Source organism: Colletes gigas, unplaced genomic scaffold (assembly GCF_013123115.1).
Source record: "Colletes gigas isolate AHSC1104 unplaced genomic scaffold, ASM1312311v1 Colletes_gigas_Sc00013, whole genome shotgun sequence".
Classification (NCBI taxonomy): domain Eukaryota; kingdom Metazoa; phylum Arthropoda; class Insecta; order Hymenoptera; family Colletidae; genus Colletes; species Colletes gigas.
Window position 1 is genome coordinate 742659 of NW_025106642.1, and position 216154 is coordinate 958812.

Here is a 216154-nt window from a genome sequence, read left to right on the forward strand (position 1 = left end):
AGTTAAGTAATTGATTTTCTTTTTATCTATCTTTCATGATGATATTTATACGTGGAAAAGATCAATTAAAACTCTACTAAATTACTTTTATTAAAGGTATCTATGGTATATTGGATCTGTGATTGACAGTTTGAGGATTATAATGATACGATACAGTAATATCATCGAGAGCTGTTGACGATCACATACAAAGTTTTTCAGTTGAAATGAAAATAAAATTGGACTTTTAATAAAGTGGCTTTTTCATTCAATAAATCACACGATGGGAATACAAATCACTGATAATCTGATATTGACTACGATTAACGAAAGAAAAATCCAAATGGAATTGGAAAGATTTATCAGTGATAAATCGATAAGTAATTACTTTGAGGGATTTAAAAGGTATAATGTATTATTCTCATCGATAGCTGTTTGTGGTTGAAAAATGCGATAATCGCGCATAAAGTACACTCTTCGGAATAAGAATAAGGAATAGAGCGTTCTAGAGTAAACTGGGGTAATTAAATTTTGTAGATCGAAATGGATAGGACCCATGGTAGACGACGAGTGGGATAAAAAACTAACGAAGAAAAGGTGGATCTTAGGAAAATAGGGAATTAAAATAACAAGTTTATCTAATGTACGGTCGAGTGAAAAAATTTTGGATAAAGGAAATGTGTAACACCTCCGTACGAATGATTCACTTCCTCGATATGTTTGTTTCTTTTAGCTGCAAATTGCAGATTGCAGATCAGATGAATGCGATTGATACAAAGCGTGACTAATTCCGACAGAAATTTCTAGACACCGAACAAAACTCGGTGTACAGATTACGGTATTGACCTTTGGAACTGTCGCAAACTAATGCCTGTTGCAAAGCGTTTCCATTTTACCGCGACAGGGGACGATCGCGAGAAATCCACATATTTACTGACAAAATGTGTAAATCAACGCGAGCAATTAGCTCTGAAATTCTAACGACCGATTGCGAACGCACGAGTGGTCCCTAGTTGCTAATAATGTAGCGTGCGAACAACGCGTGACCAGTTACAGTCTAAACTGTAAATTTAGTTAAATCGATGCCATTCGATAAAGCGAAAAAAAAGCCATGAAATTATGTCGTCTTCCGAACAAACCTTCCCCCTTCTTTTATTTTGTATAGATTTCTACGATTTTAGGATAGAAATTAACGATGAAGAACAGAGCTAGTTACACGATCGGTTCGCATAAATTTAATTAAACGCGAACGTGTACCACGTAGTGTCGACGCCCTACGAAACTCTTTCCACTGCAGTCTGAATCTTTCTATCTCTGATTCATTTTTTGCCGATTATTGCGATTTTTAATCAGAAAACCCCAGATGTTGATCAACGTTTCCTTGTTGCTTTCACTCCCCTTATCTCATTGTCAGACACAACTACGTGAAATACTGCATCGTAATTTCATTATTGTATTCGAAATCTGAGTCATAACGTAATATTTCGAAACACTACTGCTTTTCTTATATGTATAAATTAAAAATCAACGACATTGTTCATTGGATTGGCTATAATCGTGACGTTAATTCTCCAACCGTACGAATTGAAATAAAATAAAATTAAAAACAGTAAATATTTATAGAAGGTTCCGAAATGTCTGTTGCAAGACTGGCCTCCTTCGCGACCGGAAAGTGCAACGAGACGAACAACGTCATCGAAAGATTCTTATCGAACAAAGTGCACGTTTATCCAAAATCCTATCGGTCCAATAGCTTGCAATCGCGTGATTTTTATCTGACGATATTGTTCCAATCATACTTGGGAAGAAGCGCGGCTATACTTTTTCCTACGCGAGCCTCTATCTCGTCTCATACCGCGCCTCCTCTAACTACGATATTACGAATGCTTGCACCACGTGCCACTCGTGCAAAGCACGGTGCATTATCGTCAGATAAGGATTTCGCGCTGAATCAGAAGAACAAGCTTTCCATATAAAAGCCGGGAAGAAACGTACAGAAAGAGTACAACTTAGAGATCAATTGGAAGTGGAACATTTCTGTGACAATATGTATTGCGCACTTGTATTGTGCGCCCTCCTCGTTGGCTGTTTAGGTGAGTACACGTAAACGGAACCCAAAGCTGGCTCCGTTCCTTAATTTGATTATACAACGGTATATTGAAAATCGTGAATTGGCAATTTTTTGTCCGATTATTAGCAGATAGAAAAGAATATAAAGTAAACGTTCGCGAATATGGTTATCGAATCGGTATTCCGCATCTGCAAACGCTCGGCTACTGTTTTATCGGCAACATTTTCGATTCTGTAGACACATAGAATGTAATCCAAGAGAGTGCTCGTTGATTTTGTTTAAAATAATATTACTTAATGATTTTTTAGTTGTAAATTTTGATGTGAAACGGGAAGAAATCTTACTGTTTTCGGTATAATGTTACAGCCAACGAGATGCCGGACAACCAGGACATCCAGATCGGTCAGCATCTGCTCCTTGACTCGAGAATTGTAGGCGGCAGCCCCGTTGACATAAATCAACATCCGTATCAACTAAGCCTACAAACTAGTGGACATATTTGCGGTGGCTCGATCATCAGCAGTAAATGGGCCGTCACAGCCGCCCATTGCGTAGGGTAATAACGCAAATGGATAAAGTTAACAGCACTATGTGCACTAAGCAGACATAAGTGCTTCGGGGCAATCTGGCTCGCGTATGCAGGACTTTTCGACCAAAACGTTGCAGTTTCAATTTTATCGAACGTTAATATAACGGCGGGACACGATACGATTTAATTGCTAATTGGTAGTGCTAGTTATAGTTCGTAGTCTTCGAGCCGATAAATTTGGTCTTTAACGTGCTCGTCATATTTTAGTTGAATGGAAGAATTTCGATAGTATGCCACCGCTAAAAATCATCGGCCATTCGAACTGTAACGATTCGGTGATTCGATTACGCGAATAGATATAATATAATGAAGCCGTCATACGGATCATCCCTAACGTTTTCGCGCAACGGTACGTCCGACGGCTGATCAAGATAATATTTAGCCATCGCGATATTAAATCGGCTTTGCGGGTCGCGTTCCGTCCCGATCGGCTGCCATTATGCAATAACAGTAAGGTTGTCAAATACCCTGCGCAAATTCTCGAAAGCAAACAGCTATTATATTCGTTGGCGTTCGCGGGCCGTTTACACGCGACGCGTACAAATTATAATACGGAGTCACTGACATTTTCATGTTCCGTGCATCACAGAATGAGCGCCGACCGATACAGCATCCGTGTTGGTAGCAGCAACAAAGACCAAGGTACTCGTTACACGATAAAGAGGATCATCCGACACCCCGAGTACAACTCAAGGACTGTCGACTTTGATGTCGCGCTTTTGGAGGTACGTACGTGAAATTCGATAGTATACCATTCGAACCATTTTGGTACACACACGTGTACCAGATGTTAATTGTAGCTATTATCTTTTTGACAAACAGACGATTGAAATATCATTCCAACGGGAACCATTTGGTATTATTATAATTGTCTTGAACAATAAACTGTCAATTTAGCGATAGAGTCGACTGACTCTTCGGAGCCAGTTTCCGGATTACGCGTCGCGGTTATTCGAGGTACAGCGGTACGGTACGGGTGGTAGCCACTCAATATTCTTAAGTGGCCAGTTGATTTCGTTCGGACCGTATTAGCGCTGCGAGGATTAATTCCTTGCTATAGCAACGCAGGCGTAATGCAATGGAAACTCTATTGCAGATCAATGGCGAAATCAAATTCAACGGCAATGTGAAAGCAGTGAAGTTGGCTACGACGGAACCTTCTTCCGGAAGCTTGGTTGACGTCACCGGTTGGGGAGCACTCAAGGTAAATTGCTCAATTATTTTATGTTCTAGACGCGACAGAAGTAAAAAAATATCAACAACGATTTATATCGATGCGTTTCGGGTATATTTTGCACGCGAGGAAATTTCTTGAACGTAAGGAAGCTGTTCAACGTTAGTTTTATCCTGGTGGCGTTCATCGATACATCGATATAGAGTTTATCGTCCGAATGAGAACAAAAACTGAGAAGATTTAAAAGCAGCGAAACGAAAATAACAGTTTCGAACGTTGTAGGAGGGCGGAAGTGTTTCAACCCAATTGATGAAAGTGTCGATCCCCATCGTGGACAGAAATCAATGTCAGACCGCTTACGGAACCAAAAACAGCATCACTAGCAGAATGATCTGCGCCGGTTACACCGCCGGTGGAAAAGACTCTTGCCAAGGAGACTCCGGTGGTCCTCTGACGTCCAAAGGAACCCTCTACGGTATTGTGTCATGGGGTTACGGATGTGCCCAACCCAAATACCCAGGTGTTTACTCGAACGTGGCTAACCTCAGCTCCTGGATCAAACAGAACAGTGGAGTATAAATCAAGAATTGGAGACTACGTAGCAATTAACATGTTGCCAGCCAACCTGTTAACTAGTTAATTAACTCAAGCAGCATTTAGGGGGTCCAAATACAATTTTGTCAAATTTTTCATATGCCTTTCTACTTGTTAAATATTGTACGCACCATTCGATTTAAATACATTGATTTTGGACTTTTATAAAAGCAAATATTTAAGTAGTGTGATCGTCTACCCATCAATTATCCTGACAAAGAGATCCAATGCATTTTTTCGGCACATACATTATATTTTCGATTAGGAATTTTTTTCTCGAAAATGCGTAGGATTTCGGGGGTATGTCTATTCACCAAAAATGATTGCAATTGAGCCCCGCAACCGAAAATAATTTTTCCAGAACGATTCAAAATTTGTTTATTTCGCCGAAAAATTTAGGCACCTACCCCTGTCGATTTTTCTTAAAAATTCGTTTTTGATTTTTAGTAATTTTGTTTGACGCCCTATAGAAAAGTTGTTTAATACTTTTTTGTAGGTACACATGAGCTCTACTTTTACAAAAAGTTTCATTGAAATATATTCACTATTGTAGGAGTTATGGCTGTTTGAAGATTGGACTACCTTTACGGGGTTTTTCTCACTTTACGGGGTGACGGAACAACTTTTCGAATATTTTTGGAATTTCCACATATTCTCCATTAAAATACGCGTTGTTTGCTTTTTTAAACGTTAAAATCCTTCAATCCGTTCAGAAGTTATGACGTTTTAAAGATTCGCATGCAGTGAAACATATCAACGGTATGGTCAGACATTACATTTTCGGTAAGGATTTTTTTCCTCGAAACTGCGTAGGATTTCGAGGGTGTGCCTATTGACCAAAAATGATTGTAATTGACCCCTGCAATCGAAAATAATTTTTCCAGAACGATTTGAAATTTTTTAATTTCGCCGAAAAACACACTACACGTCTATGAGAAGAGGACGCTAAAATCAGGTCTGTATGGCAGTCAGATTGGGCCACGACAGTCCATAAGGTGAAAGATCTACTCGTATACCTCGTCTGTGATTTTATCGATACTTATTATTTATTATTTGGTACAACAGCAATTACAATATATGTATATTGAGGAGCTTCGAGTTTGGTCGAAACGCCGAATATATTAAAATTGCTTTCATTCCAAATAACATGACGTAAATCTAAGATATATAAGTATTCTGTAATACTTGTTAATACATATATCATATAATGTAATAGAGAAGATAGATTATTTCCGCTACGGAGGACGAATGGGAGACCAAAGTTTACCAATAGATTGACAGCCAAAACAGCTTATTTAACCACCGAATGCTTTCTTCGTCCATCTTGCCCAGATCCTCAGAGCAACTAAAACTTTCTCCGATAGTTTACTCACAGTTGAACTTTGATTCGATCAATATCGCCGTCCCGTTGAAACTTTCCCTCTTTTCGAATGGTCTTACCACAGACGAGGTATACGAGCAGACCTTTCACCCAATGTATTTTTTCGGCCCATTTTTATGGAGCTCCAGAGCTCCATTACCATTACGTTACCAACAAATTTCAAAATGAACACAAGAGGAAGTGAGACAGAAGATGAAATTACAAAAATTTTAGTATTTTTTAACGGAATGAAAGCTGTACGGTCCAGAATTTATTTGCAACTCGAAATCTATAGGAAACTATAGGAAGAACGCAGCCATTAGCTCATATTATGTGCTATGTAATTAATAATTATATTAATTATATAGTAAATAATATGACCCGGGTCTCACCACATGGAGGTTGCTGCGAATGGAGACCCACCCTAGCCTCGCCCCAACCACCCTTCCTTTGAGAGTTAGAATGAGCTAGAACGATGGAAATATTATGTACATTCTCATGTACACTGCTTAATAGTTACGATAACCTTTCAGAATAGAAAGATTCTTGCACCAATAATTAAAAAGTTCAGTAAAATTCCAACCGCTAAAGTAAAGAAAGCTAATAGTACTAATACGCGTCGTCGTTGCCGAAAAATATTATGAAATCGTTTCTCCTATATCCCTTATGTCGTTCAAATCAATTTTTATACATTGCTGACGAATAAAAGTGTACATCGTGATAGTCGCATACTCGAAACACACACATTAAGCGCGCATACAATGTATACAAGCAATACAGTTTATCAAGCACGGCACGTTGATTAATTTTAAATCGCTCCAATTCGAACGGGATACTAATCTTGACACGATTGTTCCATTATCTCGTTCTCGATACGATATCGCTAATCACGATCTGCCTCGGACACTAACACAACAGCGAAGAAACTTTTTCACGGGAAAGCAAAGTTTTTTTTTCTCCCGTTCTATCGAAACACATAAAATGGATTACCGGCGCCCTTTTGAAGTTGACGCGACAAGACACTTTCGACAACAGTTAATAATCGATAACGACGTTTATCGCCGAAAAATTTCGACCCGCACGCGTATCGACGTGTCCCGACCTAGTTCCAGTCCCAATAATTCGACAGGTCGATCGTTATTCCCTGTCAATTCACGTTGAAATGTCTGAGAAAATACTGTTCCTGCTCTGCATTTTTCTCGAGAACGGTAAGTTGGATAATGGTGCTTCGTACGAGAATCCAATTTCGCGTACAATTTCATGCAAATATTCTTCACTCTCTGCTCAGTTCTTGCGTCGGAAAATACCAAGTACGTGAACATCACGGAATATCCGTACCATGTAAGTTGAAATACGTTTTCCAATCTCTTGTAACGTTGAAGGAATAAAATTTTAAGTAACGTAACGCCTTTCTTACGTGGAAACGTTTTATATCATTTTCCTATTTAGTTTGTGAAACATTCTTTTAATTTCCCTACGTTTCCTTTCTCTTTTCCACGTTTATATTCCACTTGTTAGCTTATTACGCAACTTGACGTAATAATTAGACTCGCCATTCAACTGTTTGTAATATGTATAGGTATCCATCGAGAAATACGGAACGCACGTATGCAGTGGAGCGCTGGTGCACGAATCGTGGGCCATAACCGTGGCATCTTGCGTTTTTGGGCAAGTATAATAAGAATATTAATTGATCGTGTTATGTTACGTTCTCTAAACATTTTTTAGTATGCATTTGTTTGAGCGAATAATTGAAAAAAAACGATGAATAACGACGCATAATCGTTCACAGTGCCGACCTGTCGACGGTGTCGGTGCGCGTCCGCTCCGACACTCTTTCCAGCGGCGGAGACGAATTGGAAGTGAGCAATATCGTTGTGCACGAGGATTTTGACAAATATGTCCTGCTGAACGACATCGCGCTAATAAAGGTAGCCGCGCTTTTAAAGGGCTAAAAGCACATTTATTTCGGAGCACTTTATCCTCGCCCTCCTTCTCGCCCTCCTTCGCGAACGTTTGTCACGCGAGTCGCGCCGCCAGGAATTTTATTACAGTTTTTACGCTCGGTACAGCGAGCCGTGTTACGATACAATCGTTATAGACAGCAATTCCACCGAAAGCTCGTACGTCTTCCAAAGGGTCGTACCGGCGGGAAGTACGTAGCATCGAAATATTAATAATTTTTAATAGAAACTCGAGCGAAAAGAACGTAATAAATAATATCGAACGAAACGGTGCGTCGCGTCGGTGGCAAATTAAACGTAACGTCTATCTAAACGTAACGCGAGAAACTGCGATGTAATGGCTTTTATTTTACGCGCCACTCGTCGATAGTAGGAACGGGCCTTTATGGCATAGCAAATATATTAATAAATGTTGGATTTGTTTGAATTTAGTTTAAGCTTCCCGAGCAATTTGGTGAAAAATTGCTACCGATTGGAATACCGGAAAAAGAGGATTACAAACTCGCTGATGGAACGACGTGCTTCGTGACAGGCTGGAAGCATAACCTGGTGAGTGCTGTTTTTAATATCGGTATCGAAAAATCATTTAAGAGTAAACGAAAAATTACCGCGCAATTTCTCACGGCGTATTTGTTGACTTTTTTTTTCCGTGTAAAAAATTAGAAAGATATATCATCGAAACGTGTTGCGTTCTCATCGTCGTATCTCGGAAAAAGATTATTTTCAAACTGTCCATTTTATACCGGGCGATAATTATCTTTCTATGTCATCGCGCGGTCATTAAAGCCGCAAGCTCGTTCGCTAAATATTCACTTTTATCGCGATGTCTGATTCAATTTCAGTCCACATATAAAGCCCGTATACCGGAAACGGGAGAATAAATTTGTTCAGCTTTTATTACGGCCAATTTTTAATCGTCAAAACAATCGAATAGAAATTCCTTTCGTGAATAAAAAATTAACTTTGAATTATACCAACGTATCTTACGTCAGAGACGTTAAGAACGTCCACCGTAAGAAACTAACAATAGAGCGGAATATTATGTACGATATGACTGAAGATAAGCCGAAGAAAATGGTCCCGAAGAATATCGTAAATTAGGGAAAATGTTCGCGACTTCGCCTATAGACTGTATCGTAAAAAGTTTAACCATTCATGGTGATGGAAAATTTATTGACCGTAGTAACTAATGGTGATGGAGAGTTTAACCATTTCTCTCGGATCTATTCTCGTTCCCGAAATGATACGGTTAACTTATCGATAACTTTAACAAGCTACGAACAGTGTTAAAAAAATGGTTGTTTCCGATGCTGATAAATGAAAGAGAAACTTTTATATAATATGCATCTGTTTGGTCTTCGTAATGCTAAGTCGACCACGAAGAGAGAGCCCAAAATCGTGATTGGATCAAGATATTAGGTTACTTTCAGGGTGGCCAGGCCGAATCTCAGATCACGGCGATGGCTGTACCGATCGTGAACCAGGATATCTGCAGCTCTACGATGCCTTGCTACGAGCCGGTGCTCCAGAAAATGCTTTGTGCCGGTAACATGACCCTCGGGGTGGAGACGTGTCAGGTAAGATGAGGACAAGAGAATGTTGGAGGGGGTATGGCTCCGCGACCCGTGACAACTCTTGCAACACCTAAAAGATCCTGAAGCCCCCGTTAAGGAGATCCCTCGACCTCGTCGAGCGTGACGCCACTCGGTGTCCGTGTTTGCCGCAACCATTGTTGGTCTGGCCTCCGATTGCACACGTAACCGTTTCGGGAACAATAAGAGATTCGACTGCGTTAATGGACGCGACCCGATAGTTTGGCACCTCGACTTTTCACCACATTACAGTACAGTATCTATTTTCTTCCCCAAATATAGACTATTTCTCGATTAAATTACGGTTATGGTTACATAAAAGTGTTAAGCTAGAGACAGACTTTCCACGTAAATTAAGTAACGTCACGAGAGAGGTGACGTACGTACGTTCGTTCGTTAAGGGTTAAAATGTAATTCGGTCTGGATTTGGTTGCCGACTATCGCGTGAACACGCAAAACCAATGATTACGGCGCGCTGAAACGGTTAAGAAGACAGATGACCCTCTTCGATACCTCGAACGTAAAAGAACAAAGCATGAAAATTGATCGTTCGGGGAATGTAGGCATTTGACGTTGAAAGCTTGAACTGAATTGGAACTAATTGCTCGGTAGCGGGGATTGAATTTAAAACGGGAACGATCAGTTTCCAACACGGACGATGGCCGTGCGAAACACGAGATGTTCGGGTTTTGCAAATCGATTTTATTTTCGAACACGAATGGAAGACTACGAGGATGACGCGCGCTTTTATTCTTGCGTTTCTACAAACCAATTCGTATCGCATTTCTGCGAATCGGATTAAAAATCCGGGACAAACATCCATTTTCGAATCGGTATGGAAATTAATAGAATGTAACGTGCCCTCGGGGTAGGTTTCTATTCGCGACTAGAGTCCTCGATGCACGAGACATCGGTAACGATCTCAGAAACGATCTTACGCTCCATAAATTCAAATTAATGAACATTCGAACCTCCGAAGTGTCGCTAGTCCTTGTTATTTCTTATTTATTAACGCGTTGTCGTTTATTACGGCGCGTTCAGTACGATTTCATTTTGCCCGTTGTCCGTTTAACAACGCGTTCGCGTCAATAATGAAACGCGTAGAAAATTCCGTCCTCTGTACAGTGTACAGAAAAATGCGCGAAACGAATGAATCACGGGCCTCGTTAACGCGATTCTGATTGTCCTTCGTACACGCGATCCACGCGCACTGCTTCCCGGTGGAATTCAACGTTAATTTGACGTCTGGTGATACGCGCACGCGGCTAATTTCGGTTGTCGATTGCACTCAATAGACGAACAATGCAACTCACTTGACTCGAGGACGCAATATCAGAGGGACCATGGCACAGGCCCGACCTAACGTCGAATGATAGAAAATTAAACGATCCCTTTTCACTGAATTTTATCGCCTCGCGTCAATTTCCGCGCAGCTCGGCTCGAAAACACTGGGCAAACCGGCCGAGGCGGAATATTTATATCTACGATAATTACCGCGTTAAACGAACGACAAACAGTCGGCGTACTTTTCATCAAGGAGTCGTCGATCTAACTTAAGCTCGTTTTTAATAATTCTTTATTAATTATAGCGACAGTCGCACCAAGTGACTTGACAATACATGTTCATTTAACGTTCTTATTATTCTTATTATTCTAATTAAATTGGCACGCGATCAAAAACCGTTCTAAAAATATTAACGCCGAGAGGTATAAAAGTAAATAGAAATGTTACCTTTGTGAATGGATTCTCTTTTTATGGAAACGTATTTATAGAAATTCTAACGAAGGATGGTTAATCGCAGAGACAGTTGATGTATTCATAATACCGATATATTTGCCATTGGTTCGTTTCTGATTTGAACGTCGTGCTAACAGTATGCCGTGGAGGGGCACAAAAGATGCGGCGCGTTACGAGCAACATTTGAATGCGACCGGTTGAATAGAAACTGAACATTATTCACCGAGTATAATAGAAAATTGTCACAAAGCTCGGAGATTTCAACACGCTCCATCGTTATAATAATAACAATAAATTCGGCTGGACGATACAAAGAGCAATATCTTTGGTTGATTCTTCGCTGACAATAGATTCCAATGTTATCTTTTCCTTTTTTATTTTATTTTCACGATTTCCATGTTGAAAACACCGAGTCGCGAAAGTTACATAGCCTCGTTTGCCTCTCGAGAGCAGATAAACGCGAGCCGATTCGAACAGTTCATTTCCAAATGCGATCGCGTTTTAATAGACGAGAATTAATTGGAACGTTAGGACGTTCGAAAATAATTGTCAGTTTCTAGCGCGCGAATAAAAACGCAACACCGTGCGTTCAATTAAAGCAACCGTCGATATTTTTCGTTATATTTGGGAAATTAACGCTTTAAACAATTAGCGGTAAAATATTTTTGTCCCGTTTTGATCGATTCGTGGAAAATAACGTGGAAAATATCGAAGATAAGTACACTTTAATTTGGAGAAATGGTTTCGGCGAATAATACGAGACACTCCGTGCAACGATAATTGGTTTCTGCCTTTGCAAGGACAATCGACCCCGTCACTCTCTTTACGAATGTATCAACGCATTAGCAAATCAGCGCGCGAGCAACGCAGCTCGAAGTAATCACTGAAACTGTCAACCCTCGTTTACTTGCAGGGTGATCCAGGTGCTCCGCTGATGGAAGCCCAGACGCTGATTGGTGTTCTATCCTATGGATTAGGGTGTAAAACTATGATACATCCGGGCGTATACACTCGTGTCAGCAGTTACCTACCATGGATCTCGGCAAATTCCGATATCCTCTATACTATATGAGATGATATTCGCGAAACTACAATGTCAACGTTGCTAATCTTTATCAGAAACGCAGCGCCAGATTCAATTCGTTGGAACAGGCCACGCGACGGCGATACCTTCCTTGTAACTTTAAACATATTTCCAAAGGTTTTATGAAAATATCTACTACCAAGAGAAGTTTCGTCTGATTTCCGTCTCCGTAAAACGCTAAACTTTAAAACTACATTCCTATCCGTTCCTTCCTCAACTTGAAAATAGGTGCATGTTTGGTAATGTTATCACGAATGTGCAGTAATCTCTCATGGGGGTTTTCTATAGAGCTTACATCCTTGAAAAGTATCACGATCGACGAGGGATTACTGTACCATTACTGCTCGCTGTTCGAGGATTAAGTCTTCAAAACAGTCTGTTATTTTACTAGTTATATAATTGAACTAAATATTTTTCATTCGACTGTAATGACGACAACGTACAATTTTAATTACTGAAGAATCTCGAAAGCAAGGTATTTTTGAACGCTGCTATCGTTTAACCGCGACCTAGATCGAATTTAGAAGCTGCAAATTAGCGATCATTGAGTGAGCTAATTAACGGTTTAGCCAACCTGGTTCGATAACGTAAAAACGACGGACGACGTCAATTACTTCCTGTCCAGCGCTGGATCGTTTGTTAGCAAACTAATACGTTCTATTTCTGGTTGTTAAATGCCAGAATAAATATCTGTTACTTCCGATGACAAATAACGGGCTCAATTAAGGGACCACTTGTTACGTTCGTACATTAGGATCTGTGGCGCGAGCGGCTCGTTATTGGTCTGCCGCTACTTTGCCGCGTTTGTATAAACGAGTTAACGTGGAAAAGTCGGTCCTGTCGACCAATTCGCATTTGTTCTGTTCCGAAGCGTGACGATAATATCGAGCCTTATTAACGCTGACGCCGCGCCGCGTCTAAAATATTCAAACGGAAGTTTTCGACCGGACAGAGGTAAACGAAACGGTATTTATTCTCCGATAATAACAACGACGATACGGTCGTGGTACGAAAGAAACAAACGACGAGGAAATTTTAAAGAATAGAGGAAAAACAACCAGGGAACCATTCGGTCGCAAGATTTATTCGGCATTTTAAGTGAAACAGTTCAGAGCGACGGTAAGTGGACCGTTTACTCCGTGAAATTTCGTGGCTAAATTCTCGCACGCAATGTAAGAAAGACGAAAACGTTTTCCCCTTGGAAAAGTGTGTCGAGCGACGAAGGGAACCGAGTGCAAGAAAAAGAGAAATGTACCAGCTCGCGCGACGTCGCGAGGAAACTTAACTTCTAGCGCGAAGCTCTTTTACTTGCTCGTATAAAAAAAAGAAGCTCTTAATATCGATACCGACTTTCGACGGCAAAACTCTCCGCGGAAGCTTGTTTGTCTTTGCAAAACGTAACGAAGTCTGTTCGCGAACGAACAAGAGGGCAGTGAGGAAACGACGCGGGGGATAGCGACGCTGTTGAATAAATGTTAGAGACCGCGTTAGAGGTGCTCACAAACCGGTCTTCTCCGTGATCCAATTTCGGAGGATCGTAACGCGCGAATAAACGCCTGGAAAAGATGGTCGAGCGCATCCGATACCCCAGGATACTATTCCGATTAGTCTGTCGTACTGCACCAATGGTCCACCGCTGTCACCCTGTCGGACAAATAGAATTTCGTTAAAAGAGATCGAGAATACGTCGATTAACGCTGATCGAATAAGTACATATTATCCTTTTGTTCCGTCGAAAATATCATAACGCTCGGTGTTTCTCTCAATGTATTTCGAGAATACGTCGATTAACGCTGATCGAATATGTACATATTATCCTTTTGTTCCGTCGAAAATATCATAACGCTCGGTGTTTCTCTCAATGTATTTCGAAAATAGAAGATAGAACGGAGGAGCATTTTTCTCTTTGACTAGAAATTTTGTAATATTTGTAGAATGAGGTAGAAAAAAGTAACGGTTCAAAAAGATATTAGTTTCGCGGAAACATCAGTGCCCCAGCGTGTGCGGTCTAAGCGACAATCAATGGGAGCAATTACCTGACACGCGTCCACGCCGCCGTCGCTTACGTAACCGGCGCAAATCATTCTCGGCGTGATTGTACGAGTCGCGTACAATTCTGAGCAGTCTGTATTAGAGACGAGGGGCACCTCTGCCTTACGTAACTGATTGGTCAACCGGCCGTTGCTTCTCAAAACACCCCATCCGGTGACCAACGCCTTGGAACCGGCGGTATAATGATCGGCGATCGGTGCCAGCGGGATCGGTCTCACTCGAGAACTGTACACCAGCGGCTTTTCCAACTGAAATTGTAATTGGTTTCAGCGGTGCCAAGCAGAGAGGCTGTACATTGCAGAATTGATTGTGAAACGGTAATTGAATTCTTCGAGTTTATTCGAAGCTGGGGAGGGGGGACGTGTATCACGTTAATAAATAAAGTTCATCGATCGACGGGGCCGGGTTACTACGGGGGACCCCACGGAGTGCTTTTTCGTTACGACGCGATTTCTCGAGCCTCCCGATTACTACGAGGACGCTTCGTTTCTTTGTTATTTGCTCGATCGACCGTGACGGAAATAAATTGTCGGCGCGATATCGGAGACCGTATATTTCCTTCGCGATTTTATGAATACCATTATATTATTTAAACATCTGACTGTACGCCAAAGGTTTCGACTTTATCGCGATGAAATCCACTCACCCGGACCAAAGCAATATCGTAATCGGCGCTTCTTGGATCGTACATTTCGTGGCTAATGATCTGCTTGGCGACGATGACCGTCCCTTTGTCGGTAAGGTTGGAAGTGCCAGCCTTTATCGAAACGAACCGGACGAAAGCACTGAAAATGTTAGTTTTTATATTTTAGAATGGAAGAACGAACGATCAATGATAATTAATATGAAAGTGCCTTGATTCTTAATTAATTAGATCTATACTCTAATAGTTTTCTACTTATTAAGTAGGATCATCGACATCGCGTATCAAAGTTGATAACGACTATATATGGTTGACGAAAAAGTGTGCGTACCTCTGGACGCAGTGTGCGGCCGTGACGATCCATACCTCGCTAATGATAGCGCCACCGCATACGTGACGATTGTTAAATCGTAGAGATACCTATAAATTTCGCCTGCGTATCAGTTTTGCGGCTATCAAGCCCGATAACCGTGAAATTCGCAATGTTTTCTCGTAAAATTGCGGCAATCCGGTGGATATATTTTTCGTGGTTACTCGATAAAGTCATTTTCAAAAGGTAAACGGATTATCGTTACCAAAGTTGCGACGAGAAATTATTTCCACAGGATAAACCGCGTAACTTGCCCATTCTAATTGCCTTCCTTATTAATGGATCCAACTTTCTTTTGTCTTGGATAATTTAGATCGCGAGATGATCGTACTATTAGGTCGTCTTGTGTGTAAGTCGTGTCGTTCTTATCGTAGTTTGTTCAAGGTGATACGTTTATGTACATTAAAAAAAAAAGAGTCATCAGTGTCTGATACACGTTTTAAATGTATCGAATCGTCGAAAGTGGTTTTCAAAATTTCAAAACGAGCTTTTTTTCAAGATCGACCAATAACGTTTCACATCGACGAACTAAAAGCTGTAATTGGGGCAAAATTTCAATTGCAGTTGAAATACTAGCAAAAAGTTAAATAGTAATAATTTCACCGCGTATCGAGATTTACCAGAGATTGGAAAAATATCGAAGCTTGGAAAATGGATTCCGCGCGATCTATTAGCAACGAATATATTTCCCTTTCAAACAGGAACGATAACTGTACGACTTTCGTAGGCAGATTTATTGACTTTCGTTTGCTTGTTTGGAGATACGGTCGAAACACACGTTTCCGCGCGAAATATTTGGATCGATTAATCTTCGCCGGTAATACCGAGGATCGTTTAAGAATACTTACTTGGTAGGGATGTTCGTCGATACGTGCTGGCTGGCCTCCAACAATACGACTCTCGTCAACTAGAAGAATCGATAGTTGAATTAGCGTTTTCGCTTGCATGGCTTTTGAAAAACTGCTAATTAAAGCGCAACGTTGCTCCGTGAATTACGATGAAATTTAATGGCTCCCCTTAAATCGTGAATAATTGAATGCTCGAAAAAGAGATGCTTGTACTCTTGAAAAGCGCTCGATGTTCAACTACCTCGGTTTAATAAAACGACACAACGTGTGCACTGAAAAAACAAACGTTGCCAGCAATCGTTGGAAATTACGACGAGCACTCGATTTAAAATTAAATAACGAAATGTCCGTACGAACATTTCGCGTCTGAACGAAAATACTTGACGTTTAAGCGTTTTCCTTGAATTACCGTGATCGATAATGATGGATCGTACGTACGTTGGAAGAGAAAGATGTGAGACCACGCGGCCGAGGCTAGCTGAAACCACAGGAACAGTATCCACGTATACATGGCGGGAACTTGGAAACAGAACTACCTGTTCGCCACGAGGCTCGCCCTTCTTTTATTTCGATATTCGGGTTAATTGTCGTTCGTATCAATTTGCCTGGACACGAGAAAAATTTCCGATCCACGAAAGTCTCGGACCGTTGACCTACATTCCGCGTCGATTACGTAAAAAGGTGCAAGACTGAAATAAAGTTACACAGCGCCGCCAGCGTCAAATAATATCGTTCCTTCTGTACGAACCAATCAAGGGAATATTTAAAACGTCGCAAACAAAACTATACGCTAATAAAATACCGAGGGAAGAGAATAGTTTTTAATTATTTGCGATAACTGATTCGATTGTCCAACGATATTATTCATATTATAAAATACCCAAAAATCTATTCTTGGTTAATCTGCATTGAAATTATTTTGTAGGCACTTTCTGCAAATAAATGTCCCATTTACAATATATATATATGTATATATATATATATATATATATATATATGGAGAGAGTCATTAGTTATAAAATTCCAAAACACGGAAATCAAAAGCTCGTTAGTACGAGGCGAGGTTTCGGTTTAATGGTAGTTCTGAAATCTTCAAATCTTCCTCCAGCTATACATAATTTCGTAACACCGAAGCGAGGATCAAATGATCGAACAAAACACTCTTAATTCCGATCGGAGTCGGCACGTGCGATAACGACGCTCATTCTCTGTCGCCCTTTACGAGCCAGCCACCTGTACGATGCTGGAGTACCGTTCATAGGACGTCTCATCGACGAAAACCCGGGCACGTCCGAGTCGACGGTAAAAATAATAATTCGATGACGAGCGACCGTGTTCAGACGAGAGAAGACGAGAACGGTGAAACGTCGGTCGAGGAGTTTCTGTCCTGTGCACTCTGTCTCTGTACGTGTGTATATGTGTATAGTCTAGAGGACGCCTTTTCATTAGCGAGCTTCACGGCGAACAGGTAGCTCTTTCATCGAGCTCCTACCGCCAAACGCCCACCACCCACCACCCACCGCGCGCCCTGTATGCGTCGGACGTCTCTTGCTATTCGTGCTGTTGCGTCGACCCGTATACACTTGGACCACGAAAAGAACGATCGTTCAACGCACCAAAATCCATCCGATTCCATGTAACTAGGGTTCGAGGTTTTCAAACTTTTAAACAGCTCCCGGTTCAAACGCACAAGCTATGAAACTTTTTAAAAAACAGTTTTCACCTTACACGTTCCAATGAGAACAGCTAACGACGGTCGAAAGAGTTCTTCTCATTTACTGTGAAACAAACGCTAATTATGTTCGAAGAAAAAGGTATCGGTAAAAACTATCGAGTTTGGTAATTGAAATTCTTGTCGTTTTCAACGAGAAAGTCCGAACGAATTCAACGTTGCAGGAAGCGATTTTTATTAGTTAAAATAGCGACGCAACCTGGAGAACGGTCATCGATACGCTTGGCCAGTATTTAAAATTGCGCGGCTCAGGTAAAACGCAATCGCTGCCATGCACGTTGGGATTGATACAGGTACAATTCACAGGTATATTTATTTGTCAAAAAATGTGTATTACAAAACGATTAGATGCAGAAACTTTACTTCGAGTACAAAGAAAACTACATATTGAAATTATTTGTAAAATTCCGGAGTAAGTGGTGCAAATGCTGAATTTCTGTCGGTGTTTCCTTCCATTTGAACGGGGCTGCGGGTTTATCGCGTATGGGTAAAAATTAATCTCCGCGCGATGTTGTATGCGCGGAGAGATATTAATTTTACACGTTGGCATGCTTCGTTATCCAAGATCGTACGGCAGACACTCGCGTGTACACTCCGGGATATCCAGGTCTCGCGCATTCGAAGCCCCAGGACACGATACCAATTTGAACACCGTTGTATACCAGCGGACCTCCAGAGTCACCCTGTGTGTCGTCACGTGCAAATAACCTTTTCTAAATTTCAACCGTCGCGTCGCGTTGTTACGAGAATCAATAGCGCGATATTAAAAGTACACCGACGCGACGCGGCGCCGTGGCGAGAACGCGACGGCTACGGCTGAATAATTTCGTTTGTCAGACAACGAAACGAGCCAACGAAAATTTGGCCATCGTGTCGGAAACGAAAGTATTCACCAGCTCGGTTGCTCAATTTCAACGTTAAAATCGAACAGAGAAACCGATACTCGTGGAAAAAATCACTGAATCGTTAATTTCCATTTCATACTGCTATCTTAAGAGGTTACACCGCTGCAGAAAGTTGCATAAATATTTTCCATCTAGCTCGACAAAATAACGGATATATGAATATTTTTTGAGAGGCACGGCCGACCGTGTAGTCGGTGCATTTTAACCTTCTTCCGTGAATCCACTTGGTCGCTTTTTACACGTTTTTCACAGTGCTAAAAGGGCCATCGCGTTCAAAAGCGATTGTTTTTTTTTTTTTAAAGAATTGAAAACCAAACAGAGTTGCACCGTGCAAAACAAGGAAGAAAAAATTGACTCGAAATATTGAAATACTCGTTGGTAGCGTGGTGTCAAAGAATTTCCATAGTAACAGCAGGTATCGAATAAAGAAATTCCCGAGTTTCGACAAAATTTCTCCGTTGGGAGAACAAGGTGAATATAGTATATCGAATATGTTTACCAGACAGGTGTCCTGGCCGCCGATCATCGTGCCGGCGCACAGCATCTCCTTGGTCAGGTAATGCTGAACCGCGTAGATCTTCTTGCAAGTGTCTTGATCGACGACGGGCGCCGTTAGGACTTTCAGCGTGTTCGACATCGAGCCGCCTGCCTGCAAGTGACTGGGCATTATGCAAGTGGCGAGGCGATTTCGAGCTGCATCGTCCACGAGCTGCACAACGAGCTCCCAGAGTACAGCAAACGCCGCGACGAATGTTTGCCGTGACGACCGAACATTGTCGACCGATCGACAAACAAAACCTTAATGTTTGCGCGAGTTCAGCGGTGGGTAATCAGTAATCAGTCTCGACGAACGTCACCGTTGACAGAAGCATCGAGCCACCGTCAAACACGGTTTACCTATGCAACAGCTGTCAAAACGATACGCGCGGTCAACAAAAAAAGAAAACACTTGCCTTCGTTAGGCCCCATCCTGTCACCAGCGCTTTGCTTCCGGTCATCACGGTAGCCCCGGGCGGTGGAAGAGCGATGCTCTTCGCGGTCGCACTTTCCTTTATCGGTGACGGTAACTGCAGAAAACGAATCGCTGTTTGTAGCCTCGAACGCGACAATTTAACATACATGTATGTTAATGCAGCTGCATTCGAGTGGTCTTTAAAAAAAGAAATTACTCCGAGTACGAAACACGGTTTGTTGCACGAGCGTTTGCCGCGTACAATCCTGCAGACAGCTTTTTCTGTTATGTGCTCGCGGGAGTGTTCTTGAAAAGCAAAAACTACCCGTAAGTGTTTGCGCACTTTGGACGACGCTCGTTTTTCTGCACACACGCAATCTTACAATTAGCGAAGCGACGTCCGCAAAGTAAAACCGAGCAGATAATAGTCCCCGAGATTAAACATTAATGAAGAATAATAACAATAACGTAACGATCCGTAACGTAAATTGTCATTGTTATAGGAATTTAAAACTGATAATATTTATCTTATCCGGTTTATCGAGTTGTATTTATTAGTCGATCGAATCCAATAAATCTAATTTTTACCAATATCGGAGCTATATCTTTAAACAAAAATCCTACTATTAGAATTTATTTATATTTTTGCGTGGTTAAAATATAAGCTTACTGGGAACAGAAATTTTCTTTAAATAAGTCGAATGAATGATGTCTGTGTCGTACTCTATTGCACGCGTACCAGATCGATTTTCCGAGTCGTTTATCTCGAAATCAAAGCCCCGTATGACGAAATTTTATTTCATGTTCACGGATGATAATATAGCTAGATATAATATGTATACAGGGTATTTCAAAAATACGTGTAGAAGTATCCTATACCTTTCGAGTTACGAATGAACAGTCTCTACTCGATTTTCGATCCTTTTTTATTTCTTTTATACCTGTACGGAATAAAGTCTGGCATACTCGTACCTGTATCAAGGCGACATCGTATTCGAGGGACTCGTTGTCGTAAAGTTCGTGGTAAATCGTGTTCTTGATGCCGGTAATCAGCGTACCTCCCTTGTTACTGTAAGTGCTTTGGATGCGAATTTGGAAAAGGGTGGGGTTCTCCCTGCAAGATAATCGCAATTAACCTCGTATCTCCGTACAAAGCCGGCTACAAACCACCAATTCCGCGTCTCCGGTAATTAATAAATTATCTACTCGGTACCGCGTTGTTCCATAACTCAATCAACACGTACCCGTAGACACAATGCGCCGCCGTTAGCACCCAGTTTTGGCTAATTACGGAGCCCCCGCATTTCAACACCCCGTTGTAGTGAATAGACACCTGACGCAGAAACGTTTACTTTGTTGTTGGTAGTTATCGATAGATAGTTGTTGCAACGCGGCTGGTTTACCTGATACGGATACTTCTCGATGGTCGTTTCGGATCCTCCAATTATTCGCGGCTCGTAGCAGCTCGCGAACGCGAGCGACGCGATCAAAAGCACCAACGGTAACATGTTTCTACGTAAACAGTCTGGCAACTTACTGTCCAGGTTCGCGTCGAAATCGGTCTAATCAAAGCTCAGACGCGGAACTGATAAGGTGGACAGATGTCGACATCGGACAGAAATAATCGCGTTTCCGGCCGAAGCTTCGACAGCCGTGTCCCGCGACACCGCGAACGGAAATGCGGTCAGAAAGAGGAAGAACGACATTTGTGAAATAATAAATAATCGTCGGATTAAACGAATGGATATTTTTCTTGCTCGGTCGAGTGACAAACTTATCTATATCCAACGTACATTGTAGCGTACGTGTACCTGAGATCGGTATTTAATAAAAAATAATTAATTCCGTGAATATAATAGATATCGCGTATCTGTAATCGATCGCTGTTTGCGACAACTAGCGATAGGTATCTGTCGCGAGAGATTACAAATAGGTGTGTAAATTTGGTAACACTGTCGACTCAACGTCCAAGATCCGCAAACACAGCAACGGACTGGCAAAACAATTTCGATCACTTGGCGATAAATGAATGCCGGCCGGCAATAGAACAATCGAAACAACGACAAACTATGGGTGCACCATTCGCTACTCGTAAAGCGTATTGTTTATTTTTTTTATTCTGTCGCTGTTGCCTTTGGTCACGTGCACGCAAACACTTGCAAATCTTGTCGCGCTCGATAAAGCCTGCGAAACAAAAACGGGAATAAAAATAAAAGGAAAGTCGGAGACAATTTATTCAATGATCGTACTTTACGAGCGCGTATCTTGTCGCTTTCCGCTATCGATTCGTGTCGTACGCCGCGGACGAAACGCCCGCGAATAGCCTAGGCGACGAACGCGCTCGCCTGTAGCTTTTAAAACGGACACGTGTTTCGAAACGCGCTGCCGCGCCGGAATTAATGCTATGCCAAACGACTCTCGTAAACGTAAAAGGCTACGCTGCACCGTTAAAATTATATGATAGTGTACCGCCGGATATACGAGGCACATACCTATGTATCTCAAGTATATTATGAATGTGATGCATGCGGCTCGCAAAACAAGCAACCTGTATTATTTATGATGCACTCGACCGAACGCAATGAAAATAAGGCGGCATTAGAGGCGGCGAGTTGAAAGTGATCCAGAAATAAACCCATAGCGTGCAATCCCACGAAAATTACCATTTTAAATCCAACTAGCTCTTGATCAACTGTGTTTTGGTTGCTGTCAGCTCATTCCTAAGCGACACGACGCGACGATGATCAAGAGATCAGATTGTGCTTTCGCGATATGTACATTTCCAAGACAAAACGACCAGTAATTCCGTCCAAATTGGTCACTTTTATTCGAAACCGTTTTCGCGAAATAACAGCCGGTTATTTGGTCCGGTCGGATGTTTCGCGAGTAGCTGCGCCTTCCTCTCGGCTTAATTCGTTGTAATCTCTTGGAAATTTCCAACTACTAATACTTGGTTTGTACCGCGACGCGCTGTACGAACGGCTTAACACGCGGGTATACACAGGAAAAGCTCGCGCACCTCCTCTTACGTTTTCGTTGTTAAAGATGCGCCAATAGTCGATCAACGAACATTTAGCCATTCGTTTTCGAATAGAAACAAGTAGACGCGACAAATAAAGATCTACTATTTTGGTAATCCGTTAACGAGTACTTCCGGATTAGAGATCCGCCTGATCTCTAATAAGGTATAAAGTTGTTTGTTCGGCTGTAACGAGAATTTTCGAATACTTCCGTTGTGTGAGAACGCGCGAGACAGACGCACAAAAGAAGATTGCCCCCAGGGACCGATGTAACGAACGTCGTTGTACTTACAATAACGTATTGTTATAGAGCACGGCGCTAGCAGCTGCATTGTCTACTAGTCGTTTTAATCATCTATGGTGCAAAGAAGCCAACAGACGCATTGAATCCTCGCGACGAAGCTACTCTCTCGTTGCCTGTCAAACGTTGAGCCTGCGTAATTAACCGCAATTACCGAGAATCGAACCGTCAAACGCGTTAAAGAATAAAATATAAAGATCGATGGGTACACGTAACTTGGAAGTTGGACAGAGTCAGGGTAAACAAACGACTGGAACGCGTTGTTACGAGGAAATGTTAAAAAGTTTGAGAAATTCCAATAGATTCGCTCGGAAGAGCAGAATGTAGGATAATGCTCGTCCCTTGACAGTTTGGTATAGGACAGGGAACGACGTGCACGTTTTACCGTCACGAAAACTGAATTTAAGGGAGTATTTTCAGTTACGAATTACCTTGAAAGTTGACTTTGGATCTTTTCAGCCATTCTACTCTCGTGCGCCGCTGGAACATTTTACTTACAATTTCTATACACCGCCGTCGCTAGCAACATTCCGGGATCGCGCAGTGCATAAAAGCGAGTCGTTGGAAAACGTTCACGTAGAGGCGACAAGGAAAGACGACTGCCTAAGGCTCCCGGTGCAACGTGGTTACATATGTTACCGCGTTTTATTTCGTCATTGTTTTCGCGAAACTTTTCGTCCACTTCTGCGAGCACCGCGACCCCCGTAGACTTACTATTTCCCTCGGCGCGACTCCTTTCACCCCACGCTCGACACGCTCACAGTTCTTTTCTCGTTTCGCGTTTCGCGTTTCGCGTTACGTTTCCCTTCTGATTTATCGCTTCTTCGTCATGGTAACTGTTACACGGAAGCGGAAAGTTTGTCGCGCCGTTTTATCGCTCGTACGCGAAAACGATCGATTCATGAACGCCTCGTTATTTTTTCGCTCGCTGGGTAACCAATCATTTTTCGATAATTCCTCCTCGTTTCGTGCTGAGTCGCGTCTAATGGTTTTCTGGAGCTTGTAACAGATGTATTGTTATCGAGCTACGTTCATTTAGTCCGAAACGCGATCAAAGTAGCGGATAAGCCGAGTATCGAGAGCTTAACATCAACAAGGAGATATAAGCGAGTGTGAGGCTCGTGTTTTAATCGGAAAATCTTAATAGAGACGATTAATAATTTACGAGACATTTAACGCTGAAACTGTCAGGGATTTTACACCTTTGGTAACTAAACATTCTTCGCTATATTTCAAGCTCTGAAAATTATAGTTACTCGGTCGATTGTCGGTATTAACGAACTAAAGTCGAATGATTCAAGGTATTGGCGGAGTCAATTCCAGATATGCGATTCGTGCCAAGCCACTTAGGTTCTCCGTCACGTTAATGGTGAACTCTTTTAACCCAGGATGGACTCGGGTCGGCTGATACTTAATATTCCCGAGTCTCGCGTCATATTTCCGGCAGCTAAGCAGGAGGAATAGCGCGACGGGACGAAATGGAATCCCGTCTGTGGGCTCGTCACGCGCGACAGGAGCCGCCAAACGGCTCGGTTTTGCCAGGATCGTCGAAGCGGAATAGAAGGAGCCAGATAGCAGAAGACGGAACGTCGGGGCCTGCTGGGATTATTTGCACATAGTGCCGTCGCGTCGGGGAGCTTTGCTCCAATCCTCCGCGATCGTATTCCTAGGTATACGTACATGAATCGCGGAATCCGAAATTTCGAGGGTGGGCCGAATCGTTGCTTAACGGCGCACAAAGTGTCCTTGCATACTGTTTGTACGTTCCTACCGCGCGTCGGATATCGCCTCAGACACGATCTTACGTAACAATTATGGCTCTTTCTTTCTATATTATTATTTTCTCGTTTCGGTCAACGTCACTTTTAACTTTAGTTTACTTCGTGCAAAGCATTTTACCCTCGAAGAGGTGAAAATTATACAAGATAAACGTTGCTGAACCTTGAGATTGATCTATTGATAGAAACAGAGGTTCGAGTTTCGATTTTTCTACGTTAAAAAGTTTCTTTCGCGTCTGATTTAGTGCTATTAGAAGACCCTGTTCTTCCTTCCCCAAAGCGTGCTCGTTCATTGAAAACAACCGCTGATCACGCGACACATAGTCCAAGCTCGACTTTCTTAGACATTCGCAAACCCATAGTATTAGAATATTTCGCCTAATCGTTCCGGTCGTGTGCATTTGCAAAGGGAAACGGTTCGACGTTGTTCCTTCGGTCGTGACCGTTTCACTAAATTTCTATCCCCGACTCCGATATTCGTGTTTCTTCGCCCTCCGATACGGATATTAAGAATCGATGGCTGAAACATTATGCGCAAGGTCGCCGGATTGAAAATATCGCCCGCTCCGGTTGTACGCGCTGCCTAGCTGCTTTTCATACTACGTTAGGATTCAACCTTTTCTCGATGGATTTGAAACGCGGCCCGATACGAGGAAATTCGCCGATGGATCCGCCACGCGTCCGCCTCCCAGTTTTAATACCGTGCTTATGATTTATGTATCAAAATACATATTGCATCGGCTCCCTTCGTCGCATTAATGTAGACATTGATTCCGGGGACGGAACGTTTCGCGATTTGCTACGCCGCGCCAGGGACTTATACAAGGGAATTCGTATGGCAGGCAGATTTTAAAAACTGAACAACGGAACGTGAAATAACAGTATTCCATTGTTCGACAAAAAATCGTGATCTTCTTTCGCTGCGAAAATGGCAGAAAAATACTCCATCGTTCGGTAATTCACAATGGAAATACAAAAATTGCAGTTGCAAGTATTACATAAGCCAACTTCCCTTTGAGAAGTTAGGTAGTTAAACGCTTGATCGTGTTTCTATAAATATTCAAGCTTCGGCGGACGGTTTTGTCGCTCGATCGCTTCCGTTTTCCGGCTGACGAGATCGTTCTTGTCTCCGTCCGAATTAATCGTAAAGTGGGTCGCGAATACGACCGGGGGAAACGATTCGAAAAGTTAGGACGCCGGAGCGCGCCGCAAACAGCCTTAGAGTCCTTAGAAAGAAGCGAGGTAAGGTAATCTTAAGTAATGCGTCCCATTCGTCAGTTGTTAAATTTTACAGCGCTGCTCGGGGACAAATGGCCGCCAAGACGGAGTTGCAAATCAGAAATTTGTCACGACGCGACGCGGCGGACCGGTCTTTTAAACGAGTGTCCGCCCGGTCTCAGAACTCGCGAGCGTTTCGTCTGATAACGCTTTTAAATTTTCGTTAGCGTTGTCGCGCGCGACGCCGCGCCGCGCCGTCCCGTTAAACGACGCGAAGCAAGAAAAACGGCCACACGACGGTGAAACAAAGTAGACAACCTCCGCTCCATTCAGCGACTCGGTACATTTATATTGGTCGTTCCGCCTCGCTGAGTGTTTGCAAATCTCGAACAGAGTACCCGCGGAACCAACGTTACCACTGGATTTCCCTGTAAATAACAAGGATTTCCCGCATAGGTATCACCTACTAACGCGTTAGCAACGCGATCCGCGTCAGAAAGAAAAATCACAGGTAACCAGTTGCCTTGCTGGTGAATATTAACCCTGATAGATACGTACGGGAAGGAAAAGTATTCGTGTCTCGCTGCTATCAAATTAGTTCGTCCACAAGATCTCTCCAGTTAAATTTAATATTTCGTAAACGAGTACGCAAACTGTTTTAACGAACTTCGTTCCGTCTATCTTCGAGGCTCGAGCCCAAGTATCGCGAAACAAATATCGAGAGTTGTATATCGTTGTATCGTTCGATCGACTCGATAAAGATAAAGCACGAGGCGGGATAGCGAATCCATTCCGTGCCGCACTCCCCGCGAGCAAACAATAATTACAGAGTCCAGGGAGTCTTGGACGCGGTCGAGAAAATACTGATAGAATCTCGAGCGTGTACCGGGGTCCTCCCAGCGTGGACTCTTTTTATTTCTTCGTTCGAAACAACGGCATCGCGGCGAGCCCAGCTCCTTCCACCCTGTACGTGTGTTCCACCGTGCTCGTTCCTTCCTTTTATATTATTAAGTTTCTAACGTACCGAAAAGAGCCCGACGGAATGTGTTCCAGGTCTCGGATAACCACCAAGCTCGGAGCAACGCTAATATTGCCAAGGATCTTGCCAAATAGTCGCAATAAGCATCCCAATGTCGGTGGCTTCTTGCGACACCCCGCATTCTGATATGTTCTGCCCGACTGCGAAGGGGTGGCGCGCAACCTGTTTCCTCGAGGTGATTATCAACCCTCCGCCTCCCCGGGGGTTAATCGAGCCGCCGCGAGAAGAAATTTTGGCTTCATTGCTCGTCGAGAAACTTCTTTTCCTCTGTCGTAGACTCGCGATAAAGCCGGTTTCCCTGGCTATTTTCTTCCCTACTCCCTGCTATCTTTCCATTTGGTCTTTCCGTACCACTCTTCTACCCGATGTACAAACTTTTTATTCTTTACAAGTTTTTTCCTGGCAAATCTATGTTGATCACGACCGACGAGTCTTAAAAATCTCGATCTTCCGAACGAGATTTCCTTTCATACTTGTACACTCTGTGCTATCTTTTTCAAAGAATTTTTTTTATGCCTCGGCAGAAACTTTCGAATTGTCTGATCCGGGCGCGGAATGTTTCCCGGTTTAATGCGTATTTTTCAGTGGTTGCACAGTTCTTAGGGATCCGCGGAAATGGCAAAACGGTCTTCTATACGTTCCCTCTGAGTGCTAACGTCTGCGTAATACGCGTTACGACATTAGGGCGTAATAACTTTGTCGCAGTAGTCGGAACGACATTACCAGTGCATTAAGGTTAACTCAATATCAAGAGTTTCTCATCTTTGACATCTTTGTGCTACCGCGCTTAAACGAGATATTGGATGTCTCCTTTGTACTATTATTTCCCCGCGACGAGGAAACAGCGGAACGAGCTTCCGCGAATGGCGGTCGTAAATGCGTGCCAGTGTAGGAAAGTTTATTGAATCGTAGCCGCGGATTTTGGATTAAACCGATGCGATGCATGGTCGGAAATGCGTCATGTCGCGGCAGAATGCCGACTATTGGATCGAAGCGCTGAGCGAAACGATTCGAACACGGTACATTGCGAATCTATACAACGTGTCGCAGTCTTCATTTCAAAATATCTATTCTGATATGAATGTTTATTTGCGAAAGAAATGAAAATAATTCGACTAATTTAACGAAAAGCCATTCATAAAATCGGGCCTTCTCAACTTCCAAGTGTCCAGCTGTACGCGATCCCTTAGATCCTCGCGTTGGTCGTTTTTCTTCTAACGAATCGTTAATTGAAACGTCACTTTGGTTGCATATAAAAGAAGAAATACGCGACATTCGCGTGTTAATTCGTTTCAGTAATACGTGTGTCTGTTTCCCGGGCGAATATAAACCGCGGCGCAGCGGAATAAAAATAACAGCCGAATGGAGGACGGTGCGAGCAGCCAATGACAGAAAAGTTATTGGATCGCGTCTGCGGTTTAATAGGATTATTGCAACGGCCAGTCGAAAGCTATCAGTTCATGGCGCGACGTCTCGAGGAGCCTCGAAATTAAACATTTTCTCTCTGCGCAACGTTGCGTTGCCGGGGGGAAGTACTTTTCCCCTGGCTTATACGGATTTCTATCGGTTTTTCTCGTCGGGAAGGTATCAGACTATCGATATTTTCGTTGTACGGCATAGGAAGTCGAAACATCCTATCTTCGACGTCGCGTCGTACCCTTTTTCGTAAATACAACTCTTTACTCGCTAACATCTACCGTGCTTTTAAATATCTACCGAATTAATTCTTGTAGAAAAGACCTGTGGAAAAGTGTAGGAATTTTCCCAAGGAAAGAAAAGCCACGTAAAGATTTCCCTCGACAAAGCAACGTTAAAAAGATAAATATGTATCAGATACGTATAGATAGAAACATTTATTAAACATTTCGTTTTAATAGGTGTGTTTAACATGGAATATTATTAAATTTAAGGCGATACGCTGCGTCAAATAAAATTCAGAATGCTTGGCGAGCATTGCAAGGGACATAATCGAATGTGCCAATACGGACATTGGGCTAAATAATTTATAAACTATGCTACGTGTCGTTCGTATCGTGGTGCTCGGATGATCAAGCTATACCAGTAATTTCGGTGATCCAGTCTCTCACTTCGGATATAGCTGTGTAAGCGGTTGGATACATCGACTGACAGGATCGACTCCACGATGCTACGCCTATGGAGAATTCTATTAATATTTATTTTATAATTAATTTACTCTATTCGTTGGACAGAGTGTCAACAGGAACTTGACCAATTAGCTAAATATCCTGATAAGTTTTTGAGTACGAACAGTGTTCGTTAGATAGATAGTTTTGATATAAAAATCGAGCCAAGCCTTTCGTACGCTTTAATCCAATATCGATTTAATATAGAGTTAATCGGTTTAAAAGAATACCTTCTGTATAATTAATCGACTGGCGGTGGTTTAGGTCGAATAGTATCACAGGACGATTATTAACGATAGCCACGAATATGATATTGAAACTTACCGAACAACGTGCCGTTAAAAACGAGAGGCGAGCCTGAATCCCCGACGCAGGCGCTAACAGTGTTCGAGAAAGCGCAAAACATCGTGTTCGTTAATAAGTCGCCCTCGCTAGCTTCCTGGCAGTCGTTGTTATTAATTTTCTGCATCGTGCTGCATAATAGTTCATCCGAGATGGGACCTAGTAACTGGATAGACCGATTGCGATATTCCGCCACTAGATATAACTTGTTTCTGGGCATTTTGCCCGATCGTTCTTACCACGGGCGCTCCCCAACCGAGGACTTGGACACGGGAACCGTCACTGATCGTTGAATGGAACTTTGGTAGCCTAATCGGTTGCTTAGTGTTGTCGTATCTGATGTTTTCGGACAGCTAGGTGGTGTGCCAACAAAATATTGTACCATTACTTTACACAATTACGAAGAAACAAAACGAACGGTTCAAGTAAATGTTGATGAAATTCGTAAACGGTATCCAGAGAGCGAAAAGAACTATACCATACTCGATTTTTTATTTCATAGTGGTCTGTGAACGTGGGTTTTTTCTTTAAAAAGGTTAGATTATTTTTCCAGAGTGATCTTTACCTCAACGATGCCGACGTTGTAATCGTAATTATATTCGCTGAAGGCGGGATGGCTGAGAACGTTTTTAACAGCGTAAACGTCACCGTTCTTGTAATAACTGGCGGTGCCAGCCCTCACGTGAAAGCTCTTCACGCGTATCCTGAAAAAAACCATGGAACAGAAGAAAAACGTATCGAACCGCGTGCAATCGTACATGGGAACCGGCACCCGGCCGACAACGCGATATATTAATCTTGCCTGAGAGCGCACTGCGCTGACGTTATTATCCACTTTTCCCCGACTATACTGCCGCCGCAGAAATGCTCGACTTCGTGGCCGAAAAACGTACCATTGTTCTGCAACGAGACCTGCGGGAGAGGCAACGATTTTCTAAATGCCAAATCGACTGTGAAGATCGATCGCACGTTGTACTAACCGCAAATGGATATTTCTCTATGGTGGCTTTCTCTCCACCGATAATCCTGGATTCTGGCGAGCTCGAGGATCCTGCTGACTCCGGGCCGATTCTTTCCCGATAATCGCCTGTACAACATTCAAATCAGACGGAATGTTTAATGCGTTCGTGCGCTGCCCTGCTGGCGCTCCACGGCCACTGGCGCGTGTGATTGGTACGTTACTTTCTCGTTTGTTCGCGAACCACGGTATCGTTGGAACATTTCGTGCCCACCATGGGGAAAATATCTTGTTTCTCGCCCTAGTTTCTCTCGATCGAGAAACTGGAACGAGATTCTCGAAGGTCTCTACGGCCAACCGATTGCCAAACGATCGCTCAGATTCTACTACCACTATCTCCCCCGTTTTTCACTTACGAATTGTTAACACTTTAATAGCAGCACTTTAGTATTAACCCTTCTTACGAAATATATAGTAAATATCCAAGTGAACACATTTCTTTTTATATAATCACATTAAAACAATAATATCGTTGTGTTTCCTTGGAGTGTTCATTCAAATTCTTTGCTGGATGACCCTTCAGAGGAGACAGCCGAGTGCAAAGGGTTAAACGAACATAGAAATAACTATTTTATCACACACAGTATCTTCATCCTCGGAAACTTTGATCGCGATGTACATATGTATTTAGTATACTTTACTTGAAATTGGTGTGGAATCAGCATGGAGCGTGGAGCAAGCAAGTATCACCAGCAACGTTAACGCGTACATTTTGACTATGGTTCAGGTCAACGAGGGGAATGGTTTTCTTGTAAAGTCGCGGACACGTAATTTATAGGTAAACAACATGACCCCGCGATCACTATATTCATCCGTTTATCTGTAAACTGCTAATGCCGCTAATGCGGTGACATTAAGGGCTGAATCGTCGCCGTGTCACGGAACCTGTTTTCCACGTACGGTCAGAAAATGGCTCAGGTTATTAAGATAACACCGGAAACGGTAGCTCGTCCGTGTCGCAATAGGTGATAAACTATACGATGATCCATTTATATTGGATTTCTAGAATTCTAGATTAGTTGGATCAATTTTAAATATGCATCGTAAACAAAATATGCAACGATGGATTCGATTACGACTGCAGAAGCAACAAACGGGAAGATAACTACCCAAAGGAAATCTCTGTTCTCGTCAACAAGGTCTGTAACGAGTCATTAGGGAGCACGGAGGATCAAAATCAGACGCCGAGTCCGCGTAAACATCAGCTCAGCGCGTTTCCGCGTGAAAAAAAAAATCGCAAAGGCAAATGCGGTGTAATTTGCAATTACATGGTCGACGTGACATCGTTGGCCCGCGAAACTGACGCGCGCGAGGGCCGGATGGTAATTTTCCGACGCTTTATCGTCGGCCCCTCGATGAGCAAAAATTATCGCAACAATTTTCGTAACTCGCTGGCGTATTTCATTCGGTTGTTTCCACCCGCGTGTCCCTATTCATCCGACCGGACCTCGCGAAAATATTTCACAGGACGGGCCTGGGAACGCTCGAATTCCTGTAAAATGTGCATTCGTAATCCGCCGTAGACGCGAATCCGCGATAAATTTGGATGAACGTCGTCCTCCCCCCATTCACCGTAATTTCAATAATCGTATCTGCTCGATACGACTCGCGGACTCGATGCTTTTTTTATCAGCGATCGACCGCCGCTGAGTCACGAGTCGATTAAGAGCTCGTGTCCGACGATAAAGCGTTACTCTCCTTGTGCAATTTAAATTCCGTGCATCCGAAGCTGTTCCACTAAACGAAATATAAGGAAACTTTACACAACATATCGCATATTTAAGTATCATCTGGATCGGACCGTTTGTTCTTTCGTAATAGCTAAAAACCATTATTATTCCCGTCACCCCGATCACGCGCGACAATTTCCCACGGCCGCAAATCCTAGTCGTACTTTTAACGATAGCTTAACGTGCTAGGATTAACGGAGTAAATAGGATCAAACGAGAAAACGCCAGTTAGCGGTGCCTCTGTAACGCAACTGGTCTGCAAACGAGGGAATAAAAGGAATCTTCCCAATTAAACGCGGCGACTTGCCATGTCCAAACAGGGAACAGAGAGAGAGACGGAGTTTTGCAAACGTGTCCGCGGAGTATGGTTAATAAAATCGAGTAGAACGGCGAACAAGATCCATCCCTGGTTCTCGGCGGAGTACGATGACAAAGGGTCCACGGTTTCCTCGGTTGATCGTACGAAGGTCCAGTTTATATTACGGCGACAACGAGGCGGCATCGGTACCCTGGATATCGTACGTAACTGCGGAATTTCTGGTGGCTCGGTCGCATAACGGAATTCCTCCTCTTTCCCGCAAGCGGCTCCTCGTAACGACCAGGTAAACTTTTAATACGGAATTCCTCACGCGACGACGCGACGCCACGCCACCGCGCCGATACGCGCGCGGAATTCTTTCACGACGCAAATGGACACGGAATTAACTTAGTTCCGCTCAGTCAGTAGACGGAATTAAAACCCCTACGTACGGCAAACGCCTGTTTAACTTGCCTTCTACTCTATAATTGTAAATAGGTACACGAAATTCAACGCGTTCCGATATTTAAGAGATCCTTCTTGATTGGAAATCAGACAAACTTTCAAAAACGCCAAGATTTGAATGATTTGATCAACGAGAAATAGAAATGTTCATAATTCTGGTTGAATGTAAATTTATATGACTGCTTTTTCAAATACAACGATGAGGTAGAGCAACCTAACTGTATAGCGAGGATAACCCTTTCGATCAATTGCCTTGAACGGCCAACTGATTCCATCCAGACTATTGTAAACGTTGCGTCCATTGGGAGATGCTATCAGCATTTTATTCCAACGTATCCTTTATCAATAGACTCGACTCGAGTCAGGAATACAGTAACAAATGTCGATGAAAGCACGATAAGAAACAAACGTTGGAGAGCTATCGATAAAAAGAAAGCTGTCACATTTTTCGATCGGATTTCTATTCAATTTTTCACGCCTAATCAATGCTAGAATAAACATTTTTATAACGCTATAAATTTGCAAACGGGATTGCTCGACGGAATTAATAAAACTTCGATGTACAAAAGTCCGATTGCTCGTTTGAATAAAAGTTTGAATATTGGAGCCCGGAAGGGCACTTTCCTTCCTACACAGTATCGAGTAATTCCCTTTCAGTATATAAAGAGTTAATGTCTTAAGTTAAGTAGTTAGTGCCTTGAGGTAGTCAACAGAGCGGTCGTTAACTAAATATATTCGCAGTGACCTGAATAATTTCCACGTTTAAACTTTACGTACCACGGAATTTAGACTTTTATGGCCAGTTTGGTATATGAGCTATCCAGTATTTCTTGGCGTATTCCTTGAAACGCTGCTATTTAGGAACTGATTTTTATAGAAGCAGATACGACATGCCTTCCAACGATCAATTGTTACGGTTACTTTATTTTGGCTTAAAAAGTAATTTGCAAACTGACTTTAGATAAGTAAATTCTGTGTACAATCAATGATAAAGTCTTTGATACGTCACACGGTAAATATTTGTACCCACTCGACTCGGCTCTAGTTCTACATATACCTAGATATAGAAATCCAGTGTAAACATTTAACCCCGCAGTCTGTGTCAATCAATTTGTTAGACCTGCCCAAACATTCTCAGAAATGAACATATGTATATCATCGAATCAAATCGAAGCCCGCCATGCGATCCAATCGAACGCTATTTGAATTACTCGTACCGTTCGACAACATTATGACAATAAGTGAAACCGTAAAGGTATTTGTTGATTCAACGAGCATAAAGTTAGTTCGTTTGTACGCGTGACAGGCTTCTATCTTATGTACATCGACATAACAGGCGGAAAGACTTTAGTCTCATTAGCCTGGCTATCAAAAGATCTGCAACCGTTCGAAAATGATATTAAAACACAAAAATGATATACTGCCTGTCACTCATCTCTGGAGCAATATATTAACCGTTTATCGTTGGAAGACACTAATTTACTCGCCTCGCAAAGTCTTTTGCATCGTGAATTACGATAATTTATTAGAGCTTACCGATAAGCTGAGCGAATTAATGAAATTGATATGTATGTACACGTTTATCGAATGATAATTAAATTTAGAAAATTTCAAAGTGTTAATTACTATTGATAGCAGAAAGGAGGAAACATTGAAAGAGACGTAAGAGTAAACTAGCGAGAAATCTATTGTTGAAATGTAAGTTGGCTGTAAGGCGTTATCAATACCGATCCAGCAATTCCCGTAAGAGTTACAGCATGCTCTGTATATACTATACTCTATTTCCGAGTACAAGGCCTCTGGGAGGTGACCAGCAGGTTGACCCTAACCTCACGGAACCGGATGGCTAGCCACGAAACCGTTCTCGCATCCGGTCAACCGGTCTACTCTCGATAAGGTCCGAGTTCTGAACTTGTGTCCCGGTTTTCTATTACCAGGTGCCAAATGAATTTCAACCGGCCATGACCAACACGGTACACTTGTAATTACACTCGTTCACGTGCAAACACACCAATTCACGATAAACGTAGCGCCTAGCTTCCTCTTCGCAGTTTCGATAAACGCTAAACATTAAAAGATTTATTATTTTTTTAAATCTATAACGTATACCAATCGCGTTAAAAATATTCTATCGCCTGGAACCAAGCGTTCTAGATGTTATTTACATGTACAATGCAAGTAAATATAATACAAAATGTAACGTAACGTTTGCATTGTATTTATAATTCAGATTCAGAAATCATATCAACTACGGTATGCATGCATTGTAAATATGTAAATTAAATAGTACATGTTTCCGGTACCGTTGTGTGATTTTCATAAATAATTATATTTCCACGGGTAAATCGTATATTTTTACTTCGTTAATACAATGTGAATACAAAATAAAAACTTCCTTTTCTACTTTGTACAGTTTGCGAATTATAACAATGAAATTAGCGCTAAAGCTGCCATTTCTTTCCTCCTATAATAATTAAAAGTAATTTTTTAAATTCCACTTCCCGTCTTACAAAAGTCTATTAACCTGTATTAAAAGCATTGAAACTTTAGACGCGTGCAGTTCCGAAACTACTAGTGTTTTATTGATTATTGAGCCACTGTTAGAAGCGGTAAACCTTCCTCTTTGAAATGGCTTTGGGTTTTTGGCGATCCGACTTTCCGTTTTCGAGATATCATCGTGTAAAGAAGAGCGTAATTTTTAAAATTCCACTATGTCGCTGCCCGTCTTACGTGCAACAGCGTGTTAAAAACACTGAAACTTTGGACGCGTGCAGTTCCGAAACTACTAGTGTTTTATTTATAAACGAGGCATCGTTGGAAGCGGTAAACCTTCCTCTTTGAAATGGCTTTTGGTTTTTGTCGATCGGACTTTCCGTTTTCGAGATATCGCAATTTATGTAAATGGTAATTTTTCTTAATTCGACTATTGCTGTCTTTGTCTGACGCGTCGCGCCGGAACTCTCTTTCTTGCACGTGACTCGCGAGCGAGTGGCCGAGTGACCTAGTTCCCACGCGTCACGTGCCGGTCAACGACCTTGACAAGGCCGTAGCAAAAAAGTAAACAAACGCTTCGAACCCTTATATCTCCGAAACTAGCCACCGCGTCGACTTGACACTAAAATCGCTATATCTCCGGAACCAATAGAGCTATCGACTCGTACAAACTCTCGTTTTAAAGGGCATTTCATCCCCTATCTAACGAGCACACAAACTATTATAATTTATGCTGCCTTCTATGTTTATTTTCACATTTACTTTTACGCTATCTACTCAAAAGAGTTTTAGCGATTGTACGACTGGTGGCGATAAAACTCGATTGTAAATTGTTTCTTGGAAGTTGTATAGCCGAAAGAATTTGTCTATAAATTTACCACACAGAAAGAGAACCAACAACGGTTCCGGAGTTGTTGAATTCTCCACGACCCGACAGTGCTCATATGCAGTTCCTTGACCCGAGTCAACAGAGTTTGGTCGCCGTCATTGGAAAATCTCGCAGTGCCGAGAGTGATTCGGCTGGAAAGAGAGAAGTAATGTTATTTTCGCACACTTCCGGCGGATACGTCGTACGCAATTATCCACCTTCGGGGTTCTGGGTAATCAGAACCGCAGTAATTACCAGGCTCCGTAATGCAGCGAGTTGCGGGTGTCGGAGACCGTAAAATGGATCTCGTTGCCTCGCGCGAAGACAGCCAAAGTGGCTACGAAAGGGCAAAGACACGGAGCAAGTGAAAAAATACAATCTGTACCGCAACAAGATGCTTTCTACCAATTTTCATTGAAAGTCTATCAAGGTTTATAATTTTAATATACATCGTAATGGCCAGTACTCTGATACCGTTTATTGTTCCCCTTGCAATCTAAGTAGAGCGTATATTTATAAATGAACTCGAAACGTTATTGTTTCCGGCAGAGATACGGCGAAGGATTACGAACGATCCAACGTTTAAGTGACAATAACGCGTTTATGAGCCCGCATTGTAAATTATGCGTTTGCTGTGCCTATAACAGATCATGGCATTTCGTATACAGGTTGAATGCACAACGGTACATTGTTATACCTCGCCTTTGCGAGGCAATATCAATAAACGTACAATTTACAACGCGGAACCTATAAACGCATTACTGCCACTTAAACGTCGAATTACTCGCAATTCCCGGCCGTCGGGGCGGGTGGGTTAAAAAAATAATGATGTCCGCGTTTTGGCAGGAATGCTTGGAAAAATACGAGCCCGTAAATCTCCCGTTTAATTGTTTCTCGAAAACGAGCCAACGTGTTCACGGTCCGGCTTGAAAACGCCAAACGCCAGGGAACGCCGTCGTTATCGGGTCTCGTTGAAAGGGTAAACCTAGCGATCGCGGATGCATTTGGCACGACTCGCGCAAACATATTTACTCGCGACTCGTAATTTGCATTTTAATTACTCATTGCCTGGACAAATATTGCGGGGTTCGTTATGTGGCAGGGTGTAGGTTTCGCTCGGACCGCGTCGACTCCGCTCGCGGAAACGACAATTTAACCATGATTCCGAGTAGGAACCGGACGGTCAACAACAATCCTTCAACGAGACACTCGATGCAATTACGTATTTATAAAGAGACGTTTGCCTCGAACAAGAGAGAAACAACGATCGTTGGATGTTGCTGTTTACGATACCCCAAATCGTATCCTAATCCTTGGTGGATTTCCTAACCGCCTCACGTTGTTACAAAAATCATCTCCAGTGACGATTGTATATGTCTGGAGTTTTGGCCATGGGTTCTACGAACTCAATGGTGTTTATTATAGAAAGATAAGATACTCTCGCTTTTCTTCTGCAGTCTTCTAACAGATCTCTTAGAGAACAGAACTGAACTCTTAGATATACCTTCTACATATCGTTTAATAAAAAGTACATTCTATTAGTAATTATTGTCGTTTCGTCCCATAGCCCTACCTTTTCCAATAATCCTTAACACCGCCGTAGATGGCACGTGTATCTGGCGAGAAAACGAATTCATTTTTCTGTTCCCGTTGTCCGAATTCGAGGGTGCTGCGAGAACCGGCTAAAAGAGAAAAATATCGATGAATAGAAAGGGGAATAACCGTAAATAAAGACGGATGATTTTATTTCGGGAACGCTTCCGAATCACTTGGTCGTCGGGTTTCGCGCGGAACGCGGTGCGGAAACGAACGCGCAATTTTATTTGCGCAATTTCAAAGCAGCCCGAGGAAGAGCGTCATCCCGCCTCTCGAATTTTATGACTGATCACTCGGGGAGACGTCGTCGTCGTTTCGGTCGTCTTCCACCGCGGCTTCTCGCAAAAAGGAAGAACGAAATTCCACTTGAGTATTCTACGCTCCTCGCCGAGATGGAGGTGAGATTTTACAGCGACTCTCACGCTCGCTATAAAACCTTTGTTTCGTCGGGATGCCGTTTCGCAGACAACAGGGACAACGAAATTGCACAGTAAACGGTCCATTAGACGAAAATATTGTTTTTAAACGTGTCTTGAGGATGGAATAAAAATATTTGGCTTTGATGGCCGTCGATTTTCTTCGAGCATGTACGTACTGCGGCGAGGTTACCGTTTCGTTCGCAAATCATTACGGTTCACGGTGGAATCGATGCTGTTATGCAAATCAGGGGAACAACCATCGGCCCGTGCGGGTGCTCCTTAAACCGGAATTGACCCGAGGAGAGCCCGTTCCTGGAGAATTTCCGGTCTAATGCGCGAACGTATGCGTCATTCTGACAAATCGTAGGACATGGCCGATAAGGTTCAGCGGGGCTGAGTGCACGACACGGACAGAGCTAACCTTACGACCGATATTAATCGATCGGTCTACTGTTGGGGCACTAAGGCTGGCTGCGCATAATTCAGGGAGGCTGCGGAGCACTTTAGAAATTAGCCGCATAATCCATCGAGTTACCCCAGCATCGGACGCGATACGCGTTTCTGTGCGGCTCGGTGCGGTCGCGTGCATCTGCATTTTACTTTAACGTGCTCCTCCCCGACTAACACGTATAATTACACATGGTGCACTCGTGCCTACGCGTGATCGTCTTTACGGAATCTTAATAACGACTGTGGGTTTTCATTTCACGGATATTGGGAACAGACTGTTTGTTCAAACGATCGGAAGAAACCAATTATTTTGAAATTGTTTGAAACTAATAGATCTCAACCCTTTGTGTCGAAGTCACAGGTACGAATCGAGAAGAGGAAGATCGAGACGGTAGTGGTGTTCAGAATTTCTCTCCCTTTCGATCCTTGCGTGTGTGTGTGTGTGTGTGTGTGTGTGGTGGTAGCCGCGTCGACAATTGAAGGAGCTCGAAAGTTTGGCGCGCAGCAAAGTTCATGTACATAGTTCATGCTCGCGGCAGCACTAATGGAATGGTATTTACAAACGTGAACAAACACTCGTATCAATTACAAAACGATTCTCCTGCTGCAGGCATCGAGGGCGTCTTCCAGCCCGGAGGCCGGCATTACTTCTTCCTCTATCCTCTCGAAACCCTCCCCCACGACTCTCCGGGTAGTATTCGACCCCTACCCCATTCGTCGGCGTCTTTCCTTTCTCCGCTTCGACGACCAACTTTTGATCACCCGCATTCCCCGTGTAATCTCGAAAACGATCGCGCAGAGCCCCGGGCTTCGCAAATATTTGACACTCGGGAGCCCTGGAAGAAAAGGACGCGCGCGGTCTTTCTGCGTCGGGACAGACCGAGCGGATGACGAACAGCCACGTCGGATGGGGACGGAAATCGAAGAACAAAAAGATGACGCGGCCGTGAATCGAGCAAATGGAAGAATATGGGAAATCGCGGGTTACAAGGGACGGGAACGTGTGATCGAAAGAAGAGAGCAACCTACCGCGATAAAATTAGAATCGGATGGCAGACAAATACTGACGTTGGCTGAACGCTAGTCGAGAACTCTTTCAATTATAAACTACTGCGACAGAAGCACTATGGAACCCCTTGCAAACGATGAATCATCGTTGTTTCATCATCATATCTTCGCTAACTGGAAAACACGATAATCGACACTGGCAATGCATTAACGAATCGATCGAAAGGTACAGAAAAGCTAGTGCATCGGATACCATTTACTAATTATAAAATAATATTTATCGATCGGGTCCTGTCGTAGCTCGCCAGAGTACATTAAAGTTAATCTCGCGATATAAATTGGCGTTTGACGCAAACCGCGATCCGAGGCCCCTTCCATTGTACACCGGAACAACCATAAATAATCAGAGACTAAAGGTACCCGCTCCTCCGTGGATCGTTTAATATCGCTTTTCCCGCGTGTTCGAGAAAGTTTCCGCGTAATGGACTTTCGTTTCCCGATCACGCGACAAGGCGTACTTCCGCCACGGTACGCGAAACTAGGATTAGAACCTTAATTCGAAGTTACCGCTCGAGATGAAGCCAGAAAGTTGGCAAGTCGCGCGACAGGTCCCTGTGCAAAGTCTCGAGGATCCCTTGGACGATGTTATCGCGGTGACAACCGAGTCGTTCCCAGGATTCGTCGCGATCGTTCGAAACACTGTGGAACGAATACCTGGCCAGACAACCAAACTAAGAGCACTGTTCCCGAGACTCTAAATATTCTTCATCCTGAACGAGTTCTCCGGCCGGGGGAGGGGCTTAACGATTCAAATCCCGGAACGACGGACGACGTTATGAAAGCATTATTCGTAACGACCGTTCCGGGATCTTCGTACATCTCGACGGAAGCCTTCGAAGCCCCTATAAACGATGCTCGGCGTCGATGACGGAAGATCTTATTCAGCCAAGTGACATTGTCCCGCGAAAGGAACTCGAAAATTCTCGCTCCTTCGAACTTGGTTGGTTCGTTAACAGTGGCCGGAAGTTTTGATTTTTACAACCATTCTCCTGAAACAGAATAATATACAATAATCGAGATTAATTTACAATTAAATTTAATATCCGGTTGTTCTTTATTTCATTATAATTGTATACAGAAATTACTCTTTTGGAATTCAGCAAGCCTTGTATAACGCGATGCATGGCCAGCAGGAGATATATTTCAATATTTAACGTAGATTTTCGTTTCCATTTCTCTTTGTACATTTTCAAATATATGTACATATCGTAGAATAGGACGGTATTGACTACCTATTGAAAAAATATATTATGAAAAGGTGTCACGATTAACATTGAGGTAGGTAGATACTCTGGAATGTGATTTAAAATAGTGAAACGAATAAAAAGACAAATCTTGACCAACGAATAGCCCGGAAACGTAGACACGTATATAGCAAATCGGCGTTCGTATTTCCCAGCCCTTTGGAGAACGTAACGCGCGTCCCTGGCAACAGTATCCCGTTTTAATTGGATCCTCTTTTCCTCCGCTCAGCCGAACGGGTACAAATTTACATCGCGGCGAAATGAAATTCGTTGACAGAATTGTTTGCGCACGCGGATCATGTTTTTCTTCCATCGAATCGACTTTTCAGCGAATTTCACACGGCCCTCGCCAAGTCTTGCGGAAACTCTGGCCCGAATAGATTGAAACGGCGATGCTCGTCACAGAGGAACCAATCGGTTTTGTTACGCGAACTGCGCCACGTGCTCGAGTTTTATCCGTCACCGTGATCCTGACTTATTATTAATCATTATACCACGTTACTTTTGACACCGAGGGAATATCCTACGCTATTTTCTTCTCGTCGATATAAATATCTTTAAAACGATATCGAATACATTTTTTCTTGCACGATAAATTCTTCGAGCAGCGTCGATGAACGTTTCATACGAATCGGATATTTGATTAAAAAGTTATTCGAAGCTCGATATCGGCTCGAATTGACGCGAATAGCATCGGTAGATTAAATTAACGAATAAATAAATCGATCGGTTCCGTTCGACGAGTAAATAGAAACACTTGCGCGGGATAAGTGAACGCCTCTGTCTGACGCTCGGCGGAATTCCCGTCGAGACGGAACACCGACGCTCCGTTTGAAAGCGGGTCGTTCTCAGCGACGAATCGATCGACAACGATTCCAACGACCGAGAGCGTGCCTCGCTCTTTGAACGGTAGAAAAATTCTGGAAATCGGGACACGATATTCTTAAAAGTACAAGCGGCTGAATGCCGGTCCCCGTCGCCGTTGATTCCGCCGTACGAACAAAGCCTATTATTGTGCGGTTCAAAAGAGCACTTTCCAGATTGATGTTAAAGGTGTACTGCGATAAGATTGAAGGCTGCGATTACACGGTCAATTGCTGTACTCTTGGCAACGTTTACTCCCCGAAGATGGTGTCTCATAATGGCCACCGTCGTTCATTGTCATGCACAAATCAGTCAAATGGTCTCTGAGAGTAAACATCTCCGCGCCGCTGGTGGCTTTCAAAATCCATAACGATAAAAGTAAATCTTTTAATCATACTATCAACGTATAATTTACTCACTACCTATAACAGAATTTCCTCGAATAAATATTTAAAACGTATCCGTCCACGGTGATTTCCCCCAAAGAAGTACGTGATGCAACTATATGTCGCTAACATCGAAGACAGAAAGTCCTCTAGTTATCATCCACAACTACCCTTGATTAAGGCACATTAACGTCAATTTAACCCCATCAGTTCGTAACTGATCGGATCTCAAACAAGCAAAAAATCTGTTCCAACGATGCAGCGAATTATTTAATGCGCATGTAGCAAATCGTAAGAGAGGGTCGTAAAAAATTCGGACGACTAATTTCATTTAATTAGGATGGTAAATGCGACCCGATTCTATTCGTATCGCGTAACACGTAAGTATTTTACTGTATGGAAAGATTAACGACGTTTCGACCACTAGTGTTTTAATATTTACGAACGTCGATGTATGTGCACGGACAAAAAGTTGCCAAGAGGGTCTGATCAGCTATTGTATAATCTCCTTCCTGTAAACCTAGGAAGCTGATTATGTTATAAATAATTCGACTCTCCAGCCAAGTTCTCATCTCGTCACATGTCTTTCTTATGTGATACAAAAGTCTTCTTGACAATGGTGCATGCACTGTTCCCTTCACTAATTATAGTTTCAGATTTACCGAGTTTAGAGATCGAACATAAACAAAATCGACATCTACTTTGGGGAGTGGAATAACCGCGTGACGATTAGACGATGGGCGTTAACTGATTCGCTTAGGGTGATCCCTCGCGTGGTCACGGTTTCGCGAAAGTTGTAATGGGGCGCGATTTATCGCGGGAACGAGGCCCCACGGATTATCCGCGCGATTCGTTCCGTCGGCAGATCCGCCGCGAATTCGCCAAGTTTCGAGGTCTCCGAACGAGTTTCGGGCGAACAGCCGAACGAATGCAGGCGCCATCAGCGAAATGCTCCCTCTAATTGAAAACGAACCAATTCTGGCGCCGATGCCGGCGCCGAGGAAGCTGTCGTTGGATTGCACCAGATTAATCCAGATTATTCGAGATTAGACAGAATTAGTCTGCTCTCCTCCGTGTTAGACGACGCCGAACACCGCGACAGCCACTTCTCCAGGTTCTGTCGCGCCTTCGGGTTCTCCAAGAGACAGACCTCGATGGGGACGAATCCCCGAACGACGCGAGTGCAAATCGGAATCAAGGAAACGCGGAAACGCGGAAACGCGGAAATTCGTTACGGCTGACGAACTTCGCTGAACGCGCCAAAGCAACTTCAAATTGTACAAAGCGTTCGAAAATCATAGAAACAACGGATCTATCGAGCATAGCGTGCACGATTTCATTTCTCTAATAACCGTCGTCGAAGCTTCAGAACCGTCCAGTTGATCTACAGATCAACGTGGAGATCTTGCCAAAATATACACTGTTATTCCAGTTATTCGAATTTGATTTCTTATGTTGTTAAGTGACCGTACAATTCTTAGTTTCGTTAACAAGAATAAATTATATCTTTTTTAACCAAAATTGCAACGGTATAAAATCTTTTTTTAAAACCCCCTGTAATTATTGTAAGAACTTTCTACCGAAGTAAGTGGACGGAGGTAAAAAATAACTATAACGTAATGAAAAAGACTGTGTATGTACGTGCCAGTTACGCACGCACGCTGGCTATTCAGCATATCCTCTTCAACCGCCGGCCTCCGTCTCCCTTTTTCCATTCGCTCGTGTCCCGACTCGGTCCATTTTCCTTTTTCCTCTCAAGCCCGAGCAAACCGACTGGAAACTGGCTAGATAGCTAGCAGCTCCGTGTAGCCGAGGAAATTAAACCATTCCGAAACGAGTTGTCCAGCCGCAAAGTGTAGGCGAACACGTGCTTTTGAATTACCGTCACCGACCGCCGATATTCAGGAAAACGTAACCATCGTCGAACGAACAGAACGATTAGTTAAACTTCCACTAGTAACGCCGCTAATGATATTAATCTGCGTCGACGCGCAACCTTCGGTCTGTACTTTACGTTACGGTGACCGCCCTGGTACTTACATAATCACAACATGCATACTAAATATACTAAAATTTACTTTTCAAACATTTTTTAGCGCAAATTTTTCATCCAAAATGTAAATGGAAGTTAATGCAAATTTATAATTTAGCATGCTCCGCTCGGTACAGCAACGAGCCGTCTAAAACGAGTATGTAATCTCGTCAGTTGTAAAATAAAAAAAGAAAATAATATTTATATAAACTTTTTTTGACGCTGGTTTACTAACGGTGTCAAACTTTGCCATGTAACGTAGCGTGCAGTGAAATCGCGACCCAAGCAAGTCTAAATGTTGCAATTTTCCTTCAAAATTGCTCCAAACTTGTTCGAGGACCGGTCGAAAAATGAGGAACGTTCCGTCCATATTGCGTATTGATTTATTGTGTCTTAACAATAATTCTCTCGTCTTACAATTATCTTTGGCCGTTTATACATATCCGTAAAAACATTATAATATATAATTACTCTGTGCCTTAAAATGTTCCAATTACACGTACAACGGTTACCAGCGACGAATCGTTGAGCAAGTGTTATTGCTGTTATATCACGGGACAGTAGAGTGAGGGGTGAAGGGGGTGTAACTTTAAAAACGAACAAAAGCAAAATGTTCCGTCGTTTCGGGGTTCCTCTTTCTTTTTTTCCACTTGGAGCAACCGTATATAATGGATAATCCGATTACGTCGAATCATTGGGGAAACAAGTGTAAAATGTCCACGGTAAGGTTTGGATTATCAACGTAATCTATATTGCACTTTAATTTGCTCGTATTATTTTCGACCAGAGATGCACATTTACCGATCATCTAACGGGATTCGAAATAATTTGATCGCACAATTGTTAATACGTCGTCGATCCGTGATGAAACTATAATCGGGACAGATTCAATTGACCGCTTAAGGCCACTACTCGATGGTTATAGCCATCATATCGTTCAACTATACCCAACATGTTCGAATATCCCCAACAATCAATCTCTCATACCTTCGTGCAAATGTCGTGTCTAGCGTAATTTACAGTGAAGTAAGTGCCATTCAACAGTCGATTGACTTTGATCCGACTATAGCTATTACACGGAGCTCAAGAGATCTCCCCTGAATGTTATCACGAACCAAGGTAAATCTCGTTGAAGTTATTAATTTCTTTACACCTGACTTGGTAATATGTAATATTAGGAAAAATTCAAAGTTAAATCTAGGCCAACGACTGATAAGTATGTCTAGGCCTATATAATTGCGTGCTTGAGACCACATTCCACCCAGAACAGATTTATTGAGCTCCCATCGGTACAACACTGACAAAACGTTCAAAGATCCTTCCAAATGGTCACAGTTTATACTCGATTCGGTACCCACGGTGTAACAACGTACGAAATATTATTTGAGCAATTATTTTCGAACAATTTATTTAAATAATGTCCAGGTCTGGTATATCTTGGCCAATTATGAAATAATCTATCCGAAAAAACGTTGATCGTTGCATCTGAATTCCATTCCCCGGGATAACTCTGAAAGCCGGGGCAACCTGTAGTTCACTTCGAAACATAGGCAGAAAAAACTGATACAGGAAAAAGCGAAATCCCCAATGGGGAGTATTTTTCTACGCCTGCAGCAACATGCGCCTGCAACTTGTTGTTGAAACGGAACCATGCATTTTTTTAACGCATATCGATTCTTCTCGTAAATCTGAATACATATACACCTTTAAAGCTACGATAAATAGAAACGATTATTTAAGAACAACTCGATCTGCACGTAAAAATTTTATTCGCCGAACACCCTGTATAATAGATTTTAGTAATAACGATAAAGTTGAAGCGTGAAATATTCTTGTAAAATATATTATAAAATTGGACAGAATACTGCAGATATGTTATAGGTATATTGCTTTTATTTTTTTACCTTAATATTATGCGTTTATGTAACAAATAATTCCCTGTAACAAGTTATCCACCTTTTAGCCTAAAGAATTACAGCTTGCTCCAGTTTCAACACGTATTTATCCCATATTATCAACGTTCCGATCATTACATCGTGGTATAATCACTGTAGATACCGTTCGCCAACTTGATTACGACAAAACTACTAATTATGGACAGGTCCAGTTTGATTCCAAGGGAAAATAGTATAAAATAGGTTCGACAGCGAAGCTCTATAAAGAATCATAAATTCCACAGCGAAAATAACCTAGCGGTAGGAAAATCCGTGCACGCCTCTGGCTTGGATCTCACGCACTTATCCGGGTAGCCCTCGTGTTTCATCGATCGCGTTAAGTAATTACAAGCCACTCGCGTTTCTTTCTTCCGACGGTATTCCCCTCCCCCCTGACTGGAAAACCAGCCAGTCCTCTCGCAGGATCGTTCCGACGCACGTTTCGAAAAACGCCGCGACGCTCGGTGAAGCGATCGAATCGATCTTAAACTTAGACGCCGCCCTCTTAAATCACAGACAGCTAACGAGGTACGCTCGCTCAAGTTCCCCGGCCTCGTTTTCTTGCTCGTGCACCGTGTACGTGCCGCGAACCTCACAGGCGGATATTTATTCCGCGATCCCGCATGCCAGTCTCTGATGACTTTGGGAATTCGTGAGTGGAAGCAGCAAGCGAGGCTGCCTTGGCTCGCTCGAATCGACGAACCGGAAGTCTCGAGAAGCGCGCCACCCATCGACGCTGATCGCGGCTACTTGATTGCCCCCGACCCTTGCGCCTCTTCGCGCGAACTTTACCCTTTTCTTTCTTTTTACAAGACCTCCCTTCTGGCACTCCCAACGTCGATGACCATGATTTTTCACTTACGCGATTTACACTTTAAACAGTTGCCATCCCGGGACGAGACAACGTCGATTCGAACGCTGAACGTCGAGCGCCGCAGAAAATTTGACTGTCCGAGGCCTACGTCACACTTTCGTACCGACTCCTTCTCCTCCAAGATAGTAAAAAAGGGCACAGTGAACTTTGTAACTGTCTATCTAGATATGATATGTCGCCGATTGAACGGGGACGGAAATTACAAGTGTAGCCGGAGAAGGATACCGGCGAGGAACGAACAAAATTTTTTGGACTGCGACTTGGATAGTTTCCGCATGGCGTAGGTCAAATATATCCATCCAACGCGCGCAATACCGAGTAAACAATGTTACTTTTCCTATCTACGAGTAGCAGCTGCTGTGAAAAATGCTATCTGGGGATGAAAGCACGTGGTCAGCAACTTCAATGTCCTCTATGCATGGTGCAAACCGAATATCGTTGTTCACCGTGTGAAATAACGAAGAATGCATGTACTAGAATTTCGAGCTACGCGGATCGGTTGCAATTTTTTCGTTTTTTAAATCAATTTATAAACTATATATATATTGTAAATAATTTAAGTAAACGAGTGCTTTTCTACCGTGTTTGCGGGATGAATTGCCCAACCGTGCAACATACGATAAACTCAGAATAGGAAAAATGATACTAAGAAACCGCAAAAAATTCCACCTTACGTTTCTTCAAGAATTACCTACCTGACCATTTCGTGCAGTGCAACTTGCAAATTTTAAATAATAAAACAGCCCAAATTTCGTTCAAGTTTCAGCCAACCCACTGGAATTTCATCTACACCGAATGGTAGAAGAATAAAAATACGTTTCCCAGTTATGTGCTATCCACTCCCGACAGAAATCAATCATCACAGTCAAACAGCGATCAAACAAACTCTTAATCGGTCTCGATCAATCTATTAGTTTCCGACGACGAAAGGCTGCGTTTCGTTACTTGTTTCGTAGAAAATATTCGTGTCAAACAATTCGCTGCTGCACAGCTGCGCGTCGTCCGATCGACCAATGGACGTCTGTCCCGTATACAGAGCTCATTCCGTGGAAGTTTCGTGAAAAAAGAAATTCCGATGTTCGGTGTCGGAACGTACTCGACTGTGTATAACTCAGATATCACGGCACCGTGTCGGGTAAAACATTAAAATCTATACGACTTGTTCGTAAATGAATGCGACGATCGCGTCGCGACGAATATAAAGGACGGCGAATAGGATCTCGCGTTCGGTCAACGGAATCTCCGACGAAGCTTTCGTCACTTTACGTTCTTTATCATTTTCAGGGGATCGCGCTTGTAGCGAGCGAAAACTTCCTTCTTGAACGTCTCGAAATGCTTTCTGTTGGCACTGTTCTGTCGTTCGCGCCACGCCGGCCTGGTCTTTCTGGTTTGGAGACCCCAGTGTCCGGTGAACACCGGCGAGAGGACCTTAAATTGGTAACCGGCAACGAACATCTCGTACACCTGCGCAGAAAAGGATCACTGGTTTAGGTTAATTCTACGCTGACAAGGTGTGTCCGTAAAACCTATTTACCGTCTCAAAACTACCCCCTCCCTCAACAATGTTCATTCCCAATAAACCTATCGCGTAACGATGAAACCACCTTTGCGAGAAAGGAAATTTCTCGTGAAAGAACAGTTTCTGTTGTACGTTGGTATCCAAGATACGCTCGTGGGCGATTGGGAATGCAAATAATGTAAGAAACGGACGACGAAGGAAACGGTTCGCTGTAGCAAACTCGTGAGTGGAACGGTCCGATAACACGAAAGAATCCCTACGTTCGATCCGATGCAAGGTAACAGCCGAAGCGAGACGAGACTGCGAACGGCCACGGTTGATTCTTTACGACTTGACCTCGTGATTCGATGGTTCGCAGCTCGAATTCGAAATCTGCAAAGCAAAGATTCCCTCGGTTCGTCTCGCAGCCACGCAAACGCACCGTAAACGCACGCCGCTATTTACCTTGCAAATGCGCGAGCCCTGGTTATGCGGGTACCGATAGGACGATTCCATATCGATCGTTACAGTGAAACAGGACATAAAATAGGGAAACTGTGTGTGTGTGTACTCGCTTCGGAAAGACGAATAAAAAGGTTAGGAAACCGACGGACGGAACGAGTTTCAGTTTTCAACGCGGATAACGTAAACGATCTACGAGTCGTTCGATGACAGAATTGATCCAACTCGAAGGTATCCAATTTTTAGTCGACGACGATACAAGTACTCGCGTTTCTTAAGCGGAAGCGTGAACGCAAGATAACGGATCCTTGAAAAATAGCTATTTATTTGTCCTCGGTGCGCGGTGCACGGTTGGTTGCTTTTCCAGGTTTCCTTGGTGAAATTGAAAAAGCGTCTGCCGCGCGCCGGGAACGCGAAAAACGCCGCGGAAAAGTTGGCGAAATTATATATCGCTGCCACGGTTTCCCTCTTTGTGCGTTTCGCAAGTTTTTTCCGCGCAAACGTTGCAAACCGCGGCTGAAGTTTCTGGTGGCGTCGCTTAGATATCCCGCAGATAGTGACATTTCCATGGGAAACACGGTGTTTCCGACGTTGTAGCGGCTAGATGGCAAGGAGGAAGAGACTGGTACGGCTGGCAATCTCGCTCCGCGGTCCGCCAACTGAGACAGGTCAGACATACCTAACAGACGGGATACGGTTTTGCTGTTCCTACACTCTGGATGCGTCTTCGCGAATAATCGTACGTAACAATGGCGAATCATGCATGACAGCTGTACGGAATGCTGGCAGACACGCTGTGATTGCCAGCCGGGAATGCCAGAACGATTGCGCTTCGATGATTGGAACCATCGTTGCGCCATACTGGTACTATTCCATAAACTAAGTGCACGCATTTGCATCGAAAAGATACGGCGGATACTCTTTCTTCTCGAGAATTTCTCGAAAGATGTTGTAATTGACTATTTCTCATTTCTGAAAAACTTATATTTCTCGATATTTCTCGAAATTTTTCATCTAAGAAAAATTATTACTTTTGTTTATTTCATATTTTTCGGCCCACATTGTTTAAATTGTCCATATTTTTCGTTGAAAATGATCAAAGAAGCTCGATGATAGAATTTCAATTAGTGAAAATCAATGCACCGCGTAAGAGCCGATCCATAAGAGAAATAGGTTTAGGAAAGAGGAGATAATGAGATTCATTAAGCCGCAGACGACACGAGGTTGGTCGTAATTAATGCAGAGGAACGGTGCATCTGGTTCGGTGGAAACGCGCCCATGACGCCTATGACAACATCAAAAGGAACTGATAGACGGCATGTAATCTACAGTTCTCTATCTCGGAGACGTACCAGTGAATAATTATACGTACGAAACAGCAGGATGACAGGCTATGACAGATTCTGTTACGTTCGGTCTGTCTCTCAGACGAGTATTGCGTTAATTATGCCTAAGTCCCGACGTAGCAGTAATCACCAAATTAACTAGGCGCGCTTCTACCGTGTCGCGAACCAGGCGCTTCGACTTATTTTCGACCGAAAAGATTACACTAGGCGTGGTGTCTGGTACGAAAATAACTAACTAAACGGACGATGGCCAGTATACATACGTACACATGTCAGTTACGCCCGAACATACATACTCCTTGATACAGGCACTTGTCTCGTTGATTAGCAAAACTGAATTGTTCGCGTAATGCGTATTACCCGCGATTATTCGTCTTAATTAGTCAGTGGACGAGAATTAATTCCCTTTACAGCGTTTCCCGCGGGTCACATTCTTGCGGCAGCGGTGTAAAGCATTTCTAGCTCTTGCAACAGGAGCCACTCACGGCCCACCAGTTTGTCCCGAGTTTCGGGGGAACACAGATTACATTAAACAACATAACGAGTTGACGTATCTGGCTAATTAGCGAGTCTGGACACTTTGGCTCCGTCGAAGAATCCTGCCTCCGCGACAGGACCATCGGAAATAATTACGCGCCGGCTCAAATAATTTCGCGATAACGCGCGAAACTTTCGTGTAAATCATTATCGAGGCGCGAACTTTCCAACACACGCGATTCCGGTATTATAACAGCATCCGTAACTGCACCTCGCCTGTTGCGTACACACGTATTCCGGTTTATTCGTACGCCGAGAGAGTCGCGAATAGATTGCTACGATAGTTAAGCTTTGATAGATGAACAAAGAAAATACGTTTAAACTTGTTTAAAATTGCTCCTTCTAATTTAAAAAAAAAGCATAAGATCCAAAGAGGCCAAATCTCGAGAATAAGGCAGGCAGTTAATCTATAAAACCGCTTTTTTTGGTAAAAAAAAAATAGAAAAAAGTGTTACACGGGGAACCCCTTGCGAGCAGAGACGTTGTCACGAGTTGTCAGACTTCAACTTGTCTTTTCTCTGCCCTGTGGTCCCGTTCTATGAATTCTTTTCAAACGCCGCTCCATAACGTGTTCCGCGACAATGTTTCATCTCCATATACACTTTTCACCGTTTCCAAAGTTTCTGTGGCTATTTTCTCCAGTTTGAAACGGAACTTTATTCTCTGTTCTATCTTGAAACTATGACAATGCATATAATTTAGGCTAATAACCAGCTCGATAAAGCTGGCTTGTTCGGGGCGCTTAGAGAGACACATAGAATATTGTATACTGTACTCTTAAGTCATTAGAAAGCGAGTTTTAGGAGCAGTTCGAGAACTTTGTCGCGGGACCTTCTACTTAAAAATAGGAAACAACCTCGTACAAAATTTATGCAAAGTTATCAGTTATCAAAGAAGAATTAAAAAAGAATATGTTCAAGTTTCTGATCGGGGATCACCCTCGACGTGTTGGTATTATTCCTAAATCCACAACTCGTAACTTTAAAAAAAAATAGCAAAGTAAGTCACGTCCGTTTGATAAACCCAAGTCGTTTTGCCAAACTTGAACCGACTTCCGGTTTCGAATTCGGTGTCAAGGAATCTCACGTGCAACTCCTGAACACGTTGCACGGGAGAATTTTTCTACCGCGGAACAAACAAGCAATTTATATTCCCGCGATGATGTAACGCGGCGAACAAAGCTCAGAACATCCGAAATTGCAGCCAGCAACCGCTGTAAAGTTTTCCAAAGCAAACGGAATCATCCAGGGAATTTAACGCAACCACGGTCCCTATTCCGCTCCCGGAGTCCGCACAAACGATATCCGTGCGATGTATTAATGTAAATTTACGCAATTTCTGTAGACGTAGCCGGGGAGAATCGTTCTTTCGCGCGGCGTGCATACCCCATTCGGTTTTGCTTGTTCCTCCCGGTTTCTACGCTACGAATTCAGGAATTCAAAACGTTGCGACGTGTGTACTCGCCGTGGTCAGTCTGTGTTCCCGCTAATCATTAACCTTTGTACACGTTTACACATACACCGGCGCAAACAGAACACGAACTATTCTATTTATTTATAGGTACTAACGCGTGAACGTGTGTAAGCGCGCGAAAGGTTATCAAGCGAAACGCTGTGAAATTATTTCTGGTCTAAAGGGAAAGCTGGATAACAGAAGGAAGGAATTTCGCGTTGCTAAGCTCCGCCCTCAAGAATTAGAAACTCGCTACCTTTCGTTGCCTCGAATTTTCTTGGAAATTCATTTCGCAACAAACAAAGCCGTTGATTCCCCCGGCAAGGAAAGGAAAGCATTCCGCGAAACAAGCTGCAACGGGTATTTAATTTCCCGCTAATTTCTTTCGTAATTTAGATAATATTGCTACTTAGTTTGTTGTTAACTGTCGAGAAATATTCTTATTCGAAGAATTCGATTACGCTGAAAATGCATACTACGGATAACAGGTGATTCTCGGTATTAATCTTGCAAAAATATTAAACTTTCACAGAGTTTAATTACGTTTTTATTCGACTAAAGTCTTTGTTACGAAGCGTAAAAGTACATACCTGAACATAGAAAACAAGAAATATTCGAACTTGGTCTACTTTTATTAGTCCTTACAAGGAACCAAATGACCGTTTATAAGATAACTGGAAAAGCAATCGATATTACGCTAAGGAAACGTAAGAAACAGCCGGATCGAGGTGTTCTTCTCGGAGGGAAAAAATCGAGTTTAGATTGGATGGTTGGCCGATCTTTGACGAGATGTCAGAATTTTACGGCGGTCATGCCCATCGAGGACAAAGTGCAAGGGAAATTGTAGGACTGGACATCGCAGAGAGGGTCGGTTTATGTCGCGTGTACCTTAGGGAAATGTGTTGGAGTTAATTTCACGGTTCGGCATCGACGGGAGGCTACCATCGCTACCGCTGGCCATTACGATCATTATACGCCACGCTGCCTACTAGTACATTTTATTCGATCGTCAATGTTCCTAGAGAGTTTCGGTGATTAAATTTAACGAGGGGACAAAGACATTATCCACGCGTAAAGACGTCGTGTGCGAACAATCACTTTTCACCGGAGTTATTTTAAACGCGAAAGCCTCTACTTCTATAACCTTTATTCCAACAAGCAGAGTACAAAATTAAAGATTGTTCGTCTTGTACGAAATGTCACGAATTGGAAATTTTTTTTCACGATTCGTTTTACAATGAATTTGTAAAAAAAGTCTCCTCCTTCCTACGAGCCCTCATGTTTTTGTAAACCTTATCCATAATTGACAATTTATAGAACGTAATAATAATAATAATTTCACAGTTTACTTTGAACTTGTTCCCTGTGTACATGGAATTTGTCGTTTATTTTTCCCAACCGCAATTCCAGAAATAACGTTTCGCGGAAAAAGAACCGACCGAACGATTCCGCAATTTCGATCCGGAACGAACCAAGGGAAATACGATTTCATTCTACTAATCTTCTACTTGATTCTCAATCACGCGCACGAAACTGCTCTTCCACTTTTTGAAAATCACGCGGCCCTTTCAATACGAAAATTCGCTGACGAAGATAGGAAGAATATCCACGCATTAGGGCCATACGTGACGAGGCATTCACGGGACCCGGGTGAAGTTCGGTAAACAGGCGTCGCATAATTTTTCCAGACGGCGAATAAAACGAGCCCGGCGAACGAAAACCGCCGGGCAAATCTGATAATTGAGCTTTATGCGATCGCACGTCTGTATAAATCCTCGCGAATAAGGCGTACCGTAACGCGTCTCCACTTATCTTACAATTTCCGGCATCTGGCGCGGTGGGAGCAAAGACGTGCAAAGATTGTCGAACGATTACGGTTGGCGAATCGCGAAACCACTCCTTTTCGAAATTGCCCGTCGATCGATATCACGGTGAGATTTTAATGCCTGGATTTACGTGGGTAAACTCTTTTAACGTAACATAAGACCAGCAGAGCCGCCTAAATTACTACCCGTTAAACGATAGCGGTAGCGAACGTTTCGCCGAGAGGGTAGTTAAATTTATTAAAAGAATGATAATACTGACCATTCACGAGCTAGTCAACCGAAAACATGCAACGTTAAATCGATAGACTCCGAAATTGTTGCGGTTGGTAAAGTGAAATGGAGGAAATGACATTTATATCGGCTAATTACAACATATCGATACCAGCGAGCGCAATTAATGAGCAATTTTATCCGGGCAACGAGCGACGGAAACGGAGCGAAAGAAAGAAATATCGGGAATAATGAGGAACCCTTCGTCTCGAACCGAGCGACGAAGCAACGGGTGAAACGAGCACGGTAAACTTTTAATAGCGCCCGTTAATCTTTTCGACGAAATTTAATTCGCATTCGTCGCTGGACGGGGGGCACGTTCCGTAGAAATAGCTTCGTGCTTCGTTCGCTTTCAATGAACTCTGCTAATCGAATCGCGCCATTGAGACCGACCGGGCCAGCCCGCTGCGCCGTTTCTGATTCACGACTTCGTGCCGCGATAATCGCTCAATCGACGAAGACGAGCCACCCAGGTGAATCGACGCTATCTTCTTTCCGTTTGATTCGAGCCACCTGGGCGCATCCGGTTGGCCATCCAGGATGCGCTCGCGTGTACCCGGCACTCGCGGCGATCCCGTTCCCCCCACTGGAATCAATTTCACGACCGATCGAAAGTCAATCTACGAAATGAACGTCGAAAGGTCAATATTGACAACGAGTAGTTTCAAAAATTCATTGTGAAATCGGTTTGCTTGTTGCGAGCGTAATATTTCCAAGAGCCACTCTTCGGCTGTTTCCTCGACGCGTTCTTCCGTTCTTATTGTTCGTCTATATCCCGATACGAGCGTTTCATTTCTCCAATCGTCACGTTTTCCTCTTTCTTTTCGCGGATAGCATTATCGCTGCGATTCAAAGATCTTGAATCAAAGGACTGTTAAGGATTGTCAAGGACCACGGTATTACGATATCGAGAACCGGCTAAATGAAAATGATAGGTCTGGGTTAGAGGATCCCGGCCGCCTCGTCAGGAATGTACACTTCCAGGCGGAGGAACTACAATCAATCCGATGCGCCCGCTCCGCGATTAGATATCAATCCAATTTGTTCGTGACGCTGATTGCAGAGATCGATAAATACGACAATAATGAATCTCTCGAGGGCGCGTTTATCTATGGAATCGAATCACGATAGCGAATCAATCACCTCGTTCGCGGAACGATAGAATATAACGCGTCGGGGAAGAGAGGAGCCGTGGATATCGAAAACAATTGCCTCTTTGAATCGCTGGCCAATTAAAAAATATGATTGGCCAAATCGTTAAAGAGTCATCGACAGAGAACTGGGTCGAAATCATTCGGACGATGGTGCATCGAAGCTGTTCGATAAATTAATTGTGAGTATAGCGACGAGCTCGATTCAAATTGTATTTGCAGTTTCTTTTTTTTTTAAATTAAAAATTGAAACTAAAGCGAATAAAACTAAAATACTGAGCTGAATGGAAGGTAAAACGGGGTAAACGGAGGAGCAGGAAGGTCGTGGCGCGTCGCTGGAAGGAAAGAAGGGCGCGACAGGATCGTATTGGATCGAGAAGACGAGGGACAGACCGTCGAGGCAGAGGGTGGCCTCGAGTACAACGAGATACAAGTAGAGGGTACGGAAAGCGAACGATATCCATTCTCATTCCTCCGTGGGGAGTGGATGTTGTGAGAACGAACCGCAGAGAAGACGCGAATACCAATGCACCGGTACGTAAGCACGAGACGGACGGGGGAGCATGTTACGCTCGCAACCGTACACCGGCTTACATTCGCGCCTCTGTACACGGAGACTGCACGCCTGTTTTGCACCGCTGTTACCGCGTGCTACGCGGCCCGCGTTGATTTACGCCCGTTTTATTGCCGTCGCTGCGGCATACTTCGTTTTACGAATACGGGCAAAGGTACGTAGCGCGCGGATTTTCGCCGCACGATGGAATTTCGTTATTTCCACTAGGAAGCCACGAACGGGGTCGTTCCGCGAGCGTCACCGTCATTGGAAAGCTCTGGATGCATTATCCGTGCAACGCGCGTCTCCCTGCACGGCCGTCACTCTGCTTTATCCGCTCGTCGCGGTTAAGCGCGCGTACCACCGACACCAAACTGTGCCACCGTCCCATCGTCTATCGCTCTCTAACGCTACATTATTTCAACAACGGGAATAACACATCGATACTAATTTATCTCTCTACTTCTTGGTACTATTCTTTTTCTCGATATACCAAGAGAAAGAAACGTTACCGCCAGGATTGCGTTTGGCTGCGGTCGCAACGTCTGACACCGTCGATCGACAGTTACATTTCTGTTAAAAATTTAACCCATATTCTAATTCAGCGCGTTTTCACGCGACAGAAAAGCCCTTGGGTTAGTCTGACGTTTAGCCCACGCGTCGTAACGTTAATCGTAAATTGTTAACGGGCTTGGAAAGTACAGTTTGAAACACGAATTACACTTTACGCGTGTACGGGAACGAGGCATCGAGCGTCCTCGATATGCAAACGTTCGATTAGACGACGCGAGACGTATCAAGTTTAAATTGAATAATGCTTGTTTTGTAAAACGAGCCTCCATCGTACGATAACGGCGGCAATGATAATATGTAATTCAATTAATGTACCTGGCTGACACGGGATTTGCCCGTTCGAGTTTCCTACTCCCAAACTACCGCCTCCTCCTCCCGCGCTCCCATTCGATACCTCCCGGTACACATCCGATTCCCACCGACACGCGCGCATACAATCCCCGGCGATGTTTTCTATGTACCGTGCAAACATACATTGTTTCATTTCGCCGCGTTCTAATATCGCGTTCGTTCGCCAACTCTCGTTTGTTCGTACGTTCCTAGCAGCGCGAAGGAAAAAAATGGGGACGAGCAATTAAAATAACCTGTTCCGCGCCACTTTCTGCCCACCGAAATGAACACGATGACAGTGACTGCTGCGAATGAAAGGATTAAGAAATTCTTCAACAATCGGTGGAAACGAAATCAGGCGTTTAACGATCAAGAATTCACCAAGAACCTCGAGTAGTAGGGTGTTCGTATCATGAGAAATTTTTTACCAGATCCTACTTTAAGGGACGGTTATCCCTGTACAGACTATATTTTTCATAAAATTGTTCTATTTACCCTCCTTGTGCACCAGAGTTTCTAAAACTACATCGATCCTTGTGCTGCAAAGAGTTAACCGCTTGAAAGATGAATTCATGTGTATCTACCTGGGTGTTCCTGGTGTACCCGTAGCCCATGAACCTCTCGTCGTGAGGAGGAACGATATCTCTCGCGACGTAAAAAGGTTCGTAAAGGAATTCGAAATTCGTCACGTCGTGACTAACGTAGACCTTACCATTCTTCACGTTTCCAAAATATCTATGGTTTGGAGTAGCGTCCAGTGTCCACCTAGAAACCAAACGCAAAAATACTAAAATTATTATTCGATTCCATAATGAACTTTTATGAAAAACTATAAAGTGTCGAAAAGTAACGCTCCAATTTTTAATAATAAATAAAGCACATCCAATTCTGGATTGGGCCAAATTAGACTCGTTAAAGTACGGGAAGGGGTAAATGTAAATTATACATCTTTGTATACAGAGTGACTCAGGTTTTAACGACTAAACGTTGTCAGTATATTGTTCTCTTCCCTGTAACTGTTCTTCCTGATTGAGTCTTTGTCAGATATTGGCAAAGTTTAGCCATTAAAATCAGGGTACTATGCGTGTACGTTTAGAAAATAACAAAGTAGAACCCCCTTATTAAACTATATGTATAATAATAGCAAAGGACCCTTACCTGGTAAAATTCGTGGCGAACTGATTATGAATGAAGACCTTTTGATGAAAAGGCCTAGCTAGCCCCTTCCTTGCCAATCTGACCAGCTCCGTTTTGTTCTGAGGAAATCTGACGCGCGAGTCTAGCTCGTACGTCGGTATCACGTAGGCGCACTTATCACAGTTATCGGTCCTGAGGAATTCGTCGAGAGCGCCGGTCAGGTTAAAGCTGGGCACAATGTCGACGTCCGTCAAGAACACGTAATCGGACTGGCAGTTCTTCCTGGCTAGATTCCTCATATGGTTCTGGGGATAAACGTTGCGTATCCGCCAGTTGGTCTGCTCGTTGGATATCCCGTTCATCAGTTCGTTCAACGTTGCTTCCGGTTTGGCACAATCCACCGCCTGAGGCAGCTCGAAGTCGCGCGGCTGCTTCTTCGGCGGTCTGACCCTTGGCACGGCCAACGAGAACGCGATCCTCTCTCTGATCGGTTCGTAGCATCTCCTAAGATAGACCAGGTACTTCTGAACAACTTCGAACTCTTCGTCGCCGGCCACGTACAGGGCCACCGACATAGGTCCTGTCCAATGATGAGCGGCTTGGACCACCGAGTGTAACTTTTCCACCGAGCTTTGCGTGGCCAAGCATACGCGATACGCCTGCGACAGCTCGGTGAAACTGCTGCCGACCAAAACGTGGTCGAAGGTACGGAACAATCTACGGGCGTCCCATCTGCCCAGTTTTATGTTCAGCTTCAGGTTACTCGCGTCAACTGCCACTGGTTGATAATCTTGTGTAACGCACTCCGACTGCTGCTGCTGCTGCTGCTGCTGCTGCTGCTGCTGCTCTTTGATCAACGTACCGAGGTTCCACTCGGTTATGACGTTTATAGCTTCCAAATCTCTGGGTACGTCGTCCGGAATACAGGTTTCCGACTGCAGCAACAAGAAGGTCAGCAGCATATTCGAAAGCGCCAGGATAACCACGCTGGTCAAACTGAGGTTCCATGGTCGGCATCCCAACTACAAACCAAAATCAGGCAATTCGTATCTTTAGTAAGCTCTTTCAAATCATTTAAACGCAGTTTCCGTGAAAAATACGTGAAATTAACTCGTCCACAACTCGTTGTAATATACCATGTACGAATTTAATCTGTATATGTTAAAACTCAGACTTTCTTTTATTATTATCTACTATAACTTGGGAATCGTAAACCATGTTTTTGCAAATCTTAATAATCAATTTGATTAATCAATGGCTTGGTATATCAGAATGAAATATAAGAACCAACGCTTGAAAGACTAAAGAAGAAAAGAGAACGTTTCGAGACATTAAACGACCAACGAAACACGGCTACCATTATAACTTTCGAACTTTGCATCAGAGTTCTGCTAGTAAAAATCATACACCACCGCTATTTCGGTGTAAAACATCGCGTAAACAAGTTTTACGATAAGAAACCAAGTCCTCGGCAACGGCGTATTAGGTCTGTCTAAAACAGAGCTGGTTGCCTGTTTTATCGCCCTAATTACCACGTCGTCAGTTTCTTGCTGCCAACGGCAATGCAAAAATGAAACACCAAACTCTGGTGAACTGTTAGGAGACGTTAAAGTCTAACGTGATGCATCACGATGTTTGTTGCACCACCTTTACAATTATCAAACTTTTCTTTGCTCCCCACTAAAAACCAACTTGAACGTAAATACACCCGAGAATAAACACATCTACCAAATTTATCTCCAAGTGTGTAAAACATTCATTGTTTTTTTTGAATATTATTAGTAAAATAATATTGTTTGAAAAATCGTTCGATCGTTTAAATTCTCTCCATGATATAAGTAATACTTCTTCTACGACACATCGTTTCACGATACTGGATACCGCGACGAAACTTGAAACTCGAATGGAGATGTATCTGAAAAGTCTTGACCGACTTACGGGGAAAAAGCATCGAACGCATTAAGGTCGCGCATAGAGTACGGTTGATCATAATTCCGGTAACACGACCCCCCGACGACATCCGTCTCACAAGAAACCATCGCGAACGGTCCGGTTTCGATTTTGATGAAACTTTGTACACTTATAAAGCAGCCAAAAATAATCGACACGTATTTTTTTTTAGCTGCGGTAACTCGAGTTTAAGGGGTGAAACCACCCCTTGAAGTTTTGCCTCGAAACGGCTATCTCGAAAACGGAAAGACATACAAAAAAATTGTTAATGGGCGAGGTTGATGGTTTCTTATGTACAATAACATGGTGTTAAAAAATTTAAAAAAATACAATTTGTTTATAACAAAAAAAAATTTATTAACTTAATTTTTCATTTTATTGAAATTTTCATAATGACAAAAAATGACGAGCATTTTATTCCAAATCCATTGGTATGCGATTTTTTAAAATTGCCTCCTACAGTTTTGCAGATTTTGATGATTTACATCTTGCGCGCACATCCATTATGATAGTAGCCGTTCTAACTTTGATTTTAATGAAGCACTGTAGGCTTGCACTACTTCTAGAGGACAAAATCGGGAAAAATACAAGAATACCAATTTGTTGATGGAGGCTTCGTTAAGAAATTATTAACGTTTAAAGTTCCGCCCGTACTGAATTTTTTTCTCCGAAATGCCCAAGATTTCGGGGGAATGTGTAATGACCAAAAATGATTGTAATCGACCCCTGCAACCGAAAATAATTTTTTCAGAATGGTTTGAAATTTTTTAATTTTGTTGATAAATTTCACACATTCTCGAATTTTTTTCTCAAAAGTGCGTAGGATTTCGGGGGTATATATATTGACCAAAAATGATTGAAATTGACTCCCGCAACTGAAAATAATTTTTTTAGAACGATTTGAAATTTTTTTTTTCGCTGAAAAATTTAGGCACCTACCCCCTGTCGATTTTTCTTAAAAATTCGTTTTTCTTTTTTAATAATTTTGTTTGACGCCCTACAAAAAAGTTGGCCAATACTTTTTTGTAGGTACCTATGAGCTCTACTTCAGAAAAAAGTTTCATTGAAATATATTCACTATTGTAGGAATTATGGCTGTTTGAATATTGGACCATTTTTATGGGGTTTTACTCATTTTGCGGGATCAAGGATCAACTTTTTGCATATTTTTGCGATTTCTACGTATTCTTGATTAAAATACGCGTCGTTTGCATTTTTGAAAATTAAAATCCTTCAATCCGTTCAGAAGTTATGACATTTTAAAGATCCGCATGAAATTTTCGGACAACATTTCTGGCCATAAATTACATTTTCGATTAGGAATTTTTTTCTCGAAAGTGCGTAGGATTTCGTGGGTATATGTATTGACCAAAAATGATTGTAATTTGCCCCCGCAACCGAAAATAATTTTATCCTGGAGGATTTGAAATTTTTTAATTTAATTTTTTAATAACTTTTTAACGAAGCCTAATAGAATCGATAACGCGAATTTTATGTAAGACTTCGGAGCATGCGATGTATCGTGTAACTTTGTCTATCAATTAATTTTGAACTAAAGCTTCAGATAGATCTATAAAAATTAAATATTCTGAATTGTTTAATATCGAGATAAATATCATGTATGTATGTATATCCCAAGGGATTCATTGTGAATAAATGAAACGAATACGGACCACGTTTTGCAAGTTAAGTGACGCTGGTGATAAAAATATCACATTTCGGTAGATGATATACAACCAAGTCCGAGATGACTTTTATACAATTGTGTTTCAGAGAATGGAAACAATAAAACAGAAGGCGTATAAACCCACAGGGGGCCCGACAAGTTTAATGAAGTTCTACTATGTAAATAGTGTTTTTTCGTTGCACGGTAAAACTTCATTAGACCTACTGTCCCGGTGGATTCTACATTTATCAGTATGAAAAAAGAGGAGGTAATTTAAACAATAATTTCGTGAAAATTTTACGTGAACTTTTCAGCGATATTAAACGAACAAATTAAACTGAGATATTTTTATAAAACGAAATTACATTCTGAATTATTACTTTTATAGAAGCGAAATTAACAGGGAAAACCTGGTTATTTTGAACAAATGGTCAAAAGAGCATGCAATTTTCTTTGCAAGCTCGAAAGTATAGAAATTCCATTAAACGAAGAAACAACGCTTTAATCAAAACGTAATTGCTCGTGGCTGTGTAAGATAATGGAAAATAGTATCAAGAATCGACTAATATTCCGAAACTATTAAATCCTTCGCGCAAAACGTACACGGTCTCGGATGTTTTCGATTCGCTCTCTTGTAACTTTCTTTCGAAATGTTATCCTTTCTACCGACATCGTATTTTCATTTCATTTCATCGGTTTTTACTTCGTGCTCACTATTCAAGAAACTAAAGTCATCCGCAATACTTTCCACGTGGAAACTCGTATTTATTTTAATTAGAGTTCACATCGTCAAGATACGTAGCAACTCTGGGCGTGTTGTCGCGTAAAAACCAACACCACCGATTCGCGAGGACATTTTTCAATCCTGAGGATACACGCGTCCGATGAGCATCTAGAAAAAGAGTTCGCAGCTGCATAAAAGGGCTGAAAAAATAGGAATCGTCGCGACGAATCACGGCACTCGTAATAATAGCGCAATTACGGTGCTAAACGGAAGAAACTGATTGTAGGTATTGTGAAGCAGCCACGAAAGTGCAGAGCAGAACTCCCCCGGTGGAATCCGGTGCGCTTGGAAACAGCGGCTAGAACGATAATGGATCGTACTGACTTCCCAAGGCTCGTGAAAGTCGGGCTCGCGTATAAACCACGCATGGTATTTAATGATGAAAATATAATAGTTTACGCTTTTGACAAGATAATCGCCACTGGAACCATAACATTACCTTTATCGAAAACTCCCGTAGACACGCGTTACGCGTTACCCCACTTTGTTTGGGAACGTGTAAAGTGAATAAAATCTGAAGAAACGCAGTGCATATCGCGGGTGTTAAATATTTAATTGTAGCATGAAAAATGTCGTGTCGGAGACTCTTTGATTTAATAAGTAGAAAAAACATTTATTAATATATGTGTATGTATTTAAATTGTTAGTAGTGGGTAAACAGAAACGTAGACGCCGAATGTGCGCAGACTCTCCACAGGTGTGGAGCGTACTTGAGGATTATAAGTCACAGTCCCAGTACGTGTGCGGTTCTAAGGTAAAAAAAAAAAAAGAAAAAAAATAAAGTACTCGGTACGTCCGTCGCAGCCGGGATTTTTACAAGCCGAAACTAACCTCCCGTAGAACTGTTCACTGTACTGTAAAACGCGAGAAAATTCCTACCGCCCCTCGTGGTACCTGAAACCTCGAGAGGCGTTTCCGTCGCGTTTACGCAGACGTATTAACTTATTCTGACGCGACGTGGAAAAAAGGGGGTAGAAGACTGGAAGAAGAAAGGGAGACAGACGTCTCCATATTTAGCTTACCGTATTTATTTGCATACTGTTTGCGGTATATTCATTTGCATACTATTACCCTCGAGGGACCACGAGGGTGCGGTGCACCTATGCGGACGCGTGTCGAGTGGACCGTCGCAGTTTAAAAAAAAAAGAAAAGTACACCGTCATCGAGTAATTCATATTCCCAAGCACGCGAAAATAATATACGTAGAAATTTTATCGGACGGTCTTGTTAATGGATCGAACGTAAAATACCATCGAGTTTCTTTCAAACGAGAGAAACTTGTGTTGAAATCAGTAACATATCCGGTATACTGTTCTTCCTACACGAGATACGAGGAGTCACGTAGTCTCTAAGCAACATTTTCGTTGAAACAAATCCGGTAACGTCGAATATCAAGGACCTTTAACAAGGTAAACAAGCGGAACGAAGACGTGTGTTCGGCTGAAAGGATAATCTTATCCACCCTTGATCTTCTCCATCTCGAAAACATGGCATCGTAACGAGGCTAGGGGAGGAAGAAACAGGTGAAAGAGCATGATTGATTATGCAAACACATTGCTATTACCGATTCAGTGTGTCCCGTGCGCTGCGTGTACCACGGCTGGGAAATGTATGCTCGTTACACAGCTAACCCATTATCAAATTGTGTACTTGGGCTTTCGTTAGGTCACACACGAACCACAGCGGCAGGCTTTGCCGGGGCCGAATCTACGATGCAGGACCAAGGCTTGAAAGCACGATTCGCCATACCTGTTCCTCCCGTATGTTTTCAAGCAGAACTCTATCCTTCCTGTAATCGCGATTACAGCGTGTAACAAACGATGCACGGAATACGTTTAACAGCCCCAAAGCGCGGTCTCGCGCATCGTCTCCGCGCTGTTAAACAATCTTTCTCCTTTCGAATACGAGTCATAGGTAAATAGATCCATAAAACTTGCTCTGAAAATAAATTTCTTTTCGATTCGCCACTACGCAACGAAAACCGATCCTCTTAAAGAACAATGGTAGAAATTGTATTTTCTTCTTCGAACTGTTCGATAAAATAAATACGCCTGACTCTACTTTCACTCTACTTCGCGCAAATTATAATCATTTTATTCCACGCAATTGAAAACACCTCTCGGACTAATTAACCGACCGTGGTGCGAAAAAACCGAGGCAAAGGAACGCCGACCGCGAACAGTCGAAGCTACAATTTGCTCGAAAATCGTGACGGCCGTCGAAACAGGAAATTCAACGCGTTTCACGATGATGGACTCGGATGTTGGAAAAGTAGGAACGTTCGCCATTGGCGGCGATATTCGCAGCCCGGTTCGACCACCCCTCGAATGCCGTTCTCAAAGGTGCTGAATAGTTGATGTACACATCGAGTTTTTACTCCTGTTTCTCGATTTACCTGTTAAGACAGACGCGGGGGAAGATAGAGAGACGGGGGTATAACAGAAGGATGGGTTAAAGACCCGTCGTAGGCTGAAAAGGGAGGAAACGGCTACGAAGATCGGAGCCAGGGATAAAGGGTAAATTCCGCCTTTCAATTTTCCTACAGTCCCATTTTACTTCTAGTTCAGTGGCTGGATGCCGGCGCTGCCGGTGCAACGTCGGCGGCAACGTAACTTAGCCCCAGAATAAACTGAATACCATTCATTACGGCAACTCTCCCTTCGACCGCCACCATCATCCCCTATCCTTCTTAGTCCTCCAACCTTTCCTGTTTCGCCACCCTCCTATCTTTATCCTTCTGGTTCTCGTGCACAAACGAAGCGTCGAAGGCGGCGGCGGCGGCGGCGGCGGCAGTAGCAGCAGCAGCGTCGGCGGCGGCGGCTCTGAAAAGCTGAGAATTGGAAATTCTTTGAAACTCCCTCTTCCCTTTCTCGGTCTTTTTCTTTCACCGTGGTTGAAACGACGTAGTCGCTTCTATGGCCTCGGTCTCTCCTTCTCTACTCGAATACACCCGTTGAAAGGGGTATTGGAAGGAGATGCGGTTTGTGATAATAAACGAATTGCGCCCGCCCAACCGACCCCTTCTTCCACGGGGAGATAAGCGAACGTGCGTATTATCGAACTCGCGGAAAAACACCTCGGGCTGCTAGGAGATTTCGCGAGACGCGACGTCGGACGTCCGATCTAACCTAAAATTTATAATATATCGAAAAATATTGAAAAATATTTATGTCCACGGTTAGAAGCTCCCCCCATCGGTACGCTAATTGCAAACGCTCGGTTCCGGATGTACAAAGAAGAAAAAATAATTAGCCAGCCTCGATGAAATCTGAAAAAGGAATTTCTTTGCATAGCTGGGGGTCAGGCATAACTGTCGTAGTCCGGAAAGTACGGAAGCCACTTTTGTCGAGTGGTGAACCGCTGCAATTAAACGACTGGCCCTCTTCCTCCCCACTTACGCCCCACCCCCTTGTTCCGCCACGTTTTTACCCCAGTTCTTCTTCGTCCCTCTTCTTCCTCTTATTCTTTCGCTTCCTGTTCTCTTTCTTATGTCTTTACGCGATAATTAGCAGCTCTTCAATTTTACCCCCCGGTGCACGTATTTGGTTTGCATAACTACCGAGATAATTAAACAAGCCGCGATTCTCAGATGTGCCACGAACAGACACGCTGGGAACAGGAAGAACCGAGGGAAAAGAAGAAGGTTACCACCCCCCTCCGACCGTCGCGGAAACACGCGCCCGCGCTGAACCCCTGCCCCCCGTATCCTCTTTCTCTTTCTCTTTTCGGGAAGTGTAAATCGTGTCAAGAGACGTCGCGCGTGCTTCCTCGTCGAGTAATTAGCGGGCTTTGTCGTACACGGAAACTAAGTAGCGGACAGCGTCCCGCGGAAGAATGCAGAAGAAACAGTTGCACGGCAACGTTTTACTTCGGATGCATAAAGAACTGCACATTTCACAGTGGAATCTACGAAGCGTTGCAAAAACGCGACATGCAGGACAATTTAAATTATCCTCCTTTTTTCTTTTTTTATTTATTCCTTTAACTACGTTGGTTATGACTTTGACACGCTACGCCCCCGTTCTCCTTCGATCGAAAGGAAATAATTCTAATAATAGCTATTAGGAAAATGCACTCCGACTAATTAAAAATATATGCATAACGTATTTGCGAACACATCTCTTAATTCTACGGCCAATTAGCTGACAAAAGTGCATTTCCAGATGACAACAAATTCTGTTTCCATACTGTCGGTCCAATGAAAGGCAAACGTAATTAACCGTTCTCCGATGTACGAGAAATTAAACGAAGTGCTTCCAATTTAAGAACAGTCAAAGCGGCTCTTTCTTTCTCAAATCCTTCAACGAGGAATACCTTGCATGCGTTGTTCCATAATTTGGACAGCCATGTTGGGTATTCCATTGGGAAATTTAGACCAAACAACCACCCCCATAAAATTCAACGTATTGTTAACCTGTGACTAGAAAAAAGAAGAAAAAAAAAACACGCGCACAATGAACCCGAATGGCACCGCGTGCCGTAGAAAATTCATCGTCGGTTGCGTTCGATTAAAAACATTGTATCAGATTGAACGCGCGGCGAAATAAACAAATTCGCGCGACGGAAGCGTGAAATCGTCGGGAAAATGATTCGACGAGCGCGTGGAACATCAGACGACGTTCGGGGGGGCTCGGGGGTGTAATTCGACGTTCTCGATTTGTATATCCGTCGCGTCGACCCCATTGAAAACGTTCGGGAACGATAAAACAATATACCCAGGCCAACAGTCGAAAACACCTGGAAAATGTATTGAAAACACTTGAAAATGATTGAAATCAAACAAGTTACCGGACGAACAAGAGAAATCTATCTATCGCGGCTACCACCCCCTCGCCGCCATCGACGCGCGTATCGGATCGAACGAATCATTTCGGGTACACGCACCTGCCGAGAAATACTATCTACGAGGCGGATAAATTGCACGTATCGAAGGCGATAGGGACTCGTCAAACGTTCCGTATTCCTCGTCGCAAACTAACCGGTAGTTTGTCGCCGGTCAATGTTCGATCATCAGCTGTGCAACATCGATGGTCGAATTTCAACGATTATTTTTTTTACGAAAAAAAAATAAACCTCAACCCTTAGAGACGAACTCGATGGAAAAAACTTGCCAATCGAATCGATGAAACATTTTTACATGCCGTTCGGAATCTACAGTTACTCTTTCGTTGTTTCTTTTTCAACAATATATGATAGTAGGCGTATAGATTTGTCTAAATGTAACAGAAAATATGGACACGTTTCGCAGAAGCTGTGCACTACATATTGAGATACGGTGTTCTCTTTTCCATGATCACGCGTGACACATCCAATATATTGGATACTCGTGATTTATAAGCGGGCGTATCAGACTGCATCGATATTCTCAACAAAGTGTTGTGCAAGCCATTGATAAGAACGAAACTACGCGTATAGACAGCGGGATGTTGCATGCACTCGTACGTTTATTTACAAATCCAATAAACGCATAATTAATCACCGAGCACCGACAGAAAAATTGCGATAAAAATCATTGAAAAAGCACTGTAATTATAGTAAAAGTTATAATTTTATCTATACAGATTTTCTTTCAACGAATTTGGTATTGTTAATACAGGTGGTACAAAATGTATGCAAGTAGCTCAATTAGAAAGGAAAAATGCAAATGCTCGTAAAATCACTAGGTACCATTTAGCGTTTAGGGAACCCTATTTATGCACCGCGAGCTGTTATTACGTTGCCGACAATTATTTTGATAGCGAGCCATTAGGTAAGCTGCCATAACCATAATCTGATACGAAACTCCTACAAGCAGTGGAAGTCACGCATGGAGCTACAAGCTGCCACTCTTCCTTCTCGTGAGGCTGTAGCAAGTATATTCGTGTGCATGTGTACAGTACGTAATGTACGAAGCAATTAGATTAATTAGAAACGTTTATGACACGGAATAAATTAACGTTCCGATAGTATCTAAAAAAGGAATGCATAAAAGGCACACACGCGTTAACGATGATTCTCGACGATTTAAGCTTTCTAATATTTATTTACCAGGCAAGTTATATATTGCATTAAAAAGTCCTGAATACCTTTCGGATAAAAATATTCAATTCCGGCAAGAAATTCCGGCGTCCGCCTCGATCGCGCGCACAGACGTCGTATTTCACGCGAAACAACGCCAAGCTTTTATTCGATTTAAGGGGGGTTGTATCTCTGAAAAGGATGATTTACAAACTCGCGTTTACTAACAGGACTTCTAGATTCGTTTTCCTTTATAAAACCGCTTCTTTTTTTTTTACGAGCATTATCCGTCCCGAATGTTTTGTCAGGAAATATTTTTTACGCGTTGAAATATACGGTCTCGTGGAAAGCCAACATCCAAAACGAGCCTTCGGAGTTTTAAATACAGTTCTGTGTACGGTTTCGTAAAATCGGTCTAAAGCACACACGTTCTGCGCCCGTATCAGCTTGCACATTTAAACGCGACCTCGCGTTACACAAACAACCATGGGATCGGAATAAAATTCAAACGTAAATTTTCAGCGTTACGCTCTAACGACTATTCGCGGTATTCACGGGTTCGATTCGATACGAAAATGCACGGAGGAGCATGATCAACGATGTGCCCGTGCATTGTGTCAACGATCGTTGAGCAAACGGAGGGGCGCAAGAACTCTGCGCTAGCAACAAGACAATTTCCATCCCCCGTTCTCGAACAACGCGAGCAATTTTCAATCTACCCGTTATTGTGGCGAGTTCGGGATGACATTTGCGCTTCGTTACTGATCGTAATTATGCAGCTGTACCGACGACGGTCGACCATTCCGTTTCGCTCGCCGACCACAATAATTGGTAGCTAGCACCAGGTCCACACACTTCGATACTCCTCATCCATCCATTCATTAAGATCGCTTTCATATATGGCAATCCCGCAATGATTGTTTCCTCGCCCGGAGCGGCTCAATTAACGGCGTCAGGCTGCGCTGACACGTATGTACACGCACACGCGGACGTATCAAAAGAGACGAATATGGAGACGGGAAGGGAAAGGGTGAAGATAAAGAAGGAAGAGGGATAGGCAGGTTGGGTGAAAGGGAGAGAGAGAGAGAGAGAGAGAAAGACAAGATAATTCTCATTGTTGAGCAGTGGACGCCCTCGAGGCGTCCGCCACTTCAAAGCCATTCGGCTCTCCCGTAGCTCTCATCGAACCAGAGTCCGGCAGTTAATGAACTGCCCTTCGGCGTTGCAATGTACGTAGGTACTGGTCGTCTAGGAACCCCGACCAAGTGCTGGGGAGACCCATTATCCATTTACATAAAGGGCCACAACGACCCGGCTAAGGGTTTACATTGCTCGCTTAACCTACGAGAATTTCCGAGACTCTCGCTGGATTAATAGTCCCTTGATTCGAAGACAACGCTATTTTTATTCAAGGTTAACCTCTTCTCCTCTACGCATCGTCGATAAAATCCGCTGACAGAGATTCTAATAAGTCATCCTGATAACACAATGCACGCTGTCTTCTACCTGAGGATGACATGCTCTACTTTATCATTCACTTCTGACAGAAATAAATCTCGACGATACACTCGTAATTATACTTGCAACAGTTACTCATTCGAGTTTTTTATGTAAACAAAACGTGTTTATATCATAGAAGAGGAAAATTTCCGAACTTGTGTTTATCCCTCAATTGTTTCAGATTGTTACATAAAGCTAGCTTACAATTTTCTATATGTATTTCTCGTTTTTTAAGACTAGTAAGTTAGCCGGAGTTTTTCTCGATTGGAACCACCGTGCATCGTAGAAACAAGGTCACGCACAGGGGGTGCGAGAATGAAAACCACGTGAGCGTGGTGACACCATCATCCCCCGTGCGACCCTCGAGTGGCGACATCTCGCACGCGATGCTCGTTTATTTGCGCGACCGATGCAGGACAATATTCATCGAGAAAGTTCACGTTCACGTTCACGTGAAATCGTTGGAAACGGTTGAAAATGTTCCATGCACGGGATAATGGTGAACAAAGTAGAAATGATTCGCAAAGTAAAAAACGGCGATCGTCGCTCACCTGAACCATTGATGTGTATTGACACGCGAGACAGACCTCCCCTCTTGGTGGCAGTCTGATGGCGAAGTCAGTCTGTGCCAACCTTTGTCGTTGGCCTCGCGGCCCGTACATTCAGCATCAGGTAGCGCACAACACCCCTTTGCACGCACGCACGTGATAACTGTTCGCGTCGTTGACACGACCACGCCCACGCGCCACGGTACCTTTGCTCACAACGGGAACGTTGCCTCGTGAGAAGAAAAAATTACGCGCGTTTGTTTACGCCTATGTCGAATTGATGACAGTCCGGAGAAGTACGGGCAGCCGTCGCCAGAGGTGCTGCGAGCGTTTACCGGCGCGCAGACGCGGCCACCGTTGAAAATCGATGATTCCCCGACACTCTTCTACGGTCAATCTTAATCCACCGGCGATAAATTTACTCGAGATACGTCGCTAATTTCTGCATAGCGGATTCAGTGTAGCCGGCAACGTTTGTCAGCACTTTGTTCAGCACAGGTGCGCAGGTGCGCAGGGCTGTTCCCCGCGCGATCCTAAATAATCAACGAGACTACCATATTCAGATCGATTGGTCGAACAAAATTATTTAAACTTTTTTTTTACAGTTTACATTCTTTTCAACCCGATAATAAATGACTTGTAGTTGATTTTCCACCCGAATGTCCTACCTTGGTCAATTATATTCCTCGGTAAATGATTCCATTTCTCTATACGTACATATATTGATCCGCATTATAAACTGTTGATGAAACATTCATCGCATAATCCGGATCGCACCGCCATTTCCCTTCGTTCTGGAATGTCCAATTAAACAAAACACTCGACATGAAAAGCGATGTTTGAAATTTGATTCCAGCGAACTGTATTACTCCGTCTAAATTAATTATCGGTACTTTCGAACGGATCCTCGTTTTCTCTGTCCCTCGAGTGAATTTCAACGGAATCCATTGAACCGGCTGCACAAACGAGCAACGTAGCATTTAAAGCACCGGATAACGGTGGACAGGTGTTATCGTATTTGCGCGAGCACCGTTCCGGTATCCTTAAGATAACGCGTTAAAACTAGAACTCGATAACAACACTCCGACGCGCCTCGCCTCGCGGAAATTAAATAGCCGCATCCAGAATCCAACTTTCCGACGGTGGTTTGCCCGCTCTGCTCGCGCGACACTCCAAAAATTTCACGAGATTATTGCGGAAGATAATTGCCTCAAGTTCAGTTCTAACACCCAGACCTGTTTTCTCGGGGTAAAATTGTTTTTATAATAACGGAGCTACGTGCGCGTGTTTACCTATTCATGAGACCGACCGGTCGCGATACAAGGCTAGGAAAAATGTGGAAGGGTGGAAGGGCTCGGAGTTCTTGATCTCCCGGCCCTTGAAGTTCATTCCTCGCGGATAATCCCGCGGATGATCGCGGATAAAAACGGTCCCCGTCGGTTAGGTTCACCTCGTGGAGCCTCGACGCGACTCGAAGCCCATGGCAGCTCGACATGTCAAAAACCGTTGAATAATTTCGGAATTCACCGAGACTTACTGGCTGGGTCTATGCATTCCCTAGTGTGCCATACAGTCAACTTGTCCGTAACGATGTAAAAGTATACGCGGTACTGTGTGGCTGGTCAGCCGTGTGACCCGACTCTACCAGGAGAATCCCAAGATAACATTCGAATAAATAAGTTATCTCGATGAAACGAGGTTTAAATGTTTCATCAACCATCTATAATTTTCCGGATTCCCGCCGCTACGTAATTTATTCGCAAAAGCTTAATAGTTGCCTCTTGGAAAAATATCCCAAATCTGTAGTACACAGGGTCTCCGTAATTTTTTCTCTTCATACTTTTATGCCCAATATTCTACCAGTTTCGATAGTCGAGAGCCGAGAAAAATGATTAAATCTCGAGAATTCGGTAGGAGAATCTCGGATGAGGAACAGCTGGAAAAAGATAGTGACTGGCAAACGTAAGGATAAGTGGACAGAAGTCGATTTATGCAAATGCTTCGGCAACTTGATTTAAATACGGGAGTTTTTTCTGAAAATGTTCCCTATAGAGCGGAAATGCGGTTGAAATAATTGATAGTACAAATTCTATATTTTACAATCGATCAATTTTACGATAGATACGGCGTGGATCTGTACTCGATCAACGTTCACGACGATTTAAGAACCCATTTGGAAGAAACGTAACACATGCCGTAATTTTCAATATAATCAAAGGCACAGCGCTCGATTTATAATACGATCCACCTTCTCCATCTCGTAAAAATGACGTTGCCTCAGGGACTCCAAATATGGATCTTCAATTAGACTCGACGTACGCTCGACTTTTTTCGACTCGCTCAACGAGGATACTTTACGGACGTGGACATTTTTCTTGGAATGTTTACTAGAATTCGCGATAGTATTCTTGGAAACAGTAGTTTCTTGGTCTTGTTCGAATGTCGTTGAACAGATAGACTCGCATTGCGTCTGCAACAATATAAATTTCACTCGTGAAAATAATTATTGAAACATATAACCAGCGTCGGAAATTAATTAGAATTTGGAATAAAATGCAACGAAGAATGTATAAAAAAATGTAACGAAAGTAAAAAGTGTCTGATAGAAGAGCGGGATATGAAATTTTTGTCCTGTTTGACAATCATTAGCAACTCGACAACGTTTGAAAGAGAATAAAGCATTGAGAATGACACGATAGTTGAAAGCATTCTGGAAAGTATATGAAAGATCCAGTTGTCGGACAATCGTACAAGGAGATACAAAGAATAGGATGATCATGTAGCGTTCACGTAAGAGTAAGAACTCTTGATTTACCTTTACATCGGCATCCTGATCCTTCAAAGGAGGCAAAAAGCACTTCTGAGCGATGTCGTGCTTCGACTGCGAACACACAAAGAAATGGATCGTTTAGAAGCCTTTTCGTTAGACATCGAAACAAAATACAACATTGATAGAATTGGTATTTAAAAAAATATATATGTATCAATGAAATAGAGATTATTCGTGTGTAAAAAGTCGTGTTAATTGGTTATTCCTCCTCGTGATGCGATGATACGGTGATATAAGAGAAAATTGTTGTTAAAAACGTATCAAATGAACGTGATAAAAGTGTTAGAAAGTAAAATGTTTTGTCTGCTAGCGTTACAGGTCTCCTCTCTGTGCCGTCCTCTTTGCTCCGCTAAAATGGTGTACGAACAGTTGCATTCTTAAAAGTACTAAGCGACACGAGGCTCGAGCGGGAGAATATTTTGAAATAGTTTACCCCTGAAATGTCAGGTTGTCGAGGTTCGGCGAAAGCAAGCCGTTACCGAATTCCTTTGTAAATTGTTTTGCGGTGAGCGGTGTATATTGACGCAACCACCGAACAGAGAAAGTTCCGGGCAAATATGCATAAAGGGCGTGACTGGTTGAAATTCAGGCCGCGATTACCGATAGCGAGGGAGCAGACAGACGAGGATACAAGCGGAGGCCACTCTCGCAAGGACGAAAGTAAGGAAAATGTAATTCTGGTGGCGGTAGGCGAGTCACGGGTTAGGCTCCCCCTTTCCATAGACGCAACGTAGGTTTATATCCACGTGTAGAGAATTTCTGTGCCTTCTCTCGCCCTCGTCGTGCCCTCGCGTCGGTTCCTCCCCTGTCCTTGTGGTAGTTGCGGCCTGCAGTCCTCGCTTTGTGCATATAATTGGATTTAGGTTCGGATACCGGGTCTCTGCCGGGCCGGCCTTGGTCCTTTTCCAGCGCGTTCCACGCCATTCGCATCTTACGATTAGATCTAATACAACCTGACGGTTAAGGGCTAATTTTGCATACCACGGGGCTACGGACGAGTACGTGATAACAGGAGTCGAATTAGCAAACTGCGATGAAACGACTCAGCTTTCGGATTGTTATTGAAAAAATCTGATCATTTTTAATTCAGAACGAATTGTACAAGCTCGTATTCGCGGGAAAATAAATTTAGTATTCGACGATAGGATGCTGCGAACGTTGACGATCTTGGAACGAGAGAGCAAGAGACGCGCGTCAACGAGGAAAGACGAAACGGAGTGGCGAATGGAAAAAAAAAGACGACGCGAGGCATTGTTAACACAGAAGTGGTAGGTAGGTAATTAATTTCATTTATAAATCTTCCAGCGAACCATTACCGTGGCTCGAGTTTCGCGCAACGAACGAGTAAAACGAACCACTTTTCGTCACAATGCATTTCTGCATCCTCTAATTGGCAATTAAGTATCGATCGTAACACGACCGAGTACCCGAACGACGTTAATTCATCGTCCTGTCGCGTCTCGGCTATCACTTTTTCCCTGCGTTGTTACATTATACGTAGCCGGGTATGACGGTTTGTTGACTTTCATACAGAAACGATTATCTTATCCGTGTTTAAAAGAATTCGCGATCGCGAAGAATTCATTTCGCGTTATGCGAAGCTGTTACGGGTCGAAATTGCATTCCGTGGCTGCATCGGATTTTTCGCGCCTCGACATTCTGTTTTGGCACTGTTTGGTTCGGTTTGGTGTTCTGGTTTGAAAATCGATTGAAAATTTTCAAACGATGAGCGATCATTGGCGACGTGTACGCATAGATGAACGTGCGCTTGACGCGTGGTAGATACCTTGAGCTTTTGCGCCTGCATCAGTATCCGGTGGCGATTATGCGCGCTAACCGAGTTCCCGTATGACCTTTGCCGCGTCAGCCACTCTCTCTGCAACAAGAAACAATCCCTGAAGCTCGCCTGGCATCGGTTCGATGAAAGTTCCGCAGACTAAACTCGCCGCAGGGCTCGCCGCGCGGCGATGCCGCGGGCTTTATTTACTTTTTACGAAACCTCCCGCGCGACTAGCTGCAAGTTTTGCGAGCACGCGCGTCACAATCGTCTGACAGACACACACACACACACATACGGATACGCTTCTCCATCCGGAGCTGGTTCTCCCGTTAAAACTCTAGTAAGATCGATCGATCGAGCTACACCGAAAATCGTCGAGTGCCGACACTCCCCCTCCCCCCTCCTGGAATCCGGCGCAAACTAGATTATGCAAATGCTCGTGGAAAGAGGAGGACGCAAAGGGAACGAGAGAAAAGGTTGAGTGGGTGGAGAGATGGAAAGGAGTAAGAAAAGAAGGGAGGAGGTTCGATGCTATCCTTAAAAATTAAACGATCGAACACAGTTTAATTTTGATTCTCTGTCATCCCGTTTCGTGTTTCTTTCCCTTATCTCTGTATAGTAGGCATTCTGTCACTCTGCCGCGAAACCGCACCGTTAGCGTGCACGTTAACATCGTGGCGAGTTAAACCGCGGGCAATATTAATACAACCTCTCAGGAGTCAGTATAATTATGGGCATTATGGTGTGCCTACCCTCGTTCCCAGCCTCCTCACCCGACGTTTCGTTTAAACTGTCCTCGACGGCGCGTCCACCGGGAACAAATTTATTCCCGTATATCGGTGCGACGCGCTCCTACCAACTTACTCGCTGATCCTGGATAATAGCGAGACAATGGACGAGAAATGTGCGAAGAAACAAGCTTTGATAAATTCCTTATCTTTCGAATCGGGAATCGCGCCCGAAAAACTCGTGTCGCAAACTTGCAACGTGTACCTAGGCGAATAGTTACGATTTTCTATTAGATCTAAAGAGCCTATACGTTTCTTTCTATTACGAGCGTAAAGGCGTGATTCCACTGAGGCAACATGTAGCTTGAACATGTCGAGCAATGTTGTCAGTTAATGACATGTACAGTGGTCCGCTGACTTGAAGTCCCGCGAGACGGCACAGGGGCAAGGGGAGTCGGACCGCCCATTTATCTGTCTCGCTCCCTTGCTCTCAGGCAGTCCACATGTGTGTGTAACTGCCGCGACGAATAGCGAGCTAGAGACCAATGTGTGCGTGGGAATACGTGTGCCCCTTCTACTTCTCCCGCATTCCTTCCGCGGGACTTCAAGTGAGCGGAGGACAGTAGCATGCTACAGGTCGCATAGTGTTACCGAACGACATGTGGCATGTTACAAGTCGCATAGTGTTGCCTCAGTGGAATCATACCTTAATAGACAAACTGTCGTATGAAATGTTAACCCTTTGCACCACCTACTACTAACTCAACGCACACTTTCTTACGAAATATAATAGTAAATATCCAAGCAAACGCATTTCTTTTTATATAATCAGTTTAAAACAATAATATCGTTGTGTTTCCTTGGAGTGTACATTCAAATTCTTAGCTGGATGACCCTTCAGAGGGGACAGCCGAGCGCAAAGGGTTAATTTCCAGTCCGGTAAACTCGTTTTCCGCGATAAGGATTCGCGCGATCGCGAGTCGATGGAATTCCGGTTCCCTTGGAATCCAGCAGGAACGCGGATACGTGTCTACGGGGATGATGCTCGCGAGTCCAGGAACAACCTAACCCAGCTCTGAAAAATGTACAGGCCGTCTCCACGGGTCTGGAGTATTTAGTTCAAAGGCTTCTGGAATTTAGTGTGTCTGCGCGCGACTACCGAACCTACAACGGCACGCTGCCTAGAATGCTGTCTCGAAAGAACGGCATTTCGGCCGACTTTCCCAAAACAATTCGTTCCTCTGTTACAACGTAGTTCGAGCTCGAAGCACGCCTATGTACCGTACATATCGAGGATATTCAACGTTACCGATTAGTACAGTGATGGTCTGTACGTGTGTGTGTTTGTGTATTGCGAGTTCATCTTCTGGGACGAGAATGGTAGAGCGATAAAATTAAGGCGTTTTCGATCAATTTACTACCTTTCGTAGCGTCTTTACCTAATAAGAGACTATTGTCTCCTACTCGATGTATTCGAATCGAGAATTTTTCAGGCGAATTCGGTGAAACGAGTATGTAACGAACGAATGATGAGGTAGCTGCGAGGAAACGGCCGCATGTTTATTAGATTGAAGTTACGAAGACGGCCGACAAGCTAACTCGCTTTACGTCTCCCGTGAAATTGTAAACTGCGATGGGTCGACGGAACCCCAAGTTTCTTCTACTTGGCTTTCTCGACTCCGGCAGGTTAACTTCCGGTGGGACAAGAAAACAAGATTGCAAGATGTCTCTGTTCCAAGTTCTGCTAACTCGAGTTTCGTCCGTATAGTCGCGTCCTCGTCAAAAATGCAATTCCTCTTTTACGAATGGTACGTAAGTGACGCGTGACGCGAACCGTTCGAAAATAAAGTAAACCTCGAGAAAGCTGACGATTCTACTACTACTGGCTCTTGGCGTATCTAATGAATTTTCTTTTAACCCTTTGCACTCCTATGTCGAGTGTGATTTAACGTGAATTTTTATCTCAGGAGCTCCTTCGTCAAGTCCCACTCGACATTTTTTCAAGTCCAAACCAAACAGATATCGTACACTTGAAAATTGCAAGATACAACAGTGTAAACAAAACACTTATTTTAACAGGTAAATTTCAAATAAAACTCTTATAAGCATCGCAAGCCGCTGGTAACAAAATTGGAATATAATTCGGAGTGCAAAGGGTTAATTCTCCTTTCAAGACCCTTAAACTTTCGAGCGTTTTCCTAATTTCCAAGGCTAATGGTGCATACTTTCCACGCTTTGTAAGAATTACCTGACTATGTATTGCCCAGAGAAGGATGTGTTAGATATTTTGCAACAACTCTACTCAGTCCCGGTTCTGGGGTAAGTGGCAAGAGGTCAAGCTTAGTCCTCTTACCAGAAGGCACCCTTGCCTTCCCCAGATCCTCGAGGAACAGAGTTCCTATTCTTTAAAGCAAGACAACGGCGGGTCGCTTGCCTTATTCTAACATACCTACGTTTTCTTTCAACAAGCAATTCTATGACACCCGATAGCTGAGTGACTTCGAGTCACCAGCCATCGACAGGCATCTGTATTGTGTCCTTGCAACCCTCTTGGGTCCCACGCAGGCTAAGTCCCTATCATGAATCGTTGAGCTAATTGCCCTCGACGTCCCTTAAAACTAAGCAGTCGCTAACAGATGCTTGATATTTTCAAGATCATTGTATCGCTTAAATAGTAAATCGCGATAGACCACCTATGTACCTTCGCTTGCATTTCAACTTTATCGGGCCCAAGAGATCGATCGAGCTTTGGTATTGGCAAAGTCTTGTACTCGTCGATGGTGTAAGGCCGGTAGCCGGGACTCTTGGATTTATCGTCGGCCATCGCGTTGCGTTCCAAGCGACCACGGAACCTTTTCGTGTCTTCCAACGCGTCTCGATGTACGGTTTCGGAAGATCCTGCTGCGCTGGTGGATCCCTCGATTAGACCACGGTAAAAACTTAACTCGCTGCGATCGTCCCTCGGGGTAGCCGGTAAACACGTATCGTCGTCTGTGAGCTGCTCTTGTTGGCTGTCTCCGTAAACCGACAAGGTGGATCCCTCCGGGGATCGGTTGTACCGTGCTCCACCTGACAAAAACACACACACGCGCAATATACACGGTTAAAATCGATTACGAACCGACCAGGAACCGAAAAATTATCTGTGATATGACCATAACCGCGACTTACGATAAATAACGTTTCGTTCGGAAGTGGAGAAAGACTTTTGGCGACCGGTTTATTACGATCGAGCCCTCGCGGCAATAAAATTTCTCCCTCTTCGGGTTACGGAACAATTAAACGCGTCCAAATAACAATAAAGCAGGAGATCGTGGGGAGTAAAGAAACAAACGAACAAACAAGAAGGCTACCCTCGTGCGAGTGTGTACGCGTGTACACGTATATCGCCCGGGTGGAAACGACATCTAATCACGAGCAAAGTAAACGTCCTTGGATAAAATTGCATCGTTCCGTTGCCGTTTAAAGCGTAAACGCGGTTCCCTCCCCCGCCCTTGATCCCGGCGTTTCCCCAAAGGTTTCGCGAAGAACTCGTCATCTCGTTTCGGACTAACTGAATCTCTGGCGATAAAGCTCCAAATAGGAGCGCGGCGGCTTCCTCGCTTGCTGAATCATCCTCGGGGCGAGCACGTTGCCAAGCTTTTTGTTCGGCTTCGCGGGTATCATCGGGTTTCCTTTCGAACAGCAACTTCGTTTCGCCGAGAACGTCTTCGAGGAACCTTTCCGACAGCCTGATCCCACCCTAACCTTTCCTTCTTCCCCTTTTAAACCATTCACCTTCGAAAATATAACAAATACATAGTTCCTTTTATTTTTCTCCGATTTAATAGTTATCAAACTGTTTTCGATTATGCGTGTATACTCGCGCTGTGACACGATTCGTGACGTCTCGTTTCCTGTTCTTCGAAGACGCCGGGCGCCGGGGCGGACGTCGCTTCGACGTGTCTGCGATTCCTTCGCTCGCAATTATCGCATTCTTACTGGCTGCTGTCCTCCTCGCGGTTTCATTAGATCCGGCATCTGAAACGTTTACGGGAAAAAAGTCATTTCCAACCATCCGTTACTCCCTTTCGAAAATATAGTTCGTAAACAGATTTAAACGTAAAGCGTAGAAATTATAATTGTATGCAAGTACTTCCAAGCTTACCTTGCCCCCGAGTTAATAATGCACTGGTCGGTTCTAAACAAAATGGTACATCCTGTGATAAATCGGTCGAAACTTTAATCGACGATAGGTTTAAATCATTGCTGAATTCGTGCAATGATTCCTGCTCCCTCGGCGAAATTTCATTCCTATTCTCTAAGGAATCCGTCGAATAAACTGACATTTCAATGATCTGTATCAAAGAAACGCGGAAATCAACCGACAAGTAATTGTAATTGTTTATATCGCGTCACGGTTTCTAGCAAACAGACAAATGAAAATGTTCGTTTCGAACATTCCGTCCTGGAGCTAAATTCAAGTCGCATCATGATCATTTAATTCTAAATGGAGAAGCACAAAATGAATTTTTATTTTGAACAGAATGTTTTGTTTACATTCTCCACTACCTTTCCCATCAATTTCTTAATTTTAATAAATCCTACAGTTTTATAATCTCTTATAACTACTGGAAATATTATTCGAATCTAATCAAATTCTTCCACCATTTTTCTATACATTTTTTTTCGTCTAATTAGTTACGGACGACTACTGCTGGAAAGCGAAAATTATTTTAATTATTGCGGTAAAAAGTGCCGTGAAACAGTATCGCCATCTAATATCAGGGATTCGAACTGCTAAAATCGTGCCAGGATCACAGAATGTTATAGGAGGTATCCGGAGCACAGGTTCCCCCACTCCTGCTACCCCTGTTACGCAGTACCTTGATTATTCATTAATAACTCCTTCCCTGGGATTCAAATATGACCCTTTAGAACTGAAGAACGTAGTATAGACCCTTGGCTAGATTCAAGGATACTTTTTACAACCATTCCGCCCGTAATTGGCAAGTTATTAACGAATATCGGAAGTCGGAACATTTACGGCTCTATTACCGTCTGCTTTAATCGATGAATTATCAACTTTTCTACAATAACACAGATATTTCCGCTGTTAGAGAACCGAGTAGACATCCCTGGCAACATTCGAGGACCGATTTTGCAACGGTCCTCGCTCTAATTAATTAGTTATTAGCGATAGTTCTCTAATCGTTAGGTCAGAAGTTCCGAAACAGTGTGCCGACTTCCGATATTGGTTAATGACTATTTAATAAGGTACGAAGTGGCTGCGACAGGTATCCTTCGATATTGTCAAGGGTCTCAGCTATGTTATTAAACTCTAAAAGTTCATAAATTAATCCCAGGAAAAGCGTAATCGGTTAATTATCGAGCAGTGGTTCATTAGAGGCACTGATTTATTAAAATGGTGGACGAATATATTACACATTCGCCGCTAGATGGCGGCACGATTGTTACACTACTGTTTACATATTAGATCGCGTGAAATAAAGGTTAAGAAAGTTTGTTATTAAAGGTAAATAATTCATTATCGTTTATAAAGGGAATGAGCAAAAAAATAAAAAATAATACTTCCGGTACAAAGAATGGCGGTAGAAATATTTTCAAGGTAAATTGTGCAGTATTTCCGTACATATTATCATTCATACTTACATTGTTTTTAAGTGTAGATTGTCCTATATTTATTTCAGAAGAAAAAACAAAAGGAACATTTCAAAAATAAACGTAAATCTATTATTTCTAAACATAAAAATTTAATTTCTAATAGCAAACTTAAAAAGAACACACAGAAAATTAAAAGGAAATTGAAGCAAGCACATAAGGATGGAAAAAGTCATACACCGGATAATTTTGTTCATTTTACCGATGCAAAGGTAGTAAAAAAACATAAGAAAAAGATGCAATCTTTTGCAGAAGAAGAAAGCAATAGCCCTAAACTAGTTGCAGGATCTCATAAATTAGACATTACACGACTAAAAGAAATGCTCGATGTAAAAAAGAAAGAAAGCAAGAAAAAATCAGAAAATACAAAACCGTTATCCCTAAGGGAAAAAATGATGGCTAAATTAAGGGCATCTAGATTTAGGTATTTAAACGAAACGCTTTACAATAATGAAAGTTCTGAATCTAAAAAGTACTTCAAAGATGATCCAGATGCATTTAAGGCGTATCACGAGGGATATAAACAACAAGTTGAACAATGGCCCTTGAATCCTCTTGACATTATTATATCGTCGATTAAGAAAATGTTAATATAAAATTTTGTACAGCATAGATTCATTTTTAATCACTTTTACAAATCACTAACTACTTGTTTCGTGTTACAGGCCAAAGGAATACATTATTGCTGACTTTGGATGCGGAGAAGCCAGGCTTGCTTCTTCCGTTAACCATAAAGTCCATTCCTTTGACTTTGTTTCTTTGAACGAGAATGTAACAGTTTGCGATATTGCACACACTCCTTTATTAACAAATGGAATAAATGTTGTTGTCTTTTGTTTGTCTCTTATGGGAACCAATCTTAAAGATTACATCGTAGAAGCAAATAGGGTTCTTAAGAAAGGGTAAGTGTTAATAAAATCCAATACAACATGAATATTAAGCTTAAATGTTAATATAATGTTTGTCTTACTATAATGAAAATTTATCTACAAAATACATTTCAGTGGTATTTTAAAAATAGCTGAGGTTGAAAGTCGCTTCGAGCGAGTAGAAGATTTTATAAAAATATTAGACGATTATGGTTTCAAATGTACCTGGAAAGATTTGTCCCATAATTTATTCTACTTTTTAGATTTCAAAAAAGAGAAAGATATAAGTGGCAAGAAAAGTAAATTAATTCCTATTACCTTAAAACCATGTTTCTACAAAAAAAGATAGAAATCAAGAAATCATATCCAAGCGCTATTGACTGCATATACTATTACGATGTATTGTTAATAAAATTATTACTTTTTGTTTTTTTATTCACATTGTCTGTATAAAATAACTATATTTGTACATAAGTATATATTACATATTGTGTAATATATATTGTGTTCCATAATGTTTTAATATTCGCATTTCCTTAAAATGACATCAAACACATTTTGGACACTTAATGTATGTGCCTGCTTAAACAATGTGCTATTCTTAAAACACATTGATCTGTTTGGCACAAATTGCAATAAATACATAGTACAAGAAAATTGATTTTATTCAATTTATTAAATTGAGTGAAAGTTTGCGATCATACTTGGAAACTTAAATGGGACAGTTTGTTTGTATGTAATAATACTGCTTTAAATACTTTGGGATTCCCGTGATCGGAAATTTGCCAAACGTATTCTGTATGTAAGGATCGATGTAACGATAAGATCAAACACAGAGAGAGAGACGCTCAGACCACTGGTCGAAACAAGACTGATGAGTTATGGATCAGCTGTGTCGCACGAACTCTCGGCATCCCCCCCCCCACCAAAACCAGAGCTGCTCGACCAATGGCACTCGAGGTATCTGGGGGGAGAGATGCCCAAGACAGCGCCTGCGCCGTCGACGACTCAACGACGTTTTATTTAAATGTCGTGTAAAATTCATTACAGTTTGTACAATTCAATAAACGAAAATGTCTCTAACAAATACAAATAATAAAAAAAATAATAATTAAACATTATCATATTATATAAATAACTTATTACACAATCAACGAATCAAACATTTTCAAACTATCCATATGTATACCATCTAAAACGTCGTCTGCTTCGTCTTTTAAATCTTCTATCTTTTCCAATATTAACAGCTGTAAAATGTAACCAAAATAAAGCTAAAAATAATAATACGAATACCGAAAATACTATAAACTTAGCGTCGAAAATAATTACTTTGGCAACTTCAATTATTTTGTTTGCGGCGTTTTTACTTAAATATGAAATACTTTCTTGTAAATCCATTGGCTTTGCTTTAGCTATACACTGTACTGTTCTATAACCTGCTTTGTACAATTGGCGCGCTCTACCCTGATAAATGAAACATTATTGCAATTTAAGTTTATTAAATATTTTTTAGTAATAAACACGATTAGATCAATTTCCTTACAATCTTCACTAGCGGCAACTCCATCAATGCCTCCAACTCCGAAGGACAACAATAAGATAATCTTTTACTGAACACATTTAACAAATCTCTGAACGCCCAAAATTCATCCAACTCCTGAAGCAATTATAAAATTTTACAAAATACTGAAATATAAAAGTAATTCCGCTTATTAACCAACCTGGCAAAATCGAACCACAGAAGATGCAAAGGATGATACAGCGGACAAAAGATTTTGTATAATACCTCTATTTACTTGATACTTGTCCGCTATTGTGTAAACTGCATGGTGTGTCCATAAATCATACAATATTAATGTCACATAAAATCTTTGAACCACTCTTGATTCTAAATTCTGTTACGTACAAAATAATTCAAATATAAAAATAAATTTAATACAAGCGAACAAAAACTTATACACTTACTTTAGGTATTAAACCATTGCGAATTTTACTAATAGTTGTTTCATTTATCCCAAGAAGTCTTGCTGTTTTCATTTGTGTTTCTGATAAATTAATTACCTAAAAATATTATACAAATATAAAATAAATGTTATCATTTAACAAGGATAAACCTTAATTATAGCTATAATATAATTACCACATCATAATAAATTGATCCAACTGGTTGTAATTGAGATACCACCCCATATGGAGTAAGAATATACAACAAATGTAAATAGTCAAGAAGAATTAAATGTTCTTGTGCTCTCTTTAAATCCTGATATAATGTGTATGCACACTGCATGTCTATACTACCTATAATGAGAAAACAAATTCAAAGTAATGAAAACTGAAAATGTGTTCATTTAATTTTATTGTTAAAGAAATTAATCCTGCCTTTTATAGCTGCTCGTCCCAGGTCACAAAGTTCTAATTTAGTTTCACTTGTTAGCGCTACTCTCTTTTTCCCTTTTATTTCTATACTTTTATCGTTGAAACATATACCTTGCGATGGAATAGCAACACTTAAATTTGGTTTAAACTCATCAATATTATTTTCTATACTCTTCACTTTTATTACACCACTTTTTAAGAATGCAATTATCACTTCGTCCACGATTTGCGTAACATTTACATTTAAACGTTTTTGCTGAATATTGAGTAACGTTCTTTTTACTATTTTATGCAATTCAGATCTACTTGTTGCTATAGAAAACAATGTAGCACTCAGAATTAAGTTATTTATACCTCTGTCTTTGTTTAGGTGTAATGTACTTAAAGAATCATCCATTTTCGATAGTAAAAGTTCTTTTACCTATACAATAAGTATTAATACACAATTATTGCATTTTCTACTTATATAACGTATTCTAGCAGAATAATTTATTATTACTTTGAGTAATTCGTTGTTTTTACATAGAAGTATACTTTCTCCGATATTGCCCATACCAGCACGACCGGCTCTTCCTATCATTTGTCTGTATTTACTCAAACTCAAAAACTCGGCACCAATATATGGACTTCTTAATATCACCTGTTATATTTTTCGTTATTAAAAAAAATAATTAATCATGCTATAAAGAATGGGTAATAAATAGAGTACCCTTCTTGCTGGCAAGTTTACTCCAGCTGCTAATGTCGATGTACAACATATTACACAAAGAGTTCCTACTCTAAAAGCATCTTCCAATAACCGCCTTTCCTCGGATGTGAGACCAGAATGATGATACGCTACGCCAAATTGTATAGTTCTACGTAAAATTGGACAAAGGCCTTCTTCTGTTTCAAGTGCACTCACTAACTTCTGCTTCTCGTCCTTTTTACAATTTTTCAACGATCTAAAAATATTTATGCACATCAAATGTATGACTACTAAAAAATAATTAATTTACAGAAAAAAATATCTTACGTGAACAGAACTTTCGTTAACAACAAAGCAACATTTTCACAATTTTTACGATTTGAGCAAAATATAAGGCACGAATCTCCTGGTACTACATCCATTACCAAACCTCCAATTCTGTCTGGATCTATGACTGCCGCATCACTCGAATACTAATTAAACAATCAATAATGACGATTATCGAATACTTTTTAATTATACAATTGAATAATATACGTGAACTTACGCGATAATTAATTTTTTTTAAATCCGTCAATAATTCTTCTGTTCTCATATCAAGCAACCAAATATTATCATCGCATTTGATATACTCTTTAATTTCAACAGGCCGAAAATTTCCAGTGTATAAATCCGCGTTTAAAAATTCTGCTATTTCCTCTAAATTGCCTATTGTTGCACTCATTCCAACAATGTGAATATTCTCTAAAATAGAAATTAATTGTTCAGAAAAATATGTTATTTAAGAAATGTTTGCAATAGTTTTACATTTTCCTTACCATTAACATATAATGCCGTTGTCAAAAGAACTTCTAATGTAGCACCTCTTCCTCCACCTTCGCCAAGCAGATGTATTTCATCCACAGCTATAGTACCAATCTAATATATTTAAAATTGCACAGCATGAATTTGCAATAAAACTTGTATTTTTCAAAAACTGGACTAAATTCTATTTCTCCAAGTGTGTTTGAAGCAAAATATACAGTGTTATTATTTTTAAAATATATGTTTTCTTACCTCATCGAAACGATTTGCTTCTATTAAACTGTTTATTAAACCTAATGCCTTCTCTATAGTACATATGTATATACTGTTTTTTCTACGACGCTTTTTTGGTGGATAAATTCCTTTCGATGCTGCATATTCCTCGATTAGAAAATCCAATTGTAATGCGAATGGAGCCATTGCTTGAACCTGTATATTATAAATAAAGATAAGTCCTTCCTAAATTAATTATCTATTAATACCTACCTTTTCTTGTACTATAGCAACAAATGGCAGTATAAACATTGCATTTTTTTTATTACATATAAGTTCTTTTAACATCAATATTTCTGCAACTAATGTTTTACCTCCACTTGTTGGAAGAGCATAAATTAAATTCTTTCTATGTTTTACTGCATCTAGATTTAAACATTCATCTTGCCATTCTAAAAGAAATAAATAATTATTGTGAATACAACGAATAACGAGAATTTTATTAATCCTGACAAATGAAATACTTACTATAGAGTTTATCAATGCCCCTAATTTGTAAAAAAAGCTTCTTTACTGTATCCGGTAAACCATAAAATGCACAATGTTTTGTTGAATCTAGGTAATCATTGTTTACATAGCATTCATTTGTTTCCATATCCTCCGAACAATGCACTTTATATGGTATATCATTGCTGTGGTCAATCGTATTTCTCTTTAATAAATTTACATTCTGTTGCTTATTTATTGAATTTATGTTTGGTGTGCAACTTTCTTTCTCTGTACAATTTTCACATTTTTTTGTAAATATCTATTTTAAAATTATAACAAATGAAAAGTAAAGTAATTAAAATATATAAAATATATACAAGTTATTATTATTAAAAAATAAATAACCTGAGTGGGACATTCCAAGGTACTGCCTCTTTCATCGGAAGAAACAAATTGCGTACATACTTTATTTATAAATGTTTCGTCTTGCCATAGATTATTTTTTTTGCTCGATACATTACAAGTTGTATACAAGGCATCTTCCTTTATAATTTCTGTTCTCTCGTCTCCTTTATTATTGATAATAGATGGTGACTTCTTGGAATTTTCATGAAATTCAAACGTATCGTACTTGGTCCATTCATGAGCAAGATTATTTAAACTCTCGTCATTTTCAATATTGTTTAATATTGTATCATCCATAGGAAGAATTGAATCAATAGCTTGTAACGACGATGCAGTAAAGTTTTCATATTCTGATTTGAAACTTTTGTTTTTGTTTATTTCTTTATACATGATTATTATTTATAAATTAATTAGTATTCAACATAAACAGAAGTGATCCGCGTGATCAATAATCAGAAAAATTTTTTCGATTATTGCCAATTACGTAAATAAATAATAATTCGAAACACGCAAATACACATTTCAAAATGAAAATATCATTACGTTATTGTTTTCATTATGAAAACTGTATATTATATATATATTTATCCATTTTATTTACAACCGGTTAAACTAAACGATTGAATTTAAGTTTATTTAACAAAGTTGTGTATATTTTGAAGATGTATTAGGTTAGTAACACGAGTTTCATAAAAATCATTTATAATATGTAAATTTATAGATGTAAACAAAATATCGGTTTGAAATTCGCGAATACAAATTAACAAATAACTAATAACAATATATCCAACATAGATAGTTATATGTATATGTAATGAAATCAGTTGATCCTTGTACAATATATTATGAGGACGTAACTGTTTTAACATAATCGTACAAAGTACAATAAACTTCGTTCTTGAACATAAGAAGTAAAGTAACGAGAATGAATATTTTCGTGAAATCTCTTACGTCAATAGTAAGCGAAAATATACATCATATTAAACAATAGTTATGTTATTATTATTAAATCAACTAATCAATAATTTAAGGTTAAACCTGAATACTTTGTAAAAAGTATTTCGACAAGTTGTGCGAGATATAAAGATGAAGTAGAAGACATAGTTCATCCGCTAGGTCATGAACCAAATATACCGCCGTACGTTGAACGTAATGCAGAGAATATAGACGTTAAGAAAGCTAGGTAATAACAAAACTATCAATTAACATGAAATTATAATTTCGAAATACTTTAGTTATTTCTTTTTACAGGCTAATATATCAATCGCGTAAACGTGGTATGTTGGAAAATGGTCTTCTTTTAAGTACGTTTGCCAAGAAATATTTATCTAAATTTAACGACGAACAATTACAATTATATGATCGTCTCATAAATTTACCATCAAACGATTGGGATATATTTTACTGGGCTACAGGTGCAAAGCCTACTCCGCCTGAATTTGACAACGAAATTATGGATTTATTAAAAAAACATATAAAAAATGAAGACCGTCAGTCAAGAATAATGCAACCAGCATTATAAATAGTATACTATTTAGTAGAAAAATTGTTGATGTTTTAATTTTAAATTTACATTTTAATTCGTAGCTTTATTAAAAAAATTACATTAGTGTAATAAAGTATTATTTATTCGTTTAAATAGCGAATACTTCTTTTGAGAATATGTATACATATATTTAAAATTTATCATAAATACGACCCAAATCTATATACAAGTATATTGATTGATAAAAAATGTGAAAATTATTTTCTAATATTTTTGTGCGCATTTAAATCCACACATAATTTTTTAAACCCATTTTTAAAAATAAATCATTTTATTACAAAACTCCGTATTTATACATGTTCTTCGAATACTTGTTACAAAAATGATACATGATACTGTTGTATTATTTTGACTTTTAAAATCCTGGTTTATATTCCGATTTACATAGAACAGTCACAATCTTGCCAACACGCCTGTAAACACAAATATATAATACAAATGGGTGTATTAACTAAACTGCACATATCTATGTGGATTCGACAGATATTCTTTGTTTTGGGTAAAATTTACAAGTCCTGGCCCTTTACTTGAAGTTGTGCCTTTTGCTTTTGTTGTAGCTGCTTTTGTTGTAGCAGCTTTTTTCCCCCATGTACTGTCAATGTAACAAAAATATAAAAACAATGTAATGTTAATAAGAATAAGTTGAATAAATTTAATCCTGATATATGTACAGATGCTTTTGTGAATCATTGTATATCTGTATCTTACCTTGATGTAGCCCGCTTGAACTTTTTAGTACTATTTCGGTAATTGCCTTTACCTTTGCGCTTCCTACCACCGGATCTAGTAGATTTATCGGAATAAATAGCACTGTTATTCCACGTATCGTCATCGTCATCATCGTTACTATCAGATTTTTCCTCGCTTAGTAGTACTGCAAATAATGATATTAAAAATATTAATAAATGCAGAGTATTCCATTTTAATTAATGCACGAAATCATTTCTCTTTATTCTTTTCCAGAAAAATGTTTCATATGCAATATAAACAAAATACTATTATATTATAATGTAATGGTATTTTACCATATTTTTCTGCGGCATATTTTTGCGTTATATCCAACAGAGCTTTTCCATACTTTTCAAAGTTTGCTTTGGTAACATGTGGTATTTGTAACATAGCTTCCTCACTGTCTGGAAGTTTTTGACTCATAGCTCTGATTGCTATCATATTCATAACGGAGGATGTTGAAATATCGAGCGCCCCGGCAATCCCTTTTATTATTTCCATTAACTCCTTGTAACAACGATTTTGTAATTCCAAAACAACTTTATCAATTTTCTTTGTAACTGTGGACACCGTTGCCACTGCAGCAGAATTGCTATTTGACGACCTCATAGGAATCAAAACCTATTGTAAGCACAATTCATAGTACTGTACATATATTTTACTTTCATTAAGCAAAATCAATTGTTTATACGTATATCGTTTTTACCTTTACATCCTGTTTGGTCATAAGTTCACCACCATTTGGACCAATTTTTAGATAGGCGCAAGCAATGTCGTTATTGATATACATTTGTTCTTTTAAATAGTCTTTAAGTACCATGTAATGCAGTAGACGTTCTATATCGCCTCTGTTCCACGATCTTCCAAGACCATACAAAGGATGCTTAGTAAGGCCTATATAAATATTTAGTAATTATATTCCGCATTGTATAAAAGTTATATACAAAATTGTATCTTATACCTGAATCCCTAATTTTCTTGAGGTCGCATCCTTTAAAAATATCTGTAAGAAATACTAATGTAAGATTGCATTGTTTCGTTTGATTAATATCACGTACAGCTTTCATAATTTGTTTCGCATGATCTGTTGCGTCTAGCATAGTGAAATCATCCTAAAAAGTTTTATATAATTTTATAAAATATTCAAATACAAAACAACTGTAATCAATATGTGATTTTAAATTTCACTCACTTTATTTCTACAGTTATCGCACGATGTTGCTTTATTAGCAATGCATTGTTCTCGACTGAACACTTCACCAAAATAATTCAGTTGCAATGTTCTACGACAATCTGTTTTATTTTCACAAAATGATACCATTTTAAACAAATTATCCATATGAGTTTTCAGTACAGCAGGGGTTGCGTTGTTATCTATCTCAAACAGTTTCCTTATTCTATGCATATCAGCGTAATTATAAAACAAGATGCAGTCTGCATTCTCTCCATCGCGACCAGCGCGGCCACTTTCTTGATAATAACCTTCAATGGATTTCGGAAGAGCAGCGTGTATTACAAAACGCACATTTGGTTTATCAATACCCATTCCAAATGCTATTGTCGCGCAGACAACTTTAATCTAGAATTTGTTGTACTATATAAACATGTATATTCTAAACAAATATGAACGTAAGCTATTTAATTTAAAAAATTTGCATACTTCTTCTGAAATCCAACGACTTTGGGTATCGCTTCTATTACTATCTGTTAGCCCAGCATGATAACTTAATGCTCGGATACCATTTTTCTTCATTTGCATTGCATATTGGTCACAATCTTTACGGGATAGACAATAAACAATACCGCAATCATGTTTATACTTCGTTTTTATCATAGCTATAACTTCGTCTGAACAATTTTTCCCCTTCTTTGCAATTATACTGTACCTTAAATTGGGCCTGTTAAAGCTTGACATGAACCTGGGAAACAAATCTTTTATTGCAACCGATAATATTAATATTTATATAGTTACATACCATTTTGGCATGGTAAGACCTAATTGATGCAGTATGTCGGTTCTAACTCTCGGAGTAGCTGTTGCTGTTAGAGCAATTGTCGGCACTTTAGGATAATTTTCTCTGAGACATTTTAATTTTTTATAATCGGGTCGAAAATCATGACCCCATTGACTTACACAGTGTGCTTCGTCAATAACAAACCTTGCCAATAATTCTCTTTCGTATAAAGTAGTTAAAAAATTGCACAATTTCTGAGATGCAGATATTTTTTCCGGTGTTACGTACAATAATTTAAGAGCAGGTTCTTTTTTTGAAAGTTCTCTATATATCCCCTCTGCTTGATTGTCACTTAATGCGCTAGACATATGTGCTGCTGGAACCTATAGAAAATTTGTTCCTGAATTAGAATTGAGTCGTAATGTACAGAAACATAAAATAGTAGTATTTGAAAAATCTTACATCGAGAGATGTGAGCTTTTGAACCTGATCAAGAATAAGGCTTTTCAATGGGGAAATTACAAGCGTTACACCAGGCAATAAAAGTGCTGGTAGCTGATAGCATAAGGATTTTCCTCCTCCGGTTGGCATTAAAACAAAACAGTCAAATCCCAATAGTGCAGCGTTAATTGCTTGCAACTGATTTGGCCTGAATGAATACAATCCAAATATTTGTCTGAAAACCTAAACAATCGGAGAATACATTTGTAATATTCACAATAATTTATTAACAATTGGTACATAAAGATTTAAACTGTGAGTCGAAAACGTTCTATTATGAAAAGGTGCTTAAAAAAAAAAAAAGTAAAATGTTTTACCTTTAACATTTCCCGTGAATGAGGATATGTTAAACTGTCAAATTCACCACTGATACCATCATTTTTATAATCTCCAGTAAAAACTCCTATTTGAGTATTTGTATTAGATTTTTTTTGTTCTTTGTCATCCTTGTTATTAATACTCTTAGTGTCTTGGATCATCATTGTTTCAATTCCTACAAAATTAAATTAAAATTATATAATAATAAACACATAAATAAGAAAAATAAATTCACATCGCAATTAAAATTTACCAGATGAATTCAAACTCGGCTTTATGTTACAATCTTTGTTTAATGCTGGAAACTGTTCAAGTTCTTGTGTTAAACAGTCAACTATGTCTTCAGAATATGAGTTATCATCTATAATAATTTTATAATTACATAATAAAATGTTATGGCGCATAAATTATTCAATAATAGCCATACATTATTAAACGGTTTACCATGAACACCTAAGGTATTGCTCCAATTATTTTGAGTGTTTCCATATTTGAACTTGTCACTGATTTGATAGTTTTCCTTTCTTTCCTGTACAGCGCATGTATTTTCATTACTTTCAATTCTTTCCGATTTATATAGACTATTAACAGTTGTGTGTGCATTAGAACTAGGAATTGTCTCTTCAGCATTGATGGCTCTAGATTTTTCTTCTTTCTTCCACAGTTCTCCTATCCGCTTAGAAACTTCTGTATCTAAAGTTGCTTTAATAGGCCTCTTCAACTGAAATGTACCTTTTTTACTTTGAACTACAGAATCGTTTGATTTAGTCTGAATGGGAGAACAATGTAAATTTCTATTGTATTTCTGTTCCTTTTCTTGGAATCCATTCTTATTTTGCAAGGGTGGACAAGATTCTTTTATTATTGGCGAAAGTGTGCAATTCTGTTCTACTATGTTATCAAAGTTTGTTTCTACATTGGTGGAATTAATGGTAGACATACTAAAACTGTCATCCGATATACTTAAAATTGATTGTTGATTTAAATTTTCTGTTATTTTAGATAATGTTGAGCTATTCGTAATTTCACATAACTTTTCGTTAACAGGCATTTGATTTTCATTCGCTTGTACATGCATTAATTTCGTCTTGATCAAACGTATTTTTGCTTTAACATGCTGATATAAAATTTTTAAATCTTGAAATGTACGCGCATTGAAATTTGGAAACTTTTCTAAGACAGGTAATGGAATTTCGTTTAAAGCGTTATAACACTTTTCTAGAATTTCTATTTGAAAATCTTTTAAATGCTCGTATCTGTCTTCTAATTTATCTTTCGTGACCTACAAAAAATTTAATTATGTTGCATATAATTGATACACTAACGATAAATGTCATTGATTATATACACTGTCCCTCACGAGTATTGGAATACTTACAGGTACTGAAGACATTATAGATCTCTCTTTTGCAGATTGTATCCAAGGGTCCAACTGTTTTCCCAAACCTAAAGGTTTTAAATTTAACTTAAAGTCCGGTCCAACCCATTCTTTTTTAGGAGTTATTTGGGGACTTTTCTTAAAATCTGGACTATGACTATCAGAATCAGATATCACAATATTTTCTTTTCTTTTAGTCCTCATATACTTTTTCGGAGTTCTTGGACAATCACTTTCTATTGTATTATTTTCAATTTCCGCTTTTAAGACATCACTTTCGGGAGATGTTAGCAAAGATGTATTAGTAACTACATTATCTTTTTTGTTAACAGACGAAGAACAATAACCGGATACAGATTCTTCAATACTATCATTAATTGTTATCTTCATATTCTTTCTATTTAAACTCAAACATGGTTTTACTTCTTCGTTATCTTCACTATCCGATGATAAAATAAATTTAATTTTTGGTTTTTGTACATTTTTAAACATTGAAAGTTTTGGTATGTATTCATCAACCGCCAATGTTTTCTCTTCCATGAAATCTTCAAGCGATACTTTCAAATTGTTATTGCTTATCTTTGCAGGAGTTTTCAGTAACGAATCCTCAGAACTATCCTAAAACATGTTCATTGCATCGCATTAGATTCTATAATATATTTTTTTTATAGATAATAAGAAATTTTCTTACGATAGATATAATGGACATTCTAGAAGTTGTTTCCAATTTGTCGGTAGTATGAGATTCATAATTGTTAGATGTTTTTTCATTTAACTGTGAATTTATATCTGATGATGTACTGAAACAATAAAATGTTATTTATTTTATTTTTCAAAGTATATCTTGAAAATATCTAACAAAGCCTGAATAAATGAATTATTAATAGAATATATTATGTAGATATTTTTCGTACCTGGTTTGTATGTTACGTTTACTTTTAAATCTTTCAAGAAATCCTTTAAATGTAGGTTGTATTTCATTTCGACTAAGCGGAACTTTCTTCGGCATTTTATTGAAATTTTAGCAATCATTAAAGTAATTGTTAATCTTAAAAATACATTATAAATAAAAAATTAGAATATAACACTGAACACAATGTACGATGATCGAACAAGGTAATTAACGATTTTCCAAGGGTACATCTTTTGCAACAGAACGTGTTTATCAAAATATACGATATAATTCGATTCGTTACTTTCGGATGCAAATTATACAGAGCACCAAAATACAATGTCTTAATTATGTAAAATGATGTACTATTTTAATCAATTTTACATAATTTTCTTGTAAACACTGCTTCATCCTTTGCATTCTAGGCGCCAAAATATTAACTGAGATAGCACTGATAGCAGATACTGTCTTGATCTGAAGTTAGCAAAAGCATAGAATACTAAATATACAGAAGTTTCATTCGATGGCGACGAGTGAATTTCTGCATCCAACATTATTACATGGCAAAACTAAATTGATTGAAAATATTCAACACTTTGTAGTTTAAGAAAATAATTAAATAAAATTATATATATGTCATATAAAATAAAGAAAATCTAGTAAATTTTTGTTATATTATTGTTGGTATTCCTCCATTAATCTTTTGATTATGTCGTCATAACTCATAACTTTGTTATTCATTTCTTTGATACATTTATTCGAATTTACTGTTAAAAAGATTGCAAAAGATACGTAATACTGTTTGTTTTTGGATTCAGACGTGTGCTTACGTGTTCACTTAACGTAAAATTATGCAATTTGATGCTACATGTATTTATTAAAGTTATCAATTTTTGTTTAAAGATTTCTTGTAAATATGTCTAACAACAAAGAGGAAAAACAGTAAGTTTGCACCATTAACATTAAACGTTCAATCTTTATGCAATAAATGATGGAAAAATTATAATAGCATTGTTTATATAAAACTACTGTTATAAACAATTTTAGGTATGGTTTAATTTTATCTAAAAAACAACAACCTGTGGCGCCAAAGGCCAGCAATATATTTGCAGATGACAATGAGTCGGATGAAGAAGATGCCCCCGATTGGATTAAAAAAGTTCTTAAAGCAGAAGAGGCAAAAAATAAAATTAAAAAACAAACCAGGTTAAATATGCAGAAAGCCTTAAAGGAAAACCCAACAATATATCAATATGATGAAGTATACGATGACATGGAACGTACAAAAAGCCAGATAAAAGAAACCAAGGACGAGAAGAAGAAACCAAAATATATTGAAAACCTTTTGAAGGCAGCAGAACGAAGAAAACGAGAGCAAGAACACAGAATAGAAAGAATGGTACAAAAGGAACGAGAAGCGGAAGGAGCATTGTTCGCAGACAAAGAAAGTTTTGTTACTTCTGCATATAGGGCAAAATTAGAAGAATTTAAAAAACTCGAAGAAGAAGAATCTAGGATGGATCGACTGGAGGCTATTGGAGATGTTAGAAAACAGCAAGATATGTCAGGGTTCTATAGACATTTATATGAACAGACTGTTAAAAGTTCAGAAGAATCTGAAATTACGAATAATATAGACAAAGATAAAACTAGTGTAGATAGTACAGTAGAAAGTGTAAATAAGGAAACAAGTACGATAACATCAAATACAGAACAAATTATAAATAAAAATATAAAAAGGAGCAGACAATACAGACAGAGAATAGTGGAAGAAGAAAGTGATACAGATACTGAAACATCACAGATGGTAGAAAATAAAACAAATACTTCTTTATCTGAAAATCATAAGGATGTTGAAATGGAAAATGTAGCAGAGTCTGACAATGACAGACCAAAGCAACAAATTGAAGATGCTGAACATAGTAAAACACAAGATAAAATTACAACAGAAAATACCTTAAATAGAAAAGATGATGAAGATGTGTCAAAAAATGGCGAGAATGATGATAAAGAAGATGCACCTAAAATAACTGCGAAAGCAAAAATAGAGGCAGAAAAGAAAGAAAGATTTAAAATTTGGGAGAAAAGAACCGTTGGACCTGTATTTGAAGCAGCAGTACAACGATACTATGCAAGAAAATGTATGAAATTATCTACTACATAGCCAGTTATAATTTGTACAAACGTATTTAAAATGTTTTCTAATTAATTTTGCTATTAGTTTTTTAGAAAACTGTATTTAAATTATTGGGTATACATTTTTTTTAATTATAATCATACTGTACAAATTAAAAAATACGTACAAAACTTAGTATTAACATGTCAATGAATTGTATTAATACAATACATTCTGTACAAATGTCCATAATCAATGTAGATGAAACTTTGTAATTTTATAAATTGAAAATTACAATAAACATAATTTGATGTTAGACCATTATATCTTCTATAGCATGCGTGATTGCTTTCCATAACATTGGTATCTATATACCGATAAAACTTCATACAAATATAAATACTTTTTATCAGTTTGAACTATTTTAAGTACTGTAAAGAAATTTTGATTATACAAAAGGAATCGTTACGTTCAAAATGCTTACAAAATTTTCTATAAAAATATTATAACGCTATTGTTTTTGCAAGTAAAATAAATAAATAAAAGTATACTGTTTTTATATAATTTATAATCCCTAGATAATATTAAATCTAAACAATATAAATGTTCTTTGTTATATAAATTTTAAATTTAGCTAGATGAAATTAATTTTGGCTCCATGTGTCCAGTATCACCATAAGTTAATAATGTTACTCTGCCACTAGGATAAACAGTGATCCATGTAATACTTGCATGATTTAAACCCATGCGCATCCAACCTTCGGGTGGAAATTGCAATGCTCTGAAATAAATAAAAAATTTAAAGAAACATATCTTTGCATCAGTATATAAATAGGATACAGAAAAGTAATTTACCGGCATACAAAATATCTAATAACATTTGCATGACAGACAATGATAGTGTAAGAATCTTTTTCTTGACTGGGATCTGCACGATGAAAATATTTCCTAAATGCAGCTTCTATCCTAGGTCCATCTTCATAAAACTAAAATATATTAATTTATGTAATATCAAAATTTTTAAATAGCAAGAGGTTTTATGTAATACACCTACATAGATTTCTGACTTCCAATGACCTATTGGTGGCTCAGGTGGTATAGGTGCACCTTCGACAAGAAATACATCATCTTTTACAGCTAAATTCTTAATATTTTCTTCTATAATTTTAGCAGTTTCTTGAGCTCGGGTCATTGTAGATCGTATAATCTGAGTATACGGTAAACCTAACTCTTGCAATCTTCTTCCTGTTGCTTCAGCCTGCCGTCTACCTTTGTGTCATGAAAATTTTTAATTTTAACAACTTCTATTGACTTTAAATTTATTTCCTATTTAAAATTCCACTCTTATCAATAGATAAGAATTAAGTTCTACTAGCTTTTATATACATCTATAGTTATTAGCAAATCGAGGTAGATATCAGACACATACACATGTATATGTATATATGAAACACTAACCACGGTCTGTAAGTGTTCTATCACAATCTGTTTTGCCTTCGATATTATATTGCCCATGACGAATTAAAAGTATATGCCGAATTACTTTTGCTTTTTTCACTGACAATTCTTGGTTGTACGCATTTTCATCTGAAACGCTATTTCCTTTCATTGGCTTCACTAAGCTTCTTGGATCTCGTCTATAAATACAGTTATAAGCAAACTTAAAAATTTAAAAATAATGATATATAAATATACAATTATGTATGAGTAGGGGAATGAAAAATACATACTAAGTACGTATAAATGTATTTACAAATATGTTGATAAAATTAATATTCTCATGTACAAACAATTTTTATTTAACGATTTCATTCGCGTAGACAATAATTTTATATTAAATATTCTCATATATTAACATGAAGTTATTATTTCCCATTTAATGTGAAAACTGACATAAAAATCTTAAAATTTTCAGCAGAAATTTACTTGAAAAAAAAAGGTAATATAAAAATGTTTCATTCATGATTATTTATAATTATGAGTCTTGATTTCGTGTCAATACTAAATTATAAAGACACTCTAAGTTTTTATCAATAATAATGGTAAAGTGTATAACCTATCCCAATTATGATCCCACTTGACCGAAGGGGTTACATTTGTCGTCCAGGAATTGTGCACCTGTAAATATTCTTTGTTACCATAAACATTCCAATAAAATAATGTTCCACCACCTAACACGCTCAACCCTGTAGCCCATTTTTTTAAAATTGAACTTGCAGACATCGTTACCACGCTTAAACAATACTGTTATAATTCAAATACTGTGATTTTTCATATCAATGAATTTAAACAAGTTCCCTAGTACTTCAATGTTTGGTTCTCCTTTATCATTACGTTACAATTTCATTGTCAAGCAGAATTCTAGATTATTTCAATGTCATATTTTAATTTATATTTAATTATTAAAATATTCTAAAATTCTCCGTATTGTACAAATTTATGGTTATTTACTTAAATTCAGTTTAAGACTAAGTGGATATAAATAACAAATCGTCACGTGATCGAAATTCTATTGGTTCACTACAACGACACATTATTTTAGCCAGGGATTATAGATGTAACGCTCAATGAACCAAAATACAAAATAACGCAACAAACAATTAAAAGACCGTTGACAACCGAATTAAATGCTGTAAAAGCAAATATAAGCAAGATATCATATATTTTATAGTTGATGTTCCCGACAACTTTCCCCCTCACGGCAAAAATTTTGTATTATATAGTTGGTATTTTAAGTTAGTCTACTTTAGGGATAACTGATACATACATTTTTTATACATTGGGGAACAGTAGTATCAGTAATTATATTCTACCATAATACTGCAGACATTAAGAAATCATATACAAAATTTAAAGTTTAAATTGATTATAAAAAAAGGTAAGATAAGAAATAAAATAGAACAGAACAATATGGAAAAATTTACTAAAATCTTCATTTTTGCAACTACACTCATTTTATGGATTAACTATTATTAAATGTTTAGTATTGAAACTTTTATATCATAATGCTATGGTAATATGAAATCCAGTCTTCATTTATTTTAATTTATTAATAACTATTATTTTAAATAGTATGTCTAATTATATTTTAACATGTGTACAGGACTTACTTAAAATATAGTATATCATATGCATGATTTCAAATAGAATTCTGTCTTCCCTACGAGATGTTACTTTTAATCATACATTACATCTATCACAACATTTGCAGTTTTTATTGATATGTATCTCGTAAAAGATTACCATCTTTGTCTTTAAGGCGTAATCTGCCATTAGAATATTGTGTTTCTTGAGTACCATCAGGGTAGATGAATTTAACAGTACCATCAGGATATTCTCGCCTCTAAAATAGAAAAGATCAGTTATACAAATGTACATATAGAATGGTCCTTAATTACAAATAATTCAAATAAATTTTAATAAAACGACTGAATTGTTTATTTCCTATTTAAAGTTATTACGTCTACATGTTATTATTTATTACCTTATGATCTTTAGTATGTATTTCGCGTTGTCCATTTGGTAAAGTAAGAATTTTTTCTCCATTAGTAAAAGTTTGAATTAATGTTCCATTTGGTAATGTCCAGTTTTCAGTACCATTGGATTCTAAAACTCGTATTGAACCATCTGGAAAAGATACTTCTATCATACCACTATGCGAACGTCTTTCTACTTGACCACTGTATAATAACAAAAATGTTATTTTATAGATAATTAAATATCAGAAATTACGATACATATGAAATTAAATGCAATAACTTACTCGGCGAATTCTAAAATCTCTAAGCCATCTGGCATTGTTATATGCCATGTACGAGTTGATGCATAGAAATATTTTACTTCTCCATTTTTATTAGTTTCGCGAACATCTCCATTATAATATATCAACTTAGTTAAACCTTGATCGGGAAAGATTTTTTTTACATTTCCATTTGGATACCAGTACTCAACACGTCCATCCGGATGTTGAATTTGTCTTATACCTTGTTTATCAATGTTAGAGTTACTTTGGCAAGATGAAGGCACAGTTTTCATATATGCGCTTGATGATATTTTATCAGATGGTGTTGGCATTAATTTTTGATCATGGTTTTCATGAGACACTTTAGTAGGGGATATTAAATGTACATTTTCATTTTGTACATGTATTTGAACATTGTTATTTGGACTGATATGATCTGTAAAAAGTGCAACATTAGTGTCTGTACTTGATTTTTTAGAATCATCTTCAATACAATTTATTGTTCTGCTTAATTTTTTTAACTCATTACTTAAATCAGGCATAGATTCATTTAAATTTTCTGAAGTACAAGGTTGTTCTTGAATGTCTGTTAAATCAGATGTTGCTTCTTTAATTAAATTTTCATACAAATTACGTTTTTTAACATTTTCCATGCTTGTCCGACATTTCTCTACATTTTCATTCATAACATTCTTATTACTGTTGCAATTATATTCATCTTGTTTTACATTTTGAGTATCAATCGTATCAGTTATGTTATTCATCATTGACTTTACCAATTTATGATCACTGTCGTCCGACAACGAATTATTATCCTTTTTACTTTCTTTAAATTGCATATTAAGTTGTTTATTAATTTGATGAATTGACTTTGTATTTGAGAAAGTTCCAGATTTCCCCTTATATCTAATATTTCCTTTCTTCGAATTTTGTAGTTTCTCAATTTCTTGTTTCAATTTTGAATTTTCCATTTTTAATATTCTCACTTGACACTTATGTCTGGATTGTGCAGCATTCCATCTACTTTCTTTTAGATGTATTTCGTCCCTTAATTTTTCCAATTCTTGTTTCAAATTTTGCATTTCTTGCCTTTCTATTTTACTTTGTTGAGCTTTCTCTTGTGCATCTCGCATTCTATTTTCTAATGCAGTTTTTTCCCGAACTAATTTTTTTCTTTCTTCTTGTAAACGATCTTCCGCTTGTTTTTTATTATCTTCAAAATATTTTTCCTTTTCTGCATATTCCTTATGTAAAGATCTCTGATCTTCTTGTAATTTTTTTCGTTGAATAGATAAAGCTGTATTTTCTTTACGAAATATATTAATCTCTTGTTCAAGCTCCAGAAGACGATTTTTTAAAAGTTCTGACTTGAATATGGTTTCATTCATTTTTTGTAAATTTTCTTCAATTTTCTGATCTTCGATTATAGATACATTATTATAACTATCTACACAATTTTCTATTTTTCTACTATTATGTTTTTCTATACATTTCTCTAATTCTTCAGTATTATGAGAATTATTAGTGCCCTGTGACGTTACATTTTTTGTATTATGTTCATTTAAAATACTTTGTTCATTATCATTGTCAAGGAACTGATCAGTAGTGTCTGAGAATTCTGAATCATTGTTATGATAAACATGTTGATGTATATCTTTGTTATAATTAAAATCATCCTTTTGTTTCATACTACCAATATTTTTTACCTTATAATTTAATTCTTGTATGTTGCATTGCTCGAGCGCAAATTTGAGATTATTATTTTGTGTTTTATCTTGCATCATTGCAGATGACTGTGATACTTCAAATGGTATTCGTATCGTTTCGGTATCGGACATTTCCGGAGTTGAACGGTCATCGTTCCATACATTTTCATCACAGAAATTTTGTATCGTCACTGATTCGGTTGATATAGTAGATGTGTCTGTTAATCCAATAGTTTTGTACTCGTTATATTCAGAAAATCTAACATGAAGACTAACGTCCACATCACCCTCAACATTAGGAATGTCATAAAAGTTTTGTACATTGTGTGTCGATTGAACTTGGTTTTTTAAAGGAGCATGTCCGTTTATACTTCTATCTATTTTATTGTTTTCTTTACCATTTTGCAAAGGATTTATACTTTTATGCATATTATGTTTCATTAAGGATGAATGTAACTCATTTTGGTTCACAAGAGGTTTTAAATCGCAATAAGAATTATCACTTTTATTAGTAGTTGTACATATGTAAGCATTAGGCTTCTGAACTGGCAAATCCTTAAGATTTTTAATTATTGGACTAGTGTGTTGTTTTATATTAACCTTGTGGTTATCTGGATTAATACATCCTCTTTTCTTTTTAAATGGTGTTGATTGTTGTAGAAATGCAACAACTGTACTAGATGTAGAACAGAAGCTAGAATTCTCAGCTTTTTCTTCTAACAATTCAAAAATTCTAACTTCCTCCATTTCTTTTTGTGTTCTTGAATGAAAATCTGAAGTATTTAATTCAACATTATTCCCAACTTTATTAATACGATTGTCCGATCGAATACACGAAGTATTAGATTCAGACTTGCTGCGAATTTTCTTCTTTGGCAGTGGAACATTTTTTAAGCACAAATGTTTTTGCGATGAATTTGTACACCTCGTATTTTTTGTTAATTGTACATTTTTGGAAGTTTGTTTAATATTATTAGATTTAGTTTTGTTCTTAGAGTGTTTAGAATCAGATTGTATACCAGCAGAAAATGATGCACTGCGTGATCTATTTCTTATCTTAGGTAATTGTGTTTCTTGATTTGATTTAAACCTGGACAAACCTTCTCCTTTCCTTAAAAATGGTCTTTTTACTTTATATGCTGAATTATTATTAGGTCTTTCGTAAGGTACATTTTCACAGTCTTTTAATCTTTCTTCTAGTAATGTATGGAAATCTTTTTTGGGAGAAGGGACTGGTATATCGTCGATGCAAATATTACTAATTGATGTTCTATTACATGGCAATGGTATTACTCCATCTATAATAAATTGTTCTATTTCTTTCTTATGTTTTGGTGAAAGTATTGTTGAGCTTTCAATAATTTTTGTATCAGATATTGGCATGCTTTTTTTTAATAATTTTTCATTAGATAACTGTCGTTGAAAAATCGAATTGTCAAAATTATTTCCATCTTGACTAGTATATGATTCATTACTATGTAACATTTCTGCACAATTTTCTTTGTTCTGTGATTCATTATGCACCATAACTAATACTTCATCGTCAGTTTCACTATTAACTTCAATTTTATTTGAATTATTAGTATGTTGCATACTTTCATCAAGATTAAGTTCTTGTAATGATATTTCAAGTACTTTATACACAGAATCTTGTTTCTGAGTTAATATCTCTCTTTGCATTTGTTGCTGTTTTAATAGTCGTTCTTGTTGCTCCAATTGCCATTGTTTTAATTTGTGCAAACGTTCAACTATAGTTGCTTCTAAATCCATTTTTTTAATAATATGTTACATATAATAAACTTAATGCATATAGTATTGAATCGAGTAAAATGTATGTGCAAATAATGATTAAAAGTTATTTATGCTTTGAAAACTAATCTGCATATACATATAAATGTACACATACATCAAAATATGAATGTAAATATACTGTAACATTATTAAGTATATAGTTTTATAAATACCTTCCACAACTAATTTTATTAACTTTTTAACTCGTGTTAAAATATTCTTTTTCTTTATTACACGCAATGTATTAAGTATTAAAATTCATTTGAAACATACATTTAAAGTCAATGGTTACAGTTTACAAATTGACTTATAAGGTATTTTAATTGTTTAGCAGATATGTATATACTGTTTCAAATAAAAACAGATGTCACAAACAAATGAAAAACACGTCTCAAATCAAATTTGTTAAAGTAGTTTCTATATTTTCATATTATCACACGAGACACTTGTTCTATTAAACCGTTTGACAGTTCAAAAATTATATATATATCTCCATTGCATGCTATCTATCTAGTTAAATCTGACTGGAAACAATACGTCGATTGGTTACTTATAAAAACACCAACCAATCACAGCATTTCACAGAAACGCATGGTTATCCGTTAAATTCAAAAAAGCAAGGTTATATATTTCAAAAACTGATATTTGAAAATTTATATTATGAAAAACTATGGAACAAAAAAATGTTACAGTTTATATATTTTAAAAAATATTAAAATGACTTAATTGTTTGAAATCGCTATATATTATTTAAATAAAATTAAAAATAAGATGCTGGAATAAATACAACTCAAAATATTTTTCTTACATTGTACAAGTTATTTATGGTTGTTAAATTAGGTGAATCACTTTATATATAATCACTAATTAACTTTTGTTTTTTCAACGTCTTGTAAAATGTGTAACTTTATTAAAATTTCTAAAAGTATAATCCATTATATTTCCAATATTACATAAATTCGTTAACTTCATAAAATTGTTATCAAATTAATTTTATTACAAATTTATTTTTTGATATGTGATAGTTTTTTTATTTATGACACAATAACATTTTAAAACATTAATATCTTTTTTATTATGTAAAAAGTGACGCAACTAATTCATCTTATACAATTTTTATTACAAATTACAATCGAGTAGAAAGCGAAAAGATCTTAATAACTTTAGTTAACATATCTACGTGAAACTTTCTTCTTACATAATGTGTATGTATACTTAATCCAATGCAACTGACAAGAATTTCTCTACGTTTGAGCGCTATTAAGTAAATGCGGTAAGATTAAATTATCTTAATTGAAATCAAACTGTGAGTGTAAAAGAGGAAAGTAATTACAAAATCGGAACACTAATATAGTCCGTCTCAATACAAAATTTCGTAAAAACCAAACATTTTCTCAATTATTATATACCACGCATATTATATGCAGAGTATTACTGAAAAAAATGATTTCAACAAGTTCAACATTCTATCAACAAGTAATATAACGTTTAGACTATAGAATTTAATTTTAGTAGAATGATAGTATGTATATATATAGTCGTAATACTTTATAAAAAATATACTCGTGTATTTACTGAAATACTTCATTGTAGAATTAATATAATTATTTTTTAATAAATCACTGAATTGTACAACTCAATGATAAGTATTTCAAAAATTGACTTCGTGATGATCTCACAAATAATAACAAACATTCAAATATTTCATGAACAAAAATTGTCAATAAAAACACATTCACCGTTAATTTATAAATTCATACAGTAGGATGTAAAATTTGTCTTATTAAATTAAAAAAACTCGAACAATATTATGCTACAATTATAAATGTCTGTATTGAGTTCAATTGCTTTGTTAGTATTTTTAAAATAACTATAATGTGCTATATCAATTTATTAAACACGAGAAGCCATATTTAATGTAAATAAGAAATATCCATGGACTGCTTTGAAATATAATTCTGCTACGCGTTTTAAAAATAGCACACTCTTTCAAGTGTTCAATTATGAGAAATGAAAATTAATCAGTCACTATGCGTCGGTATTTTCTATTAGGTGGGAATACTTCCTCGTCTTCGTCTTTATCAGCTGAAAGAAAAGGATCATCGTAAGCATAATTTGGCGCCCATTTCAGTAACAGTTTCTCAAAAAATTCTTCTAAATTGCGAGCTTCTTGATACACTTGTGATTCAACCTAAATGAAATAGAATTATTTAAAAATGGTAAATAATTTTTCAACATAATTATGAATTTTATAATAGAACTTACAGGGTTGTATGTAAAAGCATTCTTGAACATTAATCTGATGTCTGCCATAACTTGCCTTAAATCCGTGTAATAATTTGGGTGATCAGGTTTTAATTTATCTCTAATTACGTCTAATGCAATTGGTTTCTTTATAATACGATGATAATCAACTATCTGTTAATGACAAATTAAAGAATTAATTACTCTCGTATTCTTTAACTTCTTAACAAATCAATTTTTGTATGTTAAATTTACCTCATTAGAAACAACTTCACGGAAGGGTAAACTTTGCTCATATTGACAATAAAGTTCCAGCACAATTCTTTGTGCAATTCGTAACTCTTTCGTATTCATCGTGTTTGGCCTTTTTTCTCCTGATGATTCATCCGAGCAATCAAGTACATTTGTACATAACATACATTGCCAGGTTTCACTTTCACTGATCATACAAAAGTGTTTGACATCAATTTTACAGCACGGCGTATATAAACCGTACTATTTATATACTTACTCAGGAAACGATTTTAAGCTAGGAATATGACAATATAAGTGGAAGACTTTTGGGCATTTATCACAACATAGTACTGCATCACCTCCATCCATGCATACTGCACACCAGTCTTCGTTAGGATCATCCTTTGTCATAGATGCTGCAGCATTTTTTGAATTATCTATTGAACATATAATTACGTACGTGCATTTATCACTTTAGCATTATTTATCATAGTTTTTTCTAAAAATGTTCCAAATATTAATTACATATTTCTATTTCAAATTTAATTTAGAATGTTTAGACACTAATTATTTATCTAAGATGTTAAAGTACCTGATGAATTTTCAGCCATTGGATTCATTCCCTCATCAGTTGAACTATCTACTTGAGCAGAATCCAATTGATTTCGTTGGGCTTCTGGTATCACCATGATTCCATTACTATCTAATTTTGCAATAGTAAGCATTAAATCGTTTAAAGATTTTTGGCAAAACTTATCCAAACTTTTTTCTGTTTCATCTGATTTTCCAGGGGGTACAGGGCTAGGCGTTTTAGGTACCGACGAGCTGACCGTATGACCAACAGATACCGAATTTTGTGATTGAGGCTGATTATCAGTAGCAGTACTTGTTTGTGTATTATATTTTTGATTAACGTTTGATTGTTGATTTTTTAATGTTATTTTGTAAGTATCGTTGATAGGAACTGGCATTGGGGGTGTAACTTGATGACGGGATGGATAATAAGGAAGACAGGGATTAACATTTTGGGGTATGTGCCAACGAGCTGTAGCAGGTTGCGGCACAGAATAATTTAAATGTTGCGTGGATGGTGAAGTTGGATTACATTGTTGGAGTCTTACACCAGATACCATAGATGTATTCGTTGGCTGATACGTATGTTGCGGTGCCGGTCGTTGAGAATTATTTGAAGGATACCTATAAGGTGGTAATCGATATGGTACATGATTTGTAGACGGACGGTAGGGTGGAGGATTATGTGCAAGAAGCCCACGCAAACTTGTATTTTGTCCAAGCTGATCTATGTGAACTTGTTGATGAGGATGTGTAGATGATGTTACTTGTTGGTGACAACTCCCCAATGGACGTTGCTGCATCATTAGTGGTTGCTGTAATCTGTTATTAAAGTTAACTGTATATGGCACACGTGGTTGATGTGCTTGCGGTGATGATCGAGGTGGCATATTAGTCATATTATAATGTTGAATATAATTTTGTGATTGTGCTTGTTGCTGTTGCTGCGATTGCTGTTGTTGCTGCTGCTGCGATTGCTGTTGTTGCTGCTGCTGCGGCTGCTGTAGTTGTGGCACAATTTGTTGTTGTTGTTGTTGAGGCGTTAAATGAAGAGGCACTTGTTGATAGGAATTTTGTTGTATATTATTTGATTGCTGCGTCGTAGGAGGTAATTGTGCAGCTATAGGAGAGCCATCCATGGGTGTATTTGTTAAATTAGTTGTTTGTTTCTGCTCCGATTGAGATTCATTGTATGACATAGATGGTGTATTTATCCCGGCCAAAGGAGATATTGAAGGATATACTCGACCATCCACGACTATTGCTCCAATCGATGAAACAACTAAAAGTTAAACAGAAACATTTAATTTTGTACAACATTTTACTGCGATATTATAATTGAAAGAATAAACTAATTCTAATTCATAGGAATACCATAAACTTCCTATATTGAATAACGTAATTAAGCACCTATTTATATTAATTTAACCTTTTATCAAGTCTGGTACTTTTTCCAAGGATAAATGTATTCTAACAGGTATTTCTGGATTTGGAATGTCAGCTCGTCTGCTTTTTATTCTTTGCAAATGACTTGTAACAGATCTGAAAATACACTGTTGTAGAATAAACGCAACAATATTCACATTATCCATAACAATAACTAAATATTATATATACTTTTTACTGTAAAGTAATTCCATGTCTGTACCCTTTTTTAAAGCATGAGCTACAAATTGAATACAATGATCTGTAAGCTTTGATAATTGGTCTAAAGCAACTTTCTTTTCATTTAGTGTGTTTTGCTTTTGATCACAAACTTCATTTAAACGCATAACTAATTGCTTCCCTCGTGTATTAATTGCATTTGTTAACCTGCGAATCAAAGTTACATGGTCTGAACAATTTCGTTTTGTTTAAATAACATTGTATACAAGGATAATAAAAACTTACTGCACCACCATTTGTGTTATATCTTGTACTAAATTTTTTTTCTTTTCTAGAATAAGAACTTGCCTATCCTCTATAACTTTCATTGCGCTTTTCAGTAAAACTCGTTTATAACTAAATACATAAACACATTATAAGTATAAATATTGACGATAGAAGTTCTTGGATAAAATAATAGTATCAATATTTAGTAAGTAAAAATATGACGAATAAAATAAAATGGTAAAAGAATTACCTAACTTCTTTAAGTAAAGTTGATACAGAAGCACGTGTTTCGGCAGCAATTTCATGAATGAATTTGTACTTATGATCTCTATGTTCACTTAACTGACAGTCCCTACAAGTAAGTTTATCACACGTTTGACAAAATAAAGACAATTGTTCATGCGAATGAATTGTACAAAATAAATAGCCAGGTATCTTTTTGTTGTTCTTTTTAACATTATCTCTATCATTGGCAACTTCGTCCTTTGGTTTAATGGTATGATCCTTTGTTATTTTTAATCTTTGATGTGCCTTAAAGAACATTAAATTTAAAATAATTCCTAATCACTTGTCAGAGACATATGCATTATAAATGTATAACAATATTATAGTTTTATTACCATAACACAGTTCTGACAGATAAATTCTTCGCATTCTACGCACCAGCTCGTAGCATTAGCATTATCATGACAGCTGGTACACTTTTTTTCTTCTTCTGTTTCTTTAGATTCGTCATCGGTACCTGGACTACAATCTTCTTCTATAAACTTTGAAAGAAATCTGTTCTCGATTAAATTGTCCGCTTGAGTGGTAACATTACAAATTTGACAAGCAACCACATTGCTCTCCACTGTAATAATTTATGTCAACTTTAATTCATATAGTTTAAATCACATATTAGAAGAAACACATGTATATGACGTACATTACTTTATATTGATATACAATATCTATTAAATTGTACAGAATAGAATCATACTATGTATTTATAAAAAAAACTTAAACTTTCATACATTTATTATAAGAATTTTTATCATGGAAAAAGAAATATCTAATTCAGTTATAAATAAATCATCACTGTAAATTGCTTAAAGTGATCAATTTAATTGAATAAGTAAAAGAGTAAATATAATCATTTCTTTTGTTTGTTACAAACAAGATATTTATTTAATTGTTTTGAAATAAGAAACTACTTCGATGAATATTGTTTGATACGAAATCTGTTAAAGAGATATGTATACATATAATACAGACTTACACAAAACATCCACGTCGACCGATGTATTGTGATCACTCAATTTACTGTTGACACATGCACAGCATGCTGCATGTAAACATTCTAAAAGTTTCGGATCGTCACCAAAGGCAAATGTTTTCCCACAGAACACACATTTTGATAAAAATGCACGCGTTTCATTCTCCTGGCTCTCGGTAGTGCACTCGATACGCTGTTCGCACTCTTCTTCAATGCAAACGCCCTGTACTTGAGATTGTTGCAAGTCTTGCTTTGCGCCAGTTTGGTCTTGTGGTTCTTCTTTAACCGTTGCTATCGAGCCTGTTGTTAAAATCTCGTTTGTTCGAGACTCCATGTTAAAAGTATTGAAGCATAAATGGCTACACACAAGAATCGTTTTTACAATTTATGAAAATATATTTTTCTTGAACTGTGTAGCGCCATGGTCCACCATGCTACATACTTTAATCATTCTAATTGTTGCAGTTTAGATGGAAAACTGAATAGCGAGCACAGTGCATCGTACCATTCCGCCACCTATAGTACAACTTGTTTAAACGTTACGCGCTCTTAGGCCTGCCGCACAGAATCACCCTGTAGAAATTAGTGTTATTATGAGGATCCGCCATGGCGTTTTTATTTGAACTGCTTTCACGTGGCGTATGCAACGCGTAACTTCTAAAAGCACTGTATAATAAGAGAAGTTAGGAACCACAAGTATTTTGCATTATTCAAACATGCATTTAAACGAAGAAAAATTAATAGGTACATTCGTTTAATAAAGAATAATTTTTATTTTGTAAATTACTATTGTAAAGTAAATGTTTGGTTTATGTCACTATTATTATGTATATAATTTTAATTCGTTGTCAGAAATCAACAAAAGTTGATTTCTTTAATACAAAATGCAACAATTTATTTCTTTAAAATAAAATTTCTGTATTAGATAAAGTGATTTTTAGATGCGTCATCTGCTCCAAGATTTGCTATTCAGCTTCCAGATATTCTTCTATAAAGGACTAAATACATTAAACATTAAATTGACAATATCATCAGAACAGTTCATAACAAATTATGAGATGATTTGTGTATTGCTACATCCAACTAAATATGTTAATGGTAGTTACAGATAAGTTTACTCAAGACAGCGATGACAGTAATGATAGTCAAGACAGCGAGGACAGTGATGATACTGCGTGCAATACAGATGAATCTGATTCAGAAAATGACGATATAGAAGATTCCGTTTCAAATAATAATCAGATTCCTACTCATGAAAGTATGTTTTACATAAGTTGATAATAATATAATATTTATTTCTAATTAGTTATAAGCTTACAAATTTATTATCATTATTAAAGATAGTGATGCAGAAGCAATTTTGTTAAACGAAGATGAGGAAGAAAATGAAGTTGTGAAAGCAATAATTAAATCACAAGATGCTCATAGAAATCATCCTCCACCTATTACAATAGAAGATTATGTGGTGGATATATGTTTCCATCCCAATTCGGATATGATTGCTGTGGCTAGCATTGTAGGAGATGTTTACTTGTAATTTAACATTTATACGATATTATGCATTAATTTTAAGGAACAGTGTATAACAATTTAATACATACATATATTTTTTTACATGTTAGGTACAAGTATAACAATACAGAAACAGAACTATTATCAACTTTAGAATTACATCTTAAAGCATGTCGTGATATAGAGTTTAATGAAAGTGGTACAACTTTATTTTCGACTGCCAAGGATTTATCTATAATGCTCACCGATGTAGAAACAGAGAAGTTAATAAGATTATATGAAAATGCACACGAGTATGTATAAAAATACTTTTTTTACCCTTTATAGTATACGATCGATAATTAATTTATATCCTAGAGAACCAGTATACACAATGACTGTAATTGGAGAACACATGTTTGCAACAGGGGATGATGATGGTGTTGTAAAATGTAAATAATTATATTTATTTTCTCCTCTTTGTATTAGATTATATTCATGTATAGATATTTTTAGTTTGGGATCTTAGAATAAGAGGAAATACACCTACATTTTCATTCAAGAAAATGGAAGATTATGTGAGTTCTATTGTAACAAACAGCGATGCAAAGTATTTAGTATGTGCTAGTGGAGATGGTTCTCTTACTACATTCAATATTCCAGGAAAGAAAATGCATCTACAGGTGAATAGCTACATATATAGTTTACTGTAAGTTATTTTGTTATGCACGTTTCTATAATAAACATTTTAATAGTCAGAGGAATACGAAGAGGAGTTAACTTGCCTTGGTATATTTAAAACTGAAACAAAACTTTTGGTGGGCACCAGTAAAGGAAAACTGTATGTATACAATTGGGGAGAATTTGGTCTCCATTCGGACGAGTTTCCGAGTGTAACTAAGAAGGCCATAAATTGTATGGTTCCAATTACTGAAAATGTTGTAATAACAGGAGGAGAAGATGGAATACTTAGGTATGAAATAATCTACCGATATAAACTATTATTTTCTTTGACATCAAAACGAGACACTCGTTTTTATATATATGTATTTATTTATATTTATTGTGCAGGTCGAATAGCTTGTTTCCTCATCGTCATCTTGGAATAGTGGGACAACATAATTTTTCCATTGAAACCCTTGATGTCAATAATGATGGTACATTAATTGCATCTTCTTCGCACAATAATGATATCAAATTTTGGAATGTACAGTATTTTGAAACATTAAATGTCGCTGAACGTATAAAGGGGGGAAAACAGAAACAATTAAAGCATAATCTTCCAAGCAGTAAAATCGATAATGCATCAAACTTTTTTTCAGACCTTTAATATAGAAATAAAAAAAATAATAATTTATGTGAAATGTTGTATATTTATTATTAAAAATTATAATTTTAAATATAATAATACATAGATGAAGTTATTGAATGTACCGTTCGTAAGATAGTGAACAAATGATACTGATATAACATACCTTCATATACAAATTTCCTCTTAATTGATAACTTAATTATTATACATCTATTAATCGTACATTTATATTGAAAAGTTGAACACTGCATTTTGCATAAATATAATTATTTAATTATAATTAGTTACAAGAGAGCACAAACACTGGTTTTCAAATCAATCTTTGAATTTTATTTCAGATTTAACAAATATCTTTCTTTTAATTAACTCCATTATATAAATAGATATAAAAATCTTATACTTCCTTTTATTTAGTGAACTCGTTTATTTGGTTGACTTAATACCAGTAAGTTTGTGCATTCACAGTGTACGATAAACTGAATATTCTATACATTTAAATTAACAAGCATAGTTATAAAAATTATCTAAAAGAAAAAAAGCAGTACAGAATTAAATATTTGATCGTTTATCTATATCCCTAAAAATATTATAAAGAACATGCTTTGAAACGCTAATTATTAACCATTGCGTTGTACATATTGCAATTTACAATAAGTTACTTACCATACAATTCTTTTTATTCTTATTCCTTTAGTTTATTATGTATGGATTATATAGGTTTACAAAAAAACATTTTCTAAATAGTGAAAATTCACCGAATGTTTATCACTGTGATTACAAACGTTTCATACAGTTCTCGTACTTTACATTTCGTGATTAAATATCTCACAATACATCATGAGATTTAAATTATATTTATTATTAAGTTATAATCAATAATACTGATATTGCATAACACTTAATATAAAAGATCTGAAATAGTGCAGAAATAAATATTCCTAATTTTAAATGTTTTCCAATTAGTCTCCAGATAATGAGTACATACATTTTTGTATATGTATAAAGAAAGTATTAAAATATAAGTTATACATCAGAAACTTCAACATAGGATATGAACATTCTTATAGATTAATTTCAAATATATTAAATATTACTGATACTTTTTATGTAGCAATATAATACCATGCACAAACAAACAAAATATTCACAACAGCAAAAGAGGTCTGAGTGGTTTTGATCAAATAAATTGTTCGATTTATCAAACATTAATTAATTAAAAATACTTTAATATAAAAAGTACTGATAAGAATATAGAATGCAATTTAATTGATGTGCAAAATTTATTTTTTTAAAAATTAAATAAATATTTGAAAATATTATATTTTACATTAAATTATTACTCGGAAATACGAGTTATTTAAAAAGTAAGACTCAGCTTTTATTATGTTGAATTACAAATATGACTGTTTATTAATATTACTTTACTGATGATTCATTTGACGCAAGTATTCTGGCGTATGATAATGTTGCTGCTGTGCATGAGCAAGCGAGGGATGAATAGGAGGTGGAAAGCATCGGACGTGTTCAACGCTTGTTGCATCGCCATCCCCGCTCTTCAAATACTTATTTAATACAGCAAAAATTTGCGAATTTAATACTTGGAATCTTCTGATTCTATCCACCATTCTTTTCAAATGCTATTCGATATTATTCAAACAAATTCATTATTTACATATATTAATAAAAGAAAGTGTGTGTGATCAAATATGACTTACATATGGATACTTACAATTCCTTTAACATTTTCGTCCTTACCATCTACACGTTGTACTCTCAGAATATGATAACAAAAATCAAGAGCCTCAAATCGCCTCTGCTGACCAAGTAATACTATCATAGCACATCCAGCCCAATGTAAGCCCTCGCCAAATAATTCCCTGTAATAAGAATAATATTATGCAGTTTACTGTTCTGCTTCAATTAGATATGAAATTATAATTATATCACGAACTCGACAGTAAATTCTGTTTCACCAACAGGAATACAATATACGAATTGTAGTGCACTCCATAATCTATGAAATTCTGTGCACTCATCGACATTCATTACTCCGTTTGCAGGAGGTGGGCCAACCCAAATAGGGTCATCTAAGAAACTGCGCAATCTACCGAGTACCACATCAAATATCGACAAACCGCAACAAAGCCGTTCTCGTGTTAATAAATCGCCCTCCCTGGCAATCATTGCTTGCTACAAAAAGAATTAAAACATTTATAAAATGTATGCACAAAATATTTCTGAACAATTTCCAGACATTGTATAACATTACTCTTTACTGTTTACCTTAGCTGTACCTAGTTTATCTACATTTGGAACAATTTGTAAGGCTGCGTATTTAGCTTCAAGTCGCTTTTGCTTGGTTTCCGGTTTCTCACCCTCTGGAATTAAAATTGTTTCAATATTTTTAAACGCAGAATTTTTATTTTTGATAGTTTGGAATCGTTACCTTTGCAGTAAGGTCTAGGCAGTATATTTTGAAACGGTGCTGCATGTAATAAATCGCAAACTTCTTCTTGCGATAAAGCTTGTTCCATTAAGAGACAAAATAAAATTGTGTTACCGAACTCGCGAAAATTATGAAACAGCTCGGTTTTTGCGTCAGGATATTGCACAATGTCGTTTAATTGAGCATGGTAATATCCCAGAACACCCGGCGATCCATAATCGTATCTTGGCAGCTTACAGACTTTTGGCATTGCTTCCATTAAAGTCTTAGTGAATTGATGTAAGCTTCCTTGAATTAAAGACTTCACAATTTTCAAAAGTTCTTCCATCACTACTGCGATACCTTGATACCCAAGAAGTTTACACATTGTACGAAAGTGTTGTGGACCAACAAATCCTGAATATTGCCCATACTGTGTACTATATGCTAAATTTAAATGTTTACTTCCCCAAAGGTAGTGGGGGGACATTTGTGGAGGCTTGTCCCTATGTACTGGTTGCACAAATTGAAGTCCACGACATTTTACAAACCTATTACACATATTTACAATATAATCACAAACTTTTATTTTATTTACTTTTAATTATAGTATTGCTTTACCTATTTGTTGCTGCGTTATAACAATAATTTGGTAAAAAGTCATAATTTAGTTCCCAAAATACATGAAGCGTGATTCTTCCATACGGGGCTAGAACATTATGATTTGCTTCTCTAAACATTGCGTCATATTCATCCAAGGCAAGCCATTTACTTAAAAGTTTGTGAGTAAGACGATTAACTTGCAAAAGTCCTTCTAATTCCTGAAGTAGATGAATTATGATAAATATATTTTTATTGTGAATTAAAGATGAAACTAAATTATTTAACTCACCACGACTCCAGTAATATCACCGGATTCAAATTTACTAATTGCCAAATCCAATGATTTTTGCATATCAGCATTAATACGTTGCGTAATTAACTTGTTCAAATCAATACTTCGTCCCAATAACTGAACGTGTCTTTGTTTTAATAAAGTTTCGTATCTGTTGGCACGTGGGTATGGAAGTAAATATGCCCCCAAAGCAACGCACTCAACTCGGAACCTTTTATCCAGCAATATACTTGCAGCCAATTGTTTGTAATGAGCAAAAATTTGTTCGCTAAGTTTGTAAACAAATTGATCAAAACATAAATTGACCTCAGCTTCTACTTCATCGTAAAGAAATTGTTTACGAAATATTGTTAGAGCATACAGTGCGCTATCATTGTACAGATCAAGTGGATATAAAACATACCTAAAAACAAATATGATATTTCAAAACGTATTTTCCAAATTACGATTATAGTATAATTTTACTCACTCCATCATTGATGGTTCTTTACTTCGTAATATGTGATCAGTCAATATCCATGGCATAGACATTTCAATAGGGAACTGAAAGATGTATTAATAAGCTTTAAATTACAAGCTTAAATAACATTGTTACGATCATATATGTCTAACAGAATACCTGGATACGTTTCTCCATGGTGATCAAGTCGCTGCATTCCTCATTATGTTGATGACGTACTTGGCATTTCTAGTCATGAAATGAAGCACACAAAACGCTATTTTGATAATATTTTTAATATAATAATACGAAACGTAGGCTACCTGTGAATTTTCAATTACCTGTATTTTTCGGCCCATGGTCATTTCTAAGTAAAATTCTCTGTACCATAATTGGGATAAATCACAACAGTCTTGTAATGATTCTAAAAGGAACAGAGTATAGTAGAAAACTACTGTAATATGATAAATTATAACTGATTGTACTTACCACTAAAATTTAAGAGATAACTCCAATAAAAACTAGTTTTATGAAACTGATCAATTTGTACAAGGTATTGACCATCGATATCTTTTCTCAATGTACGCTTACCGCCACTCTTATCAGCAATTAATGATTCTAACATAGTACGAACCATATAAAGCTGTGTTGAAGAAGGCCCTAAGAAAACATATTTTTAAAAACAAATTGGAAATTTATGATGTTAAAGAATTCAACTGTCCTTCGATCTTACCAACATTTCTCCGTGGTACCTTTATACCAAACCCATTATCAGGATCTTTCTTTCCTTTCAGTGCAGGATCCCCTAATGGCTCCACTCCAAAATGCCAATCTGCGCAAGTTTCTCTTACGGATACAATTATACTAAAAAAAACAGTAAACTGTTTAAGTTGTACAAGATTTTTAATTTTCATAACAAGTACGTTAATTACATACAAACCTCCTAATTAGATCTTTTTTATTTTTTATTGCCTTACGCAATGGTTCTCGTAGAGAAAGTTGCACGAAATCTTGTAATTCCGCGTATATATTTCTACGTATTGCATCAATAAAAACAGTTTCAATACGTGCCATTAGCACTTGCAATCCCTTGATCATTGCTATAACTTCTATCAAAGCAAATTTCTCTTCATCTGTGTAATTGTAACGTGTAGCCTAATAAAATAAAATGTGTCAATGTATATTATATGATTAATAGAATTAACAGTAATAAATACCCTTTCGTATTCTTCAGCTTCTTGTGGGCACTCCTTATTCATATGATGGTCGGTGGGGTGAAGAAGTTTCCAACTATAAAGTTCCGTTACTACGCTTGTCCATTGAGAAAGTAATTGCAATCCACGTAATGCTAATTCAGCAGTTTCTCGATTTTCTGTGTCACTCCCGCATTCTTTGTATGTTGTAGTCACTTCATTACTGTATCTATATTGTAATTACAAAGGTAATATTTTCTTTACAGAGTTGTAAATTAATGTTTTTACTAATTTATAAACTGTTAATAATATGCCTAGTTACCTTGCTAATTCGCTAATGTATTTTACATGATCTTCCCTAATTTGTGGAAGGTGTACCATAAGATCCGCTTGCGGGCTTATACTATTTGATGACGAAGACAATGGCCACCTTGATGCATCAAAATGTTTAGACCGTTTGATGTAATTAAAGGGTGCAATTTGCATATCACCAAACAACGGCACTACCTCTAAGTTTTTAAAAATTCTATCAATTCTATCTAACTTTAGTTTCTTTTTTTGATCTAGTTTATTAATGTTGCATAATTCACTGTCCATCAAAAATAGGCCAAATCCCATGACTTTTACCAACATATGCTTTTCGTTCGGTGTTAAATACATCTTAGTCTCGAACATATGAACACATATATTGACAACATCTGCAAGTAATTCTTCATATCCTGCAATTTTTTCTAAATTCTCTTTTACAGTATCACGAATTTTATTCTGTGTAGCTAAAAACATTGATAAGTTTTGTGATTCTTGTAATGTCTGTGAATCAGACATGACTTTAAGAAATTGGGCAGCTCTGAAACGAGAGAGTAATTGTATTTCGTCAAAAATTTTGTTAAAACTGAATAAAGTTACCCAAACATAGTAAATCGATAAGATTAAAGTTACCTTCTATAGGTAGAATAATCATTTTTCACGCTAGATTTCATATTCTTCAGTTCGTCCAAAACTGCGAACATATTGATAAATTTTCCTAAAGTAAGCAGATATGCTTCGGAAACAAAGTCTTTCCTTTTCTCGTGATGACACAAGCGTTTCACTTCGCCCGAAAATCTTTCAATTGCCTTTCTCTAAAAACAAATATTCTATTGATTTTATACATGTACCGATATACAAGAAGATTAAAATGATTAAACAATTACATACTTACTTGAAAGTACATAAAATTTAATAACTTATTTACTTCTGGTGCTAATACCTCTACTGTCTTTTCATAAATCTCTACTCTATTTGGTTGTTCGTTAGATTTTGGTTGAGGAATTGCACGCGAGCAACATCTCCATGTATATAACATTACAGCATGTTTCAAACCTTCCTCTAACAATTCGTTCTTTAAAAATAACGACAATTATATATTTCAATAATAATATCAAAAGACAATGTAAATGTTAATCATAATTCCATACATGTATAATTCAAGGTAATATATTTATTGTCGTATATAAGTTCAACAAAAATAAAAAATTTATCTTTCAATGTGTACAAATGTATTCCACATAATTACCAAACTTGCATGAACCGTAGCTTCCTCAATGTACTTGGCAATCCCGGTAACAAAACCATTTCTATCTTCAAAATTAGTATCAAAATTGGCTAAATATACTACAGAACATGGTTGCGCTTCGATACATGGTTGTTCATCTGGTAATGTAAATTCATCAAGCACATCAACATTGGATAAAGCATCGCTCAAAGTTACTTTATCAGTAGCCATTTCAATTTAAATATAAACCTGAATGAAAGAAACAATTATTTATACATTGTTAACACTTAAATCCAAATAAAATTTAACATATGATATTAATTATTTACAATTGTTAAGAAATATTTTCTTAAATTTCAAATTTTTATATGTATAACCAATATGTATAATCGTTGAAATTAAAAATTGTATGTATAGAGTGATATAAGATAATTATAATTTTTATTACTTACCTCCAAGGAGGTTACGTGTCTAGGGACTTGAATATACTAGAAACTTATATCTTTCTACGAAAAAATAAAATAGTTTTCAAATACTTTACAATGTGATTAATACATTGCGACGCAATAATGTAACATTATGCTGTTAATGTATAAAATTGATACTCTAACACTCCACCCACCTACTAGAAAACAAGTTGATTATTCTATCAACAATACTTAGGCTCTACATGCAAACAGTTCCGCGACTACACTTTAACTTGTATGTACATTGACGTACATAAATACACTGTATTCTGCCTGATTTTCATTTTCATTTTTACAGAAAATTCTGTTCCAAAATTAATCTTATTATTTGAGAATTACTACTAATCGATCAATTGAAGATAACGTTTTCTGTGAAATAAGTAATTTAAAAAAAAGATAATTGTCCAAATAGTACCAATTCAATATGAATAATTTTAATGGTTATCCACTACTATAACCTTCTTTGACCATTATTCTACACATTTTATGTAATTAATTAGTTATAAATGATTATTGGCAGCGATAGATATTTTAATCATCATACTAAAAATTAGGAAATACCTGGCGCCATCTAATATCAGGGATTCGAACTCGAAAAATCGTACCAGGATCACAAAATGTCATAGGAGGTATAAGAAGTAAAGGTTCTCCCATTCTTGGCACTCCTGTTACGCAGTACCTTGATTATTCATTGATAACTCCTTTTCTGGGATTCAAATATGAACTTTTAGAATCGGAGAATGTAGTATAGACCCTTGGCTAGATTCAAGGATAGATTTTATAACCGTTCCGCCCGTATTTAAGACGTTATTAACGAATACCGGAAGTCGGAACATTTACGGCTGTACTACTGTACCAGAAGAGGAGTTATTAATGAATAATCAACGTTTAATCAACGTCGTAACAGGAGTAGCAGGAGCGAGGGAACCTGTACTCCGGATACCTCCTCCAACATTCTGTTATCCTAGCACGATTTTAGCAGTTCGAATCGCTGATATTAGATGGCGCTAAGAGGACAAAGTTCAAGTTCTTCCGACTTGGTATCACGTGGTATCACTGCCCGTGTCTAATATAACTGACATGGTTTTGTAGGTAGCTAACGTAGCAAACTTTTTATGAAAAAAAAAAACCATTAAGAAGTTTCACTTTTTAAAGAAATTTCCCTTGAATTGTTAATAATTTGAACATATTCAAGTTCTTCAAAAAATCATACGCGTTGATTGATTTCTCATTACGCGTTGGTTAATTTCTTATAAAGGATGGCAGATGAAGTGTCAATAAACGTTTTAACTCTAAATTGCTGGTAAGTTGTTATTTTATCAATATACTAATTTGATATATTTTCTATTTAATTATTATTCATAAATATTTTTCTATGTTTTCTGTATATGATCAATATGTTTGTTTAATACATTATATATTTATAGGGGTATACCATATGTTTCCAAAGACAGGAAAGCCCGTATAGAAGCAATCGCAGAGAAATTTACTGTTGAAAATTATGATATTATATGTTTACAAGAAGTATGGTCTGTTGAAGATTTTAAGATGATAAAAACTAAGATCCAAGAACAGCTACCTTATTCGCACTATTTCCATAGGTAACTCTCGTGTATAGTTATTACCATAAAAGTATGTTATATTTCAATAATACAATACCGAATTAATTATATATCTAATATTAAATTATACTATTGGATTCGTAATTACATAAAAATTGTTTTTAATATATTTTAGTGGTGTACTTGGGTCGGGAATTTGTATGTTATCACGATATCCTATTCAGGATGTAATGTTTCACAAATGGCCTTTGAATGGATATGTGCACAAGATACATCATGGAGATTGGTTTGGCGGGAAAGGCATTGGGCTTTGTAGACTTAAGATTCATGATATGAATGTTAATGTTTATACTGTACATGTAAGATTATTCATTGAAACTTTCATACTCTATTTACATATCTTCTAACCATTTGTGTGCCAGGTATTGTTTCAAATGTCATGTTGAATAGTGTCGCATGGTAAGACAGTCATCTTTTCATTTGTGCAAAATGTAATAAATGTCTCCATACATGATCGTGTCGCTTGGTAGTCAAATGGTTAAAGAGTTAATAAGTGTATAATGTGTTCAACATTTTAGTTACATGCAGAATATAATTGCCACAACGACGAGTATATAGCACATAGAGTTTTACAAGCATTTGATACTGCTCAGTTTATTAGGATGACTTGTGGTGGCACTGATTTTGCGATATTAGGAGGTGATCTTAATGCAGGGCCGCAAGATTTAGCTTACAGGCTCATATGTGGTGTTGCCGATTTAGCAGATGCTTGCTCAAATAGTTCAAATAATTTAGGGACCAATATGTGTGCCAATAATAGTTATACTAGTTCAAAACTTGCAAGAACATTCCCCAAAGGAAAACGCATAGACCATATTTTGTATTTGGGTTCAAAAAATCATAAAGTATGTTAAATTACTTATATCGATTTTAATACTATATTTATTTAACAAATATTCACTAATTACTACTAAATACTATTTATACTAATATTATTTATAGATAGAAGTAACAAATTTTCAGCATCCTTTCCCAAATCGTATACCTTACAAGGATTTTAGTTACTCTGATCATGAGGCTATTATGGCGAGTTTCAAATTCAGTCCTGGTAAATAATAAGAGTAGTCTTGTTGCGTCAAGTGGAGTAAATTGTAAATACGTTTGAAATCTTTGTTTTTTTTAGGTGAGTCTCAAGAGGCGAATGTAGATGTTAAAGATGTATTGAAAGAAGCTATAAAAATCTGTGAAACTTCGTTGAAAAATATTCGCAGTCAACGATTTTGGTATTTATTATCAGGTTTTATATTAAGCGTCCCACTCGTTTGGTCTATGGGGTTGGATTGTTCCATTGAAACTGTGGGTGCGAGTATTGGCTTAAATATAGGACGCTTATTTTTAACTGCAATATTATGTTATACTTTGTTCATGAGTACTCTATGGAATAGCGTAGAAAAAAATGCTTTAAGAGCAGGGTCCTTAGAAATGGATATTTATTTAACAAATTTAAATAATAATTTAAGTAAAAAATAAAATTACATACATATATGAAACGGGGTACATAATTGACTAAAAAATTTTTATTCCATTATTCAATTGTTCATTCAAGAAAATCAAACGATTTTTCATTCATAATAGATATATTTTCATATACAATGAATTTTAGCATTTTTATACATTAGTATTTCCACTATCATATTATTATAAGACAATAATCAAGCTACATTTTTTAAACGATTAATAATGAATCGTAAGCTACTTATATATGATAAAATTGTACAATTTAATCGTAGCAATAATACATTCATAATTACTTTTTTAATCTAAGTGTATAACATTATGAATTTTTAAGAGAAATAAACAATTCAACAAAATTGTAATCAATAATTATATTATTGAATATTATTTAGCACGTTGAGCGCCAAACAAATTTTGAATGCTTTTCCAATTAATCAATTCAATACTTCAATGGTGTACTTATTATTTGACAATATTCTCGATGACATTAATATTATACGGAAATTTACTAGTGTTATGATTTATTTATGATAGCGTTTTGAAAAAGAATTGTATGTCGATACTATATCATTCCATTAACTATATTTATACAAATTTAAAAATAATTTAATTATGAAAAATATATTAATGAAATATTTAATAATGCATTGAATTTCATTAAATTGAAAAATAATGAATGTAATAGAATTAATTTTTAAAATAAATTCATATTATAAAAAAATTGTACACTATTAACACTTTTAAACCGATTTCGCAATCATTTTATTTAAAATCGCTACGCCAAATTTAAAAAAAAATGAAGATATTCAAACTCTATTAAAAATTCCGATTATATTTGGTATTTATTTATTCCGTATCACATTCTTATATTATATAGTATATATTATTGCAATATAAACAAATGATTATTGCCTATGAGATCTCCTACAAACTACATACTGGAGCAATATCTTTCAGTACAAATATATTTAAATATCGTGTAATATATTAACGTTATATGCTTTTATACGTATATATATATATAAATTTTTCTACAATTGATTATATACAATATAGACCTTCTTGAGCAAAGAGGCTCCTAATAAATAAAAGGCGTACATACGAATGTATATATAATTGACTATGTAAATTGTACCCAAAGGAATTTAAATAGAAAAACGTTTAAATTGCGTTCCGCGTACGTCATCGTAGCATTCATGAATATATGCTTCAGTAGGTAATAGTACTAAAAAAAACTACAATTATGGAATGTAAAAACAATTTAGGCACTCTTTGGTTTTTTCCAAATTCAAGGTAACTGTTCAACATAATTCTTTGGGACCAGTCCTGTCTTGCCATTAAGTGTACCTTCTAACCATCCTGGCTCCAAAGAGGCCTTTACTGTAATTGGAAAATTAATTTTAGTATAACTGTATTTGATACGCGTATGTTACACATTTTTCATACCATTTGTAATAATTTGATTTGGTTCAAATGATAATTCACCATCGCTTTCTGCCAAACAGGCATACAAAGTCCGGACTCTCCTAAGAATATAATTGTTAAATTTTTTATTACGAATACGATAGCAATAATCTATAGAAAACAAGATACGATATAAACATCATAAATACATTCATTCGATTAATAAAAAGTATGTATTTACCAAATACCAGGTACTTGCCCAGGACTTGAACGTCCACTACTAGGTAATGTATTAATTCTATAGAGAAAATACATATACTTCAGTCGTGTAAAGCAAAAAAAAAAATATAAATTAGAATTAATAGTTTAATTTGTCAATTATAGAAACTTACACAGATACTGATGGATTATTTCGTTGAGCGTAACCTAACGGGTAATGTACAGTCATCACAGAACCACGTTTTTGTTTCACCGGCAAGTCGGACAAACATAAGTGTGGCTCAGATGCAATTGACTCGCTTGAACTACTCGTGTTACCACTCGTTAATACTGAATTTATATAATATTAACGGTCATTAACTATAAAAACACGCATATAAGTAAAATATATTTTCAGAAATAATTTTAACAACCTTTATCTGCGGAATGGTACATAAGATTTGTCAATTTAACATTTCTTCCACTTCGACTATCTAAATATGTTGGCATTCTATGGCTTGTGTGTTCGGTTTCTTCGAAATCACCATTTTTTTGGTCATCAACAGAAGACGACTTAGTAACAACTGCTAATGGACCGTCGTAGTATGATCTTGTAACGAGCTATAAAAATAAATTTTGATATATTGCATAAACACTGAAAATTCACTGGTTAAAATGCAAAATAAATAAATATATAACTTACATGTGCATGTGGCGAAGATATGTTTGTGTGCATTGGATATCTTACAAATGAAGTTCCATTTCCAGAAGATGTTGACTCATCCTCTATAGTGACACGTTGTGATTTAGAAGGAGCAGTGTTTTGTGTAATTTGTGTCGACCGCATGATATCTTGCGACGGGCCAGCAATTATTCTTTCGCAATTTTCAATTAAAATTTCAACTACGATATTATAAAATTTTATGTCCATTATAGAAGCCACCGTTTCTTCTTCTGGCCGTAGTAAAGACGGACCGAAACATACAGCTAAGTTACCAATAGTCATTAAATTCTTATCACTTTTCTTTGCCACGCTGTAAACAGAATTTAATTAAATAAGTTTTGTTAAATATATATTACATTGTTAATTATATTAAACGTAGTTAATTTTATTATGAATATAATATAATGCGTATCCTTACCTACATAGATGTCTAATAAGAAGAATTAACATATTGAAATTTGCTTTTGGTAATCGGTAAACGAGGTTGTGAATATCATTTACACGTGCTTCTTTCATTTCTTGTTCTGTCAGAAGTAATAAGAAAAATAATAATATCCTTATAGTATAAGCTAATTGATGTAAGCAACATCAAAGTTAATAAAAAAGAAAGAAGTTTGTATATAATAAATATTTACTCTATATAATGCAATCGATATGATAAAAGTAATAGTTTTAATTTGAGTATTTCAAATAAAACAATATTGTAGAGAATACCTATACGCACTCGCAGCTAAAATAAAACTATTGTAGTATCGGAAGGTCATTAACGGTTCAGATAATGTCCTCAAATAAGTTTTCAATGCACTGGTAATAGTTTTACTTTCCCATTCGAAACGATCATCCATATTAAACTTGTCTAATTTCCTTCTATCTAACCCCATTGCCAGAAGTTTATTTACTTTTGATGCAACACCAACGACTCTATATAGACCTTGTTCCTCAAGACCTAGAAAAAAGATATACCATGGTGGAACTTTTTTTTTAATCGAATACTATAAAAAGATATTTAAAAATATTGTATACGCTATTGACTGCACTGACCTCTTTCTTCAAGCGCTGCAATACATTTTGACACAAACAAAAATCCTGTTTCATCCAAAACAGTTTCTTCGGATTTTGTTGATACACCCACTATAGGGTAATTCTGAAATAAAAATATATTGTACTTATAATTTATTCTTTATAAAATCGAACAGAAATAGCAGAAATATTAACATTAAAATACACACCGGTTCTTTACCATCCATGGCATCCAACCATAACTTCCTGTCTTCTTCAGAAAGTGCTTGGAATGTATATATTACATTAGGCCTGAAAAAATGAAAAAAGAACTGTAAGATATAAAGGCAGATTACGTGAGAAATACTTTTTACAAAATTACTAATATGGAAAATAAACAATTTTTTCAAATGGATTTCCACATTTTCAGTAGTTGAAATATTATATAGTTGAAATAGTAGAAATATTGCTGAAAGTAGGTTATCTATCACCTACCTTATACTCCCAAGAATGCAAAACGTATCAAACTTTGAAGAATAGACATTTAAACATAAAACATAGTATCTGGTTAGATAAATTATTTAAACTACCATGTACCAGATTTTACTGTTAAAAATGTACAAGATGATCATACAAGAATGTAATCAAATTGGACTTACTTATCAACAGTGGTGATATCGAAGCAGAACCGTTTCTCAATTGTGTTCGACGTACGACGTACACAAGATGTCAATGTCAAAATTTCTTTACGACTCTGTTAACAATACAATATAGATAAATTATGTAATATACAAAACACTTCGCGAATTATAAATTTTACTTACAAATTTTCCTGTAAGCTGATTGTAAGGTATCATTGTAAATTCTTTTTTATCCTTTTGATATGTGCAATACTGTTTCGTCCATGTTGTGCCAAATGCTTCTGTAAAATTAAATACTTTTTATAGTATAGCACAATTATATATTAATGCATTAAATCATTGATGAAATTTATTATAAACGTTCGTTATAACAAAATCTATACACGTACTCTTTTCCATTAAAAATAGATATCCCTCACGAGTGCATATTTTGTGGACACCAGTTTCCACAGCAGACTATAAAATGAAAATATTACTAATTCTTTCATAATGTAATATTAAAATTAATATAATAGAACTAAAAATAAGAAATACTTTTGGGAAACTTTAATACATACAATCTTCATATATAAAACTAACGATAAAATACAACAAATTTACGAATTTCTGGGATTATTTATATAATTTTAAATTTTATATCATCATGGAATATTTCTTATAGCATATTACAAATGTTTATTATTAAATGTTTATATTTAAGAAAATGTATTACATACCTTTTTCATATCCTTCATTTTATTCATAAGTGATTCTGTTTTATCCCGGGTAGCAAGGAAATTTTCTCTAGTCTTGTAAAACACACACACACACATAAAATTAAAAATTAGTAAGCTATTTGTCATGCTGTTATCCTAATAATATTTGCACCACACAATACTTTAGTAAGAAGTTACATCTAAGTATTTCTACAAGTAGTTGAACATTAACGACCAATTTGATTATAAAAATGTAAAATTACTAAGATAAAAAATACTTTTAAGTGCCACACAAGATTTTAAAAATACCCAAGTTATCCTTTAAAAATATTTGGAGTATGGCTGCGTCACATTCTTCTGACAACAAGGATAATGTACCAATAAATTTCAATCCATAGAAGTTAGAATGTGAAACAACAATACATAATACACTTAATATAATTTTGTAAATCAATGTTACAATATATAAAGCAATTTTTTTAATCGTCTGAATAGTGCTAATGTAAGTAAATAAGTTTTAGAATCGTGCCTCCATAATACTAATGCTCCTTTTATATATTTTTAAGCAATTAAGTACATGTAGTAATAAAAGAAACCAACCTTCTGTATTTTTAATTGCAACTCAGTCATGTAAGGTTTAAAATCCTTTGCAACCTCATGACCTTGATGGTAAAACGTCAACCAACCAAACATGAAGCCCAGTAGCTGAACAAAAATTGTATCGTTATTTGTAATCTTTAATAATTAATTAATTATATTACACGCGAAAGAAACTTACAGTTTCAACGAATTCAAACTTTTTCCGTTCTTGTACTTCTTGAAGTAAGAACACGTATTCTAAACTAGCTTGACAAAAATGTCTTTCGGCCATTTCCAATGTTGCGTCGGCCTAAATATGATATATACTACATTATCAATGTTATTGGTCATACATGCCTACTTGATTCCACACAACATAGTTGTTGGTAATTTCAAATAACACAATTATTTTACATTTCTTCTTTAGATATGAGCTTCCCTCAAAATATAAAAACTATCAATTTAAATAACACAAATGCTTTTGTTCTATCATACCTCTTGAAGTACATTGTCCTGTTTTTTAGTAGACAGATTTAGGTAGCGTTCTTGGCTTTGACAAAATTTAATAGTTTGTTTTTCAAACTTCTTTTTTCCGTCCTGTAAGTATGGTACATACATTATTTTCATATATTAAATATATAAAAAAAATTAATTAGTTACCTTCACGTTTCCAATACGTTCTTTCCTAAAATTTTCCAGGGGGAGTATAATTTGATCACAAGCACGTGAAAGCTAGAAGCAAAATTTACCAAATTAAGGAGAATATTTGTAAAAGATATCTAAATCTATAAAAATTGATAAATGATGTTGCCATCAAACGTTGAGATAAATACCTACAAAAAAAAAATATGTACTTACACATAAAAATGATGCGTACATATGTACAATCAAATATATAAAATATCTGATCAAAATCACAATGAAAAGCAATTAAAATATTAATTTAAATAACTAAAAAAATATGTACAATGTACAGAAATTTTCTATGCATCTAATCCGAGATGGTGATTAAGATTCTTTTGAAACAAAGCAACATTTTGTATTTTTAAATAATATGAAATTTCATCTATTAATTCTAATTTCTATCATTTTCATTCGTATAAAAGTTGAACTAAGAATTCACTGTAAAAAAATAAAATATGCTCTATTGATTATAAATAATATCGTTATCAGAAAATTCAATATTTTTAAGAAATAAAATTTACGTATAAAATGACATCGGTATATTATATGAAAAAATATATTGGTCTATTAACACACATTGCTTAATAAGCTTATCATAACTTAAGCACTAGTAACTAAAGTAGATAATGTTGTGCCTTTGCTTTTTAAACAAACTTTACATACTATTGTTTTAATTATTTAGTATATACTTTTGTAAACACACAAAAATAAATTAGTATATTGTAAATAATTTGAAATGTTAAATGTTAAAAGAAATTATAAGGTTATTAACATAACTAAAATACATTCCTCGTTTATAAATGAATGTAGATGTATGTATGTGACCTATGCCCACACACACATGCACTGATACTGCTATAATAAAACAAGCAGACGACAAGTTTCATTTCACTATTTGGAAAGAGACTTATGTTGCATAACATATATTTAAACATGTAGCTTACCCAAGGAACTATAAACAAGTATATAATTTTTAGTTAAAAGTATGTTATTCTTACATCAATAATATTAATAATTTTCTAATTTAAATATTTCATACAAATTTGCTGCAATGTGTAACGGTTACATGCAATTATGTATTTTGAATTTCTGTTTGGTCCTTGAAAAGGTGAATGATAAAGAAAATTCTGAATATTCTTATGTAATTTAGGAATAAGAGATATTTGTGTGCATTCAAGAACATAAGAGAATATGTACATTATATAAAAAATAGAGACAGTATAACCTAAATCGATATATGCAAAATAGTGCAAAGAATTTTGTTTAAAAATATGACAAAAAATATACCATTAAATAACCAGGTAGAGCTCCTTCTATAAAAACAAAGTTTTCATAATAACGATCAACAATTCTTTATAAAAAATAGTTGTAATAATTATTAAATAAAATTTAACAATGATTTATAGGAATGCAAGAATATTTGTATTATTGATTATATAAATATGCTTTGATGCTTTAAATATATAAGACTGACTTTATAAGTAACACTATAGATGATTTCTTTTGATTTCTGTTATAATAAATATTAGATAACTGTATCACAACTCTTTTATTCCATTATCACTGTAACAGTGATATATACTATATTATAACTTTAACATAGAATAATTATAAAACTCGAATGCAATAACTCACAAATATTCCAAATATTCCATTGTAAATTATATTTATTTTATAACCTCTTTCAATGAAGACACAACTTATTGTGTATATACTAGAAACATTACATACCATGCAATCCCTTTCATCCTCTATAGATGCAATAAGTTTACCAAATTCCTTTAGGCTCTGTGATATGTGAATTTCATCTTCAGTTTGAGTTTCCCCAATACATTCAAAGCTAAAGTTCTGCAATGTTTTAGAAAATGCTCTTTGGGCTCTGGACAAATCTAAAAAAAATTTGTTTATTCTATAATCGCAAGTAAATTTTGACAATAAATAGCTTCTATAATGAACGATATGGAAAATATAAGAAATATATAAATCGATCTCAAACGATATATTACATTTTGTTAACATTTTTTTAAGTTAAATTTTATTCCTTATAATTTTGAATAAAAATAATGAATAAAATTAATGTGTCCACATTAGTAAAAATGTGATAAAAAGAAATTAATTTTGTATTTTTAAGGTACATCATTAGTGACGTAGAATTATGCGAATAACCGATACACTCACTTATTACCAATTAAAAGTGTAAATAAACACGTGAGATCTAAGTTCTGAGTAATGAGGTTAGTAACAATACACGGTTAATTAATAGATTGTTAAATATTGATAGGTTGCAAATTAAACACATAGTCGTTAAAGAATATTAAGGAAAAATAGAATGTGACAGCAGCTGTTACATAGAAATACATATTTTTACCACATACGGAAAATAATTAACTTACTTGTGGCAGCTAGCAAAAGATCTTTGACCTCTTTGACGAGCCGTTTAATCTGTTGGCTGTTCTTTTCCAATTCACGTTCATGATAATGAAGATTTTCTCGAAAGTAGGGGCTATCGGTTAAGCAATCCGTAAACTCTAATGGTTTGAGGCCAACACCCATTATTCTTGATTGTATATTAAAGTTCGAAAGTCATTAATAAGTCAAAACAACAGAATTAACGAATCAACACTTATAACTAGTATTATAAATTACAATCATTTAACAAAACCACAATGTCTTATCACAGTTACGCGCAACGAACTACTCGTAACGCAAACGTTCTTGACGAAAAATGAGAACGGTTCGCGATATTTCTCCTGTTTATCGCTAGTCATGAACAAAGATACATTTTCTGAATCTTCGTTAAAACTGATGCAAATCACTAGCAAGTTTATATAGATAGGAATTTTACAATGTCCATTAAAGACCATCCACCCTCTTCAGTCAAATATACAAACTACATTTTAAATGGCGGGATATTCAATCTACTTTACAATACACTAAATAATTTGCCGTAATAGAAAATTCATTGCAACTACGATCTGAACAATTATTAAATATTTATTCAGAAAGTATATCGCATAAATATGAAGAAATATTAGTAACCTCTATTGATAGTATGAAGCATACAACATAAAAAAAATTGTAAGAACATCTATAAAAATGTGATGTATTCGTTAATATTTAAATGCATTGAATTTAAAAAAATAATAAACTACTTTAGAAAATATACACGACTAATACGTACATAATATATAAAGTACACTAATTTTCATCTTCTAAAACCAATTTATAAAAAATAAAAGTAATATTTATATGCAGATGTGTATACATATATGATGTATCCATATAGTTTTAGTCATTTGTTTATTATATTCATTGTTTTTCATTAATTAGTAGTTTTGAAGCCACAGAATTATCAGAGAAATTTTACAAACACTTTATTAGCTCATGAAATATCTTACAGAAAAAATTAATTACTAATCGTGCAATTCTTTGGTCTAACAGATGGTAGTTTCTACATTGCTTCTAAAGAAAATACGAAACATACTATTTACAATACCAATTGTATATACAATTCGAAGGAAACCCCACATTCATTATAGAGAGTACCGACAAATGTTCAGAATATTTTATTTTGCTTTGCAAATAACATTTATCAAAATATTAATACTTACTTAAAAGTATAAATATTCGGGGGAATTTGGAAGCAAAATTTGCTTTCTTAAATCGGTTCGAATCCCATACATTTCTCATACAATTCCAAACTATTTTTCAGCTGACAGACCATCGTGCATTACCAGAGCTACATTGCGTTCTATTACTTCTATTCGTCAAGGATCGATCTTCGATACAAAATGTCTACGCCTTGAACTTAGTCTCTCATTATCATAGTCCCGAGCATGAACAATTTATTTGAAGAACGGAGTCCTATGGGTATTAATGGTAACGAAATTATAATGTAAAATCACTGCTAACCAAAGTTCACTTGATACTCAAATACAATATATTGTGAATCATGATTTAACTTATATCATTATTATCGAAACACCAATGCAGTATAAGAATAACATGATTTTCAATAAAACGAATCGTATTTTTTATTAGATACAAATCAACGGATGCAGCTATTTGAGATTTGCCTTTTTCTACAAACTTCCCGAAAAGTTGGTTAGATTTCTATAATATCGCTTTTCTTTTTCACAAATAAGTTTTCTACCGTATCTGTTTTAAAGAGAAATCAGTGTTTAACGTGAAATACCAAACTCGCCCTTAGTTGGCCCAATACTATACCAGTTGTGAAATGTAAATTGAATATCTTGCTATAGAGAAATGTGGTCAGTTTTCCAGTCTATGCTTGTGTGGTGTTTGTATAATAGGTTACATTGTGTCCTAAAATGACGTTTATAACATGTAAATATTATTTATTTGACGCCAAATAATTTTTGTTGGATATTAGGATTCGCTGACAAGTATTCCCACTATCTGTAAACTTGTGTATTATTTATCAATCGGTGTGAGGTTATGATAAGGAAATTGACTTGAGTCACATCCTGTGCCCAATGTTTACCATTAGATCACTTTTTGGATCCCTTGGAGGTAAATAGTATATTGTTTATATTTTCTGTGAAACATTAAACTATAAGTAGTGCTCTTTTCTCAAACATTTACATAACCTCTCATATAGCGTGCTTGTTTTGACATTCGGTAAATTCGCGCTGTGGTTAAGGCATATTCCCGAACGTTTACTTCTATATTGTAAATAGCCCTCTATTTTCGAGAAATTTAGATTATTTGTATATTTTTTCATCCATTGGTAGTTTTTTATTAAAATGATTCGATATTATATTTCAAATATTTACAATATTTTATAGATGAGATAAGAAACTAACTAGACTCATCAATAAACAATATTTACATCAAATTCTTATTTATAAGATATACAATACTAACGTTTGTTATATATCTTAATAAATGTTATTCTTCATTTGTATTACATCTTTCTACTTGGAAAAGTTTTTTTTTAACAACATTCTCATTAATTGTTTCTTGCTGTTTATTATTTAGTAATACACATCTTAAATAACATTTCATACAATTCTATATTTTTTTATAAATGAAATGTAAATGTTTGTATGCTTTAATTAACTCACAAGTATTTATATTTACAATATAGATGTTATTATAAATATACAATTGTATTTACATTATAGTAAGTATTTATTTTATATTTTACTTCACTTAACTTTGTTTTATATTTAGTAGCTTCTGTATCTGTATGAATATGTAATAAACTTGATTCATTGATAGTGAAGTATATTTATATGAAATAAAGTATTTGGGTATGTATTAAAAATAAAAAAAGTTGGTATAATGTTTAGATCAATGAAGAAAATCTGGAAAAAACATTTATATTTAATATATAAATGGGTTACAGTAAGAGTAAATTTAATGGTTGTAATATATAATTAATATTTACTTAATTGTAAGGTATTTTTTCAGGAAATAGTCAAAACACATGGTTTTTTAATTAATAAATATTATAATATCTATGCTCAGAGATTGGCAAAATTTTATCTGATAAAATAAATTTTTGATTCATCTATTAAATTTTTGTTTGTTCATGATCAAATTTTATGATCTTTAGTTCAAATTATAATTTTATGTATCAAGTAATGAATAAACGGTTAATTATTTTATATTTGTTATTCCGCATAGCCTTAATAAAATAATCATTTTTAATGTAGTTTGAGTTTTGATATTAAAACATGATAAAATTATTTCAGACTGTGAAGATTTATTATTATATCAGATATGACATTAATTGGTGTTAGTAATCAGGAATTAAAATGATTGGTGCAGCCTGTAGTTTGGAAGATGCGTGTCGGCAAGCTCAGGTATTATTTACAAACAGTTGTCAAATAATTTATGCAATTGTTAACCTAAGTAAAATTTGTTTGATTGGTCTGTGTAATTGAATTGATAGAATACTAATGTTTTTATGTATTTTATATTTACATTTTTTGCGTAGGATATGATTAATCAAGTATCTAAGTGTTGGAAAAATGTTCAAGGACAGAATTCTTTGAACTTTACAACTGATAAATCATCACAAAAAAAGGAACAGAATCATTCTAAACACAGCATACAGTCCAAACTAACTAGATTATATTTTGAAGAACTTACTAAAGTTCCTCATGCAACTCCTGATTCAGTCTTGGTATGTGTGTCTTTCGGTTAATTAATGCATCTTTTAAAATATTAAGTAAACCAAAGCTAATTTGATAATAACATTTTTATTTACCAAAATGCACAGAACAACCTTGAAAATGAATGTGATCTATTGGGAAGGTTGGTGCAAAGGGAGGGTTTGCACACATTAATTGTTAATCTCTATGCTGGTAATAAAGGATACTCATTAGCTGTAAGAAATAAGTGAGTAAATTGTAATTTTGAAAAGAATTATTACCAAACAGATAGAGTTATTTTATTTGTTCGAAATTTGTGAAGATATAAAAATATGTAACTAAATGATTTTAATTTAACAGTGATAAGGGAAATCTATATGATAAAAACACAATATTAGCTGAAACACAACTGATGGGTTACGAACAGGGTGAATTGCTTTCATGTATAGACAATGGTCAGTTGCCTGCAATGTTAGCGGAGCAACTAGAAACCAGTCACTCTCATTTATTTTATGATGGCTGTATAATAGCTGAAGTTCGAGATTACCGAAAAGCATTTCCTCATACTAAAGCTGAAGTTCATCATGTGCTTCTTAAACCTACAACACAAGTAAATGATACAAAAAATAATATAATGATATAAGCGAACTACGAAAATTTCAATGAATTTATATAATGCACCTTCTGAACTTTTTAGAGTGTACTCTCGGATGTATCAACTTTAACTAGTGATGGAGACTGGAGTCACGAAGAACGATTAATGTTAGAATCACATTTAGTTGCAGCTACCCAAGGACCACTGTGTCTGGATCCAAATCCTATTCCTAGTTTAGCTACAACAAGACTACGACAGTCTAAATCTTTGCTTACTGATCATCAACTTATGCGACAAGCCAAAAAGTTTTCTCAGGTAATATTCATAAACTAGATCGGTTTATATTTTTCATATATCAGTGCCGGTAACATTAAAAATATCTTATCTGTTACAGGTTACAGTAAATCGGAAAAGAAAATTGGAGCAATTAGCACAACCAGAGGGACTAACAATACAAGATTTAATGCAAAAGCTAAGAGCTAAAAGAGGAGTAGTTACAACCACTGCCTGTCCACCGCCTTCGCTCACAAACCCTCCTTTACTTCCACCAAATACACCCATCGATGTTTTAAGGTGTGTTATCATCTTATATAATTTTTTGTCATTATATGGTATATCGTATTAATGTTATAATATTTTCTGCATAATAAATAGATTTGCAAAAGCATACGAACGCCCGCGAGAAACAAAAGACTGTTTGCCACAAGTTATAGAGGAATATATATTAGAAACTGGTGGAAGTCAAGGTGAAATAGATCACATAAAGCTCTCAATTCTGCAAAGACCTTCTAATTCTGAGTACCTGGGAGAGCTTTATATGGACAAAAATCATCGTGAAGGGGAGAAAAATGGATCAGCATGTCGGTGTGTATTGTTGAATTCAATTATTTCAATTTCTTTAATCCGATATTTTATTTTACTCTTATTAAGTCGCACAAAATATTTGAAAGTAATTGAAGTTAAATTTTTTGTTATAGATTTACGTTAGGTACAAGAGTTCTGGCGAACCATTACATCCAACAATTCACAGAAATTTTCACAGAGGAAGGCAGAAAGAATGTTCGGATAAAACATGTTGTACCAGGGCAGGTCCCTCGCGTTACATGTACACCTGGTATGCAACGAGCGCATCAACAGGTATGCACTCTCGCTAAGTATTGTATTTAACAAATGTATCAAAATATCACTTTTATGTTCATGCATTTTCAAATAAGTACATTGTTCTAGGCGCAACAAGCAAAGGCAGCGCAGCTAGTTGCTCAGCAGTTACAGCAAGCTCAATCTCAACATGTTGCACAGCAGGTAGATTAAAAATTGTTTGTGAAATGTTTTATTAAAACCATTGCGTTCTTTGTATTTTATAATAATTATTTCAGATCTTATCACGAGCTCAAGGACAATTAAATACATTAGCTGGTCAAGTGGCTTCGATGAAAGCTATGACAGAAGCTACTACTTCTGCACAAAATAATCTGACATGTGTGGATGCAACAAATATACCACAAGTTATTACCCAAAGTGATGCTATATCAGTAAGCCCAGGGCAACCCTTGACCAATGGTGGATCAAATGCTTCCACCTCTGTACAAATTGATAATTCTGCAATGTCAGTGAGCGATGGTAGCTCTTGTAATGGATCTGGAATCTTAGTTTTCCAACAAAAATCCACCAATAGTATTAACAATCCCGGATCTGCAAATGTTCCGGTCTTGGTAAGAATTATATAAATGTAATTATATGTAGACGTTATGTTTTGACGCTATACTGTTATCCAGCAAGCTCAGTTGCAAGCTGGAACACAAAATTGTGTTACGGAAACCGTTAATCAGAGCCAAAACGAAGTACCATTTAAAAAGCACTCCACTAATCCAGCTATAACTGCTCTTGTAACATCCCTCATGAATTCTGCTCAACAATTTCAACAACAAGCTGCAGGTTTGTAATACCATTGATAGAAAGCATAAGAGTAATACCATATTATAAGAAATTTATTAAATACTTTTGCAGCTAATGCGGCAGCTGCTGCTATGAACAATAATGCACAGACTACAAACAAGTCAAGCAATGCTGCGATTCTTAGTTTATTAAATAGTAGTCCTGCCAATTTAACTCAACAGAAAGTCCAACCGCGAAGGATCTCTTTGAATGCTTCCATCCCGTCTAGAGTCCTTGGTCATGGAAATGTTATTAATGTCCCAAATACCACTGGCCAAGTAAATAAATAGAACTTCGTCGTTATCCGCTCCTTAAAATTCTTATAAAATTCAAGCGAACATATATGTTTAGGTAAGGGTGAGTTTAAGTTCTGCTTTAACAGGACAGTTGGGTTGTAAACAGCAACCAGTAAAAGCAACAGCTGTACGATTAGCTCGCGTACAAGATCCTACTTCAACGCTGGGATTATCAATGCCAGGACTTTCAGCTTTATTAGCAGGTATAATGTACAGAAATGCAAAAAAACTTCATTACAACATCATTAAGACTTTGTATTATATCTTAATAGGGACACCGTCTGCGGATAATCCAATACCTGGAATAAATTCGGGTTCTTCTCTGCTAGAAAGATTAACTGCTTCTTCCAGTCAAAACAATCAGTCTACGAATCCAATGATCACTCCACCGTCTACTAACGTAAATCTGCAGGGTGTAAATCTTACTAGTCTGCCAAATTCTATCAACGGTCTTCAAAATGTTCAGGTTGTGGAGAGCTGCTTATTTCTACATATGGCGTAGAAGATGAAATACTACTGTACTATTCGTTGTACGACAGGTATCATTTCCCGGATTATCACAACCTATTACGATGTCGCTAAATGTGTCAGCGACGACGGGTTCTGTTACACCTACAGGAGTCATTGTTTCCCTGCCTATATCATCTGCAACCAATACTTGCACCACGGTTTCTAGTGTTAGTTGTTTTTTCAATTTCGCACATTTACACATATTGAGCAAAACGGCAAAATAAAATATAAAAGATAATTCAAAAATTGATTCTTGTTTTTTTTTTTTAGATGGTAGCTACTACAGTTGTTACAACAGCCATTGCTGGAAGCACACCGACGGTAGTAATAGCTAATCCTGCCAATACTCATTTATCGCTACCTATTGGTAAGAATTATTTACAGTATATTGTTTTCGATATTCTTCTTATGTCAAGGTATTTTGTTTAATGAATTATATTGTTTAGTATAGAAAGATAAGTAAATACTACACATTTATATAAAATAAATAATTGTACAATACAGAACGATTCAATATATTTACTCCAATGTAATGTTTCAGCCCAGATAATACCTTCTGGAGTTAAGGGATTATCGCAACAAAATATACGTAACAGTAATTCTGTCACTCTTTCGCAGGTATTTATACGTAGTTAGGGAAGAATAAATTGATTTATAGAATTCACAATTACCGAGATCCCCTAGGTGAGACAAGTATTTCTTTTAGGGTGGGCAAGCAATTCAACTTGTTGGATCTCAAAGGCCACGACTTAATCATATGACTCGTCAAGTACAGCCAAATCAAGTTAAATCAACTGTTTTGCCGAATCAATTAGTAACTGTGGCTAAAACGGTAACAGCAAGTCAGTTGATTCTATCTGGTAACAAACAGGTGTTAACTCCTATAATGGGTAAGTTACTATAAATGTCGTGTTAGAGTCTGCATCTGTTCAAAAAGTAAACAGTTATAATTACGTGCAAATCTTTTTTCAAAAAGTGATTCTAAAAGATACACCCTTACTCGTTAAGATTAATTGTCCTAAGAAGTAAAAAAGAATATTTTGTTTTGTAGCAGCAACGAAACCAGTGCTTATGGCGTCTCAGACGACACCTTCTTCCCAAGTAGTACCTGCAAATAAACAAACATTATTGACAAAATCCTTGCATGCTAGAACTTCTACAGGGCAATGTAGTCAACAAACTCAAAGCCTCGGAGTAACAGCATTGTCGCAGCAACAAGTATGTACACAAAATTGCTATAAATCGCAAGAATTTTGATCACGTTACAAATAAAGATCAGTTAATTATACGAATAAAATTTCAATTGTTTATTTTATAGTTACAGAGAACTCTCGTGAAACCTGTACAGCTCCAACAGTTACAATGTTTAGCTGCGCAACATAAAGTAGCTGTTGCGACCGGCAATACACAAAACAGAACTCAAATTGAGCCTCAAAGAAATTCTACATCTACCCCCGGGGAAGATCCAGCCTGAACATGTTCAAATAATTAATAATGTCTCAACATTACATTTAAATAATTGGAGCCTGCCTAGAAGAAATTTAATGAGGTGTTTATATATTACGTTAATGTGACATTTGGAGTTTTAATTATGCATGCAATTATAATTATAAATTATGACATTTTTATTCATGAACGATTAATGTTTATCAACAACGAGAGATTTTATAAAATCAGCGTAGTACATACTTTGTGCACACGTGCAATAAATTATTTCTACAAAAAAAACATTCGCCTCGAAATATTACTTAGAGGACGGTTTCAATTATTGTATATATAACTTATACATACGATTTGTTTTATATTAAAAAATGTAATAAATAAATTCTATTTTTTATTGACCTTTACCCTTTTTTATGTTGCTACTATGTTTATTCAAAGATACAATTTAATTTTTATCCATCAAAAAAAAAAAATGTATTCATCGAATTATAAAAGCTTGTTATGTCATAATTGTTAAACTCATAAATTACAAAAATTACATTCTCATAGTACATTAGTATGCTTAATAATTACCGGCACATGAAAGTAGTATAATTCTTCTTAATATTTTTATTTCATCAAAGTATTCCAAGATTTAATATACAGAGAGTTTATATAGCTACTTTCAGTAGTTTTTATAATTACAAATACTGAAACAGCATTCAAATTAAATTTTTCGTCAATCACAATAAATATAAAATATTAATCATAGTTGTGAAAACCAAGTGTAATCAAATTTATGGATAAATAACATTCTATAATTAAGTAATAAAATAATATTAAAAAATGGATGAATAAATTAAGATATTAAAAATTTATCATTCAAATTAAAAAGCAATCTTGCTATAAAATTATTTACAATCTTCGATTCTATAAAAAGTTATTATTTAAGTATAATTCTAATGAATAAAGTAATTGTTGCGAAGACAATTCATATTTTGTTTAAATAGACAAAACTTAATAGTATATGACACATAGAATTTCATTTATAAAATTTCAATATGCAACATATTTCTCTTATGTTTCTTTCTAAACCAATATAAATATATCATAATCATACAATGCGAACACGCATAAATCTAACTTTTTGAAACAACATTTATCGTGTATGACTTTTGCATGTAGTTACTTTGAAAAATAATTTAATGTAAAATTAAATACATAAAATGTGATTTTTTAAGTTATTGCTAAAAGCCTCTTATCATACAACAGTATTCCATTCGCTATATTTTTGACTCATAGGAGATGACTCATCGTTTAATTGTACTTAATTTATCACTAAGAATTAAGGTAGTCATCATTAACAACGATTGTGTCAATAATAAACATTATAAAAACTTTGTATGCTAATTGGCATTCAGTTCCAGCTGTATGCAATCACAAATTGTATCTTCCCTATCCTAATTTAAATAACTAATTTCTTCATTCCCTTGAGTATTTATCACAAGATTGTAATTGTAAAAACAGTTCCATAACGATCCATACAACTATAAAGGTATTTGCACAAAATATTTAATCCCTGTTCTTTGTATAAAAATATAATAACGACATAACTTAAAAACCTGCTCGTAATAACTCGCTTAATGAAAAGATATCTGATGCCTTTAAATGAACTTCGCTTATTATATTCACCATTATTAAGTCAATATGGAATTAGAGCAGAGGCAAATTTCTTTCATATTATATTATATACATTTTTTTTTCATAATCAGTCTGTTTTATGGGAGATCTATCAACACTTGCCTTGCAAGTATATTAATAACAATGCTAAATTTTTGCTAACAAAACTCATTAACAGTAAAATACTGTGTATGCTCTGTTGAAAATAATTCTGTTACGTATTTTTATACATGTTACTTTTACTGTATCTTATATTTATTAGCGCATAACACCGACTATAAATTATAATTCTTTATTACGAAATTATGCCTGCATCTATACCTTTGATCTTTTCAAATAGTATGTTCTTGAATGTTTATAAAACATTATCAACGTTGAGCATCATTAACAATTCTTGCTATAATGTAATATCATTGACTATGGAAGTATCTAAATACTTCATAACGTTATAATATAAATCAATAATATATGTACACTTTTCATGTGTACAATCGTGAAAAAATTATTTATTTCATAAATTTAACGATGGTTGATCCACTTCTGGCCGACTATCTGGGGGACTGGAAACTTGTACTACTGGTAGATCTTTACTCACTGCCCATTCGCTTTCTGGATCAGAGGAGATATTCGAGCCCCCTATAATATCATCCTCTAGAGAAATATCTGATAAATTTTCCATACTTAATTGATTGTCATCTGTGTATGGAGATTCACTAATAACTGAAACACAATATTTTCAAACTTCCATACATAATTATTATTAACAATTCCAATTCTGTATAATATAATTTTTATATAGTAAAATGATTAATAGTTAAAACAAAAAAGGATACCATCATTGTGCGTATGCTGCGATGACAACCATGTAGGTTCATCCCATTCGTCGAACTGTAATTTTCTATTATTCTCAACCTCTTCTATAGATAACACCGTATGCGATTCTGAATCCGTAACATCGAATATCTCTGTTACTTGTACTTTATTATTATCGTCCATATAATAGTATGCCATCACAGCTTCTTGGTCTGAAGTTACCTATAAATTTTGTTTACAAAATTGAAGTACAATTTGTAATTTCAAGATTAATTAATAATCTTTACTACTTACTTGAAGAATGTTCTCAAAAGTATCATCGACAGTTGAAAGATCAGACATGTTTATAACACATTTTGATTTATTGTGATCTGTCCATGGTTGTCTAAAAAGTATAGATTGAAAAATAATTAATAATGTTTGGCAATATTTAAAACATATCAATTATAGTCAATAGGCTTACATTTCATCGTATTGTAAAGTTAAATTTAGATTTTTCTTAGTTTTGTATAAATGGTCAGTCTCGTCTACTGCTTCCATATTATATATACCTGAAAAATTTGCAGAAACAATTATTATTATTATTATTATTATTATTATTATTATTAATAATATAACAATTACACTTACTTGATCCATATTCTGTAATAGCTAATTGACATTTAATAGTTTGTGGGACTCGTTGATAATACACAGTGATTTGGGGAAACAGTATGTTTAATTGATCCAAGAAGAATGTTCTGAATTCTAACAAATTTCTTCGTAATTTAGGGACATTTAAAATAAACCTGAAAATAAAATAAAATAAAATTAATACCCTTTTTATGTAAGAAATCATTGTCTACATAGCATGTAGAAAAGATAACTATATACAAAAAGAATAGCAGCACTTTATATCAAATTTAAATAAACATGCACACCTGAAAATACAAATATAGCAAAATTAAAATTTGATGGTACATATTTATTGCTTATTGTTAAACACTGTATATTTCAGTTTTAGTATCATTCACACTGTAACAGAAAAGTAACAAAACTTTTTCTCTCTTAGTATTTACATATGCAAACAAATGTCACTATTCAGAGCAAATAAATCGATTTAATTCTGTAATTTTTAATTAAGTGTCAACGCTATATTCAATTAATTTTATACAATAAAACAAAGAGTGGAAAACTTGTGCTTACCGAGAAGGTGTCGTATGATTAGTACAAGAAATCATCTGCGGGGGTGTACGAAGGAAATTTCCAACTACTTTATATTCCAAGGTACGAGTTTCTATCTTGTTACCAATCAAACTATACCCACATGCATAATGTTAAACACGATATTATTACAGTTAAAAATTATAAAGTGACATCAGCTACAATAATTTTATTAAGAATACAAAAATAATTACATGCAATAACTACATTAGCAAAGTAATATGTCTGGCTATAAATGTGTTGTTAGTTTGTAATATATATACACATATATACAAATTAAAAACTTTAATCATATTACTTATCTTAATTGCATGCAATGTTAAACGAGCAATAATAGATGCAAGTTAATTTGTCATACCATAAATAATTTACATAACATATATATTTAAATAACATTTTACATATTATTAATATAACAGTAACTAGAAAATATATACTTTAAAAAGGAGATACCTAATAAGATGCTTACTTGGTGAAAGTTGCATACACTACATCTGCTGGTAACGTGTAAGGTAGACTAAGCAATGAAAGTAGTTTTACACTGCGATGTTTGAAAAACCAATTAATAAGACCTTTATTAGCAGAATCGATCGCATCTTGAAATATCGTCATTACTGTCTCAGGTAACTTAGATACCAATGCTTCCTGCAAAATATATACACATATACATATATGTATGTGAATTTGTGGAAAGCATTACTTTACCTATATGAAGAAACTATATATAACGTAAAATGTATGTATACCTGTCTATGCATTTTACATTCCAAACACTCGGGATCATATTCCATGTTATCATCAAGAGTTTCTGAGACAACAAATGTTGATTGTACAGCAAGACATCGAGTACAATTTAATAAATTATTACGATGAAGGAATCTTAATGCATCATCAAATCCTTGCTTGCACATACTTGAAAGTATCTAAAAAAACAATTCTTAATAATATTAAAAAACAATTAGAGGCTATTAGTATGTTGTCTCTAAAGATGGGGTATATAAACTTTACCTCTGGATTAGGTGGAAATAGTATTCTTGCAAACCTATATATGTTCTGTCTTGAAAGTTCTATACTAGTGTTTGCAACATTGACCTATGAATTAAAACCGTTCATTAATTGCTATTATCTAATACTTAGATAGTCAGCATTTTACTGTATAACAATGCCTATTATAAATGATATTTATAATAAATCACTTACATGGAAAAGTTGAGAAGAAACATCTCTAGGGCAAATATCACTCTCACCACAAAAAGGACTAACAGTAATTGTATTTTCATCGAGCGTAGGAAGATTATCACTAAAACCACCATCCATATATCTAATACCATGAAATCGTGGTGGTAAAAGTCCAGAGAAAAGTGGAATAAATGCACTTGCTAATAATGCCTGTAAAAATAAAATTCCATTATACCTTAACATTTAAAATCATGTTAATATATATTCGTAAGAATAATTTAATTTCGTCTTTTGTTTTCTTTCGTGTATGAAATCTTTGATATATGTTGTGTAGAAAGCACTTCAGATATTTCCATAAGAAACCACATGCATATAGTATAGGCTGTGAGATCTTGCAGGCTAGTTAATATTATCATCTCTATTAGATATGATTAGATTTAGGAAAAGCTATTGTAAAGCTATCATAAAAGCTCTCTCAAATTTGACAAATATACTTATTAATACAATGAATTATTGTTTATATTTTATAATTCAATATTAAATATATAACTCTAACAATACAAAGCAAAAAGAAAAAAAAAAGAGAACAAATTACCTATTATAATTTCTCTGTTCGACTTCCAATGCTTGTAATTTCGTTCGTCACTGCGATAATCATATAATTCTCGAATGAAATACAAAATATCATATTATTGTCAAGTAAAAACTTTTATAAATATTCTTTTAGCCTTTTACTTATCGTTGCATAGATATTGTTTAATAAAAAACGTACTAAACAAAGGGAACTAAAATATAAATGTAGATCATTCACTTACCTGTAGCAAATCTTCCTTAGAAGAGAATTGTGAAACGATTACATTTTTTCCATCATATACTCTTGTCAAGGAGACGTGGAGTTTACCGCTCACTCGAATGTGAGCGTCGTTAGGAAGGAACTGCAACAAAGATTATAATTCTCCTATAGCGAATGAAAAACATCATCAATGTAAGTTAATTTTAAACACTTTCAAAATTTTAATTAACAATGCTAATAAAAATTAACGACCATAACAACAAATAGAACAGTATCAACAATACATACCTTTTGCAAGCTTTCTAACAGTATTTCCTGTACATTAAAAGATGGACTAAACGGGCCAAGAGTACGTTGTCGCGCTTCGCGTGCCACACGTAATACATTACTTGTAATCTCCCCTGCAATAATATGTATTAATATCATTATTGTGCAAAAAAATAATTTAACAAGAGCATAAATAGATAGCTGAAACTATTTGTCATTCCATGTTCTCATTAATTAACAATTAATTATTACAAGCGGTACGTTATTAGTACAAGGCATTAGTTTTAATAAAATGGATATAAGATGGTAAGTCTATACTTATAAACTACGAAAATTATAAATATGATACATAATATACAGCTAAATAGGTCTAAAGATATTATCAAATCATATGTTAAAATTCAATCCTGTCTTTTTTACTAATTCTTGATTTCTAAGCTGGTAAAAAAGATACAGCGATGTACCCTTGAATTTATCGTTATCTAATGAAAATTTATACTTCCGCTATGCATATGACATATTTAGTCAAATTTTTGTAGTTCATAAGTATAGATTTTATCACTTCATACCAGTTTTATGGGAATTTAAGCCTTCTGCTAATGATTTTTCTCTCGTTAGTTTAACAATTTCAACGAAATAGAATTTTCAAACTCACAATTTTAAATTGCACACATCAAAGAGAAAATAGAAAAGAGAAACAGATCTCTTAAGCTTGAACGTTTTTCATATCCAATCAATCATAAATCACACAATACTTATGCATGTATCTGATGTATATACACATGTATACGTATACTTATACATGTGTATATAAGTATGCATATACTTATAAAGGGTAACTGATTTTAATCTACATATGTAGATGTATTTCAGAATATGTATTGATTTGAGAAATGTATATATGTTCAGCCTTATCTTTTATCACACAAGTCATTATTGCCTTTTTACAAAAACAAGCATTCCTTTGTTTGCTTTAGATATAACAGCTTCACTTATCGATACTGGTATACCAGAAGCAGACACAAAGAGTTTACTTTATGATTAAAAGACTTAAATTATGTTACTATCAAAACAGATACAGTTGATTCTAAAAATGAAATTTTCAGATGAATCTGTTAATCATGAAACTGAAAAATGCATTATAGATATGAGAATGTGAAATGTACATATTTGAAAATAATATTTACATTCAGTTTCATTGTTTAAAAATTAGGCAAAAAGATTTATTCAAATACATTAACTATATTTTACTAATCAATGTTTTTTCTTCTTGAAAACTTCAAAATATTGTAGTAAAATAATTCTTCTGAACAAAAAAGAGAAAAACATGAATTTCCTAATATCATTAGATTAATATCTGTATTCGACCATCATATCACAATATCCATCGACCTTTAAAGATACTGTCTAGACTTTGATCACCATATTAATAAACAACATCGAGTAATACAAAGTCAAATATTAAAATTAAATAATTATTGAAAATGATAAAATCTTGAGTGATTGGCTGTGTCATACATTTTATTGCATAATATGTAGCAAATGTGAAGTATAAATACTTGAAACATTAGAAAAGTGAATACATAATTTATTCATGGAGGCGCATCTACTTTTTGGTTTTAACACATTCAATACCAACATATTATTACAAAACTGTCTCCTGTAGCTGTAAACATTTTTCCAGTTTCATTCTGGCCCATATACTACATCATCGGTTAAACGAGTGAGATAGTGCATGACTCGTAGGCTGAGTCATCGGTCATGTATGTGATAAAAAGCTTCGACAAGACCAAAAACATGTTTATAATTGAAATGAAACTGTCCCATATTGCCAGTATACCACAGGGAGGACACCCATTTTCATTCAAGACATTAAACCAAACGAACAACTGAATTTTAATTATGACCAAAGCCTCATTATGACTCGTTACTTAGAAAACATGCAAGAGGTATTCGACCATTCTGATATGTACTTGGTCACTCTTCATAATACAATTTAAAGCAAGATCTTACAAAAGAATAACTGTTCGATACGACTCAAAATAATCTTCAATTTATCGTATTTAATTTGGGAATTAATACTTATGACCTTGCAAAATATTTTTATACCGGTAATGCAAAAGTAAAGATTAGAAAGAATTTTATAGGAATAAAAAGTGAACTTACGCCATTTTATAAATTAATTGTTTATGCTTCAATTATAATTACACTTCAATTTGTTTTTTTTGTATCCATAAACTGCAGCACATGTTTTTCCTCGAGTCCTGAAAAACATCCGTCGTGCGTGTTGCACGCAACCGAATGTATCTCGTTTTTTTATCACATGCTGTTTTCAAGTGTGTAGGCACTACTTGTTTTACCAACGAGAACGTTTTTCTAGGCTAAATGTTTGCGCATACGCAACGCAACATACTGACGAGTCTACGCACGTTCATAAATGCGTGTTTACAAACAAAAGAACACCAGTTACAAAAACGTTTACGTCATAGATTATATAAATAATTATAAACCGCAATTATGTATCAATTACTGCAATTACGTATTATAAGTTTTTTTTTCAATCGCAATTTTAATTAAGCCATGTGTACGAACATAGGTAATTATATACACGATTCCCATTCCTAGAATCATTTAACTACCCAATATTTACTTTGTAATTATGCTTTATTAGATACTAATAATATTTAACTAATATTATTTATGAGATAAAATTCATTTCTTGTACATGTTTCTAAATTACTTAGTCTATTAACAAAGGAATTTGATAAGAATGAACTTGATTGCTTCATACTTTGTCACTTAAATCACTGTTTACGCTACAATAAATATACACATAGCTTTATTTAAAATCTGTAAATATTTACCTATTTAATGATAAATTAACTTACATGTATATATCTCTTTTTGTTTTGTTATTAACGTATAGATATATTTGATCGTAATAACATTATACGTGTATAATATGTGAAGAAATAAAAAAGAAATGAAAAAAATAATTATTGTAGTTTTCTGGTTGGCCACGGTACTACTTTATATGGCTAATTAAAAACACAAGTGCGATTATTTTACTTATATGTTTTAATCGTATTTTAATTCATTTATTGTCTCGTTAAGTTTTTCTTTTATACTAAAAATGGTCGTATCGTATGTATTTTACAAATATCTCTTACAAAACAAAAAACAGGCAAGATAATTTATTATTAAAGTAAAGAGCATTTCTCTTTTAGATAAACTGATAAACTGTTATAAAAAATTATTTGCAATACAAGGTTATTCGTGTCGATACATCTATTTTAATTGCTCGCATTGTGTTATATATTCATTGCTTGTCTTACCCACAAAGAAAAACATTTGATAAATGCTCTTGCTACTCCATATTTTCAATTTGCTTATTCTAAGCTTGACCTACTTATGAGATTTATTCGCAAGATAATGAACTTTGTAGAACTTTTACGAGTAATTTTAAGTCTCAAGGGAAATGATAGTTACGATATATTATATCAGTAAATCATTGCTTCATAACATTTACTTCTAGCTCAATTTATACTTATTATTTAGAAACCATGTATAAGTAATTATTTAATTAAACTATACGATGCTTTAATAATAACACATATTTGAAAAATTTAAAACTATATGTTATAAATTTCATATTGTTGATAAAAGTTACAAAATTTATGTAATGAAATTGACAGTGACATTGTTTCCATCGTGACAACATACTTTGAATGTGCACTAAAATTGTAACATCGTGTTAATTGATACTAAAAAAAGAAAGAACCAAAGAGATTTGTAGTTTAATAGCAACAGTGACATCATTGGTACACCAAAACAATTTGTTCGGTGCACGCAGGGGATAGAAAACGCGAGATGAATTGTATCAGTAGTCGTAAATCGGACCATAACATTGAGAAAAAAATTAATTATTTAAGATACTATATATCTGTCAGATATATAAACAAAGGAGTTCACTCACCGAGGGGTAAGTCACAAAGAAGACAACAGGCAGCGATAGCACCAGCCGATGCACCACTAATCTTATCCAAGAGCAAGTGTGGTGCGTATTTCTTGAAACACACTGCTACACCAACGTGGTAAATACCAAGGAAACCACAACCAGCGAACGATAAATTCATTTCGGAATCCTCTTATGTGCTATATCGTTTGCTGTTGCTTTTTTTTTTATAGATTGTCAAAAGATAACTGTACAAATAATAGAAAAATACTGATTTTCTTTCTACGGCACTATGTACATCACTTGCCAGGAAAGCGCTTTAAACGACGTAGTTCGCGCGACGTCCAAGTTCGAACTATCGGTAGTCCTTTCCAGGCAACAACCGTCTTCCCAAACTCTGAAGCCTAATCTTGAGTACGATTGAAAAAAATACATGTTACAAACAGCCAAAGCGATAATACACGTTTTGATGACGTACGATTTGTAAATATATACTACATTCTTCATTGGTTGCTGGAGATGGTGTGGTGATAGCTCCGCCTACTTCAACGTTCTTAAACTCATTCATTGTGTAATAGTCCACAGGTGCACGTGTGTGCACGCGTATTCTGACAATAAAACGATCAAAACTATAAATACATTTACATTTTTTGAATGGAACACATTTCGAAGGATATAATGTAATAATTTGGTACTAAACGATATTATATTTTTTATAAATATTAATACTTGTAAATATCCCCCTTGTATATTTCACCTGCAAATATTAACTTTAACGTACAATTTACTTAAAAATACCCGCCAACGTACTATGAAAATCTAGTGACCGATAAAAGATCAGATTTCAATTGTGTAGTTGTAATCTTTGTTATAAACAATATCAATTATGATCAAGAAATTTCTATTCGTCTAATAGTCAGCATCTAATGAACATCTATCTACAAAATCTCGAATTAATTTTTTAAAAGTTTAAGGGATAAAGAACTGTAATTTTAGTACGTAGTGTACAACTACGTAATCGAAATTGTTAAAGTGCTATAATTATTATTAATAATTAAAACATACAAGCAAATGATCATACCTGTATATGTATATCTATAATAAATTCAAACACATCATCAGTAAAAGGAAACACTTGAATGTTTGGTCATTAATGCAAAATCTGTTTTGGATTGGTTGATTTTATAAATGACGGTTACGTTGCGGTAACATTGTTTTGCTAATTTTTGCTATTGGTAACAATCTTATGTTTTATATTATGAACTATTAATTCTGCAGAACAGTTTCATAAATTATTAATTGTTTGCCGCTTTAAGAATCGACCTTGAATAAATCATTTAGTTAATGTGTTACGTATGTTTTCCATTTTCTCAAAAATTTACATTTTATAAAACATATAACGAATTTTATAAATGGCAGTATGTATACTGAAGTCTGAAGTAATTTAAGAGTCAAAGATAATCGATACGTAAAATGTTTATTCCTTGGAAATGACACGAATTTCGTTTACTTTCAATTAAAATTATAAAACTGATTTCTGAATGTTTTACTTATTAGTCGAGAAAGAACATGTGAATAATATATGTTAAGTTTTGTTAGAAATTATAGAGCGTCGTATATAAGATTTTAAATATTGCATTAAAGGCGCGCAATTTTACGCTTTTTTGACATACTGTAATCTGACATATAACCAATAAATATCAATACAACTTGAAACATAATTGAAAATAACACGAAATCATGATAAGTGAAAACGAACAAATGCCACAAACGATGTATGCGACTTGTGGGAACTCCAATGTGTCAAATGGAACAGTTTTCCATGCTGTATATATACCCGAAGAAAATGTTGATACTTCGACAGAAAGCTATACAAAAGGTAACAGTACACTAGTAAACTTTTGTATGTTTTTATCTTGTACACGTTCTATATATTTTATATATACTTTTAAAAAAATTTTAATATTGTACATTTATATATTACAGAAAATAGAATTTATCAGGACAAAGCGGAAGCATTAAAAGTAATCAAGGAATTTAAAACAGGTCGTTTAAAATCGTTTAAGAATCTTTCAGAAGCTGAAGAATATGTTAAGACTGGTTTTGAAAAAACAAATTATACTAACAATAGTACAATATCTACAACAGTACCTGTAGTAGAAGAGAAATCGAATAATTTTAAAGTTCCACGATCGCAAGATCTTGTATGTTTTAGAAAGTTAATTAAGGATGGAAATTTACATGCTGTCAAATCTACAATGTGGGGAAATCCACGATATTTAATCGGAAGCGGAGACACACCTGCAATTTTGCAAGTAAGATATAAAAGTTATAACCATGCTTAAAAAAATTTATTATATGCTATAGAGACTGTTTCATATATTTATTCTAGGAAGGGTGTCGTTATAATGCATTGCACATTGCAGTCAAAGCAGACAGACCAGATATGTGTGAGTTAATATTAAACACTGTTGGAAATGCAAAATTTATACAGTTACTTTACGGTGATGAATGCAAGAGTTATGTGGACCGTGCACAGATTATGTTAGATTTATATTTAAATACACCTGATAAAGGACTGAATGAAACTCCATTACACTTTGCTGTTAAATTTGGTTTAAAAGATGTAGTTCGAGTTCTTGTTTCATATCCATGTTGCATAAAAACATTGCCAAACAAATATAAACAGCTACCAATAGATGTACGTGATGAAGTATTCGAAGATATGGTTCAGAGAATATTATTGTATACTATACTAAATATTTCTATCTACACACAATTCATTTATTTTCTTCTATCCATAATGTTCTTTTTTATTAGTTTCTTTATATTTTTGTAGTAGCATATGTCTAATATACAGGAATATTATTTAACTTGCATATTTGCCATTATTTCAGATAATATGTAGTAGAACCTGTCAAGACAAAGAGTTAAAAAAAGAGATACGAATGTTACTGGAAGATCAGTATTATGTACCTGTATTAAGATCAGATGATAACACGTTACAACCCCTTATTGGGGAACCTTTCTCTCCACCTAACGCATTGGTATGTTAACGTACTTTAATTCAGTTTATGTATAATTTTATATATTATATGTTTTATTTTTGTAGAGTTTAAACACAGACCCAATAAGTCCACGTTTAGAAGTACGTGCATTTGCCGGACCAATGACAAAATCTCGGGCATTAGAGTTTAAAAAAAAGTGGAAAACACCTCCACGTCTTAATATGACGCCTGTTAAAAGAATCACAGAAGATGAATCTAACATGACAAACAATTGTGTTAACAATTTAATGTTAAGATTACAAGATTCAGAAAAGGGACTTGAACGAGTCGGAAGGTATTTTCAATTATCTATTTATTATAAAGTCTAACTATTATTGATTCAAAGTATTCTTTTTGAATTAAATTAAAATTGAAATTTAGTACATTATTTTTAGAGATTTGGCAGAAGAATATCAAGTATCATGGAAAGAATATTGGCCATTTTTGGACGATTTTGCAGATTTTCGTACTACAGAAGGCTTAATGAAACTTGAAAAATACTTGGAAGATAAATTTCATGACCAATTATTTTCTTATTGTCAGGTACAATAAATGTGATAATCAAGTTTTTTAGTTAGTTACCATTATACTTTTTATATAATTTTTTCACAGAACTTAAATGATAATAAAACAAATTCAAATTCAGAAATAAAATTGGAATCGGTCGATGAAATAGATTATTTATGCAATAAATTACAATTGTGTTCATTGCATAATACAGACGATCATGATACAAGCAGTATAGGTAAGCATAGAAAATCTTTTTCCTGTACTATTATAGTATACAATGGAAAGTACTTGCTAATAAAATGACACTATGCACCTTCTTTTTTTTTAGACGAATTAGAATTTTTTACACCACCATCGTCTCCAAAATTAATAGTAGACAGTTCCGATGATGAAATGGAAACTGCAGAGGAAGGTCCTGCAACGTTTCTTGAGGGGTAAAATATAATATATAGTTCAATCGTTTTTTTTTAGTAAAAGTACTACGTTTATCGAAATACATTTTGATTGTTGTACATGTATATAGTACTTTGTATAATATTTCATATTATAGATCACTACCAACAAAACAGGATTATGCTGTTCATAATGCTGTACCATCAATTACGTCTACTGCATATCCGAACATTTACCGTTGGCAACATAACATGCAGCTTGTTATGAAACGTGACTTACCTAGGTAATTATTTCTCCTTTTACATCGTTATATATTTAATAGTTACAACAAATTACTAACATTCTTATTCTTTTATCACTATAATATAATAGCATTTACGTTATTTTTCTGTTACATGTTATTACATTTATTATAATCAATAACAAAATGTAATATTTTATCATTTTCAGAACTAACAATATAAGGTTAATCAGAAGAAAATTGATTCTGACCCCCTAGATACGTTAAACATCAAGACATATTGAACAGTGTAAAAAAAATAAAATTGTATGAACTTTTTATATTACGCACAATAATTCTTATCTGATAGGTAATATTAGTATACTTGAAAACTTATTCAAACTTATTAAGTATACGAAAAAATATATATTTTCAGAAAATTTTATATGTAATGAAAATAATCTATAAAAACACATACTTCGTACACGGTCTATAAATTACCAGTTACATTTGAATTTATGCACGTAACGCTAAAACAATTATGTATATGTTTATTCTCAACAGATCAATAATTATATTATGTATTTTATTTTTTAAATTTGATATTTATGCAGACACTTGCTATTAATAATCTTTATTCACAATAATATTACATTTTTTCTTAACAGATCATTTATGATCTTTTTTCCGATTATATCATTGTAACCTGTGTACACTGTTCTTTTGTTTAATACGTTTGATATTCTGTATATCTATATTCCATACCAAATTATTAATTTAATCAAAGACTGACTGGAGCAGGAGGAGTTTGTTTCAGTTGTAAAATGATTGAACGCATCCGAGAAACATCTTTAGATGTGCGCGAAGATTTAGGATTAAAATCACATAGCTTCGCGATACGTTCCCATTCAGTTCCTGGCTCCACTTCATCAGCTTCTGCAACGAATTGTTTCTCCGCGTTCCTATTGATAAAAATGTTAAATTAAATAAGATGCAAATATATGCAACATTGAAAGTATGTGATAGTTGTAAATTGTATGCATTAATGTCATTGCAGTGTATGTACTCAACACTTCTGTTTTTGTTTCTTACATATAACGTATGTAACAACACAAAATGCAGCAATTTTAAAAAAAATTTCTATTTATGTAACAAAAGTTAATACAAATATTTTTACACTCATTACTTTCACCTATTACAAATAATAAATTATTATAAATTGAAAAGACGTTTATTTTATGCATAGATGAATTATAAATTTATTGCAAAAATAGATAAAGTACTAAAAAATGAAGAATAATAAAATGACAATCGATTTATGATTTATTTGATAGAAACGGTAATTAATAAATAATATCACGTATAAAAAAAATTTTAAGCTCACATACAATATAATTAGAAACATTAAAATCTGATAGTTGTATCAAGCATAAAGTATAACTAAGTCATTCCTACAAAGCAGTTGACGTACAAGAAAATATCAAAAGTTTCCGATATCAACAGCAATTGGCATTGTAAATTATATAAACAAGCTATATAGTACACAGCATTGCAATGCAATTATACATGCAAAAAAATATAGTATAACTTACTTGGCCGATTCCCTAAGAAGTAGAATGAAAATAATATAATTGCATGTAGTAAATGTCTTAAAATAATTTAATATTTATAATTTAATATAGAACAAAACTTTTAACTGCAGCTATACATGTGCAATTAAAAGTTGCATATTAGTAAAAAATATGCTGAGAATATTGCACGAAACAAAATTTAATTAAATGGCAATTGTAAATATTACCTGTTTGTAGTTTTTGTTTTACTAATAGCTTCTGCATGATGTTTATACCATTCTTCTAACTCTTTTCTTGCAGCCTCTCGCCACTCTTCCTTCTTCTTCTCTTCTTCCGCATCTAATTTAAAAAACATTTGAAATATAGTAACTTACAATCTCATAATCTTATTTTCATAGATTATTTACTATAAAGCATGTAGGCATATGATGTAAATGATACCTTTTTCTTCTAGCCTAGCTTTTTGTTCTTCTCTCCATTTTCGTATTTTCTCAGGTTCCTCTTTAACAGGAGGAGGCTTAGCTTGTGTTTCTAAAAATGATTATGTTTAAGAACTAAAAATACCGAACGATTCTTTAAAAGTAATATAGTATAACATAATTTACCTGTCGCCGGTAGTGCTTGTGTTTCATTAGATTGTCCAACTGCATCTACTATTTCGAAACTACTTTCAGCATCGCCACCTGGACCAACTTTAAAATTTTCAAAATTTTTGGGTAAATTATTTACTACAGGTAAGTTAATTTTTAATCGATAAACATATTATAATCGCTTCATGCAAAACTATGTTTTCTTTACATAATTGTTTTCATAAAATGTAATTTTAATTTTTTATAATTTATTTACCATCTATATTAGGTCCTATTGTAGGAGCAGACATAGAAACTGGTGGGATTTCATCTTCTAGCCCTGCCAATTGGTCCTGTTCTCTTGCTACAAATTCTGCCACAGGATCTACTTCTGGTTCAATGACAAAGTTGTCACCAAATCCATCCATATTGTCTAATAAAAATGTCAAATTGACAAGCTTTAGGACGACCCAATATTTTCAATATAGAAAAATAATTTCAAAAATTATGTCTGGAAAGCATAAATAAAAAAAGAATGTAATGCTAATTTTATAAACTTCATAAGAATTGACGCTTGTTAAATACTATCTATATTAGTAGTATTGTTACATATCATTTTGCAATTTGATTTTAAATCATGGTATTGTAACAATATAATTTTCAGCTCATACACCACCACTTTAGGCACTGATACTTCTATTTTATCCTAATATAGCGTTAACTTCGTAAATAGCACTAATGTATTCTTTATATCTTCTAGGTTAAACTAAATTACAGTTAATATCTCTAACTGCATAAGTAGTATAATAAAAGATAACCTAAAAGGACGCATTTATTTAAAAATGTTTATTAATTTAGTGCATTGAGAGCATTTGCAATAATAATGTATAAAAAGTAAACTAATTTTATTTACTTGAAACAAATTGTTTGTAATGATAAATCGGACAAATTTACCTTTCTAATATTGTAGAATGTGTAAATTGCAATTTTGGGAAACACCCCCAACTGTCGTTTCTTTAAATTTCTTCTAAATATCACCACAAATTGTCAACGTCAATACAGTTGGCTTATAACGTACACATGCGCACAATTAAAGTGTAGTTTTAAACGATAAAAGTCAGTACTACCAACTCTTTACAATCATTCTACATTCATTAGACTACCTTGATATTCGTATCGTTAAACTTTCAATATTTTTTATATAAGAAAAGTAGGTCATGATACGAAAAATATTTCTTTGTATACGTTATATTCAGGTTAAAGATTACATAAATACAACAAATATATATAAAAAATTTGGTTTAAACTTGTAACGTGTTTCTTATCTTTTGTGATATAATAGAGAAAAATAAGTTATAATATTCCATTAAGGTTTCTACTTCAAAATGTTTAACTCTGACACAATAAAATAAAATGTTTTATAACGTTATATATAAAGTATGTAAGTACCTACTTATGTAATTAAATCGTTATAATAATTTGAATTATAATTGAATTATTATAGACTATGTTTTTAGCAGAGATTTTAGGTAGAAATGAAATATTTTAAAAGAATGACAATAAACTTGTAATTACATGCATAATGGTAAACATAGAAAATAAATTTGCGTAAATTTGTCTCCTAATACAAACATTATATTTTATAGACATACATATCGTGTCAAACTAAATATTTCGGTTTATATTAGTATATGTCTACAGAGCCATGCATAAACTATATGGTTTAAAAAAAAATATTCCAAAAACAACTATAATAAAAATTGAAACATATATGCGAGTACTTGCGCATATGGCGTAATATATGACAAGTTCTGTAGCAGAAACTTATCTAAACGGGAGCACTTTTAGGAATTACGATCTAAGAAATATCTGTACAATACATTACACACGTATAGACGAAACCATTACACCTTAATTTATATAAGCCATACTTTTTATGATATTTTGAATATTGTGAATAAATAACTGTACAAGAACTGTAAATATAGACAAATGTTGCAATCATTTTAACTCGTGGGAGTGTTTCCATCATAATAATGTGTATTTTTAGTACAATTTCAATAATAAATACAGTTATTACTCTTACAATTCCTATTATTATGACAGGTCACTGGCAACAAAATTTAGGCATCGTATGTGTAGAGCAAATGTTAACAATCGTCTAAAAAATACGTATAAAAATACAATTCCTAAATAACATAATTTAGAGCTTCATTCGTTAATATAATGACGGAGCTCTAAAAACAGTTATTAAAATTTACCTACAACCTATAACATAGGTGGTGGTGAAATGTGAAAAGTGAAGTCAGTATGTTTGCCCGACAAAGCATAGTGACTAAACATGCTAATAGAAATAACTCATACATTTCATTTGTGAAACAATAGGTCAGTCTTGCCCTAATCCCCTCCTTGTCTATCAAAACAGGGATTTATATCGGGAGGTTCGTTATCTAGACATATGTATAAATTTATAGATTCTTCTATTTTTTCTTAATGCCTGCTAAATACTAGGCATTTTCTTCTTCATCTTCAGAGGTCAGTGTTATGTGATCGATACGTCGTGGCAATAACAATGCTACGTGTCCGTATCTAAATACAAATACAACACTCAGTCGAAGAAATAAAAAAAAAAACGTTAAATTAAATGTTAAATTTTGAAACTCACTTGCTGTTTTTGTATTTGTCTTGTATAGCTTGTTGTTGAATATTTAATGCATTACAGAAAGTTTTGTTTAAGCAAATAATGCATTCTTTAAGATCCTTTAAACAATATCCCGTCGACAGTTCTAACTCATGCGGCCACATTTCTTCTAACAATGTGTATCTTGCAAGTGCTACTGCAGATGCAGCTAAATGACTAGGCAAGAACTGTAGATACGGATCCCCTTCGAGCATCGACAATTCACATAAATACTATAAGATCGTGTACATAGATTAAAACGTGAAAATATATAGTAATACTGTGCAATGAAAATTGATGTACTTACCATTGCTAAAAATTTAATTTTTTCTGGAAGATTATTACTAATACAATATTCCATAAGAAAAGCAAGAGGTGTTGGAACAGTAAGATCCAAAGATAAAACCCTCAAAATTAAATGTTCCATGCGTAGTACCTGTTTTTTTGTATATGTATCATCCGTGATATATACAAATTCTCCAACATCTGGTGGATAAATTTCTTCGTATTTTCTATAAAATACAATGACTTGTCACGATGATAAAAATCATTTTTGAATTGTATATCAATGCACATTAAAATACTTACGCAGCAATGAACATAGCGGCTGTACCAACAAGTTGTAATTTTGCTCTTACAACACTCATGTACGATAGAAAACGGTCTATGTACGAAATAGCTAGATAAAGTGTCTCTGTCTGTAACCGATATTCCTCAGCAACTTCGACAAGCCAGTCTACTAATATTGATCTCATCGAGTATGTTATGTCAGGTTGTTTCTTCATATAGCCTGGCTTTGGTCTATGTTGTGTCTGAAAAAAATGATCACTTTATCAAAGCAATACATTAACACAAAATAAGTACGCAGGGAAAAGGAGCGAGGTAATATACTCTATTATGAATAAACGATTAAAACATACCTCTGCTACGCGTAAATAATTATATATATCAGCCCTATATTCGTCCACATCGAAAAAATTAATTCTCATTTCCTTAACAGACTCTCTTCTTCTTTGAAGTTCTTTTTTTGAAGAAGAATAAGGAATAGATTTTTCCAAAAACATTGGACTGTCATGGGGAAAAATGACTTCATTTTGTTTCTTTTGATTTACATCTTGAATAGCGTTACAAAATGTTGACAAATTTGAGATATTAATAGGATTTACTTCTAACCTTGGCTTCTCTCTTTCAGACTTAACATCTTGTTTCTCTTTTGTTTCTTTCTTATCCTTTGTATCTCTAAGCGCCACGGAAGTTTCTTCTTCTAACTTGTCTTCGTAGATTTTAAATATAACTTCCTCTTTCTTCTCTTCGTAGATTTTGAAAGGTTCAAATTGTGTGGGTATAACTGCTTTTGTTTTTTGATATTTCTCATCTTTATAAATTTCCTGTGAAAACGGAACAAAATAAAATAGGATTGTCTCATTAAAACGACACGAATAATTCAATCGTTTATTTTTTATTACGAAGTAATGGATCGCGCAACTTCTAAACGCAATGATAAACTTGCGAAATGTCGATTTACGGAGCAAAAAAAACGCGGGAGGAAAAACGCAAAAAAATGTGGTATACGTACTGCTTTCGGGTTGCGTGTACAATTATTGTGAAGAACGCCTAGAACTGCACGTTTCGTTGCTTGAAGGGGCACGGTAATATTGTCTTTGCCACGACGAATATCGGCAATACGATTTTCTTGATCCTCGTGTACTCGAATCGTAGCCATTATTTAGATTCGAACTTTTCTGCTAACGATGTATATATAAATTGAGCGTTCCTTCTTTCTAACTTATTATTACTTGTTTTTAGACAATACTCATGCCCTCTTCTTGTCGTAACGAAATGAATTTACCGTCCATACATGGCAGACAAAATTTGGAAGCTCCAAGCAACCCACCAAACTTCAGTTGCCGTTTGATTTCAAACAAACGTAACTTCAACAGCTGGCGATACGTTAAAAGCGTTGCTCGAATAGACCAATGAAAGAAGGATGCCTTTCATAAACCGTAAGAACACCAATCAGATGAGTGATATAAAATCTGTGTTCTTAAAAGTATCCTTCAGTATGGGCGGGTATACAACGAAAGAATATTGTATTTATTTAATAAAAGAAACAATGTTATTTTAAAATACAAAACCATTATTTTTGTTTTTATTAAAATTAAAAGAAATTTGTTTTTAATATGTATGTATGTAGGAAGTGTCATTATATAATGATAATTTTTCAAATTTGTTAACGAAATAATATAATGTCAGGGCAGTTCTTTGAAAAATAAGAAATATTTATTTGAAAGGTTTTTCATATCTTATATTGTTAGGAATATACGATCAAAAATTACTTTTCCTGGGAAAACCTTTAAATTAAGTGAAAATATTAAAATTAACATGTATATATATTTTAAATATTTATTGTATGTATGCGTGTATGTCTACAGGAAGCAAGGGGTACATACTGTAATACTGACGTTTACAATTTGCTTATCTTGAATGCTTAACAGTGAATGTGACTTAATTGAAATTTATTTGCAAATTTAAACAATAAGTCTCTTAATTGTTGATTGCTAAAGCCATTGTTAATATATTTTTCTATAATAATTCTAATAACTATTTTAATTGACTCATAATCCCATGAGTAATGTGTTCACAAAAAACGTTTTATATTCGGGGGTCATTTTCTATATCGAAATTTCAAATAGGTTTGAGTAACTTGAAATTAGTAGTTTGTGACGATAAGGATTGAGCTCGTTGATATCCTTTTGCCGTGTACAAAGTTTATTTGCACGCGAAATCGTAATGTTTGTACGATATTTGTGGCTACAGTTAGCATCGCGGTTTGCTTATCAATAAGAATTTTTCACGATAGAACCGATAAGTGTAAATCATCGGCGTATAATTACGTATTTTACCATAGAAAGCGTGTTTGAAATTACAGTTTTAACCTTGCAAAAAGGGCTTCGTGTTCGGCGGAACATTGATAGTCGACTAATCGGAGACGCAAAAGTGATTTATTGGGGCTTATTAAAAAGATAAATATGAGTCCGTTAAATCGAGGTCCTTTACTAGGACCTAGAATTCTACCAGCTGGTATACGGCCTCCTCCACCCCCGAGATTTGGCGGCAGACTTCCTGGTGTACCTCCAAGAATGCCACTGCTTCCCATGAGTCCAGTTTTTGGCCCTATGCGACAAAGATTACCGCCTCCGCCACGACCAACTGGAGTAAACAGACCCAGCGGACCGATGCCGTTGTTCGGACCAAGAGTCAGAGGCATGGCTCCGATAATCCCTCCAATGGGTCTACGTGGTGCAGGACCACGAGGACCACCTATGAGACCATGGTCCAGAAGAGGTTTACCGCCTCAAATTTTACCCCATATGAGACCACGATTCTCCATAGGAAACGGCAATGTTAAAGGGAAAGGATCAAATAATTTGAAGAAAGTGAGCAAACTCGAAGTAAGTGTAAAAGTTTTTTGATATTTATGAAATGTGAACTCATCAGCAAATTTCATTCTTTCTATTATAGAAGTCGTATAATATAAATTATGTACTCTTTTGCGTTCAATTATACAATGTATGTTTATTAGTTACTTTAAGAAAATCATTTTTAGAATTATTCTCTACTTCTTATATTTAAATAGAAATGTTTATATTATAAAAATCTGTAAACATTGTATAAACCAATCTATCGATACAAGCTTTAAAATATTATTATTATTATTATTTAGGAGTTAGAACTAAAGAAGCCATGGATGACAGATGAAATTCGTAGCGAGATACATAAGAAAAATAAACTTTATGCTAAAGCAAAAAAGAACAAAGATGCAAAGGAGTGGGAAGAGTTTAAGGATCTAAGGAATAAAGTAACAAGGATGATCAGAGATGCCAAAAATGATTATCTTACAAAACACCCTGAACAGGTATTTTTTCACTTAACTTTTATGCATACGATACAAATTAATATTTTATATTCATTAACTAACAATTTCTTTAATACATAATTTATCAATTTGTATATTCTCTTTAAAATACCTATATGTATATAAATTATACATATAAAGAGTACAATTTCCAGTATAGTATGTAAATTTGTATTATTATTGTTATTATTAATATAAAGTCTGTTTGGTTGTAATGAAAGAAGTAGACCACCCTGTACAAATAAGTAAAAAAGTTATTACACATGCTTCTCTTATAATTAATATTTTTAGTCTAAATTATTCTATTGCTTATTAATATTAATATAATAGGTGAGGACTGTATTTGATATATCATTTATCATGTATGACTTGTATGAAATAATACATCCTCTTCCTGTTTTTTAGCAATTTGCAGTAAGTATTTCAAAATATTTTCTACAGTTCAAGAATAATATAATACATTAAACATGATTATTTCTGTAAAGTTTTTATTTACATGTTTAATGTTAGGTATTTATATCTTCATGAAATGCTTTATGTAAAGCTGGGGATCACGTTTATAATTTGCACGTGCAAATTAAATAAACAATTCGAATTGGTTTTAATAAATGAATAAAAAGAATTATATGTAAATAAATATAAAAATTTTTGTCTATTTTTTTAAGTAGCTTATTGCTCATAATTTTAAGTCAAGTTCTTTTAATGATATAAAGTTTCTATTATTACCAACTTGTATGGTTGCTATAATATACTCTACATCTAAAGTGTATATTATTTGCACCGCTACATTTAATTGGCACTATGCAATTTATTACACTTTATTTAAATTATGGTTGACAAATTGCTTTGATTACAGGGTGGTCAAAAAACTGACGATAAGAATATGATTGAATCCGAGGGTGTTCAGAAAACTGAGAATGCAACCGTGCAATCTGAGCAAACGGAGCTAACGGAGGAGATGCAGCCTTCCAGCGAACAGGCACAGTCTTAAGCTTCAGGCCACTCCTCCAATAAAAAAATTGAACAGTTGAAACACAAGTATTCCGTTTTCAAACTTCAGAACGATTTGATTGTTTCTTATTTTAAAGTGCAGTATGTTGAAAATACTGCCCTCAAAATATTTTGTATCATTTTTAATTGGAACAATTTTGTATTATCCGCTTTTTGTCATTTGTAAAATATCATTACATTTCGATATAAATTCTCCTTTAACATTTATAATGTAAGTGCATGCTATTAAACTATCACGATAAACTACTTTGAAAACGTAGAGTTTAATATTTGAATAATAGGTATTTTATCATTTCTTGTAACACTTATAAAAAAATTAAATCGTTTCTCTTTCTCTTAATTCATTAGCACACAACTTGTGAATGTAAAATTTTGTATATTTCTTATTTTATATACTTTCAACTAGTGTTAGATATCTATAATTTCTTTTCTCAAAATGTATAAGCACTGGCCTCTATTAGTTATAAAAGTTCTTTAATTGTTGCTTGGTCGGTATGCAGTGCTGCGAGCTATAGTATTCTCTTATTACAAGTTGTGTAAAAGCAAATTATCAATTAATTATTTGCTACATTTATTGTGATATGTTTCATAAAACATAAAGTTAAGGCTTGTTTAATAAATTAAAGTTAAATGCATTTTATATAGCTCGTGGCTCTGTAACAAGATATGACAATTTTTGTAATCATTTGTTATTATGTGTCGTAGTATCGAGTACATTTTATTAATTTCTATAATACATAACTTCCAGAGAACATAAATTCAGAACAAAATAAATTTGTAATTAAAATGGGTATTGTAAGAATAAATCGTATTTCTATAAGTTCTAAATCTGGTGTCCCCAATTACTCTATGAACCACTAAGAGAAGTAATTACGTACATCCGTCGAATAATCGTTCTGAAATATGAAACTGATCTCTTTAGATTTTCTGTGTCAAGCAATTTCCGAATAGATACTGTCTTCCTGGAATTTTTATCCATTCTTACATATACTGTATTTCATAGTACAAAATGAACATATGCTAGTTTTATTCAGTATTATACGATAGATAAATTTAATAAGTTTACGTTATTAAATGTATTATTTTATTTGAAAAAGCTTAAAAATTGAATTCAATGCATAAACATATTTTAAGGTGTCTTATGTTTTCAGTGGCATCTTACATTATACATAGATCAAATTATACTATACTCAAATTATACTACATTTTACAGAATCTATTATGTGTTTACCACAAAATATTTTCTCAAGCCATTGTAAAAATAACCGAAGATTGATAATTTATTTAAGAAATGGACGGAAAATCTGAATTAGTAATATTTCTATAAATTTGAAAACTGAATTTCTGAATACCCTGGAAACTGTTAATATGTAATATATAATTCACTGTGTCATATAACAACATAAATAACCATCGTTTACATATATATTTATGTGTACATGTAAATATTTTTTAAACGTTAGTTAATACATGAAAAATTCTGAAAAAATACTTCTATAATTCTACGACCATCGATACATTTATACGTACTATATTTTAAGAAAGAAAGGTATGAAACAGAAATTGTCAGAAATTAATAATCAAGCATTACTAGTTATTTTCAATATTGATTACACTCCAAGAAGTATTTTTACATTGAATTTGAGTATAAATAATGTATAGAAATATTTGAAGTAACCATTTTTAGGCTCATCTTTATCCGAGCAATGAAGAACCGTATGATCAAAGAGATGAATTTTATGTCAGTTCAGAGGATGATGAGTCACACTATTGCGAGATATGTGATAGAGATTTTCTAACAGAGGATTCTCTGTCGGAACATAAAAAGGAACATAAACCCTGTGGTATCGATGGATGTACATTTTCTGCTCATCCATTGCTTATCGAGAAACATATTGCTATGCAGCACAGTAGTGGATTGTATCATAAAATAAAAAATGTGTCGACCCCGGAAGATATTGAAAAGTGGCTGACGGAGCGAAAAAAGTAAGAGTTACAATGTAAAAATACAAAAACATATGATATGGTATTAATGATTGTGATCCTTAATGATATTGTAGAAGGTATCCTACAAAAGCTAATATTGATATACGAAAGGCGGAAGCAGTGGAGAAAATACAAAGAGGAGAAATAATTAAACAAAAACAAGACGTTATGAAGCGAAGGAAAAAGAAAGTGTTACGTCATAATCGAAAACGAACAACGCAAAATCGACCTACGCAAACATTTTGCGATAATGTAAAACAAAAGAAAGCATATAGAGGTGTACATGAATTTCCTGGAACTTGTAAGCCTTATTACATTATTTTGTTAATAGTTAAAAGAAGTTTTTTATACGAACGTTTTCTACACAACTTTTTAGTAAATTTACGGGAAGCAGATTTACAAAAGGAAGATCAATGTGATAATGAAATTATCGAAAATGCAAATGCAGATGCAAATGCGGAAAATATTAATTTTATTTCTGACGAAGAAGAGGTATCAGTTACATTGGCAAAACCAGTAATTACTACTACCTCTTGCATACCGAGTTTAGTAGCAAATTACGGAAGTTCCTCCGAAGAAAGTAAGTACGAGGTCTATTAGTATAATTAGTAATGTTTGTTGATTGTAATAGAAATTTTTATTTCATGTATTCATAGTAATATTATTTTTAGGCGAAAGTCCAGAAGAAGTACCAATTAAAAAAATAAAAACACATGATGATGAAAGGATAAAGGAGAATTCTATTAGAACAGAGGATATAAAACCTAAAAATGCAGTTGTAAATTCGAGAACAAATGAACACGAATGTTCGAGTTTACAATTGCCAGCAAGTTTAGTTTCTGAAAATATAAACTCTAAATGTAAAAATAAACAGAGTCTAGAGTTAAATCGACATTTAAAAGATAAAAGACAAAAGCAAACTGTAAATAAGAAACAACCGTACACGTCACAATTATTAGAAAAATTACTATCACGGTCTATTCAACACGAAAGAAATTTAATTTGTCAATGTGTAAAATATATAGTAGATAATAATTTTTTTGATCAATGATAATCAAATTCATAGCCACAATTAATATTATTGTATTACTAAATAATATAAATTTAAAAAAGTTTGAGAAACTATCAACTACCTCATTTTTATACACTGTTTTTACCATTCCTTGTGCTTATATTAATAAAAAAATTAAAATCACAGTACATCCATACTTTTTATTTGCATTCTCCTCTACCTTTCCCACTAATTCCTTAATTTATTTAAATTACTCGAAATAGTATTCCAATCCAATTATGTTCGTTAATCATTTCTCTATATATTTTTTTCATATAATTAGTAAGTTATAAACGATTACTGGAAGCGAGAATTATTTCAATTATAGCGCTAAAAAGTGCCGCAAAACAGTGTCGCCATCTAATATCAGGGATTCGAACTCAAAAAATCGTCCCAGGATCACAGAATGTTAGTGGAGGTATCCGGAGTACAGGTTCCCCCACTCCTGCTACTCCTGTCATGCAGTACCTTGATTATTCATTAATAACTCATTTCCTGGGATTCAAATATGAACTTTTAGAATTTGAGAATATAGTATAGACCCTTGGCAATATTCAAGGATAGTTTTTAGAACCATTCCGCCCGTAATTAACAAGTTATTAACGAATATCGGAAGTCGGAACATTTACGGTGCCGACTTCCCGATATTCGTTAATAACTATTTAATAAGGCATGAAATGGTTGCGGCAGGTATCCTTGAATATTGTCAAGGGTTTCAGCTATGCTATTAAACTCTAAAAGTTCATAAATTAATCTCTGAAAAGGAGTAATTAGTAAATTAATGAGCAGTGGTTCCTTGAAAGCAGTGAATTATTGATTTTTGCTTGTGGCGCCAACTAGTGGCGAAAACAGCGTACTATGTGTTTCTTGGCTTGTAATTAACTACTGCTCGTTAATTTAATAATAACTCCTTTTTTAGCATTAATTTATGAACTTTTAGAGTTTAATAACATAGCTGAGACCCTTGACAATATTCCAGGATACCTGTCGCAACCATTTCATGCCTTATTAAATAGTTATTAACGAATATCGGGAAGTCGGCACACGTGTTCGAACTTTTAACGCGTCACCTTGGGGATCTATCGCTAATAACTAATTAATTAGAACGAGGAGCGTTGTAAAATTGGTCTTTAAATGTTGCCAGGGATGTCTACTTGGTTCTCTAATAGCAAAACTATGTGTGTTATTGGCGAAAAATTGATAATTCATCGATTAAAGAAGACAGTAACACAGCCGTAAATGTTCCGACTTCCGATATTTGTTAATAACTTGTTAATTACGGGGGGAATGGTTCTAAAAACTATCCTTGAATATTGCCAAGGGTCTATACTATATTCTTAAATTCTAAAAGTTCATATTTGAATCCCAGGAAATGAGTTATTAATGAATAATCAAGGTACTGCATGACAGGAGTAGCAGGAGTGGGGGAACCTGTACTCCGGATACCTCCACTAACATTCTGTGATCCTGGGACGATTTTTTGAGTTCGAATCCCTGATATTAGATGGCGACACTGTTTTGCGGCACTTTTTAGCGCTATAATTGAAATAATTCTCGCTTCCAGTAATCGTTTATAACTTACTAATTAAGTGAAAAAAATGTATAGAGAAATGATCGAAGAAAAGTAATATTTGAAACAGTTGTAAGGGGTTATAAAAATGAAGAAATAAATGGGAAATGTAGAGGAGAATATTTACTTTATTTATAATTTAAATGTTATAAAAATTAGTAAATTACAAATTGGAATTATCATTTTGCATTTTTATCAATTCTTCTAAACATACAATATTTTCCTTTCTTTTTAATACTACTTTTTCTAATTTTGGTGGTAAATTAACTCCAACCAACGCGGATACCGCACTCTTTTTATGCGATCCAGCATCTTTTCTTTTCTTGCGCTGTAATTTTTTCGTTCTTTTTATCCTTTCCTCTGACATATGGAATTTCTGAATGTGCTCTGATAATCTGAATTTCGATGAAATTTCTACTTTGCATATATCGCACTGATATTTTAGTCCAAGATGGTTAATTTTTATATGAAAATCTAAGTTTTTTTTAAAATAATAAACTCGTGGGCACTTGTCGTACGGACAAGGTATTACTGATCTATTTTCTATGTGCACCTGAGAATGAACTTTTAAATGATATTTACTTAAAAATACTTTATCACAATCCTTGCACCGATAATCTAAAAATAAAAATCATTGGTGGAGATTATATGTAAAAGGAAACATAAAAAAATGATGTCAAAATGTACATACATATTACGTGCTGTGTTTTTAAATGGGCACAAAGAAGTAACCATTTTTCAAAAATTTCAGAACATCCTGACACGGTGCAAGAATATCTTTTTTTTCTAGTCACATGATTTTCCTTATGTCTCTTAAATGTTCTAATATTTGTAAAGCTTCTATTACATTGATCACATTTATGTTTTACTCCGGTATGCGTTATCATATGTGTCGCAAGGTGATATTTTTTCGTGAAAGTCTGACCGCATTCTGTGCAAGTCAATTTACCATGATCACCGTGCATCAAGTTATAATGACGCTTTAAATTATGTAGATTACTAACAACCGATGGACATTCGGGACATCTTAAATTAAACAAAATTAAACATACGTTTAAACAATAAAGCTCAAGTTCCATAAAGTAAATTTTACTCACTGATACATTTTCTTTGTCAAACAATGAGTTTCCATATGACGTTTTAAGTGAGAAGAATTGGTGTAGGCTTTATCACATCCTGCATAAGTGCAAATATAATTTCTCTAAAATCGAAAGGAAATATAAACTTAAAAATTGTTTAAAGTTTCAAAATGTATATGAAATGAATAATACCTCTCCAGTATGGAATCTTATGTGTCTAGCCAATCGGTTTGGTCTAACAAAAGCTGCATTGCAGCCAATGTAAGTACATTTGTACCTTTTTTCATCTACCATAGCTTGAGCAAAGGGAACATCAGATTTCTGTATCGTATTACGATTTTCAGTTTCAGACAAAATACCATTGGTCTCTAAAGTTTTATCTTGTCCCATTGTGTTTTAAACAATGTTTTACTACACGTATCGATTTATGATAGTTTAATACTGTTAAGGATAAAAGAGTAAGATACTAGAAATACATATAATACATTTGTCCGATGTTGGTAAGTTCTACATTAACCTCTCACAGTACCATCCACTAATTATTTCTAATACTTGAACCTTATCATAGATACATGACACTAAACGTAAATGACATTCGATATCATTCTATTTATACGCATAAAGTACTTTTCTGTCAACAAAATATCACTATCCACGTTTTATCATGTGCCCTATTAATTCATAAAATACATGCAGAGAATCAGCTGTTCACCGAGCCTGATCGAGTCGATCGTTAGTGAAGTTTTTTTTTTTTGGTCATGTTTTCAGTTTTCATGCCCGATCAACGAACCGTCATGGTGTAATCAGCTGTTGATATATTTTCGACAAAACTGTACTTTTTTTTGAATAATTTTTACAGCATAATTGTTAGTAAGTTTCTTCGTGGGTAAATATGAAACGCGCAGGATAAAATTACGGTGTCGTTAAAATTCCATGATATTTGTGCATTCGGTAACAGATTTTACGAAACCAATAGTGTACAGGAAGGTTAGGTTAGCCTATGTTCGTTTGACAGCATACGAAGGTGAGATCGAATGTCAAATTAAGATCACGTAAATAGTTCAAGAGCTAATGATAGATTATAATATACATATATATATAAGAGTGAAACGTTATTTTCAAAGGATATTTCTTAAATTGTGGAAGATGCGATGCGTATGAAATTCTGCAAGAGGTTAGATCATCTTTGGTGCTCGACGTTAGATTTTTGTTCTTTGGGTTTTACTAACATAAGTGCAGAATTTGTATAAAATGTACGTGCAGACACAAAAATTACAAATCTATTATAGTAATAGTGAAAAGAAATACTACACAAATAATGAAGTGTGTCATTAATGTATTAACAGTTATGATCTAATTCTAGTTATCTACATCTAATGAGCGCAATTTAAAGTATATTGCTAATTTGTTTTATTATTAGATTACACACGGTAATATAACTACAGAAGCAAGCATAACTTAAACTTCATGTAAATCAATCAATTGTTTAAATTTTCAAAGTATTATTGTATTATTTCCGAAGATATTATTTTATTTTACATAGGTTCAAAATTTCACATTTAATAGAACAGACAAATATAATTTATATTACTCTAAATGACTAACAGTTTGTTACGAATAATATCAGAATCTTCAGAGAAATAATGGGTCAAACACTCAGCGAGCCTGTGACAGCTAAGAAGTCAGCATGCTGCAGAAATTCAAACTACCGTGTCGGCAGTTCATGTATGCAGGGCTGGCGTACTAAAATGGAAGACTGCCATGTACATATACTTTCATTACCAGACGATCCTGGTACTGCATTCTTTGCAGTGTACGATGGCCATGGAGGTGAGAATTTAAAAATAAAAATGTTAAGATTATAAGCGGAAGTATCATCATTTTCTAACAGTTTGTATCAAAAGAATTGCTCAGTTAAAATAATGATTTACATACAGCAAACTAAAAATATTTACTTCAAGAGGAAATTTCAGGTTCTGTTATTACCATTAAGTAAAGAATTATAGTAAATAAGTATAACTATAATTGCTTCCGCACTCAAAGAAGTGATAGATAATATTGATAGGTGCAGCAATGGCACAATACGCTGGAAAATATCTTCACGAATACATAACTAAGAGAAGCGAATATAAGGCTGGTAACATAGTTCAAGCTATACAAAATGGTTTCTTGGAATTGGATGAAGCAATGCAAAATGATGCAGTGCTTAGAAACGAGCAGGGTGGAACTACTGTCATAGCACTCCTTATCAAGGACAATGTCATATATAGCGTAAGTTTTTTTTATCAATTTAATGTTCTTTTGTGTGTTCCTGACTTAAAAGATTTTTATAGGCAAATGCTGGTGATAGCAGAGCGGTAGCAAGTATTAATGGTAATGCGGTATCCCTTAGTCGGGATCACAAACCAACATTAAAAGATGAACATGAACGAATTGAAGCAGCCGGTGGTTGGGTTGAATTTAACAGAGTCAATGGCCAACTTGCATTATCTCGTGCTCTTGGAGATTTTATGTTCAAACAAAACAGCTGTAAATCGCCACAAGAACAAATCGTGACTGGTAAATATAGTAAATTAATAAATAATTAATTATTATTGAAAGACATTTACTTAAATATTTATTTTTATATCTACAGCATTCCCTGAAATTCGACAGTATCAAATAACTGAAGACTGGGAGTTTGTTATTTTGGCCTGTGATGGTATTTGGGACGTGATGACAAGCATAGAAGTAGTTAATTTTGTACGAACACGTATAGTTCAGCCAAAATTCGGCACTGGCCAAGAAAATGTCACAATGGATCCCGAAGAAATTTGTGAAGACCTTATGAAACATTGCCTCGCGCCAGACACTCTAATGGGCACTGGTTGCGACAATATGACAGTCGTCCTAGTTTGTTTTCTGCATAGAAAACCATATTCTCAATTAATTTTGCGTTGCAAGGAAAATCCTTAGTTATTTAAGTTATTATTTTATCTCGATCACCTTTTAAATTCTTTATATTTCATTTTACAACACAATAAAACAATCGTGCTTCATTATTATTACTATCGTTAAACTTCATCATGGACTTTCACCTTTTTAAACTTTGTCAACATAAATTTCTTAAAAACAAAATTCATTTGTAAGGGTACAACATTTCCGTTTGTCATTATTGTCGATGTGTCTTATTCACTCTTCAAGGAGAAAATTATAAATAAGCCGAATTATAAGCTTTTATTTACAATTTCGAACAATAGACAAGAAGTGTCCAGATATAAGTTTAATAACAATCTTAGTAAAATGCAGTAGATTCTCGTTCAAAGTCCACAACGATCCTGTAGAGATGTAACGGCCGCATTAGCAAGAGAACTTAATCTTCCTGCGACCTTATTTACGCCTTGACGAACACTTTCTCTAACATCCTCTAAATCTACAACCCCTGCTCCTCCACTACTAAGACGCATTGACAAAGACGACGTGGAAGATTGTGTAGAATTTCCTGTGCCAAAGTAGTCAGCTGACGAAATACTGGATGAACCTTCGAAACGACGCAGATTGCTTTTACGTTCCCACTGTAATTAAAATAATGTGAAATTTGATCTGAAATTAGAAACAAATGTTATCAGTAAATAATATGAGCTTACAGAATCATCATCTTTGCTGTCTTGAAAATACTGATCTGAACTAATAGCCTTGGCACTACCAAATTTCTTTTGTGCTTCTCCTTCTGCAGTTATTATTTTACTGTCGCTCTTGGTACTGTTTGGACGGCTCGACGGAGCTACTCGTTTCGGCGGTTCTGGCTCTGACATAACAAAAACATCCTCACTGCGAGGCTTATCGTTGCTATTACTATTGAATGGAATTGATAAGGCCTCATAAAATTCGTCTAATGTAATGGAAAGACCTCGTTCGACATCAAAAATTCTCGGTTCAGATGCAGTTATAGTCTTTGATGATGTTTCTTGCGTTATTGACCGCATATCGCCAAGTGCAGAATGGCTTGCACCACTGTAAATTATTTATCACACATGCTTTAATATATTATATTAAATTGTTGCTGCAATATAATAAATCCTCTATTTATGCGGTTAATTCGTTTCGATATTTCGATATTTCGCATAACTCGAAACCGCATAATTAAAGGACTTATATTTTTTCTTTTTTAAGTATTAATACTCGAAGGTATAATAAATATAGGCTTTAAAAATATCTATACAAAACTATTAAAAAAAAGAAGAGCAGTATGCAATTTTAATAAATGAATTTATACAAAAAGTACAAATATTACCTTCGTGTATTGAATCCCATACCAAGGCGCTCTGCTTGTGTTGCTTTGGATGGATCTAAGTGTTTTGTTCTCTCTTCTACTTTTTTAGCTTGTTCACTTAAATTCTGCTCGTATCTATAGGCAAGACGGGTAGCAATTTCTTCCTGTTCCTCTTTTGTGTTTTCCTGGCGAACCATCTCCTGCGACTCTTTACCAGTTTCAGCAACATTTTTTTCCAACTCTTCAAAATTTGTTTTAACCCTTTGTGCGCCTAAACCTCCAGTTTTTTTCCCTAACTAATATAAAAAATACTGTAATACTTTTCTTCGCTAAAATTATATTAGTAGCATAAAACTATATTATAGTAATATATTACAAAGTTCGACTTAAAAATGTTTCATGTAATGCAGTACTAAACTGTACTGTATTGAATATAAATGATTAATGAATAAACAAATATTTATATACTTACACCAGATCGTTTGTTTTGAACTTTCCTGCCTCCTATGGTAGGTTTCCTTTCAGATAATGAATTTACAGTGGTATCAGATAATTTAACAGTAGGTCCCAAAAATTGAGAAGTGACTTCTGATATAACTTTTTGATTGTTTTTTTCAAAATTGTCATTGTTTGGTACAAGATTGGCAGTTGTAATTGAATTTCCTTCAATATTTGTTATAGATTCGGTATGATCTAATTCAAAGTTTTCATGTTCCTTAAAGAAGTCGATTTCACTTTGTTCCTCGGACATTGATGCAGAATTCTCATCTAAATGCAACTATGAACAAATACCATTTAAACAAGAATTCAATTGTTCTGACAGTGAATTTAGATATAATCGCATTTATACTATATTTCATTTAAAATACATGTTATTAGGTGAGTTAGTTACATAATAGAACTGGTTTGAAGTAATTATTGAGCGTATGATAATGTGTAAAATGAAATATATGGTAACAAGGAAACAACTCTGTAGAAAAAATTGTGCAGTTTTTACAACCATTGAGAAGAAACAAAATATGAAGATAACCACTTATCAATTTTAAAAAGCTATTTTGTGAAAAATAAAGTACCAAGCGAACGTTAGTAATTTCAAGATATTGCCTTGTAAAAGCAGTTTTACAGCTCACCATTTTCTTATTTTTTGTCGAAGGAAGAAAAACCTATAATTACCACATTTACAGTTACAAAATTTTTGATTAACTAAAGTGTTCTTTATGGTTCATATCCATAGAGACCCTAAGTTTTACCTTTGTTCCATAACGTCGCATTGCTTGAGCAGATGCCTGCGCGAGTTTTTCTCTGTACTGCATGGCAGTACGCGAATTATATTTTTGTTGTGCATCGGTTGTATAATTGTGTTGTGCAAAGTATTTTCTCTGAAATGTACAATTCAAAGATTACATTATTATTGATAATTACTTTAAATGCTCCATGAAATAATAATGAAATTATTATTATTATAACAACAGTAACAAACAAAGAAACTAACAGCATTTGCATTTCCACCTAGTTGCATGTTCCTTAATTGTAGCCAAGTCCAGTTTGTATCAAGTTGAGTTGATCGTACAAACGTCAAATGAACTCCTAATCCTCGATGCACTGCAGAGCAATCGATACATAGGAAGACGCCATAAGTCACGCTGGCCCATGCTGGATTTTTTGCATTGCAATCGAAACATGCCTAAAAGATTAATAGAGGCAAATATGTAGCAATACTTTCTGACACATCATTTCAATACTATTTTAATTGAGACTAATATATGTAGTTTAAATACACAAAGAATAGGGAAAATATTCGCTCAACATTTTTTTAATAAAATTCAATTTTCTCTAAGATTTTTTAAAAGATTATTTAGACTTTTTACAAATAACAAATACATTTATAACCATAGTTATCTATTGACCCATTTTACTCAAAATTGAATCAGATCTTAAGATTAAAATATAAATTTTCATTAAAATCTATGGAGCCATTTAGACACAATGGTGTTAACAGATATACATTCCAACGTATATTTGTAACACATAGACGTACATACGCACGTTTAAAAAAGTTATTTTTAATAGTTAAAACATGATTAACAGATCTTAAAACGTGGTTTTCCGTAAAAAGAAATATTTTTTCTCGATTACAATACAATTTTGTCTTATATATCGGAGAGTAAAACGTCCAAATACAATTTCAATGCGTATAGCAAAGCAAAACGTATGTTCAATTATAAATCATAACTTTAATTAACGATTTTAAACTTACTTTTTGCGTAAGAATTGATCATTTTGTGCAAACATTTCTGAAATAAAAGTGGACACATATCTTCCTGTGATACGTACAACGACAAAAAGAAAGTTTCACAGAAAATTACAGGTTGGAAAATAAAATTATGACGTAGGCTTTAAAATTATTGTCAGTTATCATTTTACATATTTTGTTATTATTTCGGTATTCTACATCATAGAAGGAAGTAGCGTATAAAGAAGCAAACCTTGTTTGTTGGAATAGCTCGTAATCTTTTGAAAATGTCTTCGATATCACTTTTACTTGGGGCTAGATCTGCCATTTTTGACGTGTTGTCAACGGCCTCGCAAAGTATTCTGGGACGCGTGGCGACGGGTACTACACTATGGATAGAGGTCGCTTACTTACGATTTAAAATCTAATTTACCTTGAGATCCAGTAAACGTTAATGCCATTTAACTAGCTATAAATTATTAATTGCTACTATTTAGTCCATAAAAATGGATTTTGTTTAAAATATTTTTTAATTATTTAATGTGCACAAAATGTGAAAGAGTGACCTTTAAACATATGTTCACATACTATAATATTTCTGAACTATTATTGTATAATCAAATAACGCAATGATTTTAAGAAACATGAATTATATTAAGAATTTATTATAACTTTCTTCCTCATACGACAAGAAAGTAGAACAAACTAAACTTGTACGATTATCGATTATATCAACATTTTTTTTTATCCGTCGATGTATCAGATCGTTGTCCAGTACTCGGAGAATCGCTAACATTTACTTCTTCTTCTTCAACCTCCAAGCTGTTCAATCTACAATTGTTAATGTTACAACGCTGTTTATTAAAAATAAAATTTATACAAATAACTTACTCATCCTGTTCAAGACTATATAACATTTGAAACCCAGCATCAAGACTAGGGGGAAAGCCCATTTCAGGATCTAGTAATTGAAGAGTCGGTACCTCCCGATAGACATTACCAAATTCATCGAGTTCCTCAAATTGCAATTTATTGGCTGCTTCGTCCAAGACCATTCTAAAGATTGAGAAAACATTGACAGAGACATTCATTTTTTGAAATACCACAAGCATTAAGTTTAGATTACCTCTGTTTTTCCATCATTGCTTCAACCTTCTTTCTCATGTTTTCTTCAAACTTCAGAACATATTCTTGATAGTAATCGTGAAGAGCAGCTACACCACCAACACCTGTTTCCAACAAAACTCTTTCTGCTATATCCTAGAAAAGTAATATATTGAATAATAATATTACTAGTAAGAAGAAATACATAGAATGAAATTAAAGTAAACAATTTTTAATGTATCATATTTTACAGGAAAACCGTGATCTCTTTGTTCGTATGCCACCTTCATTAAAAGCGTCATTCTTCTTAAAAAATGATCCACAATATCTGTAAGCGTCTCTATAGCTATATCCGATGACTCTTCATATCCACTGTGAGCTAAGAGAATAATCACTGCATGCCTCAATATGGAACGTGCTGTTTCTGGTGTGAGATAATGCACTGTAGAAGAATCTTTGAAGGCAGTTCTAAAAGAATACAATGTATTTATAATTTTATAAATAGAATACATTGTGTAGATTTCTCAATTTTGATACCTTTCTTTCTGTACAGGCAAAAAATGAAACGAATTTTGTGTCTCTTTCACATCTTGTAAGTCTTGTTCCTCGATTGTAGTCATGTTTCCCAATACCATTCCTTCCTCCTACAAATAAAAGACCTACAGTAGTGCCCATATAAGTAAGTGGGCAAAAATGTGGTCACCTATGTGGCCACTACTGTATATGCATTATTTTTTATAATTATTCTGATATTACCATCATCCGTAACTGTTGATGAAAGTTTATAGTATTCAACACATGAAGATTTCCCACAGGTAGCCTATAAATAAAAAGATGTATCAAATTATACAAAATTTAATTCAATTCATAAATAGTAAATAATTACTGTATATATTCAGGTTGCCTATCAATTTGAAAATCACAATCTACATTATTCGAGTCTTCCATAACTTGTCTCCAAACATTTTCTATGATATCTGGAGTTATGACTTCTGGCTTGAGAGTTTCTCTTGCTGGTAATTCTCCCCATAATAAACCAGTCCCAATGTTTTTAGTAGACTTCATAATAAAAACTATAACACAGTTATATAGCAAAAATAACAATAATCTTAACTCCTAAATCACACATAATGTAATGTACATTTCAAAATTGTAATAAAAGTAGTTTTCATATGAAAGCTTATTTTTATAGTTTACTAGAGTCAAAACAAAGTAAATTATTTACATATTGGTTTGTTTACAACTTAACACAAAACAATACAACATATATAAAAGTACAATAAAAAAAAAATTGATTTTTCTATTCAAAATCCCGCGCACGCACATCCATACAGCGATCACGTGCTACGTAGTAGTAGTGTAACGTCATTGTATTTTTGTTAAGAACCTGTAATCAAAAAATTGTACGTTTTAAAAAGGACTCCAGGTTTGTCTTACCTAATAATAGATTATTTTTAAAAAAATTACTCCAAAGGAGAATTTTACGCGAATGGAATTAAAATTTCGTTTAACATTATATCTCGGTTGATTCGCTTGAACTTGACATAAATATTTGCTAGGTTAGAATCATATAATTCTTGGCCGCCATAATTCTACTATTGCGTGACTTACATCGATTACACTATTACACACTCTATCAAAGCGAGTTTCGATACATTCGATAATCGATAATATTTCAAGCATACAGTTGTGCAATTTATATAGTTGATTAATAAAAAGCAGATTTTATCTCTGACAGTTATAGAATTTATCAAGAAATATCAAGTAAGTCGTCAAACCTAATATAAAATTTTAACAAAACGCTTTCAATGATTTTAGTTTTTCAAAAGTTTTTTTGTTCATCCGCGGGAATTTCTTTGTTATACTAAGCAATTTGCTATAATTATCAATTATTTGAATATATTAATTGTTGACAACAGTATTCGATTATCTTATCACACCTGATATCCAAAGTATGTTTCGTTTTTGAATTATAAAGCATATTGAAACAATATAGACGTTGTAAAAAATTCGTAGACGATATTATTCGTTCAAATAATATCATTTGTGCATATGCTTCGTATTATCGTATGATCTATAAAATAGTATGTTTTTTAAGCATTCGAACGTCCGGTATAATTACATATTTACTACCTAAATCGCAAACATTAACCGTACAATATAATTCTCAAGAAATGTTTTTAAAATGAATGTTATTTGCTTGTAAATAATTCAAAAGAATCATATGAACTGTTATTATGTGTGAAAAAATTATTGAAAAAGAGTGTTGATTCAAGTATTTTTGTTTTTTAATTATTATGAAAACAATATGAAAGTATAGTCTAATGTAGATTGATTTACACTTTTACAGTATTCCATAACGGCAACGAAAAATGTAGTAGTTAAAATTAAAATCATGTTAATGATACATGTATATAAGAATAGTATGATTAAAGTAATAATAACTACCAGAATTAAAAAATTTCATTAGACCATATTTGCTTTTCTACAAATAATTGTGCATTCTTCTTTCCTAAAAGAATAAATGCGAATGAAGAGGTTGGTAACTATAACCAACAAAATTGTATTTTAGATCAATAATCAGAATGATAATGCTTGGAGTGACATTGTTTTGAAATAATATTAAAACAATGCTTCATATGTTATACTGTTCATAAAAATGAGGAAAATTTTAGTTTTTCACTACAGTGCATCATGTACTCTAAGAGTAATTCTGCAAGAACATCATCTATGTAATATGGAAGACTGTCATACTTTTCGAATATAAAAATAATTTAGGATAAATCATTATATAGAATAAACATATAATGGAAAGTGCAGCTGCTTCGATTTTAAAGCGAGCAGTAGAAATGGACAAGAATGAACAGTATACATTGGCTTTTGTAATGTATCAAGAAGGCGTGAAGATGCTTCTTGATTCCATGAAAGGTATATTCTTTGTTTTTTTTCCGGTACTATTTAACAATCTTCTGTGATCGTAATTGTGTCTTATAAATATCATCTATTCCTTCTCATTTTACAAGCATTGTTTACATGTACTGAATCTTTTTATACTTCGTTCTAATACTTTACATACCACTTCATTTTTACTCATTAGTAATAAAACAATATAGAAACAAAGGAGCGGACTAGGCAAAAACATTTTGCTACCAAAGCATCAGAATATTTAGATAGAGCGGAAAAGTTGAAGGATTTAATTGACAACAAAAAGGCTTCTGGAATATACAGGGAATTCAGTAAAATTGAAAATGGTAGTACAGGGCATGGTTATGCTTCTGTGTTTGGCAGATTCTTAGATGCGACAGTTACATATGTTCACATTGAGGATCCATATATAAGAACATTTCATCAGGTATTACAGTAGTGCCCACCTAAATGACCGCACTTTTGTCCATTTAAGCGACCGCGGACACTTAAGTGGGCACTACTGTATTTCTATACAAATTTTAATAAGATATAATTTATATATATGATAATACTCTTGTTGTTACTAAAATTACAATTGATTTTTAGTGTCAAAATTTTGTGAGGCTATGCGAATTACTTGTGACAAAATGTTGCGCATTGTCAAAAATATCATTAGTTACAACTCTTGATACACAGGATAAGAATCAAATAGCAAGATTGCAAGAGTTGAAACAGAGTTTAGCATCTCATCTAATTAGCTTTGAATTTATATTTTCTGACACTTTACATGACAGACAAATATTGTAAGAGTATTTATATTTTTTTTAGACATAATTACATCCATTAAAATTTAAAATATTTTATCTTTGTCTTAATACTGTTCCAGACTCAGTAATGGTTGGGTAATTAAGATAGGACGTGGCTTAGACTATTTTAAACCATCCAATGGAAAGTTTGCACTGGGTGCTTGTGACCTTGAATTAAGACCTTGTCTAGAAACAACCGTAGACATATTTCACAGAAGTCAATTAAAAAATGATGATACATAGCAAATTAAATTCGATCGATTTGGAAATAAACAAAACATTTTGATGTGATCATTTCATTAAAATATTATACATACAATTTTTACGTCATAATGTAGCATATATTTTTATTTACACTTTTACTGTACGATCTACGATGTACTTAAACTATCATGCAACAAAATATATTATTTTTTCAAATATTTTTTGTGTTTGTCTTTTAATTGTACCTACACTAAGGATTCTAATACAATATTTTTATTTATGCAGTATATATGTATATACATCATAACGAAGTTTACAGTATATTGTATGTACATATAGTGAAATTATTTTTATAAACATATGATTTTTGCATCGTATCTGAAATATTATGCACCATGTACTTATGTACAACTTCGAAACTCCGTGCGTTTATTTTAACTCAAAGTACTATAGTCGCTGGCTTTAGCAATATCAATTTCTTTCGCAGCTCTTTTGCACGCTCTTCTCAAAGACTTCGTATACCTCAATAACCCAGCCTCGATCTGCTCTTCGTCCTCTGTCAGAAGGTCGTCGACCCTACACGATGGAAGACAATCCGCCCCCCCAACTGCGACAACCTGCCTCGCGATTTCTGGATCTACGCAGAGCCTCGTGAGCGCGGCCGCGGCGGTAATTTCTAAGCGTTTATAGGCTTCTTCTAAACCTGGCGGCCTCATTCTGAGGAAGGAGACCAGCGCAATGGACGCGCGAGCTTCTGCCAAATGCGACCAAGCTTCAGGGATGCGAGCTAATTCGCTGACGAGGGCCGCCACCTGCTCCATCAGCCAGACATTTTTGCCAGACGATTTCTTCACGCTTTTCAGCAACTTTTTCACAGTGTTGTGGTCCAATATCACGAGTGCACATGTTCGGGACTTGGACAGGTGGTTGAACGCGGCTGCGACCAATAACAAAGTCTGCCCGCAATTGGTAGTCTCGACTAGACGATTCAAGGGCGGTATTAAATCTTTTGCAAATGGTTCCAAGTATGGTAATCCCACCGCATTAACCCACGGCGCTGTTATTTGCACAACCAATGCCGTTGCCTCCATTTTCTCCTTCTCGGACGAACTTTCTGCGACCAAGAGATCCGTTAATATTTCCGGACCGTCGTCTTTAACGAACTGATCTATCGCTATTGCGGAACAACACACGCTTGCTAAAGCGCGCAACGAAGCCGCGACAAAGTCTTTCGATGTTCTTCCGGCTGAGATCAGAGACGTTAAGAGCGCTCTGATACCCGAACATCTGGTAATACTGCTTCCAGCTCGTGGCCCTGCCAAACCCAGGGCGGTCAAAGCTGCCAAAGCACCTCTGGCTACCGTGGTGTCATCCTTTGGCGCTTCTTCCAATCCTCTGACCACTCTCTGCAAAAGATTATTAATTTATAATTTACTAATTTATTATTTATTAATTTACCCCACCGTATATAGAAATTTCACGCACTTCGATATAGAAGTCCAAACGAGTATTCACAGCGCTGTCGACATAAGTCTTCATACTTTCAAGCTGCGCCAATATTCCTTTCAAGCTACTTTGCTGAATTCTACGCGGTGGCGGAGCACCGAGTTCTGACAAGACGGAAAAAGCATCGTCCTCGATGGCACGTAGAAGGTCCTTCTCGGATCTGCCACCTTCTAGATGTGCCACTTTACTGAAATATAACACATACTCGTCAATATCTGCTATGTTCATAGACATTTGCGTAACGACTATTGAAGATGTATTATTGAAAAAACTCGTTACTTACTCGAATATGTACTGATAATGTCGATCAAACTGCTCTGCTCTTACAAGCAGCTTGTTAGCGGCAGCGGTAGCCAAGGACGACAGGGTCTTTAGATCCTTCATGTCGTCCTTCTCGGAGAAAAACTCGTGGACTTTTCTCCGCGGTAGAGCTTTGCTTTGAAGAGTATTGGTGCACTCGTTTTCGGTGTTTGATGCGAGATTACCAAGCCATTCTCTGACCGAAGAAGATTGTCTGTATATTCTGGAGTGCTGCAAAGACCTGCAGGTCGGTTCTGTCTCGGTGCAGTTGGTTGTTATCGAGGCGTTCGCGATACGCGGTTTTGCTGCATCCTCGGGTGGTTCGGCCGCGTACAGAAAATCGCCCAAACATTCGTCCTCTATGGAAATAGACGGTGGAATCGCCGATGCATCTACTTGGTCGTCCTCAGGTCTGTGAAACGGACACCTCTCTTTTAATCACGGTCGAAATATTGTAAGAATTTTTAAATTATGTAAATAAATTTTTCGCAGAATGTATGTATATACTATACATGTGTTGCAAAGGTTCATTGCGCAAAAATATGCGCTTGCTTCGCAACAAATCGGTGATATCGGTTAAATTGCTTGACATAGTTAAGCAATTTACGACATCGATGTTTACAGAAGGGCAAGTAAGTCCAACTACGAATTCTTGAACTTCCTTCCGCCGCTGTATCTTATCAGTTTAAGAGCTCCGAAAGGACCACTGTGTATCGTTATTGGAATCTACAGTACCTGAGGCGCGCCATAACGAGACAGAAGTCTCGACTAATGTCGTCACGACATAGCTAAGGCTTAACAATTGTCCATTCCATTCAGCATAACCAGGTGCACATGATTCCCTTCCGGAACAATGAAAATCGACGCGAAACGGTACACGGCAAACGCTGACTAATCGGTCACCTCCGGAACTAGAATCGTTTTCTCACGGACACGATGACTAATATCATTCTGTTTCTTTCGACTAAGCTCGTTGTACGCGATCACCTGTACACGATCCGCGGTAGCTTGGATTCTTGGTAAGTTCGCTGTCGCCTGGGACCTCAGCCGGTTGACTCAAACCTTGTCGTCGGTCTTTCATTTACGTATTCCTCGTGTGGCACGTTGCATTGAATCACGTACTGGCGCGCGTCAATTCTACAGGGCGTTGAAAAAAAACGCATCCCGCGCCCGCAATGGGAGGATCTATCGAACGCCAATCGTGGATCCGAATCGAAGGTAGATAACACGATGGACAAAGCGAAGATAAAAATAAGCTGTATTTATATTCGAGTAGAGTATCAATATTTTTATACTCGAGTAGCATCGACTATCAGTATGTAAATATTACAAAGACAAGTATGTAAATCGATCATCTTGTTCGTAGTATGTACTTTGCAATGGTATTGTAAAATCTGTTAATTGTTCCGCTCTTATAGATCGAGCTTAATTTGCGTCGTAGATTCTTAATCGATGTTAATTGACGACATGCTACGGAATTTTCCTGCCTATTTCATTCGCGTCATCGAGATCCCGTATAAGTTTTATAAGGAATATCGGCTGTACGATTTCCGTACTCGTCGCACATAACAATTTCTTGTTCGACTGAATATTAACGATGTGATCTACGTATGCAAGTCATTGCTTTAAACTATTCGATATGCGATTTGATAAAATTGATATTTCAATGGTCAACATGTTAACTTTCAGTGTATCTGGTGTACGATGACCAATTTACGCGCCTGTGCGCGTGCAAGGTGTTCAATCATTCTATAGGGGTTGACGAAAGTTTACGAAACGTCGGGAGAACAACATGGGAAGTGCCTTACGCGTTGCATTCCTATCGCTTGGCTCAGCATAGGGACACAATCGTGACGATTCATGTTTTTAAAACATACATTCTTCGCACCTTATCGAATGCTACAAGGTGTGGCTCAGTTTCAGAGATAATAACTTCGTACCTCTTAATGCGAGATGTCTTAATTTCGTAAGTTAGATATCTAGTAGAAGCATTACTGCGTCAAGTAAATCTTAACACGAGTCAGATCAATCCAATACATTATATCTGATCTGAATCATCTAACTCTTCTTTCATTGCATTGTCTTTTAATGAAGTTTTTTTTTAATTTAAATTACCTTTTCTTTTTTGACGCACTTCGTTCAACATATGCGTTAGAGACACTTCGAGATACAATTCTTGAACCTTTGGGTGTCGATGTGCACGTGGGATTTAAAAGAGTTTCATCTTCTAACCAATTAGAATCCAGCTTAGAATGCGCACCGTGTCGTCGATCCTTAAATCTTCTGCGTCTCCTACGACGCCTCGGCGTTTCGTTCTCGTATAATTCGGAGCAGTTTGATCGCTCTGAATCGGAGAAGCCAGAATCCAGGCTTCGCAGGTCGTGACTCACAGGACTACACGATCGATTCGCCAAAACGATGTTACCCTCGTCCTCTTTATCTTCGTCTTTTATGTCCATCGTGGCTCTGCAAACATTTCCAGAAATTACCATAATATAATATCGCTTTGTCTTATGAAAATAACTTAAATTGAAGCAACCATCGGTTCGATTACAAATCAGATTACGTTTTGCCAAAGTCTACCATCGACTGAATTCGTACAAAAGTAAAAGCATCGATGTCTCCCGAGAAATTCATCGCTAAACTAGCCACGGTTGTAATAACCGGAGGCGTATCGTTCCAGTTAGAAAAACTAAAGTATTTAGTGAAATACAAACAGCGTTGTATGTCAATGCGATAAGAAAAATAGCCGATAACGGGACAAATGAACGCGTTCGACATCCCGATTTCAACTTCACTCACATCTGAGTCATTACGTCTCCATCGCAAATCGACGCAACGGAATATTGTTGATTCACGTTCTCGCCAGGACAGATGTGTATTGCCGTGATATTTTCACCGTCGATCGTATCGCTTTCATTGATACTGGTCGACCGTTCCTCCGCTTCCTCTTCGAGGATCGTGAACTCGCGCCGAGGATTCTGCTTGACCTTCGCGAGATCGTTCCGCGCGGCAAAATGATCCACGCTTTCTAGATCCTGCGAAGCCATGTGGCTCCAGAACACTTTGCTCTGATTTCTTTTAAACGCACTCATTTTTCAGTCACTTTTCGAACCACGTCTCGATTCGATTCAAATTTCGCGAGAGTTAAAGATACTTGGAAGAATCCCTTCGTAATTTCTCGTTCGATGGTACAACGAAGATGAGTAGCAGAATAATGCGACGACACACCGGGGTGGTTTCACGACTCAACAGAGCGTAACGACCCTCTCACAGGTCGCGTGCCCGGAGAACCTTATGGTGTCCATCGAAACCCCCACGGAGATCCGATCGAAAACACTCTCGTTTAAGCCTACACTTTCGATAAATTAATGCTTTTTCTTTTCACTCAACCGTTCTTCATAATAGGTTTTACTTTAAACGCACCTTAATGCGGCAAAAATATTAAAATATATTAATTGCACAATATTATCTTCAGTTTGGATACTTAAAAAATGTATCGGTTGATCGGCGAAATTCTCAAATTAGTTGTTATTAATTTACATTATCAATTTACATTTTCTATATGCAATTGTGTTTTACTATATTATAATGAGATCACGAGTGATTTGTTTCTCGTAGGCATCGATCGATCCAAACGAATTGATGCTTCGCGAACGACTGACTTGGATCGGGTCGCTTCCGACTTCCACCCGTAAGTCGCGCTCCCTCCCCGCCCCGAAGCTCGTAAGCCAAAACAGGAGCTCCTCCCCTTCTCTTTTGTCGCTTCCACGGGGTGCATACCTCTATCGAATGCTACACGTACCCCCGTGTTCCCCGGCATGTGTGATCCATGTGTAACCGCCACAGCGTAACTAGGTGCATTCTTCACGCAAGACGTGCAGTGGCGTAAATAGAAAATCCAATCAATATTTCAAACCGAGGTGATCAAGTGGATCGCTTGCTTTCTTTGTACTTCAGATATATTTTCTAGAATATTGGTATTTATTTAACGATCATCCTGCATTTAATAAAACAAAAAAGTTCGTTATTCCTATTTACCTGAAGAAACTTATATTTCTACGTAAACATGAACCATCGCTATACAATTTTTAAGACGATATTTTGTATTAATATTTCTACAATACTGTGAGTATAACATACTGGAATCTTACCAGAATATTTATAAAATATGCAAAACAGAACAATGATATGTAATTATTTATCAGTTCTCCGAGAGCGCAGGAATATCGTCATCACGAATGCAGTGCGTGCGCCAAGAGAGACGTCACAAAATCACGCCAATGCTATTTTTAAGGGCCAGGTGTGACTCCGGTTCCATATCGTTCTCGTGTGTGCGCGAGTACACGCGCGGGGGTCGGGCTCGCTCGATAAAAGGGGGCCGTAGAGGCATTTCCACCAGCACCGGATCCAGGGGCACGCGCCGCTCCGGACATCTGCGTAAAATGCTTCCAGTGATGAGTGTCGCGAGCATCTGTGCACACGAATGATTCACTTCGCTCGTCGTTTTTGCAACCTTAGTCACCGATACAATTCGATCGATCAATGTGACTAGATTTCTGAAGCTCCAATATTAAATATTAAATAACATAACATATACGTATATTCTACACAATATGATATTTACCAAATTATTTTTTTAACTCCGAGACACGTTCGTTCCTCGGTTTTCCCTTTAAAGATCATTTCGAAACGAAGAAACTACAAAGGCCTTTAGAGACATGAAAGAAACAATAATCGATATACGTGTGGGTACACTCGTTCATTATCGAGAATCTTGGACACTTAGTATTCCGAAACGACCGGTGCCCCACGGTATTGTCTCGAAACACCGCATATGCCCGAGAAAGTCTGCAGTTAGACATCGTACAAAAGCGTCAAAGGGTCTGTACGACCCCTATTGTACGCAGAGATCCAAACGAAATAGGGGACAGCTGGGTGTAGACCGTTATTTAAAGGTGCGCGCGCGAGCTCGAGCACGCGTTGACCAGATTCGTATGTGAGGAGACATTCGTTTTCCATAAACGACTGCTCAAAACGGATTTTCCTGATACATTTCGTACTTGCAGAGGCATAGGTCATTGATTATTGGATAACGAAATATTCCGTTCTTCCCGCTTAAAAAAAACAACGATATTAGATATTTTTTAAATAATTCTTTTGTCGTTTTCTCCGTAAATGCATATGAAGATTTCTTATAAGAAATTGAATGAATTTATAAATACTATAAGATATTATCATGGCTGTAATAAAGTGTGCAATCAAACCATACAGCTGGCAACACGCTATATGTTCACAATCAGTCACGATAACAATATTGGCAAACTTTCATACCTTAGCGCGCTCTTAAGTGAATTTAACGCCTGGTAACTTGATATCCGCGCATAGATGGACAAGAAGAAGTATTACTTTCAATACAAAACTACTAATATTGAATGTATCATCGAACAAATTTCGAGAGTACTTTCTGTACGCAATATTTTTGTCAAACACGGCTTAGAAAGATATTTTCATCGTAAGTGCTATAACATTTCAAGTATCTTTTTAACTCTGTACAATGTTTTCAAAAATACAACTGTTAATTTTAATAAAGAGAAACATGTATATTTAATTTTTATTATCATACCTTTCACGAACCTTAAAAGGAATTAAATTCGGAATCGTAAGGATTGTGCGTTGAGCAATGGCGCCATCTACAAATAATACAAATATCCATCGCTAAAGAATATTCTCGATGTTTTCCTTTGTAACTCCATTATGAGTGGGCACATTTTATTTCCCAAAGATCTTACTGATTCGTTTTGAACAGTCGTCATCATTCTCAGTGACCAATCAGAAAGCGTTACAATGGAAAACACATACAAAATGTATGCTTGAAGTTCCCAGTAGAAGCGCCATCTTGAGAACGGTAACATCTTGTAATTGCACTTTCCTGTGAAGTTAAAGTAACGTTATTTGCTTGTAAATTGATCGGTTATTTTAACAGTGATTCAGAATGGTAATTAATCGATTTCAATATCCTACGGTTTATCGTAAAGCAATACTACTGAAATACTATTAGATATCAGAATAGCAACGAATCAACTTTCATTGCCCGGTTTCGTATATGAAGGTGTGACAAATGGCGCACGTGTGTCAAATGCTCTTTTTTATTAATAATTTGTTATTAATTTCTTTTAATAAAAAGTAGTTTTATAAAATTATGCTTTCGAGGTTCGAACAAACTTATTAGCGTATAAGATTTTCATATATTAATAATTGCATCAAATAAGCATTTCAAGTATTGCTTTGCTTTATTAAACAACACGAAATAAAGATGCAATGAAATTGTTTCTATGAATAAAATATCTGAATTAACGGATCTAACGGATCTAACGAAATTTAAATACGCATTTATAGGTTTCCTTGAATCCTGTTAGGATCCTCAAGAACGATGCGGAGGAAGAGAAGGCAGAAATTGCCAGGCTAAGTTTATTTGTAGGCGCAATAGCCATTGGTGATTTAGTAAAGTCTACACTTGGACCAAAGGGTATGGATAAGTTAATGGTATCTTTTGGCCGATCCGCAGGACAAGTTCAAGTAACTAATGATGGAGCAACTATTCTAAAAAATGTTGGTGTGGATAATCCAGCTGCTAAAATTTTGGTAGATATGTCACGTGTGCAAGATGATGAAGTTGGGGATGGCACTACTTCTGTAACTGTCCTTGGTTTGTACATACTGATTAATTGAAATTTGATGATACTCTGTAGAAATTTATTATTTCAAATTAAACATAATATAGTTAATTATTATTATTTCAGCTGCTGAATTATTAAGAGAAGCAGAGAAATTAATTGATCAAAAGATTCATCCACAAACTATAATTGCTGGTTGGAGAAAAGCAACTAATGTAGCACAAGAGGCTTTAAAGAATACAGCGATTGATAATTCTGCAGATACTGAGTGTTTCCGCGAAGATCTATTAAATATTGCACGTACAACTTTAAGCTCAAAAATTTTATCACAATACAAAGAGCATTTCAGTAAGCTTGCAGTGGATGCTGTATTGCGCCTTAAAGGGTCCGGCAATTTGTCGGCTATTCAAGTGATCAAAAAACGTGGAGGAACCTTGTATTCTTCTTTCCTCGATGATGGATTTTTACTGGATAAGAAGCCCGGTGTACATCAACCGCAAAAAGTCACAGATGCTCGTATACTTCTAGCTAATACCCCTATGGACACAGATAAAATTAAAGTAAAGAGAATAAAAACGTAAATTTACAATAATGACATTTAAATTCGGCGGCAATACTCACGCGTGAATTGGTTTGCAGGTGTTTGGATCTAGAGTTCGAGTCGATTCAATGGCAAAAATTGCAGAATTAGAAGTAGCAGAGAAAGAGAAGATGAAGGTAATTATATAAACTGTCAAGCACAAGTATGAAAATTGTGTTCAATTATCAAAAATTATTTAATGATTATATTTAACACAGGATAAAGTTGAAAAGATCATAAAACATGGCTGCAACGTTTTCATTAACAGACAGTTGATCTATAATTATCCAGAACAATTGTTTGCTGATGCCAACATTATGGCTATTGAGCATGCTGATTTTGATGGTATTGAAAGACTTGCTCTTGTTACTGGTGGAGAAATAGTTAGTACTTTTGACAACCCTGAAATGGTGAAACTTGGAAAGTGTGATACCATTGAACAGGTATGTCGTAAACTTAATTAAGATCATGCACCACTTTTAAAAATCAACACGTTTTCGCAGGTAATGATAGGTGAAGATGTACTGTTAAAATTCTCTGGAGTTCCTTTGGGAGAAGCTTGTACGGTAGTACTTAGAGGTGCCACGCAACAAATCCTCGACGAAGCAGAACGATCATTGCACGATGCTCTGTGCGTATTAGCAGCTACAGTGCGTGAATCTAGAATTGTTTATGGCGGAGGATGCAGCGAGATGGTAATGGCTTGTGCTGTCATGAATGCGGCGGTTGCCACTCCCGGAAAGGAAGCAGTCGCAATGGAATCCTTTGCTCGAGCTCTGCAACAATTACCCACTGTTATTGCTGATAATGCAGGTTATGATTCAGCTCAGCTAATCAGTGAACTTCGAGCTGCGCACAATTTTGGCACATGTTCAATGGGTCTCGGTAAGTTCATACCAGTATAGCTCTGATACTGTACTTACATTCTTTTTTTTGTCAATTTGGTTGTTGCAAAGATGTATTACCGTTAGTAATTATTTATCAAAATATTAAACGGTAAATAATATCTTTATTTTTATTTTATTAGATATGCAAGAAGGAAAATTAGGGTGCATGAAACAATTGGGAGTAACGGAGTCTTGGGTTGTGAAGAGGCAAGTTTTACTTAGCGCGGCAGAAGCAGCAGAAATGATTTTACGGGTGGATAATATCTTACGAGCGGCGCCCAGAAAACGCGTGAAAGACCGTGGACATTGTTAGTCACAGCCACTGTGACTCTTCCACTATTTTTAATTTGTTTGCATTGTGCTTTTCCCATGATACGAATTATGATTACGTTATCAATAACTTTGCTTCATCCATTTTGTTAACGAATATAAATATTAATTGATATCAATACCCTAATTGTCCATTGAATTATGCAACATATACTGTCATCTTGCACTACGAATCTTAACTTAACAATTAAATAGGAAATATGGAAGAAATTTGTAAAACAACTTACGATCATCATTTTTTTTTATAGCAATACAATAGGTTTAACATCGATAAATGTTTTAACCTGTATAGTGTTTCTCAATGAAGCTCTGCACTGGCGATGTATTTTATAAAAAAATTAAATTGAAAACCATTAATAATTGCATTTATAGAAAATATAGAATTAAAAAATCCAAATATTACTGTTTTTACTCCATAACGAATAACTAAAGATTACCTTGTATATTTGAATATACATTATAAATTAAAACGTTCCTTTGACGAGATTGGATACTTAAAATAAATACTGAACGACTTCATGCGCACTATATTATTACGTAAATTGATACTATACACATAAGATTTAAACTGCCACTGCACATTTAATACACGGTTAATATAAATATACCTATAAAATGCTGTCTTTGCATAGAGGCCCATGTGTCTTATTTAATAAAGACATACTAACGACAATGAATACACTCTATATTTCAGTGCAACAAGAAATAAATTCCTTTAATATACAAATCGTAATTTTTGATCATATTGAAGTTTATCGAGGTTAGGATTGCAAGCATGATTGATCATTGGAGGCGGACCGCACATAAGAACAATTGTATCAGGCGATGGAGGAAACATGTGCTCCTCTATCATTTCTGCATTTATGTGACCAGTACTGTAAGGCCAATTTTCGCCACTAGTATCTAACGTATACCAAACTTTTAATTTATTAGGATTATTTTTTGCAATATCATCTAACTCCTCTTTAAGCACTATGCCTTTTTCCGTTTGGTTAGCAAAAAGTAAAGAACATTGAGTTTTATCCGTGGTGTCTTTTACTATAGCACGAATTAATTGTAGCATCGGTGTGATTCCTGTGCCACCAGCCAGCATTACAACCTTTATTAAGACAGAAGATTATTTATTTATACCTCAAATTTTATAAATATAAAATATACCTACGCACATAAATTTATATAATACATACCTTTTTAACATTGTATTCCGAAGGTGGATCTTTCCTTAAAGTTTTTATAGAAAATTTTCCATTACCTTTATAGATAAGCCGACCAGACGGTCCCCTAAAATCTATAGTATCGCCAATGTACAAGTTATTTAAATGCTGAGATAATTTTCCTCCTTCTGGGAATTCTGGGTGTTCATTTTTGAAATATACCTTTCCACAAATTTTTAATATTAAATTTCTGCATCAGAGTGTAAATTCATTATTGTATGTTATTTTTAACTTACTTTAACAACAAGATCTACATGACCATGATCATCGTCGCTTGAAACAGGTGTGTAAGAACGTATAATAACTTCTTTATTGATATTTGCCGTTAAATGTACATGTTGACCAATCGGCAATCCTAGAACATGATCCGGTGTTGGCAAACCGAATGTTAACTTTCTTGTATCACGACTTATTAACTCTCTCTGAATTAACGGTAAACTATATTTAACAACTGGATCAACTAATAAAATTGGAGATTTCTTTTTCTTCTCGCTGTTCCAGCATTTGTAAACCTTGACTGCTAATCCTACCACAGCTATGGTTCCCACAGCAGCCAAAATTGGTAAAACCTATGGAAAAATATATAAACAATATAATCAGTATATTACAAAGAAAAACAAATTTACTAGTCATTTTCATTGCAACTAATAATACAACTAGAAGTAAAATTCGAAAATTTTCTTATTGTTCATAAAAAAATTCATGACTCCTAAAGTGAAATGGGACCTCAGTTTCCGAATAAGTTAATCCATCGAGACGTACATGTCAACTTATAATTAATACTGCGATCTATTTTAGAATCCAATCGCTCTTTCCGAGCGTATAAAGAAACGAACAAACTTTCCGTGTAATGCAAAATAATAACACGTAGCGTGTGAAACCATTTTTCAAGAAGGTTATTCATTAACCCTTCATCATTGATCATTCTTCGAAATCAAACCATATAATTTAAAAATGTCATCTAACATTGTTTAAAAATTTCTTTTTCCACTTAAGTGAACTTACCAACGAACGTAAATTTGGCATCGTAACTCAAATCGCAAGTGGTTAGAATCTTTGCAAAAGAATGCTGAGAACGAGGTTAAGGTCGTAGCCGTAGGAAGAAACGGTGGGAGTAAATAAAAAATAAATATTTTCTAGGAAAAACGAGCACCGATTCCAGGGCTGTTCACTTATTGAAAAATTTCACATGAAACGTCTTTGACTTGTCACCGGCTTAAAAAGAATTTTTACACGCACGCCTCGAGATATCACCGGCTTCTAGGTATTTACACGGGGTCAGATACAGGGCGCTACCCTTTAAAATAGATCTTACTTCCCTCAGTCTAAGAACAGTTACATACTACTATTTCAACGTATTTATAGCTATATTACCAGAGGCATTACACATACAAGGTAAACGAGTTCCTTACCTATGCACAGACGACACAATGAAATTACACGAAAGAATTGCATATCTTTTACACTTTTCATTAACGAAGAACTCGTTTAATCAGTTTTTAAATCGCATACTTGTATTAAGAAAGTTATATAAATTACAGATAACTATATCATGTAAGAACATCGTATAAATGTAAAACAATAAATATTACATCGTAAATCGTGTTTTTACGTTGCTTAATACATGTTCATTGAATTGAAATAAATAAAACATCCATATCCGGTGATTGAAACGATTAACGAATACATACATTGTGAACTACATGTAGCTTCTACATAGTTATGAGATCATTCGTAATACTGAAGCAGCACCGATTACATTTGCTTCGATTAGTATGTATTTATCGATGTATCCCCGCTTGGATCTTTTTTTTGTTTCGAATAAATAGCTGATTCTATAAATAATCGAATGATTAATTGATACAAATTTTTCGAATAAACGTAAAGAGTATCTAAAATGATAATATTAACTAAATATTTTTACACAAATGTAAGTTCTTGAACCTATTCTACTTCTCAAGAAAAGAACAGACCTTTAGGACACCATGTACAAATATTTGTAATATGATTTAATGATAATGATAGAGTATGTCTTTTGAATGTTTTGACAGGGTTTGAATTAAAATATAAAAATTCATATTTTGTTGTGTAAAATATACGCACATATGATCCATTCGGCGTTGTATCATTCAGTGATTCAGACATAATAGTTGTTATACAATATTTATAATATCTTCACGAATGTTGCACTTGATAACCACCTGTTATATTATTAAATTTCGAAGTATAAATAATTTTTATTTTTAAATGATTAACTAATAGAAACTTTGACTAAATTGTATCACAGAAAAATCTTAATGTTTGCACCGTCTCTGGAACTGAGGTTTGACTGGACGGTTGTCCAGTTTGACTTTGGCATTTTTCTATCGGGTGATGAAATAATCGTATCGCAAAGACGCTGATAACAGATTACGGGTTATAAATAATATCTAATCTTATTTTAATTTAACATAAACACGTATTTGCATTGAATATATATTGCAATCTATGACTAAAGATATTATAACAATATAGACTTATTTTGTAACTGTTTTAATTAAAAAGATGTTATTTAAGAGTGGCCTGAAAAATTAATGATTATATCATTTATAGCATGCAATAAGATTTCTGATAATTTAACTGATAAATAATTAAATTAATAAACAATTTGTTTTAATGTATAAGTTAGAATAAATATATACATGTAAAATTACTAATATTATTAACTTGTAGAATATTATGTAAGAGACACGGACCTATAAAACAATAAAACAAAAATTTTGTAATCGGGTATTTTTCCATTTACATATTATTCGATATTCAAAATGTAATCTAATTGAATCTAACAAAATCAATTTTCATTTGTACATCTATACATAATTATAAAGAAACAATATATTTTATGTTTAAAAAATATTTAAATGCGTCGCATGTTATATCTATATACTTATTTGCATAATACTAATTATGCATGTATATATAAATACATTTCTTTAATAAGTGGCGACATCTAGAAACTTTTTATATATTATAGGATTATAGGTTAGTTGATACTATCGACTCGATATTGAGGGTTAGGTATATGGTGTGTTGATGTAAACAGATCGGTAAATTTGCAATATGATCGTATAGTCCCACGATCACGTTTTGTCTCGTGATTTCTTACGCATTTATGTTTTAATGGCAGTTGTGCATCGTACATTATTTACGTGGTTCAGTCTGTTGATTTCTCTGATTCTACTTGACTTGAAACTCGATCAGAGGATACAATGGAATTGGTTCATAGTTTTCATTCCGATGTGGTTGTATGATCATATCCTTCTAATTTTTATAGTTTTTCATATGATCTCACATTGCAAAAATGGACGTGTTATTAAATTACGTCGGGAAGTAAGTTGTATGAGATAGCATAAATTTAAACAAATTTATGAACTTATTCCTGTTACACATATCCAGTTTCATCAAGAATTAATTTATTGTTGGAAATTTACTCTTAATTGTATAAGTTGTACATACTTCTATCGATTAGTATATAAATAAATTTGATGAATACACTTTTTGTTAAATTATTATTACATCGTATGTTTGCTTTATTGTGTGTTACTTTCCTGATAACAACAAACAATTAAAAGTATAAAAGTTTTAACGAAGACTAGTATTTAAGGCTTTTATGACTTTGGTTTTGACAATTAATATTGATTGAGATTAGAAATTTTAATATCAATATCGATGTTATTTGACCATCAAAGAAGCTAGGTGTAATGTTGGCAAAATATTAAAACATTTCTATCAAATGACATGGCTTATACCTAGAAACTTACATTGTAATAAAATTGGAGCTTGATATTATTGAATATAATAAATAATTTTTATGAAACTGGATATCAATTTCACTTTATAAGAGTTGAAGACAGTTTCCTTTTAGGTATGGTATATGACGGCTGTATTTATGAAATTAAGTGCCCAAATTTTGATATGCTTGAAATTAGAAGCACCTCATTGGTTTCTACCGGCAAAAGTTGTCTTGGCACCATTTTGGATTCTTCTTCCAGCATTAGCAGTTGATGTTTTCATACATCTGATACAACAGCACCGGTTTTGATAATGACCAGATTACACACATTTTAAAGATTTCCATGCATCTACAATGGTTACCATATTTTATATAAATCCATTTTTATATGAAAATTAATTGTGTAAGTTGTCTCCATAACAGTTACAATTTGTGACGGTAATAATTTATACTATCTATATCTCTAAATAATAACTTCATTCGATTACTTTTGTTACACCTTGTAACTTGTACGTGTATGTATATTATATAACGATAAAAGGATTGAATGTATGCAAATACTGCCTTGGCATTGGGTTTTATTTTACATGTCTATGTTTTCTCAATAGTTAAAACGATGAAATATGTACTGTACTTTCAGATGGTATGGTAGTCACAAGATGCCAGTCTAGCTTACTATAAATACTCTATTGCACAAGGATGAATAGGACAAAGATATAAATAAGTAACTGTACAGCAGCTTCATTATCAAAGCTTTCTCATTAGTTCATACCACTATCATCATTTACAATCAGTGATTTTCATATTTATTATTAATTATTATTAGTGCATTTAAATATTAAAGTACATAATATACAAATAGTGAGGGACTATGTACAGTTACCTTCACAGTTATGCAACAAGGTTCATTGACAAGTGACTCCTGCTTCCATTGTGCATAGAATAATTGTTCTAGCATCCATCTGTCACATTTGAGACCTGTTCTATGATACTGAAATTCTTATCTTAAAGGTAAAATTAGAATATAATTGCATACAAGAACAAGATCCGCTAACTACCCAAGGCACTTTGCTAGTAAAGTTGACGATAGAAAGAGTTCTGTGGCACAAATATAGAATTTTTATATTTCCATTATGAAATTAGTTTTGTGACTGAACATCTAATTTGTGCAAGTGAAAATATAATATATCACGAGTGTACAGTTACAATAATTTAAATTAATAACAATTTAACAGAAATACATGTGTATCATATTTGAAAGTATGGACATAACTAACATACAACAGGTAGAATAGTAAAATCTATATTTCAAGATTTTATATTTAATATTTTTTACAAATTAACAATCATTAAATTAGAAAGTAGAAGAATATCTGAAAAATTGATTCGGTTTGGATTTATACACTTCGTTTGCTATTAATAATTTTTAAATTACGTTTTATTTTATTTTACAGATGAGTTTGAGATCTTTTATATTTTTCTGTTTATCGCTGTTATTATTGAAAAATGGATTTGTTGATGGCACTATTACAGTAGTAGAGGTTCCAGCTGGTCATTTGGCTGAACTTCCATGTTTAAGCAGTGATGATCATCATCGTTTTATGTTTTGGCAACTTACAGATGATAGACGCATTATTGGGCCTGGCAACCCCATGGATGAAAACAAGTACAATTATGAAGTATTGACTGGAAAACTCTTTATTAGGGTAATTAATAACCGCGAATACATTCAAATTTATATAAAGTTACACATTCTTTGTTTTAATAAATAATGGCCTTTGTGACAGGGCGTATCAACAGCTGAATCTGGTTTCTATAAGTGTGCCTCAAAAGGCATATCAGATCACTCTACTATCAATATTCATGTTGTTGAATTGATTGTTAAAAAAGATTGGGAAGATGTTTGGGAAAACGATTTTGAGGTATATTAAAGTATTTTTGTTTAATAAATACCCGCTTAAGTTTTAATTTAAATATATATATATCTTTCTGTAGACGAATTTGTTACGAGGAATGGCTGCTGCTATGGTTGTAATCGTTACAATAGCAGTTGTTCTTTTTATCATCACATCAAGAAGACGACGTAATCGCAGATTTTTCGGTATATATGCGTAAATATTTGAATGTAATTGAAAAATAAATAAAAAATCTAGTTATGTATTTAATTAATATAAAAAATTGTTATTACAGATTTCGAAGAATCAAGGGAAAATTCACCAGCAAAATACACACCAAATGTTAGTGTTGCTCCTACACTACCTACACCAATAGTTGAAGAAGGCGGCATTGATAATGAAGCCCTTGATATTGATTTTCCGAGAGTATTAAGGCAAATGCAGAAATAATAACCATTGTGATATATTATATAAAGCAATTTTTTTATAGTAGATTATAATATATCTTATCAGAAAGACTCATAGAATCATAAATCGTTTATTTTTACATACATGTATAGAACTTTCAATCGTACCATTAAGACACGAAAGGCATATTTCTTAATAATATAATTGTAACTAATACTTCTTAGATTAAAATTCGTAATACATTACTGTACATATATTTATATATATAATATATATAAATAGTTATTAAATTCTTTAGTCGATTATTTAATCATTTTAGCAAGTATAAAATAATACTATTTTCCGCTGTATTTCTCACTTTAATATTTTCAGGAAACATTTCTGTATTTATGATGCTTTTATTGGCAACCATTACTTTTATTAGAGGTTAAACGTTGCTTACCTCTGTGCATGTATATGCAAGTTCATAGAGGAATATTTGAAGTTGTTCCATGTGAAGTATCTAACATACTATCGTTAGTTCCATCGTCTTCGTCTTCTTCATCTTCATCTTCCTCAGGTTCTACTTCAGTTTCTAGTAATCTTATTTTCCTATTGCTTTCACTTAAAACAGCAGCTACTTTTCGTGCGCCACTGATTGCTATTCGCCTAGCAGAAATACCTTGAAAAGGTCGTGGCCAATTGTTGCCTAAAAGGTCGGCTAAAGTAATTGTATTCTTATCTTGATTTTCAAAAATTCGAGAATGATTCAATGGCAACTGAATAAGATACGATGCGTGAGTATGTTTGTTGAGCAACAATAAACTGACATACTCCTGAGAATAAAACTGTAGATCAATTATAGTACCATCCATGTAAGTTTTTGAGTAAGGTTCTGCCGAATAAAATATTATATTATGATTAGATTTAGAGATGAAATTATTATTTATATGTTTATAACGAATCCACAAACCTGATCTGTAATCTACATCTATTGTACCCACTTTAAAGCTGAGCATCGCAGGCTCTGTACACGAACATTCAATTTTGAATATTCGTAATATTTTATGATCAATATCACATGTGGTTACCAATAGACCATCATTGCTTGTTACAATTTGAGAAGATGTAAATGCTATAGAGGGTGCTAAAGCAATGCTTGAAATAGTAAACTGATCAACCAAGCCTTGATAAGCCTCTCCAAAAACATTATGTATAGCGGAAATTAATTTTGCATGGGATTGCAATAATGAAAGATTAAGATCTTGTTTCACAATAAGTGGATGTTCATGGAAACAATGATTTTCATCAAGCATAGCCGCCCATTCGCTTCCTTTGGAGGTTAAGCAAGTTTGTAAATTTTCACGCCGTAAATACTGGCCTAATTTTTCTAAATTTACTCCTTTTCTACTTCCAACGTTTGGATTAGTTTTGTCAAAACCCCGCAAGAATTCGGCAATAAATGTCAATTCTTGTTGACTAACTCGACTGACTTCGGATGGTATTCTTTCATCAGTTAGTCTTAGAATTACCACATATAACCACCTTAAATAAAAAGAAAATCCAAATAGTAAAGACATCGTCAATGGCATTTTCAGTTTTTGAAACATACCGGAAAAATGCTTTATAATCGCGCATGCTGTGATCTATTACTTGTTGAATTTCGGACGATTTTGCTAAAAAAGCTTCCGATGCATGAAGAGCATTAGTTATGACACTTTCATTAGTAAGTCCCAATAATTCATACGGACCACCCAATCTTACCATTCCTCTCATTTCAGCCAATTGATACACCAATGCCATTCCAACACTAGTTAAGTTTTTTAAGACTAATTTCTGTAAAATAATAATCCATTGCTACAACATGTTACATTTTACAAAAAACTGAAAGTTCTATATGGTACCTGTATATTACTATAGCACATTTCAATACTGTGCCCTAATTTTTTTAATCCCTTTTCAGTCAAATCTCGTAATAGATAAGTTTGCAAATGTCGAGTTGGTATACCAATCATTAACAGTTCCAAAAAATCTGCGGCAACTCCACCATGTGGAATTTTTTCTGCGTATCGTGCAATTTTTTCATCCATTTCCAAAAGAATCGTTTCCCATGCTTCAGAAATTGCCATTAACGTACGCGAAAGATAATCCATCAAATATTCTATATTAGCTTGAGCTTGCGCTACCTTATTTAAATGAAAAAAATTGTTGTAATGTATCGCATTTGAAAGAGAAATTATTAACTTTATTATGCAAAGAACCTTTAAGAATGCTGCATTTTGTTCTAGTAAAAGGCACCATAATCTGTTTACTTTAATGCCACAATTATCTTTCCATGTGATCCATATTGGTTTACTAAATCCACCGCTAATTTCTAATATTCGACCATGACCGACTGAAATTGTACCACAGTAAAACATTCCAAATACATACATTGCAATATTTCCATTATCTAAACCAAGCTAGAAATAACATAATTGTTTATAATAATCATATAGTTAACAGTTTCAGACATTTGTATGTTTGTTTTAAATGAACCTACAAAAAGTATATCTAATGTTTGAAATAAGAATTCTTTGCGTTCAAGTTCTTGTCCAAAACTTCTATTTAAACTTGGCAAAGGTGGAAGAAATTCTCCTGTTGGGAGCATACTTGGCTTGTTGGCGCCTAACTGACTGTCATTTTCTAGATTCGTCAATGGCAACCATGTCATGCATGTAATTCCATTGTGCAAGTTAAGTTTTGTTCTATGAATAATATTTTTATTTTCAATATCTACGAGACACACTACTTTGGAAGCTTCGTAACAAACAGCAAGAAGTTTTCCATCCGGTCTCCATGCTAAGTTTACTAAAGTATCAGATTCTTCTTGCGGACTCAACAACCATACTCTTTGCCACGTTAATCTATGAAGTGTAACTTCTCCTATAACAAGTGAACAAGACAATAGCGTGTTATGATCATAATACAGAAAGACGTTTAAGATTTCCGAGTGTTGTTTACTGCTAACCTTTCACGTTAGCAATCGCTAAAAGGTCCATTTTTGGCGACCATTGCATTTTTGTTACTTCCGCTGGAAGTTGTCGTTCGTCCAATTGTCTTATTCTACCTGCCATTTTTAATAATTTTGATCACACTAATTCAGAAAATCATCGTATCGTATCAAAGACGAATCTCGTCTGTGCAGTTTGGCACCTTTCACCTTGCGGACTCTCGTGACTGCCATACCGACCGAAATTCGGAGGTGATTTTAGCGCCCTCTGCTCACGGATGGCGGTCAGTTGAGAAACTATTCAGTGAATTAGTTCGATGGGCAGATAGCTGTAGTGTCAAAAGAAACTGTTCCTTCAAATGTTTTGCTCACTTTGTTATTTATCTTTTACAGGAGGAATACACGAGGTCGACAATGAGATGTATACGTTTTCATTTTTGATGGCTTCAGAATCCAGTGGCATCGTCAACACTTTAAAGTACCATTTACTTGTTCCTAGTTGCTGGCAATTGTTAGCCAAATAGTTGATAAAAGCAACGAAGACGTCTAAAAAGCGTATTTGGTGACTTTTCATTTTAGGGCTATGGCCAGGTTTTCTCAGTTACAGTTCACTGCGCGATCGGGCGCGAGAGTTAAAACTGGTTCACCCTAAAACCTCAATAGACGCGACGTTCGCGTCCACGTGGTTCTCAACCCGTGCTAGGCGATGCACAGTGGTTGGATCGTGGACAATAATTCTTTATTACACAAGTAAAGTCATAAAACTGGTAATTTATACAATTTCTAACACTCTTATTCTTCTTCCTACGATGTTCTCAAAATCTATCCTAACCTATGGGAACTATTAAATCTTTGATTACGTCTGCTCCATGCAGATACGTTATAGAAGGAACTTATTCTTATATCTCACACGACAGTTTACAACGTGCGTTCGAAGCAGTTTAATCCGATATTCATCATTAAAAAAGAAATGTTAAACAAGTGCGAGCGAAAACCATCGGTTGGCCAACGACGTTTGACGTTGAGGCAGCAAAAGTTTTAATCGAGGTACCTTGACCAACTACCGAAGAAACAGCAGAAAGATTAGGTAGTAGAGCTTCGATATGAGACTAGCAAAGTAGTCGTTAATTTCTCGATCCGATTATTAAACTCGTGTTAATTATATTCTGTATTTGAAGTAATTAGGGTTTGGCCAGTTAATTCAGGATTCTGTGCGACCACGGGACGCGATCTCCAGGCCCCATGAGGTCCGCGAACGAAGGGAGTCTATTGTCGATCTGTAGTCAATATATCGAGGCCGCCGATGGAGGGACGAGGAAAGAAGTGCCAGAAGGAGACGAAGCCGATCGAAGGTTGGTCGGTCGCGTGGCGCGGGGGCAAGAGGGTTCGCCCGTGGAACGCCACTGGCCACGTGACCCGCCAGCAGAATCCGCGGCGTCCGCCGAAAATCTAAATCCGTCCGAGCCGCGAAGAAGAGGCACCCGCCGTCGGCAACCGGGACTCGCCGTCCGAGACCACAGACGCGATAGTCAATAATTGCCTTTGGGGTGCACCGGATCGGTTCGGAGAGAGCGCGACCGTGGCCAACGTGCAACGACCGACTGACGACCGACACGCCGGAGAACGCAAACCACGAACCTCGTGGTTCAACGCCGAGAGGGTGGCAACCTAGGGGAGGATGATACGCGTGGACGAGACTGACCCGGTGGGCGGTAAGGAAGCACCGTGCAAGCCCATGTTGTCACGCGTGGATCGCGGAAGGGAAAACCAGACCTTATCTCGATCCACTTTTACCGTCAGAAATCGTGCCAGGACGATCGTCGATCCACCGGTTCCGATCGAGTTCGAGCTCTCCAGCGGCCACCGTTTCGGTGACTCCCTCCTCGACGCGGGGGAGTGGTGCAGTGCTTCGATCGTGATTCTTCTTTAAATAAATGCCAGTGATTCATTGGAATTTGGGACGATGAAAGAACACCGTCGCCTGGCGTTTAAATATCTCGCGATCGGTTCCGCTGAACATCGGAAGAGGTTTCTCTTTCGTCGGCTCGACTGGAGGTCGCCGTTCGTACCAGCTGTCCCGTACAAAAGGGTGAAATGAGGTCGTGGCCGGCGCGAAACGATGCGCTCGTCGCGTCGCGGATCAAGGGACGCGTGTCTTGATCTTTCCATTGAGAATCGAATATCTTTCTTACTGTTTAAACGTTCTTTATACATCAAATTTCACTCGTTTCAAATCGTTTTAATAAAAAATAACTCTCGGAGGCATTATTATCAGCCGCTAACGATAGAATGCTCTTGCAATTGTAAAAAATCGCAGCATTTCTTTCATCGTTCTCGCGCGAAGCGAGGAGCCAACAATCTTCGGCTTGTTTTTGCGCTTCGCGCGCTACACGGGCGGCCAATGGCGGTTTAATATTAAAGTCAGTTTGCGGTCAAATGGCAAAAATTGCTAAATTTATGCGCGAGACAATTCGGTACATCCGTGCAGCTTCCTGAATGTCAGAATCCACTTAGTTGGCCAGGTTCCCTTGTAACTTAGGATCATCAAAAAATAGACGATTAACGAGGCATTCGATGTTGTATTTAAACGATGCGCAATAAACCACTCGTTGCGATTATTTCCACGGATGTGCAACGATCGTCGCTAGAAATTAATGCTTGTAAAGGGAAACGAGTCGAGTTTCAGCGTAATCAGCTTCCGATTCGATCGACCAAGTTCGCGCGAAGCTCGCGTGTCACGACGCCGATTGTATTTTCGATTGATCTTTTCCTGTTTAGAATCTCGTGTGACTCCAAGTCACGTACCCACGGATATTAACGAAATGGATTTTAAAAAGTATTCGAACAATCGATATCTTACTGCCAGCAACATAGCATTTTATACTCGATAGTTTTCACCTTTTAATTCGCATTTCATTGTTTAATTTTTATGTATTTTTCAGAGATCGAGCCGACTTTTCCGTATCAGGATGTGACGATACGTCGCAACGTAGAGTTCAAGGATCATTACGAGATCCAGTCGGAGATCGGACGGTGAGTGTGTTGTTTCTCTTTATTTTTATCGCTGGCGAATATTTCGTGCCAATGAAGTTCTCGATCGTTCGTCGATCCACAACTAATTGCAGTTCGAAGCCCGGATTGGCATGATTTTCGCCGACGATGGAATAACGCGAAAAATTCGCGTCGGTGGCATTCTGGGACTGACATTCGCGTAATGCAAGCTCCATGGACGGTTGTTTATGCACGACCGAGCCCGATCGTTGCAAATATCGCGGCGAGCCGCAGGGCTGGCCATGCTGTTCCTGAATTTGACACGATATGCGTGCTAACATTGCGCAACGATTATACAAGCCGTCTCGGAATTCTAATACGCGTCTTAGACGGAAGAAAATCGAACGTATGTTTCCGCAACTAACTAGGAATGCGAATTTTAAAATCGTAGGCTTCGTGTCAAGTTCATGTTCGAAATGTGTTGCAAGTATGGTTGGAGGGTTGAAAAAAACGATTGCATTGCTTCCTAGATCGAGAAAGTAAGGAAGGAAGGAAAACGTTTGAGAACCCTGACGTGTTTATACCTTCCGGCGAACGTAGTATTCTCGTCTTGTATACATCGTAATCTTTCAGTTACTATGCGAGGTCCGCCATTATGAATGAGACTCGAACTTGAATGATCTTTTCGCCCGAAGCGGCTGATACGAAACAAACCGCTGAGAACGTTTAGTTTTCGTGTTTGACGTTGCCTCGCGTTGTCATTGTTTCGCGTAAACATTGCGAAATATTTCAGCAAACACGCCGTGTTTCGAGCGAAGGAAAAGGCATTATCGAGACATAAATTACAAAATACGTGTCAGGAGTACGCAATTCGAAGGATAAGATTTTTATTTTTAATTCAAACCGAATGCCGACACAATAGCAATCGCGTATCGGTTGTTCGATCAAAGGTATTGACGAATGGATCGATGCCAATGGTAAGATCTGAATGTCAATGACAAACTATTAGTGAACCATCGCTCAATGGTCACCCTTGATCGAACGAATCGCGTAGGTCAATGGTTTGATACGAGACACAAGATGCTCCCTTTAATATCAACTGTATCTATTCGAAATATTCGCGATATATTTACGATTTTCGAAACAACGCGAACGCGAATCAAATTTTCGATCGAGTCCGTCGCACAGTCGGCCAGAATTCATTCTTAGCGCGACAAAAATAAATGACTGACACGCAGGAACCACTCGATAAATAATTTCTTTAAGCATGCAGAAATTCCACAGCGGACGTATTTCCCACACGTTGGACGGAAATTAACTTTTGTTTATCCTAATGGTATTTTTGAATCGAAGCTGCGGATAACTGGCCGACGCGACGGTGGCTCGTGGAATTCTGAAACTCGAAATAATGGTCCGGTGACCTACTGCTTGTGCAACACACACACGTGTTGTGATACCTAACAGATAGAATTATAACGTAGCGTTGCTATCGGAGCCACTCTTTAAAACATCATTGTTTTCTTATCTCGTATAAACAAATAATCAAGAACAAAACGTATTAAAACAGTGGGCAGCACAATAACAAGTAAAACATACATTATCTTGTTTCTGAAAAAGATACTGTAATACTTGTTTTCATTGTCTTTCTGATATGCAGAAAAGTGGCTCTACGTGATCAGCAATTCGTAGTGTACATAGATATACATATAGGAGATTTATAGTTCGATAAAAACGAATCATCGTGTTCCTCGTTTGCATACCAACAGCATGGTAAATTATTATTATCATACAACTGGCTAATCTTCCTCAAAGCATCGGTGTTGGAATGACAAATAAAACGAAGTAGCGCCAATAGTAAGAACTGTACCATTTAACATCGTCGAACCGGAAATTGGTCCACTTAAGGTTTCGCGTTCCTAATATTAACATTTCATTCATATCTGAAAATTCCAAGTAACCGCCTCCGATTATGAATCATTTATAATCCCCCCTCCAACGCGTTAAACGTTTTCCTCCTCAATGATGCATCGATCGCACACTTATATTTTAAACACCTGTTACCTCGCGAACCATTCACCAATACACCAACACGTTAGTCGTTCTCATAAATTATGTTCTCCAATTAAATTTTCGCCACCGTTTCACGCCAATCGTGTTATCGAATTGGCTGCTTTCCATCGGGTGTGATTCCGCGCGTATCACGTGCAACTAAACTTCCTTAGAGAGGATAAAGAAAGAGTTTATTTGATGTTATTCATAATTGGAGAAGGTAACCAACGATAACATAATTCTCTTTATTCGCTTGGATATTTATGGACGGATTAAGGGGTTAAAAAATGGATGTTTGTAACAAAAGTAACCGTTGCACCCTCCCTCGTAACGAATGCATCCAAGTGGCTTGCAGCTTGATAACGTCGGCATGCAGTCGGTGTTGCATGCGTTCGTCGTGTAATCAAGGTCCTCGCATGTCTATAAATAATGCATTTTTCGTAGTGACTGACGTTGGTGCGTAGAGTAGCCGGACGTTGTTCGGACGTCGAACGTCACGGCGCGTTCAAACATATAAACAGTTAAATTTTTAATCGATCAAGAGCTTGGATCATCCCTGGATCGAACCACGTTTCACTCATCGAGTTAAAGAAACGCTGTTTGCCGAATCGTTAATGATTTTATAGAGTCGGTAGATTCGTTTGATCGCAGGTGAAGTTTTCTCATGGCGCTACAGAGTTTTTTGGCAGACGTGCAGCTTTGATAATTCGCTCTGTCCCGACCCTGTTGTCTATGGAATGCTCTACTAACTTACTGACTCACTAACTTGGCGTCGTGACAGACGTGTTACAGGTTACACGACTGCGTTCTAGCAGGCCAAGGAGGCAGCTTGGCACTTCCTCTGGTCTTTTGTCGTTGCGCGTGGTATTTTTTCTTGTCCATGAAAAGTTCTCTTATCAAGGTTGGTGGACTGGCGTCATCCTCGCTCGACGCACGTAAACGCGGCCACGAGGCGAATTTTATCGCACGAACGGAGATTCAAAACAAAAAGAACTGGAATTTACTTCTTTACATGCATTCCCGAAATTATTTTTGGCGCGTTGCTCGCGGGAAAGTTTTAACGTTAAAAGAGAAACTGTATGCTTATGGACGGTATTTTACGTTTTGCGTTGTTTGGCACAACAAGGCGGAATAAATCCTCGGGTTTGTGCAAGTGCGGACGTAACGTTTACATGTTAGTCGCAACATTCGTTTACGTTCAAACGAAATTGTTGTATACTAGAGTTAAAATGCAGAGTCTGACAATATTAATTTTCATAAACAGGTTTTGTTCAAATTAACTTGCATCAGCGAGGGCTAATGCATTCGTAAATTGTTCAAGAATTTGATTCGAACGCGTTGATGCCACCTATACAAGCAAACAGCGTAGAAATTTACAGCTGGACGGGATTAGACCGACGATAACATTCGAATTCTTGTAGCGTCGAGTAAACATGGCTGTAATTTCTAAATCTGTTTGTGTGTTCGAGCATTGTGATGTTAATTGTTCGACGATAGCGAAAGACGACCAGTCTTCTTTCGTTGGACAGACTCGAGTGTTGCGAGTAGGTGAACCGAGAATGTTACTATATTTGCAGGGGAAAATTTGGCACCGTGTATCGATGCAAGGAGAAAGCAAGTGGTTTGATGCTAGCCGTGAAGGTGGTGAACACTGTGAAGAAAGAGGACAGACGGTCCGTGGAACGGGAAGTTGAAATCATGAGACGGCTTCAGCATCCACGACTTATTCAGCTCTACGATGCCATCGACACGAGCAGGCAGATCTACGTTATTTTAGAACTGTAAGCACCTAGTGCCATAAGTGTCAGAGTCGGGCAATATTTTATTCGAATTACGTTCTAATGTTAAACTTTATCGTATTGGCTTTTGCAGCTATTCGAATAATGCCCAATTCTGATAAGTACGTTCGACCGCGATAAATCACGAGGAAACTATAGTTATTTTTTGTGATTCAAGGATCGAAGGTGGCGAGTTATTCGAGAGGGTGATAGACGACGATTTCGTGTTGACCGAGCGCAGTTGTGCGGTTTTCATGCGACAAATCTGCGAGGGCATAGAATTCATTCATCGCCAGAACATTCTGCATCTTGACTTAAAGGTGAAACATCAGAATTATTGTACATGCACTAACAATGTTAATCCATCAGAGACAGGAACTCAATATTTGTTCTTTTTCTGGTTATAGTACATTCACCTCTTGCACGATACGTTTTTGTCGAAACATCCTTAGTACATTACTAGTTAACTAAACGTTGTTTCATCAAACACGCGTTAATGACCTAGATAATGATCGGTGATAGTCGATGCCAGGTAAAGAACAATAACGTAACTTACGTTAATGCTCGAATAATTTGTTATGAAACCGTGGATTTTATCTTTTAACATATTGTTTTTGGCAATCCACCCAAAGTTCAACAACAGACCGAAGATTAAGTGTAGGTAGTTTCAAGTACATGACAACTACATATCGCCAATCATGTACGATGCTTTGAAAGAACAATATGGATGATTCTCTTTTTCCAGTCGAGGGTTAAATTTCAGATTAAGGTGAAAGGCAATTGGTCGGGGGTTTTAAATATTTTCGGAACCGAGCTATAATCGGACAAATTCTCTGCTCGCAGCCTGAGAACATATTGTGCTTGACGAAGGAGGGAAACAGGATTAAGATCATAGACTTCGGCCTGGCGAGGGAATACGATCCGAAGAAGAAACTGCAGGTTCTATTTGGCACGCCCGAGTTCGTTGCACCGGAAGTCGTAAATTTCGATCAGATTGGTTTTGGTACCGACATGTGGAGTATAGGCGTCATCTGTTACGTACTGTAAGTTTACCTTCGGCTTGGATTTATTTAAAAATATATGGCCACTGCGATTACTCTGTTTCGTATTGAAAATTGCAACGATGTTTTGATCTCGTATTTATTATTATCTAAAGAAGAAGAGTAGGAACTTGTCGTGTTTAGACTGTATGTAAAATATTTTAAATTTGACACTGTCGGTATCCAGGGACTGTGGAACAGTATATTTAGTATACATATGTATATTGCATAGTGCAGTAATTTTTTTATACATATTGATTTTCAGGTTGTCCGGTTTGTCTCCATTCATGGGGGACACGGACATCGAGACAATGGCGAACGTCACCATCGCCAAGTACGACTTTGACCACGACGCCTTCGCCGACATATCCGAGGACGCGAAAGACTTTATCCGCGGTCTTCTAGTGAAAGACAAAGAGTACGTACTGCTTGTTATTTCCGATAGAGATTACACGGTAATAAGGTGACGCGGAGGACTTGTGCAAAAATATCCGCTGTATACAGCGGCGAGCATATAAATAGGGAAAAGCTTTTTTGTTTAAATATAATACATTGCTCTAAAGTTGCTATAATGTATTACTTATAAAACTATTTTATTTTATAACATAAAGAATATATTTATGTAACTTCGAAGACGAGTTATCGATGATTCTAGCGCGAAGAGATAGTTATATACTGACAAAATTGTTCCTCTATTTATGTATATGCTCGTCACTGTAGGTCACCAATTACGATATGTCCCGGCGATGGACAGAAGTCGACCGATGGACATTGATGGCTTTGACGCAAGATTAACGATATAACTGCCCAGATAACGAAATATAGAAACGTCGTTGCCGACAAACGCGGACACGTTGCCAAGAAAATTCGACGATAATTTTCGTTTACGTTTAGATTTCGAATCGATCAGCTTATTTCATCCATTGGATCAAATAATCCGTCGCTCCAATTTATTTGCATTACGTCAAATGGCGTGGTCGGTAATAAACAGTTCCGACTACGGCGTACAACCCTCGTGTCGAATAATACGGATTTAATTTGAGAAAATGCGTGAGTGGAACGAGCTCTGTCTTTCGCTAGAGACGAAATAAAATCAACTGATCGCTCAAAGGCAGTTTCCGATGGCGTATTACGGCCAGAGTTAAATATATTCTCTTCTTGGACGTTATCTGGGTGGTTGTTCAACGTTGTTCGCGCGACTCTTCCGCGGTTATTCTTCGACTTTCTCTCTCTCCCTCTGTGCCTGATTAATCCCAAGCATGCTTTCTTCATTGTCGACACTTTGTTTGTCACTCGAAACAATAATACATCGATATACAAGGTTGGTTCTAACGTATCAGTTGCCTCGAAACAAGAAATTTAATTATCAACAAAGAAATTTCAAGTGCCAAGTGACGTTGGGTTTTTTGCTGTAAAATTCTACGCACCGAGTGCGACGAATCGAATCGAGGTCTCTTTTTCGTCGATTCATCGAGAGTTTGTGTGTTCCGAGGGGAGAAACTGCCCATCGCGCACGTGTGTGTGTTCACGAACAGTCTCGCAACCTCGAAAGAGCATCCTGGCCATGTTCGACGAAGGAAGCTGATCCATCGTTTAATTTCTCACTCGGTCCAGCACCAATAACTCCGGTTCAAGCCCCGTGGAACACACTGCACCGTACGTTTCCATCACACCACCCGCCCACCATTCGCTCCCATTGCTGAACAATTGCGCGTGAACCGTACACTAGTGATGGGATTCAAGCAGTCTCAAGACGTAAAATAAGCTTTTTCTCGTGACAATTCAAACATTCGTTCTCGTTTAAACATAATACGTTTAACCAATATGGATATAAACTAGAGACCATGGGTTTAAACGCATGAAAACTGTTATAATTTTGTATCCATCTTCTAAAGGCGGCTATCACCTTGAAAGAAGTGTGCTTCTATCGTTAACAAAATATCCACACTGACTCTCGTTCACGTGCATTGGAATTGTAAAGAAAAATTATAAACATTATTAAATAATATCACTTGGTGCACCATTCGATTCGTTACTAAAGTTTCAAGTTTTTTACGCTTACTTTCGGTGCGAAGAGAGGCTCGAACCGACTCAAGATACCCAGAATCACGAAAGCTTGCAAGCAAGACACTTGAAGGCCCATCACTATCGTATACCTCTGTACGAGGAGGGGAAAGAGAGAAAGAACTAAAGAAAAACTCGCAATCCGAGCCGGGGTCAGCCTCACGAAGGAGCTGTCGAATCTTTCAGAAAACGAATGTCGGCCGCGCAATGCAGGGAGCACCGGTGGCTGGCCAGAAAGCCGATCAAGCAGCAGGTCGAGCAAACGGCGATGGAGCTGAACGAGAAACCCGAAATCCCCGATCAGATCGTGGATGTTTCACGGGTGGAGAACAACGTGGAGGAGCTGGACGTGACCAAGGACAACTTGAGGCTGTTCGTCGAACGTTGGCGCGAGCACCCGGACAGTCCTTACATGATCGACTTCCCGCCAGGCACTCTGGCCCAGCTGAGCTCGTTTCGCGACCCCGACGACGTGGTGTCGCTGATGGGGCACAGTCCGTCCCCGTGCGCCAGCATTTGCAGCACACCTTCCGAAACGGCGGACACACCGCCTCGAGAGAATCACAGCTTCCTCTCGGTACCAAGTTTCGTGAACTTCGAGAGGAGAGCCTCCGAAGGTGTCGCCGCGGAGAAGTCTCGAGCCGATCCAGCCAGTCAGATCGTTCTAGCCGAGGAGATCATCAAACTGTCCGAGCATCTGCGCTCCATAGCGATGGGCACGTGTGCACAGTCGAACGAGGAGGACGAGCAGTCGAGCAAAAAGTCCGACAGAACCGACGGAAGAACGAAGAGCAACAGAAACGGCGTCCACTCGAGATCCAACGGAATGGTATCGTCCGAGAGTACCAAGAGCAACGAGATCACAGAGAAGCTCTCGAGCATAGCGCGTCACAGGAAACTGAACGGAACGACCTTCCACAGCAGCCGTAGTTTCGAAAAACACCCGGAGACGAGTTCTGGGAACATGTTCGCGTCGTTGAAGAAGAAGCAGAACGCCAATGGGTCGAGCTCAGCGACGAAGAGGGACGACAGAACGTCTCGGGAGGAAACTGCCAGCGAACCCGACAATTCTGCTAGGTATCCTTCTTTGTATATACCGCCGTTCGAACGAACGGCGGAGAACTCTGCCGCGGGCAACGAGGCAACTCGGATACTGGAGAACATCGACGGTGAGATGGACCTGACGCCACCATGGCGACGACCACGCGTCAAACACATGTTCGGGGAGACCAGTCGGGACGTTCCTCGAATTTCGGGACTGCACAACGTCCATAAAAATCTGAACCTCGACGAACCGACCAGCACCAAGGATCTGCTGCTGCATCTGCTCGAGGAATGGGACGAAGTTGCCACGAGGCCTTCCGGCGTGGGAAGGAAGTCCGTGAGCGTCGATTGGGGCGGAGAGGAATCCGTGGGCAGGAAAACTATGAACTCTCTGGCCGAGTATTTTCAGTCGAAGCAACAGAAACCGACGTCTGCAATCAACTCGACGGCGTCGGACTCGATACATCGTTGAGTCAGCTTCCGGTATCGAGACGGGGACCAACGTTGTATTTGCTTGGCATTGCTCGCGACAGTGAAGCACTCGGAGCAATGCGGGAAGCATGATTTACGGGGACAATTGGATTATTTTATATGCATCGTCGTTTCCTTTTTCTTTGAGGGTTGTAAATAGGATATATGCTGCACATATGATGCACTCTCTTTAACGAGAAGCACAGGGGTTGATATTTGTTTAAAATATTCTTTGAAATGTAATAGAATAATATATTTGGTATACATACGTATATTTTCGTGGACAACGAAAGAGGGAGCATATCAAATAAGGGATGTGGTTAGAAGTTCGACCGCGACTTATTATGTATAATACATGCGAATGTGCACACTTGTAAAACCTTATTCGTACGATAATATAATACGATAATACAATCTTCCTATCGAGATTGTAGAGAAATCGTGTTCGCGTGTCTGTGCGTATACCCTTGCTTTATTGTCTTATTTATACTATATATTTAATACAAAAGATCATGAAATTAAAGCTGTGGACAATTTCATTTCACGAGTACCTGTTGCAGCTAGGACTATTTTCTGCAAATCCTTTAATAAGAGTATCTTTAATGTTTATATAACGGTGGTTATTGTTTCGTTCTACACTGTTTAGTATGTGAATGCATGGAGTTTTAAATTATTGTCTCTTGCCAACAAATTTTTATTTTCTTCATAAATTCGGAAGTGAAAATAACATGCATGAAGCTTGTAGTTATAGAATAGATAAATAGAGATCGCAGATCGAATTGCTTTATCAAGATCTATTGTTATCTAGCTCAGATTTAATCAGGATCTAGTTTGATATACTTTAGATTAACACGCCTTAACAAAGGAATTTTTATAGTGGTTCCTTCTGTATTCTATAATCCTCGTATGGACTAGTTCATTCCAGTAACTATTGCTTATGGAATCGATACTGAAAGGAATTACAGAATGTTGTATTCGTTGGTTTGCTTCAGGAAAAGACCAACTGCGGGTCAACTGTTAGAGCATCGTTGGTTGGAGATGGCTTTGGAGAATCCGATCTGTAAAGTTAGATTAAAGCGGTATGTCATCAAGAGAAGATGGGTAAAAGCGGTAAACACTATACTTGCGTTGAAACGAATGGGCGCCCATTTAGACGTAGCTTTAGTCTGACATTTTATTCTTTAATTACTAAATTAATAATTAGGCCAAACGTTTTACGAGCGCGTTGCTATTAAAAGTAGTCGACGAATTTCTGGGCGAAATATCAAATACAAGTGTTTGAACAAGCTTGGATTAGAATAAATTAAGCATAGCTTAGTGCAGATATAATAAAGTATTAGTATTTTCCATTGTTCGTATTATAACAAGCAAAACATTCGTACGTGTAATGAAATCCGTATTGAAAGTATACGAAACGTTTTATTTTTCACGAGATGAAATTTAGAGTTTAGAGTGTTCTGATCTGTACATTTTGAAATATGAACACGGTGCCTCGGTTAATGTATACGATCGCGTGGAACAGTATTATAAAATTGGCACTGATGCGACGAAAGGTAAAAATAATTCCAAACGCGTGCCATATTAACAGACCATTATACGACGATACTCGTTGTTTTGTAATTAAGTAATTGCGATTGAATCGATAACTTGAAATGTTATTTCTTGAAAGTATAAAGCGGAATGTCGATTATCATAATAAAAGATATTTATGTATATTTCTATCTAGAACTATACATCGACATAATTTTAAAGAGATATGCATCGAGTTACGCTGCAATCGTTTATTTGTATTAATATTCCTTTTATGTTGTGAACCGTGAAAAGCCATATTTTTCATTTTCATTGTGACCGATATCTCCAGACATTGTCTCGTGTCGTCGTTATACATTGTGATCTCGATTAATCACGTTCCAATTTTATCACCACCATTATCCGACGTACGTAAAATAACGTGATGGTACAATCACGTTCAATGACGTTTTGCTACGCGTGAGCAAGTAAAAGATACAGTGTTTGAAATTCATTTCAGAAACGAAAACATTTTATAATAACAAAAATTAACACGATATGTACATGTATTTGTAAAAAGGTATACACGAAGTAATAATTTTGTAAATAAATATAGTTCTAATCAATTTACCATAGATTTTAATTTATTCATCGATTTGTCTTTTTATTCGTGTAACTAACATTTTGAACATTGACTACAGATTTAACAAACGTTCGATTCTTGAAATCTGCGAGCGTAGTCGCGGATTTACGAGGTTCACGTGCGATAGGAATTCGTATTATGTAAATACGCAAATATGTAACGTACCAGCCCGCGCCTTTAAATAAAGTCTTCTACAGTGTCACGCAGAACACGAAGCGGCGCGATGTTGTATTATATTAATAGCTCTCGTTCCACCTGTTGTCCGACATCTCCCGCAGAGTCGGACAAATTTTATTCACGAATAACGAATAAAAGTTTTAAGATAGCCGACCAAAATCTCGCCATGTTAACGTTTAACCCTTTGCGGTCCGAAACAATTTCAGAACGAAAATTTACAGCAATTTATTTAATCTGTTTGTCCATAATAATACTCTATATTATGTTAATAAAAAGATTCACTTTTCCGTTTACTTTCCTCGTTGAAGGGCACGGACAAGGTATACCAGCAGTTGGAGATAAAAAAGATCAATTCCCGGAATATAAATGGTATCAAATCTCCCAATCTTCCTCTCTTCTTGGAGGTAATGCTTAAATATTTTTTTAACGTTCGAATGCGGTGCAAAGAGGATTGGGAGAAAAAAGGAAAGACGACTGGGGATCTATAAGAACATGAAAATTGTATTGTTTGATTGCCTTTCGTGTAGCAATATATAATAAATTAATGAAAACATCATACTTTATGTATGAGTTGTTGTTTTATCTCATTATACAGGGTATTTCACTCAATTGGGAAATGTGTATCTTTAAAACGGTTCGAAATACGAAAAAACGATGCGCAAAAAATGACACATACTGTAGGGGCCATCTAATGTCGAATGCACCGAAC

General features: G+C 36.1%; 34 protein-coding genes across 56 annotated transcripts; 14 read left to right on the forward strand and 20 right to left on the reverse strand.

Moving 5' to 3' along the window:
* The first annotated feature begins 1914 nt into the window (after positions 1-1914).
* Positions 1915-12148, forward strand: LOC122399464 (serine protease 53-like). Its single transcript, XM_043400163.1, has 12 exons — positions 1915-2072; positions 2417-2606; positions 3229-3364; positions 3736-3843; positions 4096-4389; positions 6897-6975; positions 7056-7108; positions 7347-7435; positions 7560-7698; positions 8164-8280; positions 9162-9308; positions 11975-12148. Exons 1-12 carry the CDS (start codon positions 2027-2029, stop codon positions 12131-12133), a joined length of 1557 nt encoding a protein of 518 aa, XP_043256098.1. The 5' UTR covers positions 1915-2026; the 3' UTR covers positions 12134-12148.
* A 1494-nt stretch (positions 12149-13642) lies between these two features.
* On the reverse strand, positions 13643-16157 carry LOC122399465 (trypsin-7-like). Its single transcript, XM_043400164.1, has 5 exons — positions 16059-16157; positions 15172-15260; positions 14844-14982; positions 14182-14445; positions 13643-13789 (listed from the first exon to the last, which is right to left on the reverse strand). The coding sequence occupies exons 1-5, from the start codon at positions 16155-16157 to the stop codon at positions 13643-13645; spliced, it is 738 nt and encodes a 245-aa protein (XP_043256099.1).
* A 2055-nt stretch (positions 16158-18212) lies between these two features.
* Positions 18213-21186, reverse strand: LOC122399453 (trypsin-1-like). Of its 3 annotated transcripts, none has more exons than XM_043400146.1 (6): positions 21051-21186; positions 20892-20980; positions 20527-20725; positions 19649-19762; positions 19195-19344; positions 18213-18473 (listed from the first exon to the last, which is right to left on the reverse strand). In XM_043400146.1, exons 1-6 carry the CDS (start codon positions 21153-21155, stop codon positions 18327-18329), a joined length of 804 nt encoding a protein of 267 aa, XP_043256081.1. In that variant the 5' UTR covers positions 21156-21186; the 3' UTR covers positions 18213-18326. The 3 variants fall into 3 exon arrangements, with proteins under 3 accessions (XP_043256081.1, XP_043256082.1, XP_043256080.1); XM_043400147.1 differs by having other exon boundaries at positions 20620-20761; XM_043400145.1 differs by having other exon boundaries at positions 20527-20761.
* A 7841-nt stretch (positions 21187-29027) lies between these two features.
* LOC122399467 (trypsin-7-like) lies at positions 29028-31218 on the reverse strand. The gene is made up of 7 exons (XM_043400165.1): positions 31149-31218; positions 30470-30576; positions 30292-30401; positions 30055-30193; positions 29729-29842; positions 29472-29655; positions 29028-29155 (listed from the first exon to the last, which is right to left on the reverse strand). The coding sequence occupies exons 1-7, from the start codon at positions 31216-31218 to the stop codon at positions 29052-29054; spliced, it is 828 nt and encodes a 275-aa protein (XP_043256100.1). The 3' UTR covers positions 29028-29051.
* A 13581-nt stretch (positions 31219-44799) lies between these two features.
* On the reverse strand, positions 44800-70947 carry LOC122399525 (beta-1,4-glucuronyltransferase 1). Its single transcript, XM_043400264.1, has 4 exons — positions 70812-70947; positions 58385-59385; positions 57811-57991; positions 44800-48692 (listed from the first exon to the last, which is right to left on the reverse strand). Exons 1-4 carry the CDS (start codon positions 70920-70922, stop codon positions 48486-48488), a joined length of 1500 nt encoding a protein of 499 aa, XP_043256199.1. The 5' UTR covers positions 70923-70947; the 3' UTR covers positions 44800-48485.
* A 2073-nt stretch (positions 70948-73020) lies between these two features.
* Positions 73021-80474, reverse strand: LOC122399468. The gene is made up of 7 exons (XM_043400166.1): positions 80294-80474; positions 79986-80166; positions 79701-79888; positions 78848-79215; positions 75425-75514; positions 73624-73689; positions 73021-73278 (listed from the first exon to the last, which is right to left on the reverse strand). The coding sequence occupies exons 1-7, from the start codon at positions 80472-80474 to the stop codon at positions 73021-73023; spliced, it is 1332 nt and encodes a 443-aa protein (XP_043256101.1).
* Positions 80475-81616: 1142 nt separating this feature from the next.
* LOC122399526 (ribosomal RNA-processing protein 8) lies at positions 81617-83025 on the forward strand. The gene is made up of 4 exons (XM_043400265.1): positions 81617-81754; positions 81837-82393; positions 82473-82709; positions 82812-83025. Exons 1-4 carry the CDS (start codon positions 81692-81694, stop codon positions 83023-83025), a joined length of 1071 nt encoding a protein of 356 aa, XP_043256200.1. The 5' UTR covers positions 81617-81691.
* A 793-nt stretch (positions 83026-83818) lies between these two features.
* LOC122399469 lies at positions 83819-95207 on the reverse strand. Its single transcript, XM_043400167.1, has 31 exons — positions 94993-95207; positions 94770-94878; positions 94079-94696; positions 93145-93982; positions 92954-93061; positions 92700-92851; positions 92344-92565; positions 91903-92264; positions 91587-91845; positions 91119-91505; positions 90888-91038; positions 90633-90820; positions 90223-90547; positions 89906-90071; positions 89646-89789; positions 87652-88012; positions 87286-87565; positions 87031-87209; positions 86797-86973; positions 86559-86658; positions 86288-86484; positions 86068-86213; positions 85762-85996; positions 85552-85692; positions 85056-85473; positions 84817-84974; positions 84642-84737; positions 84398-84571; positions 84220-84333; positions 84006-84140; positions 83819-83923 (listed from the first exon to the last, which is right to left on the reverse strand). Exons 1-31 carry the CDS (start codon positions 95085-95087, stop codon positions 83819-83821), a joined length of 7140 nt encoding a protein of 2379 aa, XP_043256102.1. The 5' UTR covers positions 95088-95207.
* Positions 88475-89638, forward strand: LOC122399508 (succinate dehydrogenase assembly factor 2, mitochondrial-like). The gene is made up of 3 exons (XM_043400226.1): positions 88475-88609; positions 88683-88834; positions 88903-89638. Exons 1-3 carry the CDS (start codon positions 88577-88579, stop codon positions 89171-89173), a joined length of 456 nt encoding a protein of 151 aa, XP_043256161.1. The 5' UTR covers positions 88475-88576; the 3' UTR covers positions 89174-89638.
* A 497-nt stretch (positions 95208-95704) lies between the features above and the next one.
* On the forward strand, positions 95705-97209 carry LOC122399301 (nuclear speckle splicing regulatory protein 1). 2 transcript variants are annotated; one of them, XM_043399890.1, is made up of 2 exons: positions 95705-95912; positions 96018-97209. In XM_043399890.1, exons 1-2 carry the CDS (start codon positions 95887-95889, stop codon positions 97132-97134), a joined length of 1143 nt encoding a protein of 380 aa, XP_043255825.1. In that variant the 5' UTR covers positions 95705-95886; the 3' UTR covers positions 97135-97209. The 2 variants fall into 2 exon arrangements, with proteins under 2 accessions (XP_043255825.1, XP_043255826.1); XM_043399891.1 differs by having other exon boundaries at positions 96083-97209.
* A 491-nt stretch (positions 97210-97700) lies between these two features.
* LOC122399302 (serine/threonine-protein phosphatase Pgam5, mitochondrial) lies at positions 97701-99364 on the reverse strand. Its single transcript, XM_043399892.1, has 5 exons — positions 99143-99364; positions 98545-98723; positions 98141-98355; positions 97942-98072; positions 97701-97867 (listed from the first exon to the last, which is right to left on the reverse strand). Exons 1-5 carry the CDS (start codon positions 99307-99309, stop codon positions 97717-97719), a joined length of 843 nt encoding a protein of 280 aa, XP_043255827.1. The 5' UTR covers positions 99310-99364; the 3' UTR covers positions 97701-97716.
* Positions 99365-100198: 834 nt separating this feature from the next.
* On the reverse strand, positions 100199-104307 carry LOC122399291 (uncharacterized protein MAL13P1.304). Its single transcript, XM_043399874.1, has 3 exons — positions 100850-104307; positions 100571-100766; positions 100199-100429 (listed from the first exon to the last, which is right to left on the reverse strand). The coding sequence occupies exons 1-3, from the start codon at positions 104302-104304 to the stop codon at positions 100301-100303; spliced, it is 3780 nt and encodes a 1259-aa protein (XP_043255809.1). The 5' UTR covers positions 104305-104307; the 3' UTR covers positions 100199-100300.
* Positions 104308-106113: 1806 nt separating this feature from the next.
* LOC122399290 (E3 ubiquitin-protein ligase TRIM33-like) lies at positions 106114-110939 on the reverse strand. Of its 2 annotated transcripts, none has more exons than XM_043399873.1 (11): positions 110507-110939; positions 109869-110098; positions 109499-109779; positions 109267-109377; positions 108994-109188; positions 108806-108918; positions 107396-108658; positions 107081-107219; positions 106825-107008; positions 106591-106743; positions 106114-106516 (listed from the first exon to the last, which is right to left on the reverse strand). In XM_043399873.1, exons 1-11 carry the CDS (start codon positions 110835-110837, stop codon positions 106343-106345), a joined length of 3174 nt encoding a protein of 1057 aa, XP_043255808.1. In that variant the 5' UTR covers positions 110838-110939; the 3' UTR covers positions 106114-106342. The 2 variants fall into 2 exon arrangements, with proteins under 2 accessions (XP_043255808.1, XP_043255807.1); XM_043399872.1 differs by having other exon boundaries at positions 107081-107240.
* Positions 110940-111130: 191 nt separating this feature from the next.
* LOC122399292 (WD repeat-containing protein 55 homolog) lies at positions 111131-113324 on the forward strand. Of its 2 annotated transcripts, none has more exons than XM_043399876.1 (8): positions 111131-111247; positions 111612-111761; positions 111844-112036; positions 112126-112308; positions 112373-112446; positions 112511-112677; positions 112750-112967; positions 113066-113324. In XM_043399876.1, exons 1-8 carry the CDS (start codon positions 111220-111222, stop codon positions 113322-113324), a joined length of 1272 nt encoding a protein of 423 aa, XP_043255811.1. In that variant the 5' UTR covers positions 111131-111219. The 2 variants fall into 2 exon arrangements, with proteins under 2 accessions (XP_043255811.1, XP_043255810.1); XM_043399875.1 differs by having other exon boundaries at positions 111140-111247; positions 111606-111761.
* Positions 113325-114727: 1403 nt separating this feature from the next.
* Positions 114728-120741, reverse strand: LOC122399289 (cytoplasmic FMR1-interacting protein). Its single transcript, XM_043399871.1, has 20 exons — positions 120415-120741; positions 120245-120298; positions 119814-120041; positions 119460-119639; positions 119198-119379; positions 118581-119105; positions 118283-118487; positions 118006-118220; positions 117799-117929; positions 117555-117725; positions 117407-117489; positions 117246-117314; positions 117096-117169; positions 116624-117029; positions 116353-116552; positions 115753-116282; positions 115590-115684; positions 115258-115496; positions 115036-115183; positions 114728-114943 (listed from the first exon to the last, which is right to left on the reverse strand). Exons 3-20 carry the CDS (start codon positions 120021-120023, stop codon positions 114728-114730), a joined length of 3879 nt encoding a protein of 1292 aa, XP_043255806.1. The 5' UTR covers positions 120024-120041; positions 120245-120298; positions 120415-120741.
* A 595-nt stretch (positions 120742-121336) lies between these two features.
* On the forward strand, positions 121337-123484 carry LOC122399392 (putative neutral sphingomyelinase). The gene is made up of 6 exons (XM_043400047.1): positions 121337-121562; positions 121687-121860; positions 121997-122180; positions 122400-122726; positions 122824-122929; positions 123005-123484. The coding sequence occupies exons 1-6, from the start codon at positions 121519-121521 to the stop codon at positions 123349-123351; spliced, it is 1182 nt and encodes a 393-aa protein (XP_043255982.1). The 5' UTR covers positions 121337-121518; the 3' UTR covers positions 123352-123484.
* A 696-nt stretch (positions 123485-124180) lies between these two features.
* On the reverse strand, positions 124181-132041 carry LOC122399295 (rho GTPase-activating protein 26). The gene is made up of 20 exons (XM_043399880.1): positions 131654-132041; positions 130992-131149; positions 129237-129308; positions 129072-129173; positions 128776-128886; positions 128598-128702; positions 128019-128090; positions 127692-127758; positions 127486-127583; positions 127321-127415; positions 126892-126973; positions 126704-126806; positions 126387-126608; positions 126081-126186; positions 125642-125972; positions 125373-125559; positions 125133-125289; positions 124982-125038; positions 124783-124862; positions 124181-124716 (listed from the first exon to the last, which is right to left on the reverse strand). The coding sequence occupies exons 1-20, from the start codon at positions 131811-131813 to the stop codon at positions 124625-124627; spliced, it is 2457 nt and encodes an 818-aa protein (XP_043255815.1). The 5' UTR covers positions 131814-132041; the 3' UTR covers positions 124181-124624.
* Positions 132042-133474: 1433 nt separating this feature from the next.
* LOC122399358 (transcription factor SPT20 homolog) lies at positions 133475-140374 on the forward strand. Of its 2 annotated transcripts, XM_043399993.1 has the most exons (22): positions 133475-133531; positions 133654-133793; positions 134981-135091; positions 135226-135414; positions 135511-135629; positions 135743-135992; positions 136080-136292; positions 136372-136550; positions 136632-136841; positions 136955-137114; positions 137205-137279; positions 137354-137689; positions 137753-137912; positions 137985-138190; positions 138264-138411; positions 138481-138674; positions 138748-138885; positions 138989-139085; positions 139260-139336; positions 139425-139608; positions 139770-139936; positions 140037-140374. In XM_043399993.1, the coding sequence occupies exons 3-22, from the start codon at positions 135044-135046 to the stop codon at positions 140190-140192; spliced, it is 3306 nt and encodes a 1101-aa protein (XP_043255928.1). In that variant the 5' UTR covers positions 133475-133531; positions 133654-133793; positions 134981-135043; the 3' UTR covers positions 140193-140374. The 2 variants fall into 2 exon arrangements, with proteins under 2 accessions (XP_043255928.1, XP_043255929.1); XM_043399994.1 differs by lacking the exon at positions 133475-133531 and having other exon boundaries at positions 133592-133793; positions 139773-139936.
* Positions 140375-141123: 749 nt separating this feature from the next.
* On the reverse strand, positions 141124-150578 carry LOC122399516 (patatin-like phospholipase domain-containing protein 2). 3 transcript variants are annotated; one of them, XM_043400247.1, is made up of 14 exons: positions 150509-150578; positions 150052-150439; positions 146097-146209; positions 145831-145950; positions 145037-145225; positions 144845-144928; positions 144583-144759; positions 144306-144481; positions 143819-143929; positions 143264-143421; positions 143097-143184; positions 142928-143018; positions 142654-142855; positions 141124-142540 (listed from the first exon to the last, which is right to left on the reverse strand). In XM_043400247.1, the coding sequence occupies exons 2-14, from the start codon at positions 150209-150211 to the stop codon at positions 142332-142334; spliced, it is 1878 nt and encodes a 625-aa protein (XP_043256182.1). In that variant the 5' UTR covers positions 150212-150439; positions 150509-150578; the 3' UTR covers positions 141124-142331. The 3 variants fall into 3 exon arrangements, with proteins under 3 accessions (XP_043256182.1, XP_043256181.1, XP_043256183.1); XM_043400246.1 differs by lacking the exon at positions 150509-150578 and having other exon boundaries at positions 150052-150479; XM_043400248.1 differs by lacking the exons at positions 143819-143929; positions 150509-150578 and having other exon boundaries at positions 150052-150477.
* Positions 150579-151463: 885 nt separating this feature from the next.
* Positions 151464-154683, forward strand: LOC122399296 (ankyrin repeat and LEM domain-containing protein 2 homolog). The gene is made up of 10 exons (XM_043399881.1): positions 151464-151909; positions 152017-152345; positions 152423-152731; positions 152928-153077; positions 153143-153372; positions 153473-153620; positions 153690-153822; positions 153916-154021; positions 154138-154263; positions 154431-154683. Exons 1-10 carry the CDS (start codon positions 151771-151773, stop codon positions 154477-154479), a joined length of 1719 nt encoding a protein of 572 aa, XP_043255816.1. The 5' UTR covers positions 151464-151770; the 3' UTR covers positions 154480-154683.
* A 134-nt stretch (positions 154684-154817) lies between these two features.
* Positions 154818-157347, reverse strand: LOC122399297 (clathrin light chain). 3 transcript variants are annotated; one of them, XM_043399883.1, is made up of 7 exons: positions 157295-157347; positions 156618-156851; positions 156377-156454; positions 156213-156302; positions 155999-156110; positions 155793-155804; positions 154818-155162 (listed from the first exon to the last, which is right to left on the reverse strand). In XM_043399883.1, exons 2-7 carry the CDS (start codon positions 156766-156768, stop codon positions 154982-154984), a joined length of 624 nt encoding a protein of 207 aa, XP_043255818.1. In that variant the 5' UTR covers positions 156769-156851; positions 157295-157347; the 3' UTR covers positions 154818-154981. The 3 variants fall into 3 exon arrangements, with proteins under 3 accessions (XP_043255818.1, XP_043255817.1, XP_043255819.1); XM_043399882.1 differs by having other exon boundaries at positions 156377-156463; positions 157295-157331; XM_043399884.1 differs by lacking the exon at positions 155793-155804 and having other exon boundaries at positions 156377-156463; positions 157295-157330.
* A 1278-nt stretch (positions 157348-158625) lies between these two features.
* Positions 158626-160947, reverse strand: LOC122399387 (cyclin-A2). The gene is made up of 6 exons (XM_043400038.1): positions 160597-160947; positions 159941-160408; positions 159609-159832; positions 159328-159532; positions 159006-159253; positions 158626-158929 (listed from the first exon to the last, which is right to left on the reverse strand). The coding sequence occupies exons 1-6, from the start codon at positions 160741-160743 to the stop codon at positions 158848-158850; spliced, it is 1374 nt and encodes a 457-aa protein (XP_043255973.1). The 5' UTR covers positions 160744-160947; the 3' UTR covers positions 158626-158847.
* An 806-nt stretch (positions 160948-161753) lies between these two features.
* Positions 161754-166989, forward strand: LOC122399390 (nuclear fragile X mental retardation-interacting protein 1-like). Its single transcript, XM_043400044.1, has 6 exons — positions 161754-162472; positions 162745-162936; positions 165635-165933; positions 166008-166234; positions 166310-166513; positions 166605-166989. The coding sequence occupies exons 1-6, from the start codon at positions 162050-162052 to the stop codon at positions 166982-166984; spliced, it is 1725 nt and encodes a 574-aa protein (XP_043255979.1). The 5' UTR covers positions 161754-162049; the 3' UTR covers positions 166985-166989.
* Positions 166990-168759: 1770 nt separating this feature from the next.
* Positions 168760-170364, reverse strand: LOC122399405 (zinc finger protein 317-like; the record flags this gene model as incomplete). The annotated part of the gene is made up of 4 exons (XM_043400069.1): positions 169826-170364; positions 169652-169755; positions 169246-169580; positions 168760-169172 (listed from the first exon to the last, which is right to left on the reverse strand). Coding segments are annotated over exons 1-4 (1050 nt in total), but the record flags the coding sequence as incomplete, so codon positions are not given.
* LOC122399406 (probable protein phosphatase 2C T23F11.1) lies at positions 170072-172603 on the forward strand. 4 transcript variants are annotated; one of them, XM_043400074.1, is made up of 5 exons: positions 170072-170091; positions 171261-171463; positions 171699-171904; positions 171967-172192; positions 172269-172603. In XM_043400074.1, exons 2-5 carry the CDS (start codon positions 171277-171279, stop codon positions 172586-172588), a joined length of 939 nt encoding a protein of 312 aa, XP_043256009.1. In that variant the 5' UTR covers positions 170072-170091; positions 171261-171276; the 3' UTR covers positions 172589-172603. The 4 variants fall into 4 exon arrangements, with proteins under 4 accessions (XP_043256009.1, XP_043256007.1, XP_043256005.1 ...); XM_043400072.1 differs by lacking the exon at positions 170072-170091 and adding an exon at positions 170427-170657; XM_043400070.1 differs by lacking the exon at positions 170072-170091 and adding an exon at positions 170685-170807.
* Positions 172604-172932: 329 nt separating this feature from the next.
* On the reverse strand, positions 172933-176598 carry LOC122399404 (ADP-ribosylation factor GTPase-activating protein 2). Of its 2 annotated transcripts, XM_043400067.1 has the most exons (8): positions 176372-176598; positions 175378-175569; positions 175136-175264; positions 175016-175048; positions 174358-174663; positions 173907-174181; positions 173260-173626; positions 172933-173187 (listed from the first exon to the last, which is right to left on the reverse strand). In XM_043400067.1, exons 1-8 carry the CDS (start codon positions 176444-176446, stop codon positions 172933-172935), a joined length of 1632 nt encoding a protein of 543 aa, XP_043256002.1. In that variant the 5' UTR covers positions 176447-176598. The 2 variants fall into 2 exon arrangements, with proteins under 2 accessions (XP_043256002.1, XP_043256003.1); XM_043400068.1 differs by lacking the exon at positions 175016-175048 and having other exon boundaries at positions 176372-176596.
* Positions 176599-176818: 220 nt separating this feature from the next.
* Positions 176819-178425, reverse strand: LOC122399517 (STAGA complex 65 subunit gamma-like). Of its 2 annotated transcripts, none has more exons than XM_043400250.1 (7): positions 178109-178425; positions 177979-178042; positions 177760-177866; positions 177507-177690; positions 177245-177378; positions 177010-177174; positions 176819-176949 (listed from the first exon to the last, which is right to left on the reverse strand). In XM_043400250.1, exons 1-7 carry the CDS (start codon positions 178285-178287, stop codon positions 176850-176852), a joined length of 933 nt encoding a protein of 310 aa, XP_043256185.1. In that variant the 5' UTR covers positions 178288-178425; the 3' UTR covers positions 176819-176849. The 2 variants fall into 2 exon arrangements, with proteins under 2 accessions (XP_043256185.1, XP_043256184.1); XM_043400249.1 differs by having other exon boundaries at positions 177474-177690.
* Positions 178426-178465: 40 nt separating this feature from the next.
* Positions 178466-181328, forward strand: LOC122399518 (MIT domain-containing protein 1-like). 5 transcript variants are annotated; one of them, XM_043400255.1, is made up of 6 exons: positions 178630-178648; positions 178782-178986; positions 179898-180150; positions 180336-180574; positions 180736-180932; positions 181016-181328. In XM_043400255.1, exons 3-6 carry the CDS (start codon positions 180030-180032, stop codon positions 181176-181178), a joined length of 720 nt encoding a protein of 239 aa, XP_043256190.1. In that variant the 5' UTR covers positions 178630-178648; positions 178782-178986; positions 179898-180029; the 3' UTR covers positions 181179-181328. The 5 variants fall into 5 exon arrangements, with proteins under 5 accessions (XP_043256186.1, XP_043256189.1, XP_043256190.1 ...); XM_043400251.1 differs by lacking the exon at positions 178782-178986 and having other exon boundaries at positions 178466-178648; positions 180018-180150; XM_043400254.1 differs by lacking the exon at positions 178782-178986 and having other exon boundaries at positions 178468-178648.
* A 42-nt stretch (positions 181329-181370) lies between these two features.
* Positions 181371-186514, reverse strand: LOC122399425 (protein inscuteable homolog). Its single transcript, XM_043400102.1, has 5 exons — positions 185748-186514; positions 185061-185411; positions 182929-183357; positions 182625-182832; positions 181371-182545 (listed from the first exon to the last, which is right to left on the reverse strand). Exons 1-5 carry the CDS (start codon positions 186038-186040, stop codon positions 181574-181576), a joined length of 2253 nt encoding a protein of 750 aa, XP_043256037.1. The 5' UTR covers positions 186041-186514; the 3' UTR covers positions 181371-181573.
* A 2312-nt stretch (positions 186515-188826) lies between these two features.
* LOC122399506 (T-complex protein 1 subunit beta) lies at positions 188827-191490 on the forward strand. Its single transcript, XM_043400223.1, has 7 exons — positions 188827-188943; positions 189345-189654; positions 189749-190182; positions 190262-190339; positions 190421-190645; positions 190706-191087; positions 191230-191490. The coding sequence occupies exons 1-7, from the start codon at positions 188941-188943 to the stop codon at positions 191400-191402; spliced, it is 1605 nt and encodes a 534-aa protein (XP_043256158.1). The 5' UTR covers positions 188827-188940; the 3' UTR covers positions 191403-191490.
* Positions 191491-191642: 152 nt separating this feature from the next.
* On the reverse strand, positions 191643-194962 carry LOC122399507 (NADH-cytochrome b5 reductase 2). 2 transcript variants are annotated; one of them, XM_043400224.1, is made up of 4 exons: positions 194737-194962; positions 192870-193202; positions 192607-192795; positions 191643-192518 (listed from the first exon to the last, which is right to left on the reverse strand). In XM_043400224.1, the coding sequence occupies exons 1-4, from the start codon at positions 194776-194778 to the stop codon at positions 192135-192137; spliced, it is 948 nt and encodes a 315-aa protein (XP_043256159.1). In that variant the 5' UTR covers positions 194779-194962; the 3' UTR covers positions 191643-192134. The 2 variants fall into 2 exon arrangements, with proteins under 2 accessions (XP_043256159.1, XP_043256160.1); XM_043400225.1 differs by lacking the exon at positions 194737-194962 and adding an exon at positions 193639-193946.
* Positions 194963-196778: 1816 nt separating this feature from the next.
* LOC122399283 lies at positions 196779-198912 on the forward strand. 3 transcript variants are annotated; one of them, XM_043399859.1, is made up of 5 exons: positions 196779-196808; positions 197860-198111; positions 198193-198327; positions 198401-198506; positions 198596-198912. In XM_043399859.1, the coding sequence occupies exons 1-5, from the start codon at positions 196794-196796 to the stop codon at positions 198748-198750; spliced, it is 663 nt and encodes a 220-aa protein (XP_043255794.1). In that variant the 5' UTR covers positions 196779-196793; the 3' UTR covers positions 198751-198912. The 3 variants fall into 3 exon arrangements, with proteins under 3 accessions (XP_043255794.1, XP_043255796.1, XP_043255793.1); XM_043399861.1 differs by lacking the exon at positions 196779-196808 and adding an exon at positions 196916-197416; XM_043399858.1 differs by lacking the exon at positions 196779-196808 and adding an exon at positions 197514-197691.
* A 101-nt stretch (positions 198913-199013) lies between these two features.
* LOC122399284 (anaphase-promoting complex subunit 4) lies at positions 199014-201886 on the reverse strand. The gene is made up of 7 exons (XM_043399862.1): positions 201698-201886; positions 201230-201612; positions 200949-201149; positions 200592-200873; positions 200300-200523; positions 199661-200232; positions 199014-199582 (listed from the first exon to the last, which is right to left on the reverse strand). The coding sequence occupies exons 1-7, from the start codon at positions 201801-201803 to the stop codon at positions 199173-199175; spliced, it is 2178 nt and encodes a 725-aa protein (XP_043255797.1). The 5' UTR covers positions 201804-201886; the 3' UTR covers positions 199014-199172.
* Positions 201887-203150: 1264 nt separating this feature from the next.
* LOC122399422 (CBL-interacting serine/threonine-protein kinase 18-like) lies at positions 203151-213689 on the forward strand. The gene is made up of 7 exons (XM_043400098.1): positions 203151-203391; positions 204622-204712; positions 208297-208500; positions 208676-208817; positions 209341-209540; positions 209803-209955; positions 211788-213689. Exons 1-7 carry the CDS (start codon positions 203358-203360, stop codon positions 213115-213117), a joined length of 2154 nt encoding a protein of 717 aa, XP_043256033.1. The 5' UTR covers positions 203151-203357; the 3' UTR covers positions 213118-213689.
* Positions 213690-216154: the final 2465 nt, after the last annotated feature.

What these genes read in the sequence shown, in the direction of transcription:
- LOC122399392 (XM_043400047.1), top strand. Translation starts at nt 121,519, where the DNA reads ATGGCAGATGAAGTGTCAATAAACGTTTTAACTCTAAATTGCTG. An exon ending in TATTCGCACTATTTCCATAG is followed by an intron (nt 121,861 to 121,996) that starts GTAACTCTCGTG and finishes AATATATTTTAG; the next exon opens with TGGTGTACTTGGGTCGGGAA. An exon ending in TTAATGTTTATACTGTACAT is followed by an intron (nt 122,181 to 122,399) that starts GTAAGATTATTC and finishes TCAACATTTTAG; the next exon opens with TTACATGCAGAATATAATTG.
- LOC122399283 (XM_043399858.1), top strand. Translation starts at nt 197,647, where the DNA reads ATGTGTATCATATTTGAAAGTATGGACATAACTAACATACAACAG. An exon ending in CTGGAAAACTCTTTATTAGG is followed by an intron (nt 198,112 to 198,192) that starts GTAATTAATAAC and finishes CCTTTGTGACAG; the next exon opens with GGCGTATCAACAGCTGAATC. An exon ending in ACGTAATCGCAGATTTTTCG is followed by an intron (nt 198,507 to 198,595) that starts GTATATATGCGT and finishes TTGTTATTACAG; the next exon opens with ATTTCGAAGAATCAAGGGAA.
- LOC122399284 (XM_043399862.1), bottom strand. Translation starts at nt 201,803, where the DNA reads ATGGCAGGTAGAATAAGACAATTGGACGAACGACAACTTCCAGCGGAA. An exon ending in GATTATAAAGCATTTTTCCG is followed by an intron (nt 200,233 to 200,299) that starts GTATGTTTCAAA and finishes TTTTTATTTAAG; the next exon opens with GTGGTTATATGTGGTAATTC. An exon ending in AGATGTAGATTACAGATCAG is followed by an intron (nt 199,583 to 199,660) that starts GTTTGTGGATTC and finishes TTTATTCGGCAG; the next exon opens with AACCTTACTCAAAAACTTAC.
- LOC122399516 (XM_043400247.1), bottom strand. Translation starts at nt 150,211, where the DNA reads ATGAATTTATCGTTCGCTGGTTGTGGTTTCCTTGGTATTTACCACGTT. An exon ending in TCTTTGTGACTTACCCCTCG is followed by an intron (nt 146,210 to 150,051) that starts GTGAGTGAACTC and finishes ATATTATTGCAG; the next exon opens with GGGAGATTACAAGTAATGTA. An exon ending in GTGTATGCAACTTTCACCAA is followed by an intron (nt 143,930 to 144,305) that starts GTAAGCATCTTA and finishes ATGTGGGTATAG; the next exon opens with TTTGATTGGTAACAAGATAG.
- LOC122399508 (XM_043400226.1), top strand. Translation starts at nt 88,577, where the DNA reads ATGAATATTTTCGTGAAATCTCTTACGTCAATA. An exon ending in TGAAATCTCTTACGTCAATA is followed by an intron (nt 88,610 to 88,682) that starts GTAAGCGAAAAT and finishes CAATAATTTAAG; the next exon opens with GTTAAACCTGAATACTTTGT. An exon ending in ATAGACGTTAAGAAAGCTAG is followed by an intron (nt 88,835 to 88,902) that starts GTAATAACAAAA and finishes TTCTTTTTACAG; the next exon opens with GCTAATATATCAATCGCGTA.
- LOC122399291 (XM_043399874.1), bottom strand. Translation starts at nt 104,304, where the DNA reads ATGGATTTAGAAGCAACTATAGTTGAACGTTTGCACAAATTAAAACAA. An exon ending in GAGATTTTAGAATTCGCCGA is followed by an intron (nt 100,767 to 100,849) that starts GTAAGTTATTGC and finishes GTTATTATACAG; the next exon opens with TGGTCAAGTAGAAAGACGTT. An exon ending in TACATACTAAAGATCATAAG is followed by an intron (nt 100,430 to 100,570) that starts GTAATAAATAAT and finishes TTTCTATTTTAG; the next exon opens with AGGCGAGAATATCCTGATGG.
- LOC122399525 (XM_043400264.1), bottom strand. Translation starts at nt 70,922, where the DNA reads ATGTACGGGCCGCGAGGCCAACGACAAAGGTTGGCACAGACTGACTTC. An exon ending in AATACACATCAATGGTTCAG is followed by an intron (nt 59,386 to 70,811) that starts GTGAGCGACGAT and finishes TTTGGTTTGTAG; the next exon opens with TTGGGATGCCGACCATGGAA. An exon ending in GGTACACCAGGAACACCCAG is followed by an intron (nt 48,693 to 57,810) that starts GTAGATACACAT and finishes TTTTCTGCGCAG; the next exon opens with GTGTACGAGATGTTCGTTGC.
- LOC122399422 (XM_043400098.1), top strand. Translation starts at nt 203,358, where the DNA reads ATGATACGCGTGGACGAGACTGACCCGGTGGGCG. An exon ending in GGCGTCATCTGTTACGTACT is followed by an intron (nt 209,541 to 209,802) that starts GTAAGTTTACCT and finishes ATTGATTTTCAG; the next exon opens with GTTGTCCGGTTTGTCTCCAT. An exon ending in CTTCTAGTGAAAGACAAAGA is followed by an intron (nt 209,956 to 211,787) that starts GTACGTACTGCT and finishes CGAATCTTTCAG; the next exon opens with AAAACGAATGTCGGCCGCGC.
- LOC122399507 (XM_043400224.1), bottom strand. Translation starts at nt 194,778, where the DNA reads ATGTCTGAATCACTGAATGATACAACGCCGAATGGATCATAT. An exon ending in CAACGCCGAATGGATCATAT is followed by an intron (nt 193,203 to 194,736) that starts GTGCGTATATTT and finishes ATTTTTCCATAG; the next exon opens with GTTTTACCAATTTTGGCTGC. An exon ending in CGGAATACAATGTTAAAAAG is followed by an intron (nt 192,519 to 192,606) that starts GTATGTATTATA and finishes GTCTTAATAAAG; the next exon opens with GTTGTAATGCTGGCTGGTGG.
- LOC122399296 (XM_043399881.1), top strand. Translation starts at nt 151,771, where the DNA reads ATGATAAGTGAAAACGAACAAATGCCACAAACGATGTATGCGACTTGT. An exon ending in ACACACCTGCAATTTTGCAA is followed by an intron (nt 152,346 to 152,422) that starts GTAAGATATAAA and finishes TATTTATTCTAG; the next exon opens with GAAGGGTGTCGTTATAATGC. An exon ending in TCTCTCCACCTAACGCATTG is followed by an intron (nt 153,078 to 153,142) that starts GTATGTTAACGT and finishes TTATTTTTGTAG; the next exon opens with AGTTTAAACACAGACCCAAT.
- LOC122399464 (XM_043400163.1), top strand. Translation starts at nt 2,027, where the DNA reads ATGTATTGCGCACTTGTATTGTGCGCCCTCCTCGTTGGCTGTTTAG. An exon ending in GTGGCATCTTGCGTTTTTGG is followed by an intron (nt 7,436 to 7,559) that starts GCAAGTATAATA and finishes AATCGTTCACAG; the next exon opens with TGCCGACCTGTCGACGGTGT. An exon ending in TCGGGGTGGAGACGTGTCAG is followed by an intron (nt 9,309 to 11,974) that starts GTAAGATGAGGA and finishes GTTTACTTGCAG; the next exon opens with GGTGATCCAGGTGCTCCGCT.
- LOC122399518 (XM_043400251.1), top strand. Translation starts at nt 180,030, where the DNA reads ATGGAAAGTGCAGCTGCTTCGATTTTAAAGCGAGCAGTAGAAATGGAC. An exon ending in GCTTCTTGATTCCATGAAAG is followed by an intron (nt 180,151 to 180,335) that starts GTATATTCTTTG and finishes AAAACAATATAG; the next exon opens with AAACAAAGGAGCGGACTAGG. An exon ending in TTACATGACAGACAAATATT is followed by an intron (nt 180,933 to 181,015) that starts GTAAGAGTATTT and finishes ATACTGTTCCAG; the next exon opens with ACTCAGTAATGGTTGGGTAA.
- LOC122399467 (XM_043400165.1), bottom strand. Translation starts at nt 31,218, where the DNA reads ATGTACGCGTTAACGTTGCTGGTGATACTTGCTTGCTCCACGCTCCAT. An exon ending in TCAGCGCAGTGCGCTCTCAG is followed by an intron (nt 30,194 to 30,291) that starts GCAAGATTAATA and finishes GGTTTTTTTCAG; the next exon opens with GATACGCGTGAAGAGCTTTC. An exon ending in TCGGTTGGGGAGCGCCCGTG is followed by an intron (nt 29,656 to 29,728) that starts GTAAGAACGATC and finishes CGGTCTATCCAG; the next exon opens with TTACTAGGTCCCATCTCGGA.
- LOC122399289 (XM_043399871.1), bottom strand. Translation starts at nt 120,023, where the DNA reads ATGGCTACTGATAAAGTAACTTTGAGCGATGCTTTATCCAATGTTGAT. An exon ending in CTACGGTTCATGCAAGTTTG is followed by an intron (nt 119,640 to 119,813) that starts GTAATTATGTGG and finishes TTATTTTTAAAG; the next exon opens with AACGAATTGTTAGAGGAAGG. An exon ending in TACATTAGCGAATTAGCAAG is followed by an intron (nt 118,488 to 118,580) that starts GTAACTAGGCAT and finishes ATTACAATATAG; the next exon opens with ATACAGTAATGAAGTGACTA.
- LOC122399295 (XM_043399880.1), bottom strand. Translation starts at nt 131,813, where the DNA reads ATGGGTGTTGGCCTCAAACCATTAGAGTTTACGGATTGCTTAACCGAT. An exon ending in CTTATTAGACATCTATGTAG is followed by an intron (nt 125,973 to 126,080) that starts GTAAGGATACGC and finishes TTCTGTTTACAG; the next exon opens with CGTGGCAAAGAAAAGTGATA. An exon ending in AAATCAAATTATTACAAATG is followed by an intron (nt 124,717 to 124,782) that starts GTATGAAAAATG and finishes TTCCAATTACAG; the next exon opens with TAAAGGCCTCTTTGGAGCCA.
- LOC122399390 (XM_043400044.1), top strand. Translation starts at nt 162,050, where the DNA reads ATGAGTCCGTTAAATCGAGGTCCTTTACTAGGACCTAGAATTCTACCA. An exon ending in AGAAAGTGAGCAAACTCGAA is followed by an intron (nt 162,473 to 162,744) that starts GTAAGTGTAAAA and finishes ATTATTATTTAG; the next exon opens with GAGTTAGAACTAAAGAAGCC. An exon ending in TTACAAAACACCCTGAACAG is followed by an intron (nt 162,937 to 165,634) that starts GTATTTTTTCAC and finishes AACCATTTTTAG; the next exon opens with GCTCATCTTTATCCGAGCAA.
- LOC122399465 (XM_043400164.1), bottom strand. Translation starts at nt 16,157, where the DNA reads ATGCAAGCGAAAACGCTAATTCAACTATCGATTCTTCTAGTTGACGAG. An exon ending in TCGACGAACATCCCTACCAA is followed by an intron (nt 15,261 to 16,058) that starts GTAAGTATTCTT and finishes CGAAATTTATAG; the next exon opens with GTATCTCTACGATTTAACAA. An exon ending in GCCGCACACTGCGTCCAGAG is followed by an intron (nt 14,983 to 15,171) that starts GTACGCACACTT and finishes TAACATTTTCAG; the next exon opens with TGCTTTCGTCCGGTTCGTTT.
- LOC122399358 (XM_043399993.1), top strand. Translation starts at nt 135,044, where the DNA reads ATGATTGGTGCAGCCTGTAGTTTGGAAGATGCGTGTCGGCAAGCTCAG. An exon ending in TTCTTAAACCTACAACACAA is followed by an intron (nt 135,993 to 136,079) that starts GTAAATGATACA and finishes TGAACTTTTTAG; the next exon opens with AGTGTACTCTCGGATGTATC. An exon ending in AAAAATGGATCAGCATGTCG is followed by an intron (nt 136,842 to 136,954) that starts GTGTGTATTGTT and finishes TTTTTGTTATAG; the next exon opens with ATTTACGTTAGGTACAAGAG.
- LOC122399425 (XM_043400102.1), bottom strand. Translation starts at nt 186,040, where the DNA reads ATGAGTGCGTTTAAAAGAAATCAGAGCAAAGTGTTCTGGAGCCACATG. An exon ending in CATTATCAGTACATATTCGA is followed by an intron (nt 182,833 to 182,928) that starts GTAAGTAACGAG and finishes GTTATATTTCAG; the next exon opens with TAAAGTGGCACATCTAGAAG. An exon ending in GTTTGGACTTCTATATCGAA is followed by an intron (nt 182,546 to 182,624) that starts GTGCGTGAAATT and finishes AATCTTTTGCAG; the next exon opens with AGAGTGGTCAGAGGATTGGA.
- LOC122399302 (XM_043399892.1), bottom strand. Translation starts at nt 99,309, where the DNA reads ATGTCTGCAAGTTCAATTTTAAAAAAATGGGCTACAGGGTTGAGCGTG. An exon ending in TGGGATCATAATTGGGATAG is followed by an intron (nt 98,724 to 99,142) that starts GTTATACACTTT and finishes CTGTATTTATAG; the next exon opens with ACGAGATCCAAGAAGCTTAG. An exon ending in TAGAACACTTACAGACCGTG is followed by an intron (nt 98,356 to 98,544) that starts GTTAGTGTTTCA and finishes CATGACACAAAG; the next exon opens with GTAGACGGCAGGCTGAAGCA.
- LOC122399468 (XM_043400166.1), bottom strand. Translation starts at nt 80,474, where the DNA reads ATGTCAGTTTATTCGACGGATTCCTTAGAGAATAGGAATGAAATTTCG. An exon ending in GCTTTATCGCCAGAGATTCA is followed by an intron (nt 79,216 to 79,700) that starts GTTAGTCCGAAA and finishes TGTTTTTGTCAG; the next exon opens with GTGGAGCACGGTACAACCGA. An exon ending in TGCAGGCGCAAAAGCTCAAG is followed by an intron (nt 73,690 to 75,424) that starts GTATCTACCACG and finishes GTGTGTTCGCAG; the next exon opens with TCGAAGCACGACATCGCTCA.
- LOC122399297 (XM_043399882.1), bottom strand. Translation starts at nt 156,768, where the DNA reads ATGGATGGATTTGGTGACAACTTTGTCATTGAACCAGAAGTAGATCCT. An exon ending in AATAGGACCTAATATAGATG is followed by an intron (nt 156,464 to 156,617) that starts GTAAATAAATTA and finishes AAAATTTTAAAG; the next exon opens with TTGGTCCAGGTGGCGATGCT. An exon ending in ACAAGCACTACCGGCGACAG is followed by an intron (nt 156,303 to 156,376) that starts GTAAATTATGTT and finishes AATCATTTTTAG; the next exon opens with AAACACAAGCTAAGCCTCCT.
- LOC122399526 (XM_043400265.1), top strand. Translation starts at nt 81,692, where the DNA reads ATGAGCAAAAAAATAAAAAATAATACTTCCGGTACAAAGAATGGCGGT. An exon ending in GCGGTAGAAATATTTTCAAG is followed by an intron (nt 81,755 to 81,836) that starts GTAAATTGTGCA and finishes TATTTATTTCAG; the next exon opens with AAGAAAAAACAAAAGGAACA. An exon ending in AATAGGGTTCTTAAGAAAGG is followed by an intron (nt 82,710 to 82,811) that starts GTAAGTGTTAAT and finishes AATACATTTCAG; the next exon opens with TGGTATTTTAAAAATAGCTG.
- LOC122399387 (XM_043400038.1), bottom strand. Translation starts at nt 160,743, where the DNA reads ATGGCTACGATTCGAGTACACGAGGATCAAGAAAATCGTATTGCCGAT. An exon ending in ATTATTTACGCGTAGCAGAG is followed by an intron (nt 159,833 to 159,940) that starts GTATGTTTTAAT and finishes CATTTTTTTCAG; the next exon opens with ACACAACATAGACCAAAGCC. An exon ending in AAATTAAATTTTTAGCAATG is followed by an intron (nt 159,254 to 159,327) that starts GTAAGTACATCA and finishes ACGATCTTATAG; the next exon opens with TATTTATGTGAATTGTCGAT.
- LOC122399292 (XM_043399875.1), top strand. Translation starts at nt 111,220, where the DNA reads ATGCATTTAAACGAAGAAAAATTAATAG. An exon ending in TGATGATGGTGTTGTAAAAT is followed by an intron (nt 112,447 to 112,510) that starts GTAAATAATTAT and finishes AGATATTTTTAG; the next exon opens with TTTGGGATCTTAGAATAAGA. An exon ending in GAAAGAAAATGCATCTACAG is followed by an intron (nt 112,678 to 112,749) that starts GTGAATAGCTAC and finishes ACATTTTAATAG; the next exon opens with TCAGAGGAATACGAAGAGGA.
- LOC122399290 (XM_043399872.1), bottom strand. Translation starts at nt 110,837, where the DNA reads ATGGAGTCTCGAACAAACGAGATTTTAACAACAGGCTCGATAGCAACG. An exon ending in GAATTACTTTACAGTAAAAA is followed by an intron (nt 108,919 to 108,993) that starts GTATATATAATA and finishes GTGTATTTTCAG; the next exon opens with ATCTGTTACAAGTCATTTGC. An exon ending in AGTACCAGACTTGATAAAAG is followed by an intron (nt 108,659 to 108,805) that starts GTTAAATTAATA and finishes TTTAACTTTTAG; the next exon opens with TTGTTTCATCGATTGGAGCA.
- LOC122399517 (XM_043400249.1), bottom strand. Translation starts at nt 178,287, where the DNA reads ATGAAGTCTACTAAAAACATTGGGACTGGTTTATTATGGGGAGAATTA. An exon ending in GCAATGATGGAAAAACAGAG is followed by an intron (nt 177,175 to 177,244) that starts GTAATCTAAACT and finishes CTCAATCTTTAG; the next exon opens with AATGGTCTTGGACGAAGCAG. An exon ending in TATAGTCTTGAACAGGATGA is followed by an intron (nt 176,950 to 177,009) that starts GTAAGTTATTTG and finishes TAACAATTGTAG; the next exon opens with ATTGAACAGCTTGGAGGTTG.
- LOC122399301 (XM_043399890.1), top strand. Translation starts at nt 95,887, where the DNA reads ATGTCTAACAACAAAGAGGAAAAACA. An exon ending in AACAACAAAGAGGAAAAACA is followed by an intron (nt 95,913 to 96,017) that starts GTAAGTTTGCAC and finishes AAACAATTTTAG; the next exon opens with GTATGGTTTAATTTTATCTA.
- LOC122399453 (XM_043400145.1), bottom strand. Translation starts at nt 21,155, where the DNA reads ATGTTACCGTTGGTGCTTTTGATCGCGTCGCTCGCGTTCGCGAGCTGC. An exon ending in TCGAGAAGTATCCGTATCAG is followed by an intron (nt 20,981 to 21,050) that starts GTAAACCAGCCG and finishes TTTCTGCGTCAG; the next exon opens with GTGTCTATTCACTACAACGG. An exon ending in CAGGATGGGGCCTAACGAAG is followed by an intron (nt 19,345 to 19,648) that starts GCAAGTGTTTTC and finishes AGTCACTTGCAG; the next exon opens with GCAGGCGGCTCGATGTCGAA.
- LOC122399469 (XM_043400167.1), bottom strand. Translation starts at nt 95,087, where the DNA reads ATGCCGAAGAAAGTTCCGCTTAGTCGAAATGAAATACAACCTACATTT. An exon ending in TTCAAGCGGGCTACATCAAG is followed by an intron (nt 89,790 to 89,905) that starts GTAAGATACAGA and finishes TTACATTGACAG; the next exon opens with TACATGGGGGAAAAAAGCTG. An exon ending in GATCAATTTATTATGATGTG is followed by an intron (nt 84,738 to 84,816) that starts GTAATTATATTA and finishes TAATATTTTTAG; the next exon opens with GTAATTAATTTATCAGAAAC.
- LOC122399406 (XM_043400070.1), top strand. Translation starts at nt 170,785, where the DNA reads ATGCGTATGAAATTCTGCAAGAG. An exon ending in AGTGTACGATGGCCATGGAG is followed by an intron (nt 171,464 to 171,698) that starts GTGAGAATTTAA and finishes TAATATTGATAG; the next exon opens with GTGCAGCAATGGCACAATAC. An exon ending in AGGACAATGTCATATATAGC is followed by an intron (nt 171,905 to 171,966) that starts GTAAGTTTTTTT and finishes AGATTTTTATAG; the next exon opens with GCAAATGCTGGTGATAGCAG.
- LOC122399404 (XM_043400067.1), bottom strand. Translation starts at nt 176,446, where the DNA reads ATGGCAGATCTAGCCCCAAGTAAAAGTGATATCGAAGACATTTTCAAA. An exon ending in CGACAAAAAATAAGAAAATG is followed by an intron (nt 174,664 to 175,015) that starts GTGAGCTGTAAA and finishes ATTTGTTCATAG; the next exon opens with TTGCATTTAGATGAGAATTC. An exon ending in TTCAAAACAAACGATCTGGT is followed by an intron (nt 174,182 to 174,357) that starts GTAAGTATATAA and finishes TTTTTATATTAG; the next exon opens with TTAGGGAAAAAAACTGGAGG.
- LOC122399506 (XM_043400223.1), top strand. An exon ending in CAGAGAAAGAGAAGATGAAG is followed by an intron (nt 190,340 to 190,420) that starts GTAATTATATAA and finishes TATTTAACACAG; the next exon opens with GATAAAGTTGAAAAGATCAT. An exon ending in AGTGTGATACCATTGAACAG is followed by an intron (nt 190,646 to 190,705) that starts GTATGTCGTAAA and finishes ACGTTTTCGCAG; the next exon opens with GTAATGATAGGTGAAGATGT.